Source organism: Bufo gargarizans, chromosome 3, assembly GCF_014858855.1.
Source record: "Bufo gargarizans isolate SCDJY-AF-19 chromosome 3, ASM1485885v1, whole genome shotgun sequence".
Classification (NCBI taxonomy): Eukaryota; Metazoa; Chordata; class Amphibia; order Anura; family Bufonidae; genus Bufo; species Bufo gargarizans.
This window is the reverse complement of record NC_058082.1, coordinates 107246548-107490340: the sequence shown is the minus strand read 5'-3', so window position 1 is coordinate 107490340 and position 243793 is coordinate 107246548. Positions and strand designations below refer to the sequence as shown.

The 243793-nt window shown below is 43.6% G+C and overlaps 1 protein-coding gene across 2 annotated transcripts; it reads right to left on the bottom strand.

Annotated features, from left to right (window-relative positions):
* Window positions 1-826: 826 nt before the first annotated feature.
* On the bottom strand, window positions 827-203693 carry RARG (retinoic acid receptor gamma). 2 transcript variants are annotated; one of them, XM_044286081.1, is made up of 9 exons: window positions 203548-203693; window positions 121513-121870; window positions 13509-13657; window positions 11588-11729; window positions 5494-5657; window positions 4339-4515; window positions 2972-3176; window positions 1807-1965; window positions 827-1679 (listed from the first exon to the last, which is right to left on the bottom strand). In XM_044286081.1, the coding sequence occupies exons 2-9, from the start codon at window positions 121703-121705 to the stop codon at window positions 1489-1491; spliced, it is 1380 nt and encodes a 459-aa protein (XP_044142016.1). In that variant the 5' UTR covers window positions 121706-121870; window positions 203548-203693; the 3' UTR covers window positions 827-1488. The 2 variants fall into 2 exon arrangements, with proteins under 2 accessions (XP_044142016.1, XP_044142017.1); XM_044286082.1 differs by lacking the exons at window positions 121513-121870; window positions 203548-203693 and adding an exon at window positions 39527-39800.
* Window positions 203694-243793: the final 40100 nt, after the last annotated feature.

Sequence of the window (243793 nt, the reverse complement as noted above, 5' to 3'; positions counted from 1 at the left end):
TCTGCTGCTTGAAGATATTGGATGTCCAAGAATTTTCTTGTCCTTCCCCCCATAATCTGGAACTCACTACACCAACACAGAGTCTTTCTCACCATTCAAAACCAACTACAAAACCTCTCTTCAGAAAAGCTTACAACCTTCAATAACCCAGTCTCTATTACACAACTATATCAGCAGCCTCTATCCTCACCTACTCCCTCACTCCTTTGTAGACTGTAAGCTCTTGTGGGCAGGATCTTCTCAGCTTCTGTACCTTCAGTGAGGTCATGCTTACTGTACTAGTATGTGTAATGTATTTAGGGGTTGGCCCATCTCACATATCAGTGGCATATCGCTATGATATATTTAACCAATGTCAAATAGGTGAGGGTCCCACCTCTGGGGCACTCGGCCATTTATAGAACTCCCATTAAAGTAAATGAAGAGAGTACCACGCACATGCAGCCACCTCTCCACCACTATGGTGCTTCTAGGAATAGCTGAGCCAGTGCTTGGCTTTTTTTTTTTTTTTTTTTTAACTCCCATAAAAATGAATAGAGTGAGGCTGTACTTGCATGGTGCTCTCTCATTCACTTTGGGGGCTCCTTCTAGAGATAGTTCCTACTTCTGGAACCTGCACCTATCTGACTTTGGTGACATATCCTAGTGATATGTCACCAATGTGTGAGATGGGCCAACCTCTTTTAGCCCCCCTATATTTTACATGTAAGTCGTTATAAATTAATTATAATAATCTCTGCCTTCAGTTTTACAAGTACATCTCTTCATTTAGGACATGAAAATAATTCATACATTGAATTTCACACTTCAATCCACACTGATGATGTCATGGTAAAGTATAACAGGCTTTATTTGTAGTCATATGACCTCGTTCAGCCAATGAAAAAAAATAAAAGCATAAAAACATTGCAATAGCAAATATATTTAATGACGCACATACATATATGTAAATATGTGTGCTTGTATATATATGTATATGCATATGTACACACGCAGACCAATGTGCTTCAGACACTTCAAGGAAAAGTATTGTGCTGGCACCGCTGAGCTCTTCAGCTGACCGCCCCGTCTCATAGTCTCTTTAGCAGAGGAATATTGGTCATCAAAATCTTTGGCAAAATACTGAGTGGAGAGGGCTCCTTTAAACAAATCCAGTTCATGCTGAAGCGTCTATAGCTCCTGCACATATTGCTTATTATGGGAGAGGGGGTGTTATGTTGCTGTGCTCATATTTTAAGTCATTTCCATGAAGTTGCCCCCGAGATGTCCTGGGAATTTTATTGCTGTTTGTGAAGTCCCATTCCAGTCCTCTCAGTGAGTAAGGCTTTTTTTTTGCACCAGTAAATAAGAGCAGAATTGAGCACTACACAAGGCTTATCACCCGCTTGAGGCTGACCCCAGGATGCCTCATATATCAGTGGGTGAAGCCATCATGGCTCTTTAGAGAAGTTCAAGAGGAGGAACTTTCTCCCCCTTACACTTGGACGGCTAAGGAGTCTTGGAACCGCTGCTATCTTCCTCTGTAGGACTGCCCTCGCTGCTTTCACTGGAAGGGGGTTCGCTGGGTTTAGGGGTGACTGCACCATCTTCAAAGGCCTCTGGATTCTCCAGCATCTCACGAATCAGTGGAGGCATCGGTCCTGGGATCTCCATTTTCAATGTGATTGCCCGCTCAGCACCTGTGGAAATCACAAAGTGTGTTACCATGCTAGGTAATCCTAGTTAGACCATTTGACCAATAGGATGGCTATGATGCCTGGGGCAACAGAAATAGTAATACATTGTCCACGGTCCTAATTTTATTACCTTTGGTGCTGATTCCGCGTAAGTCTGTGATTTTCATAAGCATGCGAGGGAACATGTATGGCTTGTTGGGTCTTCGTCTACGAGCGTAAAATTTAAGGGCCTCCAACAAAGGTTCCTGGAGCTTTTCTACCTTTTCTGGTTCTTCCAAATCCATCCGATCTGTAATGAACAATGCAAAATACCATGTCATTGTGAAAAAAGTTCAGAGTTGTCCCATCAGTCCCTGGCCCTTTGTCAGTGCAGAAGGAAGGTATCAATGGCATGATTAGCATATGGGCAGGTTACTTAGCATGATAAGTGGGTTCATTGATATGCTACATGGCCTAATAAGCATGTTAATAAACGCAAGTCATAGGGCTTCTTTGATACTAGAAGATATTCAAAGGGATGGCATTTCCTCATACAGCCCCCTATGCCAATGTTTTATGCTGACATACTGTGTATAGACATTTCTGTAGACATAAGTCCACATATATTATGACTGCCAGTTTATGCATCAGTCTTAAAAAGGGTTGTCCCACCAAAAAATATTATACACTTTTCAAATCAGCACCTGAATACTTTTGTAATTGCATATAATTAACAATTTATTATAACTACTGAGTTATTCAATGAAATTTATCTGTATAGCGCCACCTGCTGTTTGCTCTTTTTCTAATTTCTCTGTCCTGCTCACTGAGATGGAAGCACATGCCCAGTTCCATCCTTTAACTGCCACCAGCTGAAGCAGATAGGACACGTCCCCTTAAAATAAATCTAGCAGAGCAGTAGGAGCAATGAACGGGGAGATCTCTGGATCCATGTGAGGTACAGGACTGGTTCTAGCTTTGTTAGAAAGATGTTGTCATGTACTAGATTATAGATGATTTTCATTTTTTACATTATTCATGGGATAAACCCCTTTAAGGAAAAGTAAGTTGCTGTTCTAAAGTCAGAAAGTGACATCTACACCTGGTATGAACAGATCTAGATTTACATTAATTTGTACCATTTTCTGGTTTTAAAATGTATAAATCCATCAGAAATCTGCTGGCCGTGCTGCCTCTGCGTAAACCCTACCTACTTTTCTCAGCCCTGTTCAAAAGTGGTGAGAGGCCCAAAAAGTTGCCCACTGTTGTGGCAGGAACCATGATAGGAGACTTTTTCCATTCCAAAGTTGTAGTACCTCCACAGATTAGGCAGATGGCGCTCAAGAGTCCTGTTTCTGTGTCATCCATTTCCAATGGGAGCAACTGGCCGGCAAAGGCAAAAACCAAGTCTGTGAGAGGACCAAAACCAGCATTGTGCATCTGAGTCCGATTCAAGGTCAACCCATCTGAAAAGGTCATGGTGTCTTGTTCTGGGGTGTAACGTGTGCAAATTCGCAGCATCTACAAGAATTGAAAAAAAAATATTAGAGAATTCTGTGGTATGTAGCATAGACTAGAATTGTTCACATAGGAGACTCTTGGAGTATATGTAGTATAGAGCATAAAAACCCATACACAGTTTTTTACTGATGATCTATCCTCTGGCTAGGTCATCAGTATCTGATCCCTGGGGTTCTGACACCCAGGAGCCCTGCTGATAAGCTGTTTGAGAAGGCTCTGGCGCTCCTGTGAGCGCCATGGACTTCTCTTAGCTCACCAAGCACAGCGCCGTACATTGTATAGTAGCTGTGCTTGGTATTGCAGCTCAGCCCCATTCACTTCAATGGGATTGAGCTGCACCTAGGTCATGGGACAGATGAATGTGACGTCACATGGACTAGGAGAAGCTGGAGAAGGCCGCAGCATCGGTGGGAGGTCCCAGGTGTCCAACCCCCACGGATGTGATACGGATGACCTCCAGACTCCCCCGACTTACAATATTGAGGGAGAGAAGGATCGGGCAAACTGATTTTTTCCCCCTATCCCTTTGATCTCCGGGGAGACAAGACACCAGAAGCTTTCTCCTCTCTCCCCATTGATAACACATGGGGGAGTCGGGAGAGATGGACATCAGCAAAAAAAAAATTCGGCTGACAGTTATTGACGGTGTATGATCATCTTAAGTATAGAGAAGGTCTTGTCTAGTGACAGATGTCAGGGGTTCAGATATAAAGGATTATTTTCCAAGGAAGGAAGAGCTGGACATTGTGATGTTTGCTTAGTGAACAGATAAAGGCTGCAGATGTGTATGGAAAGTTGTACTGTGACGTATATACGTAGCCTTTTTTCTGTTCTTTTTGCACAGACATCATGAGTCAAGGATTTGTAGGTGCTACAGACTTTGTAAGACTTTCTCATGCAGATTCAGCAGTTACATTCAGTATTAAATGCTCCCAGAACCCACAGTTGTGACAATAACTGAGACTAATGGTGTGACATTTTTCTGGTCTATGCCATTCATTTGATGAGCTGTGGTAAGTGTCAGTGGTGTGAATGCTTGGGCAGGAAGCGATGTGTTGTATGATAAAGCAATGCAGGTTACGCTGTCGCTGCACTAATGGAAACTTTCATCAGACAACCTCTCTTGTAGAATGGCAGAACTATTAGTCATGTCGCTACTCACCAGGATGTCAAGGCAAGCGGCTTTCAACAGGGTTATTTGGTCAGCAATGGTCAAGGTGGTGAAGCCAGGCAAGCGTTTGGCAAACTCCACTATCTTGATGATGCATTTGGTGGCAAGTTCACTGAATTTATCCCATAGGCCAAGGTCCAGCTGCACTCTGTGGTCAGCACTGGAATTCTGCAGAAGACATGGGACCGTTACCAAACCCGAGCCATCAAAAAACAAGTCCAATATGTTAAACAGGCTCTCCACGTTAGATAGCTGTCGGCCAACGCTCATTCTGTCAATAGATATTTCTCCTGACTCTTTTTTCCCAGCTACTACATACATACGAGATCTGTGGCTGACTAAATTTGTGTGGCCAGTTTCATATGGCTACTTTGCCTTCTACTGTAGTGGCATCTGCCCATCAAGATCATAGTTTGAGAAACCGTCAAAGAAAGTACAAAAAAACTGCCACCCTCTAGATGACCATTCAATGAGGATGTACTCCCAGCAAAGTCTCTGTTACAGCCATGTAATCCACCTAACTGACTACTTTGCCCTAGTCCTGAAAGTAACAAACCAGGCCTATCATCTTTGCAATCTCTGGCAGTCCCATAGAGAATGATTGGAGCAGAAGTAGACATGCAAGATTTGCCGCTCCATTCATACGGGGGTATGAGACTCCCATTCTCATGATTGCTGGGGATCCCAGTAGACAAACTCTCACTGACCAGATATTTATCCCTTAACCTAAGGATAGGGGATCTTGTTCTATTTTCGCACAAACCCTTTAAGATGGCCATATAACTCCAATAGCTGTTGACTGACAGCCATTCCTCCCAGCCTCCCCATACATGTGCACGCTTGCTTGGGCTAAGTATGCATGTGTTCCCAGTAGGGAAAGGGAAATGATTAATCTCAGATGAGTGCAAATGATCAGACATGATAAAATTCCGGATGCCTGTTCCATCTTTTCCCTTGTATCATCTGTTGAGAGAGAATTGGCAGGAATCAGTGGATTCCGTTGACTTTTCTCTTATGTGTACGGCCACCTTTACTCCAAGACTGAAACAGTAGCTGGCTAGTGACAACCCTACTGCACTTACTATAACTAAGCACCTATGTATTTTTCCTACACAGCAGAAGGTCCTCACATCTCCTATCTCTTACCGTAGTGTATTTGCCAAGCTGGCATAGAGAAGGGAAGGTTTCCTGATGAGCTTTGCTGACTTTCTGAATAAGTTCTTCCATCTCTGCAGGCATCTCATAGCTGTCTGGTACCACCACTTCTTCTTTTACTTCTTTCTTTTTCTTGTTTCTGTCATTTCGCACAGCTGTAGGCAACATAACACAGACGGTTGATAAGAATGGATGGCGGCACATGCATCTCTTCTTCATGCCTTTGAACAATCTACATTGATCCCGAACAGAACTCTCTCTTTGGTTGCTCACAACATTTCGTGTCACTATTAATTCAATGCAGTGTGAAGAAAAAAAAATGTTTCTGTCCCCTAACCTGAAGAAGGACTCGGTCCAAGTCTGAAACGTGTTAGCTTAGCTGTAACAAAAAAGAAATTCTTTGATAAATCCTTTGATGACAGCGCAGCAAATCGATTTTAATCTACTACATGAAAAGCTAATGGTTAATGGTACTAGACAAATATGTTCCCCAATACGTGAAGGGGTTGTCCCCCGAAAAATAGCCTACGTTTTTCAAACCAGCACTTGGATCTGAATACTTTTGTAATGGCATATAATTAACAATGCAGTATAGCCATCCAGTTATTCACTGAAATCTATCTCTATAGCGTCACCTGCACTTTGCTCTTCTTATAATGTCTCTGTCCTGCTGACTGAGATGGAAGCACATGCTCAGTTCCATCCTTCATCTGCCACCCACTTCAGTAGGAAGGACATACCCCGCCTGAGAAAGTGCACACTCCCTAAGCTGACAGCTCAAAACAAATCTGGCAGAACAATTGGAGCAATGAATGAGGAGATCTCTGGATCCATGTGAGGTACAGGGCTGGTCCTAGCTTTGTTAGAAAGAAACTATCATACTATGTGATGTTTGATTTTCATTAATCATGGAATAACCCTTTTAAGAGATAAATATTTATTAAAGGGTCCTTATTGCAAAATCTTACCAACGCCCCAAGCTATGACATGCCATTTATAGTACTGGTGGCCATAGAGCCCAGGTATGACTTCACCCCATGTAGCTATGCTTCTTGCATGTGTCCTCCCTTTTTGGTTGGATGTTATACCCTCAATTAGTGCTTATTATCTTTTTTCTTTTTTTTTGCCAGGTTAAAAAAATAAGTGGTTAAAAAATAATGAAGTTATTATTTGCATGAATAATATTACAAAAATGATCCTTAGCTCTACATTTTGACTAAGTAATTACATATGGTGTACAGGCTGCAGGACACTTGAGGAATCCAGCCCTCCTACATCTACTTCACACAGTTCCCACTAGTATTAGCAGAATTTTTTTTTTTTTTTAAAGGATCATCACAATTAATCTCTGATCATAGCAGCGACTAGCCGTTCTGGGAAAAGTGTACAAGTCTTGTGTCTGCTGTCTGAGCTCCCTTACAAAATACCTCCCGACCCGAACTCTGACCCTGAAACGTGACCTCTGCCCCTGCCTGCAGGTGGTAGGTTTAAAGCACTACGGGGGACATAGATGGATGACCTCTCTCTTCTTCTAAATCCCTAGCCTCTTCTTCATTTTTACTGTCATATATCTTACTAAAAACCAACATCTGTATACATTACCGAGGGGCAAGACAAACTGAGCATTTGTTTTCACTGAGGCTACCACAAGTTAGTAAATCACATTAGATACAATATTTGGAGCGAACACTCTGTTACTGTATAAAGGTCAGTAACCTCTTGGTCACAACACTTATATCTGAGCAGTCATGCAAAAACAGGGAAAATATGACACATTAAAGGGATCCTCCTGCATCGGTATAAAAATGACAGAAATGAAGATAAGATGTACTTAAAGAGGACCTTTCACTACTCTACAAACGAAAAACTAACTATACCTGTGGGCAGAGCGGCGCCCAGGGGTCCCCCTGCACTTACTAGTAAGTCTGGGCGCCGCTCCGTTCGCCCGGTATAGGCTCCGGTGTCTGCGCTCCCTCTGACTGTTTTCTTGTAGGAGGCGTGTCCCTTGCTGCACTGCTGGCCAATCGCAGCGCACAGCTCATAGCCTGGCTATGAGCTGTGCGCTGCGATTGGCCAGCAGTGCAGCAAAGGACACGCCTCCTACAAGAAATCAGTCAGAGGGAGCGCAGACACCGGAGCCTATACCGGGCGAACGGAGCGGCGCCCAGACTTACTAGTAAGTGCAGGGGGACCCCTGGGCGCCGCTCTGCCCACAGGTATAGTTAGTTTTTCGTTTGTAGAGTAGTGAAAGGTCCTCTTTAAAGTTTGCCATATATCTTCTGTAGGCATACCTCATCCTGGGTGAGCTGTATGATGAAGATTTATTGCAAATTTTGAACATTTGTCCTCCTTTCAATTAACTTTATTTATACAAACTCAGAGAACAGATACCGAAAAATTGACATTCTATATTTAGAAAGATGACCACCAGTAATGAAAAGGTGGTCTAAAAACGGACATTTTAATAGACTGACCTCCTTCCATAGAAGCAAATAAACCTAATGAAAAGCGTATGCACTGCATTATATAAAGAGAATATTCTAGACATAGCAGGTATATAAACTAGTAAAAAAGAATGATTTATTGTCATGTAAAGATTGGAAGGAGGGTGGTAATATTTCTTGGTATGGCTTCTGTCAATCTTGCTTTGATGATAACCCTTATATTTTTTAACCCTATGACTGAAGGAACCTTATGCAATAAAATACTAATCTGGCAGCACTATGAGTAAAATAAATCATCTGAAAATTAATCAGCAAGTAAAAAAAGAGTATCTTACAATAATAATGTGTACGGTAGGTAATAAATGCTAATTGCCCCAAATCTTCTGTAAAATAGAGTTTAGTTCTTTGGTCCTGGACCTTACTTGCCGTTCTCCCTACTACTGTACATGTGACAGCGCTACTCTCGCTCACCCTACTCCCTTGTGTCCTGACTTTCCTCACACGTTTCCTTGTGAACTTCCTTTTCACCTCGGGATAAAGTGTGCGGGACCCTAACAACAGGAAGCCAGGCGCCGGAAACCCACTTATAGCATGAGAAGGGCACAAAGACGGTGCAGGGAAAAGATGGAGAGAGAGAGGACATAGGGAGAAAAGGCAGGGGCATATGATACATAGAGACGGGACGCAGGGCAAGAGCCCCAAGACCAAACTCAAAAGAGTTAAAATGAGAGAAAATAGGAGATGGACAAAAATCGAGACAGGAAAACAGATAGGAAGAGAGTAAGCAATGATAAAGGCTTGGCTGCACAAGCAATAGTGAGATTACTTCATGAGAACATACGCAGGCTATACGAGCACAAGACCGTAATACAAACAGAACATCTCTATTGTTTTCTCCAAGCAATGTATAATGTACAGTGAAAGCTCCCCACAGGTAACAGGAGAACACAAGACAGATGTAATGTAACAGCCCAGCACAAAGAAGAAAAGAATTAGGAAGGGGGAGGGAGAGACAAAAACAAATTCCTTCACCTCTGTGTCATAAGGTTATTAAGTTTAAACTTAAAAACCTCTATGCTGTACAGAGGCGTAATACAGCCCCCAAAGAAGTCTATGTGGCCCTACCACACACCGTACTCCTCTAGAAATAAAAAAATACAGAAAAGAGGAAAGAAAACCGTTGATATTCTGTGCATGCATATAAATCTACGTCTAGGTTCTCTGCAAAGACTGAAGAGGCATTTGTCCCGTCTATAATCTAGATCACTCTCTGCAGATCACTTTACCCTGTAGGTCACCAGGACAGTGACATGTCTGTTCTTTGTGGCCATCCAAACCTGACAAAATCTTTAACAGTTTAAAAGAAGTAGCTATTTCTTGTAGATTAGACCTGGATATAAGAGTCACTGCAAGTATGACGGCTACTACTTTTCTACCTCAAGATATTACGATGTGCCTTACGCTATTCCGATTCCACTCTAGACTTCAGGATGTCATTTAACGTTAAGCAACTATCCGTATCACAGTAAAAATGCCACTATACATGCAGACTGTATTGTTAGCATCCTGTACCTGGTAAACTGGCTTGGGCCTATATATTTTATTTATTTACTTTGGGCACTTATATAGCGCTACTATATTCCGCAGCGCTTTACAGACATCAGCATCAGGCTGTCCCCTATGGGGCTCACAGTCTGAGGTCCCTATCAGTATGTCTTTGAAGTGTGGGAGAAAACCGGAGTACCCAGAGGAAACCCAGGCAAACATGGGGAGAACATACAAACTTCATGCAGATGTTGTCCTTGGTCAGATTCGAACCTAGGACCCCAGAGCTGCAAGGCACCAGTGCTAAGCACTGAGCCCCCGTATATTAGATTTCTATTAGGAGATTCTATTATTTATGATCTGCCAACAACATAATATCGATGGGCCACTGTCAGACACTCTACTGTTTCTTGATTCTTACGGATCAGTGTGTCAGTAATTGCCATTGGCATATTCTGGATTTCCTTAAAGAGGATGTCTCATGAAAGAGGAAAAGTAGCATTATGTTATGCATGGACAGGTCTACCAGGGCAGATCTTTGTTTGGCCCATAGAGGGCATCTTCAGCAAGGATCCCCTTCTATGATGTCCCAATGTCCTAATAGGGCATATAGACAAGACTTGTCTTCATGAGAAAAACCCTGAGGACTAAAGCTGAGAATTTCTGCCTTAGAGTATCCATTTTGGTGGAGAAATACATTTGAAAAGTTAGATTTTTCTTATACAATTTTGGTAGTAAAAGTGTCTCCCAGCAGCGTACACATCTATATTGGGTATGCAGATGCAGGGTTAAATGGGTATTCCTGTTTCATGAAACTTTTGACCTACCTTCAGGATAGGTCACTAATAGTGTTGAGCGAACTTGTGTTTTAAGTTCTGCGTCCAAAGTTCAGGTTCTGGTTATCGAATAATCCCGTTATGGATTCCGCTACCACGGATCATAACGGATTTTGGAATCCAAAACAGGATTCTTCGATAACCCGAACCCGAACTTAGGATGCCGAACTTAAACCACAAGTTCGCTCAACACTAGTCACTAATATCATATAAGTGGGGGCATGACTCTCGGCTGTTTGAAGGGGCTGCGGCGCTCCATGCGAGAGCTGCATCCTCTTCAATATCTACCTGCTCGCTGTCTACACTGTAGTGGTAGTGAAATGTAATTACAGCTGATCGTCCCACTCAAGTGAATGAGAGAGGAAACTGTAATTACACTGCACCACTACTACAATATAGACGGCATGCAGGTAAACATTGAGGAGGCTGCAGCTCTCGCACAAGTGCCGCAGCCCCTTTAAGCAGGTGCCGAGAGTCAGACCCCCACCCATCTGATATATCCTGAAGAAAAAGATTACACCTTTATCCCCCCTACTATTGTTTGCAGTTATCCTATATATAGAGCATCAATTCATCTATCTAATTCCACTTAAAAAAAAAAAAAAAAAAACTATATAAACAAAATCAAACCCATAGATAATAATCCCAAAAAATTGCAGTCAATTGTAGCTATTCACATTACTTTCATTGTCTGAATGTAACACTTGCCGAAAAGAAAAATAAATCATAAAATATAATGAAATGAATAATGTGCTATGTAACAATCACTTCAATGCCACGTCTCTCATAAAACAGCTGAGACAGCTTCTAACGTCAAATCAAAGGAAATAAATCTGGAGAAGATTTGAAATGTTGCCATGACCTATAGAATGGAATACACATCATGTAATGTATATGTCAATAAATAGGAGCCACTAAATAGGTTGAAATTGTGCCGTTTTCTTTGAATGTTCTCCCTATGGAATTACGGAATAAAGTCTTTCACACTTTGATGATGGGAGTTGGGCTCGCTTGTTACTTGAGTATATGTTTACCCTTCTGGAATTCAGAATCGAGGAGCCTTTCTGTGTAAAGAATCTATTTAGATGAGCACCCAAGGGACAAAACGAGGTGCTGGGATTACAACTAATGCAGAAAACACAGCTTTAACCATGTCAGACCCTGGTGTGAAAGCCATGACCCCTCTTCTACTGGTATTATCTATTTTCTTTTTTTTTTTCTTACACGCTGCCTACTATTGAACGATTTACAATAACTCACCTTCTTTTGACATCCCGACCTGAAAGCATTTCTGTAGTCGGCAAAATTGGCAGCGATTTCGTGTCACCTTATTGATCTGGCAGTTCTTATCACGATGACAAGTGTACACCATGTTCTTCTGTATGCTGCGACGGAAGAAACCCTGCCAGACAGAGGGAAGGGTGTGAGGTGAACGGATGGGGTGAGTGTAAGACAAAAGGAGTGAAGAAAAGGACGATAATGAGACGGGAGTGAGTTATATAAGAACAAGTGTGTGGGAGACATATACAGTTGGCTAGGAGGACACAATGGTAGAGATAGTGGCCAATGGAGTGAGACACTGTGCACATTTGACACAAAATTACAAAAGAATGAACTACGAGATTGTGGAGGAGGAGGTAATAACTATGAAAACAAAGCGGGGCATTGCTCACTATTGATCGCTAGAAAAAAATGTTCTGAAAAAATAGTGGAATGTTTCCTTTCCAAATATGAAGCAGCCCTTCTCCAGCAGAACTGTTTGAACCTGTACCACCCTCTGTGGAGCAGGGAATGGAGCAGATACTGAGCTCAAATCATTGATTATTCTAAATAGACACAGATGATGAATGCGTGATGGCATGGGGAGACAAATGAGTCAGGGGAGAGTAAAACTCTAACAGATGGAGATACTGAGACAGTGACAGAGGAAAAGAGGGGTGAAACAGAGTTAGTCAGATAAAAGCATCAGGACTTACTGCAAGAAACATCAAGGTCTACTTGCCACCTTGACATGGTGGAAACAATCAATACCAAAATCATGACAGACGTGCCCATAGACGTTAGACAAATCTACAGTGCTAATTCTGATGGATCGGAAGTCAATCTAATGTGTATGGGAGCCTCCTGTCTCTCCTCCGATGGTGGATATCAGAAGAAAGAAAGATTGGCATATTGGATCCAACATAATCAATCAATTGTCCCCAAAGGAGAAAAGCTGCTACCACAGGGGTCTGGCTATGGCTTCCCAGAAACGTACGTTTGCTAAGCCAACCGTGAATATTCGTGGTGGAGCCAGGAGAAACAGCTGTTGGCTGAACAACCTAGTTGTTTTAAGACCAAGTCATGACCAGCCTAAGCTAAATTAATGGTCTCAGATTTAGGAGATGGTCTACCAAATCTATTTTTCATTTTTTTATTATTATTTGATATAACTGGAGTCATCTCCAGATAATCATTTGTATAATGTATTTCCATAACCAGTCTATTGTTCAGTTTGGTTCTTCAGGGTCTCATATGGATAAATATGTTCAGGACTCCGGGTTTGTTACAATAAGCTTGAGATGACTGATGAAGTATAAGTTGCCTACATATAGCACAGTAAATATGGTTCCTATCTTGCAGTACCGTGGTCATTGGTTTAATTTCAACCAGGTCCTCCCCTTACATGGAATTTCTATGTTCTACTCATGGTCCCGTGTGATTGTCTATCTGAGTGATTATGCTTCCACCTTTAGGTGTCATGAATGGCAGTATACGGAGTCCCTACATCTCTCATGAATGCTTGCTGCGGGCAGTGTGCTGCTGCATGGTGCCCGCACATGGCATTGTGTTACAGATATATGGTCCAACAGAAGCAATGCTTCTAGGGGAGAATACTTCTATAATATGACCTCCTAAAGAACATGCCATGGTCTTTTCCTCATGGATTCTGTACGAACAGATAATGACTGAATCCACCATATGAAAGCAAGAAGTACCATTTAACCAATGTGTTATCTGTCTCTGTGTGCAGAGTAATAAATGAACCATATGAAAGCTATAAAAAAGTTGACCGTGTTCATGAATGAAACTTCTAATGGGCGTTCATAAATGAAAAATGGCAATGAGGGGTTACAGGGTCACTGTTGTTACATCTACACATGGCCGAAGTCTCAGCGCAGGAATGACAATGGCCTCTCACCTTGCAACCTTCGCAGGAGCTGACCCCGTAGTGATATCCAGAAGACTTATCATTGCACACGAAGCAAGGCTTGTAAACACGTGGAGGTGGGGGAGGTGAAGGAGAACTTGGCACCATCTCCTCTGAGCTGGTACTTTGTGTTTCTACAGCTGTGTACAAATAAAAAGAAAAAGAAGATGGTTACGAACTTATGAAAGTGTCTACACAATGTAACACACAGTAACTTACATCACTTAAAGGGGGACCTCTCATCTCTCCTGACATGTCTGTTTCAGTAAGGACTTGCACTCCCCATGTAAAAACAGTTCTGGAGCATCTTTTCATACAACTTGCTGTTGTGCTATGCCTCTATTATTTCTATTAGAAATTATTATTATATATTAAAGGTCCAGATGGGTGTTACCGGTTAGGGGTGTGTCCTTGTACAGTCTGGGAGGAAAGGGATGCAAAAGAGCTCTTAGCAAGCTCTGCCTCTAATGCCACCAGATGTAAGGCAGCTATCCTATAAATGTTCAGCTCTTTAACTAAGCCTCGAGACATGACTTAGATATTAAATAAGCCAGCACCTCATCTGCAGGCAGCTATTTTGGGGTGATTGCCCCCTCATCAGTGCAGAGCAGAGAGTACTGCCTTGACTGGGTGAGAGGCCTGGCAATCTGGTGGCATTAGAGGCAGAGCTTGTTAAGAGCTCATTTGCATCCCTTTCCTCCCAGAATTCCAGAGGAGCATGTATGGCCTATAAGTCTCCTCACGCTGATTAAGGTGCTCTCTCCCTAAGGAGAGTTAGTACCCCCCTTGTACAGTCTGACACTATCCAATCAATGCTGCCACTAGTAACACCCAATTGGACCTTTACTGCAGACTGCTGGCAATTCTTTTATAAACTTCTAATAGGAATAGTAGAAGAATTGTTATTACATGGAGAATGTAAGTAGTTATTAAAACAGGATAGGTGACATGGCCTCTTTAACTTGCGCCGTGTTTGTGGTGATGACTGGTACTACATTGCAAAGCGTTCGCTATTTATACCTGTGACATGTCCTTGAAACTTTTCTTCTTTCCTCCAGCTTCACAAAAGTTTTTTTTTTTAGAAACACTGCACTATTTCAAGATGTGGAGGCCAAAAGGCCAGAAGCCACACATAAACATACATTGTGTTCATGCCCCGTCAAATCAACATTTTCAATAGTAACCAACAATGCCGCAATGATGCCATTTACGTAAGCTATATGTACATATTCCCATAGGAACCAAGATAGAACTGAGGTGTTAGGTTCAGAGATTTCGTCCAGTTGACAAAATATTTAAAGGGATATTCCGGAATTAGAAAAACGTAGCTGCTTTCCTGAAACAGTGCCACTCCGGTCCAGTGTTTGTGTCCGGTACTGCAACTAAACTCCACTGAAGTGCTAAGCTGCAGAACCACACTCAACCTAAGGAAAGGAGTGGTGCTGTTTAACCAGAAAAAAACATCCATGTTTTTCTAATCCAGGATTTAGACGTGCCTTTGCTCATCATGCATAGTAGATCGAGTGAATAAATCATCGCCAATACAAGTTCAGATTACAAACTGGTGACCTCCCCCATGTCTACAGGGTAACGGTCCAGGTAATGGTCACCAGAAGCTGTACTTGAAGAAAGGAAGTGGTGATGAATTTAGACAGATGGATGAGAATCTCCTAATCGGATACCTTTTAATACAGAGGGATTTCATTATTCCTTCCCCTGCTATTAGGCAGGGTATTTGACTAAAGGAAGTTGCAATGTGAATATCACAAAGACATGTGCTACTAATTTAGCACAGCCCAAAATAACCAGGAGAGGGGGAAAGAAGGCAGCCTTAACCCTAATGTAACCCAGCCTCCGCAGCCCCCTTAGGCCGAGAACATCCCTCGGGGCAGCTCTGCAGATGCTTTTTATCCGAGCTTTCAACACACATAGAATTTCCTGTTACAATGCCCTGAGAAGCACATTCCAGCGCTGCCAGGTTAAGAGACGGGGCTCCCGCAACAGGCCAAGAAGAATCCCACATTACCACCTACATGCTATATTTTTCTTACATTTTCATTAAATTGTTTTATCACTGTGTTTTTTATTTGTAGCGTATATTTCTATTATGCTTTTACACATTATAATCAGGATTAGGCCTCACGCACGCGGACTGTGTCCGTTTTTCCTGATCCGCAAAACATGGATAATGGCCATGTGCATCCCGCAGTATGTTTCAAATGCCTATTCTTGTCTGCAAAACGGATAAGAATAGGACATGTTCCATTTTTTGCGGACATACAGACGCGGACAGAACATGGTGTGCAGTCCACATATTTTGCTGAAGCATTGAAAGGAACGGGTCTCCATCTGATTCGCAGAGAATTCGGATCGGATGCGGACTGAAAACTACGGTCATGTGCATGAGGCCTTACACTGTGGCCTGTATAACAGATCTTTCCATGCATAGCTCCATTGGCAGTCGGCTGGGCCTACATGGCAATAGCTAGCGTCAGAAAAGTCGCACAGCCAAAAACATTTCCGCACTGCATTGTATTCTATGGCACTCTAGTTTGGATACTGAATGCCGGTATTATATAAGCACATTTAGAGTATTAATAGGCACATTTCATTACCTATTCTGTTTCTCTCTAGGGAGTGTAGGGGCTCCACAAAATATTTTGTGAATGCATCCATGGACATAGTTTAGCACAACAAGGATGAAGCTCATTGGTAGCTTTCAGATTGTCAAATATAACGCAATAAAGTGTAGGTATTGTAGTCTTTAAAGGGGTTGTCTCACTTCAGCAAATGGCATTTATTATGTAGACACAGTTAATAAAAGGGAACTTACTAATGTATTGTGATTGTCCATATTGCTTCCTTTGCTGGCTTCATTATGACCACCCTGCAATTCAGCAGCGGTGGTCGTGCTTGCACACTATAAGAAAAGGTGCCGGCCTCTCTTGTGGCCAAGACCATGGGAGCGAACATAGGTATAGGCACGCATGCGCAGCAGCTCCCGCCCTGGCCACCTCTAATCCATGCTGCCCCTGGATACTAGAAGTGTATAATGACATGGAAAATGAATCAAGCCAGCAAAGGAAGCAATATGGAGAATCACAATACATCAGTAAGTGGCTTGTATTAATTTTATCTACATGATAAATGCCATTTGCTGAAGTGAGACAACCCCTTTAAGGAAATCAGCCAGAGGTGATCTTTCAAGAAATCACTGTAATTACATTTCCTTTGACAATTAGCAGCTAACCCTCATCAATTTTGCAAGGAACATCCATCAAGTTCCAGCATTGTCTTCTATGATGCTTTTCATTGAGACAGAAATGGATGACAGAGACGGAGTGGTGAGGTTAAAGGAAGGTGTTCATTACATAGCTATCTGATGTGTGCGAGGATGAAGCACCAAAGTGGCCACTTGGAAGAATGTATAAAAGGGCTGGATGAGATGTGAAAAGCATACGACGTTGAAAAGTTAACAAAAGCCTGATGAGGAATCCAAGAAACGGAATACACAATCTGAAACCCATCAGTGCCACATGACACGGAAAAAAACTGTAGGCAAAATTGCAATTTATGACCGGGCCTTTCTGAACCTCCTACATTTTACAGGTGCCATAATGCAATTAGCCCATGAATTCCTCTCCTCTCATGGAGGACACCACACTAATTGTGTAGAGGTCATTCATAGGACTGGTGGCCAACCAATTCCTCAAAGAAAAATCTGTAATACGGTGTACACTACCAAGTGAGACCCTATGTCTACTATGACAATCCACAGGTTTTATTATCTAAGGGTGCTCACATTTAAAGGTATTTAAACAGTAAATTATAGGATACATTGACATCATTTCTTAGGTAACTCTTTGGTAAATGAATGGTCTCCATTATGGTTCTCCTAGTGGTTTTCTGAAGGTCCCCATATACACATAGAAGTAAAGTTATCCGATCTTACCATTTTGGTGGCAGCAGCCCATTATCATATGTCTATGGGGGTGTACTGACTCTCCCTTGATCGTTTTGCTCTTATGGGAGATAAACTGCCACCAGAGGTGCCTGGCTATGGCTTACTGGCCTCTCCCAATTGAGAGCACATACACAAGCATGCATGGCTAAGCCGTACGTGCATGTGACGCTGGGAAGAATAGTTTGGCTCACAGGTTTTGATGTATATGGGCAGCTTAACATTACATAAAATCCTTCCTTGTGTAGCAATATGGCAGTGTGTAATGTATTATGGATAGTAGGTAGAGAGTTTTTCCATTTGGTTGTCATGTTGGGTGTTTTAGACAACTTTTCTCATGTCACGGCAGCTACAATGATGGTCATATGGGTTGAAATTCAGTCTTTTCCGAAAGAGATATGATTAAGGGGTCACCAACTTTTCAAAAAACGTTTGATATGTCATTGAGACATCAAACGTTTTGATGGGTGGGGGTCTGAGGGCTGAGACCACCACCAATCCTTTGAATGAGGGGAGAGAAGTATGGAGATGGAATCGAGTCAGGCCAATAGACTTCTATGGAACACGTCTTGTGCAGCGAGTAGAGAGTGCAATGTACGTGCTTCTTTCTTCTCATTCTAAGTATAGGTGGGGGTCTTAGCGCTCATACCAATGTAAACTTTTAGTATGTCTCTATGACATATCAAAAGTTGTTTTTTTAAAGTTAGTGACCCTTTAAAGCTAATTATACAGAACAGGCAGGTGCGGGATCTGCCAATGATCTAATATGTTTGGGGAACTCTATGTGTCCTGTAATCCGGAGAATAAACTGTAAGAGGGTGCAATCTGTGTACAGCGCTGCAGAATAGGTTGGTACTTTTAAATCAGAAATAATTGAACATCGTATTGAACAGTTTCGCAGAAGCCTTCATTGATAGATCTCAAAGCTTTATAATTGCTTATTTAGTATATCCTGGAACATCCTGCTCCCCTATGGTTCTTGTTCCCTTTGTACTCTACATTGTGCTCTTTGTATATCTAGAAAATTAAAACAAAAGACTTGAGAACACATGTTTATTGAATACAATCCTTGCTTTGCAAACACTCGTCCTCTGCTCAGAATTATCCGCAGAGCAAACATCATCAGGAGCCAGAGGCTGGCGGCAGCCATAGAGACCTATAGAGTATAGACAAACGGAGGCCAAGAACAACACTTTAGTGGCCATGTATCCCGGGTTTATTAAGAATTCTCTACCCTGCCTTAAATTTGCACACAGAAAAAAAAAAACATTTTTATAAAGTCCTAACTGTGCAGCTCAGTCTTTATTTGATAAGCATTTATATTGAGTTCTCTCGGTTCATACTAATAAATCTGGCTGAAATACGCAAGCACAAGACAGTCCTGAAGATCACATATCTCCTGAAGTCCCTTAGGGCAGCTATTAGGGACAGGGACTACTGGGACTGTGATTTTTACAGGTCCATGGACCAGGGTGAGCAAGTCTTGGACACAAGATTGCAACTTCTCCTATTGTTGGAGTGGCAACTTTCTCCAATACCGGGTGATAAGCGACAACAGATGTGTCTGGCAGCCACTTCTCCCCCTACTGAGCCAGGCAGGGTAGCCGTTGCCCAAACAACTATCTTATGTGTTAGGTCAGATTAAACTGCCCACACTTTTAGATCTTTTCTTCTCATTGAATTCGTTGTAAACCCAGTTGACAGACAGCTGCACCATTTGTCGGCTCCAGAAGGATTATTCCAAATGAATCAAAATCCAATTAGATTGGATTTACAGTGGAGGAAATGCTAAGTAAACAGATCTAAACACTTGTCAATGGATGTAAAGACGGATGATTGATTTAGTCCTTCATTCATAATAATAATAATAAAGGACAGTAAATCCATGTTCTTGTAAAGGTGCCTACATATCTTCAACAGCTGCCGACCAAACACTTGCGCTACCCATCGCCATGTCTCTGGACTCCTCCATATACATACATGCTGATTTGGCCAAACATGTCTGTGTTTTTTTAATGGGAAGAGAGAAGAAAGGACGTCCATACATATTCAATAACTGTCAACCGTACAATTGCAATTTCTCACATCTCCCCCATACACATATATCTTCAGCTCGGCCAAACATGTCTGTGCATTCAATGCTGAGAGTGGAGAACACAGCTTCCAGACACTTGTGGTGGTTGCTTATCTCCTGGGAGAACAAAAGGATTGAGCAAAAATATTAATCTTGCCCGATCCTTTTCTCGCGTTGGGGAAGAGTTGGGAGCTGTCTATAAAGGGTTCGGCTGAAAAAACACGAATATGTATGGGGGCCTGAAGCCACTGTCACCACTGGTGATGGCTTATCCTCCATGAAAATGATAGGAAGAAGCAAAAAAAATTCAATCTGCCCAGTTCTCCTCTCCTCCAACATCATTTTCCGGGGAGAGGCGGGAGGTCCCCATACACATTAGATTGTCAGCCATCCCCGCTAGAAATGGAGGTTCAGCCGACAATATAATAATGGATATGGACTCTAGAGATGTGGTTAAGAGGAGTCATAAAATGCTCCAAATTTATGTTGTCAATGTACGCCATTGTTATGTTGTCAATGTATGCCATGGACATAAACCCAAAGGCCCCCATACACATTAGTATGATGTTGGCCGAACCCACCGAAAACAGAGGATTTGGCCAACAGTCTAATGTGTGTGGGGAGCGCCCAACTGTCCCCTGAAATACAACATGCCCAATCCTTTTGGGATATTCCCATATACGTTACGTAGTTGTTTGGTTCTGCCCTGCCAAACTTGGTAAGTTTGACCTATGCTCATCTAATATACATGCCCACCTTAAGTAAGAGAAAAGCATGTAACATCACATGCCCCACGTGCCAAATGTATACATTAAGGTCATATGTGCCATTTAGAAATTTGGCCCAATTTGCACAATACTGTAAATTGGTAATAGCTACTTATTGGCCCGTATTTAATTAAGTCAGTGCACCTAGACTCTGGCCTGAATTGTGCCATCTCGGTTTAGTGAAACCATCTTCGGATAACCAACAAAGGGGTGTGGCTTAACTGGAAATGGGTGTGGCTTTGCATAAAATGGGAGGGGTTTACCTAATAGGCAACATCAAGCTCCAAAATTGCACTACAATTCTGGCGTAAAATTCTGTCTCAAAGTAAGCCAACCAATAGTTGGAATCGAGTCAGAGAAAAGTGTCTATCCCTGCACCACATTTATCATCCAGCCTGAGCCCCTGTGATAAATCTGAAGCAGGTCTAGACAGCCGGTCTAAGCTTAGACCATCTAAAGGATAAGTAAATCTGCCCCACTGAGTCTTTGAGGCCCCTGTATACATAGGCTATCCACAGAGTCATGTACGTTAGCTCCATAGAGCTCCCATATTGCCATTGCACAGACATATCCCATAGGGCGGACTCCAAAGACCTCAGCACTCTCTCCACTCTAAGACAACTTTAGAAAGTTTCGGCACGTGACTTAGTGAAACCAGCTATTGTTAAAATATGGACACTCCCTGTAAAGCTGTTGTGATAGAAGGCCAGATATCCCACACTAGGCCCTCTGTCTATGAACTTATTCCTATGCATGTTCAGAATTTTCAACACGTCCATGTTTGTTTTCCAGCCTTGGTGCATGAGGCCGTGCAGCAGAGATGTGCGTGTGCATGTATTTTCCTGTATGACTGTGTGCTTACTTGTGTGAGCTGGGTGTGTATTTTAGGAATGTTATAGCTATGATTGCTCCTCTCTGTCACAATAGCTGAAATGCTCGAGCGGGGCTAAACTGAAAAGCTTTTCAACACCTGGGGGAGAGTTCTACCTCCCCCAATGCAAACACCCCTCTCCTGATCCTGCCAAATCGAGAACTGACATAACCGGTCCCTCGGGTACACGCTGTTATTAACTCATTCCTGGTAAGAGATAACGCAGTGTCCTGTGATATACATCACTGGCTCTGCTGATGGACAGGGCAATCATCCTGGGGATTAGGCATTGCTCACATCTGCAACAGATATGCTGTTAGGATTCTGAAGAACCATGGCCACCACAGAAGAACCCAACAGGCTCCGTTGTACCTCAGTGGTGTCCATCACACGACGGATCAGGCAGATGGAAAGAGAACCTAACCCCTAATGGATGGGTGCAGAGTGGCTTCTGTGTCTACATACTGGTAGCATGGTCCTGCCTCCTGGCCAGCAGTACAGAGATGGCCACTCAAGACGTGAACCTCATTTAAAGGCTAATTAGTGGCCATTGCCCCCACCTCTCCCCCCCGGGCCATTAGTCATCCTATAATTGAGATAGAAGCATGATCCTATCACCACCTGAGCATCATGGAAACAGACGTGGAGAGGATTGACCATTGAGCTTATCTCCTTGATGGCTCAGCTCTACCATTTTCCCCCAAGTAAACAACAGCAAGAAGATCCTAATCAGCAGTTCTCTGTCCATGTCCCTTTGTATGCATATAAAGGAGTGAAGAATGGGGAGGGGGTCTTTTGCCTGCTAAGAGACTAAAATGCAGTAAGACAGGGGTGTTTGTGGTGGGGGGGGGGGGGGGCTGTTGACTTAGAATATGAGACATTGTCTTATCCTAAAGAGGTGAAAATGACTCTGCTCTCTGGAATTGTGCGCTCAGGCTGGGAGGTTTTGCATAGTAATTGCATGCCAGAGTCAGTGGGGGAAGGGGGGTCCTCAATATAAAAGGCCTTCAGAAAGTGATACCTGAAACTGATCTGACTTGATACAAAGAAGATTTCCCAGTGGTCAGACAAACACTTCAACATTTCATATATGCATTCACCTAGATGGGAATTGTACAAGTCAGTGTTCGTTGATCAGCTTAATTTTATCTATCTATCTATCTATCTATCTATCTATCATCACAAACAAAGAATGGCAGCAGCACAGTCAATGGTAAAGATGGGTGCAATCCCTCCTGGACTTTAGGCAAAAATCCATAGACAGTATCCAAAAACAAATGATGAGGCAGCACTCCAATGTCAGTGAAGGGTGTTAGACCCGTTTCGAGACTGGGGAAATAAACGGGTCTAACACCCTTCAATGACACTGGAGTGCTGCCTCATCATTTGTTTTTGGGATAGCTATCTACCGCGTATCTATCTATCTATCTAGAGCAGGAACACTGCTTCAAAAGAGTTATAAGAATGAGTACCAGCATATTGGATCTTGATTCAGGATCCAAATAACATTTCACAAAATATTCAGAAATAGGCCGAATGCACACAACCGCGGAACATGGACGTGAGCAGTCCGTGGTATCCCGGCCTGGCATCCTGCTGAGCGCACGGCGCCATTGGTTGCATCATAGCGTCATCGTATACGAGTGTATTACTGTACTTCAGCGGCGGCACGAAGCGCACGGTATCATAGCAACCAATGGCGCCGTGCGCTCCTGCTCTCAGCAGGATGCTAGGACGGGATTCCATGGACCGCTCACGTCCGTGTTCCATGGTCGTGTGCATTCGGCCATAATGTGAGAAAAGATCTCTACTCACCCATGTCAATGTATCTATCTATCCATCCATCCATTTATATCTGATGTATTTTTGGGTTACGCTATCAATATCAGAAGGATGAAAGTCCAACCCTTGGCAGTTGTTTGAAGGTCCTACAACTCTATCTATCTATCATATATTTTGAACGTAATATTCTAGACAGAGATAAGGCAGATACGATGATGGTGATGCACACGTGTTAGCTCTTCCATCCATCAGAGGTACCTGGGGGCACAAATCTCTGGAGTCTCTTCTCAGTGACAGCTAATATGATTAACTCAGGTTTTCCATAAGAAAATAAATCACTGCAGAGATGATGATTCAGATAATACATCTCCGCGGCACATATTTAATTTGATTTGATTAGTCAAACCATTAGCACGCTTACGGGAGCCAGGAGACGGAAAATGTTAATTATGGTTAGACACAATTTCTTGTAAAGGAAGGAAGGCTGAGCATAATGCCACATGGCAGGCACCGGGGACAGAACACCTGTAGGAGGGTAAAAGGCCAATATAGGGGACCAAGGTTTGTATCAACTCTCGTTCCTAATAAGTGGCCCATGTAAATGTGTAGACAGTTTTCTTGATCACTTCTGAAGATGGCCGACCCTAAAGAGGACCTGTCCCCTCTTCTGACTTGTCTGTTTAGTAGCTACTTGCATTCACCTGGAGCATTTATTTGTATGACTCTATGTTGAGCTTATCATTCCTATGAAAATTGCCAGCAGTCCATATGGGTGTTACCAGTTGAGAGTGTGCGCCTGCACAGTATGACACTGGTAGCACTGTCAGACTGTGCAGTGACACCACAACTGGTAACACCCAGCTGGATCTTCATTTCAAGCTTCTAGAAGGAATAACAGAGGAGTGTCACAAAAAAGAATCAAATGAGTAGATACTTCAGAACTGATATTTCATGGGGGATACAAGCAGTTACTAAAACAGACAACACATGCGGGCTGCCATCTTTAGTAAGGTAGACTCACCCGTCCGGCGATGCACAGGTAAGCCTGTGCCGGGAGCCGGTCTGAAATCAAACGCAGTCACCGGGAGCAGGCAGTTCCAAGAACAGCCGCCGGGGGCCTTCATCGGGCTGTTCTCGAAACTGCCTGCTCCCTGTGACTGCGTTTGATTTAAGACCGGCTACCGACACAGACACGAGTAAGGGATTACCTGTGCATCGCCGGACGAGTGAGTCTACCTTACTAAAGATGGCAACCCGCATGTGTTCGCTGGCAAACACTGCGAACTGACCATCACTGGTGACAGGTCCTTTTCAAGAAGGTCATAGATATTAGATTAATGTCAACAGAGACAACCGTATATTCCACATTATCAAATGTTGGGGTGAAAAGGATCTGACATGTTGAATAACTTTTCTTCTCAGGAGAGATAAGCCACGGCCAGAGGTGTCCCGGCAGTGGCTCACTCCGTTTTCCCCACACATGCACACTCGGCTGAGCAGAGTGTGCATGTGTATGGGGATGCTGGATGTATACGGGAACCTTTATCTTCACTGCAGTCTTCTCCGCCAGTCATCATTGATGGAGATGACAAAATATGACATTGCTGAGAAAGCAGACATAACACTGGGTGTGAATTAGGAACGTAAAGCCCCTGAACGCCAGCGCTCAGAGAGGACGTTACATAACGTGTGCAGTGTGAGGCTCCATTGTATAAACAGCTTAATTACATTCATCTGCGGTGACCTTGAATAAAACACGCGTGGCGGTGCTATGATGTGACACTTGGGAGGTTAACTCGGGTCACTGACAACTTACTGAATTAATTAACTCTTACAACTGCGCTCTCTTCTACGCCAGGCAGAATGCCCAGGGCATATATATATATATATAAGACTTACAAGAGGTAACCAGTTCAGGCCATATTACACAGAGAGCCTCGCTTTCCAGTCACTTGGCGAAAATGTACATTACGGGCGCACAGGGGGTTCTTATGTATTTTGCCATCAGTGAATCTAATATACAGAATTATTTCTGGAATGTGAAGAGCACAAGCTTAGCGCGCTGGCTGCATGCTGGGTTCTTCCTTGATATGCCGTCAGGACGGAGGGTTCGAGCATATGAATAATACCATTATTTCACAGAAAAACTCAGCAGGCAACTGGCCCCACTCTAATAGAAATATTCCCACCCTATCTAAGGTATTTGGCTGGCATATATAGGGTTTAAAGGGGGTATTCCCATCTCAGACACTTAAAGGGTTTGTCCAGGGTGGTGATATTGATGGCCTATCCTCAAGGAGGACCAATAACCCACATTCCTACAGCCAATCAGCTGTTACTATGTAGTTCCAGGGGCCACACAGAAGGTAAATGGGGTAATGCTCCCTTTCACTTAAAGGGAATGTGTCACTGATTTTTTTTTTTTTTTTTTTCAGCCAGTTAAAATCAGATAGTGACACGTTTCCCTTTTTTACTAATCATTTTTTATTTTCTGATCACAGATTTTTTTAAATTCTATTTTCAGAACATGATTATAGGGGTGGCCATCTTGCCTGAGCTGTTCTTAGCACTTAGAGAGCATTTGCTTTACAGCAGCCACGTGGGCCACAGACACAATGGACAGGAGGGGACCTCATTGACTTCTATGGGAGAGTCTTCTAGTCATGCTCTGTGCCCTGTGCTAAGGTCTGGAGAGAGTAGATAAGATTTGATATCACCTACTGGTGGATGACGAATGGTGGATCCTGTGTGATCTATACACAGAGGGCACCTTTGTCATTATAATCCTGCCCGTAAGAATAAGCAGATAACTACAGTAAAGTGAGCAGTACAAACCAAGAACTGACATCTAGGCTTATTAGGCTTATTGGCCAGTGCGCAAACTGCAGGATTTTATGTTTTTTTATGTTTCAATTTAGATATTGGCATGGAAAATTAAAAATAACGTCACCAAAAATCCCTTAAAAATATAGGTCATTTTCTATTGACACATTCCCTTTAAAGAGGACCTTTCACCGATTATGACACTGTGAACTAAGAATACAGACATGGAGAGCGGCGCCCAGGGATCTCACTGCACTTACTATTATCCCCGAGCGCCGCTCCGTTCTCCTGCTATGCCCTCCGGTATCTCCGGTCACAAAGTTATGGTAGGTGGAGTCTGCCCTTGTTCTTCTGTAGCGATGGCCAATCGCATTGCAGAGCTCACAGCCTGGGAGAAAATAACCTCCCAGGCTGTGAGCTCTGCACTGCGATTGGCCAGCACTAGAGCAGAACAAGGGCAGACTCCGCCTGCCATAACTTAGTGACTGAAATCTCCACCTATTATAACTTAGTGGCCGGAGATACCGGAGGGCATAGCAGGAGAACGGAGCGGCGCCCAGGGATAATAGTAAGTGCAGTGAGATCCCCGGGCGCCGCTCTCCATGTTTGTATTCTTAGTTCACAGTGTCATAATCGGTGAAAGGTCCTCTTTAAATGGGAGCAGCACTGTAGTCACCATCTCTGTCTACCACACAATGAACAGGGAAGCGCCCACTCCCAGCGCCAAAGCTACAATGCAACACCTGATCGGCGTGGGTCAGACCACCAATCTCATATTGTTGGCCAATCCTGAAGATAGGCCGTCAATATCGAAATCCTAGACAACCCCTTTAAGGAACATACCATACGTTTCTGGGATGAGAATACCCTTTTAATAGCCAAACATATGCCAAAATGGCAGTTTTTGGCATACAGTGGAATCTTGAGATACATTTGGGATCTTTATTGAAAATTGGCTGTTCAATACAACTGTACCCAAAAGAAACAAAAATTCAGTTTTTTGTATTCTTTTAATGGCAAGCAATAACAAGTGTATCAGGATATCTGTTCATGCCGATGGAGGGACTATTTAAATCCGTTCAGTAATATAAATTCCTTATTAAACTGAAACTGTAGTATCTTCTAGCACTTCTTATGAGAACGGGGTCTTTATTCTGCCACCTGCCTTGTGACCGCAGGGCCGTGACAGAAATACATCCGTAAGTTAAAATTCCATCGCCATTCACAATATACCAGTAGTAAAACCAAGTGACAATGGCTCTGCCAGACTTTTCTGGGCTGAAAGTTGCAAACTCTTCAGACCTTTTAACAGACTAATGTAACCCTTTCATCTCCAGAGTGATCAGGAACAATTCATTACACAAGGACATGGCTCAATCAATGCGCAGAGCCTGGCTTGCCTATAATGAATCACTGTGGTTGGCTAGACAGTGACAAGGCCATAAATCTACACCTGCAACCATCTAAATTGGATCTGTTCAGGACTCATCTAGTCTATACTCAATCAACGTAAAGTGGCATTTCACAAGCTCTGTCCAGTCTACGTCTGTTCTGCAGCAATGGAGTAACGCCTGGCCATGGTAACAACATTGAGCATATTAATGACATCATGGATAATAATGACATCGTGGCCATCACAAGCCAATAATTCAAACTACCTTTGGCCCAGATTTCCTAATCCTAAAGATGGTATAGACTTAGACCGGTGGTGTAGACCTGCACTAGATTTATCACAGAGGCTCAGGCTGGATGATAACTGATTTTGGTGCAAAAATTTACATCTTAAAGGACTTGTCCAAGTTATTTTTATTGATGATCTATCCCCAGGATAGCTCATCAATATCAGATCGCCGGGGGTCTGGCACTTGGCACCCCCATCGATCAGCTGGGTGAAGAGAATGCGCGCTCCGTGCCACGCTGCCTTCTCTTCTTCACTGTTTACCTGCTCGATAAGCAGGTGTAATTACAAGTAAGCCGTCCCATTCACTTCTATGGGACGGCTCCTTCCTATACACTTGTATGGAAACAACCCTAGGAAAAACTTGTACAACCCTTTTAAGTCGCACTCCTTTTCTAAAAAGCATGAAGATGTCAGAAAAAAAGTATAGAAACCCTAGAGGCGCCAAACTGTTGCAATTTTTGGCACATTAGTAAATCTGTGCCTTTGTCTTCATATCTTATGTATAATTCTGTCTTGTTTGTTTTTTTACTTTAAAAGAGTTGAACTATAAAAGACAACTGCAAAACAAGGAAAATTCACAAACCTAAGACGACCTAGCCTATATAAACTTAAATAAGAACAGGATCCCCCTAGTAAATATTCACACTGGTAAATAATAGAACCACATGAAACCTCTTCATCTGTTGAGCCTTCTCCGTAGGTATAATGGAAGGAGAGTTTCAGCAAATTCTTTAGCTAATTCTTTTGGCTGACCACCCCCTCTTTACACACGACATGCACTTGACATCATTAAAGTTTAACGGGATCACACAAAAAAAAGGACCCTGAGTGCTCTCAGTAATCCTCATCCCATGACAATGAGGGATCCATTACAAAAGACTGCCTTGCCCAACTCCTGCTTAGCTCTTTATTGCTTTGCTGACTCTGTATTTTTAGGTGTCACATCAGTCAGAAAAACAAATGCTCCCAAAAAATGCAAAAAAACATACACACAATGGTTTCTGAAGAGGTATCATCTGGTTCCTTTGTGGCTGAGGAGGAATGATGCCTTATGGCTCCTAAGTTCTAATAAAGTCATCTGAAGTTGTAGACCACTAGGTGTGGTGTGAAATAGCTTTGGAAACCAGGGTGGAGAAAATGGTGATGTAGCATCTGGTGCCATGATGTCACTTGATGGGCTTGTCAGAATTGTGGAACATAATCTATTGCAATAGCCAACAGTTTGTGTGGGGTGTAACCATCAACTTGTTGGCCCATTGATCTCCTGGGGCCTCATTCACACTAATAATATTTATGAGAATGTTTCTACTGACACAGTTATGTATCATGTACAATGCATTACTCAAGAGCATGAGAGCTTTGATTTATAGGTAAATGTAATGGAGACAGTCTATGTTGTGTTGGTGGGGAATGATGATGCTTCTCCCAGTGGTAGGGGTGGGGTGATATCACGCTACATATAGAATAATAATATTCTTGCTCCTTGACATAATGAAGATAGCGATGCAAGCCAATTCCCAGCTTTGAACCAAGATCACCCACGATCTACTCTCAGTTTGATGCTGGAGGTTGTGTGATGCAAAAGTCACTGTCCCCCAAAAAAAGCTGAAATAAAGCTCAAGACAGGAATAGACTTGCAAAGCCAATGCTCCTCAGTTCTCCGAAGATAAGTGAATCCTGCTTAATTACTGTCTAATCTCTCCAGCAATTAAAATGAACAATGGCAATAAACCCATAAACAGTGCCAGCCCAAGGATAGCTTCTGATGCCTTTTTATTTTTGCATTTCCATAAGAATCCTGTCTGTTGGAGAAAGCTGGTTATCTGCCCTAGCATTTCCTGGGCAGATCTCATTACAGTCCAGGGCCTAATCCTTCTTAATAGCTTCTGAACACAACAAAACAAACAATCAAGCCTTCAGCAGAGAAAGAGGAGGCGAAGGAGGGGGATTCTCTTGAACCTGATGCCACTGATGGTGATGGAGGCAGCAAACACACCTGTGGAATGTGCAGGACGAAATCTCGTCACCCTGAGCCCTCTATCCAGTGCCACACAGGGTTCATACTGTACACCGCTGGTGCCAAGAGGAATCGATTTCATTCAGACTCACCACATAAATAAATACTAACATCAAGGGACTAACAAGGGACAGAGGGAATAGACCAGCCTTTTCTGGGATTTGTTCCTTAATTGTGGAACATTAAGGATCCTGTAACAAATGGCCTTTGAATCACTGGACGGGTGAAGTATCTTTCTATATGTAATACCCTATTTAAAAGGGTTGTGTGAAATTAGTCAAAGATAGCTGCTATCTTCCAGAAACAGCGCCATTTATTCATAGGATGCGTCTGAGATGACATCTCAGGAATAAGACTAAGCAAACTCACCCCATGGAAAAAGGTGGCATCTAAAGCTGGGTGTGCCCATACCATAGCTGACATCTCTGGAATACAAGGACCAATCAATTAATATCCAACATGCCTGGTCGTTGACTCGCCCAACATCAGCCGTTGGGAAAAGTCGGAAGGCCTCATACACAATAGATGGTTGGTCCAACTTGGCGAAATTGGTGGGTCAACCAACATAGATCTAAGGTGTATGGTCAGATTATGTGGCACTATGCAGTCAGCAGATCACACAGACACAAAACTTGGGCTTGCGCACCGTGGCCTAATGTTCTTAATGATTGAAGCTGGTGACACGGACATGGTATGCGGTTGATAGCTTTTGTCAGCTTTTTACAAACCTGCATTTTCCTTCACTGGATGTTCATGTATCTCAAAGGCGTACACATTCTAGTTAGATTTTGGGTGCTTTCCAAGCCATACACCACAGAAGCCATTTATCTACATCAGGCGCTGATAAGATCTAAGTAAGTAAGATAGTAGCAGGCTACAAAATGGATTTATGGCTCTGCATTTGTGGTAAGAAACCAGCACTTCTGGATGCATAACTGGTGGAGTAGGTATATATTTGCATATCAATACCCATAATTCCTTTGGTGAGCTATAATTGTTTTGGTGTCTCCCTCAGCATAATAATGGCAGATGCTAAAGACTGTTAAGTTTCATCAGTTACCAAGCAGGGCTGATTCATTTTCCATAGAAACCATCAGAGGTCCCTAAAGTAAGATGATTTGCAGTAATACTTGTCATTTCATCATCTCACTATATTTCTTGAGTATACCTTGTGATGTCACAGCGCCAACGTGTCTGCCAGAGTTCCTTCCAAGCATCTATATTGCAATCATTTTCACTGAAAGTTCATGTCACTGCCTTACGCACAATGTGACAAAACTTGTTTGACTCAGCTATGCCAACGTGATGTATGAACGAGAGGAAGTGAGACATGGCGGGGGAAGAGGGGGGGGCAGACCAAGGGAGGGGATGAGGTTACAGATCAATGATATAAAAAGGGGAAAGCCAAAATTTCAGAAGGAAAATATCGTCAATAAATTGGCAACTGTGATAAGGAGCCCGAAATAGCTACAAAAAAAGACTAAGAGGAAACAACTGTGTGATCTATGATGCCCTTTTTGAAGTTACTGAAAGTACATGTAGTCGTAAATGAGTTTCACAAAAGGAAATATATACTGGTGAAACACCCAGCGCCAGCGTGGATACCAGCTGCAAATTTCAGGTATCACGTTTCCAATCAAAATTGCTTTAAAAAGGCATTTCCCCTGAAATAATAAAAATCGGCACCTGCTTTGGACAATCCCTTTGTGATAGAGGGCACAGTTAACCACAAGTTGACCGAATGCTGGGACCACCAGAAATCAGTGGTAATTTCTGGAGGAATCTTGCAAATGTTCAGTTTCCCTGCAGCGCCACTGCAGGGAAAATAAGGCATTACACAGTTCTCAGAAGAGTCAATGAGGTGTCCACAGTGTCGGATTGGCGTTCCAGAGGAGATTATTGTCAAGGCCCAACCTCTATAAAATTAATAAAGTTTAATGTGTTTTGAATCACAGAAATTGACCCTTGTGGCAGGGGATTGGCTCCAAAGATAGCCTACTTTTTTTTTCCGCCTGGATCTTTGGGGACCATTATGATATCAGAGCCTGGGCCCACCAGAGGATCTTCTGGTACTCTGGTGGGCCAGTCCGACCCTGGCCATACTCTACAGACATGCCAGATCCTCCAGATAAGAGGCTCCCTTTGTAGTTTCTCTAATAGTTTTCTAAATCAAACAACCCCTTTAAGAACAAAACTTTTCTAGATTTAGATGGTTTAATATTGAGGCTTAAAGATTCACAAACGGCCTTAGTAATGCCAGGGGTTGTCCAGGTGTTTAATACTGATGACCTATCCTAAGGATAGTGCAATTCAAATGATCACAGCACACATCTATTAACTGGCTATTCTCTAGATGCTCGCCTAGATTCGTTCCCGGCTCCACCTCGGGAACACTTGCATCAATAGAGGTATACAATTAGACAACACTCCAAAATTGAAGGCAAAATAATCCGTGATTTTTATTCGGCCTGACATAATGGTGCGTAATAAATTCAGGCAACGTTTCAGCCTATATGTAGCCCTTCATCAGGCTAATGAACAAAGATATAACAAGAAATCACAATTAACTAAATGCATCATTTTGACAAAATACATAGTTGTGTCAAATTCGGGTATACGTGATTATATATGATCCATATCCTTGCAGAAAAATGAATTACATGATTAAAGGTTCATAGTTTTGCAATACATGATCCCAAAATGTCATATGGCAAATACAATTCATGCAACTGTATAATATATGCAGTATATTAGGTAATGTACGGTATATAAGGGTTAAAGTACCTCCAGGATGTTGGGTTGCCTTCTAAGGCCCTGTGCCCTTCACCGATTTTTTTTATAAAATCCCAAGCATCCATCCTGACTGGACAAATTGTACTCTGGTGACGATGGATGTTGCTAGCCTATACACCAACATCCCTACTTTAGAGGGTATACAATGTGTCAAGGAAACCCTTGAATTACATCAGGAATTTTCACCTGTAGAGCAACAATTTATTCTCACCATGCTATCTTTTGTGTTGAGACACAATTATTTTTTGTTTGAGGATCAGTCCTACCTGCAAGTGTCAGGGACAGCGATGGGTTGTAACACTGCGCCTACATTTGCTGTTAAGTACATGAACCATTTAGAAGAAAAGGTGGTATACACGCATCCATTATTTAAAGAGAATGTTTTTCTTTGGGTTTGTTACATTGATGACGTGTTTTGTGTCTGGCAGGGTTCTCAGAATGACCTACTTAAGTTCCATGAAACCATTAACACAAGTGTGGATTCCATCTCGCTCTCCCTGGACTTCAGCAAGACAACAATTTCATACCTTGATGTCTGACTTGAGGTAAGGGATGGGTTTCTCAGTACAGACCTATACACCAAACCCATGGATAGGAACAGCCTCCTCAGATTTGATAGCTACCATCCCCGGGTTTAGTTAGGTCTCTCCTTTTTTCACAATTTATGAGAGTCAAACGTATCATATCTGATACCAATAAGGTGGACTCCAGATTCCGTGATATGTCTGATAAATTCAGATTTTCCGGCACATAGCCTCCAAGGTCATTTTAACAGAATTCAGGATTAACCTAGAGAGAGTCTGCTATCCCCGAAACAACCCGCCCCTGAACCGCCAACAAAACAGATACCTTGTGTTACCACTTTCTCTCATTTAAGTTATGATGTCAAAAAGATTATCTTCAGACATTGGCACATTCTAAAAAGGAATTTCACGAACATCTTCCCAACTAGACCACTAATGTCCTACAAAAAGAGCTAGAAATATTAGGGACACACTCGTTAGATCCGATTTGGGCTCCTGTAAACCAAAAATCGTCCAGACAACCATCACAAGTACTCCCATTAGGGGCACATACCCTTGTCTTACTTGCTCTCAGTGTGGGAATGTCATGAAGGGCCCGACATTTACCCATCTACGGGCAAAATCTTTAATATCATAGGCCACTTTTCTTCTTCTCACCAGCCATGTCATATATCTTATCAAATGCCCAAGTGGCATGAGATATGTTGGTGAAACAATCAAAAAAATTTAAGATAGGATATGCCAACACAAATCCAATATACGTACAAAGAAACTTGAAGCCCCCTTAGTGGAACATTTTTCCACACACAAACTTTCGGTGAGCCAATTACGTTTCGAGGTCATCGACTGGGTCCCCCCTCTAAGGAGAGAAGGGGATCGTGAACAGTTGCTCCGGGTGAGAGAGATGGCTTAGATCCGCCGCCTTAATACCTTACAACCAGTTGGTCATAATAAAGATTACTGTTGGGATTAATTTGGCCATTATGATGACCTCTAATGGAATAGAAATATGAATGTTATAAAATATTGATATTTTAACCTTATGTGTCTCATTCTTTTACTTACAGGGCTTCAGACGTCCAATATCAAGTGGTGACACTCTTGAGGCATGCTCCTATGGGCCTCACTTCTACTGTCCTTGAGGTGGCAACCCCCCCCCCCCCCCATTTTTCGCTATATACTGGGTCAGTTAATTGTCAGGTTGTCAGTGGTTTATCGGCTTTGCGGTTTGAGATATATATATATAACATTATGTAAAGACACTCCCACCATGGTGTCTCACTATACTCCTCACTGGACTGCCATATCAGTTTGCGGTAATTTGATCAAATATGGCCATTAACTCTGCCCACAATTTGGCTCTTCTACCAGCTCTGTTATGATGCACCATCTGTTCTGCACACTGACAAGCGCTTTACGTTAGTATGAGTTTCTGTCCTACTCCAACGATAGTGATTCATCCTCAGCACTCCATGCGCCTGCGCGGTAGCGCCCTGCAGGCGTCCTATGTGAAATTCGGCTCCTGCCTTAATCCAAGATGGCGACCGAATCCTCAGCGCCTAATATGCATGCGGGGTCGCACCTCTCAGCCTTGGCATCATTCTGGAGCCTTTATTCATTGCGCTTCTACTCTTGTGCTCGCGCCCAACCTGCTCCGCCTATTAGGACTATTTAAGATGGTGCTTACCATCTCCTCATCCCAGCACCGGCATCCACACGTTTGTGCCTATGCACCAGGGTAAGCGCAAGAAACTTCTGCTCTTACCAGCCTTTCTTTACCTGTAACCATCGGTCTCTGCTCTTCTCTACCGCTAGTTTTGTCCCTTATACCCCTCAGGGACTCACTTTATCACTGCCACTTTTATTTATTCATAATCTACTGTTATTTACTTATTCAGCCTGCTTTTCCTGGTATATCGGTGGTTCTAACATATGGGGTACTTTAACCCTTAGATACCTCACATTACCTAATATACTGCATATATTATACAGTTGCATGAATTGTATTTGCCATATGACATTTTTGGATCATATATTGCAAAACTATGAACCTTTAATCGTGTAATTCATTTTTCTTCAAGTATATGGATCATATATAATCATGTATACCTGAATTTGACACAACTATGTATTTTATCAAAATGATGCATTTAGTTAATTGTGATTTCTTGTTATATCTTTGTTCATTAGCCTGATGAAGGGCTACATATAGGCTGAAACGTTGCTTGAATTTATTACGCACCATTATGTCCGACTGAATAAAAAACACTGATTATTTCACCTTCAATTTTGGAGTGCTGTCTAATTGTATACCTCTATCCTAGGGAGTACCCCCGTTAATCAGCTGTTGGAGGAGGCTGCGGATTCCTTTCAGCTTACCAAGCAGTGCGCCATCCATTGGATAGGGCTTGTGCTTGTTATTGCAGCCCAGCCCCATTCATTTGAATAGGAATCAGCTGTGTCTAGGCCATGTGTCCAATAAAAGCGACATCACAGGCCTCTTCAAACAGCAGATCGGCTAGGGTGCTGGGAGTCAGACCTTCACTGATCCTGAGGATAGGCCAGCAATATAGAAATCTTAGACAATCCCTTTAATGTCTGCCCCTGTCAATCTAGTGTAGCAGGGCGTGGCCAGAGGTGGGACAACGGGGCCTCTAGGAGCAGGGGCAACCCCCCCTCTGCACCTAGAGGCTAATTTGCATATTATTAAAGTTTGTTTTTCTTAATAACGGCGGCAGGCAGTGAGATGGCACTAATATAGTTATGTTCAGCTGACATTAGCACATCGCTAATGTCAGCCAGCTTAATACCCATTTTTCAGGTGACAGAAACCCTTTAAATTGGCCACAGGTTCATGTAAACATTCATGTAAACCTTCTGGGAAAACACTAAAAGAGGATGACACCAAGGGAATATACATAAAGCTGACCATACACATTATACCTGTCAGCCCAATGCTTATTTGGCCAACAATTCCCTCTTCCAATTCTCCCTGTACACATGCACCCTTGGCACAGCCGAGCATGCATGTTCTAAATAGGGAGAGAGGCAAATACTTGCTAAGTTTCCTTTATAAAAAAAATTAGCTCAGGGAGGCAGAATTTTCACTGAAATGTTTGGCAAGAAGGTGCAAATAAAAATGAAGATTTTTAGAGTTTTTTTAAGGCCAGGAGACCTATCTCTGCTCCTGATCCTAAAGGGCGTTAACCCGACGAAACATCTTCAATTAGAATCAGAATGATAGGAAAGATGTTAACTCCGCTAATAAAGTTATCAAACATTTGCTCTTATACAAAACAGCGTAACCCACGTACAAAAGGATTAGGGCCGTGAAGGGGAAAGGGGGCTGGAGTGAAGCATTTGAGAGGTTTAAAGGCACTTTTACGAGGGCCTCAGACTGGTATCAACAGATCAAGGGGACAGAAAAAAAAAAAAGTTAGGCAACCAGGCCCCTTCACCCAGCTCTCACCTCTTCCATCATAAAAATAAGCACTTAAAAAGCTGGGACAGGAATGAGGGTTAAAAATGACACAGTGCTTTCCAGCCCAAATTTCTAAAATTGAGGAAATTCTTTGTCTATAGGCTGAACTTCAAAGTAGAGACATTTATAACAGTCATAAAATGTTTACAACCTAGCGGGCCATTAGGAGCCATTTGTCCCTAAAGCAGGAATCCTGGTAGCTTGTGAAGAAGGCAGCATAAGAAGGCCTTTGTCAGGACATCATATGGGAGGCAGGTTTCAAGGCTTCCAGTAGAACCCACAAACCTATAATATTCCCAGCTTGCCCATTTCCGTTTATCCGCCCTTTAACCCGTCATCAGCACTTTTACTGTACTTTGCGGTTTAACTTCCAATCTTTTCCCACCCTCCCTCCATGCTGCTTAGATGGGGGATAAAGGGGTGTCCTATAATGCTGTAAATATCTATATATCAGGTTAACGTCAGCCCGGCATCTGTCCAGCAGAAGGCAATGACCAGCCTTCTACAGGAAGCAAGGCACCTAGAACTTGACTACAAGGCAAGGTTGGCAAGAGTTTAAAGGGCAGGTCATCCACAGGTCTTCTCTTGAGTTTAAACAGTCATTACTGAGGGTTGTCGGGGACTCCTTCAGAGCTGCAAATGATCATCTCAGCATTATGTGGTGAGGAAATTGCTAGAAGATGTTAAAACCATGACCATCCTGCAGGAAGAGTGCAGGACCTCTAGCGGATCCTGCCTAATAATAATGATATCGTTAGTATACAGCATCGTTCTTCTGTTGTCAGCCCTGGGTACCAGCAACTCACATTCTAGGTCCCATATATCAGTAGATAGAACATGAGACTTGGAGCTCATGCACACAAACATATTTTCTTTCCGTGTCCGTTTTTTTTTGCGGGCCGTATGCGAAACCATTCATTTAAATGGGTCTGCAAAAAAACGGAAGTTACTCCGTATGTTTGTTTCGCAAAAAAATAGAACACGTCCTATTATTGTCCACATTACAAACAATGATAGGACTGTTCTATTAGAGGCCAGCTGTTCCGCAAAATACGGAATGCACAAGGACGTCATCCGTATTATTTGCGGATCCGTGTTTTGAGGAATGCAAACTACATACGGTTGTGTGCATAAGCCCTTAGAAATAAACTTCTGGTAGAACCATTTCTGTCCATTAGAGGGGTTGAAAGAGACTAGGAAATAGACTGTTTTTTTTTCTATAAAACAGCGCCACTCTTGTTCATGGCTTTGTCTGAAATTACAGCTCAATTTTTTTAACTGAATAGGGCTGAGCTGCAATACCAGGTATGGCCTATAGACAAGAGTGGCGCTGTTTCTGGAAAAAAAATATATAGGAGAATCTTTTTTGTCATTTCAGATAGACGGAATCGGTAATGCTAAGGAAAAAAATAATATTGCAGAAGGCATACAGTTCCTTGAAGATGTGACGTTTGGTTTGATATATCTGGGAGTCAAGTTCAACTAAAAGTTTGTGTTGATGTACGTCATGATTGTCCTAATATAACCCAGATAGCAAAGATTAAGCCTGAGCCTTCAGTACACAGGAAGACTCACGTGTCAGGGCCAAAATAGCTGGGTTATCAATTAGATCGGTCAGAAGTGTCCAACCTGTGACTCCTCAGCTCCTTGCAAGATTACAATTCCCAGACTGTGGCAGTCAGGGGATGTTGAGAGTTGCGGGTTTTGCAACACAATGGAGACCACCCATATAGAGGTAGATATAAGCCAACTCCTTGGCAGGGTATATTCTTCTGCCAAAGACATTGACACTGAACCTTTGGAGAACCCGGGACTGCACGGTTGAACAAATGACCCTAATACGTCCATCAGTAGCTGGATACAACTGGGCCAGGCTAGCACATCCCAAAGTGACCCGCTCCTTCACCCTTGGTGTGGAACTCATTGTGTCTTTGCCCTTTTCTGATTGTCATCCTGTTTGTCTGTCTAGTGGCACTTAGCCAAATTTCCATATAAAAAAAAAAAAATTACCCGCCCAACAAGCGTGAAAGAAAATCTACATTCCGACTGGTACTCCTCCCTCCGCCACACACTCAACACTCTCACAATCTGACAGTCAAAACAATATAGGACAATCATACCTAAAAGCAACATTCACACCCACGCAGTACAGACAGCATGCCACCAGTGCGCACTCACCACAGTCTCACTACTCCACTTCTCATCCCACACACTCCATCCCCTGGGGGGGAAAGCCCACAGTATTGTGTTCAGTTGCCATAAAGAACTCTTTAACTCCTCGCTCATCAGAGGGGCCTGTAACACATTTAATGGCATATCCAGGCTGATCCTTTTCTACCGCCGCAGGCAGAGGTGGTGGGGTTCATTTCGTGAACTGTACCAGTGTTGATTTTGGGAGTTGGCACAAGGCATCTTGACCTTAGAGTAGGGCCTCCTTCTATAGGGTGTCACGATTCGTTTTTTGTTTTATTTTGGAGCAGATTCTGCACCCAAAAAACGCTCTCAAGTCCTCTCCTCTGATTTCAATGGGAAACCCTCTTGTTGCAGTGTCAAATCCACATCTAGAATTTCCAGGATCAAAAATCGCATCAGGATAAAAACCAAAATCCAAAAATCCACAAGAAATCCTGAAAGTCAGTGTGAATGTACCCCTACTGACCAAATACCAAGTGCTAGACGCCTTCTTCTATCACATAGTATCACTTTCTACAGTTTGGTGGCTTCCCACGCGCTATGAGCTCACCGCAGCGAGAATGCTAAAAGCATCTTCATTAATGGGGATTAAACATGGGGATGGGGGCTGTAAACCAGTATCACAGTCATGCAGTATGGAGCTGCTCAGACCCCCCTGGATGTAGTAGGGTGTGTGATTTCTCTGCACATATGGTATTGATATGCAGCAATGCAGTCACCTCTCTGTGTACAAGGGGGGCAGGGGAGGCTACAATGTATAGTCAAGTGGATACAACATCAGAGGAGTAAACAATAGAGAAAACACACAGCAATCATTATTACAAAGTGTACAGCAAACCAAGACCAAGAGAACAGCAGTGATCACCCAGCTAGAGACCAGATGTAGCAGAGCTGTGTTGTCATTCAGTGTCCATAGGGCTGCATGTAAACAGACTACATTGTCTTCAAGCTGAGATTGGAAATCCAATACAGAAATAACCCACTGGGCTCTGCTACATCGGCACACAGCCCCCCAGCATGGGCAGGTCGCCCTGATACCTACATTGTAAACTGTGGCTCTGCATCCACCCGAAAGGGTCCAGTCCCCCGAAGCAGGCAGCCTTCCTGAGCATGCAGGAGCCCTGGGCGCCCATGTCATAGAGCGGCCGCCGGGGCATCAGCGGGAAGGCTTCCACACAGTCGTACATGGTGCCCGGGAGATGGGAGGCTGGCACTGTGCACACTGCTCGGGCACCTCCTGACCTGTGCTCTCGCCCTCCGCCTCTAGCACAGCCTGCTCTGTGGCATACCTATTGCAAATAGCCAGGCTGCCTCGGGGCTGGGGGAGTGACCGGGGCTGAGGGGACGGGCCGCCCTCCGCTGCCTCCTCCACAGCAGTCCCTCTACCTGTCCGCGGCCTGCCCCCTGCTGTGCCCATACCTGAAGAGGGGTATGCTGGGCTCACCAGTGCACACGACTGGGGACCTCAGCGAGTCACTCAGCCTGCCCATCATCTGTCTATAGCTATCTGTCTACCTACCCTATCTATAGTATCTATCTGTCTATAGTATGTATCTGTCTACTCTATCTATCTATCTATCTGTCTGTCTACCTACCCTATCTATCTATAGTATCTATCTGTCTATCTATCTATCATATCTATCTATCTATCTATCTATCTATCTATCTATAATATCTATCTGTCTCCCCTATCTATCTATCTATCTATCTATCTATCTATCTATCTACCTACTCTTATCTATATATCTATCTGTCTATAGTATGTATCTGTCTACTCTATCTATCTATCTATCTGTCTGTCTATCTATCTATCATATCTATCTATCTATCTATCTATAATATCTATCTATAATATCTATCTGTCTCCCCTATCTATCTATCTATCTACCTACCCTTATCTATATATCTATCTATCCTATCTATCTATAGTATCTATCTGTCTATAGTATCTGTCTGTCTACCTACCCTATCTATCTATCTATCTATCTATCTATCTACCCTTATCTATATATTTATCTATCTTGTATTTATCCACAGTATCTAGCTATCTATATTATCTATCTATCTATCTATCTATCTATCTATCTATCTATCTATCCACAGTATCTAGCTATCTATCTATTATCTATCTTCTATCTATCTATCTATCTATCTATCTATCTATCTATCTATCTTCTATCTAAATCTATTTCTTTCCTTCTTTACTTCCTTTTTTCTTTCTTTATCCATCTATCTATCAACAGTATTTACAGTATCAATCATCTATCTCTAAGTAAAATGTATTTCATCAAATTTCTACCAATACTATATTATCTATCCATCAACATTCGGCCTGTTTATTATTTTTTTCATTCAATTTTTCTATTTTATGTTTTCTTTCTTTCTTTTGTTCTTTCTTTTCTTTCGCTCTTTCTTTTTCTTCCTTCTTTTCTGCCCATACATCCGTACGTCCATCCATCCACATTTTCTAATTCCATATAATATTATTATTATTATTATCCATCATCTATCTGCCTGTCTATCTATCTATCTAGATCATGTATTATATGATATGATATATTTTGTGTAGATAGATAATAGATAATACTGTATATACAATACATCTAATATGTAAAATGTGTTATGTATATGACAAGCAGTGTAACTAATGGGATAACTAAAGGCTGCTGATGCTGCAGACATACAGAGAGATTTACCATGAGGGGAACTGTTAGGGTACTTTCACACTAGCGTTATTCTTTTCCGGCACATAGGGGCTCTATACCGGAAAAGAACTGATCACTTTTATCCCAATGCATTCTGAATGGAGAGCAATCCGTTCAGGATTCATAAGGATGCCTTCAGTTCAGTCTATTTGCCTTTTCAGGACGGAGATAATACCGCAGCATGCTACGGTTTTATCTCCGTCCAAAATTCTGGAACACTTTTTTCCCATTGAAATGCATTAATGCCGGATTGGGTCCCGAGTGTTCGGTCAAAACTGATCAGTTTTTGCGGTCTGCGCATGCTCAGACCGCAAAATATTAGAAAAAATAAATAAATGCCAGATCTGTTTTTCCGGATGACACCGGAGAGACTGATCCGATATTTCAATGCATTTGTCAGACGGATCAGGATCCTGAACTGTATGACAAATGCCATCAGTTTGCATACGTTTTGACGGATCTGGCAACGGAACTGTCTGCCGGAATCCTCTGCCACAAGTGTGAACTCAGCCTTAGTCAGTTTGGCAGGATTCTGCGTTGCTGTAATTTGCTCCAACATTTGTCATGTCTTTAGACCTCACACTTTTCTGTAGATACGCTGCTCTTCCAGTTTTTATACTCCATCCTCCCACTGGAGCGAAATTGTGACTTTTTTAAAAGAGCCTCCCGGATAAATCTGGAGTGAACCTGGATAACATAGCTGGCCGAGCAGATCACAAGCATCTTTTTTTGAATGAAATGATGAGATGTTTTTCCTAAATAAGGAAAGATGAAGTCATGTGCGTGTACATCACAAGCCCCTCACCGCCACGCTTCACTGGTAACCTGAAAGAATTACCATATGTATGTTGTAGTCTGCAAAAAAATCGGATGACATCCGTGTGACACCCATGTTGCATCCTTTTTTTTTTTTCGGATCCATTGTAACAATGCCTGTCCTCTGCAAAACAGACAAGAATAGGAAATGTTCTATTTTTTTTTTTGCGGAATGGACATGTAGACATACGGACACGGAATGCACACTGAATATTTTTTGTTTTTTTCAAGTTCCATTGAAATGAATGGTTCTGCATATGGAACGGAAACGGAAGAAAAATACGGTCATGTGCACGAGCCCTTATCCTCATATTGTTTTATACATCATAGTGAATAACACCAGGGAAAGTGGAGCCATCATCTGCTATGGTGCACCCCCTCCTGCCATAGAGATCAGCCACATTAACCCCACAAGGTGGGGAGCTCAGCACAGATTGGCACCCCCTTCCAAGCTTGAATGTTTAGCCGAGTTTTCCATGTTTCTTCTGTGAGACGGCCAATCAGAATTCCCTTGGGAATAATAAAATTTTGAGAGCAGATGGAATCGTGGTGAAAGCGGACATGATATATAATAGATCACTGCCCATATCTGACTTGGCATGTTCTTATCTCTTCTTCACTTCCACACTCTTATACTATTACACCACATAACTTCAGTGACAGGAGTTCATTCTCCCTATAATTCTGCAAGCAAATGAGTCCGGATGAAATGAGCTACGAATCCGGAAATGCTAAAATTCAGCAGAAGAGAGGAGAAGAACGCAAAGATCCGTTCCGTCTGCCGATCCGCTGAAATTGCTAAAAGTAAAAGGAGAAAATGTAACATCCTCACATCGGGAAGAGGTCGTCAATATGCACATAGTGATACAGAGTAGTATGGAACACAGCAGGATGGTCCAGAAGCTACATTCATGGGAACCCCACCAACATTCAAGAAGATCTTCTGCTGAGCTGAAGGTACTGCTCCCGGATTTGATCAGGTTTTATACAGTTTTTGAAGCCAAGACCAGGTGTGGCTCTTAAAGGGAGAGAAAGTGTTAAGGACAGATTCCACTCCTTCATACCAGATATAGCACATCCAAAAAGACCTCAAGAAAACCTGATAGATTCCAATGATCTCATAATGGGGTCTGCAGTGTTTCTCTAGAGTTCTTTTTTTATGGCAATAATAGGTCTGCATGCAGACTATGCTATTCTCCGAGGATCCCCGACAGAGTTTTCATTTTTTACTCCCTGCCTTCCCGAATCCATAACTTTTTTAAAATTTTTCCCTTCACATAGCCGTATGAGGACTTGTTTTTTTTGCGGGACAAGTTGTCATTTCTAATGGCACCATTTAATATAGCATATGATGTAGTGGGACCCTAGAAAAAAATCCAAATGGGGTGGAATTGGAAAAATAAACCCAATTCTGCAATAATTTTATGGGTTTAGTTTTTACAGTGTCCCCTATTGTAAAACTGACCTGTTACGTCCATTCTCTGGGTCAGTACAATTACAGTGACACCACATGTATATCGTTTTTTGTGTTTTAATTACCTTTTTTTTTAAATATAGGAAAAGGGGGTGGTTTGAATTTTTATATTTAACAAAAACCATTAAAATATTTTTAAAAGCTTTGTTTTACTTTTTTTCTAAGTCTTGACATTTTGGCCATCTGATCGTGTCTCCCCTAGACTGCAGTAAATTACTACTGTAACCTATGGGAGTTGCACTATGTACCACAGGCAGGGTGATATCTTTGGATCCTTCAGAAGGACTGATGCTATAACAACGAACAAAGACCTTCCCGAATCACTGCGTGTAGGAGCCGTTTGGGCCCCAGAGATGCAGAGCTCTTGAAGAAAGCCACCTCAGATGCCGTGGTCACAACTGAGGGGCATCTAAGGGATCAAATGTCTGTGATTGGCATCAACGCCGATCACAGATATTAGTTCTGAGTGTCTGCTGTGTATAACAGCAGACATCTGAGATCTATGGCACATACTCCGCTCCAGAGCAGGTGCCATCTTAAAAGACCTAATCAGTGACGTACATGTACGGTATTGGTTTGGAAGAGGTTAAAGGGAACCTGTTAGGTTTAAAATTCAGTCTATTCTGCAGACATGTTATAGAGCATGAGGAATTTTAAAGAATAATCAATATGGTTTTATGGGAAAAGGTTCTGTATAAATAGTAATTTATTTATATAAATCTCTGCTTTTTTGGGCTTAGAGTCCAGTGGGCAGTCTCACTCACTCAGTGATTGGTCATTCACTAATAGGACCGCCCACTGGACTCCCAAGCCCAGAATGAGTAGAGGTTATACTGAATCCTTTCCCACAAAACTATACATCAATCTGCTCAGCTCCTCCTGCTCTATGACATGCTGCCTGCAGAACAGATTGCATTTTCAATGGTAATTGTTAAATTAACACTAGCATACCTCATATACATCTGTGGAGTGGATCCGATGTATTGTTTCCTGTATGAGGCCAATTTGGGATAGGAAAGTCCGTTAATGGGATAAGAGACGATAAATCTGGAAACATTACTGCCTCATGGTCACTACTTTATATGAGACATCCTTAGCTCTGAGAACCTCCTATAATCATTTTATAAGTTGCCGACAATTCACAATTAAAGTAATTAGATTAATCTAATTTGGTCACAGTGATTTTCAGCCAAACTTTTACAGACATCCTATAATATTTTGCTAAGATGGTAACAACTATATATTACAAATTTCCCCCTTTTTTTTTTTTGCAAAACCCATTACTTTTTATTGTCAAAAATGGGAAATTTTGTGCTGATATTAACACTACAGTTATGATGCTGGCGTGAAAAATACATGTTCTGACTTATTGAAACTGATCTTCGTTGTTTGGAGCCATCATCATAGTACCACAGATATGACTGGCACAGCTAATGATCTTCTTAATCATCATCTCGAGCAAACAATGTTGCCCATCATAAAAGTTTCAGCATGTCTCCCATGCCTTGCCATGAAGACAGTAAGGCTATGACCATGTCTGCAGGATCACCAGAGGTACATTGTAAACCCAGTGGGAGGCAAACAGCGAGGGGAAGTGGTGCAGAAAGTTATAAAGGCAATTGTGACACTTTATTGGAATTGCACCTGTTAGATGACTTCCTAAAGTGCCTTTGAAAAGACCAAAAAAAAGGGACAGCCATTAATGGTGCTATGTTAAGACCACTGGAAAAGTAAAGTCTGCTCTAACAAAAGTCACCTACAATTCAGTCCGCTCTTACACTGGAAAAATGACAAAGACAGAAACAATAGGGACACATTGCCAGTTACAACTTACTACATGGAAAGCACATACAACGTCTAGACAAGCCACATAATGGGCAATCACCTTGTACTCAGTTTGGGTATTTTAGGATGTTCTCAGACATGAGGTACATCTATCTATCTATCGACCCGTGTTCCCCCCGAAAATAAGACATTCCCCAAAAATAAGCCGTAGCAGGGTTGCGACCTATATGCTCAATATAAGACATAGTGATGGGCATGGCTATGTACTGGCGCAGAGCGGTAAAGAAGACGCGGGCAGTCCTTCTCATCTGCCGCATCGTGACAGCCGCTGTAGGTGCTGTCTCCTCTACTGTACCCCATCGTGACAGCCGCTGTAGGTGCTGTCTCACCTACTGTACCCCATCGTGACAGCCGCTGTAGGTGCTGTCTCACCTACTGTACCCCATCGTGACAGCCGCTGTAGGTGCTGTCTCACCTACTGTACCCCATCGTGACAGCCGCTGTAGGTGCTGTCTCACCTACTGTACCCCATCGTGACAGCCGCTGTAGGTGCTGTCTCACCTACTGTACCCCATCGTGACAGCCGCTGTAGGTGCTGTCTCACCTACTGTACCCCATCGTGACAGCTGCTGTAGGTGCTGTCTCATCTGCCCCACATCTGTAGGTGACGGGAGAGTTGCGGGCAGCCCCATCAACTCGGTCGGCTCCCCCTGTCAGGTCCCGGTCGTTCTGTGCACAGCAGGCTGAGGGAGAAAGTGAAAGTAAAAGTCTCCTCAGCATCAGTGTGCAGATTGGGCCCAGTTCTCACTGGATCCCTGATTAATAAGACATCCCCTGAAAATAAGCCACAGTGTGTTTTTTTTTTTTTTTAGGAAAAATAAATATAAGAGAGTGTCTTATTTTCGGGGAGACACGGTATCTATCTATGGCCACCAGCATCCCAGTAACCATACGCCTTGGTTCATAGTAGAGCATTCCCAATAAGGGGCATATGGAAAAGCAGACTCTAGAAGATAATCCTTTTAAGAATAACCCATGTCACTAAGCAAAGGAAAGTGATGTCGCTCACTGCCAGAGGTGGAATGGCCCACCAGAGTACCAGAGGATCCTCTGGGGGGCCCAGTCTCTGATACTATAGGGTGCCCGAAAGGTCCTGGAGGAAAACAACATTTGGAGCTGCCTTTGGAGCCACTAACTTGCTACTAAGGCCTATTTCTTTGAATAAAAACCTATTAGACTTTACAGATGACATGGAAGTTGGGCTCTGAGAACAATTTTATGCTCACAGCTGCCTAGCCAGAATGATAGAAAACACCCCTTTTGTGGATTGGTCATTGATCAGCTGAATGTATCATAAACAGATTAGAACCAAATACTGGCAAAATATTCATCAAGACGCATCAAAATGTCAGCAGATGGTCAGAAATCTATTGTTTGCCAGTTACAGTGATAGCTGATAATAAGAAATGATACATATTTTTCATGGTCTATGGTCTGCTTTACTCCACTTACTTTATCTGGGATCAATATTAGAGATGAGCGAATTTCCGCTTACGAAATTCGTTTGTTGGTAAAAGATGAATTGAGTTATGGATTCCGTTACCACGGACAATAACGCAGTTCTATGACTGAATGCATAACGGAATGCCTTTTGAGGCATTCAGTTATAATAGTCTATGGGCTGCAAAACGGATCCGTCCCGTTTCCGTTATGCAGGAGAAGACTCAGGATCAGGAGATGGCTCTCCTGCATAACGGAAACAGGACGGATCCGTTTTGCAGCCCATAGACTATTATAACTGAATGAATAACTGAATGCCTCAAAAGGCATTCCGTTATGCATTCCGTCAAAGAACTGCGTTATGGTCCGTGGTAACGGAATCCATAACGCAATTCACCTTTTACCACCAAATGAAGTGTGAACGAATTTCAAAATATGAAATTCGCTCATCTCTAATCAATATATTGATGATATGTCCTCAGAATAGGCCATCAATATCAGATTGGTCGAGATCTGACTTATGGCCTCCTGCCAATCAGCTGTTTGATGTGGCAGCCATGCTTATGTGAGCGCTGCATACTCTTCATTATTTGCCTGCATGCAGTAGCTATGGAGAGTACTGCAGCGGTCATGCCCATGACCGCACCATGTTTTGCGGTCTGCAAGTTGCGGAACAGGCCGCCCGCAGTGCTGTCCGCATCTTTGCAGCCTCATTGAAGTGAATGGGTCCGAATTCGAGCTGCAAAAAATGCGGCTTGGATGCGGAACTAAACAACGTTTGTGTGCATGAGGCCTAAGGCCTTATTCACACCACAGTTTTTTTTTTCCACATCCGATCTGCATTTTTGTGGAGCACACGCGGACCTTTTCGTTTCTATAGGGCTGCAAAAAATGCGGACAGCACACAGATGTTATCTGCGTGCTGTCCACATCCGTGTGTCCGTCCCACAAATTATAAAACATGTCCTATTCTTTTCCGTTTTGCGGACGATAGGCATTTCAATTATTGGGCCTATGAAAAATGCAGCATGCACACGGCCTGTATCCGTATTTTGCGGTTTGCAGACTGCAAGATACATACGGTCGTGAACGTGTAGCCTCACTTGAATGGCTGATTGCCCTTTGTAATGTAGCAAAAGTAGAGGCAGCACTCCATAGCCACTCATTCGACATGAATAGCAGGCTAATACATAGCCATAAATTAGTGACGTCATCCTAGTGAGTCCTAACCCGAGTGACATCATCATCACAAAGAGCAAATAGCAAACAGAACATAAAGACCATGAACAGATCATGCTACCCATGATTTAGGCAGCGTGCTCCTGTATGACTACCACTTCCAAATACATATCTTGTGACCAAGACTCAGACTTTCCAAACGGGAAATGTGCTGAACGATTTTCCAAAGCAATGCAAGTTTAAATAGAGTCTTGGAAATTTCCCTGCCATGTCCACTCTCTAGGACTGTCAATAGAAAGTGCAGTACCTTACACGTGGCTCACTTTCCTCAACCAAATACGCAAACATACGTCTTTGTAGTGCGCAGAACATCAATTATATGTGCAGAACAAACAGCAGAGCCCTGCTTTTCCAGTAAAGTAATTGCAGCTTCATGAGTAAGAAGCATCACAAATAGACAACATGGTACTGACGCTGCATGGGAAGATGTATGTCCGCTGGAAATCAATGCCATGGTGTAACAAGTGAACTGCTCAATGGAACGAGACTTTCTGAATGGTATACTCTCTGTGTACCAATGAGGGTAGACTCCAGTAATTTGTAGGTCTACTACTCAAGGCTATAGCTTGGTCCTTTTGGTCGTGCGTCAGGTCCTAGGTACTGGCAGTGATACTGGGCTAGGGCAGTCCTTGTTTACCTGCAGTGCCAATACCCCAATACAGCTTTCTATTTTTACATTAGGTAACAATGCCTTAAAGGGGTTGTGCACTAATCTCCAGACCTCTCAGATAGGCAGGACCAGCGTTGGTGATCATACTTACCTTATCCCCAGTGCTGGGTCCTGGCCTATGCTGCTTGTCTTGGGTCCCTCCATGTAAACCTCCTGTTTGATACTGCTGCAGCCAATCGCTGGCTGCTGCTGCTCCCCTTGAGTCATGTCAAATGGTCATGTGATACAAGGGGAGCGGATCACCGCTGCGGCCAGTGATTGGCTGCAGTGGTGTCAAACTGGAAGTTTACATGGAGGGACCCGAGACAAGCAGCAGAGGCCATGGAGAGAAGGAGCCGGGATCCATCATCACACGGGCCCTGTCTGTCTCAGAGGTGTGGAAATCAGTGCACAACCCCTTTAAAAGAAATGTGCACATCCCATTAAACATACTAAGAGTGGTTCCAGGAGGTCCCTGCGGTTTCTGCAGTGCCTACTAATGATAATTAGGCTGTAATGGTTGTTTTTTTATTATCCAGTTTACCATTTACATGTTTTGTGTCTATCTCCATGCAGTGCAGCATCCCCCTGTCTGTGAGGAAACCTATAGCATTGTTCATACTAATCCTCCTGGTTCATGAGTAGAACTACAGAACTGACAGAACTACTACTGTGACAGTAATGAATGGCACCCATGCATATTAGAGGTTAGTTGGCCAAACCCACCAATTTTGGAGGCAACGGCCAACTAGATGATCTTCTTAGGGTTGTCCTGACTCTCCTACAACAGAAGATTTTGCAAATGGACAGATGGGGAAAATAAGTTTTGGGCATGCTGGAAAAATTCCCAAACCTTTGTTCCTACAGCAAAGTCGCTGCCAGGGGAGTCTAGCAGTGGCTTATTCCCCCTTCACCCAACAAGAACCCATGAACTGAACATGCAGAGGGGGCCATTTATCAAACTGGTATAAAGTAGAACTGGCTTAGTTGCCCATAGCAACCAATCAGAATCCTCATTTCAGGAGCTGTCCAAAATAAAAGGTTGAATCTTATTGGTTGCTATGGGTAACTAAGACAGTTCTACATTACACCAGTTTGATAAATGACCCCCAAAGAGCTTTTGGCAAGTCAGTTTATAAAATTTCTCCTTCCAAGATATTCCATCAACGGTGAGAGGTATTTTTATGAAGTGGGAGCGTTTAGGAACCATAGTGACCCTGCCATGAAGTGGAGATCACGTATAGTACAGAGTGGAGTTCGGAGGCACATAGTGCATAAAAGTCACTAAAGCTCTGCTGACTCCATAACTGCAGAGTCAAAACCTCCTCTGTCTTTACCATCAGAACAACTGTGCGTCGGGAGCTTCATGACCGAGCAGCTGTCTGCAAGCCTTACATTAACAAGCACAATGCCAAGTATCAGGTGGAGGGGCGTAAATCACTCCGCAATGGACTCTGGAGCAGTGGAAACGTGTTCTATGGAGTGACAAATCAAGCTTCTCTATCTGCCAGTCTGATGGATGAGTGGGTTTGGCAAATGCCAGGAGAACGTTACCTGCCTGACTGCACTGTGCCAACTGGAAGAGGGTTGTTTTTCAGGGGTCAGCCCCTAGTGTGGCAGGCGCAGCACTATGAAGAATTAGAAGAATTTTGATATCTCTGACTTTTAGTCTAACCAGACTGTCTGTTACTCTGTAATTCCTCTAGCGCTGTTCTATGAAAGCAGTAGGTTTAAAGAGCACACCAAATGCTTGAAATAACTTCTTTATTAACTTCAACTTTTCTTCATATATAACACTGCCGCCTCCGCAGCAGATAGTCCAAGTACAAAACACATGTTGAAAAGATATCACAAAATGTCTGCATGCATAAGATGGTGGTTCAACTGTTCAATCTTGTCATTCAACATAGAATGGTGGATATATTTCTCTCTTGAGTATCTTTACTCTCACTTTAAGTATATGATCTGGTATGGTTGTATGCAATTTGGATTGCAATATGGAATTGGAATTTGGATTGTGAACTTTGTAGTTTGCAATTGTATGGTATTTGCATTTGGTGGAACTGTAAGTAAACACACATATAACTGGTTCAGTATACAGTTCTAATCACTATATTAACAGTAGAAACATAAAATAACTGTTTTAAATATCTATTTTGGCCTCTCTGCTTCCATAAAACACAGCTCTTAGTGAATGTCTGTTCAGCTTCTCTCTCTGGTGAATAATAATTTCTAGCAGCTCCTGCTAGGGAATTTCCCACACAGGCTGTGTGTGAGGCTGACTGTGATTGGCTAACACTCCTGCTGTGTTTGAGGCTGGCTGAGATGAAGGGAAATCTTAACGCTTCATCATATTAGGAAATTTTTTACAATTGTATGCTTCCAACTTTCTGAAAACAGCTTGGGGAAGCCCCTTTTCTGTTCCATCATGACTGTGCCCCAATGTACTAAGCAACGTTCATAAAGGCATGGTTGGGTAAGTTTGGTGTGGAAGAACTTGACTGGTCCGCACAGAGCCCTGATCTTGAACCCTACTGAAGAGCTTTGGGATGAATTAGAATGGAGATTGCGAGCCAAACCCTCTCATCCAACATCAGTGTCTGACCTCAAAAATGCTCTTCTGGGTGAATGAGCAAAAATTCCCACAGACACACTCCAAAATCTTGTAGGAAGGCTTCCCAGAAGAGCGTAAATTGTTTTAGCAACAAAGGGAAGGGAACACATCGGTATTAATGCCCTATGGATTTAGAACATGATGTCATTAAAGCTCCTGTAGGTGTAATGTTCTAGTGTCCCAGTATTTATGTCCATATAGTATATATGTAGATAGTGATGCACAGATTTAGATGCCTACTTTGCATGTACTGCTGGGTTGATGAGGCTACAAGGGCGGGGAAAGTGACGTTACTACAGCTAGGATGCACGTAGTCATAGATGTCAAATTTGCAGTAAATACTTCATGTCATATCCGAAAACTTCATTTCTGTAGCTTTTGAGGAAGTTAACTCAAAATACTGCAGGATTAATTGCTTTCACAAAGTCCATAGAAGCTGCTACTGTGTACAGTTTCTGCTGTGACTATGAACTGACATGGCTACTGTATTAGTATGTATGTATTTTTAGAATTTTCTAAAGAGGAAATGCCATTGGTCTTTCAGTCTGACTTCACACTATGCTGGTGCTTATAACCCACAGACTTGTATTTTCCTTATTAGTAGATTACTTAATAGTGGTACACTCTTTCCCCCGTCCTTGACGTTGTCTGTGAGATTTTAAACTACGCATTACAGTCTAGCCATGGATTTGTTCACCTGGGGATAAAAAAAACAACTCAGTTTGCCCTATACCTAAATACTGTGTCCCCTGCTGCTCCTGCGCCAGCGCTACGGTGCTCTCCACTGGTCTTTGTTTACTTGGCTGCAGCATTGACCATGGTTCCCAGACAACCGCTGGAGCCATTTACTAGCCTCTGCAGTGTACGGCACAGGACCACTGAGGGATGTGATTGGCTACTACAGTCACATGGGTGGATCAGCATATCATTGCTGCATCTATATAAACTAAGACAGGTGGATAGCACTGGAGTGCTCGTGCAGGAGCAGAAGGAGATATAACGTGAGTATAGGATTTTTTATTACTTTATCACATTCTCTGCCTTTGACCAAATTCTTTGTTATACTGCACAATATATGGGCAACACATGCCTTCTTACATAAGGATGGTTAGTGGGGATTTCAACCTCAAAGGAAGGATCACAAGCTGACAACATTGTAATTATGTTGCATACAAAAATGCAGGTTTACTAGAAACTAGTGCAAGACAGAGGGGTGTGCTGGTGCTTTCATTACCCCATGGCTCACAGCAGATTTGGAGACCCTTCATCAGAGTTGGAAATGACATGTTCTTTTCATATCTTACCTTTGGTCAAATATATGCAGCTGTTAAGCCATTTAGCTATATCACTCTCTTAAGATTCCACGAAGGCCATGGGTATCTCATAAAATATGGGAAGAATTAGAACTGAACTTCATGGAGCAGCCAATACATATGGCCAGGGCCAGTTTAGTTAGGAGTCTAAAGAAACCGCCTGAAGTGAGAGCCCAAGGCAATGCAGACTTCCCATAAGCTAATTGTGCCTGAGATAAAGCTTGCTTTGTTGGCCGAGTGCTAAGTGGCCACCAGGGTTGCCAACCGTCCAGAAATTTCTGGACAGTCCGTAAAAATAGGAGACTTTTTTCCTGTGTCCAGGAAAAAAGATGGATGTGTTCGTAATTTTTTTTTGAGGCTGGTGGTACTTAAATATATTATTTTGGTAGTAAGTATCATCATTTTACAGCTCACAGTAAATGCTGGTAATGAGTTCCTATCAGTAGATTGTGCTATAAATATAATATTTATCATTCATTATGGTTTTCCAATTTGTCCATAAAAAATGTCTGACCTCCGTGATTTTGGGATAAGTTGTCCAGAAAAAAGACAACCCCATGATCAGCTATCCTGTCATTCAGTTCACTGCGCTGTGCTCAGCGACTGCATTGCATTTGGTAGCAAGAGATTTTATAGCTGCAGTGTGACAATAGTGTGCCTATGATTATGAGTTGAGAAAGTAATATTTAAAGGAGTCCATCATCGAGAAGTTCACCGATAAACCAGGCACAATGTCTTGTAGGGCAAGCTCAGCTGAATGTAATGAGGCCTTTCACTTAGGGATCTGTTGCTTAATTTTGGAGAAAAAATACTTTTAATCCATATGGAAAAGATGCTGTCCGCATCTTTTGCAGCCGCATTGAAATAAATGGGTCCGCAGACAAAAATATATGGTCGTCTACTCCAGTGTTTCTCAACCAGTGTGCCTCCAGCTGTTGCAAAACTACAACTCCCAGCATGCCTGGACAGCCTTTGGCTGTGCGGGCATGCTGGGAGTTGTAGTTTTGCAACAGCTGGAGGCACACTGGTTGGGAAACACTGGTCTAATCGAGCCCTAATCCATATAGAAATGAGCAGTTAAGTGCACTGAGGGCGGGCCCAAGCCACTCTGTGCATCCTTGCTCCTCCTGCTTCCTCTGCAAGTCCTTTCATCTCCTTCTTCATTGACAGGGCCGAGACAAAATGTAGGAACCTGACTATGTCACTAAAGAAGGAGAGGGAGGGGCTGGCAGAGGAAGCAGGACGAGCATGAGCGCACAGAGTGGCTTGGGCCCGCCCTCAGTGCACTTAACTGCTCATTTCCATATGGATTAGGGCTCATTCAGACGACCATATGTTTTTGTCTGCGGACCCATTCATTTCAATGGGGCTGCAAAAGATGAGGACAGCTTACCATGTGCTGTCCGCATCCATACATCCGTTCCGTGGCCCTACAAAACAAAGATAAAACATGTCCTATTCTTGTCCGGATTCTAGATTAGGCCTCATGCACACGACAGTATGTATTTTGCAGTCCGCATGCTACAGGTCCATAAAATACAGACACTGGCCGTGTGCATCCTGCAATTATCGCAGACCCCATTGACAAAATGCCTATTTTTGTCCGCAAAACGGACAAGAAAAGGACATGTTCTATTCTTTTGCGGGAGAGACATGCAGATATACAGATGTGGACAGGACACAGTGTTTTTTGCTCCATTTTTGTGGCCTTTTGATAAACTCACATTTGATAAACATGGTGTAACCTACTCACCCAGCTAACCACCTACACTTTCCCACCTACCTATTAAAAGTGTCGAGAAGGGTATAAAATCACAAAAAGTTGCACATTTTTGCACAAAGATGTCATGCACTAAAATGTGTGACTCTGTTACACACGAAAACTGGCACATGGAGTTTTTAAATTATGCCATACGTGTTTTTTTTCTTTTGGGTTCCATATACTTCTACGGGAGAATAATATACATTGGTATCATATCACAGTTCCATAGAGGGGCAGATTTGGCATTTCTGGGGACCCAAGCAAAGTTATATCACACAGCTAAGCTCTGTCCTCTATGACCTGCTAATCACCAATCTCAGCTTCGCAGTGTAGCAGGGGTACTTCTGATTTACAGCTGGTAAGACCCCCTTGGGCCCCTGTGCAGCTGAATCGGCTTCACAGGCAGTATGCCCCCCCTTTTATTCAATTTGCTGAGCCAACCGCTTGTGGCCAGCAGGGGGCCCACGATCTCTGGGACCGCAAGCATTTGCTTGGTTTGCATGGTGGTCAAGTCCGCCACTGGCTTCATAGCAAGAGCCTCTTTTTTGGCCACATGCACATGGCTCTGCTGTGCGTATGACGCCTTAGTCTCATCAGCTTTTCCTAAACACAGGGGCGTAGCTATAGGGGAAGCAGGGCGAGCGGCTGCTTTGGGGCCCTGACCTGGAAGGGGCCCATCCAGGAGGAGGAGGACTAAAAGATTTTGTCAGGGCCCCCTCAACAGTATTACACAATGAAATGATATACAGTGTCAGTATAGACAGTGTAGAAAAACGGATGGAACAGCTGCCGGGCCTGGTCTGAGAGAGCGATCTTTACTAGCCACAGGAATGGGGGCGGCATGAAAGGAAGGGGTTGCGAAAAAATTACTAGCGGAGGGGGGCCCCATAAAAAAGCTGTGGGGCCCACTTATTTCTAGCTACACCATAACGCCACTGCCTAAACCAATATTTTGGTAAAATTGATTAAAAACAATAGAGTGAGCGTGACCAACAGACAGACCAAAATAAGACAGACTACTAAATCACAAGAACGCAGTCACATCGGCGAGACACGCGGCACGAAGCCTACACTCCAAGTCTCATGTCTGTGCGCTTCTACAACCTCTCTGCATATTTCATATTCCAGATGTAGAGGCAGCCTCCATAAACAGGAGCTTAGAGAAAGATAAAAAAAATAAAAGGTACATATCATGTTTCACACATGTGCCGCAAGCACTGAAAAGAGTCAGCTATGTTCTCTAGGAGCACTACTGTAGGCAGCAGATTTCATCATCTCAGTTCATATCTAGCCGCCTCACGGCTACATTTCTGTCTTGTCGGAACAGATGTGCGAAGTGGTGATAAAAGTTGAAATGTGAAAACAGTCGCTCAGCAAGTGTGCGGCGTATATGGAGGACCATGTCCTTGCGGTCCAAGCTGAAGAATGGCGTAGACTATTGGAAAGAAGGCGCATTCCTAAGTATACGTCGCCATTAGCGTTGGCTAGAGGGCTAAATCCTGATTATTCCCCACAATACGTTCACACCTTCCTTGCCCACTTCTTTTCCTCTCCCTGTCAGTGCACTGCTGCCTTCCTGGCTCCCTCGTTCCCCTTAGGTCAGGATGCAGTGGTACATTCCTGTGGCGTGAAACTCTGCATTTTCCTTCAATCCGGGTTGCCTGCGAGAGGGGATCCATCTCCCCCCTCCTTTCCTCTCTCTCCCCTCCCTGTCAGTGAGATGCAGGCAGCCAGCTCTCTATGAACCCTGCCAGAACCCCCTTTGGGTGCAGTAACCTCCATGTGACCCAGCCCTGTGTCAGTCCTTCCTTCTCTGCCTGCTCCACAATTTTCCGAGGCATTGATACTATTACATGCCTGCCCTCACTCTCTCCCTCTTCTGGTCCATCCACTTTCTCCTCTAGTTCACCCTTTGCTTATCCTTTCTCCCCCTTTTTCCCCTCCGTCTCCCCTCCTCCAGTGCCTGGTTTTATTTCTCTTGGTGCCTTCTCGATATTTTTCCATCTTGGAATAGCTTTGGGGTTTTTTTTTTTTGCTCTTACTTTCCTTTCTCATGAGCCATTTCCCTTTTTCTCGCTTTTTCTCTGTAGTTCCACTACACTGATATTGTTTTCGTCTTACACTTTTCCTGTGCTGCCTGTTCTCTGTAACTCTCCTTCACGTTACATTACAGCTTCCACATCTAATCACTGTGTCTTTTTTTATAGCATATGTGCTTATTATGAAATATTTTCTCCCGAGTCACCAAACATTTTTCTATCTATTTGACCCTCTGCCGTTTCTCCCTTCATTTCCTGTTTTTCTTTCTATGTCTTTCTACACTGGTTTCCAATCAGGATAGTTAATCTGTCTCCCTTTTCTCTCACCTTCTCCCTCTCTCTACATATGTTTTACATCTTTTCCTAACCGATCGTCACTTTATTTTTTTTTCTTGCATAGCATGAAAAGAACATGGAATCATTTAAAATAAACCTCTAATTTTGGGAGCATAGCCTGGGGGGCGGGAGAGGCAAATAGCAAAAATCAACATGGAACCTCTCACTTGGGGTGTGTCTTGTATTGGCTGCGCCCAAACCCCAACAAGAAGCACTGGTGGAAGGATTTTTTAAGCCAGATTGATATTAGATAGAAATGACCATTGTGGCTGTTGTGGGTCACTTCTCGCCCTTCTGTAACTGCACAATAGCAGTGGATTCCTTTTATAAATTTAGTATTGATTTCTTTCCCTGACCTTTCTGTTTGTACAAAAGTATATCCAAAGAGGTATCTCCCAAAGAAAGAGGTCCATCTCGCTAGTGCCACCTTGTGGAAGTGGTTCTCTATGAGTCAAAATTTGACTTTTTAATAAGCCTTGAGATATGACAACGGAAAGTAGCCAAGCAAATATCGATCCGTAGACAGCTGTTTCGGGGTGCTTGCCCCTCATCAATATGGAGTAGGATTCTGGCTGGCTGAGTGTGATGCCTTGGATGTGGCTTAGCCCTGTATGGAGACTTACTGGAAGTGCTCCATGGTAAGGAGACTTATTGGTAATGCACAATAGGAAATAAATATGCAAAGCGGTATCTCCAAGGAAAGAAAACCATCTCCCTTGTCACATCCCAAGGCTTGTTAAAAAGTCGGCCGCCCTCCATTAATTTCTATGGGGCCACCGAAAATAAGCCGCTCGGCTATCTCCATCGAGCCCATAGAAGTGAATGGGAGCAGTGGCTAGTCATGCACAGTGCGTTCCCATTCACTTCTATGGGGAGAGCGCTTGGGGGTGGCCGGACCAGAGTCCTCCAGATACTACTTTGGCCCGCTCCGTTCTCAATTTTGGTGCGGGCCCCAGTGGGATCCGCACCTATCAGACGATGGGGACATATCCTAGCGATATAAAGTAGCTACTAGGCAGATATAATAATGCTAATCTTAGGTAAAATAAATAGGTTAAAATATAATCTGTATGATTATTGTTTGATCATGCCATAGGTTTTGTTTGATCCTACATGTGATGATAAGACGGCTGCTGAAAAGTTCCCTGTACAGGACAGGAACTCTTGAGATATTATTAACTTATTGACCTGTGTGAAAACTGATGGATTTTAGAACTACAAAAGTAAATTTATAGTCACATGAAGAATTGTAAAAAATCATTAAAAAATATGTTTAACATAAAAAATTGATCTAAACAATAGATAATTTTCTGATGACACCTTCCCTTTAATATTCTTATTTATTTTGATTAGGCTAGTACATTATTTTGCTGGGATGGTACAGGCCAATGTGCCATCTGTGGATATGGCATAGGGTGATATTTTGGGTATTTTAGCAAAGCACAGCCTTCTTTCTAGTTGTTGCTCAAAAGTTTTGGAAAAATTTCAATACCCCTAATGTCTATAAGTGTTTGCTGGGAATCCCTGCAATGTTTTGTAAATACTGACCAAGTACCCCATAATGTATGTAAATGTTTACTAAATACCCTGTAATGTCCCCATACCTGACAAAAATACCCCCTAATGTGGGCAAATGTTTACCATTCACTCTGTAATGTTTGTAAATCTATACTAAGTGCCCCCTATGGAGTTTCAGATTGATTGGGTCTGAATTCTTATACCAAGCATCCAGAAATGTCATTTACAATGAAATACTGTACATTCCGGTGTGCCCTGTGTCATTATATTCTGAGAACAAAAAATAATATTTATAAACACATTACTAATTAAAGTGGAGTTTTTATGTGAAAATAAACATTCTTCCTGTCTATAAACCCACAGTAATCACTGCAGGGAACAGCACAGAGTGTGAGCTCATTAGTCTGGCTACAGATGTAAAGCCATTGTAAATACAGTGGTTTGGGGCATCTGTCACCAGACAGACAATTGTGGAGACCAAAAGGTAGACATCTAGAAAGTGCCACATCTGAGTGAGCACTGTCGGCCAATCCGAAGAGCTCACATCAACCTTTTTTTGCCATTGAAAACCAAGTGTGTTTACATGAATTAGACTTCTTGCAGACGTTTCTGAAAATATTCCATTCCTCTGAATAGGGCTTGCAGAAATTCATGTGCTTGCCAAAATTTCTGCAACCAATCTGCCATGGGTGAATACAAAATTAGGAATTAGGACACAACCTTTTTTTTTTTGGTCTGAGAGCCATATTGTCAGACTGAACTAAGGGCTACAATAAAACTTAAAGGGTTTGTCCGGGTTCAGAGCTGAACCCGGACATATCCCCATTTTCACCCAGGCAGCCCCCCTGACTTGAGCATCGGAGCAGTTCATGCTCCGATGCTCTCCTTTGCCTTGCGCTAAATCGGGTGAAATTATGGGTGTGTCCGGGTTCAGCTCTGAACCCGAACAACCCCTTTAAAGGCTACAGACACCTTTCACAGTCATTTTATTACTGTTACATCTTACCCATTTTACCCTAAAATATTTTTTTCTAATTAGTCTTTATTAAATTATCAACAATTTTTCAAACTGATAAGCATTTAGCTGTAATGAGCTCCTCCTTGGCAATTTCAGTGTGAGATGGAGAGCAATAATCTGTAGAGGAAACTAAAAGCTGTAGAGGAAAAGGTGTTAAACATTTTTAATAAAAGCCAATTGAAAACACGATCCTAAGGGCTCGTTCACACGACCGTATGTCTTTTTCATTTAGTGTTTTGCAGGCAGTTTTTTCCGGATCTGGTTTTCCTGTTCCGTTCCATTTTTCGTTCCATTTTTCTGTATGGCATATACAGTATACAGTAATTACATTAAAATTGGGCTGGGCATAAAATATTCAATAGATGGTTCTGCAAAAACGGAACGGATACAGAAGACATACGGAGTACATTCCGTATGTGTTCCATTTTTTTTGTGGACCCATTCACTTGAATAGAGCCATGGAACATGATTTGCGGGTAATAATAGGACATGTTCTATCTTTCAACGGAACGGAAAAATGGAAATGCAGAAACGGAATACATCTGAAATACATTCCGTTTTTTTTTTTTTCCGGAACCATTGAAATGAATGGTTCCGTATACGGATTGTAATTGGAACGCAAAAAAATGGCCTGTATACGGAACGCAAAAAATGTTCGTGTGAACGAGCCCTAACCCAAAATGAGTAAAATTCAACGATAAGAATAGCTCCCAAAGATTTCCATATCCTTTAATGTGGTTCTACCATCTGAGACATTTATGACATATTAAAAGTAGATGGCATTAATGTCTGATAGATGGGGACTGCATTAACAGGAGAACAGGGGTCCACTTTCCCCCTATTTAGGATTTCAGAGAGGGGTGGTCCATTTATGTGACTATCTCCAATGTAGAATATGGGAGATGTAGAAACAGTCTAGCATTTCACAGCACTTATAAACTACAATGGTGTGAGCCACATGCACCCCGGCCACCAGTTTCACTTTACCTACTCCTTTCTTCAGTGAGAGGTCAAAGGACCCTATTTTCTTAATATGGCCACACAGTGTCCCTGCTCCCATGCTGTGTGCTATTCTTTTTCTCATGATATGGAAAGTATATGCAAGCAGCCACCAGACACAAACCAGCAAGTTTGTGTCCAGATGGTTGGGTAAAACAATAATTGGCCATTGGGGGCAACAGGTTATGCAGACGTGTCCTAAGGGGACAGATGCCCTTTAAACATATTGGGGATCATTTATTAAGACCGGCGTTTTAGATGCCAGTCTAACCCCTGCGCTGGTGTTGGATCTGCTGAAGTTATGTAGAGGTGCCGGCGTCTACATAACTACGGCGCATTAACCGCCAGTCTAAATCTACGGCTGCTTTATTGCTGGCGTAGATTTAGAACATTTTCTACACCTAAAACAGGCGTACAAAAATGATAAATGAGACGGGCCTGGTGGCCTGCCAACTTTTCTTTTAGACCTGGTGTGAGCAGGGAAAAGTCACAGATTGCGGTGCAAATAACCTTTGTGCCATAATCTGCAACAGATATAGGCCAGAAAACTGGGGTATATCAGTTCGTAAATGACCCCATTGTGTTCTGTGCCCCAGTAATGTTGCCCATACATGGAAGAGAAGTATCGGAGGATTTACCTGTAACGCAGGTAAGTTGTTGCAATAACTGGATGCATTTTTTGCCACACCAAAAACGCAGCATAGCTGCGACGTGTGGCAGCACCCTAATAGGGCCCTTGGCCTCACCTCAGATGAACAGCCCTAGGTTTTCTATACAATAATGAAAGTGAGCCGCAGCCTGAGTTCAGTACCGGACAACTTTGTGTTCCACCAAATGTGATTACAAGTAATCACTCTACAGTCAGATAGCTAGGTATAGAACAACGATATCACTTTCACCATGCATTTGTTACTGCAATTTGCATGGTTTCCATTTATGCCAAATATAATTCCGCTGCTCAGTTATGTAGAATTGATGTCTTATGATCCCTATGAGCTTGGTTCTGCTGGAACACCCCTTTAAATATTAGCACAAAAATTAGGGATGTCCCGATACCGATACCAGTATCGGTATCGGGACCGATACTGGACATTTGCAGAGTACTTGTACTCGTGCAAATGTCCCCGATACCACTGCCGATACCTGCTGGCCACTTGCGGCGGCGCTCTCAGCAGTTCGCCGTGGGGGAAGGAATTCTGTGACTCGCATTACCGGCACCCAACCTTTGAGAGGACGCTGCGATCCGCGCAATTAACCCCTCAGGTGTGGCACCTGAGAGGTTAATTGCGCGGATCGCAGCGTCCTCTCAGAGGTCGGGTGCCGGTAATGTTCTTGAGTCTCTGCATTGGTGGCAGTGGGCAGTGCGCCCCCCTCCACAGTACTATTAATCATTGTATGTTAGTGAGCAGCATTATACTCACGTGCGCCGTGGCCGCCGGGCGCTCCTTCTTCTCATAGGTCTGTGCGGTGCATTGCTAATGCTATAAGCATTAGCAATGCGCCGCACAGACAGAAGGAGCGCCCAGCAGCCACCGCGCATGTGAGTATAATGCTGCTCACTGACACACCATGGCAGCTAGGACTTCTGTAGCGTCCTGGCTGCCATGGTAACCGATCGGAGCCCCAGCATTACACTGCTGGGACTCTGATCGGAACTGCCCACTGCCACCAATGATGGGGGGGGAGGGGGACCCTGTGGCCACTAATACTAGGGGGTGGGTGGGTTGAGTTACCAGAGGGGGCTGATGAGAGGCTGGGGTGCTGATGAGAGGCTGGGGGTGCTGATGAGAGGCTGGGGGTGCTGATGAGAGGCTGGGGTGCTGATGAGAGGCTGGGGGTGCTGATGAGAGGCTGGGGGTGCTGATGAGAGGCTAGGGTGCTGATGAGAGGCTGGGGTGCTGATGAGAGGCTGGGGGCTGTTTTTTGGACTTTTGTTTGGTCAGTGGTCACAAAATAAATGTGTTATTTATTTAATTGTTATAATTGGTACCGGTAATTGGTATCGATGAGTACTTAAATAAAAGTATCGGTACTCGTACACAGTCTAAAAAAATTGTATTGGGACATCCCTAACAAAAATAATCTTGTATAGACATTTTAAGCTTCAAATTTGCCAAAATAAGGAAAAAATATATACAGTTGGAGGTGTATTGTACAGGTAGGAACTGAACAAATTGTTTCTAGAGCAGTTTAGTAAATTTATTAAGTTACATTTGTTACCCAGGTCGAAAAGAGGGACATTTAAGTAGCAAAGAGGGACTTGTCCCTCCAAAAGACACTTGGAAGGCATGCTGATATGTATTATAATGAGTGACCTATACCCAATTATGTGTCAATTCTAAACTATCGCAGCCTGTTTGTGTGTACGTGTTTTGAAAGGAAAACAAATTAGCCAATGCAGGTTATTCATATAGCATAAGCACCCACAAAAGCAGAAGTTGGTATTTCCATCAGTGGTTCTACGCCCAAGCTTGCCCCACCCTTGCTAGTTCCAGTTATTGTCTCTAGTCACACACATGGAACCAGTTATAGTTTAAGGAGGACTTTTTGGCACCTTGGGGTGGAATCTCCAGAAAAAAAATCATTAGCATCTGGAAGGGTTTTGAGTTTGATGTGTCGTGACAAGATGCATAGGGAAAGTATAGCTGTGCCTTCATATACAGACACAGGGCAGGCTTGTGGGAGATTTAAATATAAACCTGCTGCAGAAACAAGGAAGCTATCGTATGTGCAAATGCATAATTTAAGATAATATTTTTTTTCTCCTCTAAAAATGACATTCAATATATAGTAAACCCTCATTGAGATGACCACCAAAAGTGATCTTCTCAGAGAAGATTACCAGCATGCATACTGTCTTTTGGAGAGGTTTCGTTGTGCTGTATATGGCATAAATATTTTGGAAATAAGAGGGTAAGCATCTGCTATATACCTCTAATAAGATCAGATTTGCTAAAATGCAACCTGTTTGATCTCTGCTTCCCAAGGAGACACGCTGGGGTACAACTGAGCTACCTCCACTGACACAAGGTTTTTGACCAATTCTTATATTTCCGACAGGATTCTTCCATAAAATATCTATGACCAAGGTTACTAAATTCACATCACTCCTGACTATAGACATATATATATATATATATATATATATATATACACACATCAACTTGCCCATTGACTTTAATGGTCAAACATATGCTAAAGGAGTGCCCAATTGACATACATTTGGCTAGGATATGTCAAGCAGTTGATTCAACACAAGGAAAAATATATACTTCAGGTATACATTTTAATAACATTTTATGGCAAATGTAAGTATTTAGGAACATGGTTGCCTATGTCTGGCTGAGACCTCATCCATATACAGTTGCAAGAAAAAGTTTGTGAACCCTTTGAATGATATGGATTTCTGCACAAATTAGGCATAAAATGTGATCTGATCTTCACAACAATAGACAATCACAGTCTGCTTAAACTAATAACACACAAATAATTAAATGCTACCATGTTTTTTATTGAACACACCATGTAAACATTCACAGTGCAGGTGGAGAAAGTATGTGAACCCCTAGACTAATGACATCTCCAAGAGCTAATTGGAGTGAGGTGTCAGTCAACTGGAGTCCAATCAATGAGATGAGATTGGAGGTGTTGGTTACAGCTGCCCTGCCCTATAAAAAACACACACCAGTTCTGGGTTTGCTTTTCACAAGAAGCATTGCCTGATGTGAATGATGCCTCACATAAAAGAGCTCTCAGAAGACCTACAATTAAGAATTGTTTACTTGCATAAAGCTGGAAAGGGTTATAAAAGTATCTCCAAAAGCCTTGCTGTTCATCAGTCCACGGTAAGACAAATTGTCTATAAATGGAGAAAGTTCAGCACTGCTGCTACTGTCTCTATGAGTGGTCATCCTGTAAAGATGACTGCAAGAGCACATGCGCAGACTGCTCAATGAGGTGAAGAAGAATCCTAGAGTGTCAGCTAAAGACTTAAGTCTCTGGCATATGCTAACATCCCTGTTAGCGAATCTACATTATGTAAAACACTAAACAAGAATGGATTTCATGGGAGGATACCACAGAGGAAGCCACTGCTGTCCAAAAAAAACATTGCTGCACGTTTACAGTTTGCACAAGAGCACCTGGATGTTCCACAGCAGTACTGGCAAAATATTCTGTGGACAGATGAAACCAAAGTTGAGTTGTTTGGAAGAAACACAACACTATGTGTGGAGAAAGAGGCACAGCACACCAACATCAAAACCTCATCCCAACTGTGAAGTATGGTGGTGGGGGTATCATGGTTTGGGGCTGCTTTGCTGCGTCAGGGCCTGGACGGATTACTATCATCGAAGGAAAAATGAATTCCCAAGTTTAGCAAGACATTTTGCAGGAGAACTTAAGGCCATCTGTCCACCAGCTGAAGCTCAACAGAACATGGGTGTTGCAACAGGACAACGACCCAAAGTATAGAAGTAAATCAACAACAGAATGGCTTAAACAGAAGAAAATACGCCTTCTGGAGTGGCCCAGTCAGAGTCCTGACCTCAAACCAATTGAGATGCTGCGGCATGACCTCAAGAAAGCGATTCACACCAGACATCCCAAGAATATTGCTGAACTGAAACAGTTTTGTAAAGAGGAATAGTCAAGAATTACTCCTGACCGTTGTGCACGTCTGATCTGCAACTACAGGAAACGTTTGGTTTAAGTTATTGCTGCCAAAGGAGGTTCCACCATTTATTAAATCCAAGGGTTCACATAGTTTTTCCACCTGCACTGTGAATGTTTACATGGAGTGTTCAAGGAGACTTGTGCTATTTTGTCCACAATGTTGACCAAACACACCCTTCGAAGTCTGGGTCTGTGAAAACCAATGACAGAACTCATATGGAAGCTATGTTTTGTCAGTGGTTTTTCACAGATCATTGGTAGGAGATGCTCTGGAAACCTATTTTCAGCCTAGCAATGTAATTGGAATACAGATAACACATGGAGGGCAGAAAACGAACACATGGATCCTTCACAGACATCTTCACGGATAGAACACTGTCATGAATGTCATCATCGATGTGGAAATGTGAATGAGGCCTGAAAATGGTCCCTCTGAATGTAAAGCCCAATGCAGTGCACAGGTATGAACGCTGCTAGAATCTCCCCCCTTATGTCAAGGTAGATATGCAGTTTTGGAAGCTAAAACCATGAGTGCATTCAAAAAACAGAAGTCGTATTTGTCCTTTATACTTTCTCTCCTTTTACGATCCATCACTGATTTTGGATTCCAAAACTTCATCAAGAAACCTGATCATGTGGCCATGCCCTCAACATTCCAATTCTATGGCTTTCAAGCTGATAAGCAGCATCAGATGCATCTGGCTCCACTCATGTAATTTGCATCTTTATTGAACCAAGAGGAACAAGCAAATTTATAAAAGGATTTGACATAAAAGTTGTTGAACTGGAAGATCTTTCAGTCAACAATTACTCCATGACCATAGCCAGGTTAGGTTTGACACATCGCTCTTCGTTATTTTTATTGGTTATATAACACCAATTTCCATCTGTTTCAATCATTTCCATTATAAAACACTTAGAGATTTAAGAAACTAAACTAGAAATTCTCTTAGATGCAAAGGTTTGATTGGTTACTATTGCTTACATGAAATGTGCGTCACACTGAATGACCCCCTTTGTCATTTCAGCTAATACACAATGTAGATGTCAGAGTTGAGGGGGTTAAAGAGCCGCCTGACATGCCAAAAGGTCATGGGTACCCCGCAGCAGCTGGGCCTGATAATTGGAAGCAGAAAAGTCAGAGCTGTGTGTAGAGGTAGAGGGCCAGATCTGAAGTTGTCTCCCTTTCTGACACCCGTGCCTTTATGGACAGATCTAGACATTCTCTCACTCCTGTGTCCAACATCTGGAGAGACGTCACATCCTGTCAATCGAGACTGAGCCGCAGCTAAGAAATGAATGCCCCATAGCTCTGCCGCCTAGAATCTCCCGACTGAAAGTGAAATACATTCAGGACCATTAAGCCAACTGTTAGAGACATATTACCTCTAATATAGGTTTACGGAGGTCTGTTGGTAAGGTCAGTGGGCCTTGCTACGGCACTGGACTTCCAAAACCCAGAGTGTCCTAAAAATAACAAATTATAACCTAAGGACACTGCTTGTAAATATGGAGCTGGAAATGCAGCTAGAAGCACTTCATCGGTCCTACAAAGCCTGTATTTCAGAACAGAATGTGAACATGCAGTCCCCTGACACGCCCTACCCAGAGCGGGAAGAAAATACAGGTTTCCTGTTCTAAACAAATCCATATTGGTTTGGGACCACAGCACAATTGCAGTAATTCTCCGTCTTCTGCATGAACTCTGCTGATCTTCCAGCTCAAGCCGACAAAGCGCTCTATTTCAGGAATAATTCAATTTGTGCAGTTGGTGAAGTATAAGCCACACTCATGAAATGCTGAAATTACTAGAAAATTCTGTGGTGGGCCCATCATATCGAATATAGGACAATTATGACATTATTGTAACTTGAATGTAGCTTTTAGCTCCAAATCCACAGCACAGACCTAGAGCCAAGGGTTGTGCCACAGGATAAGGGACAAATATCAGATCAGTGGAGGTCCAACTGCAGTGACCCAGAACAGGGTACTTGCAAAGTTTTCTTGTTATGTAATGTTATTTAATATGTTAATGCCTTTTAATGTACCAGCATATCTCTGTATGGAACAGTCAGGGTTAATAATCCTGACTCTGCCCCTGTGGGAAGTTAGGTGTTGGACTTAGATCCACCCTTTGCTTAGTTAGTAGGGTGCTAGTGGAGGAAGTGAGAAGAAGCTACATAGAAACATAGAATGTGTCGGCAGATAAGAACCATTTGGCCCATCTAGTCTGCCCAATACATGTGCTTCTTCCTTAGAAAACGATGCTTTCATCCCAGAAAAACCACTATCCCTGAGAGATCCACAGAGAAAACCCTCCCTTCTACACAGTACTCCAGGGAGAGAAAGAAAGAACTAGAAGGCCCAGAATTGGCACTGTGTAAGGGCTCATGCAAACAAACATATTATCTTTCTGTGTCTGTTCCGGGTTTTTTTTTCGGACCGTATGCAGAACCATCAATTTCAATGTGTCCGCAAAAAAATGGAAGTTACTCCGTGTTCATTCCATTTCCGTATGTCCGTTCCGCATTACGGACAAGGATAGGACTGTTCTATTTAGGGCAAGCTGTTCCTTTCCGCAAAAAACGGAATGCAAACCAACGTCATCTGGTCGTGGGCATGAGCCCTAAGGCTGATAGAGATTTTACTGCAGTGAGAGAGACATTGCTAAGAAACCCTTCACACTTGGACATGGTCTGGTCACTCGTATCTTAATCCTAAACCCCTCAAATGGGAATTACAAACTTGCAAAAACCTTTTTGCCAGCCTTAGATTCTGCCAAAAGATACTTTGAAGAGATAGATGGTAGGAGTACTACAGTCTCCATCCTGGCCTATATCCATACATTGCTATCTGGGAAGATTTTCACTGTCAGTTGTTTGGAACTCTGCTATAAAGGGAATCTGTCACGTTTCATGGTGTCCTAACTGAGGGCAATATAAACTAGTGATAGGTCCTCTTAGCACTTTAATTGATCAAGCCATCTTGCCAGAATCTTGTATTAAATAGCACCAGTGCATGCCAATGAGTCCCCATATTTATGAGCTCATGGCTCTTCCGGCCCACCTGCTGCTGATTCATTTGGGAAAAAAACTGTAAATCAGAGGCAGGTGGGGGTCGGGGTGGGGGGGGGGGGGTCCGCGAGCTCAAGAATATGGGGACTCACTGGCATATGCTGGAGCTGTTAGGATTTAAAAGTGAGGGCAGCAGAAAACTGGTGAAGAGATTCCCTTTAATACTGTTGGATGTACTACAACTCCCATTCTGCACTTCTACAACTAACCTAGTTACTGACTCCAGCACCAATCGTAGGCCACAGCACCTACACCACCTGTGTTGTACCTGTACAACAATCATAACACCAAGGGCACCCCAACTACTATCAGCCCCAACATCAGGGTGTGCCCAGAGGGAGGAAAGGCTGCACCCTCCTGTCACTGCTCCGGCCCTAAGGAGCATTGGTGTGAGGATTGCCACTGTAAATATCAATTGCAGCCAGAGCCACTACCACTTTCAGCCTCCGCTCCTCCATGGCATAAGGCACAACCTTTAGGACCACCATCGATCACAAGAATGGTTGCCCTGTGTCCTTGCATCAATCGAGTGGCAGGTTACGCTTGTCCACTGCTGCTCCATTTATTCTGTAGGAAACTGACAGAGATAGTTGAGTACAGGGATAGGCTATCTCCCCTAGTCAGGGGTGGATTGATGATAGGCTCTACAGGGAAATTTCCCAGTGGGCCGATGCCCAGTGGGTCACCTGAGCTCTCCTCATAAGTAATGATTTGTCACTCCTTAAGTTAATTAACTCCTAATTCCTGAATTCAACTGTATTGCCATCCTGAGGCAACTGGAGAAAGAGGACAGAACATGGCAGTTGGCACTGGCCACCACAGAGGGGCAGCTTCTGAGGAGGTATCTTGTGCTGCTGGGGCTATATTTTGTGCTGCACTGTGGTTTTTGATGCTGCAGAGGCAGTTTATTGTTTTGCACTGAGATATTTGGCTCTGCTGGGGTGGTATTTTGTGTACCAATATGGTATTGCTGGTCCCACCTTCTTGTGTTAGCTCTGCCTTCTGTCCATTTGGAACTGCCTACAACATGGGGACACTTCTAGGTCGTTGTTTTTTCAGGGCCACTTTAAGTTCCCAGTCGGCCCTGCCCCTAGTCCCAAAGACCTCTAGCTCCATTCATACAGGGACACGGGGCCCCATTGTCATGAACAGTAGGGGTCCCATTCATCAGACCCGACCAATCAATAACCTATTGCTTAGCCATAGAAGAGGATTCACACATCCATACTCCAGAATTCATATTCTGGATGTGTCTCCAATTCTAACCACGAGTTTAATGACTCAAACTCACATCATGCTGTGAGTCCGGGTCAGTAAATTTGTGGTCAGCCCAGGACATAGACCCAGAAAACAGACTTTGGAATACGGGCGTGTGAATCCAGTCTAAGTATTCAACTTGGAACAACCCCTTTACATGATACAATTCTCACCACTAGGGGGTGCATAGTATCTTACTACATACTGTTCTACTATTGAACTCAGTGCATAGACAGTATGCATCAACTTGTTACTCAGACCAATGGATGGATAGATGAAAGGTTGGATGGATCAATGCATAGCTGGATAGTTAGCTTCATACAAATGTCCATTTTAATGATCATGACACATTTATTAATATAGGCAAATGGCACACAACCACAGGATGTTGTTAAAATGTAGCACAGTGGTTAAAAAAGCAAGCTCGTGATTTCAAAGGGAACCTGCTTCAAATCTCAGAGTCAGCAAAAAGCAACCTTGAAGAAGTCACACTCTGTCACAAAAAGCATTTTAGATCCTTATACAGGAAAAGATAATGATGACTTATCCTCAGGATAGGTCATCATTATCACATCAGCAGGGGTCCAAGATTTGGCACCCCCGCCGATCAGCAGTTTCAGGGAGCCGCTGCGCTCACTGGAGCTCTGGTAAACGATGCGGGCTCCTGGCAGCTTTCCAAGGACAGCGCTGTACATCATATAGGGACAGTGCTTGGTATTGCAGTTCAGCCACTTTGACTTTAAGGTGGCTGAGCTGCCACTAGGCCATGTGACCGATGTACAGTGATGTCATTGGCCTAGGAAGAGGCGGCAGCGCTCAAGGCTTCTTCTAACAGCTGATTGATGGGTGACCCAGAGGGGCGCACCTCCGCAGATATGATACTGATGACCTATCCTGAGGATAACTCTTTTAGTAGGATGTGGCACTCGTGTCCTGTTAGTTTGGTGCTCTAGTTGTGGCGTCCCATCCCTGTGGCAAGCGAAGATAAAATAAACTTAGGCATGAAGGAATTGCGTGAAGTATCGTGTTTATCTTTATTTGGTTTTTCATATGCAAGGCACTTATTTGTGTACATGTCACGTTTCGGTCCTACATGGACCTTTTCAAACACTGAATAACAAATTACAGAAGAATACATATAAGAATCAAAAAGATTACAAAGGATAAAATATAATATAACAACATCTATATTTATTATGAAAATAGAAAGCAGATCTATTCTCAGAATAAATATATACAATTACCCCTTCTCTCCCCCAGTATTCTTTTATTTATCGTATCCATTCTACACTAACAGCTTAAGTCACTTCCTGGTCAGAGGTAACATTTCCTGCCTACATAGTATTTAAATCCCATCCAGTGCAAACATACCCTAGGAGACCACATGGTGACAAGTCACCTTCCTCAAACAACTCGTTTCTTTTTCTCTTCATATGGCGACTAGGTGAGTCGACTTTATTCTATCCTCATCCAGGGGACCCGGTTTAAGGGTCCATTCACACGTCCGTGGTGTATTGCGGATCCGCAATACACCCGTCCGCCACCCCCCATAGAACTGCCTATTCTTGTCCGCAATTGTGGCCAAGAACAGGGCATGTTCTATTTTTTTGCGGAGCCCGGAAGTTCAGGGCCGCGATCCTGAAATGCGGATACGGAGAGCACATAGTGTGCTCTCCACATCCCATTCTGCCTCATTTAGAATGAAAGGGTCCGCATCTGTTCCCGATATTGCGGATGTGTGAATGGACCCTTAGTTCGTAGAAGTTAACAGGTTTCTTTAGTTCAAAATAGCTAACAGGTCTTCCTTAATTGAATCCACAGAATACCAACTACATACTATCAGAAGACCTGCTTGTAAGAGATATCCCTATTAATTTGCACACTACCTCAATCGTCTTATTCATCGTTTTAAATTTGACATGCCTACTGTTTACCCCTCTACATCTTTGCTATTTGCTGGTACTGTAGAGTGCTACCTCCACTTATACTTACCCATATTGTGATTTACAGTTGACTATGTAACCTATGCAATGTTTGATTGCCGATACTTTACTTAATATTAGACATATCACATGACTTTATGTGTCATATAACATTTTCTTGTTCACCATACTAGGCCATCCTATTGTTATCTCTGACATAGCACAGACAGATGTTGTTATATTATATTTTATGCTTTGTAATCTTTTTGATTCTTATATGTATTCTTCTGTAATTTGTTATTCAGTGTTTGAAAAAGGTCCATGTAGGACCGAAACATCACATGTACACAAATAAGTTGCCTTGCATATGAAAAACCAAATAAAGATCAACACGATACTTCACACAATTCCTAAGGAGTGCCTAAGTTTATTTTATCTTCACTATCCTGAGGATAAGTCATAAATATTTTTTCCTAAATAACCCCTTTAATACAACCAAATACATATATATTTTTAAATCTTTATTAGAGGGGTTTTCCGACTGTTTTTAATTTGACCCCTTACAATCTGGCTTTCGCCCTCTCCACTGTACAGAAACTACTAAAGTGTCTAACAATCTCCTGACAGCAAAAAGGAATGGCAACTAATCTGTACTGATTCTTCTGGATCTCTGTGCAGCGTTTGATCTGGTAGACCACAAACTTCTCCTCACCATGCTCCACTCAATTGGCCTTAAGGACACTGCTCTTTCCTAGGTGTCCTCCTATCTCTCTGGCTGCTTCTTTAGTGTATCATTTGCTGGCTCTACTTCATCTCCTTATTCTCTTCATGTTGGGGTTCCTCAGGGTTCAGTCCTAGTAGGTTTGGTTTTCAGTACCATCTCTATGCTGATGACACCCAACTATACACTTCATCTCCTGACATTACGACTGCTTTACTCCAAAACACCAGTGATTGGCAGTTGTCTCTAACTTCATGTCCTTTCTGTACCTAAAACTGAATCTTTCAAAAACTTAACTCCTTATCTTTCCCCCATCTACTAACCGACCCCCACTTTCTCATAGATTGTAAGCTCTTGCGAACAGGGCCCTCACTACTAGTGTTCCAGTTGTATATAGCCGGTAATTTTGTGATGTCTTTTGATTTGTACATGAACCCTCTGAACTGTAAAGCGCTGCGGAATATGGCGGTGCTATATAAATAAAGATGATTATTGTTAACGCATTATTATTGTTAACTGATGACCTGTACTTTAACATGGGGGTCCGACACGCAATACCCCATCAATCAGCTGTTTGAGGAAGCCGCATCGCTCCAGTGAGGGCCGCAGCCTCCTTGCAGCTTACCAAGCACAGCGCCGTACATTGTATAGTAACTGTGCTTGGTATCAAACTAAAAAGGAGATCATAGACAAGACCTGCATTCATGTCTATGGGCACTAATATAGCAAGTTGCGGGTTGAAATCTCAAAAGCATAGCACATTATTGAAAAGTGTAACTGAACAAGATGAAGATACTTGAAAGGGAACTTAGCCTAGTCTGTGTGCATGTGTGCATATCTATAAAGTGTTTTTTTCGTGATTCATCTGGTTCTTCAGCAATACAACAGAGCTGTCATTAAATGGCTTTTCCAAGACTTACCTACTGATGACCTACCCTTAGGAGAGGTCATCAATATCAGATTGGCGGTGGCCCAATTGCCAGCACCTCCACTGATCATCTGTTTTCACTAGCTGTGGCACTGGAACCAGACATCAAAACTTCACAAGTGGGTACTGCAGTAACCAGGCAGAGCCACTACACAGTGTGCAAAGCTGTGTCGTTCCGGTGACTGGCTCCATCATTGCAGCTTGTGAAAAAGGCTGCATGGCGGGGATGCCTAAGGACAGGTCATCAATAGGTAAGTCCTGCAAAACACTTAAACTCACCCACCCACAGATGATAATGAAATGACTCTGCTCAACCTGCCCAATGTATACAGCAAAGCTGTGAAATGAGCTATACAAAACAACAATGTTTTGAAAATAATGTAATTTTGAAAATAAAGCTGCTGATTTTGTGAACACACGGGTGAGTGCCGCTGTCTATTTTCTCTTCTACATTGTTTCTACAAAACAAGTGTTAGCCTATTGTGACTGCTCTAGTGTGAAAAGTGTAATATCTCAATAGTTTTGTTGATGTGGATAGACACAAACGCCAAAAATGAAAAAAGTATCATACAAACCTACTTAAAGGGGTTGGCCACCATACGCATAACAAAAAATAACAGGCCCCAGATAATAACTAAAGCCACAAGGTATTTGTATCATAAGAGATATACTGTGCACATATAATTTTTCTAATGTGTTCAGCATAGCATGCTCTCATTGATAAGAGGCTGTGTGGGTGGAGCAGCTTCAAAGTGAAAGTAAAAATCCCAGCATGCATCACAGCAAGCATCTTCAGATGAGTAATCACATGACATCCCTGGCCAAACAAAACAAATCTTTTTTTTTCTGTCACCATTTTCTGAAAGCTATACTTTTTCTTTTTTTTTCTGCCAATCATCTTGTGCATGGGGTAATTTTTTAAGGGAAGAGTTGATATTTTTATTGGTACCATTTTTGGGTACATATGATTTTTAGATCATTCAATATACCACTTTATTGGGCAAATAGACCAATAAAATTGGTTGTTTTGGCACACTTTTTATTTTATTTTTTTACGGCATTTACCTTTTGGCGGAAGAGTGTGTGATATTTTTAAAGAGCAAGTCGTTACGGACGCAGTGATACCTAATTTGTCTATTTTTTTTATTTATTTTGGCTTTACACAATAAAAGCATTTTAGAAAAAAAAAACATGTTTTTGTGTCTCCATTTTCTGAAGGCCATATTTTTTTTAATTTTTGGGGCGATTGTCTCATGTAGGGGCTCAATTTTTCAGGATGATGTGATGGTTTGATTGGTACTATTTTGGGGTACATGATGTCAATTCCATCATAGTTTTTCTCATTTTTTTATGGCGTTCACCGTGCGGGGAAACATGTGTAGTGTATTTTTTTTTTTTTTTATCAATTATAAATGTGTGGCTATAAGAAGAATATATATTTTTTTTTACTTCTTTTTCCCAAATTTTTTGACCCAGACTCACTTGGTTCTTGAAGATCCAGTGGGTCTCATAGTTTACAATACGCTGCAGTACACAGTAACCATCGGGACGCTGCCACAGCAGTGCAGTGCCCAATGGGGGACAGAGGGCGCTCCCTACCTCTGTTAACCCATCAAGCATCGGGCAGCTGCCACAGCACAGCAGCAGCCCGATGGGAGTGGGAGGGAGCTCCCTCCATCTCTTAACCCTTTCTATACAGCGGTCCCTATGGACCGCAGCATGGAAGGGGTTAAACGGCCGCCATTAGTGCCAACACAAGCAGAGTGTGAGCTGTATATTATAGCTGACACTATGCTAACCGCTCGGCCATCCTGAAACAGATCGGGGCGAGAGGGGCGTGGAAGGGGGATTAGCAGTGCTGCCGCTGGCAATCCTGAAATTACGGAGGCACAATTGGGTCTGGAGCCCATGGTGGGGGGATATTATATATACACATATTTTAGAAGGTTTTGATCCCCAAAGTCCGGACAGAGCAGGGCTCAGGGGGCGTGGCTTACTATAAAAAGATTGGCAGACAGATTTTTTAAATAAAGTATATTTGGAAACTCATTTTTACCCTGCCTCTTACAATGTTGTGTAAAGTACTTATATAGTGGCCAACCCCTTTAAATAGTATGCCATTTCTGATTCCCTTTAAGAAACCTATAGGTATAAGATGGCATTACAGAGCAAGTTTTGGAAAGCTCTGTCTGCAATGGACTTCATGAACATGCTTTGCCAATAAATTTCGGTCAAAATATTGCTCTATATGCTCAGTATATAGTAAGATGCTTCAAGTGGCTTTTATGAAACAAACTTTAGGGCCACTAAAATATGTTCTAACAAAAAAAAATTATTGGTGCAACAACATCCAGTAAATGGTGATCAGGTCACTGCCAATATTAGTGCATAGTATGCAAATGGGAACACCTAAGGCTTGATAGGGCTCACATAGGAGCTTCTTTTAGTAAAGTCATTCACTCAGTCATCATTTTTGAGAGTCTACTCTGCTGTACAATGGTGTAACTTATAGCCCCTGGGTCCCAGTAAGTAATAGTTAATAGAGGGGTGCCTTTATATGACCTTCCTCGATAAGCCAAAGAGAAGAGTGACTACAAAGGGTGTCATTTTCTTTCTGGAAGACCAAACATGTCTGTACATTTCATGAATATCCCATTAATTTTAATATGTCGTCACATAATGCATCACATCTCCACTGGGGGTGCTACAAGGAAATTGAACACTTGGTGTCTTATTCCGCCACTATAAATGCTATTTTATCAGGCTATTGGTTATTTTCAGTAATGTGGTCACACACCCTAGATAGCTGTTGGCTGAATCAATGGGTTGGTTGATGTATGACCAGCTTTAGTTACTAATATCTTAGGCTAGTTTCACATCTCCAGCCGTCTTCTCCGGCAGGCTGTTCCGGCACAGAAAGCCAGGAATCGGCTGGACAAAAAGCAGTGCGTGCAGTAGTTTATGTCTGGTCAATTCCTGGCATATTTCCTGGGTAGCAGCCGGATCTCTGCCGGACTCCATTATAGTCAATGGGGTCTGAAGGACAGGCAGCAGTATGTGGCAATGCCGGGTCCGGAAAACTCTGGCAGGCTGTTCTATGCCAGAACAGCCTGCTGGAGAGGACAGACGAAGTTGTGAAACTAGCCTTAAAGGGGTATTCCCATCTTGCTACTTCATCCTCAATTGCTGCCAGCTAGCTGTTCACTTCCTGGTTTTCTGCAGCTAAGACTGGGCGAGCTTAGGCAGTTTGAGTGAAGGCCAGCCACACCTCCTTATGACATCACACTGAGAAGTCAGTACTTGCCTGCTAGTTCATGTGGGGAGTATGACTCATCAGTCTGGCAGCCTGCAGTGTCTGTGAGGCCCCTCCCCCTGCTGGGGGAATCAGAGAGCCATGTGAAGTGAGCTCAGTGTACAGTAACACCTGGCTGTTCTGCACAGTTTTACACATAAAATCTCAGTCTGATCTTTTACAAATCCATTCTGTGCATCAAAAACTATAATTCCATATTATACATTAGCTCAAAAGCTTGACCTACCCCCACCCACCAGCACTGATGCAGATTTGCTTCCATTACAGCTGTACTCGTTATGCATAAACCTCACACTATGTATCTTTATAGATGCATATACAGCTCAGCAACATGTGTCTTCTCCAGTCCCCTAACATCACTTTGGCTGAATGGCTTCCTATACAGCCCTGCTACATCTTTATTCTACTCCCCCACTAGCACTGTGTCTGAAAAGCTTTATATAAAGCTCTGCTATATCTGTCTGTTTATCTCTTCAACCAGCACTGTGTCAGAACAGGCGCATATTCAGCTCTGCTACATCTGTTTCTCTCTTCCACCAGCATTGATGCTGACCCGCCAAATATACAGCTCTGCTACATCTGTCTATTCCCTTCCCGATTAGAACTGTGTCTGAACAGCAGCATATTCAGCTCTGCTACATCAGTTTCTCTCTTCCACCAGCATTGATACTGACCAGCCACATATACAGCTCTGGTACATCTGTCTATTCCCATCCATCAGCCCCCCATTTGCCTCCATCAGCCCCCAAGTGCCTCCATCAGCCCCCATATGCCTCCATCAGCCCCCATATGCCTCCATAAGCCCCCATATGCCTCAAACAGCCCCCCATGCCTCCATAAGCCCCCAAGTGCCTCAATAGCCCCCCATATGCCTCCATCAGCCCCCATATGCCTCCATCAGCCCCCATATGCCTCCATAAGCCCCCATATGCCTCCATAAGCCCCCATAGGCCTCAAACAGCCCCCATATGCCTCCAAAAGCCCCCATATGCCTCAAATAGCCCCCAAGTGCCTCAAATATCCCCCCATATACCTCCAACAGCCCCCATATGCCTCCATAAGCCCACATATGCCTCAAATAGCCCCCCAATTGCCTCAAATAGCCCCCCATATGCCTCCATTAGCCCCCATATGCCTCCATAAGCCCCTATATGCCTCAAATAGCCCCCCAAGTGCCTCAAATAGTCCCCCATATACCTCTATCAGCCCCCATATGCCTCCATAAGCCCCCATATGCCCTAAATAGCCCCCAAGTGCCTCAAATAGCCCCATGTGCCTCCATAAACCCCCATATGCCTCAAATAGCCCCCCAAGTGCCTCATATAGCCCCCTATTGTTGGTGGAATTGGTGGTGCATGTAAAAATAATACTTACCCACCGCTTTTGAAGTTGTCTCCTGATCCTCCTCTCCGACGCTGTCCGGACTCGTCTCGGGCGGGCGCGCATGCGCAGAACTATATTCTTTTGTGCTGCGTTGGAACCGCGCATGCGCGGCTCTTTTAGATGCGGCTCAAAAGAATATGGATCCGCGCATGCGCGGCCGGCCGGCGACATGCGCGCTCACAGTGTGAGTGAGAGGCCGGCCGCAGCATCTAAAGGAAAATGACTGCGCAAGCGCGGGCCATGGATGCGGACGGCGAGCGGTGGCCGTATCCATGGGCAGCAAAGATAAACAATGAATTTTGACAATTTAAAGAAAATTGTATTTTTTTTATTTTATAATAATATATATTTAGAATAAACTTAAATGGGGGGATAAATAATTTAATGAAAGATGATTAATAACATGGGAATACCCCTTTAAGATAATTACAAAAGATGAAATGCAAACCCTGCCCTAGGGAGCACTAGTTTGAGGATTGCCGCTGTAAATAATTATTGCAGTTAGAGCCACTACCACTACCATCCTCCGCTCCTCAAGGCATGCAGAACAACCTCTAGGGTCCCCATCAATCACAAGAACAGGTTGTCCTGTGCCCTTGTATGAATGGAGTTCCAGATCACGCATGTCCACTGGCTCTTCATTTAGGCTGGGTTCAGACCTGAGCGTTTTACAGCGCGTTCCTACACACTGTAAAACGCTCAACAGGCAAGAACCAATGATTCCCTATGGGAATGCTTCTCACCTGAGCATTTTACAGCGCGTATAATCGCGCTGTAAAACGCCCGACGCCCCAAGAAGTACAGGAGCTTCTTTGGGGCGTCTTGTCGCGCGTTCCCGTACATAGACTTCAGCGGGAACGCGCGACAATGGGCGTTCGCTTGTCTCTGTATGCGCGATTGCAAACGCCGGTACAATCGTGCATACAGAGCGTACGTTCAGTACGCTCAGGTCTGAATCCAGCGTTAATCTGTAGACAACTGCCAGAGATAGTTGAGTATACAGCTTGGCTAACTCCTGTAGTCCCAAAGATAGTAACATGGGTGACCTCTCGCTCCATTCATACGGGGACACGGGACCCCATTCTTATGAACAGTAGGGGTCCCAGCTATCAGAACCCAATAGATCGATAACTTATCACCTAGCCATAGAAGATGATTCACACATCCATACTCCAGAATTCATATTCTGGATGCATTTCCCATCCTAACCATGGGTTTAATGACCAAAACTCACATGAATTAATTATAGTCGACCCAGTACACACATCCGGAATCAGGGGCGTAGCTAAAGGCTCATGGGCCCTGGTGCAAGAGTTAGACTTGGGCCCCCCTTCCCTCAGTGCTTTGTGTGTCTTCTTATGCAGCACAAGGGTATTTGGGTCCCCTCAGGCTCCTGGGCCCGGTAGCGACTGCTACCTCTGCACCCCCTATAGCTACGCCCCTGTCCGGAATACAGACTCTAGAATACGGATGTGTAAATCCAGTCTAAGTATTCTACTTGAAATATCCCTTTTAAATGATAAAATTCTCACCACATCTCTTGTTATTTTCTAAGAGATGTTATCAGTTCTTGCAAAACAAAGAACATTCTGTAGAACTCAGCATTTATGGTAGGTTCCTGTCCAGGCCCCGTAAAACCGCAATTACTGACAGTCTATGTGATCATTGGTATGAACATGCCTGCACTCCATAAAAAACGTACACAGTACTTCACAACAGGCCCAATACATGTGTTATGTACAATCTCTCTTGGCAATTTAGGCAGTATGCACTTTATGGCCAAACAGTTTACATGACTGCTGCCATAACCCGGCAATAATACGCCTATATAGAAGTAAGCAACGCTTTACAGTGTATGACACCTGTGTTGAATAAGACCTTTATGTCCTAGACAGCAATAAATGCAGGAAGTTCTGATTTCTAAAGAGGATGCACTAAAGTAGCTTGAATTGGAGTCGTAAAGTTGTCTGAAGAGGGAGGGGGTCCTTCCTGAACGTTTATGGTGGTGGGAATACAACTGGGGTGGGGGTGGTGGAAGTTCAGAGTGAATTACCGGCTGGAACAGTAGAAAGAGTGTCAGGTCAGATGTGAGGTTCAAGGGGAGATAGTGAGAACCAAGGAGGAGGCTGGGGAAGATTATTAATCAGTGATCATGGACAGAGATGTGGCTCCTACTGTGGAAAAAACACTCTATATGGGGGTTTAGGATTACCTAAAAATATTCATAATAATAATTAAAAAAATAATTCTGTAAAATAGTTTGAGTATCAGTTTCTTGTGATATCTTGTCTCACCGGTAATATCCTTCTTGTGCTAGTATCATTGCACTGATATGGAGAAGGCTTACGGTACTTTTATATCGGCAAATATGAACATCCATTCCCCATTATTGGTCCATGTGCTGGCAATCATCTTTCCCGTTTGTCAGCTGATCGGATCTTTTATGTGAGTATATAAACTCCTGCCGCTATAGAGCACATGGTCCCATGTAAACGGGATGTTCTACCGGCACAATGTAAAGTGTATGTGGATGAAGAATCGAAGTAACAATCGTTCACTCACACCAACCCCACATCCACCTCTGCTTGCAATGTCCATCAGTCGGTCTCTAGGCTCTTTATATGAGCACTGATGGACTTTCATTGGTGTTTGATATGGTCTGGTATTCTAAGGGTAGGGTCCGATTCCTGATGCGGTTTTGGAAGCCAAAACCAAGAGTGAAGTCAAAAAAGAGGAGAAGTCATATCTGTCCTTTATACTGTCTTTCTTTTTACGATCCACATCTAATTCTGGATTCTAAAACTGAATCAGGAAACCTGACAGTGTGGCTGTACTTAAGGGCGCATTAACCCAAACTTATTTTCTTTCCGTGTCCGTTCCATTTTTTTTTGCGGACTGTATGCGGAACCATTCGTTTCAATGGGTCCACAAAAAAAAACAAATTTACTCTGTGTGCATTCCATTTCTATACGTCTGCATATACATTCCGCAAAAAAATAGAATGTCCGCATTACGGACAAGGATAGTACTGTTCTATTAGGGGCCAGCTAGGGGCCAGCTGTTCCGTTTCACAAAATACAGAATGCACGCGGATGTCATCCATATTTTTTGACTGCAAAATACATATGGTCATGTGCATGAGGGTGTATTAGACTGGCAGATTGTCTGCCAGATCCCCGATACGAACGCTCGTTAGCGATGATCCGGCAGTGTAAGGGTTCATGCACACGAATGACATTCACTTCAATGGGGCTGCAAAAGATGTGGACAGCACACCGCTTGCTCTGTTCCCCACAAAAAAAAGCAGAACATGTCCTATTCTTGTCTGTTTTGCAGACAAAAATAGGAATTTCTATTATGGGCAGCTCGTTTATCTCTGCAAATTACGGAACGCACACGGGTGGCATTTGTGTTTTGCGGACTGCAAAACATAGCACGGTCGTGTGCATGAGCCCTAAATGGAGGCTGTTATCGCACCAAAAATGCTAAAGAGCAGAGTAGACCCAGCATGCATGTGGAACCTGCACTCCCTGAATTTTATGGTGGCCGTTATGGCACATAACAGGTAGGATTTAGTGTTAGGTTCCAGTCTTATAGAGATCACCTTGACGTTTGACAGATGGGCCCAAATGATTTTGTACAAAATGTATTTGCCAAGAATCTCAAATTTACTAAATAAGCGTAGCATTAGCACCAGAATTTTTTCTATAATTATGGCATAAGGGTCCATTCACACGTCCGCAAATTAAGGATCCGCAAAACACGGACACCGGCCATGTGCGTTCTGCATTTTGCGGAATGCATATGGCCGACACTATAATAGAAATGTCCTTTCTTGTCCGTGGCTGCGGGCGGCGGAATGGAAGTGCCAATGCGGACAGCCCTATTGAAAATTAATGGGTCCGCAGCTGTTCCACAAAATTGCGGAACGGATGCGGACCCATTTTGCGGACTTGTGAATGGACCCTTATTGGCTGGCGACAAATCGTCGTGTCTAATCACGATCTGCTGCCGAACGATAATTCAGTATGTGGACGAGCGATGGCATTAGTGATTGCTCCTCGCCAAACTCTGGAGGAAATCGCCGCCTGCAATTGCAGCAGTCTCCTCCACAAACAAGCAGGCTCCCCTCCCGACAATCGCTTGCATGATCACTGTACGTAATGCAGCCTTTAAAAGACTCAGAAATAAATGGTAGCCTTTGCACTGCAGGGTCGCGCACCTTTGACAACAATCAGTTGGTAATTTGTTCATAAATTTATAATAGGAACACTACAGGAATGGAACAATATGATGCTCTGAAATTGCTATTACACGGGGAATGCAAGAAGTTATTAAAACAAAGATGTCAAGAGAGGTGACAGGTCCTCTTTAAAGAAACACATGAATGAAGTAATATAGTCCCATGTCCAAAAAATGGAAATAGAATGAGCAGCAGATATTGTTAAAGGAGCCCAAATTGAGACATGTCTATGTGTTGCCCATTGCTGTTAACTTCTTCAAAGAAATTGGTGTTACCACAAATCCAGCTGCTTTTTTAACGATAGCAACTACAACCTTGACCAGAAAGTGATATCATTGAACTTCTTGCAATGAAATGGAAACCATGTGGAGCTCTGTATTGTCCGCATGCAGTCATGTTTTACCTACGAATATAAACTCCTCAACATTGAATTTGCAACACCAAAAAGGACAAACCTTAAGGTTATGCAAATCGAGGCATTAATGGGTGTCACTAAGATCTGCAGATGATGAAATTTTCAAGCACCTAGCTCCAACCTATAGCATGTGGGAGGGAGATAAAAGCCATTGAAAGCAAAGTTTTATAACCACATAAATAGGATCAAGTTGTGTGGGATGCCTCCTGTTCATCAACATACCAGTTATTGTTACTTGTCATAAACTTAGAGGAACACAATCTTGAGATCTTGGTTGATCAGTCCGGCAGACCACTATGCACCTAGGCTGAGATGTCAGCAACAGAGTTCAATGTTGTGTGTCCCAGTGGTTAGGAGAACAACGAGGAACTGGAATGACTGCAAGAGGTGATCAGAGGTAAACCTCTGCATGGACAGATTGTCTGATTAGAAGAATGGAGCATAGTAATCTATTCTGTACTGAAGGTGAAATTGGATGTCACATCCCAAGCCAAGGACGGCAAACAGTATCTACACCAGGGGTGCACACCCTTTTTTGGTCTGAGGGCCGCACTGTCACATTGCTCTATTTCAAAGGGCCACAAAAAAATGTCAATCAGCGCTCGTTTGCATCGGCCTATTACAGAGGCCAATGCAAAATGAATAGGGAGAAATTATCATCATTACCACCAGTGAATATACTTACCCGGCTCCCTGCACTGCTCTTGGTCCCTGTACCCCCTCCCCCGCATCCGGTGTTGGGGGGAGGAGGCAATGGCAGGCAGGGACGGGGACGCGCCTCCCTAGCAGGGTGACCAAGTGACCAGGGTGACGCTACGAAGGCTCGTCCACGCCTGCCATTGGCTGCCCCCCCAACATATACCCCCGACACTGGATGTTTTCATCCGCACACGGGGAGAAGCAGAAGCGGCATAGAGTGCAGGGATCAGGAGCGGTGCAGGGAGCTGGGAGCCAGGTGAGTATATTCACTGTGAGGGGCCCGGCATATGGAAGACATTTTTATAGTATTGGATAGAGATGAGTGAATCGAATCCCACAAAGCATGGTCCCTGAAACAAGATTCATACCTACCTGCTCCCCACCGCTCCGGTCCTCCATGCTGCCCCATCTTCCGGTCCCGCACTGTTTACATATGGCTGGCTATGGACATAGTCACATACACTGCTCCAGCCAATGACTGGCTTCAGCGGTGATGTGGCCACAAGCAGCATTTCACCACTGAAGCCAGTAATTGGCTGGAGCTGTGCATGTGAGCATGCCCATTGCCAACCGTGTGTAAACAGCAAGGGGACTGGAAGATTGAGAAAGCAGGTAAATCTTCTGTTTCGGGACCATACAGCAGGAACTTGTTAAACATTTGTTTTTACCAGAAAACCCCTTTACGTGGCAACATTTCCTTCCATCCTGCATACATTTGTTATCTAATATATAAAGCTGAGTGTATGCGTGTGTATGTATGTATGTCCACTAAAGGAATCTGCACCATCGCATTTACAATCACGAAATTTGGCATACCGGTACATCAGGTGTCCAGGAAGGTTTTAGACCAGGTCTCGGCTCTCTAGGATGTACCTACCGTTCCTGAGATATTCCCAAAAAATGTATTAGCCAATAGAAGCTTAGTCACATGACCCTTATCAGCCAATAGAAGCTAGCAGGTCCTACAGCCTCCATATACACAGTTTTACTCCAGGTTTCCATAACAACCCAGCCATTTATCTTCACTGCTGTAGGAGATCTGTCACCAGGATAATTGCTATTGAAGTAAAGTTATGGCCTAATAACACTTAGTACCTTATTTCAACATGTGCCTTTGTTCCAGCAATAGATGTTTTTATCCTCCAGTTTATTTGGTATGCAAATGAGCAAGTTAGGTAGCCAGAGGAGAGTCACTGTTGCAGGAAGGAGCCCAGACACGCCCCCTGCCACAATGTGTCCACCCTCAAAAGACATAAAACCTCGCCCCCAGGCCCCACTTAGCCACGCCCTTGATCTGCTTAGGCCACCCCCACTCCCTGAGCTGACAGGGATTGAAAAAAATGAAGGAAAAAAAAAAATATATATATTTTTAACATAATATGTGCCCTAAGAGTACTGCATTAGCCAATAGAAGCCTTCAAGTCTTTCTCTTCATATCCCAACTGCCATACACACGGTCAAATGTCCCTTATCAGCCAATATAAGCTCGCAGGCCCTTAGTCTCCACATGCACACAGTTTTACTCCAGGTTTCCATAAAAACCCAGCCATTTTTCTTCACTGCTGTAGGTCAGCTTTAGGCTAAGGCTACACGACAACAATAAGTCGCACGACACATAGGGCACAACTACACTGCTACATGTGTCGCACCAATGTTGTGCGAAAAATTATTATAATGATAGGCTATGGTGTTGCACTGCGACATGTGATATGCTGCGACTGCGACGCGACAGTACATCTTGGATGGATTTTTTGCAACTGTCGTGTCGCAGTCGCAGCATGTCACATGTCGCAGTGCAACACCATAGCCTATCATTATAAAAATTATTGAGCCAAAATGTTGCTCGACACGTGTCGTCGTGTAGCTCTAGCATTAAAGGGGCAGGTCGCTGTGGAGGTCACTGTTAAAGGGGAGGGCACTGTGGAGGTCACTGTTAAAGAGGCGTTTACTGTGGATGTTACTGTTAAGGGGGGTGATCAGGGAGTCTATATGGGGTGATCAGGGGTTAATAAGGGGTTAATAAGTGACAGGGGGGGGGGGGTGTAGTGTAGTGGTGCTTGGTGCTACTTATTACAGAGCTGCCTGTGTCCTCTGGTGGTCGATCCAAGCAAAAGGGACCATCAGAGACCAGGTAGCAGGTATATTAGACGCTGTTATCAAAACAGCGTCTAATATACCTGTTAAGGGTTTAAAAAATCGCATCTACAGCCTGCCAGCGAGCGATCGCCGCTGGCAGGCTGTAGATCAGCTAGTTTACCTGCAGTTCCTGTGAACGCGTGCGCCTGTGTGCGCGCGTTCACAGGAAGTCTTGCGTCTCGCGAGATGACGCACCAACGCGTGACTCTGCCTGAGACAGCCGCCTCCAGACCGCGATCCTGTGTTAGGCGGTCCGGAGGCGGTTAAGAAAGGAAAGCTGCGCCGTGAATGGTTGCTATGGGCAACACGACAGCTTTCCTATAGACAATTTTAATAAGTGCGTCCCATTCTGCTGGGTGACTATGAGGAAGATTTATCAAAATGTTGCCCAATCAGATTCCACCTTTCATTTTTGACAGCTTCTTTCGAAAATGAAAGGTGGAATCTGATTGGTTGCTATGGGCAGCTAAGCCAGTTTTCCTATACGCCAGTTTTGATAAATCTCCCCCTATGTGTGTACAGCTGGCTATCTGACCCAGTGTCATGGCAATGAACCTGTGGTAAAGCTCAACCACATGTCAAACTAATCATGATCCACTGGAGAGCAGCCTCCTGGGGGGCAGGCATGTTTATATGGCAACTAGTCTGTTGGATGTTATGTGAGGAAAAACTGTTTTTTTAAGAAAAGCCAGTTTGATAGCTGCATCAGGTAGCAGAGGCCAGATGGTGATAGTAGTCCTCATGGTGGCTATGGTTTTCCTCGGAGCTCCCAAGACCAAACACAGTGAAGAGAGGACACACCTTGGTTTCCTCAGAGCACATCCTGGTTTCTGGGTTCTATTGCTTGGTGGTGGTTCAAAAACGTGGCAAAGTAAAGCAATACTGTGGCAATGCAGGTGTTGGATCCAACACCAGCCCTATACTGGCAGTAACGGTGGCAAAGTTCAAATACATGTCCTCAAAGTAGTAGTCCGAGGTTGTATCATGCATCTGCTGTAAGAGGAGCAGAGTTGTGGGGCTCCTGGCTGACGGTTGTTGGGGGGCCCTTGATGTTATAGGTTTGGTGTGGATGCATGGCAAGAGGTGTATGGTGCAGGAGTCAGTAACCAGGTCAGATATAGAAAATAAATGTCTCTCTTTACTAAAGTGCAGAATGGGAGTTTTAGTACATCCAATGGTATCAAAACACAGTTTCAAGTAGTTCATAGTGCAAGGCTGTCCAGATATTATGAGATTTACAGTACTACCTCCTTCTATCTCTCCAAAGTCTCTCCCTGTGCAGAATCTATGGTGGGCAATATTAGTCTTGCAATGGTGGCTGTAATTTCTAGCTGAGGTTAATGAGACGTGTCCAAGTATGAAGGGTATAATAACAAAGTCCCTCTCACTGCAGTAAAGTCTGTAGCAGTAAAAACAAATCCCTTACTGACTGACTCCGATGCTCTGCCATGTGGATTCTGGACCTTCTTGGTTCTTTCCTTTATCTTTATCTTTCTTGAGTACTGTAGAAATGGTAAGGTCTTTTTCTCAAGTAGATAATCCTCAGAGAAGACGATTCTCTGGATCTTTGGCCTAGTACTGGGGGGCGTTTATGAAAGCTTTTACGCCACTATTGTGTAATTTGCGTAAAAAAGTCGCAAATTATGGTGCACTGGCATATGGCAACGGCAGTCGCTCTTGATAAAGCTCCCCCATAGTATAATGTAAAGACATTTTTAACCCTTTATACAGTGATGCAGTGGCTGCCAGCTCACTGCACTCTAAAGAATCTACTTTTGTAAAGGAAACATACAGGGAAGCCATTTATTTTAGATCAACTGTATATAGGGAAAGGTTGCAGTGCTAGGCTGCTCTTTTCAGGATGACAGCCGATTAGGGTAAATTCGCCTGACCCTGAGTGTAGCCCCCAGTATCAGTTAATTGCAGCAACCAATAATTAAATACACATTTAACAAGGCTACTATACAGTCCTTTGTACCTTTCAGGTCATTTCAATGTATCCAAAATAAAAGTTATGTTTTATTTAAGGTTTTAAACAAATGTAAATCAGTGATAGTTTTTTGCAACTAGTCCGGTAGAGCAGGACATTTGCTCAGAGTTACATAACCCATTATTTGATCTGGAAATCTGACTGATATCAATTCATGGACACACATGAAAGTATTCATATGTCCAACAGCATTCTTACCATAAAATAGTGACATTTAAAAGCTACTGACTTTTTTATTGCATGTTACTCATTTTGGGCTAAAAATAATAGTTCAATTGGACTTTATTAAAAATGTTGAGCCATTTCTGAGATACAAGAGTTAAGCATCAGTCTTTTTGCAAGCTGTCACAGTCTGGTTTTTTTTTATCCCATCATCTAACAACTCATGTGTAGCTCTTATCTCCGACATCCAGACCTCATAAACACTCATTGTAGCTTGGATATTTTCAAACTGATAAGACTACGGCTTAAATAAGTGTTTATGAGGTCAGGAGATCAGAGGTAGGGACGACACATAAGCATTCAGATGATGGGATTCAAAGAAAATAAAAAGAGCTTGGAAACAAGACTTTTTTTAACCCTTGTAACTCAGAAATGGCTAAACATTTTTAATGAAGGCTAATTGAAAAAAGATTTGTAGCCCAAAATCAGTAAAATGCAATCATAAAAAATGCCCCTGAAAAGTCAGGAAAAACACTAGCAAAAACCTGTATATGAAAGCACCATTAGTGTTTATTCAAGATCATGGTCTCTATTGAGATCACTAGATTGTCGCACGTGAAGAACGGGCTCAACCACCGCCTCGTAGCATGTTCATGCTTCAGTTGCAATGTGTCTGACTTTTGCCATACATACATATATATAGAATGACATGAATGCTTTCCTGTTTATATGCTTTGAGACATTTTATATTGTGTATATTTACAGTATATTTGCATTTATAAAATGTATGCATGGAAGTAGACTGCAAGCAATGGGGTCAGGAAGGGTGGAGGTAAGTAGTTGTGCTGGCTGAAGGACCTGCTCAATGAACATAAACCCGTATGACTGACATCTGGCGTGACTGATACAGCACACTGGACAGGATTGCATGCAGCTACCCTTCACATTGAACTCCTATTGTTTTTAATACTAGAATACTAGAAGCATACTTGGAATGCTATCATTGCTGTTTTCTTACCTCTGTCACACAGTAAGATTGATGAGTCTGTCCACAAGCCAATGATGCACGGGAAACGACCACAGAGAATAAACATATGACCTTATTGCCAAGCTTCTTGAACTGAATTTGCACTTCCGGGCAAAATACGGTATGTACACATATAATGTAAAGACCTAGATATGGTAGAAGTTAATCTAGGTGATGTGTCACTGGATCATAAATAGTGGATGAGATCACGCTAGGTCATGTGCTATACTGCCAGGTCCCAGGGTCTGAATCAAAGATAGGATACAGTGAGCAGCATATGCACCATGGTCTATAGAGTCTATAAGGGACATCAAAACCCAGACCTTCTTCTACTGCAGTTTCCCCAGTCAATGGTTCAGTAGCAGGGCCGTCTTTAACGTGGGGCAAAAGGAACAGCTGCCCCGGGCCCAGTTGCTCCTGGGGGGCCCAAGGAAACTGCTTCTTGAGCCCCGCTTGCCACTGGAGGACCTTTCATGGGTCCATACTTTATTAACTAAGTAGCAGGACATGTAGGGCATACATGGGGGATGTCCCTGCACTTACTATTATTTCTGGGCGCTGCTTCGTTGCGCCGCTGTGGCCCCCGTTACATTCTCCCGCACTGTATGCTAAGTAACAGCATCGGAACACCAGGGAGGAGACATCAGCTCATCTCTGTGGGCATTCCTTCTCCCTGGCTGTAGCGCTGTCCAATCGCTGTCCAGGGAGAAGAAAAACCTCACCTTCTCCTTGTGCGGGAGAATGTAACGGGGGCCATAGCGGCACAACTGAGAAATAATAGTTAGTGCAGGGACATCCCCCTTGTATGCCCTACATGTCCTGCTACTTAGTTCATAAAGTATGGACCCATGAATGCGGCAGCGGCACTTGTGTTCTTCCTCTTGCCCAGGGTCCAATCAATATTAAAGACGGCCCTGTTGAGTAGCCACATGTGTCTCTGCGCCCCCTGCAGGTGGCTCTCTATTATGCACTAGGGTAGGCTGGCCAGATGTCAGGTTTTAGGCTGAACAGTCTGTCTTCCTGGCTCCCTGTTCTCCATCCGGCAGAAGGCCTGGACAGGCGCCTGGGAGTCCTCCTTTTCGGTGGCTCATGCACTCAGTCACTAGAGGCCCAGGCCGACAGGGCATCCTGCTCTGTGACTAGAGTGACGTAACCTATTCATTTGCTGCTGAGCCAATCCAGCGGTAAGTGCATTGCTTATGTCATCACACTCAGCCAGTCACAGAGCAGGATGTTGCTCTAGGGACGGACTGAGCGCAAGAGAAACATCCTGTGCACAGCTCATCTTACTGTAAGGGAAGGGCTCATCAGCCTGGACGAGTCAGGAGGGCGGTTGGTCTATTTCATTCACATCTCCAGCAGCGGATTCGGCAGGCAGTTCCGGCAAGCATTGCCATAATTTATAGATCACCATCGGATCCCTATTGGCTGAGGTCTGGCGGTGATCCGGCCGCTTTTTGGCATAAATGGTAGGTTTTGCCTGGACAAGGAAAGTTGCATGCAATGGTTTTTGGTCTGGCCAACAGCACATTTGTGCCCATCACGCTTGCTGCATTGGGGAATGCCGCCTAATCCTTCTGTACCTGAAGAGTCCCCTCCGGCATCTCCATTTTATCCAGGAGTCAGGAAACAAAAGCAGCAAGTGAGTGGTAGTCACTCTGCCCCCACGTTTCTTTTCTCTGGCCGGAACTGGGAGGGGCACGGCTTATCAGGGTTGGTGGGCATGGCTTAAACTGGGGTTATGAAGGTGGGCACCTAGTGCAGGGTCAAAACCACTGGCAGTTAGCAATATAGTAAAAGCCATGTAATTTGGCTGTATATTATATACACTTTTTCTCTTTTATGCATTGTGTATTAGCATTCCTTGGTATAGGATATATGACTATTAAAGAAGCATTTCAGGATTTTAACATCAATGGCCTATGCTTACAGCTGCATTTATGGTTTACATAGGCCCAGTGGCTTGTCCGTACATGAGGCTGAGCCCGCTTCTACAGCTCAACCAATTCATATAGGACTGAGTGAATTGAGCAGCAGTACCAGACACAACTTGTGCGGAGCAGCCTCTGTGATCGCAAGAACAGCGCTGCCCTTCATTGTGCTGATCAGAGCGCCCACCACCACCATCAGATACTGATGACCAATCTTAAGGATGGGCCATCAATTTCAAGGTCCTAAAGAACCTCTTTAAAGGGGCTGTCTGAGATTAGACATTTTAATACCCGCAAATGCTTTAAAGGGAATGTGTCACCTATTATTTTATCTGACAGTTAGAACCAGATAATCACGTGTTCTTTTTTTTAACTTGTTATTATTTCATGATTGTATATATTTTTTTCTTCTATTTACTGTACATAATCATGGGGGCAGCCTTTTTGCCTCAATCGTTCTTAGCAGTATATAGAAATATGCTTTACAGCAGCCCCATGGGCCATAGACACAATGGACAGGAGGGGATCCCATTGTTTTCTATGGAAGAGTTTGCTAGGCATGCTCTGTGATTTGTGCAGAGGTCAGGAGGGAGTAGATAAGCTGTGATATCACCTACTGTGACTGGTGGATCCTGTGTTATCTATATATAGGTGAAAGGAGAAAGAGGGGAATTTGTAATAATTTTTTATTTTAAATGGCATAGCTCAAATTTCTAATTACCTTGGACACCCCCTTATTGCTTAGAGCTTATTGTGTTGTACAATACCTGTTAGGAAAGTGTTGATTTATTTCATTTTCCAAAGGCATTAAATAGGAAAGCTATTCTACTGTTGTGTGACAGTTCAGTATTGGCTATACCACAAGCATCATGCATAAAACTTGCACATTTTTGACTCTGTTCACACTGCCACTACGACTCTGTTGATGTCTGCACTGGTCTTTCAGATATTTTTGATGGCAAGAATATAGTCTCCACGACTCTTCTTGCTGTCAGAAAAACTGGAACCCAAAAATAATCTCATTAAAGTCAGTGGAGTCTGTCAATGTCTGTTTAAAATGAATCTTTTAGCTCATGTATACAAAAAACAAAATGGTATGACGCCAGTCTGAACAGAGCCTTAGGGCCCCTTTACACTGCGGGAGGATCTGGCCAATTATCGGGAATAAACATTTGTAGGAAATGCGGACAAGAATAGGTCAGGTTATATTTTTTTTGCAAACCACGGAACGGAACAACGGATGCAGATAGCACACGGAGTGCTGTCCACATCTTTTGCGGCCCCATTAAAGTGAATGGGTCCGCATCTGAGCCACCAAAACTGCGGCTCAGATGCGGACCAAAACAAGAGCCGTGTGCATGAGGTCTAAGAATGGAAAAAGAAGAAGTGTCTGGTAGCGGCTTATCTTCTGGAAGCACAAAAAGATTGGGAGAATTATAAATTTCAATCAATGCTTGTCTCCTCCAACATCCCCTGTTGGGGGAGAATCAGGAGCTCCCCATACACATTAGCGTGTTGGCAGAAGGGTTCTGCTGTCAAAAGTCTAATATGTATGGCCAGCTTTAGCTATTGCTAGAGACCTCTGGGGCCGGCTTATCTGTGAGAGCAAAAGGATCGGGCATGTTGAAATCCAACAGCTCCATCCTTCTTTCCATTAATCTCTACCATAAACATCAGATGGTTTATCATTCTAAATCCTTTGGTTTGGCTGACATTAATCTAATGTCTATGGTCAGTAGACTGAGGGCTTTCTCCCATTCAGTGGCGTAGCTATAGGGGAAGCTGCTTTGGGGGCACAAACTCAGAAGGGACCCACCCAGGAGGAGGACGAAAAGATTTTATTGTCAGGGCCCCTCATCAGTATTATACAGTGACGACATCAAGTCAAATAAAGTAACAGAAGAAGACATAAAGTAAAGCAATATTTAATAATACAGATTCATGTCATGGAATAATATGCAATTCGACTGCCGATAACTAAGCTGTAAGCGCAATAATCGCAGTTACAAAAAAGTGGAATGTTTTTATAGCCTACGTCAGCCCATATATAAATCCGCATGTAGCCTCTGTATACTTGTGGCACTCGCAGCTATATGTCAGTCCCGGGATGAAAAACATGGCCGATGGGATTGGTTTTAGCATGGCCCGGTATGCAGCACGGTTCTGATGAAACGCTCATTACCGTCTCTAAAGAGAACTTGGACGACATAACAGATTGTTGAATATGTTTAAGATTGCTTCAATTTCCTGTGTTTTTGCAAAAATGTATTTTTTGGAAAGGCTGGTGCTGGCAGCTCAGCCAGTAGTGGGGTCAGTCTGAGAACAGTACAATGGTCGGGAAGGGGGGGGGGATGTAAAAGGTGCTGAGGTTCAGATTTCTATGTAGACAATACAAGGCTTGATTGATGGATATACATCAATCCTTGTAAGCTGCTTAAATGGGGCACATCATGCCCACGAGGAGGTGGAAGCTCCATTCTGGTGGTAAGGCAGGGGTTATCACTCCTGGAGTCCTGAATATCAAATATCCCTAATTACGCAGTAATAAAGGAACGGAGATGCCTCCTATGTGGATCTGGCATCCAGGAGTCTGCAGCGTTTCAGGGATACCCCCTGTGGATGCTGTACCAGAGGTCACATCAGTGGTCACACAGCTTTCCCAAAAACAGATAGAAGCAGAAACAGCTGTATAGACTTCAGTACTGGTGAAATAGATGCCAGATCCTGCATGTTTTACCCTCTCGGTGATGCCATAGGCTGCGGGTCGGCGCAGCAGATCTCACGATTCCTCTAGTAGAAGTCCACACAGAGCCCTCGGGTTCTGGGAAAGGGTTGTGTTTGGTGGAGTTAGTAAATTAACACTAGATTACGGCGCAGTATAATGTATATGTAGCCTGCGGAGTGCCTCCATTTGAAGCCCTGCCTAAAGAAAACAGTGTGTTTTGGAACAGCTGCTATGTATGTTGCGAGGAAGGGGGGAAGCTGGTATTACAGCTTATTCTAACTTGGATTTTTACCCCCACCTCCCTGGCAAACTCCATCCACACCGCCCCTCCCATCCTGCTCCTCCTAGGTTCAATGGAAGGACACTATGTTGAAAAGCCCTCCTCTGTTAATGAGACCAGCACAGAGCTCTGCTGCTCCGACTAGTGTTGAAGGAGTTAAGCCTGCGTCTCGCTGAGTGATTTGCTCCCTCTGCAGGTGACAATGGGGAATGGCAGCTGCAAAATATACTTTGCAGATCTGGAAATGTGTTAGCTGTTATGGAACTTTTAATAATGGCTCTGAGCTTATTTTTTGTAGATACTCTTTACTGATATTTACTATTAACAAGATTTAACAGCTTAGTCCGGCATAAAACCAATTATAGCACGGTATCCTGAAAAAGTAGAGATTACAGTATGATCAATGAAATGACAGTAAGTATCCATTCACATTTTTTCAGTTGAGTTACTGTGCTTTTAACAGCACCGTTCCTAAAATAAAAAATATCAGAACTGCAATATGACCCCGGTAGATGCCATTATGTCAGTGGGATCTGTTTGAAAACTATTTTATCTATCAGGCCGATCATGGCTCCATAAAGAACAGACGTCGTAGTGTTAGGGTGGACATGGCCTATGCATGCCTCCATCTGCCATCACAGTTTTAACACATTTTCAAATGGACTTCAACAAAGCCTGATGGACCCGTTGACTGTCACCAGGTTTCTATTGGGTTTCCCCGTTATGTTTGGAAAGAATTTCATTGCAGACTGTGTTATTCTTGCTGTTAAAAAGCAAAGAAAATCTGATGGAACAAAGACGAGATGATTTGCATACGGAAAAAAATATATACTGAAAAACAAAAGAAAATGTGAACTGAGTCATATAAAGACTTTATTATAGATTTGCCTTAAAGGAGTTGATTTTTTTTAATTGCCCCTCCCCCAGATACAAAAATTCACAGCCAATGCCCGACCCCAAGTATAGATTTCTTTATCACAGGTACCTGATCCTGGACAAGGACAAGGGACACTTCTATCAACAATTTTTCTCACTTAAGGTCCCTTTACGCGGGACGACACAGCAGCAGATTGTCGGGAGGTAAGCGTTCCTTCCCGACAATCATCTGCTGGTCAGTGGAGGAGACCACTGCTATTACATGCAGTGATCTCCTCCACAGTATGGGGAGGAGTGATCGCTAATGACATCGCTCGTCCCCATACTGACTCGCTGTTTGCCAGCAGCAGGTCGTGATTACACAGCACAATCTGCTGCCAGTAAACGATCATTTTGGTGTGTGCACAAAGGATCGAATTAGCAGATTACTCGATTTCCTATGAACGCTTGTTAGCGATTATCTTTGGGATTCTCAGCCTGTGTAAAGGGCCCTTTATTAAAGGGGTCGTCTCACTTCAGAAAATGTAATTTATCATGTAGAGAAAGTTAATACAAGGCACTTACTAATGTATTGTGATTCTCCATATTGCCTCCTTCGCTGGCTTGATTAATTTTTCCATCACATTATACACTGCTTATATCCACGGGTTACGGCCACCGCTGCAGAGCAGATACAAAGTGGCTGGGACAGGAGCTGCTGCGCATGTGTGTCTATATGCACTCCCATGATCCCAGCCACCAGAGAGGCCGGCACTTGTTCCTATAGTGTACAAGCACAGCCACCGCTGCTGGATTACAGGGTGGTCGTAACCCCTGATACGAGCAGTGTATGATGTGATGGAAAAATGAATCAAGCCAGCAAAGGAGGAAATATGTACAAATACATTATAAAATGCTTGGTATTAACTTTGTCTACGTGCCGTTTGCTGAAGTTAGACAACCCCTTTCTGGATATAATTTTTTGAAGTCACTCCATGTATTCTACTTTCTGTCCTGGGATTTTAATATTGATGACCTATCCTATACACTTGAATAGGATGGAGCCGTCCTATTGAATGGCACGGCTTGTTTCCGCTGCGGTTGTGACGGCGAGCAGGTAAAGTGAAGAGAAGACAGTGCTCCTACGAGTGCGGCCTCATCAAACAGCTGATCGATGGGGGTGCTAGGTGTCAGACCCCGCCGATCTGATATTGATGACCTATCCTGAATATAAGTCATCAATTTTAAAATCCTGGAAAAAAAAAACTTTAACGTCCTCCTTTGTCTGGATTTTTCCCACGACAAACAGTCTCACTTGACTTTCTCATTCATTCCATTCACTGCGATCAGAGAGGGAAGCGGGTGAGAGACTCCATTCCAGGATCACACATGTGGACATCTTTATCTAGGCCTATCAAGAGAACAATACAGCTGCCATACTGTTATCCCAATTCTACACATATTATGTTGAGGATTACATTGCAGATAACATCTTCCCCTCACAGAAGCAGTAACCTGACATGGATTCCTGTCTATACAGGAGTTGTATCACTGTTCTGACTGCTACAGAAGGACAACATTTTCTATTTCATTTTCAATGGTATAATACCGATGAAAAACAGAACAGACAGACAATGTTTTCTAGGAATACTGAGTGAAAAATTGCCCCCTTCTGATGGAAGTGACTCTTTTCAAACCTTCAGTTTGTGCTGTGAAAATGTTTTACCTCCTATTAGGAGTTCAGAAGCGCACTGAGAATGTGATGCTGGCAGACCCCATCGTCCACGACTTCTCACCACGGGGGTTCAGTGGGGCTCCTGACTCTCCCCCTTTTGGGAGAGAGAAGATGCTGATCCAGTAGTGTCTGGCAGCAACCTATGCCCCGTAACCCACATGCAGCCTCGGCCAAGCCATGTGTGCATGTGTTTGGGGGGTTGGGAGAGAATATCAGAAAGAATGTCGTATTAAATATTGGTTGCAATGGCTATAAGTGCAGTCCCCTAATTACAAAAGCTGGTTCTAGGCTTTAGTTAATTGGGGAGGGGGAAGTGGACCCTTTACTTATATCCACAATTGCCATATTTGCATTTAAATGGGTTTCGATATAATAAACAACCTGCACTATACAACCAGCAGATAACTAACCATGAGGATCATTCTGGCTTGTAAATTTACAAATAAACAGATTTTGCTCAGATGGAATCAGGAAAATTGTTTCCATATTAGCAAAATAAATCCCCGCTCTTCGCCATAATGAAGATTTCCTTCCAATCACCACTTACACACTACAATTATACAGATTAGGCCAGAAGGTTTTGTATGTGGGTCAAACAATGACTGGATTTGATGGATCCAATAATTAAGAAGATTTACATGTAGCAATTATTTTTCAGATCCAATACTCTTCTTTCTTAGGCCTCTTTCACACTACCGTTTTTTGTTTCTGTTTTGCGGGACTTTTTTGCGTTCCGTATACGGTCCATATACGGAACCATTCATTTCAATGGTTCCGCAACAAAAAACGGAATTTATGCATTCCGTTTCCGTATTTCCGTTTTTCCGTTCCGTTGAAAGATAGAACATGTCCTATTACTGCCCGCAAATCACGTTCCGTGGCTCCATTCAAGTCAATGGGTCTGCAAAAAAACGGAACACATACGGAGATGCATCCGTATGTCTTCCGTATCCGTTCTGTTTTTTCTGAACCATCTATTGAAAATGTTATGCCCAGCCCAATTTTTTCTATGTAATTACTGTATACTGTATATGCCAAACGGAAAAACGGAACGGAAACACAACGGAAACAAAAAAATGGAACAACGGATCCGTGAAAAACGGACCGCAAAACACTGAAATAGCCATACGGTAGTGTGAAAGAGGCCTTAACAAAATGATTGCGTCCAAAGTGCCGAGCCCCGTGTATCACACCTAGAAAGGAATCAGTCTCTAAATGTTTACACATGGCAGATTTGCTGCAGAAGTTGGCACGACTTCCTTCTTTATCTGAATGGGGTTTGCGGAAATCCTTGTACATGCTGCAGAAACAACCCTTATTCATATGTATGGAACAGATTTTTAGTAGTCCCTTTACATGGACTGACTATGTGGGAAATTATTGCCTGATCATGAGTGGAAGTGAGGGCTGCATTTACATGCAGCAATCATCTCTTCTGCATGGGGCTGAGTGATCGCTGCTGAAATCGTTCGTCCCCATACAGATTCATTGTTTGTGAGTGGCAGATCAGTGGCACCTTTACCAATTATTGGAACAAATGATCATGCAAACATTCAATCTTGATGATCATCCGGTGTAAAAGGGCCTCTCCAGTGTTTACCCATATTGCAGCAAATAGTTCAAGGAACAAATGATTCTGTATTTGCCCTAGTGGAGCTATAATACTCCTCATAGAATAACTCCCCACAGATCAATACTCATTAGTGTTGAGCGAAGCGAGCTTTGGATGCTTAATCCAAAGTCTCTTAGTTCAAAACTTCGGAATAATCCTGTACCGAGATCCGTCTCCGTACAGTAATAGAATGCATGGGCTCCGATGAGCCAAAGTAAGTTATTCACAAAGTCACGCGTGTACCTAGTGCCTCGGAACCGAAGCCGAGTTCGTTTTTTAAATTTTAAAGTGGTTTTCCACTTTAATAATCAACTACCGAATTTATTTAACAGAGTCACACACGAGTTTGTAAATAATTTACTTCTTATACTTAATATCTTACATTCTAATACTGTACGGAGACAAATCTGCATATATACCTTTTATTAACTGTTGGCTATCCACCTTACACATGCAACCCAGTTTGGCCAATAGTGCATGTGCTCTCAATACAGAGTAAAGGTGGCCACACACATTCATTCTGTCGGCTGAATTATCGTTCGGCCGACAGCTATCTCTCCCGAATCTCTCCCAACTCACACATACACAAACATGATTGGTTTAGCCAAGCATGTATATGCTGTCAGTAGAGGGAGAGGTAAAGCCTGAGGTCTCCCTTGGGAAACAAAAATATCAGCATCGAAACTCAGCCAATAATCGTCCAGATTATTAGGAACGATAATTCCCAATAATCTGACCATCTAAATGTGCCACCGATCACCCGATGAACGAGCAAAACGCTCTTTCATCAGGTGATCCTGTCGTTCGTGCAGGCACACCATTCATCATTTCTGGACAGCAGATCGTGCTGTCTAAACAGTGATCTGCTGCCCAGAAACAATGATTCTGTATGGGGATGACCTCATACTATAAAGGAAATCGCTGCATGTCTCCGTCACTGAGCGTACAGCCGATTGTCGGGAAGAAACGCTTCCTTCCCAACAATCGGCTGCTCTATTGGCCCATCTAGACCCGCTTTTAGGGGTCTCCATACACATAAGATAGTAGTGAGGGTCAGATTGGGCCATCAGAGTACCAGAGGATCCTCCAGTGGGCTCAAGATCTGATACAATCAAGACTCTCTAAATAAAGCAAGGTCCCTAAAGTCTAGAGGAAGATAATTTGGAGCTGGACTTGCAACCAGTAACCACTAGATTCCTATTAAACCTTACTGAAAAGTTCTGTGTGTGCAATTATAACAAAATAGGTCCTTTATATACACTAGATGGGCCTTCAGAATCATCTGCTCCAGTGTGCCCAAGGAACCTCAGTCCAATGCTGTCAAAACAAAATTGGCAGGTTCAGCTGACTTTACTGTTTGTATGGGAACCTTAATTTATTACATGAATGGAAGCTAACACCGGAAGATGATGTTCTGAATATACTAATGATTATTCAATTTCAGTACCTGTTGTTAAGCAGTGTCAAGCAGTAGCTAAGGACCAGCTGCAACAGCCCAGATTTGACCATATATGCTATGCTGGTTGCAGCAAATATGGGTCTAAGACTCCTGACCCTGTGCCAGTATAGGACTGCACTAAGCTACATTAATCATAGGGAAGGTGTAAATTTTACCATAGATGACCAGATTCTGGGACTTTACCCAAGAAGCAAACAGCAAGGTAACACTTTGATTTGGTCACAACATATTAGAAGACATCTTGTTATTGAGATCTCTGCAAGCTCCATTGCCTGTTTCTGTGCTTGTAAGTCCACATATAGCTCAAATGTAAACCAGAATGGTCAAATTAGATGGTAAATGGTTGCATGGCTCTCAAGTGAAAGAAATCAGGTAGAAAATTAACTCAATAGTGTGAATTATCTTGGTTCTCCTTGTGCTAATTCAAGGATCATAGAAGGCAACAAATGGGTTGTGATTCTACATATAGATATCAAAGTCTTAATTAGGATTTCCTTCACCCGGGGCCATGATTCAACTCTATTGTAAACGTGTAGCCTAACCAAAGTCTTTGGTACCCAGTACTTGGGAAAAATGCATCACCAGCTGCCAACACACCATGGGCACTTGAGTTAATGCTATGGTTCCAAATGTCTCTTCACTTGAGGCCTGCATAGAAATATACATATCCTCTGGGGACTATTTTCTTACTTTAATTTAAAAGGTGAGGTGTTGGTAGGCCAAGAATCATTCTTGGGACGGAGTTGGCCTTAATCCAAAACCCAAACATATTCAGCCCTAGAATAAACAGGCCTAATGGAATAAGAGTCAACTTCAGTAATGAAATGTCTGCTTGCAAAGGAGAATAGAGGCTTGTATGGACACCAGGAGGGATTTAAGACAATCTAGACAAGGGGACAGGAAGCTCAAGAGTTTAGTAAGCAGAAAGAAATGATAAGACTTTAACATGAACATGATACATAGCAAACCGAGGATTATTTATACTGTGTTACCTGCAAGACAGCAGCCGACACATACGTTATGTAACCCCAAGGGTATCACTGATGTATCTGTATGCCGGATTAGGAAACTGAAATTCCCATTTAGTGTTCTCTGGCGCTGTGTCAAGGAAGGTTCGGGGAAAGAATGAATGTGAACCGGAGGTTTTCCTGACATTTACAATATCTGGATGTCGTGACATGAGATTTGCTATAGACCAGTAAACAATGGGAAAATGATTACATTTTTGAACTGCTTTGAAAATGCTTTATGATCCTATTCTAATGCAAAGTAAGGCCACATGCACGCGACCATATGGTTTTTGCAACCTGCGGATCTGCAAAATACAGAACCAAGCCCTGTGCATCCCTCAGTTTCCACCGACCCCATTGGCAAAATGCCTATTTTTGGCCGCAAAACAGACAGACAGGAATAGGACATGTTCTATTTTTTTGCAGGATGGATATGCAGGAAACGGACAGCATTCGGAGTGCTTTTTCCTTTTTTTTCCGGTCCCATTGAAATGAAAGGGTCCGTCTGCATCCAATCTGCAAAAAATGCGGATTGGATGCGGGGGAAAAAAATGCAGTTGTGTGCATGAGTCCTATGGGTTAAATTGTATTTTATATCTCTGTAGATGTGCGTAACCAAAACTTTTCCCCTTTTTACGTTCATTTTAGAACACTTACTTCTAGAACACATGGCAGGGAATTGAACTGAGACCCTAGAGAGTCGCACGTATCTAATCGTACATGATTTAAAAAGTGTTAAGTGCAGAGGATGATGTCCTCTACAAATCTTTTCCTAAACCAAAGGGGATAAATTGCTGCAGCTTATTAGAACCCCCTCCCCCCTGTTACCCAGGGGAAAACAAAAAGATTCATCTTCTAATACAATTAGGGAAGCTAATCTGTCAGATACAATCAGCGGCCAGGGTCTCTCCTACACAGCACAAGTCATTACATTACCTGTCAATGAGCTTCCCCCCAGGAAAACAAACACAGACTTCTGTTCAGAAAGCTCTGGATTGTTTGCTCTCACACTGAAGTCAATAGGCCCGTGCTGTGGTGGCATTTTAATGGATCCTAAAGGATTGAAGTGAGTTTTTGGGGATATAGTGCATGGCTATGGCTAAAGCCATAACATGTGATAACATTTTCTGCCTCTTCAATAAAAGTTTTAAGATTCCCCACTGCTGGACATTAAGATTCTTTAGGAAAATTCACTTGATGCGATGGAGCGGGACAATGACTATCACAGCGGCATGGGGTAAATAACACATCCAAGCTAAATATTATCTGCTCCATCAAAGCAGTCATTAAGAAAAACACATCGTTTTCCACAGGTTTCTGATCTATTTTCTGAGCATCTTTAGATATTTAAGTGCATGATTTCCTCAAGTTTCTCCAATGACTGATGAGACCACAAAATTTTTATTGCAGCAATTTTGGGAAGTAAACTTAGCAGCAAAATGGACTGAGTAAAAAAAAAAAATTCAGGGCGACTGCACTTAGAGATGTACGACCTCCCCAAAAATGTGCAAAATGAAATCACTAAAAATGCATAAAGCCACTGTGTTTGAAACCAGCACATTTATTTCTGCACAAGCCATAACAGTCGGCTTAGCCATTTCAGCCTACTAGCATTTGAAAATTTAACGCAATGACTGACAGCAGACTTCTGTCTCCTAAAAATGTAATCTGTCAGGTTGAAATATTTTGGTCAGCTGAAAGTAGCAGTATATGGCGTGGCTGACTGAATTTGGCTGATCATTTGCCATTTCCCACTGGGAGTTATTGTTTTTCTTTAAAAAAAAACAACAATAAAACAAAAAAACTGATTAAATGTTGCTGGTGGAATCGTTCCCATGGACGAATGATTGGTCACATTGTGGACTATTAAAACCTAATATTTTAGGACAATATAATATAGTACCCACGGTATGATAGAGGACTTAATGAGATAGACCGGATGATAATTGACTCAGGGTGGTATGGCATTAGCCGATCTTCGGGTCCTAGACATCCATTTTTGCACCAGCCCAATCACACAGGCCAATGCAAACTGAATGCGGGAGGAACAATTGCTACCGCAGTCATTCCCTCATTCTGGTCTATTGATTAGTGGCTGATTATCGTGATTACACAGGGAGATCTTTTGTCGAATAGATCATCTTTCATCCTAATGACAGATACCCATCTGCACAGGTAACTGTTCAGTATTTATTATCATTCTCACCAATGGTGCGTCCAAACCAAACATTGGCCGGGTGTACGCACACATATTTTGGCCTTCACTCAAACTATTATCTAAAACCAGGTAAATTGGTGTGTGTAAATGACTGAACGCTGCCAAAAGATGAAGACTCTTTTATTACCTCTGATACTAGTATAACGCGTTCATTTAATCTATTACATGTCCTTCTTAGGGGACGTTCCATTTAGTACTATAGACCTAACAATTATTGTGAATGATGGTCACTAAAGTCCGGAATATTTATCATTACGTTACGGCCACATGTGGCATATATGCCGTGGAGTTTCTACAGTGTAGCTGCAAAGTAGATGAGTTTTTTTTTTTTATCTCAGTTACACTCTGTGCAAACAAAACCGCACATAACTTGACACGCACTGAGGATTTTAAATCCGCAGCATGTCAATAAATGTGGATTTCTCCCATGGATATTACTCTTACTAAGGGCTCATGCACAGGGCCGCTGCCCGGCCGTTCCCATATTGTGGCCCGCTTGAATGGGTCCACATACCAGAAGGTGCAGTGCAGAATGGAGTGCTTCCCTGGGGTCTCTCTCTGTGCCTCCGCACCGCAAAAAAAATACAACATGTGCGAATAGATCACGGACCCATTCAAGGTGAATGGGTCTGGTTTTGTCTGCAGAATTGGCACGGATGTTGCCCGTGCATTGGGGACTGCAAATTGCGGCACCCAATGCACGGAACGGCCAACCAACGGCCGCATGCATGAGCCCTAATGCAGAAGGTGAAATCTAGGGTGAATCGCCCGCCCGTGTGGCCATACCTGTAATGTTCCAATTTTTGCTATGACATCCAACATGTTTAAAATTTTCCAGACAATTAGAGTACTGCTACCTGGTCAGGTTTTCGCATGCAATGTTGGAAGGCAGAATCAGAAGTAGATTATCAAAGGAGAGAAAGTATAAAGGACAGATATGGCCTCTCCTTTTTTTTGGAGAATTAACTCCTGGTTTTGGCTTGCAAATCTGTGTGGCCGCACCCGTATGTACCTATGCACCTACAAATGTATAGTTTGCCATCCCCAGCCAAGGCCATATAGATCAAATCCCGATTTACAGTTACAAATTTACCCAGGAGCTTCCAGTTATGCCTTATGCCTCTCTTATAGCTTTATTCTAGAGCAGGCATCCTCAAACTGCGGCCCTCCAGCTGTTGTAAAACTACAACTCCCACAATGCCCTGCTGTAGGCTGATACCTGTAGGCTGTTCGGGCATGCTGGGAGTTGTAGTTTTGCAACAGCTGGAGGGCCGCAGTTTGAGGATGCCTGGTCTAGAGGAAGTAAGCAGCTTTTTGCACACAGGACCTTTGAATGTTTTTGTACAATATTGCTCAGAAGTTTGTCATCCTCTGCAGCATGAATACGAGGAATGGAGTTCCCATTTCATTTTATTCTCCCCTGACCACATATGGTATCCTGGCTCACACTTTTTTATGACTGTAATAATGCAGACGAGCTAGGCCAGAAGGTGCAGAAAGGTACGAGGTAAAGCCCATTTAGGAGGTGAGAGCTGGATCTGTGGCGGTATGGGGTAATGTTTTCCAGGTGTACAGCCAGCTTGTACTAAAATAAAAGCTGTCACACTCAATTCACAGCACAGCTTTAACCCGATGTGTCCTACAACTGAAAAGTGAAACTTTATGTCACAGAATACAAAATTTACAGATTTTTTTGGGGGGGAAAATGGCACATGGCATATTCTAGAAACGTGTGTTAGTAGAGAGATCTACTATAAGTACAGTATATCTTAAAGAGGTTTTCCAATACTTACCTACTGATGACCTATTCTTAGGAAAGGTCATCAATATCACATTGAAAGTTTTCCAAATGTGTGCACTCCCATCAATCAGCTGTTTTCACTAGCTGTGGAGAACATTGGCACCAAAACTACGGTACACTTAGTTGTGGCCGTGCCTGGTTGTTGCAGCATTCGGGTGAATGAGGGCAGTGAGGCGGTAACCAAGGGTGGGGACTACACAAAAGGATTAGGCAAACATATTCATTTTGCCCAATCCCTCTCATACCCAACATCATCAGATGGGGGAGAGATGGGAGCTCCCAACATACAAGACTGAGCCCCAGACTAATGTGTATGGAGGCCTAAAGGGCCGGAAGCTTAGCTTTGGAGATACGAGCAATGGCTGGCAGTGGCTCTCTACACATTGAAAATACATACACGCTGGGCCGGACACGCTGTAGGCGTATGGGGGAGTTGTGTGAGATAACTGTCAGCCAACCAATCATTTAGGCAATATATACAGTGAGGAACAGAAGTATTTGAACACCCTGCGAAGTTCTCCCACTTATAAATCATGGAGGGGTCTGAAATTCACATTGTAGGTGCATTCCCACTCCGAGACAGAATAAAAAAATAAAAATCAGGAAATCACATTGTATGATTGTTAAAGAATGTATTTGTCTTGCACTGCTGAACATAAGTATTTGAACACCTGAGAAAATCAGTGTTAATATTTGGTACAGGCACCGGCCGTGGGGCTGCCGCATGCAGATCACGACTCCATTCACTTGAATGGTGTCCACGATTTGTGGAGCCATTCAGTGCAATACGGCAACGGAGGGGCAATGGTCGTGTGAACAAGCCCTACATGTAGCAATAGTTACATGCACATGATGTAAAGTATATGTGACATGTGATCCTAATAGGTTAATACACATTAATCAACATTAAGAGTTGATCCAAAAGTCTAACAAAAAGAGGATTCTAGAGAACAATGCCCAAGATTGCAATTTAAGAGATACCATCTTAATGAGGTAACTAAGACAACAGGACAAAAGAGAAGAAACACAATCAATAGAAAATACATTAGCACCAAACAAATGGGACACAGTTGCATTGTGTCTGGATTATACCTAGGTAACAAAATGCTAAAATATTAATAACAGATGTTCTAGCAGCGCATGCAGGGTGCAAGCAGCAGTTATCACTATAATCCAATAGCAATTTTTTGCAATATTCCAAACTAATTGGATCTGAGGGATCTGAGCAACTGTGCTGCCTATCCAATAATTTCTAGAGATGTTTAGAATGTGCATTTGATGATTAGAAGAAAAACCCTATTTTGAAGAATAGTAGGAACACTAGAGGGTATATTTCACGGACAGAATGTCTGCCCGATGATCGCTAATGAGCATTGGGAGTAACGCTCGTTACCGATCATCTGGCATTCAATTACTGCTGCAGATTGCCCGTGAACAAGCAAACGCTCATTCATTGAGCAATCCAGATCTTTCAGCATGCCGAAAGATCAGGATTTGCTGGTGGCAGATTGTGCTGTCTGACGCCAGCAAACCACTGTAGAGCATGGGGACGAGCGATGGTATAATGATCGCTTCTCCCCATGCTGTGGAGGAGATCACTGCAGGTAATAGCAGCAGTGTCCTCAGCAAGCGAGCAGGCGATGGCAAGGAGGGAAAGCTTCCTTCCCGACAATCGTCTGTGTGGTCGAGGTGTCTAATACACCCTTTATTATGTACAACCTTAAGCTGGACATACACATTCAATAGCTGTCAGCTGAACTAATGTATGGCCAGCTTTACAGACAGTTCAATACAAACTGTGCCATGCCATGATCCAAAATATATGCAACTGGAGAGTGGCTACAAAGAGATACTGTTACTTAGAGGACTTGTCCAGTTCTGAATTATAGAGACATACATTGATTTGAATGGATAGTGAGTAAAGTTTCATTTGCCATGTTTTGTACTCACTTGCTACCAGGTTTCTCCACAGAAAATCACAACAGGTCCCAACAATGGCAGATCATAATATGGGTGGTCTCAACACAATCTAAGGCTCCCAGTATTTGAGCATACTGCAGTTTGTACAAGCGCTCGTTAGTAATAATCTGACAGGTGTATAAGTGCCGCTGATTACCCGATGAACAAGCGTAACGAGTTGTTCTTGCAGTCACCTAAATCATCATTTGCCAGCAGAAGATCATGCCATCTAAATATGACTCTGCTGCCGGCAAACAAAGGTTCTGCATGAGGACCACCAATGGCATTAGGAATCATTCCTCCCCAGTATTTGGAGGAGATCACTCCTTCACTGATGAGTAGGCGATTGCCAGAAAGGAATGCTTCCTGAATGCTTTTTGAATGTATTTAGGAGGTCTATTTCTGTATTTAGGGGGGCTGGTGCCTGTATTTATTCAAGTGATCTGGTTGGAGGTCCATTCTGGGGTTTGGATTTGTTTAATGTATGGTCTGGGGACTGTAGTAGTTTACAGGGTTTAGGTTTGTATTTGTTTAGAGGGGTTGGTATGAGGTCTGTGTATTTATACTAGGGTCAGTATTTTGGGATCTGCTACGGGTTCGGGTTCTGCATTTATTCATGTTGCTATAGAGCGGAGGTCCCCACCCTTTTGTATGTTGTTAGCCACATTCAACTTTCAGTGATGGTCAGGAGCAACAGACAATTCAAAAATAGAAAATAGAAGTTTTCAATGTGGAGAAACATAAAACATGAAATTGCAAATGTTTGCTGATAAATATTTTAGTGTGAATTTTAACACTTGTATTATACCATCCACATTGGCACTGTTTGGTAGTAAATCTAGGATAGGTCTGCAACAATGTAAGTTGTAATTGCCAGTAAATAGGTTCATAACTCAGGGCTCCCATGGTGAGCCTCACAGCAGGAGATCACGAGCCACATGTGGCTGCCGAGATACTGGTTGGGGACCACTGCTACAGAGGCTAGAGTTGGCTGCAGAAGTAAGGGAACAAAGATGTTTCAACAGTAACCTCTTGAGTCATCAGGAGAAGCTGTTATAGCAGTCTGGGCTGGAGGGAGAAGAATAGGAAAGAGAACAACTACAAACAGAGAAAATGTCACTTGTCAGTCCCTGAATTTATTAAGGATCTGTTGGCTCTCCTGACATGGGGACTATGATAGAGTCTGTGATTTTAAAGTCATCCTTCTAACAAGCAGGTTTTTTATTTTTAGAAACCCTTTAAGCTGCATTAAGATCAAGCTATAAATTGAGTTACTTGTTTGTAAAGGGATTTCAAACTATATTTTATGGAAAATCTCTCATTCTTTCCAGTGACCAAATTAGTGCCTTGGACCTAAGATCAGAAAAAGAAGTTTCACTTTACATTTATGTCCCTACTATGCAATATCCTATTCCTGACCATGCAATCAGGCAGCCAGCAGAAGACGTTCTCCGCTTTTACATAAACAGAAATAGATCCTGGATTTATTACATTGTTACACGCAAAAAGTTACCATAGTAAATCATACCTGCAATGGTACCAAAATCAATTATAGGAACAGAAGATGTCATTATTCATATACATCAACACACATCAATTGTGTCAAACACATGGGCCACAGTCTATCCTTAAGAATGCTGACTGCCCCCCGAAGGTACACTTTCTGACCCTACTGATGACGAGGTCATGAGGTCATCAAGGACCGGACAAGACTTTGTACCTGAGGGTGTCAGGAAATGTGTCCAGCTAGTCTCCAGAGGGCAAATGTTAGCCTACTTATACTGGAAGCCATCAGCACTGACTGGCAGGACCAGAGGGGAATTTTAAGGGCTTTGACCTTATCTGAAGAGTCTTTTATTGACATATAATGAGCTTGTTGGAACACTGATTATAATGGATTGATCCTCTTGAGATCAGATATATAGAAACATAACACCAATATGTTGGCGCATCACCTTCTTAAAGTCAGATTAAGTTGCTGGTCAAAATGTATTTTTTCATCATTACAATTAGTGGGATAATTGTTCTTCTCTTGGCGGTTAACTATCACCTGATCTGTTCATTACTGCGCCATTTCCACTTTATATAAAGGGAATGAAGTACAAAAAAGGTGTCAAGCAATAGATAAGATAAAACCATCAAAGCAAAGAATATAATATGAAGAAATCAACAGCAAAGTATTCAAACAAAAGTCCCTATAATGGCTCATGCATGTGGAAAGGGCCAGAATGCCGGCTCTGGGACCCATAAACAATACGAGTATGGCCTCTTTTGCAGTTCGGTTCATGAGGCAGTCCTGTGAAAATCAGGGATCCACTTTATCACTCCTGCCCATACTGTTCGACTGCACTTTGTTTGCAAATGATTACAAACAAGACAGTTCAGAATATAGGACCAGCCGTAAACTAGCCATACACATACAATAGCTGGCAGCTATCTCTCTGGACTCCTTCCAGACTCCCCCATACAAATACATGTTTGGTTCAGCTGAACACATACGTGTATTCAGGGGTGTAGCTAAAGGCTCATGGCCCTGGTGCAAGAGTTCAGCTTGCCCCCCCCCCCCTTCCCTAAGTGCTCTGTGTCCTCTCTGCCTACGCGCCTTTTCCACACGTGCCGCACACAGGACTGTAGCGGTGAACCGCTACACCTATTCCAACTAAGAAAAGGTATGGACATGCGCCTTTTTTTAAAAGAAACCAGGCAGTATACACCCAGCTGCACATGAAATTAGGGTGACACAGACTTGATAAAGGGGCCGTCAAGACCCCGAAATGCGCTGTCTCATAATACATTTTTATGTATCCTGGTCGTGGTAATTGCGCCTCATGATCGTCTATCAGCTGGATCACTCCCTAGTGACAAGCTGAGATACGTTTTCTTCTGTGGCCAGGGGCGCTGCCTGAGGCAAAAATGAAACAGCACAACCCCCCCCCCCCATGCCAAATTCTCAACCTACCCCCTTCCCACCAGCCAGAGTTGTAACCTGACCAGCATGCTCTTTCTATAATACTAGTGTCTTCTTATGCGGAACAAGGGTCTTTTGGCCCCTCAGGCTCCTGGGCCCGGTAGCCACTGCTACCTCTGCACCCCCTATAGCTACGCACCTGCGTGTATTCAGTGGGGAGAGGGGAGAAAGCCACTGCTCAACACTCCAGGAAGGAGTGGCTTATCTTCTACGACCGTGATAGGCAAACTGCGGCTCTCCAGCTGTTGCAAAACTAAAACTCCCACCATGCCCTGCTGTAGGCTGAAAGCTGTAGGCAGTCTTTGCATGCTGGGAGTTGTAGCTCTGCAACAGCTGGAGAGCCGCAGTTTGCCTATCACTGTCCTAGGAGAACAGAAAGACTGGGCAAAAATATTCACTAAGCCTGATCCTTCTTTCCCGATCTTTCTTTCTGCTGACATCTCCTCGGGTTCGGACAATAATGTGTATGAAGGCCTTAAGAGCTATGCACCCAAGGCTTGCAATCACCAGTTTCTACTTATAGATTGTATAGCACTATTATTAAATTACTTTATGTATAAAACTATTAAAAGGGTTATGTCACAAAGCATAATCTACATTTTTTAAACCAGACCCTAGATGTGAACACTTTTGTAATCGCATGTGATTGAAAATTTAGTACAGCCAGTGAGCTATTCAATAAAATATATCTATATAGCGCCACCTGCTGTTTGTTGTTTTCCTTAATTTTGTCCCCTCTCACTGGTCAAACGCGCTCAGTTTAAATCTCCAACTGCCGCCAGCCATATGTTCTGTTAGAAGCTGTTACAGGGAAAGAGCTGCAGCAGATAGAACGCACCCCCTGGGCTGGCAGGCTGAAGATCCAAAAGAGCAATTGGAGCAGTGTATGTGGAGATCTCTGGATCCATGTGAGGTACACGGCTGGTTCTAGATTTGATAGAAAGAGATTGTCATGTACTATATGATTTTTTACATCAGTCATGGCTTAACCCCATTAACTGGTCATTGTAAGTCAGATTTATCTAAGGGTACTTTCACGCTAGCGTTATTCTTTTCCGGCACTGAGTTCCATCCTAGGGGCTCAATACCAGAAAAAACACTTCAGTTTTATCTTAATGCATTCTGAATGGAGAGCAATACGTTCAGTATGCATCAGGATGTCTTCAGTTCAGTCCCTTTAAGGTATTTGGCCGGAGAAAATACTGCAGCATGCTGCGGTATTTTCTCTGGCCAAAATTCCGGAAACACTTGCCCGAATGCCGGATCCGGCATTAATTCCCATTAAAATTTATTAATGCCGGATCCAGTACCAAGTGTTCTGGAAAATCGGATCCTGTTTCCCAGTCTGCGCATGCCAGACCTTTAAAAATGCAAATAAAAAATACCGGATCAGTTTTTCCGGATGACACCGGAGAGACAGATCCAGAATTTCAATGCATTTGTCAGACAGATCCACATCCGGATCAGTCTACAAATTATATCCTTTTGCATACAGATTTCCGGATCCTCACAACGCAAGTGTGAAAGTACCCTAAGAACTGTAGGGTGGAATTTCTTTAGGCATTGTGTGGCACTGCTACCTACGCCCTGTACAGTGTGTTAGGTAGCATGATGGCAGCAATACTATATAAATACATGTATGAAAGTATTTAGGTACCATCCTGTATGACGCTAATAATTAGGCTATGGCATAGTCGTTTGTACAATGCATAACATTACATCATAAGGTGGGTAACATATGGTATTGTAAAGGCGCCATCCAAATGTAAGGCTTGCCCTAATATAAGTAAATGTGCCAAATAGCAATAAATAGGGCATTAATATCATGCAGAATGGATGCTAATAACCAGCCAAATAGTACCCTGCTCTGTACTGATGAGGGACAAGAACCCTGAAACAGCTATCTACAGATGAGTATCTCTGGTTGGCTGGTGTAATCCAATTTGCACACCTTTAACCATAATATTCAAGATTCATACTATCATGGGCATCGCTAGGTTAAAACATCTGGCAGTTGGTCTTGGATCTTTTGTCCAGGCCCCAAATGCAGTAGCTGCAGACCATACAACTGTATCACCGTCCTCGGGACTACAGGGGGCACTATAAGTACTGGAAGCACTGCAGGGGTCACTATATTTACTGGGGACACTACAGGGGGCACAATAAGTACTGAGAATACTACAGGAGGCCATAACTACTGGTGACACTACTGGGGCACTACAGGGAGGCATTATAACTATTGGGGACACTACAGAGGGCATCATAAGTACTGGGGGGCCTACGGTGACATTATAACTACTGAGGCACTACATGGAGTATTATAACTAGTGGTGGCACTACAAAGGGCATTATAACTACTGATGGCACTACAGGAGGTACTATAACTACTGGAGGCACTTCAGGGGGCATTATAACTACTGGTGGCACTACTAGGTCCATTATAACTACTGGTGGCACTACAGGAGACACTTCAGGGGGCATTATAACTACTGGTGGCACTACAGGAGGTATTATAACTACTCGAGGCACTTCAGTGGGCATTATAACTACTGTGGGCACTATGGGGCATTATACCTAATGGGGACTCTATATGAGGGCTTTATTAAAACTGGGCACACTATAGGGGGAATTGTAACGATTGGGGGCACTAAAGATTTACTATTACTGGGGGCACTTTGGGGAGATTTATCACTACTTAGGGCACTATGGGGCATTATTACTACAGGCGGTTCCGTGGAGGCATTATTATTACTGGGCACAATATGGAGGGCATACTAATGGGGGCACTCACAGGGAGCATTATCACTGTAGGGGATACCATTACTAATGAGGGCACTCTGAGAGAATTATTATTGGTGGGACTTTTGGGAGCACTTCGGGGACTATCTGTATGGCAGTGTTATTTCTTAAGTATAGTATTTGGGGGCATTGGGGAGCACAGTGGGCACAGTATTGGGGGTGGAAGCAGGATAACACTGTTGAGGCACCAGGAGAATTATAAAAAAAAGTAACAATCTAAGATGTATGTGTGGCAACTTCTGAAGGGACGAGATGTGGCTCAAAGAAGTCATGGTGGTCTGGACTGAATGGAGAAGATAAGGATTGAGAACGTGTATAATCAGAAGAGACATCACTGGATGTAATAGGTATACAGTACTGTATTCCCCTGTATGTATCATAGCCCTGAATCCCCATCAACATATACGTTTAGCACTGTGGCTGGGGGGTTGAATCCAGAATTTAACACATAAGCATTGGGGCTTGTCTTTTAAGACCTAGCAACACCCCTGCACACTATTATTTCTGTGTCTATAGATAATGCAAATCACAACTTTTCAGCTAATTTGCTCAACAAGAAGTGTGACATAATTGGTATGTGACAGGCCGGAGCCACAGGTGGAGGAAGAAAAACACATTTCTCATGTTACCAATACACACAGAGAAAGACACTGGTGTCTGCTAGGAGGTCCAGACTGAAGCCTGCTAGTGTCCTAAAACATCAAAAATATATAGTACAGGCACTTAATCTGCAATGCACTAAAAAACTGTTCATTTGCGTGAAACAGACAGTGAAGAAATGAACTCTAAGCCAGCGGGGAGTGAGTGACAGTTCTGCAACTAGGCAGCTTCCTGTACTTGTCCTAATCTGTATGTTGAGGTGGGCAGAGTGCCAGTCAACACCCCTTTAAGCCTGTCCTGGCACGTAATTCACACCCGAGGACATGTCGGCACTACACGCAGCCAGCGGGGGCGAGATGCAGAAAAAGTGTTAACGGGGAGGGGAATATAAGGGAACATAACAGTAGGAGGAGAGGGAGAGTGAAGGGGAGGAAGATTAGCAGTGAGAAAAATATCTACATGTCTAGTGGTAGGACAGCCACAGGGAGCTGAGGGCTAGCTTCACCTCCAGACAAATAAGAGAGGTTTTCCCGTTTAATGTAAATAAGGATTAATCAGCATAAAATCTACAAATTTCTAATATACTTTATTATTTAGTTCATCAATATTGGGGCGGGCTGGAGTTCCTTGCTAGCCTTAACTAGCCTTAGGCTTCGTTCACATCACCGTCAGCCTTTCCGTTCTCCTGCTCCGTTTAGGACGGATTCGGCATATAACTGAGCCGAACGGAGCCTAAGGACCCCATAGACTATAATGGGGTCCGTTATGTTTCCGCTCAGAAGATGATTTTGGAGCGGAGACAAAAGTTGTGCATGCAGGACTTTTGTCTCTGCTTCAAAAATTTCCCTCTGAGCGGAAATCTAACGGACCCCAATATAGTCTATGGCAGGGGTGGGGTACCTCCGGCCCGCAGGACCATTTCATGTGGCCCCTGGCCCCCTGCCATAACATATTGTGAAAATGCTAATGTCATTAGCATGCAGGGCCACGGAACGGAGCAACGGATGCGGACAGCACACAGAGTGGCTCGGATGCGAACCAAAACAACGGCTGTGTGCATGAGGCCTTATAGAAAAGTCTTTGGGACAACAGCTGAAAAAATAAATACGCCATACACAGAACATGCTAGACCAAAAAAAATATATCGCCAGTGAAGAAAAACATGGTTACCAAAAAAATGCATATTTGTGTTGCGTTTCATAATTCCCACAAAATGTTCAGGTAGCAACTAGAATTGGTGTTTTTCCATAAAGATGTAAAAAAAAACTGCAAATGCAACAAAAGTTGGTAAAGTGAGTCTTGCCCATGTGCCAAATAAGGCCAAACAAGTGTCTAACATACTAAATAAACGTGGCGCAATTTGAGGCAGAATTCTGGCACATTTTCATTAGTAAATCTTCCACATTGTAGTGCATTTCATACTATTTGACTTTCAGCTAGCATCTGGCCACAGTGTTTAAAATAAAGTAAAAAAAATGTCTGGAAAAACACCGCTGCGGTATGTGGTGCAGCTTTTTTGAACCAAAGCCAGAAGTGGATTTAAAAAGTATGGGAAATATAAAGGGAAGACGTGTACTTCTTCCTGCTGGATCCACTTCTGGCTTTGGCTCCACCAAATAGTACAACAGCTTAAACATCTTGTGTGACACCAGTCTTAGGAGTCATGCACACGACTGTAGCCTGTTTTGCAGTCCGCAAATTATGGATCTGCAAAGCACAGATACCAGCCATGTGCATTCTGCATTTTGTGGAACAGAACATCCTGGCCTCTGTAAAACAGTCCTAACTTTGTCCGTAAAACGGACAAGAATAGGACATGTTCTATATTTTTTGGGGCCACGGAACAGACATACGGATGCGGACAGTACACAGTGTGCTGTCCGCATCTTTTGCGACCCCATTGAAGTGAATAGGTCCGCATCTGACCTGCACAAATTGCGGATTAGGGCTGAAACGATGACTCGATCGAATCGAGTAATTCAACACAAAAAAATCATCGATGCTAATTTTTTGCATCGAGAATTTGTTTGTGTCATGCGACCACGGAGCGGGAGTGAAGCGCTTGCTATTACTTACCGCTCCGTGGTGACCCGCCGGCCCGTACTGCACTGCACTGGATCCTGACACATCGTCAGGACATAGTGCACGTAAGCACTGTGTGACGTCAGGATCCAGTGCAGAGCGCAGAGAATAAGAAGAAGGAGCTGTGGAGCGGCGCCCCTACAGGAAAGGTAAGTATTTTATTCACTGGCGCTGGGGACATGGAACTGAAGGGGGACAGACGGCAATGGATGACATGGAAGGGCTGACTGATGGAAGTGAGGGGACATGGAGGGGCTGATCTGATGGCACTGGGGGACATGGAGGGGCTGATCTGATGGCACTGGGGGACATGGAGGGGCTGATCTGATGGCACTGGGGGACATGGAGGGGCTGATCTGATGGCACTGGGGGACATGGAGAGGCTGATCTGATGGCACTGGGGGACATGGAGGGGCTGATCTGATGGCATTGGGGACATGGAGGGGCTGATCTGGTGGCACTGGGGGACATGGAGGGGCTGATCTGGTGCCACAGGGGGACATGGAAGGGCTGATCTGGTGGCACTGGGGGACATGAAGGGGCTGATCTGGTGGCCCTGGGGGACATGGAGGGGCTGATCTGGTGGCATGGAGGGGCTGATGGCACTGGGGGAGTGGAGCTGATGGCACTGGGGGAACTGATGCACTTGGGCTGATTGCACAGGGGGGAACAAAGGGTGTTGGGGACTGATGGCAGGGGGTCTGAGTTTTTATAAAGAAAAACAGTCTATTAATTCATTTTTTCTTATTAGATTACTCGATTAATCGTAAAAAATAATCGATAGAATACTCAATTACTGAAATAATCGTTTACTGCAGCCCTAGATCGGATGCAGAAAAAAATACATTTGTGTGCATAAACCCTAAGGCTGATTTCACACATGGGCTCTTTTTCTACATTTTTCGTGGTTTATGGTGCATTTTAGTTTTTTTGCAGTGTTTTTTTTTTTCTCTTTAAGGAAAATGTGCTATAGAAGTCTAGGGAAAATATTAACTAGAAGTCAAACAGGCCCTTTTTGTAGTGGTGCTTTTTGTATGTAGGTGTGTTTTTGTGTCAATGACGTTTATTTCAAATTGCAACTAGTTTTTTTCTGTAGCTTCAAAAAAATGCATGTGCAATGTTAATAGTGGTTTTGCATAGTTTTTTTTAACAATGCTTTTTTCCTAAAAAAAAACATTTTATAATTCACCATAGACTTTTAAGTATAAAAATGGCTGGATGATAAATGTAGTGCAGGGATGGAATCTTTTGTCTAATTCTAACTCACTACAAGCTGATGACGGGCTTACTGTGAGACAGAATTTTATGCCAGAATTGTGGCGCAAATCGCCACATTTGAGGCCCTGTCCCTTTTCCACATCCCCTTTTCGAGCAAGTCAGAAAAAACTGCAGAAACCCTAGTTGTGCTAAACTGCTGCAATTTGCACTTTTTAGACAGATTCTAGGCACAGATACATTAGTAAAAAAAAAGTCACAAAATTAATGTTATTTTTGTGGTGGTGGTGTTTTTTAGTAAGGTTTTTTTATATCCTATAGAGCAGTCTGTAGAAAGTGGCCTGCAAAAACAGCACACCAACAGCATTCTGTGATTTAGAAGTGGCAAAAAAAAATCTAGGAAATTATAAAATACAACACCACTACAAAATAAAACTCTATGGGAGTCATTTAAAATTTGATATACGCCAATTTTTGGCGTATATCTGTCGCATGGGCAGGGAAGGGGGCAGGCCAGACTGTCTCTTTTTTCTATTTTCTGCCCTGTTTTAGGCATAGAAAATGATCTAAATCTACTCCAACAAGGGAGCTGGCGTGGATTTAGACCGGCAGTGGATGCGCCTAGTAGCGTAACTATATCTGACTGGGCCCCACAGCTAATTTTTTAACGGGCCCTCCCTAGCTACTTCTTTGCAACTTCCAACTCACGTGCAACCCTGTTGCTAGTCAAGACTGAGCACTTAGACAAGGCCTGACAGCCGCTCCATCCATTTCCTACAGTGCCGCTGTATATAATGTAATTGTATAATACTCTTGAGGGGGCCCTGACAATAAAATCTTTTAGTCTTCCGCCTGAGGGGGCCCCTTGTGGGTCTGGGCCACAAAGCAGTGACTTCCCCTATAGCTATGCCCCTAGATGCACCTCAGTTATCTAAGGGCAGGCACCTCTACATAATTTAGGCATATTGTGCAACAGTGCAAGGGGTATTAAGATCGGCGTCTGAAACACCGGTCTTGATAAATGACCCCATATGTTTGTAGGGCATTTTTCACAGTACACTGACCACCATGTATGACCACTTCCTACTTTCGATGTTGGCAGCAGGTAGCTTATGATGGAAGTCACGTGTCATGCGCTGGTTTGGTGGGTACATAAGGTGTTCAATAGGCTGTCTGCACACATATCACTCGTTGCTGTCATGGGTAAAAGGGGGATTTATCAAAAAAGAGATGATTATTGGCTTTCAGGCCTAGGGTGGCAGTATTTGTGAAACTGCAGTTTGTGAACTGTTCTCTGCTGCTGTAGTGAAAGTGTATTGTGAGTGGGCAAATGGGACCAATGTTAATAAGTGACGTGGAAACTGCAGAGCACCATGTGCCATTGATGTGAGTGATGAACGCGGGTTACAAAGGTGTGTGAGAGCAGACACTACAGTGGAGCAGCTCAACACCAAAGTGAACTAAGGGGCTACCAGATGTGTGCCTAAAACAGAAGTTCAGGGAAGCCCACTGCATATGGGGCTCCAAAGCAGACAGATGGTCCCTGAACCTCAGCTAACAAAGTTTAATTGGCAGAAAATGTTTCAATTTTCACACCAGTATTGGAATTGGACCTCCACCAATTGGCAAAAGGTTTTCTTCTCCGAGGAGTCATGTTTTCTGCTTCATCGAATGGATGGATGTTGACGTGTCAGGTGGAAAACATCAGGGAACAAACACCCTGCAGCTATTGTTGGAAGAACACAAGCTGGTGGTGGCATGGTCTGGGGAATGTTTTCATGGCATTCTCTGGGCCCACTCATCCATATGGAAGGCACTCTCAACCGATCTGGGTATGAATCCATCCTTGTAGATCACATACACCATATATGCTGATTGTCTTCCCTGGAGAGGATGGAATCTTCGAGCAAGAGAATGCAACATGTCACACAGCTAGAAATGTCTGACATTGGTTAGAAGAGCATGACCAAGACTTCCAAGTACTAATTCCCAGACTTGAACCCAATTGAGCATCTGTGGGACCACCTCAATCGTCGTATTCGCTTTATGAAGCCTCCCCCACGCACCCTTCAGAAGATGTGGGATGCACTATAGTCAGCATGGCTCCAGATACCTGTGACAACCTCTGAGGACCTTATTGAATGACTCCCAGCCCATCTAGCTGCTGTCCGTGCTGCACACAGCGGTTACTCTGGATATTAGCTGGTGGTCAGAATAATGCAACTCGATTGTGTATATTTTACTATTGTCCAACATGCAATATCTGCAAAAAAAATTATGAAACACTCCAAAAATATACTTTTTTAAAAAAAGGTAGTATGAGACCACCCTTAGGTAAAACTGTGGCTGTTTTCAGCATTCCCTGGAGATAACAATTTATTGCTAGGGGCTTCAGCAGCTGGACCCATGACAGTTTGCTGAACATCGGGGACAAGGGGTTGTTCAATTTTCTTTCCCTGCATAGGTGTCAGATGATCACAGTCATGTCAGAACTAAGTACATCCCAGAGTAGGAAGAATTTAAACATGGCCGCCAGAAGCAATATATAATGCGACCTAGTCATAACGAAAATAAACCATAGTAAAAGCAATTAATACTCTTCCATTTAAATACAGAGCCCAATGATTACTGATGTTGTGTAAAACTTTCTTCATAGTGAAATGATACATAATGACTGGAACGTAATAGAAACGGCACATGGAAGTGGTTATTAAATTGCCTAAAAATGCAGTCATCAGCATCAAAAATCAGAACTCAGCTTATTATTGACTAATCCATGTTCTGTCCAGCAAAAAAAAAAAAGTAAGATCAAACAGCTATGGAAGGAAACACATTTCAGCGGACTGTCCCTTTAAATGCAGACTTTCTTTCTACGAGTCGTTTCTGTATGCAAATGTGATTCCTGAGAAAAATGCAAGAACATATGGAAACAATGAGAAGGAAATAAATACGATTACAGAGGAACTGATTAAAACCACACGGGTTAGAATTGCCATTTTTGTCGCTAAAGTACTGGGGTGCCCTGGGGACCCCTAGGTAAGAAATAGGAAATGATCCAATCACATGTCTATATTTATTATCAAAACTGAAAGTGTCCCTCGCAGTCTGCCAGCATACAAGACATTAATTACTGACTCGCCGCCAATAAAGTATGTGGTGTGTACACAGTTTCATTCATAGCTCAAACTTCCTGAAAGCGTTTGTTCACCTTTAGTGACCCTATCGAAATATAGAAAATTGCTTAAAGGGCAACTCCCCAGCGCACTGTTCTCATTGGCATTGCTCTATTTAGCCGTAGGTGCCTTTTCGCTGTACTCATAGCTACAGCTGTGTGTGGATGGAGGAAAAGGGGGATTGTGGGGGGCATGGCAAACAATAGCGCTATTAAGTGGGGAATCTCCGGTCATGTGTCTCAGGGACAATTTTCTATGCCATGCGGGGAGGAAGGGGTTAAAAGAGATGGCTGGAATAGGCACATCTGGGAGATACAACATGTGCTTAGCTGCTGCCCTCCCACAGAAAGTGAAGTTGCCAGAGGTGAGTTGCAGTGCCCTGGAGCAGGGAGCACTTTGATATTTGGACATTTGCCTATTTCCCCTATGCAAAGTTAAAACAAATGTCACAAATGTTGTTATATATATCCTGTTCATTGTCACTGTATTTACATGGCTCTGTGGAAAGGGTTAATGAATACTGAGAGACTGTTAGGGCTTTGATTGAGAAGCTGGTAATTTTCCACAGCTGCCATAGGGTGACCATGTTTTGGAGGGAAAAACCCAGACCTGTTTACCACCAAAAAGCAGACAGTCTGACCTTTTAAATGTCTGGTTTTAGCTCTGTTGTTATGTCTGGAAACGCAATGGCAATGCTGGACTAGGGTACCAGCCTTCTGAAGATAGAGAGGGAAAGCTAGCTCAGGTCTTTCCTCAGCATCTTCTGCCAGGGAGGAGACTAAGAGAAGCCAGCCTAATGCCTCACCTGTATTGTTTCGTACCTGAATTTCTCCAATAAAGAAGCACCCTGGTTTACTGCAGACCCTGACTCTCTAGACTTATTTCCCATTGGGGTGCACCACGCTTTACCATCCCTTACAGGGAGCAGCAACAACACGTGGTGACACTTTAACGGTGTCTGGGGAACCCAACGTAGTGTTGGGGACACCCCAAACCCGGCCACTGCAGAGTGAGGAAGCTAAAAAGGGTGAAAATTACACTGGCAAGCAGAGTTTTTTTTTTGCAATGATATAGCCAAAATAATGCTATAACCAGGGGTGGTTTGGCCATAGACCCTACCAGGAAATTTCCCGGTGGGCCGATGCCCAAGAGGCCACCCAAGGCCTCCTCCAGCCAGGTACATAATGATCTGATGCTCTCAGCGTTAATTAATGCTGGGAGCCTCAGGTACATATGCATCTGACCAACGGCCGCAGGTCACCACTCCTGGACTCAACTGTATCACTGTCCTCAGTACAGTGCTATGGCTGAATACTGTGGTGAAGGTGGCAGTATTTGTTCTTCAGTGTGGTATTTTCTTCTGCTAATGTGGTACTTTGTGCTGCACTATAGTATTGCTGGCCTAGTTGTATTGCCTGCCTTCTGTCAGTCTAGACCCATCTACAGCATGGGGTGACTTTTAGTTTTTTTTTCCAGGGCCACTTTAAGTTCCCAGTCCGCCCCTGGGTATAACCCCATTAAACCTATAGAAGAAGGGTCAGAGAGAGAGGAAAGATGGAGGAGAGAGCATACACCATGCACTTCTATGAAGCCTAAGTGACAATGTGACAGTATGACAGCTCTATAGACGCTAAGAATGGCTTCTGTAACTTAGCTATGTCCTGGACCTAGGTAAAAGAGGCAAAGCAGAAAAGACTGACAGAGGAAGAAACATGGCACACGGTGATAGGACGCATTATTTTAGGTCTCGTAACAAATCCACAGCAATTCGAGAAAAAAAAGCTACTTGTGATGCCACATAGAGAAGCGAATGAAAACAGTGAAAAGACGAGAACATTTCGCTCCTCCCTCAGGAGTGCCCAAGTGTGTATTCCTGATTATTATTATTATACTTATTTCAAAGATAATTATATGTTGCGGTTCATAAGAATGAGCCACTGCACCCATGGGTGCGGCTGACTTGAGGGAACAATACCGTATCTCTTGTGTAAAACCTCCAGACATTGGCATCACTCCCTCCTAACATGATCTACCTATGTCTTCATGCAGGCGCTGGCGCTGACTTACTGTACTTACATGGCCTGAAGTCAGAGCTGTCACTCAGTTACTTTAGACAGTCTCTGTCACTCACATTCTTGTAATCTGATATGCAGTAACCCTAACAACCCTCTGCTGCGTTCATTCATAAGTGTTTGACCTGAAACTGCCTCCGTCATACCTGATCTGACCTTCTGTACTTCACACTGCATTCTGCGGTGTCCATCAGATGTAGATGTTGGGTGGATTTCCCATCATATACCTCTGACGAATGCTACCGTACAGACAGTGACATCTGTCTCCTATAGGCGGTATAGATTTTTTAAATTGGATGCCTCTGTATGGAATAGTGGTGTTTGCTTCCCTATTCCATACAGAATAAAGGTATACTGACAGGTAATGGCTGCACAGAGGCCGAGAGGAAACTCTTGGCCTCTGCTGTGTGAATAGATGCCTAATGATATGTCTGATGCATACAACAAGAGCATCCCTGCCAAAATGGCAAGTCAACAGATCAAAGCGTAAAGTAAAAGTGATCTTAATATAATATTGGGCCAATCTTCTAAAAATGATTTATTCTCAAATCAAACTTAAATTTTTTTAATTTGAGCATAAATGAGCTTAGATAATTGTTCATGACAGTAGAGAGAAGCTGGAGACTGAGGATTTATCACAGAACGGTATTCAGCAGCTGACTATGTTGCGTAAAACACAGAAGCTACAGAAATGAAATGGTGCAAAACCTTTACTAACAAACTATTATAAAATTGTTTCAGCTCAAAAATACATTTAAATCATTCAGTTTTCCCATCAAATATATCTCATAAAGTCATGAACCATAGATAACTGCATACTCACATAGAGAAGCCATTTCTTTGGGCAGGTCAGTGGGGAAATTTCGGAAGAAGTTCCCATTGGCTAGCATTTCAAAAGGTGGGGAGCTCCGCATCCCTCCACTAAAGGCAAAAGGGTAAACAGAAGGAGGAAAGCCATTGACGTGACCAAGCGGAGCACCAGATCCGCAGAGACGTTCTTTGCTACTGTTTGCCATTATTATAATATTTTTTTTTGTATCTCAGGGTGTACAGGGTATAACTCCCAGTAGATCCTCTATAAACAAAAGGTCTTCTCTAGTGATTCTTCAATAAATCCATCCTGGACACATGGGGAGTGACTTCGGATCCACACCTTGCACTGTAGACTTTCACATTTCTTCCTGAAAAAGAGTGTTGAGAAATCAGTGCTATTCTTTCTCATGAGCTTCTGTTCAGGGGCGACTATAGACATGCTGCAGTCAAATCATGGGATGTGAAATTGTTTTATACACCCTCATTAACTGATAAACCACAATTAGCTACTGAGATGTCACTAGTCGTTAATCGCCACTCAAGTGAATCAATACAAAGTGCATTTTATAATACGCAGGACATTTCATTTCTACACATCTAGTGACTGATATATTCAAGATTTTATCAGACAAAAGCTTCAGCGGCTGTGCACGGAACCCCTAGACCTGGGATAACACCCGGAAAAAACTATATTCCAGCATCCAAAACCGTATGTAAAATCTTTCAGTATTTATTTAATTCTTTAAAAATCTGTAGAGCCGACCAGAATGACATGAAAGTCTACGCATTGCGACATGTCTTAATCATGACCCAATTCAGGATTTTATATAATACTGGCATTATGCAAAGATCAGCCATAACCTTAAAGAGAACCTGTCACCTCTCCTGATAAATCTGGTTTAGTAACTACCTGACTTCCCCATAAAATAATAACTCTGTAGCATCTTTCCAAATAACTCTATGTTGTGTCAGGCAGGCAGAACATTTGTTACATTAAAGGAAACCTGTCATCAACTTTATGCTGACCTCACTGAGGGCAGCATAAAATAGTGACAGAAATGGTGATTCCAGCGGTGTGTCACTCATGAGCTAAATGTAAGTGGTTGCCCAGAACCAGCATCATAATCATTGCAGCCCAAGCCTTGAAAAGAGTCAAATCTACTTGAGAAGAGTCCTGGTTATTCACAATCTCCTGCTCTCCTCGCCCATCTGCTGATGATTGGCAGTTCTCTCCTAGAGAGACAACTAGGTAGAAGACTGTCCGTCATCAGCAGGTGGGCAGGAGAGCAGGGATTCATGAATAACCAGGACTCTTCTCAGGTGGCCAGGACTGTTTTCCAGGCCTAGTCTGCAATGATTGTGACGTTGGTTCTCGGCAACCACTTACTTTTAACTTATAAATGACAGACCTCTGAAATCAACTCACCTGTCTCTACTTTATGCTGCTGTTAGTATGGGCAGCATAAGGCCTCTTTCACACTACAGTTTTTTGCGTTCCGTATACGGTCCGTTTTTTGCGTTCCGTATACGGTCCGTATACGGAACCATTCATTTCAATGGTTCCGCAAAAAAACGGAATGTGTTCCGTATGCATTCCGTTTCCGTATTTCCGTTTTTCCGTTCCGTTGAAAAGATAGAACATGTCCTATATTTGGCCGAGAATCACAGTCCGTGGCTCCATTCAAGTCAATGGGGCCGCAAAAAAAACGGAACACATACGGAAATGCATCCGTATGTCTTCCGTATCCGTTCCGTTTTTTGCGGAACCATCAATTGAAAATGTTATGCCCAGCCCAATTTTTAATATGAAATTACTGTATACTGTATTTGCCATACGGAAAAACGGAACGGAACAACGGAACGGAAACGGAACCACAACGGAAGCAAAAAACGGAACAACGGATCCGTGAAAAACGGAACGCAAAACACTGAATGCAACATACTGTAGTGTGAAAGAGGCCTAAAGCTGATGACAGGTTCCCTATAAGTTGTTAAAATTGTAGACGGACTGACTTTAGTGGATACTTTGTATCTGAAGGCAAGTACATAACGTTCCAATGTGTGGAGCCGCCTGTAATTGTTTCTTATTAACGGAATGTACACTACTCTAATCTATGGCACATGTTGCTGTTTGTGACAACTAGCCCGATTCCAGCTGAGCTTTAATAAAGTATCCCGGTTTTTAAAGGGGTCATCTAGCGAGCAAATAACAAATGATATTGCATTTTGAGTCTAACTTCCAACATCAAGTTCCACTAGTATTTCTGTGAGACCCTTAGGTTGGGGCTACACAGTGACACGTGGCAGCAAGTCTCAGGAAAATCGCTCGACAAAAATATATGTGCCAGTGGTGCCGGTGGTTTAAAGGCTATGTACAACCTTCGGGGGCATTTTACTCATTTTGGGCTAAAAATCATTTTTTCAATTGGTCTTTATTAAAAAATATTCAGCCGTTCTGTCACAAAGGGTTAACAGTTTTTTTTAGCTGTTTGAATGTACTTTTTACTTTCAATTTGTGATGCTCATCTAATAACCCTTATCTCTAAATTACTAAAAAGGTCATAAACACTTATTTAAGCCACTTTCATATCAGTAAGATAAGAATTGAGCTCTAATGAGTGTTTATAAGGTACTTATTCTGGTGCTGTGAGCTTGAGGTCAGTGGTATTCCTACCTTGGTTTGTGATGGAGCTTTGCTCCTGTCTGGATATTTCCTCTGTCCAGTGTGAGGGCCACCTAGTTAGACATCAATGTCTCTCCAATTTCTCCCCTATGTTTCTATGTATTCTACTCTACCTTCCCTTGTATATGTTTGGTGTGGGTTCAGAGTCTGTTGTATGTCTAGTTGTTGTTCCATGTCTGGATTGTCGTTGGTGTGTATTGTCCTGCATGGATGCTAGATGTTCCCCTGTCTGCCTGTGCTTTCAGTGAGAGGGCTCCTGGGTTCCCCGGAGGGGGAACTACAAGTCAGTGAGCACCTCTGCCTGGTGCAGCGGGTAGTTATTGGTGTTGGTGTTCCACCCTGTTGCTGCAGGCAGGTAAGTGCTTGTTGTTCCGTTGTGTTGTCATATCACTGGGTTCTTACCTGCCGATCCAGTTGCTGTTTACTGTCTTTCCCTATGTTTGCTGCTAAGCCTGTGGAGATCTCCTTTCCACGCAGGTTGAGGCGTACTTCTTGCCAGGTCTGCCTCTAACTGCATGTATGGTGCACACACTCTATCCAGCTCTCAAAGGGACAGCTATTACACCCTAATCTTCCCCTGTCAATGACTGGCCACCCTGGGATACCATGGAAGGGTGCATGAGCAATAGGTTCTAGTACTCTGGGTTCCTGCTTAGGTGTGCGGTTCCCTCATTGCCTGTGAACCAATTTCTGCCTTACCTGACCTCTGCCTGTTCTCTGTACTGTCTCTAAGCTGCCTGCCCTGATCCTCGGACTGACTTTTGATTGCATCTGCTTGCCCCAAGCTCGGCCTGTCCCTGACTATTATTTTGCCTGATCCTCTGCTTTTTCACATCAGTGTCTCTTAATGCCCATGGGTCAGCAGTCACTTGAACATAGACTACTCCAATATGTAGTGACCTGGTAGTTTCCTGCAGCGGAGTCTAGATCCCTGTACAAGGGCGGAGACCAACCAGGCAAGCTATTTAGTCCATGTAAAAAAAAAAAATCTTACACTATTTAGGTGTGTCCCAAACTTTTGACTTCAGTTTTCTAGCATACAGTGGTTAATAAATGCCCCACCCGCCATGTTTGTGTATACTTGTATGCATCTTCTGTGGCTGAGTGACAAAAACTGTTAGGGCTCATGCACACGACAGTATTTTGCGTTCAGTATACTGGCCGTTTTTTTAGTTCAGTATGCGGAACATATACTGAACCATTCATTTCAATGGTTCAGCAAAAAATACTGAAGTGTCTCAATGTGCATTCCGCTTCAGTATTTCAGTATTTCCGTGGCGTGAAAAGATAGAACATGTCCTATTCTTGTCCGCAAATCACGGTGCTTGGCTCCATTCAAGTCAATAGGTCCGCAAAAAAACTGAACACATACGGAAATGCATCCGTATGTCTTCCGTATCCGTTCCATTTTTGCTGAACCATCTATTAAAAATGTTATGCCCAGCCCAATTTTTTCTATGTAATTACTGTATACTGTATATGGCATACGGAAAAACGGAACGGAAAAACAGAAAGGAAACGGAAACACAACGGAAACAAAAAAAGGAACAAGGGATCCGTTAAAAACGGACCGCAAAACACTGAAAAAGCAATACTGTCGTGTGTATGAGCCCTTATTCATAGCATCCAAAGTGACTGCAACTTGTTCCTTCTTTAAATAAGAAAGACAGCTCTGCAGCACATGCTGCTGCTCTAAGGCCTCTTTCACACGAGCGAGTTTTCTGCGTGGGTGCAATGCGTGATGTGAACGCATAGCACCCGCACTGAATCCTGACCCATTCATTTCAATGGGTCTGTGTACATGAGCGTTGTTTTTCACTCATCAGTTCTGCGTTGCGTGAAAATCGCAGCATGTTCTATATTCTGCGTTTTTCACGCAGCCCTGGCCCCATAGAAGTGAATGGGGCTGCGTGAAGAACGCATTGCATCCGCAAGCAAGTGCGGGTGCGATGCATTTTTCACTAATGGTTGCTAAGAGATGTTGTTTGTAAACCTTCCGTTTTTTATCACGCGCGTGAAAAACGCATCAAAACGCATTGCACCCGCGCGGAAAAGACTGAACAACTGAACGCAATCGCAGACAAAACTGACTGAACTTGCTTGCAAAATGGTGCGAGTTTCACTAAACGCTCCCTGAACGCATCCAGACCCTAATCCCTCACGCTCGTGTGAAAGAGGCCTTAGAAGAAAAATACTGTTGAGGATCATCCATGTTTTGCTAGGCACATGTACAAGATACTTTACAATCCACTTTAACACTTGACAAGACCACTTACTCAAATATGGATGGTTAGCCAGGACACTTTTTCTTAATTTGCTGCTGTTTATGTACAGTTGTGGCCAAAAGTTTTGAGAATGAATTAACCCCACCAGAGCGTTTAGCTTGGGGGGAAGCATGGGGGCAATGACACCATAGGTATTATATAATTAGGGTTTAGGTAGGATCCATGTTTCTTTCCCCTGTTTGTCTTTTTCCCCCCTTTTTTCTATTACAGGTAAATTTACCTCAGAAAGTGTGTTACCTGCAGTCTAGAAGATTCCAGCTGTACAAGTGAAGAACGCACCTGATTGGTTGCTGCCTGTTGCTGGGGGAGATTTCCAGCCCTCTGATTTGTTGTTGGTTTAGTGGCGGGAATCTGTTCCCCTTTATATTTACAGGTTCGGCGGAGCTGGCTCAGATGTGCCTGAAGAACTGACCAGCGTCCCACCCACCCTTCCCTTATTTTCGCACTGTGTCACCTGTCGCTGGGCTTTATTAGAGGGGTAGTGTCGCTCAGCTCATGCTGAGTGGATCTTGGTCTTTATATGGTTAATTTATTATTGGTCTTTTGGTATCGGTTATTATGGTATTTTAAAATTAATTTATTTATTTAATTTATGGTTGTTAAATATTTTAAGTGACCCTTAATAAAGCTCAGCGGCTATTTCCTCCACTATGTTGTTGGTGTCAATCATTTATTAGCGATAAGTTAGTATTAGGGTCCATTCACACGTCCGTTTTTTCTTTCCTGATCTGTTCCGTTTTTTGCGGAACAGATCAGGACCAGATCTGGACCCATTCATTTTCAATGGGTCCTGGAGAAAATCGGACAGCACACATCGTTGTTCCGTTCCGCATGTCCGTTTAAATATAAAACATGTCCTATTCTTGTCCGCAAAATTCGGATCCTGGTACAATACAAAGTCAATGGATCCGCAAAAAACGAAAGACATTCGGATGTCATTCCGTATGTCATCTGTTTTATGCGGAATCCGTTCCTGGAAACACATAACAATTTTTTTTTATTTATTTATTTTTTTCAATTTTTTTTCAAAGAAATCCAAACAACTTTATTTGATTATTGAACTTTATACATGTTTCCGTTTTTTGCGGATCCGCAAAAAACGGATGACATACGGAAACATTTTCAGGAACAACGGATCCGCAAAAAACGGACCGAAAATCGGGATATAGGAAAATACTGACGTGTGAATGTAGCCTTAGAGTGTGTCATTTGCCCCCATGACACAAATATTAGTTTTCACAAAGTTTGCTGCTAAACTGCTTTTAGATCTTTGTTTCAGTTGTTTCTGTGATGTCGTGAAATATAAATTACGCACTTCATACGTTTCAAAGGCTTTTATCGACAATTACATGACATTTATACAGAGAATCAGTATTTGCAGTGTTGGCCCTCCTTTATTATTCCTGCTAGAATTGCTAGCAGCTTGCAATGAAGGTCCAGATGGGTGTTACCAGTTGGAGATGTGTCCCTGTGCAGTCTGACACTATCCAATCAGTGATGACAGTGTCAGGCCGAATGCACACGGCCGTTGTTCACGGCCGTGAGCGGTCCGTGGAACCGCGGCCTGGATTCCTGCTGAGTGCAGGAGCGCACGGCGTCATGGGTTGCTATGACGCCGTGCGCTCCCTGCTGCAGGGAACAACGGCCGTGTGCATTCGGCCTCAGACTGTGCAGGGACACAACCCCTGATTGGTAGCACCCATCTGGACCTTCATTGTAAACTACTATTAAGTCATTCATAACTTCTAGCAGGAATAATAAAGGAATGACACAATATAGAGCCATAACAACAGATGCTCCAGAATTGTTATTACATGGGGAATGCAACTAGTTACCAAAACAGACATGTCAGGAGAGGTGACAGGTCCTCTTTAAGCACAACATGACAGTAGGAATAGTGCTATATGTTTCACTATTTTAACTGTAAAGTAAAGGCTGTCCTGACTGAATCAAAGATTACATCAACATTAGATGTGAGATGGCAGGTCAGTGCTGCCAATGTCAGACTGTGCAGGGACACACCCTTAGCTGGTAACACTCATCTGGACCTTCATTGCAAACTGCTAGTAATTCATTCATAACTTCTAGAAGTAATAATAAAAGAATGGCACAACATAGAGACATAAACATAGATGCTCCAGTATTGGTATTAGATGGCAAATACCAGTACTTACTGAAACAGACATGTCGGGAAGGGTTACAGGTCCTCTTTTAAGGGCCGCTTCACACGAGCGGATGCCGTGCGTGGCATCCGCTCCGTGAAAGAGTGCCAAGACCCGCTGCAGACTGCAGAGGCACGGAGCGGTAACATGACTGTTAATGCTCCGTGCCTCTCTGTGATCTCTTTACTACGAAATCACAGTTGTCACTGTGATTTCGTAGTAAAGAGATCACAGAGAGGCACGGAGCATTAACAGTCATGTTACCGCTCCGTGCCTCTGCAGTCTGCAGCGGGTCTTGGCACTCTTTCACGGAGCGGATGCCACGCACGGCATCCGCTCGTGTGAAGCGGCCCTAAGGGGTCTTCTGGTGATACACATTGATGGCTGGCATTTACTTATGATAGGCCATCAATGTGTGATTCCACAGGAACTAGTCCCACCTATCAGCAGAATGAGGAACCTGTGACTCTAACTTGAATGGGGTGCAGGGGATGCACTGGAAATATGCTGAAGGGGCAACAGCACTCCAGCAAATGCAGCGACCCCCTAGGTTTTGCTCGGGTCCCCTGATCATATATTGATGTCCTACGGTAAGCATAAAATGTGAGTGTTCCTGTACAGTGCATTTACATGATTCTGTCTCTTTAGTGAACTCTCTATATCAGTTAGTAGCAGCAAATGCACTCACATGTTGCCATTTAATTCCCTCTTCATACATATTAGGCCTTGTTCACACATAGTTGGGGATTAATTTTAAGGGTATATTCACATGCTTTAAAATACACTTTGAAATAATCAATATTTGATTGAATCCATGGCAAATGTTTTAGGCTGATTTCTGCCATAGATTTGTATTTGCTGCGGATCTGACCGTGGATTAGTTTCAGCTTCCGATTCAAAAAGCAAGATGTCTTTTCTTGAGGCAGATTTAAAAACTGTGTCGAAAAAAATGGCAGCTGTATGAATAAAAATTGAAAATGTAGTGGCCCAGAGCGGGCACTACCATTTCTACACCCTGCTACTGTTTCTAATGGCTAACCAATAATGACATCTGTGTATTTATTCTAGGTCTTTTTACACTGTGCCTTAATAACACTGCTATGTAACTAATGTACTTGTTCTGTTCATGATAATGTGCCTGGCTCACCAGCAGGTGGCAGCGTACTGTATCTGGCTGAGAGAGATCTTTAGATAGAATGGAACTTACCATTCCATTATTTTCTCTTTTGGGCAGAAGTGGGCTAGTTCTGCTTCCTACCAAGGGAGAGGTTGCACGAAGCAATAGTGGAGTCTAGATTCGATCGTGGAGCGGAGAAGACACAAGAGATGGCTCAGTGAGGAGAATGGCCCACCTCCTGCAGCAGGAATCTCCAAAGGGAAGCAGCTCATAGAGCACCATGACTCCTTATAGATTAAGAGGCAGAGTATTATGAGGGGGTCAACAGCCAAGGCACCCCACTCAAAGGTACTAGCACAGTCAGAAAGTCCAGCTACCAGACTGGAACCTGAGTTTAGCACGGCAGAAAGGGAAAGCGAGGTATACCTGTTTGCCAGTCAATTTACCCTAAAACCTGCTGGAGCCAAGAGAAAGACTACTTATTTTACTCCACCAACTATCACTCTCCCCTTTATTGCTACAGAGCCTAACCCTGGGGAGCGATGGTATCCATGTAGGAGCATTGTGACACACAAACTACTAAGGTGGCATCGCCACTCGCCAATTCCTAAAACCCTGGGACACGATCGGCCCTGAGGGGGAGGTGCGTTGAAGAAACAGTGGGACACGTAGTACCGCATATCTGGGGGTACTACTAATGTAACTGCAATGGTTTGTAATGTAATTGCAATGTAATGTAATATGCTATCCACCTTCTTCGCCAGCAGATGGGGTACAGTTGCAACAGGAATGGAACTTACCATCCCATTACTCTCCTCTTGATAGGAGTGAGCTGGTTCGCTTCCTGCCAAGGGAAGATTAGGGCTAGTTATAGTCAGTTTAGAGAGGAAAGTGAGGAGTGAGGGAGCATGCAATCTATATCCTGCTTCTCCTGGCCATGTGGACCACAGTGGCAGCTCATCTAGGAGGACATCATTGCCCCAGAGAGACTGGAGAATCTTAGGCTACAAAAGATTTCAAAAGGACAGCATATTTGAGTCAGCAGAGTGATCAAGCAATCAAGACTCTGCTGAAAGGTGGTGGGAAACATGTTAAGGCACCATGATGGCAGTTCAGGACAGGCATAGACAGACGTCTGCATCATACAGTGTACACCTACAACCACAGGTGCCTGAGTAATTCCGGAAGGAAGGAAATACAGAGAGAGACTTTGTCAGCTAGCAAATTTCTGAGTGTCAGTTCTGCTACATTGGCAGCCACCATACCTTATCTGGGAAGAGAAAAATTGCACTTTGTATGACTTGGTGAACTATTTAAACCCCTTCCTTGCCATAATCTATGCAAAAAAATAAAAACCTGCATAATCTGCAATGTGTCCATGTACCCTAAGGCTTCCTTTGTGCATACGTTTTGATGTCCTTTTTTCTCCCCAAGACAAATGTATGAATTTGTATTGCTGAAAAATCCCCAGTGCTTTAACATGCTGTGTTTTTTTTTTTAATGACACACACTACACCACCAAATAAAAAAAAATGGCAGTAGCAAAAAAAAATCTAAAAAACTAAATGTGTTCCCCGCATTTCATATTCCCCACAGTGTCACCGGCACTCTGCTCTGACTGCAACGGGACCCGTCAGGTGCGCTCTCCTGGCCCTGCGCTGACGGCATCCCGTTGCTGACTAACAAGCTTCCTGGGAAGAAAAATTGTAGCTTGCTTCAAAGTTTATACTTTAATTATATTGCCGGGATTTTTTTTCACTTGATTTTGGGGTCTGTTCCTTCCCTCTGCAACGTTTACCACGGACCGGGTGCTGGCTGGATTACTAGTAACCAGCTTCCTGGACGGTGGGTGCACTCCGTTTGCTACCGCACCGCTGGGCTTCCGTCCCTGTGTGGCGGCAGGCATGCTGTGGTGTCCTGTTGCACAGCAACAGGACTTGGCTTCATGAACTGGAGAGCAGGCCAATCAGGAGGGTCTATATGATGTCACAGGTCACATAGGGGGACGTCCTATGTGACCCAGGAAGCGCCCTTTTTAAACAGGCAACTGCTGGCCACAGTTGCCTATGATTAAGTCCTCTTTCACACGAGCGTGACGGATTGGCTCCGGATGCCAGGGTTCAGTGAAACTCGCACCATTTTGCAAGCAATTTCAGTCAGTTCTGTCTGCGATTGCGTTCAGCTGTTCAGTTTTTTCTGCGCGGGTGCAATGCGTTTTGATTTTTTTTTCCATGCGCGTGATAAAAAACGGAAGGCTTGCAAACATCTCTTAGCAACCATCAGTGAAAAACGCATTGCATCCGCACTTGCTTGCGAATGCAATGCGTTTTTCACTGAAGCCCCATTCACTTCTATGGGGCCAGGGCTGCGTGAAAAACGCTGAATATAGAACATGCTGTTTTTTTCACACAACGTAGAACTGATGCGTGAAAAAAACGCAAGCAGGTGCGGATGCGATGCGTTTTTCACTGATAGTTTCTAGGAGATGTTGTTTGTAAACCTTCAGTTTTTTATCACGTGTGTGAAAAACGCATCAAAACGCATTGCACCCGCGCGGAAAAAACTGAACAACTGAATGCAATCGCAGACAAAACTGACTGAACTTGCTTGCAAAATGGTGCGAGTTTGTCTGAACGCACCCTGAACGCATCCGGACTTAATCCGTCACGCTAGTGTGAAAGGGGCCTTACCGTTTGGCCTCATGCACACGACCATTCTGTTTTTTGCGTTCTGCAAACCGCGGATCCGCAAAAAACAGAAGCCGTCCATGTGTCTTCCACAATTTGCGGAACGGGCGGCCCATTGTAGAAATGCCTATTCTTGTCCGCAAAACGGACAAGAATAGGACATGCTATATTTTTTTTGCGGGGCCACGGAACGGAGCAAAGGATGCGGATTTGCGGCCCCATTGAAGTGTGTGGTACGTTACTGCTTTCTAGTTTATGATTTGGCTTTAGATTTGATTCTCCTGATTTTGACTTCGGCTAGAACGACTCTGCTCTTATCCATTTGTTTCGGTTCTGGTTCTTACCCATTCCATCAGTATCTGCTCTGTGTACCTGTCATTATTTTTGTTATTTTGTCCCTGCTTTGTTTCCTGTAGGCCCCTGCACTTAGTAAGAGCTTGTTCAGATGAATGTAAGGGCTCTGTACCCGTGTTGCGGACCGCAAATAGAGGTCTGCATGGCACAGGCACCAGAAGTGTGAATCCCGTATTGCCGTGTGGACCCATTGACTTGAATGGGTCCGTGAAACACAAAATACAGCAAAGGATAGGAGACATCCTTTCTTTTGCGATGCTGAAGCACGGACCCAAAAGCCTACGGAAGCACTTCAGAGTTTTTTAGTGGGTTTCCGATCCGTGCCTCAGCTCCGCAAAAGATAGGTTTGACCTATCTTTCACCGTAGCTTGCGGTGATTTTATTTGAATGGGTCCACATCTGGAGCATGGAGTGCACACGGCCAGTGCCTGTATAATGCAGACTTGCAAAGAGCCCTTACATTCGTCTGAATGAGCCCTTAGGAAAGGACTGCCATCCAGTTGCGGTCCACCATTTAGGGCGGATCATGCAAGTAGGTAGGGACAGTTGGGTCGGCAAAGTTCAGGGCCTCACTATTCCCTACGGGACACATAGACTTGCAGCTAAAATTTGGGGCTGGTGTTTTTCAGCAAAAACTGCCCCAAAACACATGTACAAAAAAAACGCTAAAGTGCAGAAAAATGGCACTAAAAACCTATGTGTGAACTTACCCTAATAAAAGTAAGATGTGTGGATAAAAGTGTTAATGAAGTTGCTGCAAAGAAACCAGAAACCTATAAGATACATCATCTAAAAACCATCATACATGTGCGGAGCATGTAAAGATGCGGATACAGGCCAAGCTGTTCATACGTTCACATGACCCTAGTGCTTTAAAGTACTTGAGAATAAAAATCCTAAAACTGTATGCCATAAACCTGACCAATAAATGTCGCTCGTAAAAGCCATGAGAGCACATTTTCCATGTACAGAAAAGTTAAAAGACGAGGCGCTGCACCCGTTGTGCTCATGCCAGTCTCTAGTCCAGACAGATGCACAAGAAACCCTTTCACCTAACGTCCATGTGAACACTTTCATGACGAACTTACAAAAATTGTGTTGCGAATCCTCCTATGAACCCTGCCTGTTAACCTCTCGCTTTCCGGCACCCGCAGAAAGCATTACCGCTTTATTTTAATCGAGTTTGTTGTAATGTGATGTAGTACACGGTGTTCTAAGTTTTTAGAGTATTTGTTATACTTTGTAATCTAATTACTAACAAGCTGAAGCTTAACATGTGGGGGGAGAGAGGAATCCTGCCCATCCTCTGAAGACTACCATATTAACCCATCACTTGCAGACATTTTGGGAAGGGTTAAGTGCCGACAGTGGCGGCAGCTGAATGAGAGAACAGGGTGTGGATCTGCTTTCAGTGTGTGTGTTTTTTTTCCCTCTTTTGAGCCGTGTCCAGACTCGGTGGAAATGTGTGCCGCATGCAACATATGATTTAAATCAGGAGTCTTTTTGGGCTGTGAGATAAATAGCGCTTATGTTCTCACTGCCAGCGCTGGGGCAGGCTTGGCTCCCACAGAGCTGCAGCCTTGGCTGTACCACCCCGAGGGCAAAAACTGAGCTCAGATATTCCACATGGAACTCAAAACCACACTTCTAACTCACAACAGGCTTGCTCTGTCCCTGTGCCGTCCTTACACTCCCCCCTACCCTGTCTGTCACCCGCACCCCCTCCCTGCTATTTCCTTCGTTGGCTCTTTCCTTTTTTCCACATCCCTCCTTCTTCTGCTTCTCTCCTTTTCAATCTATAGCTATTCTGTCTTGTGCTTTCCTTCTACAAACCACTTCCCTAAGCTACTCGCTTCATTTCTCCCTTTTATGAGTCATTAACTTTTTTGATTTCGCTACCTAACCCAATTCTCCTTTAATCCAGCAGGCTGCTGACTCTCCTTAACCTCTTCCAATGTCTGTCATGTAGTGTCATGTTCCTTCAAGCAATAAACATTACCCACAAAGAGGGCTAAAAATGATGACCACCAGATCAATGTATGTACAAAGCACCAAGCTTCCAAGAGAGTTTTCTAAAGGGCAACGTATTTACACCACATTTCCATACATACATGTGCAATGACCTGAAGGGAGAGGGTGGGAGTGGTAGTGGAGTTGGTGGTGGTAGTACTCATGGTGGTAGCTGTCCTTCTCCCTGAGCTTCCTGAGCACAGTGAAGAGGAGCTTCACAGGATTATAGGTGTACTCGTTGTTGTTCACCTGGGGCACACCCTGAATGTGAAGGTCTCCCAAGGGAGTTGGGGTGCCCTTGATGGTGAGGTGCAGAAATGACAAGCAGGAGATGAGTATTGTTGAAGAAACAAGGTTAGCTGTAAGTCTACTTGAATGAAAGATGTCAGACACTTCTACACAAAATGGAGAAGGCTGAAGACTTCCATATATAATGTCTTCAAATTTACAGATGCAGACAAGTCTACTCAAAATCCCACCCTCCTCTTACCACTGGCCCATAAGTCATATTTAGGGTTGTCTGTAAGGAGCACCCCTGCTGTGAATGACGTGGAACACTGTAGTTGAAAAGTGGTACAACAATTCCTGAGCAGTCCTTGACTAGGAAATCTCAAGACGCCCTGGAGGTTCATCAGAGTCAGGTTAGGAGAAAATGACTGTCCACGTTCACCCATTCTACTGTGCTGTTGTGGGTCTCTGAGAAGCTACTCCCTGTCACAGCCTGCCCTACCGATACGCCACTTGCGAGGTTGCTTCAGTCACTTACTATGGATTTGCCCTGCACCTTTGTGGGTCTTTGAGGTTGTGAAGTCACTATCTGTCATGGATACCCAGCTATCATGGCTGCTAACCTGAGGTCTACAGATTGCACAATACTCAGCATGCACAAGAGTATGGTGGTCCCTAGGCCACTGTGTGGCTAGCACACTTCCAGTCCAGGCCCTAGTCTGACTTGTAACATCTGTAAAAGCAGCCATACAAGTGAAACTGCATGTTCATTCTTGCTTGTAGAACACCTGAACCTTGACTTTATGACAGAGGAGAAGGAAGAATTTCCCATTCCTTGTACTGGACCTCCAATAACTCTCACTTCCACAGCCCACATCAAACGAACACTAGCACCCAAAATGCACTTCTCTGGTCTCTTGGGTATCCCCATCTCTGGATACAGCCCACAACTTCTCCAATGCAGCTATACTCAAGCCTCGCTGGACTGCTTCACTAATGGCGGGTTTACACTGTCCGAATGTTGGGCAGAATATCAGGGTCGACTGTTCTTATGAACGCTCGTTCCCAATAATTTTCTGGGCAGCAGATAGTGAGTACTGTCTAAACAGTGATCTGCTGCCCAGAAACAATGCAGCTGTATAAGGACTAGTAATCGCTCATTCTCATACTGTGGAGGTGATCATATAAATGTGGTGCTTCACCCTCCCTGAATGAGCAGCCAGTTGTCGGGAAGGAATCCTTCTTTCCCAATTGATGGATGCTCCTCTGAGTGTGTAAACGCTGCCATAAGATTCTCCATGTTTCTTCCTTTTTCATTGGTGCATGTCTTGGTGGCTGCAATAAGGCCTACTTGCCATATGTTTACACGTGGCAATGATCAGGAACATATAAAGGGCTTTTAAACCACAATTTGCAGGACAATGGCCAAAAATCTGTATAAAATAGGACACAATTTACATCTAGGGTTTTTTTACACTTTTTTCCAACATGCTTGACAATGGGGTGAGGCTTAGTGGAAAGCGATGGAGCTTTAGGGGAAAGGGGCAAGGTCTAAGATGTGCAATTTTGCACCAAAATCGTGCAACAAGTAAAAATCTGTCTCAAATTAAGCCAACCAATAGTTGGTATAGAGTCAGAGAAAAGAGTCCATCCCTGCACCACATTTATTATCCAGCTTGAGCCCCTGTAATAAATCTGGTGTAGGTCTAGCCGGCCTGTCTAGACTTTCTCTAGATTTAGTAAATCTGTGATACTTTATGCAACATTTTCTATGCCAAAAACCTGAGCTACCATAGATTTAGTCAAATTCAGTGTATATTTTAGAAGAGTTTTCTAAAGGGCAACGTATTTACACCACATTTCCATACATACATGTGCAATGACCTGAAGGGAGAGGATAAGAGTGGTAGTGGAGTTGGTGGTGGTAGTACTCATGGTGGTAGCTGTCCTTCTCCCTGAGCTTCCTGGGTCGAGCGAAGTGAAGAGGAGGTTCACAGGATTATAGGTGTACTAGTTGTTGTTCACCTGGGGCACACACTGCATGTGAAGGTCCCCCAACTGATGGGAGTTGGGGTGCCCCTGATGGTGAGGTGCAGAAATGACAAGCAGGAGATGAGTATTGTTGAAGAAACAAGGTTAGCTGTAAGTCTACTTGAATGAAAGATGTCAGACACTTCTACACAAAATGGAGGAGGCTGAAGACTTTGTAAGACTGAATAGTTCTGGCTGAACTGTGGGCTATTTCTGGAGTTTCCCCTGAGATATGCTATCATATATAACATGTGGGGGTTCGCTCTGGTAGTTGGGATAAGCGGGTGCAGTACAGAGGCAAAGTACAAGTTTATAATTCAAATGTACGTATTTATTCACACATAAGGTCAAACAAAAAACACTCTTTGCAAGGTTGGTGTTTGTTCACACCAAGTAGAAAGTTCGTGCATAACAAAAAAAAGTCACCTTGTCAGCGGTTTTGCCTCCAGCAGTCAAATAAATTGCAGCCTTTAGGTAGCCTGCTCTCCCAATACACAGGTCTCAGCTTTTCAGCCCAGCACAGGGCTCAGTTCCCACACCAGCGATTTCCAGATCTCCTCTGTTAGAGAGAGGTAATCACTCACAGCTGGAACTGCTAGCTCAGTTTTTTATAGGCCAGTCAAGACCTGGCCTGGAACGTGGGGAGTAGTCACCCACCCATCACTTTGACTACTCCCAGTTAGGGTTGGGCGATATAGACGATATGCAATATAAACGATATAAATATGGCCAATGATAGAGATTTTGTTTATATCGCCATATCGCAGATCGCAGTAGAACTTGGCATGCGCCGCTCTCGGCACTCACTATGTTCTCCTGAGCCGGCACAGTGGAGAAGGAGGGAATCCCTCCCTCCCCACTGTGTGCGGCTGCTGCTGACCACCAATGAGAATAGACTAGGAGGAGGGGAGGGACTGTGGCCACTGCACCACCAATGAGAACAGAGAGGAGGAGGAGGGAGGGACTGAACACAAACGTAGCCTGCATGTGCTGGCCATATCCCATACCCGGCCTCTATTACTGCGCACCGTGATCTGCTGCAATTAACCCCGGCACATGCAGGCTACATTTGTATTCGGGCATATTAACTATATTCATTAGTGGCGCAGTGGCCACAGCCCCTCCCTTCTACTCTCCCTCTTCGAAGTATTATATTAATTGCGCCCCCCCCCCCCTCCCTCCACACGATTAAATCATTGGTGGCAGTGGCCCCATGGTAGCAGCTTCTGATTGGAGCCCCAGCAGTGTAAGCCTGGGCCTCCGATCGGTTACCATGGCAGCCAGGACGCTACTCAAACCCTGGCTGCCATAGTCAGCTCCCTGCTGCTGTGTGTACTATGCACAGGGCAGCAGGGAGAGTGTGAAGTCCTAGTCACCTTAATAGAGCTCTATTAGGGTGAATAGGACAAGGGTTCTAGCCCCTAAAGAAGCTAATAGTTATAAAATAAAAAGTAAAAAAAAAAGTTTAACCCCCCCGAAATATAGAATATATTGCATATCGCACATGTTTAAAATTATATCGCAATATAGATTTTAGGCCTTATCGCCCACCCCTACTTCCAGTAAGAGCCGTCCCAGATCAGCTATACAGCCATAGCCATAAAATAGTAAAGTGTCAATCAGCATTAGCTGCCACTGACACCTGAAAATACCGCCTCTTACTTCACCGAGGCCAGGAATCTCGGTGACACATCCCTTCCTTGCGCCTTCCTACAAACAATACTGAATGTCTCTATTCAGCCGAGGGATGCAAGTCTCATAAAAATATGTCTACAATGGTGTAGACCCAAGAGAGAAACACGCGTTACCTTAACAGTCTGCTTCCACGCACACCTTCTTTTTTTATGGCGGCTCAATCTCCTAATAATTCTTTGCTATTCTCAACCTAAGGGGTTCACTCAGGCCATTTATGGCATTGAAAATGACTAAAACTGAATCTTAACTGGGCCTCACTTCTTCAGCGTCTTTGTTTCTATACCATCTGACTCCAACTCACTAAGGGCTCATGCACACGACCGTATGGCTTTTTCAGTATTTTGCGGTCTGCAAAACACGGATACGCAAAAAAATACGGATGTGCATTCCGTTTTTTGCGGAAGGGAACAGCTGGCCCCTGATAGAACAGTACTATCCTTGTCCATTAGGCAGACAATAATAGGACATGTTCTATATTTGAACTAAACGGAAATATGGAAACGGGAGGCATACGGAATACCTTCTGTTTTTTTTCGGATCCATTGAAATTAATGGTTCCGTATACGGACCATATACGGCATGCAAATAACATAACGTAAACAAAAAAAAAAACATTTGTGTGCATGAGGCCTTAAACCCAGAGAGAGACTAAGCCCAAGATATTAAGCTCCACTCTAGAAACATCTCTTACGAAGGATTTAACCAACAGTTTAATGGCACAGCAAATGTCACAAATTAGTCCAACACGTTAAATAAATAGTGTAAAAACATCAGACATGCTAAAGCATTTAAATCCCTTAAATGTAGACACCACTAGTGTTTAGAAGACCTTTATTGTTTTCTAAACACTAGCAGTGTCTACAGAATTTTGTAAATTTGCTGCATTAGGTGTAAGTTGTGCCTAAAGTATTCCACAAAATACACTGCAATGGCGAACAGTTTGTTACCTCAATTTGTGGAAAAACGTGTAGGCAGCTGCTCGTATTTACAGAGCAGTCCTATAAATAAAATCTTTTGGTGGCAACAGTTAGGCCCCTTTCACACGGGGGAGATTTCCGCGCGGGTGCAATGCGTGAGTTGAACGCATTGCACCCTGAATCCGAACCCATTCATTTCTATGGTGCTGTGCACATGAGCTGTGATTTTCACGCATCACTTGTCCGTTGAGTGAAAATCGCAGCATGCTCTATTTTGGGCGTTTTTCACGCAATGCAGGCCCCATAGAAGTGAATGGGTCTGCATGAAAATCGCAAGCAAGTGCGGATGCGGTGCGATTTTCACGCATGGTTGCTAGGAGACGATCGGGATGGGGACCCGATCATTATTATTTTCCCTTATAACATGGTTATAAGAGAAAGTACCAGCATTCTTAATACAGATTGCATAGTACAATAGGGCTGGAGGGGTTAAAAAAATAATAATAATTCTTGTTCGTGCAGCCCGGCTTCTCTTTTTTCTTCTTCTTTGCTGTGCAGGAGGAAAAAGACCGGTGGTGACGTCACTGCGCCCATCACATGGTCCGTCACATGATCTATCACCGTGGACCATGTGATGAGCGCAGTGATGTCATCAAAGGTCCTTTACCCAGGTCCTGAAGAAAGAAGAAAGAAGAAAAGCCGGGCTGCGCGAACAAGTGGATTAAGATGAGTTAAATTATTACGTTTTTTTTTAACCCTTCCATCACTATTTTTACTAAGCATTCTGTATTAAGAATGCTATTATTTTCCCTTATAACAATGTTCTAAGGGAAAATAATACAATCTACACCTAACCCAAGCCCAAACTTGGGTTTGGGTACCAAACATGCCGATTTTTCTCACGCGCCTGCAAAACACATTAAAATGTTTTGCACTCGTGCGGAAAAATCACGCATTTTCCCGCAACGCACCCTCATCTTATCCGGCCCAAATCCATGATGCCCGTGTGAAGGAGGCCTTAGACCATAGATTCTCAACCCAGGGCGTACATGCCATATCTTAGGGCAAAGATCAGCAACCTCCGGCACGCCAGCTGTTCTGATACGACAACTCCTAGAATCCAAAAACAGCCAAGAAAGTGTGCATCCTGGGAGTTGTTGTTTCACAGCAGCTGGAGGGCCTGTCTTAGGGGGTACTCGCATTTTCCTTATGCAGTGTTTTTAAAGGGATTGTCTCTTTAGGACAACCCCTGTCCATATACCTTATAGTAGGACACATGGACCTCTTAGGGCAACCAGCATCTTTCACGCTGACAAACTTAGGCTGTCCGTATTTTACAGCCATTTCGAGGGAAAAGAGCAGCTGGCCAGATCTTCCTCTGGCAAACTCAAAAGTTTGTTAGTGGCCTCTGGATCAAAATTAATGGTCATCCTCATATTAAAGTGGTTGTTTGTGGTAAGGAAACTTCTTTTATGTGCAGGATGATCCCCTTTACTGGAGACATAGTTTGGTCTGGGGACGCATGGAGTTGTCCCATAAAAGACCTTCCATGGTAGGTGGTCAAGCGTTATGGTCCCGTGAGCATAAAGTTCACCATGACAAGATAAGGTGCATCTGCCATGCTTCATTAAACATGGCAAGCAGATAGTATAGACTGTGCAGAAAGTTGGTGGTCAGTCAGCAGTAAGCAGCAAGAGCTGCCATGGGAATAGCTGAAATCAGGATCATGAAAGCTACAGTAGCTCTGAAGCCAGGATAAGGTAGGTAAACAGTAACACGGATTCTAATGTTAGATAACTAGGATCCTCATTGAAACCAAGTAAAAGGATTAGGCTTCTTAGCCTAGGAAATAGGCGGAAACAGATCTTTTACGCACTTCTGCACCTACATTGAACCTATCCATAGGCTCCGTTCACCCAACTAAGGACAAAAGAGTGTCTTTTTTTTTTCGATAGTAACTGTATAGAAAAGAACAGCAGACTTTGTTATACAGCAGACCACCCCAAAAACACATATACCACGTGTTATGTGTATTTTTTCATTGTGGCCAGTGGGTGATGCATGCCACTTTATAGCTGGCTATACATTGGCCCCAGGAGGAGCAGAGCAGAGGATGGGAGTGGTAATGACTCTGGCTGCAGCAGTTATTCACAGTGCCAGTCCTCACACCGATGTTCTTTAGGGCTGGGCACTGGGCAGTGACAGGAGGGCTCACCCTTTCTTCACTTGGGGCACACCCTGATGTTAGGGTACCTGCCTGATGTTGCAGTTAAAGAGGACCTGTCCTCTCCCCTGACATGTCTGGTTTAGTAACTACTTGCATTCCCCGTGTAATAACAATTCTGGAGCATTTATTCTTATGACTCTATGATGTGCCATTTCCTTTATTATTTCTACTAGAAGTTGTGAATACTTTACTAGCAGTCTGCAATGAAGGTCTAGCTGGGTGTTACCAACTTAGGGGGGGGGGGGGGGTTCCTGCCACAATATGACAATGACAGCACTTATTTAATTAGTGGCAGACTGTGAAGAGACACTCCCCCCCCCCTAACTGGTAACATCCAGTTGGACCTTCATTGTAGACTGCTGGCAATTAATTCATAAACTTCTAGTAGGAATAATAAAGGAATGGTACAACATAGAGTGCTAAGACTATATGCTCCAGAAGTGTTATTACAAGTGGTTACTAAATGGACATGTCAGTAGAGGAGACTGATGATGAGTCCATTGCGATATAGACCTTACAATAATTACTATTCCACAGCGTCAGGACAACAGCGCCGGACCAGGACGCAGAGAGTGGCGGCGTAGCGGAGGGCTATGGTATGGGAATGGCAGGGGAGGTACTGCTTTCTTATATTTGAACAGCATATTTTGTTTTGCCAGAAAACCCTTTTAATAATAAAGCAAGTTTAGTGTATTAGTTTACAAAAGATGTTGTTAAATAAAATATCACCATTATGTCTGGGTTTACTTTTTCATTGGCCTGCTCCATTCAGCACATTTTTGCCATGGTTTGCAGTTCATATCCCAGTGAACTCAACTGAACACAGCTTGTAAGAGGCATTTCTGGAATCTGTAACAAAATAAAGCTGAGTGCTAGATTCACATTGACCACCAAGCTCTGCTCTGATCCCACCCGCCTACGGCTCACGTACAAACCATGCACGGGGCATGCTCCCTGTATGTAGTGCATGTAGACCATATGGCACCTTACTACGGAGCAGCACACCCTCCATGCACTGCAGGGCCCCTTACTACGGAGCAGCGCACCCTCCATGCACTGCAGGGCCCCTTACTACGGAGCAGCGCACCCTCCATGCACTGCAGGGCCCCTTACTACGGAGCAGCGCACCCTCCATGCACTGCAGGGCCCCTTACTACGGAGCAGCGCACCCTCCATGCACTGCAGGGCCCCTTACTACGGAGCAGCGCACCCTCCATGCACTGCAGGGCCCCTTACTACGGAGCAGCGCACCCTCCATGCACTGCAGGGCCCCTTACTACGGAGCAGCGCACCCTCCATGCACTGCAGGGCCCCTTACTACGGAGCAGCGCACCCTCCATGCACTGCAGGGCCCCTTACTACGGAGCAGCGCACCCTCCATGCACTGCAGGGCCCCATACTACGGAGCAGCGCACCCTCCATGCACTGCAGGGCCTCTTACTACGGAGCAGCGCACCCTCTATGCACTGCAGTACAGGCTCCATGGGGTGCCACATGTCTGGAGATATTTCTTCATAAATACAATGCTTTGAGGGGAGAATAGCTTTACACATACAGCTGCCTGATTACGATACACTGCCTGGGCCTGTCAATCAAAGTTCAGAGGGGGTGGCAGTTGCAGAGAGAGCTGAGCCTCTAGGAGGAAAGGTAACGCCCCCATTGCTCCTAGAGGCTCATTTGCATATCTTAAAACATAATTTTTCTCAACGATGCGGGCACATATGAACATGGGAACAACACAGATGTCTTCAGCTGCCAAGCGCCCAGGTAACAGTTCAACCAGTGTCATAGATACAAATCTGCTGACAGATGCCCTTTAAGTAGATACTTTGGTGCTGCTTAACTCCGAGGGAAGAAGCAGGATCCAACCTGTACAATTCTTCCCTCCCTGACAAGATGGTTCTCCGTATATATTGACTGTAAAAGGATCCCACATGAATCAGCTAACAAAAATCCAATGTTTAAGGTCATCATCAAACCGACATAGCATGAACCACTCAGGTATGCCACAAACCAGTGAGGAGATAGTGGATTGTGTTGACAGCCCAGCTCACTGGAGTACAAAAGTACATTTAAGGCTACTTTCACACTCGCGTTTTGGCTTTCCGTTTGTGAGATCCGTTCAGGGCTCTCACAAGCGGTCCAAAACTGATCCGTTTTGCACTAATGCATTCTGAATGGAAAAGAATCAGCTCAGAATGAATCAGTTTGCCTCCGTTCAATCACCATTCCGCTCTGGAGGCGGCACCAAAACTCTGCCTGCTGCGTTTTGCTCCGTCCGGGGATGCGGAGCGAGGCGGATCCGTCCTGACACACAATGTAAGTCAATGGGGACGGATCCGTTTTCTCTGACACAATAGAAAACAGATCCGTGTTGGAGTTCATGACGGATCCGTCATGGCTATAGAAGACATAATATAACCGGATCCGTTCATGACTGGAACATGCGGTTGTATTATGGTAACGGAAGCGTTTTTGCAGATCCATGATGGATCCGCAAAAAAAACACTAATGTGAAAGTAGCCTTAGATTTAGCAGTGAAGCTGTTTTTCTGATGAAATTGTTTGTGTTTTTTTCTTTTTTGGCTTTTTTCTTTTTTTAGAATGGAATGGAAAAGATTGGAAGAGACGGAAACTCTAAAGTGCCCTGGTCTCATGGTGCTCTCAGCTTTTAAGTCCTTTGAAATGACTAATAAGAATAACATTCACACCTACAGAGTGGCATTCCTTAAACTAGAACATAATGTAGTGTTGAAAGGGTTAACAATTTCTTGTCGCAATTCTAGAAATGGTTTGTTAACACTTTGGTAGCCAAGACACATATATGAATATCTGCTATTTTGCTTTGGAGGTCGGTGATGATATATCCCAATTTCAGTAGATCTAAGAGGAAACCTTTTTTAATCAATTTCAGGAAGAGGAGGGAGAAAACTTTTCTAAATTGAAGCCCAATTTGGCTACTAAAACATAGGCACTGATGGAGCTGATCTAAAGACTCTTAGGGCTCATGCACATGACCGTATGTACTTTGCGGTCCGCAAAAAACAGATCAGCAAAAAATACAAATGAGGTCCGTGTGCATTCCATATTTTGCGGAACAGAACTGCTGGCCCCTAATAAAACAGTCCTATCCTTGTCCGTAATGTGGACAATAATAGGACATGTTCTCTTTTTTCCGGAATGGAAATATGGATATACGGAAACGGAATGCACACGAGTAACTTCCATATTTTTCTTTTTTGCAGACCCATTGAAATGAATAGTTCCACATAAGGTCCGCAAAAATTACAGAATGGACACGGAAAGAAAATAGGTTCGTATGCATGAGCCCTAATTGGATAAATTATTTCCAAAACTGGATCTAGTACTCATTGTTTACAGGTAGATGAGCAGATACATTAGGATGATACTTGGTAGAACAAGAACACAAACTTATGATGGCGCAATACAAATGTCCAAATTCTATGGAGCTGTAATTTGCCACCCATAATCTTCAAAGGAGCCCTATCGTTCCACAGAGTTCAATATTCTATCTGCTGCTGTATTATGTAAAGAAACATTCTCCAGTAGAAGGTTAGTTTTTAGGGGAGAGGATCTCAAGTATACTCTGATGTCCAAAGCATCATATGGAGGTCTTATAGTAATCTACCAGTAGAACATCAACATGGTCCAGATGTGAGCTCCTTATGGATATTAAAGTTTGAGGCTGAAAAAAAATATCAACTCAATCAATATCAGATCGGAGAGGGTTTGACACCCGGCGCCCCTGCCAATCTGTTGTTTGAAGAGAAGGCACCACTCGTACAAGCACTGCCTTCTCTGCAGTGGCAAGCAGTGTAATTACAACTATGGAATCCTCATTTACTTCTATGGGACGGCTCCCGCCTGTTCAAGTGAATAGGACGTAGCCATCCCATAGAAGTGAATGGGCATGTCAAAGTCATAATAACACTGCAGGTAAACAAAGAAGTCTTCTCTTCAAACAGTTGATCCGGTGTGCCAGGGGTCGGACCTCAGACGATCTAAAGTTGATTACCTATGCTGAGATCTATCAATAGTAAAAAGCGGACAACCCTTTTAAGGTCAAAAGTCAAAAGGACTTTTAGAAATATTTTGTAGAAAACAAAAAAGTGGACCCTTGAATCTAAACTTCATAGTTGTAACATGTACAGAGGCTAACCAGCGATCAGCTGCAATCTGTTTAATTGCCCTGTAGTGCCTCCAAAGGTGAAATAAGGCATTACATCATTCCAATTTATAATGACCTGTAAATCTGGCCCTCCAGAGCAAGAGATGCTCTTTGTAGCTGATCTTTAATAGATAAAGGTCCTAAACAGAAGATTTCCTCCCATGAATTCTACAACAGGGTATTTGAAAATGAGTTTTCTAGGCCAGACAACCCCTTTGAATTGTACTTGGTAGCAGTCTAAAAATGACAATAACCTATTTTGGGGGCATTTACGACCATTAGGACTTGTGTCTTGTAAGCCTTATTATCTTTTTACTTTGCAGCTCTTTTTTTCTTCTAGTTTAGAGCTCCTACATTGACAGCTGCACATTGCCCCCTCTTTCCTCATATTAGCACAGATACCTCAATGCTCATTCATTTCTTTCACAGTGACAAGAGTATGAATGCCTTCAGTAATCATTTACGTGTATACAATGACATTACTTTGTCCTTTACGTTGTGTAATGGCGTACCTTTTGGAGACTGTGCATGACACGATCAATAGCGGCAGCAATTGTTTGGCTATATGGCTAAGCACTGTGTGTATTGAGTCGTAGCTTTTGTCCAAGATGTCCTCTATTGTGAATAGATGGAATAACGTCCAAAATGCTCACGTCAGCAGGGGAGAAGTAGTCAACTGGCTCATCATAAGGTATGAATCCTAGGCCAAAATTGCTCATATGTTGATAGAAAGCAGCCCTATTTGATTGGAAAATATGGCAGGGTGTTCACCAACAACCTGTATCTACTACCCAAAATAAGCAATTAACTCCCCGGCTTCATTTTTGGCCAACCATAAGCATGGAAAATTCCTTTCACAAGATGAGTGCCAAGAACGGGCCAGTCTACAGACGCCACTGGAGGTGACACAATGACTGAGCCTGCCACCAGATTTACCTGCAAGCACAGCAGTTCAGCCCGGGGAGAAGAGCGCCTAATAAAGAGAAATTGTACATACGAATACACTAAACAATGTATGTATTGTAGATAGACTCTCGCAGTACAATTGGAGCAAAGCTGGCCACACACTCTCCAATGAGCATGCTGGTGTCCTGAAAGGGGAAAGGGAAAGAAAGCTGCATCAAGACCTATCTGGCAGGCGGCTCATCTCCCTGAGTAGAAAGGACTGAGCATGTTGGAATCTAAAGCCTGTACTACACTGCCCCATTTTTCGGCAGATAATCGCTATCATTAGCTTATTAGCGATCATCTGGCATGTGTAATACCGCCGCCGATTGCCTAACGAAGGAGCAAACGCTCAATCATCAGGCAATCCAAATATTTTGAGATGTTAAAAAAAACATATAATTTGCAGGTGGCAGGTCGTGGGCAAACCACTACCATGGGGACGAGCGAAGGCATAGGTATCGTTCCTCCCTATGCTGAGGAGGAGATCGCTGCATGTAATAGCAGCGGTCTTCTCCACTAGCGAGCAGGCGATTGCCAGGAGGGAACACTTTCTTCCTGACAATCGTCTGCCACATTGGGCGGTGTAATACAAATGCTCGAACCTTCTCTACCCCAACATGTGCCTTAGGGGAAGAGTCAGGACATACATTAGATGGTTGGCTGTTCATACCAGCCAGTCCAGTCGATGAGTACGGCCAGCTTAAGAAAGGGCAAGGCTGGAGAGGGTGCTAGTGGATTTTTTGCAAGAGCAGATGAAGATTTATAGGCCATACATGACTGCACGTATGACCTACTTGATGGGTAGAATCTAATCTTGGCCAATAGGCACCTCATACATAAATCTGATAGTGCCCTCTATCCTGATGTTCAGCATGATGTCTGTCAGATTGGCCATAATTCATTTAGTTTTCCCATTGTGTTCTTATATTTATAGAGGGCAACCAGCTGGCAAAACATTTAAAGGCAAAACATTGCTTTTGTTTTTAAAGGGATGTCCCCTGACAAATGCAGTTTTCAAACCAGCACTTGGGTCTGAATACTTTTGTAATTGCATGCAATTAAAAATGTAGTAAAGACACTGAGTTATTCAATAAAATATATTTGTATAGCGACACCTGCTTTTTATACTTTTTCTTGTTTCTCCGTCGTCTCTGTCCAGTTCGCTGAGGTGGACGCTCATGCTCAGTTCCGTCCTGTGACAGGGAGAGAGCTGCAGCAGAAAGGACACACACCCCAGAGCTGCCAGCTTGATATTAATCTAGCAGAGCATCTGGAACAATGACTGAGGAGATGTCTAGATCCATGTGAGGTACAGGGCTGGTTCCATGGAATAACCCCTTTAATCGAATAACTGCACCATTCTAAATAACTGCCCTAAGCAGCTGCCTAATCCACCTATCTCTGCCCTGGGTATACTATTTCTCATAAGATTTTTTACAAATTGATTTCCACAATGCCTCTTCTCCAGAAAGAACAAAGTTGACCACGATGAGCCCGATGTTTGTTAGTATTGCTGCCAATATACTGTACGTTCATTTAAGAATTTAACTATTTCCTTAGCAAGTATTTTTGGTGTCCCCCCGGGGAAGAGCAGCAGACCGCTCATTCACAATGCTCTTACTGTAATATGTAATAAGTTCATAAACATTTTGGATGTTCATACGTGTTACAATCAGTCTCACTATATTTCATTGGCTCCTTGGACACGTTGGATAAGGGTAATGAAAAGAGACAAGTGAAATGATACATCTCATTGTAACATGTGTGCTAAATAACCCAATAAAACTGCTGGCCAGATATCACACTAGTGCCAAATGATAATGAATTGCCCTGCTAACATAACAGACATATGCAGGGCTGCCTAAATAACCAATAATTCATCATTCATACATTTTTGGAGCATGACACATGATCCCGACTAGTGAAAACAGAGATGAGAAATTTCATTTTGAATTCCATGTCAAATTAAAACCTGACGAAGGTTCATCTTTGCATACTGGGGGCCAGACATGACACATGGCTTACATTTAGGGTAGGTGCAAATTAAACCCTTTCTCTAGAGCTGTACTTTTTTTTAGAAACAATCTGGGATAGACTTATGTTAGCTAGATCAATCCCATATATTACCCATGCACTCCATATATTACCCATGCACTGGGAATTTTAGCCACAAGTCTTTATAATAATACATTTTTGATTATACAGTTTTTTTTTATATACATGCATTGATTATGTGTGCAAGTTAAAGGGGTTGGTCCGGTCATCCTAGTTCCTTCTGCGCATTTCCATCCCGTCGCTTCTGGTCCCCACCTGACTGAAAGTGTGACATGCCGATTTCCCCCACGTGATGGCCGCCAGTTAATTAGTGGCCTTAGTAGCCATTTGTGGTGCCTGCACATATCACTACTGAGGCCAACAATTGGCCAGCTGCGGTGATGTGCAGGGAGTTGGTGGGGATGGAGACATGCAGTGGGAACTGGGACCACCAGTGCAGACAAGTGGGAATTTTTCTGCCACCCTGTACCTGGCTATTCAGATTTTCTTTTCAGGGGCTGGACAACCCCTTTAAGCTTAATAATTTGTCTTGAAATTTTATTATGTGATGAAAATGAGAAAAGGCAGAACATTCCTGGGCACACTTCCTAATTTGTTCTGTATATTGAGTGTATGAAGGACCTGTCTTAGATTAGATGTTGTCCTGTTCAGTATCTTCTATTCAGATCACCTCCCTGGTGTCCCCTATAGCACCCCAATAATACAACCATGAAGTGCCAAATGGCATTGCTGTTAGGTGATCAAATCACACTGCGTAATCAATAAACTAGGAAATATAGCTTTGGGCACAAAGTTTGGTACCAGGGCTCCAAGCTTCAGGTGCCAGCCTATCAGAGTGACTGACACCGCCTTCTGTAGTGGCAGGAGATGTGCCCTGTCTATATCTACTAGAGAAAAATTAAGTTAATACTAAGTTATAAACAGTTTAAAAAAGTTTTCTTCAGGGGAAAAAATCCTCATGTGCCCAAACCTTCAATTACTTTCAATGCCGTTAGTCATGAGATACATGTTAACCCTTATATGATATCATTGTATCTACCACGATTACCTTTATGGTAGACCACTCCATAGAATGACTACTCTTACCGTAAAGAACCCTTTCCTACATGGAAGATTAAACTGTCTTTTCTCCACACATAAATGAGATCTGTTGAATATTCCTTGTGTACATGTATACTGTCTGAGACATTTTTTCTGAAGATAAATAATTCTAATAGTATCAACCTTACAGTATATGCTCCCATTCACACGACTGTATTTTTGGGCCGCATTTTTTGCAGGTTGAATGCGGACCCATTCACTTAAAAGGGGCTGCAAAAGACCCGGACAGCACAACGTGTGCTGTCCGCATCTGTATTTCCGTTCTGTGGCACCCGCAAAAAAATAGAACTTGTCCTATTTTTGTCCATTTAGATCGTTCTATAGAGGGCAGGATGTTCCATTTGAAAAATGTGGAACATACACGGTCGGTATCTGTGTTTTGTGGATCCATAATTTGCGGACCACAAGACAGACTACCGTCGTATGCATGAGGCCTAAGCAATACGTCCTATTCAGTTTACTAAATGTGGTCACCATATCCTTAAAGGGGTTGTCAGAGTTATATAAAAACTCAGGAAACCCCTGTAAACAGCCTAAAATAACAAAGGAATGGATACTCACCTGTTTTCTCCTCTGCTTTTTCCAGAGCTGCATTCCAGTCCTCACTGCTGCTCTTTGTTTTTATGGCTGCAGCGGTGACGGTCACCACTGCAGTCAATTGGCAGATATGTCCTGTGCACGGCCAATGCCAGCAGTTGGCTGCAGTGGTGACTTGTGCACAGAATGTCACTGCTGCAGCCAAGAAGATGACATCAGCAGCGTGGGGACCGGAGCTCAGTGCTTGAAGAAGCAGGGGAGAAAACAGGTACCTTCTCATTTATTTTAGGCCATTCACAGTGGTTGCCCGAGTTTTGATATAAGTGCTGATTGCAGATAATACAACATAATCCACTGTATGCTATTAAGCCCATGGTAGCTATGCTGTGGATCCCCAAAACTTCTTGTCTGCACTAAAGATCTATGTTATAAATGACTAACATACTGACATGACACCATCATCATCATCAAGTGACAGGAGATTATCATAATAAATAGAATTAACATATAGCACATTTACATACAATAAAATACTGTATAATACCTTCACCTAGAATTCATAACATCCTATAATCCGATGCCTAATGAGAACCAATCTATGTTGCACGTTGAACTCCAACTCAGAATAAGATTTTGATTCTGGCAAGAAGAACATAGCAATATGTGCCCAATGGTACCCATAGTGGTAGCTCCCAGACTCTGGCATTGAGCGAGCCCAAGGGACTTTCACCAACATAAGAAGACACAAGTATCTTTTGCATTAGGAAGTTTTCAATGTTAAGATCCTGTTTGTCCCATCAGGATCAGGCTTTGTAGGACCCCCGGTGACATCTGGTCATGACTGCAGTAAAACTCCTCATAGGGAAACATTGAGATGGATTTCTTAGGTAGGCAGGCACCAAACTGATCACAGTGGCTCAGGCTGGATGAGACATTTTGTGCATGGCTAGATACTTTTGTCTAATTCTATATCACCTATTGGTTGGCTTACTTTGCCCCCAGAATTGTGTGCTATTTAATGCAAATTATCACATTTTACTCAGCTCTTTCACTGTGGGCCATGCCCCCTTGGCTATTCATAAATATGACTAAAACTAGAGTCGTCATAGAATGAGACAAATTTTGGCTAATTTACGGCAAGATCCAGGTACAATAACATTATGAAATGTGGTTGTAATTTACTATTTTAGAAGACTTTACTTGATTGATTCCTGACATCCCAGTCAGCCCTAAAACAAATCTCTTTAGGCAAACCTACGACATTCCATATTGTAACAATTTTCTTCCCCCTTCAATATTATCCCCTAGAACCTGTGCCCCTCATGCAACCATAGCCCTGATACTCCATACACTCCAACGTGCTTAATATTTGTATTGAGTGGTGCTGGCTCATGCAGCCTCATATGTACTTTCCGACATAGGTGCCCCACCAATGAGGCACCACCAGGTAAGGGCAAGTTGGGGCACCAGGAGGGGGATTATATGTTTCGGCAGTATAGTATTGGGAAGTACAGTGGGCACAGTATCTGTATTACCCTGCATGTTTTGTAGAACTGTATGTAATGTTTTCCAAGTATGTCTTTAACAGTAGAGCTGGAGGGAAGGGGTTAGGTTAGGAAATTGGCAATGGGGGTTTGGGGCGCCGTTTCAGTTTTCACCTCAGGCAGCAGAAAGGCTAGGTGCACCCCTGCTTTCTGAAACTAGAAAAGACGGCTGGACCATTGCACAATCCACGCACTTATGCCTCATTTATCACCCTATCTCCTCATAGATTGTAAGCAGGGCCCTCACTCCTATTGTCTGAATTATTGACTTTTCAATTGGTAATGTCCACTTTGTTTGTACATGTTCCCTCTGAATTGTAAAGCGCTGCGGAATATGTTGATGCTATATAAATAAAGATTATTATTATCTTACACTTATGTATATAGTGTCTACATATTTCACAGCGCTGTACATAGATTGTCATTAATTATATTTGTCCATGTCCCAGTGGGGATCATAATCTAAATTCCAAATTTAAACATATGAAAACACAGGTGGAACATACAAATTCCATGCAGGTTACCACTGGTCGTCAGGACCCCCCCCCCTTTTTCCTCACACGTTGCAAGGCAATAGGCCTAAGAAATGAGCCATCATGACGCGTATGATATGAAGTTATGGCTATAAGAAACATGAAACGGTGACAAATCTCCTTGTGAAGTTCCAATTCTTCATTTTTTTCAAGGAGATGGGCAGACATCAGATGTCTGTGTCCTTCTAAAACTCCATCCACACATTGGCCATTCACTAGCCCCTGTATATATATATATATATATATATATATATATATTTACTGATTCTTCCTGCTATATAGTGTATGATGATTCAAAAAAACAGAAAGCAGCAGCTGTGCAGTGAGTTGAAGCACTGGACAAAGCATTCATGCCAGAGGAGTAATGTCTCCCAGTGGGAAGTAATGTATACAGGTATAAGTAATAGTGGCTTAAAAATGCCCCCTTTAGAATTATAATTGCACATCAATATTAGTTTTTGCCTCAATTCCGTGATTTCCTGAAGCCTTATGTGGTATACGGCAACCTACAGTGTCGCATTTACTCATCAGAGGTGAGCATCTTATATACCACCTGTACAACGGCCAGATGCCTCAGAAGACACCTGTGGGTCCATTAGCTTACAGTCAATGACACCCACCACTTGCACGATAATACATAGTAAGCTCTATATCTGTATGTAGTACACAGCACTTTCAGCGTCACCTACCTGAGGAGGACACTGTCACCACACCTTGTCAACTACCTTTTCTTAGAAGACTCTAATTTCCCTCACCATGAGGGGGTACCCTGCTGCCTGTGCTCAATGATTTAAAGAAGGCAAAAGCACAGTGCGGGTACCTTGCTCCTTACCCACACAGTCATGCCCGGATCCTCAAGGGCAGCACTGCACTTTGCACATAGCACTGCGCTGACCAACAACAGTAAATTTAAAATGGTGCAAACTGAACCCCTATCAATCCCTGGATGGAGGCCTTCATAAATTTTTTGCACAGGGTGGCATCTAACTAGGGCAGACCGTGCCCAGAGTCTTATACTATCCACAGACAGAGGCCAAGATTTCCTAAGCCTGTTCCCTCACGGCAATCGTCAGATAGCTAGCGGAGGACAGCACTGCTATTACATGCAGCAATGTCCTCCATGGCATGGAGAGGAGCGATAGCTATGCCATCGCTTGTCCCCATGCAGGGCAGCGGTGTGCCGGCGGCAGATCACTATTACACAGCGCGATCTGCAAGTGGCACGATTGTGATTTTTAAGCATGCTTAAAAATCACAATTGCCTGATGAATGATCCTTTTTCATAAGAGATGCAGCTTGGATGCGGACCCATTCACTTGGGGCTGCAAAAGATGCGGACAGCACTGTCCGCATTCGTCGCTCCCTTCCATGACCCTGTAAAAGATATAAAACATGTCCTATTCTTGTCCGTTTTGCTGACATGAATAGGCATTTCTATAATGGGCGGCCCATTCCGTAAATTGCAAAACGCAAAACGAGGTCATGTGCATGTAGCCTTAAGACAGGCTGTCTAGACCTGCACCAGTGACTCAGGCTGGATAATAAGGCCTCATGCACACGACCGTAGTTTCTGTCCGCATCCGATCTGAATGTTTTGTGGATTGGATGCGGACTGATTCATTTCAATGGGGCCGCAAAATATGTGCTGCCTGCATCCACTGCCTGCAAAAAAAAATAATAATAGAACATGTCCTATTCTTGTTCGTTTTGTGGACATGGATAGGACATTTCTACAGAAGTCAAAAAATAATCTGTCTTGTATCTGCACAGACGGATCCGCGCTGATAGTGCAAACGCTTGTATCCGTTCATATCGGATCCGTTTGCATTATTCATAAAAAAAAAGGTCTAAGTCAAAACGGATCCGTCTTGACTTACATTGAAAGTCAATGGGGGACGGATCCGTTTTCAATTGCACCATATTGTGTCAGTGAAAAACTGATCCGTCCCCAATGACTTACATTGTAAGTCAGGACGGATCCGTTTGGCTCCGCATAGTCAGGCGGTCACCAAAACGCTGCAAGCTGCATTTTAGTGACCGTCTAAAAAAACGCAACGGAGACCAAACACAGCCAAATTGATGCATTCTGAACGGATCCTTATCCATCCGATCAGAATGCATTGGGGCTGAACTTGTGAGAGTCCTGAAACAGATCTCACAAGCGGACCCAGAAACGCCAGTGTGAAAGTAGCCTAAGGCTAGTTTCACACTAGTGGCACATCCTCCCAGCAGGCTGTTCCGGAACGGAATTCTGTGAATCGGCCAGACAAAAAACGCTGCATCCTGCGGTATTTTTCTGGCTGATTCTTGCTCTATTTGCAGACGGATCTCCAACGAACCCCATTACAATTAACGGAACAGCTTGCGGAAACTAGCCTAATCTGTTCCATCCTTCCAAAATATACTTGGGTTGCTGATCTCATATTGTAATATTTGTGGTTTTACATAGAAAAAAAATCAGATACAAGTTTAGCACCTTGGATTTACACCAAATTTGAAACAGTTTTGCTACCATAGACACACAGACTATGATGCAGAACTGGTGACACTGTACCAGAAGCATCCCTGTATGACTCACTGTACAACTATTAGGATTGTACCTTGCCTATAATCTAATGCAAAGTTGTGTGACAAGTCATTATGTCTCTCCAAGGCTAATTAGAGGCTTTCACTCATCATGTTAATGTATGTGTCTTTGACTTATGGGCAACAATAATTATGGCCATTGTTGAGTATATTCAGCTTTATGATATCTCTTAAAAGGAATCCGTCAGTAGTTTTGACCACGTTAAGCTAACAGCACTAGGTAGGGGCTGAGCAGAACAGTACAAACATGCTTATTGTGGAGCTTTTATAATCAGGAGTAGTGTAAATATAAAGTTTTATTCTGCCGGGCAATTTTGTAGCATCTAACCATATTACCACTAAATCTGTCACTCAGAGAAGAAGATGTGAAGCAGATGAATGCACAGAGCCAAATGCACTTTAAGGGCTCATTCACCCGACTGTGTGTGCCCGTGATGCAGACCACAAATTGTGGTTCACAATGCACGGGCACCGGCCGTGTGAATACCATATTGCGGCATTGACCCATTGACTTGAATGGGTCCATGTTCCTCAACATACGGCAAAAGATAGGACATGTCCTATCTTTTGCGGTGTGGAAGCACAGACTCAAAAGCCCACCGGTTTCTGATCAGTTCCTTTGTTCCACACCGTGTCGTATCTTGCAGATTGTGGACCCATTCAAGTCAATGGGTTTGCGCTCCGCAGTATGGGAACAGATGGCCAATGGTCGTGTGACTAAGCCTTTACTGTAAAACTCTTCCTCTAGTGCACTTAAAGAGGTGAGACACAGTCCTAACCACCTCCTGGCCGGGAAACAGCAGAGCGCTCTGGCTCATTGCTGTGCATGATAGCTACTAAAACAGCGTAGCACAGCAAGCTATGCTCTTTTTGAGTTAGGGAAGCAGCATAAGTTGCTGTGCTACGTCGCTTAAATAGCTCTCATGGACGTCGAGATGAGACAACCGTGTTAAGGAGCAGAATATGGCAGAAAAAAGGTAATTTTCTCACTACTCCTGATAATAAAAGGCATGCTTGACCTGCTTTCCCCCATTCCTACCTAGTGCAGTCAGCAGTTTTTGTATGGTCAAAACTGCTGACAGATTCCCTTTCAAAGATGTCATAGAGCTGAATATAGTCAACACTGGTCGCATCACTTTCTTTAAAGTCTTTGATCTAGTAGCGTGAAATCTCCCTGCAGTCTATAGTGGTAATGCTACTTTTAAGGGGCGGGCAGAGCTTTTTATGGTCCACACAATGCACTCTGTTTGCCATGAGATTCATGAACAAGCTGTATCAGGCCTGTGCGTTAGATATAGTTGTGTGTTTACACAGCTGATCTATTTGACCGAAAATATTTCATACCAGAATTAAAGCAGAACAAGTAGACATTATAAATGATTTATTGAGTAATGGTTCATAGATGGTGTGTGCCACTCACCCCTCACACTGCAACAAGAATTCACTAAATGAAAGAATTGGCACAATCACCTGCCAACAGTCACGTCATATTGAAAACGTAATGGTCATGCATCTATGCTTGTTTCAATGCATTTATAGTAAAATCAGCTTTGAGATGACCACCCAAAATTGCTTTGACTATGCGTCTTCTGGGGGAATGGTCTTCTCAAAGAAGAAGGCCAGTGTCATTATGTGGTGGTACTGTAAAATCTCTCACAGGAAATCTAGTTGGGATGAGGTGGTGGACTTCTCAAAGAGACTTTCACTGTATGTTCATACATTAAACATACATCTGATGCGACCGTCTATACACATGACATTATATACATGGCCCTAAATGTTGTAAAGCTTTCCAAAGTCCACTCTGTTCATAGGACTTTTCAGCATGGGGATTTTTCCCTTATGTGACCAAATGGCCATTGATTAATTTTCTCCAGCCCTCCTGGGCTAGCAGGTGATCCAGTGCTTACTGGTCATTAGATAGATGGTATGTATGTTGGGAAAGGCAAAAAGGCACATTTTATGCCTCACACCCATGGTTTTTGATGGACACTGGCAGTCGGTAGGATATATCTAAAATGTCCGATAGTTGACGGTCCCGCCTCCTATCCAAAAAGTGGTCCCCATCTGGAATGTAGAGCATGCCGCATCCTCTCCACTCACTGCTAATGGACTTCTGAAAGCTATTTTTGGACGTTCCATAGGAATGAATGCACAGCAATCAGCACATGTGCAGCCACCCCTTCATTCACCAATGTTGGACTTCTGAAAATAGTAGAATCAGCGCTTTGCTATTTTCAGAAATCCCATAGCAGTGAATGGAAGGATGGCTGCACGTGTGCAGCTTGCTTTCCGTTCACGTCGGGTCACCGTTCTTACAATAGGAACAGGACCGAGAGGTGAGACCAGGACCTGCTATAATGCTATAAATGTCTAGATGAAATGATATCACTTTAATAATATGCATGACTGTATCTTATCGGTCAGCATCATGACTGTCATCGTTATAAATGAACTGACATAACAGGCTGGCACTCTCATAACTCTAGAAGTAGTACACTGTGTAAATACACAGCCAGAATACTGTACACACATCGCCATGTAGCCATTCAAAAAAGTATAATCTGAAACATATGTAGCAGAAGGGTAAATAATCAGAATGTATTTATATAGAAATCCCTATTACTGTAATTATGTGCTGCAGGATCATTTTCTGCTGTCACACATTGTCACTCAGTAAAACAACACAATGTGCTCTAGATTAATAGCAAGAGATTATCTGAAAGTGTTAGCTCTAGACACAGAGACAACCATTATCTGGAAAGCGAGGCGCTGCTTCTGGAAGGAAGTAGTCATACTTCACTAGTATTATACGACAATTTGGAACGAGCTTTCCAGGATTTTAATATTGATGGCCTGTCCATAGGATAGATCATCAATATCAGAACCGTGGAGACCTGACTGCCGATACTCTTGGCTGATCAAGTGTTTTCAGGAACTTTGCAAGAACAAGGTACCAGAAGATCACAATTCCATACACATCAGTGCTGCTTCCAGCCACTTGAAAAGAGTGCTAAGACAAGGCCACCACTCGCCTGTCCACTGCTGAAATACGGCCCCTGACCAAAGGAGCCAATCACTGTCCTCACGTATTTTAAAGGCTATGTACACCGTTGGGGGCAATTTTTTTCATTATCACATTTTACTTGTTTTGAGCTAAAAATAATTTTTTTAATTGGTCTTTATTAAAAATATGGAATCCTTATTTCTCTACAGAGCTGACATGCTCTACTAGATGCCTGTTGATTTTATGTCTTTTATGTCATTGGGGAAGCAGACGGCTCCTTAGCTCTGATCGTTCACATTATAAACACTCATCAAAGCTCAATCCTTATCTTATTGATAAGAATGTGGCTTAAATAAGTGTTTATGACCTCTTAATAGTTTAAAAATAAGAGTTATTAAATGACAGGCACAAAGTGAAAGTACCAGTCACACAGTTAGAAAAACAGTTAACCCTTTGTGACAGAACAGCTCAATATTTTTAATAAAAGTCAAAAAAAATATATGATTTTTAGCCAAAAATGAGTAAAATACAATCAAAATCAAAAATTGCCTCCAAAGGTGTACATAGCCTTTAAATCATTTTAGGACTTGTCGGAGATTTTTAATTATCTCGGACAACTAACCATTTCTAACCCGTTTTCACCTTCCTGCCTAGGCCATTTTTTGCAAATCTGACATGTGTCACTTTATTTTGTAATAACTTTGGAACACTTTTATTTATCCAAGCCATTCTGAGATTGTTTTCTCGTGACACATTGTGCTTCTTGATAGTCATAAATTTGAGTCAATATACAGTACAGACCAAAAGTTTGGACACACCTTCTCATTCAAAGAGTTTTCTTTATTTTCATGACTATGAAAATTGTAGATTCACACTAAAGGCATCAACACTATGAATTAACACATGTGGAATTATATACATAACAAAAAAGTGTGAAACAACTGAAAATATGTCATATTCTAGGTTCTTCAAAGTAGCCACCTTTTGCTTTGATTACTGCTTTGCACACTCTTGGCATTCTCTTGATGAGCTTCAAGAGGTAGTCACCTGAAATGGTTTTCACTTCACAGGTGTGCCCTGTCAGGTTTAATAAGTGGGATTTCTTGCCTTATAAATTGGGTTGGGACCATCAGTTGCGTTGTGGAGAAGTCAGGTGGATACACAGCTGATAGTCCTACTGAATAGACTGTTAGAATTTGTATTATGGCAAGAAAAAAACAGCTAAGTAAAGAAAAATGAGTGGCTATCATTACTTTAAGAAATGAAGGTCAGTCAGTCCGAAAAATTGGGAAAACTTTGAAAGTGTCCCCAAGTGCAGTCACAAAAAACATCAAGCGCTACAAAGAAACTGGCTGACATGCGGACCGCCCCAGGAAAGGAAGACCAAGAGTCACCTCTGCTGTGGAGAAAAAGTTCATCCGAGTCACCAGCCTCAGAAATTGCAGGTTAACAGCAGCTCAGATTAGAGACCAGGTCAATGCCACACAGAGTTCTAGCAGCAGACACATCTCTAGAACAACTGTTAAGAGGAGACTGTGTGAATCAGGCCTTCATGGTAGAATATCTGCTAGGAAACCACTGCTAAGGACAGGCAACAAGCAGAAGAGACTTGTTTGGGCTAAAGAACACAAGGAATGGACATTAGACCAGTGGAAATCTGTGCTTTGGTCTGATGAGTCCAAACTGACTACCTCTTGAAGCTCATCAAAAGAATGCCAAGAGTGCGCAAGTCAGTAATCAAAGCAAAAGGTGGCTACTTTGAAGAACCTAGAATATGACATATTTTCAGTTGTTTCACACTTTTTTGTTATGTATATAATTCCACATGTGTTAATTAATAGTTTTGATGCCTTCAGTTTGAATCTACAATTTTCATAGTCATGAAAATAAAGAAAACTCTTTGAATGAGAAGGTGTGTCCAAACTTTTGGTCTGTACTGTATTTCACCTTTATTTATTAAAAATTCCCAAATTTACCAAAATTGATACCTCATGAAATATTTATTACTTAACATTCCTCATATGTCTACTTTATGTTGGCATCATTTTGTGAATGTCATTTTATTTTTTTAGGACGTTAGAAGGCTTAGAATTTTAGAAGCAATTCTTACAATTTTTAAGAAAATTTCCAAAACCCACTTTTTAAGGACCAGTTCAGGTTTGAAGTCACTTTATGGGGCTTACATAGTGAACCCCCCCATAAATGACCCCATTGTAGAAACTACACCCCTCAAGCTACTCAAAACTGATTTTTACAAACTTTGTTAACCCTTTAGGTGTCCCACAAGAATTGAAAATAGAGATGACATTTCTAAATGTCACTTTTTTGGCAGATTTTCCATTTTAATAATTTTTTTTCTTTAACACATCGAGGGTTAAAAGCCAAACAAAACTCAATATTTATTACCCTGTTTCTGCGGTTTACAGAAACACCCCACACTGACCACGGCATAGAAGGGCTTAATGCACCAGCATCTGTGTTTTCACCGATGCCGGCGCATACAGCAGGGCTCCTGCGCCCGCCCGATCAGCGGGCGGTAATAGTACAGCGCTGGGCAGTAAGTCACGTCCCGCTATGCCGTACTATTACGGCGCTGGTTGGGAAGGGGTTAATTGTGACCCTTAGTCCACTGAGGCTCTTACAACTGCACTTAGTCAGTCTACTTTGTTTGTTTTTTAATTGAGATTTTTCCAAACAGTCATTAATTAAATTGACTCAATAACATTAATATAACTACCTGTCCGTCCAGACCCCCTTATTCATTCCTATTAACCATATAGCTAACTAATAATTAAAATGACCATAAACACTCTTTATCCCTTTCAGTCAGAACCTTCTCGAGCACACCATCAGGCGTTAATTTTTCAAGAATCCTCAGTTTCTCCATCCTTTCCAGAAACATTGACTGTATTGGTCATTGTGAATCAACCCATTGTTTCAAATTATATTTTATTGGTACTAAGAGAACTAAATGGACATTCTCGGGTAGAAGTTGTTTTTGACAACCTTACAATGCTTCATTAGGAAATAAATACAATCAAGGATCTTCCCTAAAATCCATGCCCACTAACAGAGCAATAATACCTCCAACTTCTACCCAAAAAAAGGGTCAGGTGTGGACGCTGCCAGAAAAACAGGTTTGTCTTACTCAGACTACATTTTGAGCATTGCCTCTTGTACCCGGAAATATATTTTTCCAGTGGCAAATCAAACGCATAATATGCCCCATGAATCAATCGAATGTCTGTTTGTTTTCTGGACTGTGAACTCACCACTGAAATTCACAATGTAGGGGCAGGCAAAAATAGATAGTTGAAAAATGATATTAACAAAGCCCTCCATTTATCCATAATCAAGCTATAAAAACACCTGCATATGGAAAGAAAAAGGTGGAACAGGGATACCATATGAAGTTCTAATCACATCAAATGTAAAGTGTACCTGAGTTACTACATAACTCTTAAGGAATAGATCTTTGTTGGGCTTCCCTATTGCATCTTTCAGCCACATTATCCCCTGTTACAGCTGCACAGCTAGATGCATTTCACTCAGAATCAGGGGGCATGTCCCTTCTGTGGAATCTGCCATTACTGTACTGCTTTAATAATAATAGCAATAAGGATAATAACAGATAATTGCTGAAGTTAACAGCCCCTTTAAGACCTCTTCTACCCTATTCTTACAAGACAGACAATCGTATAATTCCTCACAAGGTTGGACAGACTTTTAATAATGGCCTTTTATCAAAATAAATAGGAAGATCCCAGTGATTGCCCAATGCTTTCCAAGTGTCCTTTAAAAAGCATCATTCTGGAGACGTCACTTTGAAGCTCGGAACGCTTGGCATGTACCATAGCCCAAAGTCTAAAAGGGAGTGTCGGCTGAATATCAGTAAACATTTTATAACCGAGAGCCCGATTGCAGATGTACCCCCAAGTACATGACAGATTATATACAGGATTATATACACAAGTATATCTGGTATTTGGTCTGCATTGCTAATGTTCCCTCGGCACCCACAATACTGTGCAGCCATTAACAATTCAGACCGACCAAACAGTGTGATCCTAATTAGGTAATTGGAGCCTGCTGCTGCTCATATGGCCACTTGGTACTCAACCACAGAGCAGTCGTGTCATGACCATGTCATGTGGTCATCCCTGTACAGTTTCCAGCCTCTATCTTTTTGCATTTTTTTCTTCCGAAATTTCCAAATATCTCAATTTCTTGTTATACATGATATCATGCACTGCTGAATACAGGCTGTTTTGTCTTCCTAGATGAGAGCGCTGAGTATTGAAGATGAGTCCGGTGGAAATACAGTGGAGCTTACTACTTTGTAAATAAAATGGAGTTTAGTATAATTCCATATGAGCATCTTCTGAAGACATTAGACAATATCACCACTTATGATCTCCCCAGACAGCTGGGAAAAAGCAAGCTGTCCACACCTACCATACAGAAACATGCACAGCCTGGAATCATTATCCAAGAACAAAGGTTTCATTTTGAAAATGACTCCAGTGATGATGATGAGAGGATTGCTCTCAATGCTTTCTGAACATATGACATATCAATGGAAACATTCGAAACCCATGAATGCTTTTGCAGGCCAGCTGGCCCAATGATAATGTACGAACCAATGACAATCGACATAGTTTACAGCAATGCAGGAAAGAGATGCTTAATTATACATCAATAAAGTCCATGGATCACTTAGCCGAGCCCATGAGTAATGCCGTAAACTAGACATCTCACATCAGTCATTAGCCTTCTCTTGATTTCATGCTGCGCTCCTTAACTCTTTCACTGCAGGGAATATAATTTAAATAGAGCTTGCTGGACAACCTAATAGGGCCTGCAGATCAGTCGCCTAAGGTAGATTTTGGAGGAAGGGAGTATGGGGCATGTTGGAGTTCTCATGACCGATCTTTACAGTTGGCATATACAGTTCCCCTGTCAGTCTATGGGAGGCTGATCTTTCTATCTTTTCCATAAGGCTGTAGAATCTCTCTTTTCCAGGCCCAAAGGGTCTCACTCTCTCTCTCTCTAGATACAGTCTCTGAACAGAGGGGCCTTCCGTCCTTTTGATATGATGGGAAGCCTGAAGCTTATCACTCCCTCCAGTATTCAGAGAAGTCTGTAACCACAATGTAGATATTTCTCTGACAAATGCACGGCAATCCTCCTTGTATGGCTGCTGAACGTTCTCCTGCATTAAGTAACTTTTTTTTATCAAGGGCGGGCACATATGCTGTCACTTGGTTGCATTTGTAATTCACAGGGGAAGGAAGCTTCGTTGGAATGTTGTGGTCTTTGCTGCACACACATCTACACCACACACTAGACTGAATTACTTCCTCCTAGAGATGAAAGGGTGGTGCCAGCCCAGCCTAGCGACAATAGCTAGGAACCTCATGCTCTCTCCATATACAGCCTGCAGGACACACAGTGTACAGAGTACAGTACAAAAAACCTGCAGTAGGGCACTGCACTTGTGTAACCCCTGCACTACTCCAAACCTGCCTCTCCAATGGTCTCTGCCAGCCTCTGCATACTTCTTGCAGTGGATTACGTGCCTTCTACCCACATGATCATTGCAGCCAATCCCTGGCCTCAGTGTTCTACTTTGTATGCACAGTGTATGTCCAAATTTACTTTCCGACACACAGATAAGAACAAAGACATCTTTGCACCAGATACAATAAAGATATTTCATTAATGGGAGAAATTCATTACACCAGCAATTTTTAATTGGTCAAAAAGTTAGTGTCATTTACCTAAGCAGTTATCATTATGAAAACTCGTCACTATGGCCTTCACAGGTAAATAGCATTTTATCAGATGAGCCACTCTACTAACTACCAAGTACCCTCCATTCACATTTATACCAGGGAAAAGTTAACGTAAATAAAGACAGAGCATCCAATCCAATTATATGAGGTACATTTATGAAGACATTTTTTATCAGACTTTATGCATAATGGGGGAAATATCCCAAAACTGGTGTTAAGGAAAATCGGCTTAGTTGCCCATAACAACCAATCAGATTCCACCTTTCATTTTCCAAAAGTGCTCTAAAAATCGAAAGTTGGAATCTGATTGGTTACTATGGGCTATTTAGCCCGTTTTGTTAAATCTCCCCCTATGACTTGACTAGACCGCCTTTTTCTATGTCTGTTGCGCTATTCACATTGGCATCATCAGTTCTGTGTTTAGAGGATCCATTACCGGATATTTTACTGCATCTGTTGACTTACAATGGGTCAGTCAAATATTGTTTTCCTTTATACAGGCACACAGGCTATTCTTTCTGATACAGAAACCTGGTGGACCTAACCAAGATGCCAATTTAGCGCTATACAACTATCAGCCATAGCACTGAAACCACCTGCCTAATATTGTGTAGGTACCCCTTGTGCCACCAAAAAAAGCTCTGAGCTTCTGAACCATTATATAATAAACTGCACAAAATGGTGAACGTGTCCTGTGGTAACTGGCCTCAAGATTTTTGCAAGTCTTGTGAGTGAATTGGGGTCTGCATGGATTGTTTTTTCTGGCAAATTCCACAGATGAAAACCTATATATAGCCCTAACAAAATTGCGGGCTTACCCCTAATTAGAATATATATAACCGATTGAAGGAGTAAGGTAAATAAGATATAATTTGATTTAAAGAACATATACTACAATAGTACAAAAATACTCAATTTTATTAAGAAAATCACAAAAGACACATGATCAGCACTGGTCACAAATAAGACAATACATACAGGTTACAATACATGTTAAAAACCAAGTGAACCGATGGTAGGCTGCCAATACAGATATCTAAAGTAAAGTGCAAGTGCATAGTTATACCCAAAAGGTCATAAGTAGTGGACATATGGTATCCAAACGCTGTAGCTATTGGACACCACTAATATCCACATGTATATATGTGTCAAAATTTGCCACTAGCCGGTGTAAATATATACACCAAGGTTATCAAAATTAGGGCAATACCAATATCACAATTGTATTTGACACATGATGGAAGCTATTATATATACTGACCAATTGATTCAATTGTATCCTGCAGCAATACCACCGGTCCACTCCTGCAGGACCGGTGGTATTGCTGCAGGATACAATTGAATCAATTGGTCAGTATATATAATAGCTTCCATCATGTGTCAAATACAATTGTGATATTGGTATTGCCCTAATTTTGATAACCTTGGTGTATATATTTACACCGGCTAGTGGCAAATTTTGACACATATATACATGTGGATATTAGTGGTGTCCAATAGCTACAGCGTTTGGATACCATATGTCCACTACTTATGACCTTTTGGGTATAACTATGCACTTGCACTTTACTTTAGATATCTGTATTGGCAGCCTACCATCGGTTCACTTGGTTTTTAACATGTATTGTAACCTGTATGTATTGTCTTATTTGTGACCAGTGCTGATCATGTGTCTTTTGTGATTTTCTTAATAAAATTGAGTATTTCTGTACTATTGTAGTATATGTTCTTTAAATCAAATTATATCTTATTTACCTTACTCCTTCAATCGGTTATATAAATTCCACAGATGCTCAATTTGGATTGAGATCTGGGGAAATTGGAGACCAAATCAACACCTCGAACTTCTGGCCATGGCTCTCCTACCATTCCTAAAAATTTTGAAGTATGGTCGGGCACATTATCCTGCTGATAGAGCTCAACACCATTAGTTACTTAGTCTACAACTATGTTTAGACAGGTACATTTCAAAGAAACATCCATTCTCTTACCAGCCGTCTAGCCATCACCATTCGGCCCTCGTCAAAGTCTTGTCAGATCCTTAAGCTAGCCAAACACATTAGATATATGTCAGATGAATCTGTTAATATCACTGGGACCGGCCGACCATCTAATATGTATTGGAGCCTTCCATGTCTCCTCCGATAGCTCATATCAGGGAAAATAAGAATCAGGCATGTTGGATTTCGACTACTCAGTCTTTTTAGTCTCAGAGAGATAAACTGACTTGAGAGGTATCTGGCAGTGGCTTCTTCCTCTTCTTCATACTAATGTTACGGACGTTCCCGCGACAGGTGGCAGGAGATCTGTGAGACTGGCAACACATGACTGATCTGTGTATTTGCAGTTGATCCCACATAGCCAATATGAGGCACGAATCTAGTAATAGCATTGACGAGAATCAAGTCCTGTTGACGTAGGCTTTAGGGCTCATGTTGTCAGGTTTTTGCTGCTCTTTGACCTGCAGCTGAGATACTGAAGATCATTCAATTATGCTGGATTTATATGGCCCAATTATCGGGAACAAAGTTCCTACAAATGCTGCTACCCTATAATCTGCCTGTGTAAAGGTGCCAGAGATCACCTGATGAACAAGCAAAAAGCTTGCTCATCGGGTGAAACAGTCGTTCATGTGGACTCCTAAATCATTATTTCTGGCCGGGCAGCAGCTCATGCTGTCTAAACAGCACTCTGCTGCTCAGATCAATGCCGCTGTATGAGGACGAGAGATGGCAGTAGCCATCACTCATCTTCAAACTTTGGAGGTGATTGCTGCATGTAAATAAAGCACTTCACCTCCACTAACGAGAATGCAATTGTTGGGAAGGAACGCTTCCTTTCCGACAATTGTCTGCTAATTGGCACAGTGTAAATGCAGCTTTATTTATCATTATTACTTTGCTGCACCTTTTAGAAAAAGGCTAATGTAATAGAGCAACATGGCGACTTTGGCTGTTGCACGCCAAAGATCATATTATAGCCCTGCCTGCATTGCAACTAATAAAAGTGAATTGAGTCGCGTTAAAACCAGCAGGTCTGGATTTCTTCCCACTGTTGCGGTTGCAGCAACACAATCCCATTCACGTTCATTAGTTGCAATGCATATAGCACTGCTCTGCGATCTTTGGCTGCTGTCACAGCCAAAGTCAACATGTAGCCTTAAGGCCCACCTTATTTTGGATCTGTGTATTATGGATCCATAGTATGGCATCCATAGAAAAACTGTACCACTGACCCCTTCCGACTGGAGGATTTATATAATACTAGCAGAAGGACCCGGCTTTGCACGGGTATATTTCATCTATTTCATTTAATGTTTGTGTGTGTCGTTATCGACAGTATCCCCCACAACAGTGACCTCTACAGCACCCCGCCCCTTTAACAGTGAACTCCACAGTCCCCACCCCTTAACACTGACCACCCCCCACAGTGCCCCGCCACTTTAAAATGGGACTTCCACAGCAGCCCATCCCCTTAACTTTGACCTTCACAGCAGCCCGCCCCTTTAACAGTGAGTTTCACAGCACCCCACTCTCTTGATAGTGACCTCCTCAGGGACCCGCCCCCTTAACAGCAACCTCCAGAGTACCCAGCTGCCTTCACAGTGACCTCCACAGCAGTTGCCCCTTTAATAGTGGCCCCTGCCCCCTTAACAGTGACCTCCACAGTTTACACCCCTTTAACAGTGACTTCCACAGCGGCATGCCCCCTTAACAGTAATGGTACTTTCACACTTGCGTTGTTTGATTCCTGCAGGCAGTTCTGTTGCCTGAACTGACTGCCTAATCAGGCAAACTGTATGCAAACGCATGTAATTTTTTCTGACTGATCAGGCATTTTTCAGACTGATCAGGATCCTGATCAGTCTGAAAAATGCCTGATCAGTCTGAAAAATGCATTACAATGCCGGATCCGTTTTTCCGGTGTCATCAGGCAAAACGGATCCGGTATTTATTTTTTTCTCATTTTTAAAGGTCTGCGTATTCCGGACGGATCCGGCATCCCAGTATTTTGACTAATACATTCCTATGGAAAAAAATGCCGGCATTCAGGCAAGTCTTTAGTTTTTTTTCGCCGGAGATAAAACCATAGCATGCTACAGTTTTCTCTTTTGCCTGATCAGTCAAAATGACTGAACTGAAGACATCCTGATGCATCCTGAACGGATTACTCTCCATTCAGAATGCATGGGGATATGCCTGATCAGTTCTTTTCCGGTATAGAGCCCCTGTGACGGAACTCTATGCCGGAAAAGAAAAATGCTAATATGAAAGTACCCTAACATCCACAGTGAATGCCTCTTTAACAGTGACCTCCACAGCGCCTTGCCCCTTTAATGCTCAGGCTACACGACGACATGTGTTGCACGACATTTTGTCTCAACAATATTTATAATGATAGGCTATGGTGTTGCACTGTGACATGTGACATGCGACAAGATGGATTTTTCTGCGACTGTCACATCACAGTCGCAGCATGTCACATGTTGCAGTGCAACACCATAGACTATCATTATAAATATTGTTGTGTGACATTGGTGCGACATCAATGTCGCGCGACACATAGCAGTGTAGTTGTGCCCTATGTGTCGTGTGACTTACAGCAGTGAAGAAAAATGGCTGGGTTGTTATGGAAACCTGGAGTAAAACTGTGTATGTGGAAACTGATAAGGGACATGTGACCGTGTGTATGGCAGTTGGGATATGAAGAGAAAGACTTGCAGGCTTGTATTGGCTAATGCAGGTCATTTTTTGGGACTATCTAAGGAATGTCTTAGAGAGCTGAGAGCGGGTCTAAAACCTTCCCGGACACCTGATGTAGCTGTGTGCCAAATTTGGTAAAGATCGGTCCAGTCGTTTGGTCGTGCATAAAGAACAGACAGACAGACGTCGGGACAGACAGAAACTCATTGTGTACTGGCATGTTACCTCCACAGTATTCTTTCCCAGATAGTAAGTGATATGTGTACCAAGTTTTGTAGAAATTGATCAATGAGCTTTTGAGTTACAAAGCAATATGTGTGTAGCAAAAACAGGTGGAGCAAACAAACTCCATGCAGCTGCTGTGTAGGGGCGTGTGACCCCCACAAGATTTCTTTCCAGGTAGCAAGAAATGTGTATACCAAATTTCGTTGAAATCGATGGTTGTGTTTTTGAGTGATCGCGAACTATACATACATACAGGTCCTTCTAAAAAAATTAGCATATTGTGATAAAGTTCATTATTTTCTGTAATGTACTGATAAACATTAGACTTTCATATATTTTAGATTCATTACACACCAACTGAAGTAGTTCAAGCCTTTTATTGTTTTAATATTGATGATTTTGGCATACAGCTCATGAAAACCCAAAATTCCTATCTAAAAAAATTAGCATATCATGAAAAGGTTCTCTAAACGAGCTATTAACCTAATCATCTGAATCAACTAATTAACTCTAAACACCTGCAAAAGATTCCTGAGGCTTTTAAAAACTCCCAGCCTAGTTCATTACTCAAAACCGCAATCATGGGTAAGACTGCCGACCTGACTGCTGTCCAGAAGGCCATCATTGACACCCTCAAGCAAGAGGGTAAGACACAGAAAGAAATTTCTGAACGAATAGGCTGTTCCCAGAGTGCTGTATCAAGGCACCTCAGTGGGAAGTCTGTGGGAAGGAAAAAGTGTGGCAGAAAATGCTGCACAACGAGAAGAGGTGACCGGACCCTGAGGAAGATTATGGAGAAGGACCGATTCCAGACCTTGGGGGACCTGCGGAAGCAGTGGACTGAGTCTGGAGTAGAAACATCCAGAGCCACCGTGTACAGGCGTGTGCAGGAAATGGGCTACAGGTGCCGCATTCCCCAGGTCAAGCCACTTTTGAACCAGAAACAGCGGCAGAAGCGCCTGACCTGGGCTACAGAGAAGCAGCACTGGACTGTTGCATGTCATTCGGAAATCAAGGTGCCAGAGTCTGGAGGAAGACTGGGGAGAGGGAAATGCCAAAATGCCTGAAGTCCAGTGTCAAGTACCCACAGTCAGTGATGGTCTGGGGTGCCATGTCAGCTGCTGGTGTTGGTCCACTGTGTTTTATCAAGGGACAGGGTCAATGCAGCTAGCTATCAGGAGATTTTGGAGCACTTCATGCTTCCATCTGCTGAAAAGCTTTATGGAGATGAAGATTTCATTTTTCAGCACGACCTGGCACCTGCTCACAGTGCCAAAACCACTGGTAAATGGTTTACTGACCATGGTATTACTGTGCTCAATTGGCCTGCCAACTCTCCTGACCTGAACCCCATAGAGAATCTGTGGGATATTGGGAAGAGAAAGTTGAGAGACGCAAGACCCAACACTCTGGATGAGCTTAAGGCCGCTATCGAAGCATGCTGGGCCTCCATAACACCTCAGCAGTGCCACAGGCTGATTGCCTCCATGCCACGCCGCATTGAAGCAGTCATTTCTGCAAAAGGATTCCCGACCAAGTATTGAGTGCATAACTGAACATCATTATTTGAAGGTTGACTTTTTTGTATTAAAAACACTATTCTTTTATTAGTCAGATGAAATATGCTAATTTTTTTAGATAGGAAATTTGGGTTTTCATGAGCTGTATGCCAAAATCATCAATATTAAAACAATAAAAGGCTTGAACTACTTCAGTTGGTGTGTAATGAATCTAAAATATATGAAAGTCTAATGTTTATCAGTACATTACAGAAAATAATGAACTTTATCACAATATGCTAATTTTTTTAGAAGGACCTGTACATACACACACACACACACATATAAGTCCTTCTTTATATATATATATATATATATATATATATATATATATATATATATGTGTGTGTAAGAATAAGATTAAAAAATATATATATTCCAGGAAAATAGTGAGATTTTGGATTGTTCTGAAAGAGGACCTGTCTACTCTCCTGACATCTGTGTTAGTAAATACTTGTATTCCCTATATTCCATTTTTTATTCCTGCTAGAAGTTTATGAATAAATTGACAACTAGTTGTCAAAATGGTGTATTTCTATCAGGGTGGTTGCCAGGGGCATAACTATAGGGGAAGCAGGGGAAGAGGCTGCTTTGGGGCCCTGACCCCGAAGGGGCCCGTCCAGGAGGAGGAGGACTAAAAGATTTTGTCAGGGCCCCCTCAACAGTATTACACAATGAAATTATATACAGTGACAGTATAGACAGTGTAGAAAACGGATGGAACAGCTGCCGGGCCTGGTCTGAGAGAGCGATCTTTACTAGCCACAGGAATGGGGGCGGCATGAAAGGAAGGGGTTGCGAAAAAATTACTGGGGGAGGGGGGCCCCATTCAAAAATATGCTGTGGGGCCCAGTCATTTCTAGCTACGCTACTGGGCGTTGCTAGGGCTTTTTATCCGGGGCCAGGACCCCGAATCAAACTACCACTGCCCCGAACCTCGGGACTAGAGACTGGTGGTGACTGGCTGCAGTGCTGCACACTGTGATATTACATCTATTAAGGCAGCTACTCGGCTTACATCAGCTGTGGCATGACAGCTGATTCCTGGCTCGCTCAGCTCAGCTGACTCACTCACTCAGCCGGGTGCCGGCGGCGCCAGCGCAATACCGCTGCGCTAAGTACGGCAGCGACGACTGCAGTTTATCTTCTAAACTGATTGGCTGCTGGCTCCTCCTCACTTCTCCTCTTACTAGTTATCCTGTGGGTGCACAGGAAGTCAGGCTGGCTCGGCTGCTCCTCGCTCGTCTTATCAGTACTGCGCTGGCAGGAAGTGAGGCTCAGCTCAGCAGTAGCCTGAGACAGAGTGCAAGATGTGCAGCCTTGGCTTTTACTAAAAGGTTTTTAGGGACTGACAAGAACAACAGCAGCAGTGGCAGTGCAGCAGGAATATAGAGGTGTGTTGTGTAACACAACAGTAACTCAGTAACACAACAGAGCAGGCTCCTGGACAGGCAGTGTGACAAAAGCTCCCATAAAGAGGCAGTGCCCCAAGAGCTGAGTGTGCCAGGAAACCAACAGGCAGAAAGAAGTTGCCTGGGCTAGAGGGAGTGATGCTATTTACATGGGACTGTATGTTGGAGGGGGCTCTAGATAGAGAGGGATGTTATTTACATGGGACTGTATATTGGAGGGGGCTGGAGAGATGGTGTGGTGTTATTTACATGGGACTGTATGGTGGAGGGAGGAATATAACTACCTGGGGGCACTGCAAATCCAGGGGACATTATAGGCATTCTTATTACTACTGGGGGCTCTATAGGAGGGACTTATAGATCCGCCTTATTTCTACTAAGAGCACTATGGGGGCCTTATTACTACTGAGGGGTCTGTAGGTAGCTTTATTACTACTGGGGGGGGGGGGAAATAGGGGGCCTTATTTCTACTGGGGGTTCTGTGAGGGTATTATTAATACTGGAGGGCTCTTATACTAATGGGGGTACTCTTGGGGAGTGTTATCACGGTTGGGGGCACTGTAGGAGGCAGTATTACTAATTGGGACACTCTTGGGGAGCATTATCACAGTTGGGGGCGCTGTAGGGGGCAGTATTACTAATGAGGGCATTCTAGAAGGGAATTACTATTGGTGGGGGGTCTATCTGTATGGCAGTTATTTTTCTTCAGGATAGTATTTGCGGGTATTGGGGAGCTCAGCGAGCAGCAGGATAACACTGTGGGGACTCCAGGTTGGGGGATCGTGACAGAAAAGTGATGAAGCTAAGATGTCTGTGTGTCACACTCTGCAGAGACGAGGCGGCTGAAAGAAGTTGTACAGACCAAATGGAGAAGACAATGACATAGAAGATTTATATCGGAGGAGACGTCACCTGGAGGCACAGGATGTGACAGGTATGTGCTGCTTTATGGCAAGTACAGTAAAATGTGGTGTGGGGGGGGGGGGCTTAGAGAATTGGGCCATATTCATTGGGGCTTGGGCCCCAGATCTTCTTCGACCCTAGCAAAACCCTTGATCTCTATATTGTACAGTATCAGACGGTGTAGGGACCCAACCACAATTTGTCAATTCATTCAACAAATTTGTGAAGGAATAACAGACGAATGGCAGTTCTAAGAAAGAAATCCTCTTTAACCCCTTAAGGACCCTTGCCGTACATGTACGTCACAGCTGGACGTGACTTAAGGACCAGCTACGTACACATACAAGCTTCTGCACCCGCCCGATCAGTGGCACGGACCCGGCAGTCACTGACAGCGGGGTCCTTGCTGCATAGGCTGGCATCGGTGAAGACACGGATGCAGGCGTATTAACCCCTTGTATGTCACGTCAAAGCTGACCGCGGCATGCATAGGGTTTGCAGAGGGTACGGGTGCCCTCTGCATCTCCATCGGGTCCCCACGCTGCAGTGGCGGTGACCCGATGGCAGAGAAGGTAAGCTCGATTCCATAGGCATCGGGGCTTGCCTCGTATGGAAGCCTGTGAGATCCAGGCCTTAGGCTGGGTCTCACAGGCAGGCTATCAGCATAAAAGCTGACAGCCAATGCATTACAATACAGGTTGTAATGTAATGCATTGCAGAGGGGATCAGACCCCAGAAGTTGAAGTTCCAGAGTGGGACAAAAAAAAGTTTTAAAAAGTGTTTTTCTCATAATAAAAAAATAAAGTTTCAAGTAAAAAAATAAAATTTCCCAGAATGAAACATATAAAAACAGACATATTGGGTATTGCCGAGTCCGTAACGACTGGCTCTAATAAAAACTAAAAGCTGTAGAAAAAATAAAATAAAAACTGTGCTAAAACAACAATTTTTTTAATCACCTTACATCACAAAAAGTGCAACACTGAGCGATCAAAAAGACGTATGTCCTGCAAAATAGTACCAATCGAACCGTCACCTCATCCTGCAAAAAATGAGCCCCTATCTAAGACAATAGCCTAAAATAAAATAAAAATATGTATCTTAGAATATGGAGACACTAAAACGTGATTTATTCAAAAATGCTTTTATTGTGTTAAAAGTGAAAAAAAAAGTAGACATATTAGGTATTGCCGTGTCCGTAACAACCAGGTCTTTTAAAATATCACATGACCTAACCCCTCAGGTGAACACCATAAAAAATAAAATAAAAACTGTTTTAAAAAAGCAATTTTTTGTCACCTTATATCACAAAAAGTATAATACCAAGCAAAAAAAGTCATATGCACCCTAAAATATTACCAATCAAACCGTCATCTCATACCAAAAAAATTAGCCCCCTAATAAGACAGTTGCCCAAAAAAAATATAGCTTTCAGAATAAGGAGACACTAAAAAATATTTTTTTTCAAAAATGCTTTATTATGTAAAACTGAAACAAATAACCAAACAAAGTAGTCATATTTAATATTGTCGCGTCCGTAACAACCTGCTCTATAAATAGCACATATATAATGTAATAATAGCACATGATCTAACCTGTCAGATGAACATTGTAAAAAACAAAAAATAAAAACTGTGCCAAAAGTGTAATATAGAGCAACCAAAAATCATATGTACCCTAAAATAGTACCAACAAAACTGACATCTTATTCCGTAGTTTCCAAAATGGGGTCACTTTTATGGCGTTTCTACTCTAGGGGTGCATCAGGGGGGCTTCAAATGTGACATGGCAACTTAAAATTATCCCAGTGAAATCTACCCACTAAAAACCATATGGCATTCCTTTCCTTCTGCGCCCTGCCGTGTGCCCGTACAGCAGTTTACGACCACATATGGGGTGTTTCTGTAAACTACAGAATCAGGGCAATAAACATTGAGTTTCCTTTGGCTGTTAACCCTTGCTTTGTTACTGGAAAAAATGGATTAAAATGGAGAATCTGCCAAAAAAGTGAAATTCTGAAATTTCATCTCCATTTTCCTTTAATTCTTGTGGTACACCTAAAGGGTTAATAAAGTTTGTAAAATCAGTTTTGAATACCTTGAGGGGTGTAGTTTCTTAAATAGGGCCATATATGAGTGGTTTCTATTATGTGAGCCCCACAAAGTGACTTCAGACCTGAACTGGTCCTTAAGAATTGGGTTTTGGAAAATTTCTTAAACATTTTAAGAATTTCTTCTACACTTCTAAGCCTTCTAACGTCCCAAAAAAAGAAAATGTAATTTACCAAAAATGATCCAAACATGAAGTAGACATATGGGAAATGTAAAGTAAAAACTATTTTAGGAGGTACTGTATCACTATCTGTTTTACATTTTTGGCAAATTTGGTATTTTTTTATAAATAAAAATGAAATATTTTGACTCAAATTTACCACTGTCATGAAGTACAATATATGACGAGAAAACAATCTCAGAGTGGCTTTGATAAGTAAAAGTGTTTTAAAGTTATCACCACATAAAGTGACACAGGTCAGATATGCAAAAAATGGCCTGGTCCTTAAGGTGAAAAATTGCAGGGTCCTGAAGGGGTTAAACATAAAACATTCAAATGCCATACTTTGAGTATTTGCTAATAGAAGTCATTTTAATGTCTAATCATCTAATCATATGAACTGAGCTTTACTGAGAACATACAGCATTTATAGAGCAACTGCTCTGAGAGTAGTTCTATTACGTAATATAAACACACATACATATGTATATACAGGTATGCTGGTACATCTGTTCCCTTAACTTTCTCTGGTTCAGTGTCCAAGATCCCCCATTTAAATAAACGCCAGGGCTTGAATGAACAAGGCTCCTATTCACTCGAGCCCTCCTCTGTCAATCCCTCTTATGTTTGGCTTATTCAAATAAAATAAAGTGATATATGCTTCTTATTCCAGGCGAGCCCAGACCCGCTGCTCATTAGTGGCTCACGTCTGGCTAGGGAGAGGGAGGTCGCATATCCTGATTTCCAGGAGGGCTATTAGAGAAGACGGGGAGGGGGGTTTAAATTGGCAGCGTGAGGCACCCGCAGGCAAGGCAAACTTACATTCAGGAAAGTAAAGAAAACCTACACAACCAAGTAAGGAAACAATCATCTGCATTCACAACCGAGCATGGGATACTTACATTTACTTAATCATACTATGGCTGAATATACTGTACATAATGTAGTGATACTGATTTCCAGGTTCATGGATTCAAAGAATTTTCTGCAAGTGGACTACTTTTGAAACGTATGCAATACTATACACGACCACAAAGAAAGACATCAAGAAGCAAGTAAAGTCAGGAAACAATGGAGATGTGATTAAATAAAATAAATGAGTAGAAGTCTCTTAAAGGCTATGTACAAGCTTCAGCTGCAATTTTTTTTATTGCAATTTACTCATTTTGGGCTAAAAATTATTTTTTTCAATTAGACTTTATTAAAAGGGTTGTCCGGGTTCAGATCTGAACCCGGACATACCCATATTTTCACCCAAGCAGCCCCCTTGATGTTAGCATCGGAGCATGTCATGCACCAATGCACTCCCTTGCCCGGCGTTGGATCGAGCAGGGCAAGGGCTTTTTTTTATTTACAATAATACACTGCTGGGCCGAATGTTTCCGCCCAGCAGTGTATTCGGTGACATCACCGACTCTAATAGGCCAGCTTTAGCGCTGCCTAACCGTTTTACAGGCTAGGGCAGCACTAAAGCCCGCCCATCAGTGCTGGTGATGTCACCGGATCTCCAAAAAAAAGCCTTTGCCCTGCACGATTCATACTCCGATGTTCTTCTCATGGGGAACTGCATGGGTGAAATTCTGGGTATGTCCAGGTTTAGAGCTAACCCCTTTAAAACTGTTTAAAGAATTTTTCTGAGATACATGAGTTAAAAAATCAGTCTGTTTGCAACTGGGGCTTTGTTTTCTTTGCTTCCCATCAGTTAATGGCTCATGTGGACATCTTATCTCTTTTTAACCTCATAAACACTTATTTAAGAAATATTTGTATTATCTTGATAATAATTGAGGTACAATGAGTGTTTATGACGCTAAGGGGTCAGACATAGGTGGTCTACATGAACTGTCAGCTGAAGGGATTCAAAGAAAACAGAACATGCCAGTCTGAAAACTGAGTAATTTTTCAACTCTTGTATCTCAGAAACAGCTGAACATTTTTAATTAAGACCAATTGAAAAACAGATTTTTATCCCAAAAAGAAAAAAGAAAAAAATTCAATTATAATAAAGCACCCGAAGGTGTACATAGCCAAGTTGTCGTCCAGCAAATATTTGTGTACTAATCCTAATTTGCTGATAATCTAATTTCTTTGAGAATTTCAGACCCTTATTGGACATCGCAGATTGACTCTAGTTTTTCCCTAATGTTAAGTGGCATCATCAATCTCTGGTCTAAGGAAATAAAATGCATGGTTGTCAAACCCATGTGTAGAGACACTACAGGCAGATAATGGTGGCTCTTCTCTAGTCCTTTTTGACGGAAGCAAGCAGATTCTGTATATTGACCAGAAACTTGGAGAGCATTAACGGTTTTACCGTCAGATGGTAACCAAAAGAGGCGAATAATTTCAAGCTTTGTAGATAGAACCATAGAAACTCTAAATGGGGATTTTGCTTTCACTTGAAAAAAGGTGCCAGATGCATGGGATGTCCTGCACTTATAATCTCAGAGCTAGACATCCTGTATTCATGGACCAAGAGGGTGGGGAATGTTTTCCTGAACTTCCAGAATATAATTATAACCTTTTAAGATCAAAACAGAGCTTTATTCATTTACCTGAATCTCATGGCCCTGACTTTATAACCTCAGCTCAGAACCTAAGGGTAAGCCAAAGTGCACACTACAGAGTAACCCACATGTAAGGAGCGAGCTCAGGTTCTACAGCATGGCATAAGAGAGGTTTTACCCATTGGATTAACAACCATCACGCTGAACCCAAACAACTGATTAGTCACTGACGCAAACTGAGATAGAATAGAAAATCTCATTTTTGCAACTTGAAGTTCACTTTTAAATACAGAATTGGGGATTTTTTTTTTTCATTTGGTCAATTGTGGCTGGCTACAGGATAAATGGCATCCATGGGATTCTTAAGCGATGCAAGCTAATTTTACATGAAGATTCTAGACCTAGTCATCTCCATGGCGACAGACAACAAACAAACCCTGTGCAGTCTGATCCTACAACAACAACAAACATTTGTAAGATGCTTTTCTCACAGGGGACTCGTCCTGCCAAACTCCGCTCTATCTGGCCCCTACTTCCTGCTAATGTACCAAATGTGTGCTAGAAAGAATAGAGAACATATGGAAGATGCATGCAGAATCAGACTGCACAGAATGTGTTTGCTGCCTTATGTGAAGACACATAAGACCACATAGGGACTGTGGACACAAAACTATAGAAACTTTTAAAGAAGCCAGTTTGCAAAGGTGTTTCTTTTTTCATTGTACATAAAAAAAAAATGGTTGCAAAGGCAGAAAAAGCCTTCAAAGGTGGTCACATGCACAAAGCTATATGTGTATTTTTTCCAAATTATTTCACCATAGGATTTTTATTTTATTTCCAGCATGCATGCTTCATCATGTTTCTCTTTTAAGCATATATGCACAGTAGATATACATTTTTGCATAGGTATGTACCAAAATGCTGTCCATGGGGCTGTATTGGGTGAGGAGAGCCTGTATAGGACTCCCCAATCCATAGAAACCGCATTGCTAGCATATAAGAAGGTGTGCAGTGGGTCCAAGGGTTTAAAAAAGGACATAGAAAGGAAAATAAAACACCAGGCACTTCAGTCCTGGGTAGCAAAAGCTGGCACCAAATACGGCTACCCAGTATGACAAGGACTCTTTGTCCTATACACTTACCATGTATTCACCCTGTACATATATAAGCTGAAAATAATAGATGACTACAACTAGAAAACAGGCAAAAGCTAAAAATATATGTACAAAATGTACAAAGAGTAATACCAGGAAAGATCACGTGATGAGCCCTTGTTTCATTGCATTTCCTGTTATGCTCCAGGAGGTTATAAATGCTGCGCTGGATTCTCTGTTTCTGTATCTTAATCCTGCCCTGCAGTCCTCCCTGTTTTTTCCAGCATTACCACTCCCCACAAAAAAATTGTAGCACTGTGTATTAATCCTGCCCTGCAGCACACTTCTCCGTTGTTGACCACACACCCATAAACTCAATATACCCGTTGCTTGCTCTGTGTCAGCACCCTGTAACTCACCATTATGTCTCTCCCATCTAAGGCTACATGCACGCGACCGTTCCGATTTTTGCGGTCCGCAAACCGCGGATCTGCAAAACACAGATGACGTCTGTGTGCGTTCCGCAATTTGTGGAAAGGTACGGACAGCCTTTAATATAACTGCCTATTCTTGTCGGACAAGAATAGGACATGTTATTTATTTTTTATGCGGGGCCACGGAACGGAGCAACGGATGCGGACAGCACATGGAGTGTAAAGGGGTCCGCATCCGAGTCACCAAAACTGCGGCTCGGATGCGGACTAAAACAACGGCCGTGTGCATGAGGCCTTAATCTGATGGAGGACAAACTACAAGCCAGTCGGCACATACAATGTGCGCTAACCCAGGAAGTAGTAGGCATCGACACTTTTAGAACTTTTAGTCCTTTCTTATAATGGAAAATAATTATTCTTAGTATTTTTACCAAAAGGCACAACGTAATTCTACAGATAGTTAATAAGGGTCTACAAGGACAGAGATGTTTAAACTCATCAATTCACACCACTTCTTTTAAAGGGATTCTGTCACCAGGATTTCACTTACTGAGCTGTTAACATCACCACATCAGTCTTCACGATTTATATTACAATATACTAGTATTACTGCCCTGTGTCTTGTAATTAGTCTATAAAATCGCTTTTATTAATATGAAAATTACCTAAATAAGGAGCCCAAGGGGCTGTCCTTCTGTCTGTTGGAGCCCAGCCGCACCCCTTCTCCTTGAGCCTAGCACCGCCCCACTGCTAATTTATTCACTCCTCATCGCCAACCTCATATGCCTGCTGCGCCGTAATCTCGAGCATGCGCTGTGGAAAGACCAGTCAGCGCATGCGCAATGTGTTCTGTGAGGCCGATTCCAGGACACCGCGCGGGCGCTGACAGGTCTATCCACAGCACATGCGCGAGATTACGGCGCAGCAGGCATATGAGGTCGGCGATGAGGAGTGAATAAATTAGTAGTGGGGCGGTGCTAGGCTCAAGGAACCCCTTGGGCTCCTTATTTAGGTAATTAGCATATTAATAAAAGCGATTTTATAGACTAATTACAAGACACAGGGCAGTAATACTAGTAGATTGTAATATAAATCATGGAGACTGATGTGGTCATGTTAACAGCCCAGTAAGTGAAACCGTGGTGACAGTGTCCCTTTAAGCCATATGGACACACTAAAGGCTTGATGTGATTTGGAGACTTACATTTTTAAATCTTATGCCCAAATGAATGTATTTAACAGTACATCTTAATGAATACAACTGGCTTCGCAACCAGTCAGCACTGCAAAGATAGAGGCCAGTGGTGACGAACATATAGCACGGGTGCCAGAGGCGGCACTCTCTGTGGGCACCTGCACCCTGGAAAAAGTCTATGGTGTACCAATATGCCTTAGACTTTTCCTGCCATTCATCAGTACAGGGCATGCTATGAACAGCGCAGGAAGGGCACTGATTGTAGGCCAGGCTCTTATAGCTAAACGATACAGCACATGGAAGATATACTATATTGGACTGTAGTAATCAGGTTAAATTGCCGTGTTGGCATTTTGCAAAAAAATAAGTGGGTTTTGGTTTATAGTTTGGGCACTTGGTCTCTAAAAGGTTCACCATCACTGATTTAGGGCAAGAGACTAAAGACCCCTTTACACTGATAAAAAGGCTGACGTTTCGCCTGCTCATCAATGAAGGAGACCACTACATTTACATGCAGCAATGTCCTCCACAGTATGGGGAGGAGCGATCACTAATGCCATCACTCGTCCCCATACAGAATCATTGTTTGCCAGCAGCAGAACGTGTTTAGAGAGCACGGTCAGCTGCCGGCAAATGATGATTTAGGTGTCCGAATGAACGATCCTATTAACTGATGAACAAGTGTTCGGGCACCTTTACAATAGCAGATTATAGCTAAGGAGCGTTCGTATGAACGCTTGTTAGCAATAATCTGCCCAGTATTCGGGCAGTGTAAAGGGGCCCTAAGGCTTTGTTCACATTTCTGATTGCCCCTTTCATCGGGGTTACCTTCATGTTTCTGCCAAATTTGACTGCAAGAAGCAAGCAAGCCTCAAGTAAGCACCAATGGATCGGCTGAGCACCGTTCTAATCCACTATATGATGGATCTGGCCCAGCGTTATTACTTATAAGTGGCAGTTATAGTGTGGACATAATCAGAGACTACAAATGGCGTTTCCAAACCCGGTGATCTATAACAGGGTCAGACTAAAGGTGGCCATACATATTAAAGTTGATAAAAAAATACAATTTTAGCCAAAACAAACATTCGTCGGTTGAAATTTAACAATGAGCGATGGTCGTTTTAGACCACCCATGACCGACCATCATTGTTTGAAAAAAAATCATCCATGTTTAATATTTGCATCCAATTTCTGGAAGAAAGATTGTTTATGAACTAAAGATCTTTCTTTCAAAAGCAAGTTCCCAGAAAGATCCTTCATCCATCGCCCGGTGTTTGAACAACTCTATTGGCCAATATGGACTAAAATGTGTAAGGATGTGTCTGCGAAACGATCATTCACCAGATGATTGTTCAACTGCTGTTCAACCATCAACCAACTTCTATCTAATCTGTATGACCTCCTTAAGGACTCGTCAGAGGACACTAGGTAGGTGCCATCTGCCCTTTTATGGAAAGAAGGAAAAATAGCTCTACAGGTGAAAGTTGGTCCCCTGTTGCTGCCGTTCCGACACTGCCTGGGTACCCGCTGTGCTCTTCTTCCCGCTCCTGTCGCAACATTGCAGGGATTGGCAGGCAATTACTGACTGAGGTTGGTCATTTCTGCAGCCAGTGATTGGCCGAGCAGCATTCCCAGCCATTTCATGCTCTGTCGAGAACATGCAGTGCACCGCCAGAATGGCCGCAGCGGGGGATCGGTAAGGTGAGTATAAATGTCTTAATGTTTTTAACAGGCTATGGATAATTGTTTATTTGTTCTGAAATACCACTCCTAAGGCTACTTTCACACTGGCGTTTTGGCTTTCCGTTTGTGAGATCCGTTTATGGATCTTAAAAGCGGTCCAAAAACGGATCAGTTTTGCCCTAATGCATTGTCCGTCTGACTAAACTGAGCCAAACGTTCTGCAAACGTTCTGACACACAATGTAAGTCAACGGGGATGGATGCGTTTTCTATGACACAATCTGGCACAATAGAAAACGGATCCGTCCTCCATTTACTTTCAATGGAGTTCAGGACGGATCCGTCTTGGCTATGTTAAAGATAATACAAACGGATCCGTTCTGAACGGATGCAGACGGTTGTATTATCTGAAGGGATCCATCAGTGCAGATCCATGACGGATCAGCACCAAACGCGAGTGTGAAAGTAGCCTAAACCTTCCTCTGAATTATATTGGGAAGCTCACATGCATTTGCTCTATAATCCTGTCCTGCCCATAAACACAGTGCTGCTACCTGTAAAAGTTACAGTATATACAGGCTTGGAATTTAGAGAAAGACACTATATCTGTGCACTGAGTACATAATGGAAGCATTTGCTGAACTTACGAGTGTCCTCCGAGTACACAGTGCCAAGACCAAACAAGCTTACAGAGCAGTTCAGAACTTGACAATATCTTCAAGACAGTCCTATTACCAAATTAAAACTAACTTGTGCCCATAAAATAGATATGTACAAAAGTATCTGCCTAAGGGAGCATTCACACGACCGTGTGAAGCCCGTGCCCGTGCTGTGGACCGCATTTGCGGATCCGCAATACACAGGCACCATTCCGCATCACGGATGCGGACCCATTCATTTCAATTTCTTCTTGTTCCTGGGTCTACTCAAAATAACAAGCTCATTCGATGAAACCTGTTAAGGTTATGAGCCCCAAATAAAGAACATCTATGACCATCATAACATAGCTTCCTAGATCACCTTCATAGCTGCACCACTATACTACAGAAATAACATGTCCTGTTCTATCTATCTATCTATCTATCTATCTATCTATCTATCTATCTATCTATCTATCTATCCTGGGAACCATACAGAGTAAATGTCTGTTAACCCAACATACCTAAAGGGGGGTAACATACATGAGATAGTGGCCTACCTCTTCTGACTGCTCCATAAACCTTATTTTGATAGGGAGTTTGGGATAAGCAGCTTCCAGACACATCTGGCATCACTTATGTCATAGGGGAGTAAAGGACTGGATGTGTTGTCTGCTGGTTTTTGGCCAGTGTGAAGTCACATTATTGGCTTGTCTGGATTCTGTCTGCATGGAGGGATGCCTTCAGAACATATAGTACAAAAATAAGTCACTACAGCTCCTAAGTCCCACAGGTACAAAGGCCCAGACTCCACCATGTAAACATCTTAAAGAGAGTCTGTCAGCAGTTTTGACCATGCTAAACTGCTGGCAACACTGGGCAGGGGCTGGGAAAAGAAGCACAAACATACCTTTTGTGTAGTATTACTATTAGTAGTGTAAATATCAAGTTTCATTTTGCCCAAATCTGGCCCTTAAGTGGACTGTTGGTGGAGCTTTGCTGCAGAGTACTCTGGGCATTAAGGTGTTTGTCAGCCCCTCATCTCTGTATTGAGTGACAGTTGTAGCATCCAAACAGGAGACCAGGTTAGGTGTCACTCAGGGCAGAGTGGAGGGGCTGTGAAGCAGTTCAATACAGAGAGCAGATTCACAGTAAAACTCTGCCTCCTGGGCATCGAAGCAGTGCTCAGCAGAATAAAAGTTCATAATCACACTACTCCTGATAATAAAAGTTCCACAAGTGGCATGTTTGCATTGCTCTACTCAGCCTCTACCTAGTCTTTTTTGACCCTGCTAAACTGTTGACAGATGCCATTTAAGCTGGCCATACATATTAGATAAATGTTGACAGGCCCAGTCGACCATCCAATGTGCATGGGGATGTTCTGATTCTTTCCTGATGGCAGATGTCGGGGGAAAGAAAAGTTAAAATTCAACATCCCTGATCCTTTTGTTCTTAATGGGGTTTTTTCGGGATTTTAATATTGATAGTTACATAGTTAACCACCTCTTCAGACAAGCCTACAACCAGTGACCCTGCTGCCTCTATACCACCATGACCAACTTTACCCTCTCCTACTGTGTTCTTCTCCTATAACATGTAGATTGTAAGCCCTCACGGGCAGGGCCCTCTCTCCTTCTGTACCAGTTTGTAACTCGTCTTGTTTATGCTTGTATTGTATTAGTGCAATTGTCTGTATTATGTATGTATACCCCTTTTCATATGTACATCGCTATGGAATGAATGGCGCTTTAATAATAATAAATAATAGTTGATACGGTTGAAAAAAGACATACGTCCATCAAGTTCAACCAAGGGATAGGTGGGGACGCGAATCCCAGAAGGAAGTGAGACTCAGATTTCTACACGTTTTCATGAGCATTAATGTCATTTACTTTTAGGGAATTCATCTAAACCCTTTTTAAAAGCGTGTCTACTGTTTCTGCTGTGGCCACCTCCTGAGGAAGTCTATTCCAGATATTCACAGTTCTTACAGTAAAGAAGCTTTGACGCTTCTGGAAACTGAACTTTTTCTTCTCCAGTCGGAGGCAGTGCCCCCTTGTCTTTTGAGGGCATTTTACATGGAACAGTTTTTCACTGTATTTTTTGTATGGCCCATTTATATATTTATATAGGTAAATCATGTCCCCCCTTAGACCTCTCTTCTCAAGACTAAATAAATTCAATTATTTTAATCTTTCTTCCAAGCTAAGACCCTCCATGCCCCTTATCAGTTTAGTCGCTCTCCTCTGTACTTTTTCCAGCTGCAGAGAGTCCTTTCTATGCCCAGAACTGAACGGCATATTCCAGATGAGGCCGCACCAACTCTTTGTAAAGTGGTAATATTACATCCCTGCCCTGCGAGTCCATGCCTCGTTTAATGCATGACAATATCCTAGCAGCCTTAGAAGCATCTGATAGACATTGTATTGTATTTAATCTACGATCTACAAGAACACCCAAATCTTTCTCTATAAGTGACTCTCCCAGTGTTAAATCCCTTAGGACATTGATGGCTAACCTTGGCACTCCAGCTGTGGTAAAACTACAAATCCCAAGATGCCCCCCTTGCTTGGCTGCTCTCAGAACTCTAGAGAAATAAATGAAGCATGCTGGGAGTCGTAGTTTCACCACAGCTGGAGTGCCAAGGTTAGCCATCACTGCCCTAGGACATATAAAGCACAGAGATTATTACTACCATGATGCATAACTTTACATTTGTCCACATTGAACCTCATTTGCCAAGTTGATGCCCAATCACTCAGAGTGTTCAAGTTAGCTTCTAGTTTATGGACATCTTCCATAGACTGTTGTCATGGAACCATGAACCAGACGTACAACAAGAGATGAGTGGAAATAAGAAGGCTTTATTGAAAATAAAGCTGTAAGGCAAAAGTCCAAACGGATGGCTAAACCGAAGCAGGGTCTTGCGAAACCAGAGATCAGGAACCAGAAGGGTAGTCAGATGAAGCCAGGATCAGGAACCAACAGGGTAGTCAGACGAAGCCAGGATCAGGAATCAGCAGGGTAGTCAGACGAAGCCAGGATCAGGAACCAGAAGCAGCAGCAGTCTTAGAAGCATGTGAGCACAGGGGGACCAAGCAGGGAACTGAAGCCACAGACCTCCTATATATATGAGCTAGGCATCCAGCTCCTCCCAGTGGGAAGGAGGAGCCGCAGGGTGGGAGGCTACAAGAAACCCAGAAACCAAGATGGCCGCCAGCACATGTCAAATGAAGGAGAACAGCAAGGAGGTAAGACCATGACAGTACCTCCCCCTCAAGGGCCCCTCCTCCGCGGAGTAAGGAACGGTTTCTGAGGGAAGCGTGCGTGGAAGGCTCGGAGCAAGGCAGGAGCATGGACATCTGCGGAGGGAACCCAGGAACGCTCCTCTGGACCATAACCACGCCAATGGACCAAAAACTGCACCCGGCCGCGGACCAGGCGTGAGTCCAGGATATTGCTCACCTCATACTCCTCACGATTGCCCACTTGGACCGGACGAGGCCGAGGAATCGAGGAAGTGAAACGATTACACACCAGTGGCTTCAAGAGGGAGACATGAAACACGTTGGAGATCCGCATGCCAGGAGGAAGCGCAAGGGCATAGGCTACCGGGTTTACCCTGCGAAGCACTCGGAAGGGACCAACAAAGCGAGGCGCCAGCTTGGGAGTGGGCACTCGAAGGTTGAGGTTGCGGGTGGACAACCATACGCGGTCTCCGACCTGGTAGGAAGGAGCGGGCGCTCGTCTGCGATCAGCCTGGAGTCTCTGGCGCTGCGCAGAGACCTCAAGGGACCTCTGGATCTGTACCCAAGAAGCACGTAGGACGGAAAGGTGATCCTCCACAGCCGGAATATCCTGGGGAGAGAATACCTCCGGTAACACGGCAGGTTGGAACCCATAATTGGCCATGAAGGGAGACGTCCCAGAGGAAGAGTTCACCGCCGTGTTCCTGGCAAACTCAGCCCAAGGCAGGAGGTCAACCCAATTGTCTTGGTGATCGGAGACATAGCAACGAAGGAATTGCTCCAAGGCCTGATTGGATCGTTCTGCTGCCCCATTGGACTGAGGGTGGTAGGCCGATGAGAAAGAGAGATGAATCCCCAACTGGGAGCAAAAGGCGTGCCAGAACCTGGACACAAACTGACTCCCCCGATCCGACACAATCTCCTTGGGCAAACCGTGCAACCGGAAGACCTCCCTGGCAAAAATCGAGGCCAACTCTTGTGCAGAGGGTAACTTCTTGAGAGGTACACAGTGGCACATTTTGGAAAACCGATCCACTATCATGAGAATGACCGTATGGCCTCGGGATGCAGGGAGGTCCACAATGAAATCCATCCCCAGGTGTGACCATGGACGCTCCCCGGTGGCTATGGGTTGCAAAAGGCCCAACGGAAGGTGCCGAGGGGACTTACTCTGGGCACAAACGGAGCATTCCGCTACATATGCGGCGATGTCGGAACGTAGAGAAGGCCACCAGAACAGACGTGAAACAGCCCAGGACAGCTGATTCTTTCCAGGATGCCCCGCGGCCTTGGAGTTATGGTAGGTTCGCAACAACCGAGTGCGCAACTCCTCAGGCACAAAACACCTGCCGTTGGGTCTGCCAGAGGGAGCACCAGATTGAGCCGCCAAAATCTGCTCACCCAGGGGAGAGGTCAGGCTGGTGCGAATGGCGGCCAGGATCTGATTCGGAGGTATGACCGAAGTCGGAATCGACTCCTCCCCGGACAGCTCGGAGTACTGCCGTGATAAGGCATCCGCTCTGATGTTCTTGGAACCGGGTAGGTAGGAGACCACGTAATTAAAACGTGACAAGAACAGAGCCCATCTGGCCTGACGTGGTGTCAATCTCTTGGCCTCAGAGAGGTAGGTCAGATTCTTGTGGTCCGTCAGGATGAGAACCGGAACCACCGAGCCCTCGAGCAAGTGCCTCCATTCTTTAAGGGCCTGCACGATGGCCAATAACTCCCTGTCACCAATCTGATAGTTGCACTCCGCGGAAGACAGTTTCCGGGAGTAAAACCCACAAGGAAGCAGAGGACCCTCTGGTGTTCTACGCTGAGACAGGAGGGCGCCTACTCCCGTCTCAGACGCGTCCACCTCGAGGACAAACGGCAACCCAGGGTTGGGATGCGACAGAATCGGAGCCGACACAAAGGCGGACTTTAGAGCCTCAAAAGCTCGGATGGCCTCGGGCGGCGAGACCTGGGGATTACTGCCCTTCCTGGTCAGATCCGTGAGAGGCTTGGCTAGCATGGAAAAGTCCCTGATGAACTTCCGATAATAATTGGCGAAGCCCAAAAAGCGCTGCAGGGCACGAAGACCACTGGGCTGGGGCCACTGTAAGACAGCCGAAACCTTCTCAGGATCCATGGAGAACCCCTCAGCGGAAATGATGTAACCTAAGAAGGTTACCTGGGATCGGTGAAATTCGCATTTCTCAAGCTTACCGAACAGCTTGTTCTCTCGTAACCGTTGCAACACTCGTCTGACATCCAGAATGTGGGCCTCCATGGATTCAGAATATACCAAGATGTCATCCAAATAGACCACCACACACTGCTGCAACAGGTCACGGAAAACATCGTTGATGAATTCCTGGAAGACTGCGGGCGCATTGCACAACCCAAAGGGCATAACCAAGGATTCATAATGACCGGTCCTGGTGTTAAACGCGGTCTTCCACTCATCGCCCGCCTTGATCCTTACCAGGTTATATGCCGCCCTCAGGTCGAGTTTGGTAAAGACCGTGGCCCCTTTGAGGCGATCTAACAGCTCGGAAATCAAGGGTATCGGGTAAGCGTTCTTGATCGTGATGCGATTGAGACCCCTGTAATCGATGCAAGGCCTCAACTCACCGCCCTTCTTTTTCACAAAGAAAAATCCAGCCCCTGCCGGGGACGAGGATTTGCGAATGTGTCCGCGTGAAAGCGCCTCCCTCACGTACTCCTCCATGGCCTCATTCTCCGCTACCGACAGTGGATAGACTTTGCCACGAGGAGGAACGGCACCAGATTGTAACTCTATGGCACAATCGTATGGGCGGTGCGGAGGTAGGGCAACCGCACGCACCTTATCGAATACATCCCGGTACTCCTCGTATTCAGGAGGCAACAGAGAGTCCGAGGAAGTACACAGCAACTTGACAGGCCCATGGATGCAACTAGCCCCACACTGCGGTGACCACGAGAGGATCTCGGCCGATTTCCAATCGAAAGTCGGATTATGCTTCTGGAGCCAGGGGTACCCCAAGACCACCGAGTAGTGTGGAGAATGAAATAACCTGGAGACAGACCGACTCTCTGTGAACGGCACCAATGGCCATCCCCACTGGAAGGGTCTCATGAGTCACGTGTGGCGGCAGAAGGGGTCTGCCCTCAAGAGCCAGTGGGGAACCTCGAGGCTGCAGAGGAATGGAATTGGCGGCAGCGAACACACTATCAATGAACAAACCACCAGCACCAGAGTCCACCAACGCCTGGGTCGTCACCGAGCCCCCAACCCAGGAGAGGACAACAGTAATCAGTGGTTTGTCAACACGGGAAACCGGGGACGAGGAGACTCCACCCAAGATCTGCCCCCGACAGGATCTCAGGTGCGAGCGTTTCCCGAACGGTTCGGGCATGCCAACCGAAAATGCCCACCGAGACCACAGTACATGCATCGGCCCTCGCGTCTCCGGAGTACCCTCTCCCCCTCGGACAGGCGAGCAAACCCCAGCTGCATGGGTTCACCCCCAGACAAGTCATCCCCAGGAGGCGTGGGAGGAGAGGGAGGCACGGGTGGGACAGCAAACGTAGGCGCCAATCTGTTAGAAGGCCTCCGCAGGCTCTCCTGAAAGGAAGGTCTCTCCCTGAGTCTGGTGTCAATCAAAATCAGGAAAGAAATAAGAGACTCGAGCTCCACAGGTAGGTCCTTAGCTGCAACCTCATCCTTCAAGGCATCCGAGAGACCATGAGAGAAAGCAGCGACCAGAGCCTCATTATTCCAGCCCACCTCTGCTGCCAGGGTACGAAACTCAATGGCGTATTCAGCTACGGATCGTGAACCCTGTCTGATGGACATAAGGAGCTTCGCAGCAGAGGCAGCACGAGCCGGCACATCGAATACCTTCCGAAGAGAAGCAACAAAACCGGAAAACTCGGCAACCACCGGATTGTTGTTCTCCCATAAAGGGCTGGCCCAGGCCAAGGCCTTGTCCGAGAGCAGCGAGATCAAGAAGCCCACCTTTGATCTCTCAGTAGGAAAGGCATGTGGCAGCAACTCGAAGTAAATGCCCACCTGGTTAAGGAAACCTCGGCACTGAGTTGGCTCTCCCCCAAAGCGCTGTGGAAGGGGGGCAGAACCGGTCATACCCCGAAACACCGCAGGCGCAGCAACAGGTGTCGGGGTAGACTCTGGCGCAACAACCGGAGCGGCAGTAGGAGCGGGCCCAGGAGCGACAACCGACCCATCGGCAACGGAAGCTAAATGAGCCGTGCGTTCAAGCAGGGTTTGCAACGCCACAGCGAACCGACCCAACAGGTGATCCTGCTGATCAAGTCTGGCAACCAGCGTAGGTAGCGAGGATGGCCCTGTACCGTCAGAATTCATGGCTTGGTCCTAATGTCATGGAACCATGAACCAGACGTACAACAAGAGATGAGTGGAAATAAGAAGGCTTTATTGAAAATAAAGCTGTAAGGCAAAAGTCCAAACGGATGGCTAAACCGAAGCAGGGTCTTGCGAAACCAGAGATCAGGAACCAGAAGGGTAGTCAGATGAAGCCAGGATCAGGAACCAACAGGGTAGTCAGACGAAGCCAGGATCAGGAATCAGCAGGGTAGTCAGACGAAGCCAGGATCAGGAACCAGAAGCAGCAGCAGTCTTAGAAGCATGTGAGCACAGGGGGACCAAGCAGGGAACTGAAGCCACAGACCTCCTATATATATGAGCTAGGCATCCAGCTCCTCCCAGTGGGAAGGAGGAGCCGCAGGGTGGGAGGCTACAAGAAACCCAGAAACCAAGATGGCCGCCAGCACATGTCAAACGAAGGAGAACAGCAAGGAGGTAAGACCATGACAACTGTACAGTACTACATAGCTTAGTGTCATCTGCAAAAATAGAAATGGTGCTATTATTCCTGTCCTAGATATCATTAATAAATAAATTAAATAATAGAGGGCCCAGCACTGAACCTTGGTTACACTACTTTTAACCCAGGACCATTCTGAATAGGAATCATTGACCACAACTCTCTGGACATGGTCCTTCAGACAGTTTTCAATCCAATTACAAACTATACTTTTTAAGCCTATAGGTCTATAATTACCTGTGGAGGACCTTGATGCTTTTTTGAATATGGGCACCACGTTTGCCTTGCGCCAATCACTTGGCACTGTACCAGTACCTACAGAATCTTTAAAATTTATAAATGGGCACAGCAATGACTAAACTGAGCTCTTTAAGCACTCTTGGGTATAATCCATCTGGACCCGGAGCCTTGTTTACATTTACCTTATTTAACTTCTCTTGGACCATATCTACAGTTAGCCAATTGAGTATATTACTGGATGTACTAACAGCCCCAGCGCCACAGATATCAGATAGTTTCTCTTCTTTTGTACATACAAAGCTATAAAATCCATCTATAGTAACTCTGCCTTTTCCTTCAGTGACTACCGCCCCTTTACCATTATTTAGGGGACCTACCTGCTCAGACCTTGGTTTTTAAGCATTTATATATTTAAAGAATTTTTGGGGATTTGCTTTGCTCTCTTTTGCCACCTGATGTTCGTTTTGTATTTTTGCTCATTTTATCTCCTTTTTACAGATTGTATTAAGCATTTTTCAAACGCTACAGCTGACCCCTCAGATTTGCATTTTTAAATGCCCTTTTTTGTCTTTTATTGCCTTTTTTACAGTAGCTATAAGCCATGGGGGGGGAGGGTTAATTTTAGCCATTTATACTTGTTACCTAAAGGAATACATTTTTTAGTGCAATTACTAAATGTGGATTTAAAGCTCTCCATTTATCCTCAGTATTATTATGTGACAGTAGCTGCTCCCAGTCTGTGCCCTGAAATGCTGCCCTCAACCCAGGGAAATTAGCCTTTTTAAAATGCAGTGTCTTTGCTCTGCCTGACAGAGTTTGCTTTTTATAGTTTACAGGGAATATAATTATACTGTGGTCCCTATTACCTAGTGTTTCTTGAACAGTAACATTTCCAACAAGCTCTGCATCATTAGAAATTACCAGATCCAAAAGAGCATTGCCCCTAGTGGGAGCTTCTACAAACTGGCCCATAAAGTGGTCCTGCAGCAAATTGAGGAATTTTGTCCCCTTTGCGGCTGAGGCAGAATCATGACCCCATTCAATGTCTAAAATTAAAAATTTCCCATTATGACCACTGTACCAGCCTGCGCAGCCTGCTCTATTTGGTTATACAGTTTCTATCTCCTCTGTGATGTCCTATCCTCAGGACAGGTCATCAATATCAAATATGCAGGGATCTGACACCCAGCACCCCTGCTAGCTGTTTGAAGTGAAGGCTGCCCTTGTGTGAGCGCTGTCTTCCCTTCATTGTTTACCTGCCCGCGATCGACATCACAGTAGTGAGCAGGTGTAACTACTAGCCGTCCCATTCTCTTCAATGGGACAGCTCCTTCTGATACACTTGAATTCCTATACACTAGAAGTGAATGGGATGGCTTCTTGTAATTGCACCTGCTCACCGCTGCGATGCCGATGGTAAGCAGGTAAACAATGAAGGGAAGGCAGCACTTGCATGAGCACAGCCTTCTCTTCAACCAGCTGATCGGCTGGGGTGCCGGGTGCCCACCAATCTGATATTGATGACCTCTCTTGAGGATAGGTCATTAATATTAAAATTCTGGAAAACCCCTTTAAGGAAGATAAGTAGAAACTGTTGATGAATGATCAGATACTGAGCTGCAATACTAGCCACAACCTATGGACTTTTTATCTCAAACAACTCCATTAAAGCACATCTATCACCAGGACAGAACTCTTTAGCTTAGTGTATTTGTAAGATCAGGGGGTACATGATAAAGTGCACTATATGTAAAGGAGACCCGTCACATATAGTACACCTTACTATTAAACCCCATCCCACCCTCCGCAGTGTTGCTGGTTTTTTTTAGCAGGTGCAAATGCCAAATTTAAAGTGGTCTTTCCTGGCCTTTAAATGTCCTCTTAATTATTAGACATACCTAGTAATATTCTCCTATATTCCCAGGAAAGTGAAAAATCAAGTGCTAACTACGACCTATTGTTTTCACAGGATCCTGAGATATATACAACTTACAAGTATATACCTCCCACACGCCATTTGAATGCCGCAGAGCAGACCTCCGTATCCATTACAGTTAGTAGCTCATTTACAAAAGAAATTTTGAGTTGCAGGATTCGAAGCTTAAAAGGCAAAAATCTGTATTTTGTAATTTGTATGTGCTTTGTTTTTAGAGGACGGTCTCCAAATCCTCAAAAAAACAAACAAAAAAAAACTGAACACAAGTGAATAAAGTTTTGGTCTAAAAATTGGTGTAGAATTAGTGCTTTTTCCTGCAATTCTCATCTGCAGTGTTATCTGAACTTTTGTTAAACCTGCTTGCACATGTCACCCAGAGTGTTTCTGTATATATTACATAGTAATTATAGGCTCACTAAAGAAACTCTAAACCTTTGCCAGGTCACTGGCCCTTAAGGGACACAGCCAGACAGCTCTGGATTCAGATTGTTCCTATCTCCTGCTACTACTGTTCCCCAGATGTGTGCAGCCTACTGCATTTTTCTAGAATCTTAAAATGAGATATGTGAATTATATGTTTTGGAACAATTCAGTTTAGAGGCTGCTCCAGCTTCAGTTTTCAATGCAGTTAAGCCTGAAGTTTTTGATGCAGGAATCGGTACAACGTATGGATCATTCCTTTATACTTCTGTTTTAATTTAAAAAAAAAACTGCATGTACAGTATGAATCCAATGTTAAAGGGGGTTTCCACGATTTTAATACTGATGACCTGTCTTCAGGATATCTGGTCTGCAGGGGTCTGACACCCCTACCCATGCGATCAGCTGCTCTGTAGTAGCTCTTTAGGTCACTTCATAATGTAGTTACCAGCTCTGTCCACTACACAGAGAGAGCAGTGTAGTTCTGGCGCCAACTTCTGCAGAGGCGCTGATTGGTTGGCGTGCAGGTCCTGCGGATAGGCCATCAATACTAAAATCTCAGAAGATAGCCCTTGCCCTATTAGTGCCCTTCCTCTATGAGCCACAATGGAGACCCATTCTCTATGAGTGGCTCCCACTCTGGAGGACTTGGCTCATCCATGCATTACATGGGCAGCCAATCAACTGAATGGCCAACACATAATGCTACATTTCTCCTGAAGTGACCTATGCAGGGTTTATAAAGGGCATACTATATTCAGGAGGGGAGCTCTAACCCCAGCCCTCCCGGCTTTTACAGGCTTCTATGTACCTACATACAGGTCCTTCTAAAAAAATTAGCATATTGTGATAAAGTTCATTATTTTCTGTAATGTACTGATAAACATTAGACTTTCATATATTTTAGATTCATTACACACCAACTGAAGTAGTTCAAGCCTTTTATTGTTTTAATATTGATGATTTTGGCATACAGCTCATGAAAACCCAAATTTCCTATCTAAAAAAATTAGCATATCATGAAAAGGTTCTCTAAACGAGCTATTAACCTAATCATCTGAATCAACTAATTAACTCTAAACACCTGCAAAAGATTCCTGAGGCTTTTAAAAACTCCCAGCCTAGTTCATTACTCAAAACCGCAATCATGGGTAAGACTGCCGACCTGACTGCTGTCCAGAAGGCCATCATTGACACCCTCAAGCAAGAGGGTAAGACACAGAAAGAAATTTCTGAACGAATAGGCTGTTCCCAGAGTGCTGTATCAAGACACCTCAGTGGGAAGTCTGAGGGAAGGAAAAAGTGTGGCAGAAAACGCTGCACAACGAGAAGAGGTGACCGGCCCCTGAGGAAGATTATGGAGAAGGACCGATTCCAGACCTTGGGGGACCTGCGGAAGCAGTGGACTGAGTCTGGAGTAGAAACATCCAGAGCCACTGTGTACAGGCGTGTGCAGGAAATGGGCTACAGGTGCCGCATTCCCCAGGTCAAGCCACTTTTGAACCAGAAACAGCGGCAGAAGCGCCTGACCTGGGCTACAGAGAAGCAGCACTGGACTGTTGCTTGTCATTCGGAAATCAAGGTGCCAGAGTCTGCAGGAAGACTGGGGAGAGGGAAATGCCAAAATGCCTGAAGTCCAGTGTCAAGTACCCACAGTCAGTGATGGTCTGGGGTGTCATGTCAGCTGCTGGTGTTGGTCCACTGTGTTTTATCAAGGGCAGGGTCAATGCAGCTAGCTATCAGGAGATTTTGGAGCACTTCATGCTTCCATCTGCTGAAAAGCTTTATGGAGATGAAGATTTCCTTTTTCAGCACGACCTGGCACCTGCTCACAGTGCCAAAACCACTGGTAAATGGTTTACTGACCATGGTATTACTGTGCTCAATTGGCCTGCCAACTCTCCTGACCTGAACCCCATAGAGAATCTGTGGGATATTGGGAAGAGAAAGTCGAGAGACGCAAGACCCAACACTCTGGATGAGCTTAAGGCCGCTATCGAAGCATCCTGGGCCTCCATAACACCTCAGCAGTGCCACAGGCTGATTGCCTCCATGCCACGCCGCATTGAAGCAGTCATTTCTGCAAAAGGATTCCCGACCAAGTATTGAGTGCATAACTGAACATAATTATTTGAAGGTTGACTTTTTTTGTATTAAAAACACTATTCTTTTATTAGTCGGATGAAATATGCTAATTTTTTTAGATAGGAAATTTGGGTTTTCATGAGCTGTATGCCAAAATCATCAATATTAAAACAATAAAAGGCTTGAACTACTTCAGTTGGTGTGTAATGAATCTAACATATATGAAAGTCTAATGTTTATCAGTACATTACAGAAAATAATGAACTTTATCACAATATGCTAATTTTTTTAGAAGGACCTGTACACAGCAGCCCATCAGTCACTGCCTAAAGGTGTAGGGGAGGAAGGGAGAACATTGCCCTAATGAACACAGAGGTCTCGTAACTAGGGCTCCACTGTATTTTTTGATCACTACTATTAGAAAAACAATGTTTTGTACCATTGGGCTGATAGTGGACCAGAACCCTGAAATATCGCTTTCAACAGACATTGTGGCATACAAATCTGCACTGTTATACCGAGGTACTGAGCCTTGGTGTCGAAACACACATGCAAGGGACAGTTCCACATCCAAGGAAAGTGACACGGCCTTTAAAGAGGAGGCATAAATAAAAATATACTGTTTCTCTTACAGGCATCTTTCTAAAAGCTGACAAGTAGCTTATTAATGGAGTCTGTCAGCAGTTTGACCATGCAAAAATCCTGACAGCGCTAGGTAGGGGCTGGGGAAAGCAGGAGTAGTGTGAATATGTACTTTTATTCTGCCATGTTCCTACAAGTGCCAAGGAGGCAGATCTTCACTGTGAAGCACTTCCGGCATTGAGCTGCTCTACAATCCACCCCTTCTTCTGTGAGTGACAGCTATAGCATCCAACCAGGAGACCACTACAGCTGTCACACAGAGGAGAGGGCCGGGAAGCAGGTCAATGCAGAGAGCACTTTATAATGAAGCTCTGTCTCCAATGTACTTACCACAGCAGAATCTGGCAGAATAAAAGTTCATATTTACACTACTCCTAATAATAGAAGCTCCAAAAGAATGTACGTTTGTCCTGCTTTCCCCTGCTCTTACCTAGTGCTGTCAGCAGTTTAGCATGGTCATTAAGTAAAGCTGCAACTAAGGTAGCAAAATATAGAATCACAAATTTGTACATAATTGCAGATCTCCAAAACCCGGATACCGGCCGCGTGTGTTCCGCATTTTGCCGAATGCACAGGGCCGCTGCTATATAGAAAATGCTTTTTCTTGTATGACTTGCTCTATATTTTTCCAGGACCACGGAACTGAACTACAAATGCGGACACCACACAGTGTGCTGTCCGCTTCTTTTGCGGCCCCATTGACATGAATGGGTCTGCACCAGTTCCACAAAATTGCGGAACTGATGCGGACCCATTCATATGGTCGTGTGAATGCACCCTAAGTGCTTGTTCTCAAAGCCCTACTGCATATACACGGCCATTGCATCTACTGCCTGTATGGGATTGTGCTCTCTGCAGACCTCTCTTTTTAGAGGCCATGGGGTCGACTGAAACAGGCAACTCCTTTAAGAAAACTTCAGACACTTCTGTGCTGTCAGTGTGAGCATTTGTATGACTTTGCAAGTAGTGGCCACACATTTATAAATAGCAGCGATTTTACACACTTCAGTCGACAGTAATTGTATGTTTTCCATCGTGATTCACAGTTTATTTAGAACATAGAAAAATAAAGCTGTTTTTCCCGTCTGCAACAAACATAATTCATCTAGCCTCACTAGACACACTACAATTAAAAATCCAGACTAATTTACACAGCAATCTAATCTACAAGGTGGTGGATCTGGTTTTCCCACAATGAAACTGCAGAAGCAGAACATCAGATGATCAACCTCTGCAGAAGCATGAGACTATCATATCAATGAAATTAGCTATAAACTCGGAGAACATTTAGAGGTTATGCCGCATGGATAAAGCCCAGGGCAACAAGCAAAGAAAATGCCTACACAAGGAGCACTGGAGGTTTTTGGCAGAAATCTACTAAAGGCACGTTGTGTTCGAGCTTCTGAACAATGTATCTATGAGATGACCTAGAACTGCGGTGGTAAAGCAGACATCATGAGGGATTCAAATGCTGTCTATGACTCCATCAAAGGGTCGCACATTCAGCCTGGGCCAGGTCGAGGGGTAGGCCACGCGCTCACAAATGGCTCCTTTCTGGCTGGTTTTCGTCACTTATGAGGGCACAGACCACAGGCTTAAAAAAAAGCCCATACCAATACAATACCGACATAAACACGCATATGACACAATTTTTAGAGAGGGGCAAGATAAACACAGTATCTCCATAACAGAGAAGTCCTCTGGAGTACAGCAGAGGACAAAATGTGGTGCATCTTCTGGTTGTCCGTGCGCCAGAGGCTATGAGCTGGCATACATTTCGGTTATGATTTACGCCAGTTTCTGGTGTCATTTATGGTAACTCTGTCATGCTGGAAGCTCCCAATGAGCCCTGTCCACTTTTCTCACCACTTTTGGAAAGTGGAAAGTATAAATAATCACGTAAGCCATAATTTGCAAATTTTGACACCACTTTTGTGGCGTAAGCCCATTAATAAGTCTGCCTCAGCATATATCTGAACTTGCCCCCTAGGGCCTGTTACCATGTAAAGCTCCAGCAACATCTGTCAGCCGTGGCCCTTCTACCTAGAGGTGCCACTTGAAGCTTTTGGACACTAAGCAAGACCTCAGCAGGGCCCACCACTACTGGGTAGGGTGCAAGGGCTCAGGTGTAAGTTCTCCATATATCTTCCCATCAAGTGTCCTTAGTTTCTTGGTTTATCCTTTTGATGGTCCAAGCAGGTGTTGTCTTACTTAGGGTACTTTCACACATGCGTTGTGAGGATACGACAGGCAGTTCCGTCGCCGGATCCAGAAATCCGTATGCAAACGGATATCATTTGTAGACGGATCCGGATGCGGATCTGTCTGACAAATGCATTGAAATACCGGATCCATCTCTCCGGATCTGGTATTTATTATGTTCACATTTTTAAAAGTCTGCGCATGCGCAGACCTGAAGACCAGATCCGCCAATGCGGCAATTTTAATGCTGGATCCAGCACTAATACATTTCAATGGAAATTAATGCTGGATCCGGCATTCCGGCAAGTGTTCCGGAATTTTGGACTGAGAAAATACCGCAGCATGCTGGCCAAATACCATAAGAGGGACTGAACTGATGCATCCTGAATGGAATGCTCTCCAATCAGAATGCATTAGGATTAAACAAATCAGTTTTTTTCCGGTATTGAGCCCGTAGGACGGAATTCAATACCGGAAAAGAATAACACTAATGTGAACGTACCCTTAGTTTACTCATTTGTGTGGTGCATTAGTCCCTGTCCCAATTAGGACTCATAATCTGAATATTGAACTACCCTATCAGCATGTTTGTGTGAAGGGAAATCAGAGCACCCAAAGGAAACTCACACAAACACAGGGAGAACATACAAACTCCGTGCAGACATCGCCCATAGGCTACTTTCATACTTGTGGCAGAGTGATCCGGCAAGCAGTTCCATCACCGGCAAAACGTATGCCTAATGGCATTTGTAAGACTGATCAGGATCCCGGACAGTCTTAAAAATGCCTGATCAGTCAGAAAAATGCATTGAAATTCTGGTATTTTGAATGCCGGATTCGGCACTAATACATTCCTATGGAAAAAAAATTGCGGATCTGGCATTCAGGCAAGTCTTTTTTTGTCCGGAGATAAAACCGTAGCATGCTGCGATTTTATCTTTTTCCTTATCAGTCAAAATGACTGAACGGAAGACATCCTGATGCATATTGAACGGATTGCTCTCCATTCAGCATGCGTGGGGATATAACTGATCAGTTACTGAGGTTGAACAGATCGTCAGAAGACCCTCTAATTCACTAAGGACATAATAACGGGCAGACAAAGAGAACTGACTATATATATGTATATACAGAAGTACTGATGATATGATCTGTGCAGTGATGGAAGCTATGCACGTCTATGGACAACTGGGCCCAAGGCAACCTATTCTACATCAGTGATGGGAAAATTACCAGAATGCTCCCTTCAACCAATTCAAATATATAAGTAAGAGGACATTTGTTCACACGTGTATTAGGCAACTGCACAAGTAACAATTCCCTGATTCAGTGGTAATATCAGAATCTATCCTATAGCTGCTATTGCTATGGGAAGCTGAGGAATTACCAATGATCCCCCTTTTGCCTCGTATACCTCTCAGCAGACTGCGAGCTGTCATACAGCAACCTGTACTGTGCAGTCTGGCAGGATGGCCATGGGGCAAGTGAATTCCCCTGGTTGATTTTTATTTTTATAATCATAATCATTAATAAGACCAATAAAGACAGCACCTTGCTACTGTCTTTATTGGTCTAACCTGAATGTCATCTTATGCATTTATTCCAGGTCCTCCACAATGTGCATTCCTATTTTGTTAAGCAACTGTTATGTTCACATGCAATGTGCCTGGTACACCAGCAGGTGGCAGCAAACACGGCAGAGCTATACTTAGAATGGAACTTACCATTCCATTCTAACACCCCTGTGTGGAGAAGTGGGCTAGTCCCACTTCCTGCAGGACGGGTGGGGACCAGTTTCTAGTTAGTGTAGCTTCCCCCTGCTAGGGGACAGGTGTGGAGGGGCACATCTCTGCTGGATGTGCCCACGCCAGCCAGAGCACCTTAAGCTCTGCTGGCCATAGAGGCCAAAGCTTGATACCTCAGGAGCCAGGAGGAAAATTCCCTGGCATAACCATAAGTCAGACCAATGAGAGAAGTGCAGCATACAGAAGTAACAGTATATTAAGAAAGCCTGTCATTACAGCAGAGAGAGAGAGAAAGCAAGCAGAGTTATTGAAGAAGCCTTCCAGTTTAATACTAAAGTCTGCTGGGACCAAGACAAAGCTTAAATACTGTTTCTGATGAACATGTATTCAAGTAAAGCTTCTGTTCAACTACATACAAGGTCACGATTCAATCTTTCTTTCAAATCCCTCAATTATTCCCCCTATTTATTGAGTCGGAGCCGAAGCCTGGGGCCCAGCTGTATCCAGGTAGGAGCACTGTGACACACATAGAGATACATTTTAGGCCGCACTTAAACACTCAGCATTCCTACATATGGGACGTGTTTTATATATAGAGGGCCCTAGGGTGAGGCGCCGTTGCATATTCATGTAATTTACTGTGTTTATACAGGTCCAGCATGGGATGAGATTTCCTTTTATGAAGACCTGTCACCTCTCCTGAGTCCTGACATGCCTGTTTTATTAGCTACTTGCATTCCCCATGTAATAACAATCCTGCAGCATCTATTCTTATGTCTGTATGTTGTGCCATTACTTTATTATTTCTACTAGAAGTTATGAATGAATTGCTAGCAGTCTGCAGTAAGGGTACAGAGCGGCGGTAACCAGTTGGGGGGTACCTGCCCAGCCTAAAAAATGATTGGATAGAGCAATTCTGTGCAGGTACACCCCCCCCCCCCCCCCCCAACTGGTTACCACCGCTCTGTACCCTTACTGCAGACTGCTAGCAATTCATTCATAACTTCTAGTAGAAATAAGACAGGACTGACACAACATACAGACATAAGAATAGATCCACCAGTATTGTTATTACATGGGGGATACATGAAGCTATTAAAACAGGCATGTCAGGAGCGGTGACAGGTCCTCTTTAAGACTGTCTATCTGTGTACAAGTGCAAAAAAAAATAAATAAACTTGTTATAGGGGTTGTAATGTAATATAATAAAACACAAATGCTTAGTACTGTACATGGTCCACAAAAAGATTAGAATGCAAAAATGTGTGTGTGTGTGTATATATATATTTATATATACACACACTATATTACTATATATACACTCATACAGTAATATCCTAAAAAGAATTTCTGAGTCAGCGATGTAAAAAAAAATCCAAATCCAAATAAATGATACCGTAACGTTCAGCCAAAGGACCCACAATTTATTAATTTGTAACTTTGAAGTGTTATCCTGGGACAGAGCAGTCGAGCAAATCTCCCATTTCTGTCACACTCCCTACAATCTAAGTGTCTTCAACACACAAACCAACGCTGTGGTTACCTAACCACATCACAGGGTCACTAAACCGCTCTTCCCCGAACTCCCTCCTTTTACCATCATCCTCCTGCGGTACCACACACAAAATCACAGAGCCGCAGTCAGACACAACTCCGGGGGGCAAGAGGCGGGGCAGGAAAGGGTGCTGGTTCTTTACCCTTATGCCAACCCCCCCCCCCCCTTCCTCCTCTGAGTTCACCTCATCTTACCTCCTTTCCCCCCAGTACCCTCTTCTTCAACCTCCTCCACTATAAAAAATATTAAAGCATGCTGGAAAATGATAAATGGCAGTGGAGACTCCTGCTGGTAGTCTTGGGAATTGCACCGAATCTCACTTTAGTTCCAGCACAGCTAAGGGTTACTTGGTAAAGGTGAGCTCTTTTAGTATATAGCCAATACACAATGCTTTCCAATGTAGCTTAGCAAAAGATAGGAAAGTGTTCAATATTTCTGAATGTAGCAGTGCTGAATGTGTCATTAACCCATTCGTGACCACAGTAACATGCAGTAGGTTTGCCTGCAGTCTTATCTAATGACATAATGTGATCTCAGAATGAGCAGATTGGTAGCCATGACTTACTGCAAACACACTTTTATATCAAATTCCATGTTACCTATTTTGGAAAAATAATATATACACTATCAAATACATTTCTATAATATATATATATACATTTCATCACCAAACATACATAAAAAAAAGCTAAAAATAAGAATACAGTGTAGTCCATAGTGGAAAAATGTCTGCTGAACCTTATGGAAAGGAAAGGGTGAAAAGCGAATACTGACAATTAAAAGCAAAAACGTCCTTGCGCCTGTGAAAAGTTGTAGTGAATTACACTGGGGATCCTAAGCAAGTACAATAAGGATCATAACAAGTATAATGGGATTATAAGCAAGTATAATGGGGATCATAACAAGTATAATGGGGATCATAAGCAAGTATAATGGGGATCATAACAAGTATAATGGGGATCATAAGCAAGTATAATGGGGATCATAACAAGTATAATGGGGATCATAACAAGTATAATGGGGATCATAAGCAAGTATAATGGGGATCATAAGCAAGTACAATGGGGATCATAAGCAAGTACAATGGGGATAATAGGGAAGTATAATGGGGATCATAAGCAAGTACAATAGGGATCCTAAGCAAGTATAATGGGGATCCTAAGCAAGTACAATGGGGATCATAAGCAAGTACAATGGGGATCATAAGCAAGTACAATGGGGATCATAAGCAAGTACAATAGGGATCATAAGCAAGTATAATGGGGATCATAGGCAAGTATAATGGGATATTAAGCAAGTGCAGTGAGGGTGATGAGATCAGTTCAGAGCAGTGGCTGCAGGTCAGTAAAAGCCCTGGAGCATCTTAAGGTGCAGTCAAGAGGAAAGAGAAGACGAAATGACCATAGTGAAGTAATGGAGCGGCGAGACGTAGAGGCAGGAATAGGAGGCGGAAGACCAGGCTAGCAGGAGAAACTATGAAGAAGTGTAGAGAAAGCAGCCGTACAGAAGAGGGGGCGCCTGGAGCACCAAGAAAGCCAGAGAGAGTGCAAGGAGTCTTAAAGACGGGGCAGGCTGACAGCCGTGACCTCTGCCCTCCCTCAGCCAAACACAAAAGCAACGTGTCACTAGGCGCTCGGACCGCAGAGGGCACAGGGGGCACAGAGGGCACAGAGGACCAGGGGGCGAGAGGGCAGAGCACGGAAAAGGGCACCAGCCGGGGCCAATTACTGAGGGAACTTCCTGAGATGAGAAATCTCCCCTCCTCCCTGAGAAGTCCCCTAAAAGAAAACAATAGGCGCCCCCCAGCCGCCGGCCACTCACCTTGTCCGCAGGTCCAGCCTCCGGCAGAGCACCGGGAGTGAGTGCGGGTGAGTGCGTGTGTGAGTGCTCGCCCTGCTCTCACTTACACTACCAGCTCATTACAATCTGCTATTCATAACCCGGGTCATGTGACTCCACTCACAAAATATAAAGCACATTTTTTTCTCTTCACAAACCACAGAATGAATTTCAGTGGAAAGCACGGAAAATGTGCCCCCTCCTCCGGGCTGTGCCATTCCAGGCAGTGTAATTACAGCAGCAGACGTGGAGGACGCCGACCAGGCTGCTTTCACACCTAGCTTTTTTACATTTTTGCGTTTTTTTTTGTGGCAAAAAAAAAAAAGCCAGCTCCAGATGTTTGCAGAAAGTCTATGGGGAATGGGAAACAGGGGACACACAAGCGGTTTTTTTTTCTACTGGGCTTTTCGTTAGACTACAGTCACATCAGCATTTTTCTTTTCTGGTATTGAGATCCGACAGAGGAGCTGAAAACCGGAGAAAAACGCTTCAGTTTTGTCCACATTCATTGTCAATGGAGCAAAACGGAGCGGAATGAAATGCACCAGAATGAACGGAATGAAATGCCTCAGAATGCATTCCGTTACGTTTCATTGCGTTCCCATGCCGGACAGAAAACCGCAGCGTTTTTGTGTGTGTGTCATGGGATAATGATCCAGCACCATTGACTTACATTGTGTGTCATGCTGGATCCATCTTGCTCAGTATTCCATGACGCGCACAAAAACGCTGCTTGCGTGTTTTATCGGACATGAAAGAAAACGGATGCTGCCCCCATTGACTTAATGGTTTTAGTGCCGGATGCGTCATGGCTATTTTAGAGATAATAGAACCAGATCCATTCAGAACAGATGCAGCCGGTTGTATTATTCTAACGAAGCGTTTTTACTGATCCCTGCTGGATCCATGTAAATTAGGTGGCTTTTTGTTTTTTACGGTTTTTAAGGCACAGCATGCTAAAACTTTTGCCACTTTTAGTGGCTTTTTTTTTTGAGCTGACATCTCCTCAGGGTTGCCAATCGTCCAGAAATTTCTGGACAGTCCGGAAAAATAGGCGACTTTTTTCCTTTGTTCGTGATTTATTTTGGGGCTGGTGGTACGTGACTAGACTATTTTGGTGGTAATGAGGTATTATCAGTATGTTGAGCTATAGACAAGGGTTACTCATAATCTTTCTCATCAATTATGGTTTTTCAATTTGTCCGGAAAAAATGGCTGTCTATGATTTGGGGATAGGTTGCGAGAAAAAAAAATTCTGGTAGGCATGAAATTAGCTCTGGTAATTTTTTTTTCTGTAAAAGTGCTGGCATTTTTTATTTTTTGGGGGGAACCAGCAGTTTTGTAGCATTTTTTCTGGATTTTTTGCACATCGTGGGGGGTATTTATCAAAACTGGTGTAAAGGAAAACTGGCTTTGTTGCCCCTAGCAACCAATCAGATTTCACCAGTTTTTTTCCAAAGAAGTTCAGAAAAAATAAAAGTAGGAATCTGATTGGTTGCTATGGGCAACTGAGCTAGTTTTCCTTTGCGCCAGTTTGGATCAATCTCCCCCAGTGTGTCTTACCACTAGCACTTTCTTCATGGTGTTTTTTTTCCCCCTAAAGATAAGTGCCGAAAACACAGAAAGTTTTCCAGCATGCTGTGTTTTTCAAATGAAGCCAAAAATATATATATACGCCACCTAATGGACTAAAACGCCAGAAGCAAAAAAAAAGCTCTTGTGTGTCCTGTATTCCGTATTTCTCAGCACTTTTACAGCAAACAAAGCATCTAAAAACACAAAAGTGCAGAAAAAACAACATGGGAACCTCCCCCTCATAGCCATTTAGTAAAAACCATCGCTAAAAAAAAGTATAACCATAAAAAATGCCTGCTATATAGAAAACATGTGAGCAGTTTCTATGGGTTTTTTTAGTTGTAAAAAATGCAAGTGCAAATTTATGAAGTGAAAATGAAAAACGTGGTTCAGGGCCCTTATGCAGATTAGGTTCGGGGGGGGGGGGGGGAGATTTATTAAAATGGTGTAAAAGAAACCTGCCTTAGTTGTCCTCAGCAACCAATCAGATTCTACTTTTCATTTTCCGAAGGAGCTCTGAAAAATGAAAGGTGGAATCTGATTGGTTGCTATGGGTAACTAAGCCAGTTTTCTCCTATATTTTTGTAGGTGTTTTTGCACACTATGGGGGGATTTAACGTGAGGGTAATATACAAAATCAGTTTTGCGTGAGTCTGTTTTGGTGCACTTTGAGCCAAATTTATCAAATGTCACACGATGTTTGTTAAATTTGGCACATCTTTAAAGGGCTCATGCACACAACCGTATGTTCGGTCTGCATCCGATCCGTGTTTTGCAAATCAAAATGGAAGCGGTCATGTGCAGGAGCTCTAAGCCACAGTCATAAATCAGGAGTGAAACTCATTAACATAGCTAACCACACCCACTTGAGTGGTGTAAGAGAGCCCTCACGCATTGCGGAATTATGCAAAGTTGCGTGGATTGTGGTGCAGATTTTGTTGGGATAGCGTGGATATTTGTTTTTGAAAGATGCGGATTTCTGTGATTACATCTCCACTGAAATCAATGGAGACATTCCGCTACAGAAAATCCACAACAAAACATTATTTGCGTTCTGCTCCGCGGCAGAATGAATATTCCCCAGTGGAACAGAGCGCAGGCATTGACGCATTTCATCCCCACAGGCTAAACAAGGGAATGTCTTTATGTTGCAGATTTTGCTAGGGAAAGTTCCGCAACTTGGGGTGGGGGGGGGGACCCTATAAATAAAAAAAAGTACCAAAAATGTTGAACATTTTGAAGACAGAAGGGCAGGGTGTGATAAATTCCCCCCAAAGCATCTTACCACTAGCGGTTTCTTCATGGCGCTTTTCCCCGGTATAGAATTTGAGGTAAAATCTACACCAAAATACCAAGAACTCCAGCAGGCCGAAGAAAGATAAAAAAACAACACATACTTAAAGGGGTTCTGCACTTTCATTTAACTGATGATCTATCCCCTGGATAGATCATCAGCTTCTGATCGGCGGGGGTCCGACACCTGGGACCCCCACCGATCAGCTGTTTAAGGGTACTTTCACACTAGCGTTTTTCTTTTCCGGCGCTGAGTTCTGTCCTCGGGGCTCAAATCCGGAAAAGAACTGATCAGTTTTATCCTAATGCATTCTGAATGGAGAGTCCGTCCTTCAGGATGCATCAGGATGTCTTCAGTTCAGTCTTTTTGACTGATCAGGCTTTTCAGAAAAACGTAGCACGTTGTATTTTTACCTCCGGCCAAAAAGCCTGAACACTTTGACTGAACGCCTGATCAGGCTTTTTTCCCATTGACTTGCATTAACGCCGGATCCGGCCCCGTGTGTTCAGTTAAAACGGATCCGGCTTTTGCATGTTAAACCCGAAAAATGTGAAAAAAAAGTTAAAGTCCATAAATGGCGGATCCGTTTTTTCCAATGCATTTTTCCATTGTGATCGAAAGCCTGATCAGGATTCAAATGTAATCCGTTTTCACACGTTTTTCCGGATCCGGCGGGCAGTTCCAGTGTCGGAATTGAATGCCGGATTAAAACAACGCTAGTGTGAAAGTAGCCTGAGAAGGCAGCGGTGCTCCAGCAGCACCGCGGCCTTCTCACTGTTTACCGCCGGCCCAGTGACATCACGACTAGTATCAACTAGCGTGGGCGGTGTAAACAGAGCTTAGCCCTGCCCACGCTAGTTGATACTAGTCGTGACGTCAGTGGGCCGGCGGTAAACAATGCGAAGGCCGCGGCGCTACTGGAGCGCCGCTGCCTTTTCAAACAGCTGATCGGCAGGGGTCCCAGGTGTCGGACCCCCGCCGATCAGAAGCTGATGATCTATCCAGAGGATAGATCTTCAGTTAAAACAAAGTGCAGAACCCCTTTAACAAAAAAACTTTGGGGGTCATTCATCAAACCGCCCCTAGCAACCAGATTCCTCCTTTCCTTTTGGACAGCTCCTTTGGAAAATGAAAGGAGGAATCTGATCGGTTGCTATGGGCAACTAAGCCAGGTCTTCTTTACACCAGTTTGATAAATGACCCCTCTTGTGTGTCCCGCGTTTCATATTTTATAATACCTTCAGCCAATATCTGGAGCTGTCAATAAAACACTGCAAAAAAAGGCACTAAAAACAAGCGCAAAAGTGCAGAAAAATGCTAGCAAAAACCTACACGTGAACCTACCCTCACACAGTCATTTAGAAATATATGCAGCTAAATAAAAACACAAAACCATAAAAGTACAAGTTTAGGGCTTGTTTACACAACCGTTGCCCCTCCGTGCCTGTGCTGTGGACTGCAAATTGCGGTCCGCAGTGCACGGGCACCGACCGTATCTGCGATCCATCCGTTCCGTAAAAGGATAGAGCAAGTTCTATCTTTTTGCGGTGCGGAGGCACGGAACCCCATGAAGCACTCTGTAGTGCTTCTGTGGGGTTCCATTCCGTGCTTCCGTTCCGCATCTCCAGATTTGCGGACCCTTTCCAGTGAATGGGTCCGCCTTCGTGATGCGAAATGCACACGGCCGGTACCCCGTGTATTCGGGCCGCAATACGGGAAGGGAGGGGCAACGGTCGTGTGAATGAGCCCTTATGTGTATAGAGGACCTAAGGCTGGTGTCACACACAGCTTTTTTCTGACATCTTGGAGGGGGTTTGTGGTTTTTGGTGGATTTTGTTTTCTAGCGTCTTTTGCTGCGTTATTTAGGCAAAATAAAAATCCAGATGTTACATGGATGTCTATGGGAAATTAGACATTTTTTTGGTTTTAAATCTAAGCATCCTCTGGGTCTGGCGCTTTTTCCCCCACTGCTGGTGTTTTTCTCCATAGACCTCCATTAGGTTTAGTTATAGCTTGGCTGTTGTGTTTTTTAAATGGCGTTTTTTTTTTTTGTACCAATGCTTTTTCCCCATACAGCTCTTCAGAGGAAGTGCCACATTACAGGGGGTACATACTTTCCTGGAAAAAAAAAACATAAATGGGGAGATTTATTAAGATCAGTGCGATCTGCTCTTCCCATGCGCTGATGGAGGATGCGCCTAATTTATGACAAGGCGCAGGCAGTCTGTGCACCTAGCCAGAAATTCTGGCTAAAAGATTTGCACCAGAAAACTGGAGTAAATGAAGATACGTTTGTTGTGGTGGCTGGTCACACCCTTTCCCGCCCTTGCCACACACCCTTTTGGAAATGTGGCGAGGGTGGCGTAAAAAATCCAATTGTGACAATTTAATTTTTTTAAAGTTGCATGCAAAAATTTTCAAACTGCCAAAAACCGAATGGCAAATATCCTAAAAGCTTACAAAAATACCATTAGAAACGGCAGTTACTAAAACCACTATATGAGCAAAAACGCCTCAAAATGGCCAAGTCAGGTGTCATCAAACAGACGCCAAACTGTGCATGGCAGCACTCATAGAGCGCTTCATGACTAGTTCTGACTTCTGGGAAAGCTGGGTGACTATTTCTACCATTAGAGCTCACACATAAGGTCTTCACCCAGCTTTCCAGAAACCTCGAGAGGGAAATATATAGATATATTCAAACAAAGCATGGATTGTTTTCTGACTAGGTAAAATAAGGGATTTGGGACAGCTGGGTGTTACCCTATGGATGCTGTAATGGTGGCCATATTGGCTGACGCCCACCTTTATGGCCATCAGCCGGTACGTTTCAGACCCAGCTGCGAATCCACAGCAAAAACAGCATCTGGGTTTTGTTGCAGATTCTGCAGCAGATAATACCATGGATTTAAAGGGCGACTAGTTCCGGGATCATGCGTAAATTTCAATCTCTCGCTAGAGATGTGGTGAGAGATTCAGACTCACGCTTGCACTGTGGGTTATAATCCCATGATAGGATCACATGCCCAATGTACGGGACGTGATCCCAAAAGTGGCCGCTGCATTCCTGGGATCATGGCGCATCTTGGATAAACCCTTTAAAGGGGTTTTCCCGAAATTTTTTATCAATGGCCTATCCTCAGGACAGATCATCAATAACAGTTTGGCGGGGATCCATGACAATTCTCTAACATCTGGATATACCCTAACTCAGGGTGCATACTCACTGCATCTCCAGTGTATGTAGAAATTACCAAAGTATACCCCCAATGTATGCCTCGGACAGGGCGGACAGCGCCTGATGAAACCTTGGGCTGCCCACTCATCGCTTTCAGCCACCTTTTCAATTGCGCTCATTTCAGCTATGCCCCATCCACCATGCACAGAACAAAAGCCACACGGTCCCCCTCCTAGGGTCAGCTTCAGGATGTTCCGCATGGGCGGAGTTAACAGCAGCCTCTCATCTAATTGTCCTTGTTACCTCCACCTCCCATTTTATGGCCGCAGTCCTTCTGCAGGGACTTATTAACCTTATCCCGGATGGAGGGGAACGATGTTATTTACATGGGACTGTATGTTGGAGGGGCTAGAGGGAGGGGATGATGTTATTTAGATGGAAATGTATGTTGGAGAGGGAGATGTTATTTACATGGAATTACATGTTGGAGGTTAGTGTTGGGCGTGAATATTCGAATTGCGAATATTTATTGCAAATATCGGCACTTCGAAAATTCGCGAATATTTAGAATATAGTGATATATATTCATAATTTAGAGTATTCAAGATTTTTTTTTTCATCAGTAACCTCCCTTCTTGCTTGTGGGCCAATGAGAAGCCTGCAATATCTTTGTCTGAGCTTAGCAACATCCCTAGAAACCAATAGGAAAGTTGCCTACCCCTTACTATGTAAGAACCTCCCCAGCAGCCATTTTCTGTAGTTTTATGGAGTTCTGAGAGAGACAGCAGTGTCATTGCTGTGCTCTGCGCTTTCCACTCATTACATTAGATAGTTAGCTTATATATATATAATACAAATAGTTAGTGGGAGATAGGATATAACCTACACTGACTGATATAGTGTAGCTGTTGCACTGCAGTGTGTTAGGTAGTGTGATAGGTTCTGCTGTCTATACATAAATGCAGACTTGCTAAAATGTGAAGTTTCACGTATTGCGCCAAAATATTTGCATCATTAGTGTCCATTAGCGCAATCGCAAATATATTGGAGCACTCTAACTGCATATAAAGCCATTTTTAATGTTCTGCCGTGCCAACCATTTTCTCCAGTCTCCAGCAAAAGTGACCCACGCCTGTATTTAGTGCGCCGTTACGCGAATATTACATTGCCGATTTTTCACAATCAATAAAATAATCGTGAATCCGCGAATATATGACGAATATCCGCCCAAATATTCATGAAATATCTCAAATTCGAATATAGCCCCTGCCACTCATCACTATTGGAGATGCTGATGGGAGGGTAGAGAGTTATATACATGGGACTGTATGTTAAAGGTGCTGGAGGAAGGACAGTGATGTTATTTACATTATTTACTGTATGTTGGAGAAGCTGACGGGAGGGGAGAGATGTTATTTAGACTAGTAATAGTTTACCTGCATAAATACCAACCTCTTTGGGCACGTTCACATCTGTTAGATGAGCAGAACAATGAAAATAATGGAAGTGCTGAATCCAGCACATAACTGACCCAAACGGAGCTGAACAGACTCCACTGACGATGATGGAGTCCTGTCACAAGGGTGACACGGCCTATTGCTGACTCTGTCAGAAGGTCACAGCGGGTGGCTATGCGCTCTGTTCTCAAGGGATCGTTCCATGACCTAGTGGTGAGAATAGATTCCGGTCCAGGTTTTCCTGCTTAGGTTTGCAATCCTTTTTGTCCCATTTTGGAACCTGTAGCTTTTCCTTGCAGCTGTTCTCTGTCAGCCACTCCTAGCTACTATATATTCTCCCTTTCTACTTCCCTTGTTGCCAGATATAGACTTTCCTTCCAGATCTTCTATTCTGACCTCAGGTGGACAACTGTTGATGTGGAGCCGTTGGAACTGGAGCTGTTGGATCTCTGGTTCACTCCTGTTGTCTCCCTATACGTGTTAGTGGTGGGGACTAGTGCTTCCACCGCCCTACTCACTGCCTAGGGCTTATTTCAGGGTAGACCAGGGACAAGGCACGTGATCGGTGTACAGGTTAGCTGTCCATCTAGGGACGTCAGTGCAGCCAGGTGCCAATGCCAGGTGAGCTAGGGGTCACCACTTCTCCCTCTCCCTAGTGGAAGGGTACTCCTCTTCTGTCCCCTCTGCGGCGCACTTCTGTTATTTGCCATCTCAGACATGATAAGTCCATTCATTTTACATTCGAGATCCTGTCTTTTTACCAGACAAAAAAATTCCTGCATGTAAATAAGCCCTTAAAGGCTATGTACACCTTTGGGGGGCAATTTCACTTGCATTTTACTCATTTTGAGCTAAAAATAATTTTTTCAGTTGGCCTTTATTAAAAATATTCAGCCGTTCTGTCACAAAGAGTTAAGGATTTGTCTAGCTGTGTGAATGGTACCTTCACTTTCATTTTGTGCTGTCATCTAATAAACCTTATCTCTAAATTACCAAAAGGTCATCTACACTGACACATTTAAACCACATTTTTATCAGTAAGATAGGAATTGAGCTATAATAAGTGTTTAGGAGGTCAGAGTTCAGAGATAAAGAACCGTCAGATGAGCTGACTGATGGAACAGAGTGAAAATTCAGAGCCTGCTACTAGAGAAAATGAAGGCTGCACAGAGACAGGAGTTCAACATTTTTAATAAAAATAAAGACCAATTGAAAAAAATTATTTCTAGTTCAAAATGAGTACAATGCAACCATTTAAAAAATTGCCCCAAAGGTGTTCATAGCCTTTAACATTATGTAGGCGGATGTATTATTTATTGGAATATCTGCAACTTTCGTACTCCTCTTCAGCTAAAAATCGGTCTGTGTAAAAGGACCTTTAGCACAGGGCATTGTGTGTTGCTACAGACAAAACATGCAGTAGGAATACTGTTTGAAAGTTACCAAAGTGTCTTTATCCCACTGATTATTATCCTCCATGAAACCCCAAACTGAAGTTAGAGCTATTTGTGTATTACAGTCGTTATACTATCAGATTATGTTGTTATTGATTGTTTTTATTGTACTTTGTTTCTTTGCTTCTTTTCGGAGTGGCAGCTAGCCGACGTCAGAGATAGCACAACACCACTAAGCCAGAACAGGGAATAGCTCGGAGACTAGGGGCTATATTTTATTTTTCCTATGTTCCTGGCCTGTGTAGGTGTCTCTAACATCATTGTATATATTGTATGTAGCCCAAAATGTTATCGGTCTTTCCTACTCAGTTTTCTTTTTTTCTAATTTTAAACTAGCTACTAATAATAGCTGTTCTAATATATGGTTTAGCCTTCCCTGTGATTTATAGTTTGCTAAGGACTCTTTTACATGGACAGAGGATTGGGGCAGTTTCCGGGGACAAACGTTCCAGCGGACTCTTGTTCCCAATAATTGCCCGTGTAACCTAAAATCAATGTTAGTCAGCAGCACATCGCTCTGTGTAAACAGGAGCGTGCTGCCAACAAAGAATGAATCTGTATGGGGATGAGCGACACAGTAATACACATACAGACGTGGACAAAATTGTTGGTACCCTTTGGTCAATGAAAGAAAAAGTCACAATGGTCACAGAAATAACTTTAATCTGACAAAAGTAATAATAAATTAAAATTCTATAAATGTTAACCAATGAAAGTCAGACATTGTTTTTCAACCATGCTTCAACAGAATTATGTAAAAAAATAAACTCATGAAACAGGCATGGACAAAAATGATGGTACCCCTAACTTAATATTTTGTTGCGCAACCTTTTGAGGCAATCACTGCAATCAAACGCTTCCTGTAACTGTCAATGTGACATCTGCACCTCTCAGCAGGTATTTTGGCCCACTCCTCATGAGCAAACTGCTCCAGTTGTGTCCGGTTTGAAGGGTGCCTTTTCCAGACTGCATGTTTCAGCTCCTTCCAAAGATGCTCAATAGGATTGAGGTCAGGGCTCATAGAAGGCCACTTTAGAATAGTCCAATTTTTTCCTCTTAGCCATTCTTGGGTGTTTTTAGCGGTGTGTTTTGGGTCATTGTCCTGTTGCAAGACCCATGACCTGCGACTGAGACCAAGCTTTCTGACACTGGCTAGTACATTTCTCTCTAGAATTCCTTGATAGTCTTGAGATTTCATTGTACCCTGCACAGATTCAAGACACCCTGTGCCAGACGCAGCAAAGCAGCCCCAGAACATAACAGAGCCTCCTCCATGTTTCACAGTAGGGACAGTGTTCTTTTCTTGATATGCTTCATTTTTTCGTCTGTGAACATACAGCTGATGTGCCTTGGCAAAAACTTCGATTTTTGTCTCATCTGTCCACAGGACATTCTCCCAGAAGCTTTGTGGCTTGTCAACATGTAGTTTGGCATATTCCAGTCTTGCTTTTTTATGATTCGTTTTCAACAATGGTGTCCTCCTTGGTCGTCTCCCATGTAGTCCACTTTGGCTCAAACAACGACGGATGGTGCGATCTGACACTGATGTTCCTTGAGCATGAAGTTCACCTTGAATCTCTTTAGAAGTCTTTCTAGGCTCTTTTGTTACCATTCGGATTATCCGTCTCTTAGATTTGTCATCAATTTTCCTCCTGCGGCCACGTCCAGGGAGGTTGGCTACAGTCCCATGGATCTTAAACTTATGAATAATATGTGCAACTGTACTCACAGGAACATCTAGTTGCTTGGAGATGGTCTTATAGCCTTTACCTTTAACATGCTTGTCTATAATTTTCTTTCTGATCTCTTGAGACAGCTCTTTCCTTTGCTTCCTCTGGTCCATGTCGAGTGTGGTACACACCATATCACCAAACAACACAGTGATTACCTGGAGCCATATATATAGGCCCAATGGCTGATTACAAGGTTGTAGACACCTGTGATGCTAATTAGTGGACACACCTTGAATTAACATGTCCCTTTGGTCACATTATGTTCTGTGTTTTCTAGGGGTACCATCATTTTTGTCCATGCCTGTTTCATGAGTTTATTTTTTTACATAATTCTGTTGAAGCATGGTTGAAAAACAATGTCTGACTTTCATTGGTTAACATTTATAGAATTTTAATTTATTATTACTTTTGTCAGATTAAAGTTATTTCTGTGACCATTGTGACTTTTTCTTTCATTGACCAAAGGGTACCAACAATTTTGTCCACGTCTGTAGTAACACTCATTCATCCCCATACAGAGAAGATGATTGCTGCATGTAAATGAAGATGAATGAGAGAGCAATGATCAGGAATGACTGATCATTCCTGATCATTGCCCAATGTTAGTGCCACAGACTCTAATAAATAAGAGGTATCGGAAGGTACAATTTCGCTGAGCATTGCAAAAAAAAGTCAGGGATACAGAGAGCATTGGTAATAATGTGCTGTATTTTGTTGAAATACTGTATGCTTTTTGTAGAACCTCTCTGTATAGAGTAGTTTAGACAACAGCACTATCTTATACAGTTAAAAAGACTTACACTAATGTATTGACAGGGCCAGGCACTAAAAAGCTCATCATGCTTGTTCCTGTCAATCAAAGTGCAGAGGGTGTGGCAGTTGCAGAGAGAGCGGAGCCTCTAGGAGTAAGGCCCCATGCACACGGCCGTGTTTCACGGCCGTGTGCGGGCCGTGGAACCGCGGCCTGGATCCCTCCTGAGAGCAGGAGCGCACGGCGTCATAGCAACCAGTGACGCCGTGCGCTCCTGATCTCAGGAGGGATCCAGGCCGCGGTTCCACGGCCCGCACACGGCCGTGAAACACGGCCTGTTTGCATGGGGCCTAACAGCATAGAATAAAAGACTCCCGCTCTCCACTGGATTGCTTTTTAAGTGCTGTATTCTTTTATTAGGTGGACATCCAGTCCCCAACCACAAATTGAACATTTTTGGCCAGAGGCCTTCACCAGAATACTAGAAATACATACAAAGTGCAATCAGAATTGTGAATGCAAGGTAGTACAGGATACAAGACAATTACAAAATACAATATATTACAATAGTGGACATATGCATCCAGTCTCAAGAGATCTCTAAAATCCATGGTAGTTAGAACCAGAACAACTACACTGTATTGGATTATACTGGTGATGAATACTGGGATGATAGCAAAAATGGCTATACGTATAATAATAAATCTTCAAAAGACAAGGTTTTCTCAACAAAATTGTGATGTGTCAAGAAAATTCATCCAACTCTGGGTATTCTAAAGCTTGTGGATTATTAGCCATATACCCATATAGTGTCTTTATCAATCAATTTATACCCATACATGTACCAATATCATTTCACAACCCAAGAATACCCATAGTTGGATGTATTTTTTGGACACTTCACTATTTTGGTCTATGAAAAAACAAAAAGATGTGTCTGGCTGATGTTACTTGAGGATATCACTGTGATTGTTTTCATCGTTTTATGGCTCACACTAAATGCTGCTGATGCATTCGTATCAGTGGACTGCTATGATTTTTGAATAAGTTGTCCAGAAAAAAAGGAAAATTCAGGTCGGCAGGACTGGCATCTGACAGTCCAGAAATTCGTCCAGCCGTGCACTTGCTTCTTATACAGAATGGCAAAATAAACTGGAATGTCACAAGACCAGAAGTTCAAGCTGAGATAACCAAAAGTCAAAGTCATTGTCACATACTTTATGATGAAATCTTCCAACTAGCAGCTATCTCCTTTGTCTTCCCCATGAGCATACATGCTCGGATTGGCTGAATGTGCCAGTTGGCTGAATATTTTCCTTGGAAGAGGCCAACAAGCTGGTGACCAATACTTCCACAGAACAAAAGCATTGGTTTATTAAAATCCAGCATGCTAAATCCTCAAATGTCTAGACATCTGTCATCAGGGGACAATCAGGAGGCCCATACACAATGAACTGGATATTGTTGACATTAATCTAATGTGCATAGGCAGCCTGTCTCTGGTCATCCCTATTTCATACCTGACAGTAATATTGTTCATTCACGTCTTATTATGTATTCCCTGCAGAACTGAAAATCCAACTACTAAGCTGTCTATTCAGCTTTACCGACAGGCTCCCATGTTACAGACAGCTATGTTTTATGGTTAAACACTGTGACATTGAATGAGAACAGGAAAAGTCACAGGGACAGTGCCACATCAGCACTTCCCTGCTCCCAATGAGACCTGTCAATCTATCTAAGCCAAGTGGAGAGAATCCAACAGGGAGCCACCTTAATAAGGGCACAGGCTTACTTAGAAGCAAAATATTAATTAGGTACACAGTGTCTTTAAGTGGCAGCTCTGTTGCATCCAACTCCTGGGCAATGGCACTGGGGCTGTGGTCTCCAGAGAGTGGCAGCAATGAAGATGGCCGTATCTCCACGGAGCACTCTACTGCACTAACTGCACAGTCTCCAACAGTCATTTCCAGGGTGTGGTATTTCTGTCCTTGCACCCTACTGAGCATACTCTTCTCATTCATGGTATGCCCTTTCTCAAAACACACAGTTTTGCAAACAGTCTTTTACACAGTTGTTTCCAGACCGGCTGGCCTTTATCATAGGGTATTCAGATCCCTGGCTGATTCCAGGATGCACCTGCTAGGTGGCTTCTTTTTACCCTTGAGCTCTGGCCTCAATTTCTCTGCAGTGTTCAACTTCAGATGCCCTAGCTCAGGGATCTCAAACTGCGGCCCTCCAGCTGTTGCAAAACTACAACTCCCAGCATGCCCGGACAGCCTACAGGTATCAGCCTACAGCAGGGCATTGTGGGAGTTGTAGTTTTGCAACAGCTGGAGGGCCGCAGTTTGAGAGGCCTGTCCTAGCTAGTCCCTAAGATGTTAAACCTTCTTGCCTACTAGTACCAATCACAGCCACTATCTAGCTAGTTACTACACAGCTATATTGCTGGCTTTGTTTCCAGTAGAAGCTCAAACTCATTCCTGCTACTGACATGAGGTCTGCAGGGCTAAAGGACCTAAAAATCACATAGCCAAAAGGTCCTTGTGCATCTACACATATTATCCAACACACTAATACAACTGGCCAGTGAATAGCATCATAACTTTAAATATTATTTACTGCACACACAATTACAATGCACTAAATTATATGACAATGCAGGATATCCACAGGGTGTGTCCCCCCATCTCCAGGACAGCCCATCGCATCCTGACCAAGGTTTTTGACTCCCCAAGACCAGTGATATCACATTGCTGGCTACCTGCAACATTTCCTAACATTAAACAGCTACAGTTGCAAGAAAAAGTATGTGAACCCTTTGGAATGATATGGATTTCTGCACAAATTGGTCATAAAATGTGATTTGATCTTCATCTAAGTCATAACAATAGACAATCACAGTCTGCTTAAAGGGGTACTTACCATAGCGCATGCACGGCCTCGGCGTGCGCTTTCAGGACTGCGCGCGGCCAGCCGGGAGAAGAGAAGAAGTCGTCTGTGCAAGCGCGGCCACAGCGATTCCTGAGAAGAGCGGTGGCCGTAACCAGGGGAGACGGAAGACAACAGTCAGGTAAGTATATGTTTATTTTCTTCTAAGCAGACTGTGATTGTCTATTGTTGTGACTTAGATGAAGATCAGATCACATTTTATGACCAATTTGTGCAGAAATCCATATCCTTCCAAAGGGTTCACATACTTTTTCTTGCAACTGTATGTCCAGGGCCTGTGCACACAAGGTATTTTAGCCCCCTACTGCATTCCATTCCTTTGCGGTACCATTTTGATGGCATTTCTTAAGGGGTCAATACCGTAAAAAAACGCTTCAGTTTTGTCCCCATTCATTGTCAATGGGGACAAAACTGAACTGAACAGAATGGAATGCTCCAAAGTGCATTCTGTTCTGTTTAGCTGCGTTCCCATACTGGAGAGCAAACCGCAACATGTTGTAGTTTGTTTTCCATGCCGGGATGCGGAGCAAGAGGGATACGGCATGACCCCAATGCAAGTCATTGAGGTCGGATCAGTTTTCTCTGCCACAATAGAAAATCAGTCCTCCATTGACTTTCAGTGAAGTTCATGACGGATCCGTCTTGGCTATGTTAAAGATACTACAACCGGATCCGTTCATAACGGATGCAGATGGTTGTATTATCAGTAACGGAAGCGTTTTTGCTAAACCCTGCAGGATCCAGTAAAAATGCTAGTGTGAAAGTAGCCTAAGACCCACTCAGCGCATATGTAACACTTCACATCACATATCCAACATGTGTATCGTACATTTATGACAGATAACACTTGTCAGTGCGGAGAGGTGAATCAAACATAACATATAGGCATAACAATGAAAGTTTCAGTCCAACAATCCGACAATTCAACTAGGTGGAGTAGCCAACTCTGCATGGTCAAATGGTAACCCATACCATCCTTAACTTAAAGGATGCAGCTGTTTGTAAGAAGAGGTACACTGCGTTTCATTTTAACGCTCTGACAGACATTGGTTGGCCCTGTAAAGAGTACACTTTCTGCCCTTAAAGGGGTTGTCCGGGTTCAGAGCTGAACCCGGACATCCCTCCATTTCCCCCCCGGCAGCCCCCCTGACTTGAGCATCGGAGCAGTTCATGCTCCGATGCTCTCCTTTGCCCTGCGCTAAATCGCGCAGGGCAAAGGCATTTTTTGGAGATCCGGTGACGTACCGGGGCTCTCCATGGGGCTGACAGGAACCCCGGTGACGTCACCGGCACTGATGGGCGGGATTTAGCTCTGCTCTAGCCAGTAAAATGGCTAGGGCAGTGCTAAAGCCTGCCCATCAGAGCCGGTGATGTCACCGAACACACTGCCGGGCGGACGTTTCCGCCCAGCAATGTGTTGTTGAAAACAAAAGAACCCGTGCCCTGTGCGATCTAGCGCATGGCAAGGGAGCGCATCGGAGCATGAGATGCTCCAATACTAGCCTTAGAGGGGCTGCATGAGTGAAACCCCTTTAATACCGTGGTACTGCGGCAGACATTCTTATGATGGCATCATCTGGAAAGAACCTATGTATGGGTGCATGCTTCCTTGCATGAGTGCAGTTATTCCCATATGTAGTTCCTGGTACAGTCCAGTGTTTCCCCAGATAATTGGGCTACACAAAGTCAAAGAGTCTCTGTCTGCTGACAGTTTGGCAGCTGGTTGTTGGATTATTTTTATTTATATAGTAGAAATTATATTCTTGAAAACATTTTTCTTGGCTTGTTATTTTCTGATATGAGGATTTTGGAGGGGGTCCATCAATGTCCTATAGTGATTTCAGCTTTGGATACTGGACCAGATGCATTTCAGATCCAATGGACCCATTCCAAGTAGAGTCGACCCACATTTATATATACACTGGTACAGGAGCAGGAGTTGAGAAGCGGGTAGAGCAGATTTGTAGCCAGCAATTTCACTCAACATAAAATAAAATTATGCATGCATTCATTAAAGAAAGTTATACTTTGGGTACAGCCACATGGTCAGGTTTCAGCATGTAGTTTTGGAAGCCAAAAATCAGGAGTGGATCATAAAAGGAAAGAAAGCATAAACAACAGATACGACTTCTACTCTTTTTTTGATTCACCCCTGGTCTTGGATTCCAAAACGGCATACCCTTAAAGTGGTTGTCCAGGTTCAGAGCTGAACCCGGACATAACCCCTTCCTCACCAAGGCAGCCCCTCTGAGATGGGCATTAGAGTATTTCATGCTCCGATGCTCCCCCTTGCCCTTCGCTGCATCTCGCAGGGTAAGGGCTGTTTTGTTTACTTTTTTCAAATCCCCCCTGCGTGATTCAGCGCAGAGGGGCTGCCTGGGTGAAGAAGGGGATATGTCCGGGTTCAGCTCTGAACCCAGACACCACCTTTAAGTTGAATAGCAAATCATCCAAAAAACAAACATAAACATCCATATGTTTAACATGAAAAATAAATTAGATTTTTGGAAATCTATATCTGGAAGTAACCATGGGAAAATAAAATATCTAAAATTAGTGAGAGAGACAGTTCACGTACATTATTAGGATAATTCTGTGGCTCCTGTGGTTAATGTTATATTACAAAAAAGGAAGCTAAGAACTCAATAATGAATCTATAGGAAACAAGGCAGTCAGTATACAAGCAGTCGCATACCTCGAGGATTACACAGATGATTGTTTATATTTTATTAATACCAAATCACATACATTAAATTAATATAATCTATATTACTCAGTATGAATGATAATTCCTATAGCTTTCACTGAATGCAAAGATGAGAGGATCGCTGGTGTACAGATGACGGCAGAAACTGTCACTTACGCCCAGGCTCTGGATTCTTCAATGATGAAGGATTCTTGCCCAGAACCTACAAAATAAGAAAAGACAAATGTTGAACATGTGTGGAGACACAAGTCTCCAGACATCTGGACAGAATAAGAGCATATTTCCACCCAACATCTGCATGGAAAGAGGTACCACCAGTTGGTCAGGGGACAACAAGAATACAGGGACATAGACTATTACTAGAAAAAAATCTGAGGCTCAGACCCCACACTAGAGATAGCAAGAAAAGTAGGGTTTTGTTTTTAGAAATGTCTTTGTTTATAGCACATCCAACTTGGATAGAAGTAAATTGGTACGTTATGGTTACATTAAGCTAAATGAAATACGTCTGTATGTTATGGACCAAAAATCACCCAATATGCCACCATATGGTGTCTCCATACAGCAACGTATGCTCCCCTAGTAGTAATTCTTCATTCCTCCAAAGTACAGCATCCGATGGTCCATACCATACTACTGTATTTTTCTGAAACCTCTGGATGTCTCTACATGAAATCAGATGCATACAGTATAGGTCCATACATTTCTATTGGTGACATACTACAGATCCATACAACCATAAGCCGTCCAAACTCATGAGAAAGGTGGCTCTTCCGATCCTCATTTACATATGCATGCTCGGCTATGGAAGAGGGGAGAAAGCTGCTACCAGACACCTCTGGGTTTGGCTCATCTCCCTGCTAACAAAAAGGGGGGGGGGGGGAGTTAGTCCAGCATCTGATGGCCCTTAACACTGTATTTTTCTCATGGACTCCGTATTGAAAACTCTGGATGTTTCTACATGAAATTGAACCAACACAAAGGTAGTATAGGTCCACAGATTTCTATGGGTGACATACTACAGATCCATACAACCAAAAGCCTAAATCTAGGTGTCTCTTCTGATCCTCCCATACATATGCATGCTCGGCTGAGCCTGCATACGTAGTCTATGGGAGAGGGGAGAAAGCCGCTGCCAGAGGTGTCTGGCAGTGGCTTATCTTCCTGCTAACAAAAGGAGGGAGGGGTTAGTACCGAGTCAACAGGCAAACCTGGGAAGATGCCAGGGACCACTAGGCTCGGGCTCAAACGACAAAAACATGTTCTATGCTTGACAAACCAAGGATGCCGTACATAGGGGGCACACTGTATACCCACATACGTGCCACTCAAGCTGCTTAGTCCAATAGCTGTAATACTTTATTATCAGAGTAGTAATGACCTTGCCAAAAAGACCCTTTAAATTTACCCACATATTTTTTTATCGTTGGCCAGTGTCCAGATTTATCCAGGTAACTTTTTGATTGTGTGAGGATCAACAAGTGGCGAGAAATACTATTTTTCCAAAGTCTCTCTCATTTTCTTTTAAATAATAATGGTCCCAATGGAGATCCCTGGGGTGCACCACTTATAACATTAACCTTATTCGAGTATAAACCATTTATTAGTAATCTCTGGATACAGCCTTTTAGCTAATTTCTTTCTCCAGTTACAAATTGTACTTTCCAGACCAGCAGGCTTCATACTTATACATTAAGTGCCTGTGAGGCAGGGTGTCACGGTGCTCTGGAATATTTAAATATACTACATCCACTGCCAGCCCTCTTTCCAAATTCCGGCTCACTTCATAAAAAGCAAGTCGATTTGTTTGACAAAGCTGCCCTTTCATAAAGCCTTGCTGACTACTGCTGACTATATTCTTTTTTGAACATATCCTTCAACATGATTCGTTGTGAAACCCTGTACTGATTTTATATACCATATATGTTAAATGTACCAGCCTATAGTTAGTCACAGGGCCATCTTTAACACGGGGCAAAAGGAACAGCTGCCCCGGGCACAGTTGTTCCTAGGGGGCCCAAGTTAGCTGCTTCTTGAGCCCCGCTGGCCACTGGTGACGTGGTATGCAGCGGCAAAAAAAGAAAAATGTACCAGCACTACAAAAAATTTAATTTTGTTCCTTACTGTGGTGGTGCCCGCTGTGTCAGAAGCCAGTCTTGTGCTTCCCCAAATCCAGATGCAATTGTAACAGAAAACTGCGGCACTCTCCAGCCTTGGTCTTTTCAAACTTTATTCACCAATTCAATGCGACGTTTCGATCTATATGATCTTTCACAAGCAATTTAACAATGTGAACTAAAAACTGGATACATATACCCTATTAAGCCGGTCACATGACCCAATCAATTATGTTAATAAACAATTTACAAAGACTGTGTGTACCGCCCCTTTCCATGTTAACTTAACATGTCATTCTCAATCATCCTATACTGTGCATACATGAAAATATAGAGTTGTTGCGATACCAATTTTTTGATTCGGTTTCGATACCATGAAAAAGTATTGCGATACTCGATACCTTTCGATACCACGCAAAAAAAATAAACAAAAAAAGCCACGTGCATTCCTCATTTTTAAAAATGGCGAATCGCGCAGTTTTTATTTTATTTTTTCTGTTCCGGCATTCACCACCTAGATTTTTTTTATATATTTTAAAAGTTTGGACTTTTCTGACGTGGCGATGTAATATGTTTATTAATTATATATTTTATATGTGAAATTGGGAAAAGGGGGTGATTTATACTTCATATTTTAGTGTTTTTTGTTAGTTTTCTTTACACTTTTTATTTAATAACTATTTCCCCCTTAGGGGCTAGAACCTGGGATCTTTCATCCCTTTTCCTATTCAGCCTGATAGATCTCTATCAGGGTGAATAGGACTCCACACTGTCCCTGCTGCTCTGTGCTTTGTGCACACAGCATCAGGGATGTTACCATGGCAACCAGGGCTTCTGTAGCGTCCTGGCTGCCATGGTAACCGATCGGAGCCTCAGGCTTACACAGCTGGGGCTCCGATCAGAAGCTGCCACTGCACCACCAATGAGGGGGAGGGGAGAGGTCCCTGTGGCCACTGCCACCAATGATTTTAATACTGGGGGGTTGAGAGGGGCCGGCGCACTGTGCCACCAATGATTTTAATGGGATGGGGGGTTGAGGGGGGGGGCACACTGCACCACCAATGATAACTACCCCTTTGTACAGGAGGCGGGTACTGGCAGATCAGCGGCAGTTAACTGCCGCTGATCGCAGCTCCCTGTCAGGGGCAGGGTGCCGGCAATGCGATTCTGCTGCCGGCACCCGCCTCCTGTATTGTGTTAGACTGACTTTCACTATCAGGCCACACAGAGCGGCGCCCAGCGATGTCTCAGCACTCACCATTAGTCCTGGGCGCCGCTCCGTTCGCCTGCAGTGCTCCATTACTGTCTCCTCTCCTGCTCCACATGCTGCTGATTACTATCGGAGTGATGGGAGGAGACATCAGATTCACTAGTGGGCGTTCCTTCTCCCTGGCTGTAGCGCTGTCCAATCGCAGCGCAGGGAGAAGGAACGCCCACTAGTGAAGCTGATGTCTCCTCCCATCGCTCCGATAGTAATCAGCAGCATGTGGAGCAGGAGAGGAGACAGTAATGGAGCACTGCAGGCGAACGGAGCGGCGCCCAGGACTAATGGTGAGTGCTGGGACATCGCTGGGCGCCACTCTGTGTGGAAATAATCCTATCATTGGTGGCGCAGTGCGCCCGCCCCTCCTCCGCCCCTCTCTTCTCATTGCCGCCCCTCCTCCGCCCCTCTCTTCTCATTGCCGCCCCTCCTCCGCCCCTCTCTTCTCATTGGTGGCAGCGGCAGCAGCACAGGGGGAGGGAGGACAGCTTCCTTCTCCCCGTGCTGCTGAGAGAGAACATGAGCGCGCCGATAGCAGCACGCTCATGTTCAGAGATACTAGACTGCACAGAAGCGCAGCCCAGTATCGAAAAAACGGAAATCCTGGTATCGTATCGATACCGGGACAAAAGTATCGATTGGGTATCGAAATTTCGATACCCGCAACAACCCTAATATATATGACTCTATCCACTTACTGCGATGCATAATGTGGACCTGGGGATATCGCCACTGAGGTGGACCAAACTCCAACAGCATGTGCGGCCGATCGCCTCACTTCCCTCAGCGTTCCTCCATATCGAATGCGCTTGCGTGTTTCCTCCATGACGTCAGCCACAGCACGCTCGACTGGTGCCATGGAGACCGGACGCCTCCCATCCACATCACCACTAGCGCAAAGCGCGTATGCGCGCCCAACTCCCGTAGTGACAGGATCCGGCGTCGGGCCTCCTGTCACCGTGTAACGCCCTTACAGCCGGTGCCATGGTAACCTTGTATATGATTCTCTTCTAAATGAAGTCTATGATAAAGGCTTCTATATTTTTATATATACTCAGCCCATTGTCAGGGGCAAATCGGTCCGTGATCATTGTTATCTGGGGTTGATTGAACATTGAAACTGGACTATAATTGCAATCATATAAATTGTGGCAATGTGAACATTGAGGTGTGCAGTAATGTCACGAGGAAGCAGGATAAAAGGGGTGTTGTGTGCACCGGGAGCGTGTCACCAAGGGGCCCGGCCTTGGTGGAGTAAAAGCCCTAGTTCAGGTGTCCACTAAAATAGTTGGGGTACACCATGTAGATAGTGTAGCTGTCACAAGGGTGTCAAGAGCCACGCCTGACTCCGTTGTACCCGGGGTCAGGAGGTCGCAGCGGTTGGCTGCACGCTCTATGTCAGATAGGGAAGTTTCCTTATTGTAGCTTTCTGGGTTTGCTTTACAAACCCTTTTGGCTCACTCAGGGATCCGTAGCTCCTTCTCTCAGCTGTTCCTTGTCCAGCACTCCCAATCCTCCTTATATTCCCCTCTCACACGTCTCTGGTTGCCAGATATAGAGCTTCCTGCCTGGACATCTATTCTGACCCACTGGAGCTGTGTTGCTGCGTTCTCTGAGTGTTGCCTTAGAACGCTACCCTCCGGATCCCTGTTGGACCTTTGTGGACAATTGTTGCCGTCCACCTGGGTGTTTGTGTTTGTCTGTCCTCTCCCTGGTGTTTCCCTCTTAGTGCAGTGGTGAGGACTAGCGATCCCACCGGCCCGTTCATTATCTAGGGCTCATTTCAGGGAAAGCCAGGGTTTAGGCACGTGATCGCCGCACGGGTGAGGAACCCGTCTAGGGACGACAGGGCAGGCAGGTACCAGCTGCAAGGTGAGTTAGGGGTCACCACCTTTCCCTCTCCCTTGTGCAGGGCTTTCCCTGTTTTCCCCCCTGTGTGTGTTGCCGGTCATTACATTATATCTGGCCCTTATTTTTGTGTAGGTAAAAAAAAAAAAAAAAAAAAAAAAAATTTTTACCTACTTAGAATCCAGTATGGATCCAATTGCTGCTCTGTCCGAACAATTTCATGGCCTGTCTTTGGAGGTGGCAGGATTGAAGGCGTCGGTCCTCCAGCAACAGCAGCAATTACAACAGACCGCAAGCCCAGCGGTTGCTACTGGTAACCAGGTTGTTGCGGAACCCAAGGTCCCTCTCCCTGACAGATTTTCTGGGGGAAGGGACAAGTTTTTGACGTTCCGTGAGGCCTGTAAACTATACTTTAAACTGCGTCCTTACTCCTCTGGTAATGAAGAACAGCGGGTGGGTGTTGTTATTTCCCTGCTGCAGGGGGACCCGCAGTCCTGGGCGTTCTCTTTACCTACTGATTCCCAGTCTCTTCGGTCAGTGGATGAGTTTTTCGGGGCCTTGGGTCTCATATATGACGACCCTGACCGAGTCGCACTGGCTGAATCAAAATTACGGAGACTCCTACAAGGAGAGCGGCCGGTAGAGGAGTATTGCTCTGACTTCCGTAGGTGGGCTACGGATACCCAATGGAACGACCCGGCTCTCAGGAGTCAGTTCTGCTCTGGGTTATCCGAAAGGGTTAAGGATGCGCTTGCATTGTATGAGACCCCCTTTTCCCTTGATGCAGTTATGTCCCTTTCTATCCGTATAGATAGACGCCTTAGGGACAGGTTGAAAAAACCGGAGCCATTGATAACCCCTCCCAAGCAGCAGTTAGTCTGTACGGACATAGACGAGCCTATGCAGCTAGGAGGAACTACTCGTCAGGTCCGTCCTCCTGAGGTTCGCCGTAGGCGTGGGGGTTGTTTTTTTTGTGGGGAGAGGGGTCATTTCATTAACGTCTGTCCTTCTTTCCTCAGAAACAAAAAAACCGTCGGAAAACTACTAACCCCAGGCTGTGTGGAGGATGTCAGCCGGGGGGTATACGTTTCCTCCATACGTACATCGCAATTTTTGTTGCCAGCGGTTATTGTTTTTGGTGATAAGACAGAGACTGTTTCTTTCTTTCTAGACAGTGGAGCAGGGGTAAATTTGATAGATGCCCATTTTGCCCGCACTATGGGTTTGTCTCTCTGTACGTTACAGAGACCTATTCCCATATTTGCTATAGATTCTGCTCCTCTGTCTCAGAGAAACCTCACCCACATCGTTCATAATTTACACCTTCGGGTAGGGGACCACCATAACGAGATGCTTTCATGTTATGTTCTGGAGGGGCTTCCCACTCCGGTGGTGCTGGGCCTACCCTGGTTGGTAGCGCACAATCCAGTGGTGGATTGGCAGGCCAGGGAGATATTGGAGTGGAGTGAGCCGTGCAGAGAAAATTGCTTAAATAGCAATTGCTTAGTCGCCTCCATAACTACCCTACCTACATTTGTTTCGGACTTTGAGGACGTTTTTTCTGAAAAGGGTTGTCAGAAGTTACCACCTCATCGTCCTTATGATTGCCCGGTTAACCTCATTCCCGGCGCAAAATTACCCAAGACCAGGTTATATAATCTTTCAGGTCCAGAGAGACAAGCCATGAAGGATTATATCTCCGAGAGTTTGGCTAAGGGACACATCAGACCCTCTTCTTCACCCGTGGCTGCAGGGTTTTTCTTTGTTAAAAAGAAAGATGGGGGCCTGCGTCCTTGCCTAGATTTTCGTGAATTAAATCGGATAACCATCCGAGACCCATACCCTCTTCCTCTCATTCCTGACCTGTTTAACCAGATTGCGGGTGCTAGGTGGTTCTCCAAACTCGATCTTAGGGGGGCCTACAATCTGATTCGTATCAAGGAGGGGGATGAGTGGAAGACAGCTTTTAACACCCCTGAGGGGCATTATGAAAATCTAGTTATGCCTTTCGGCCTGACCAATGCTCCTGCCGTCTTTCAACATTTCGTTAATGACATTTTTAGTCATCTAATCGGCAGGTTTGTGGTAATATACCTAGATGATATCTTAATTTATTCGTCTGATCTGAAAACACATGAGGAGCATGTCAGACAAGTACTACAGGTCCTACGGACGAATGAATTATATGCTAAAATTGAAAAATGTGTTTTTGCCGTTCAGGAGATACAATTCCTAGGTTATTATTTATCTGCGTCAGGTTTCCGTATGGATCCTAGGAAGGTCCAGGCAATTTTGGATTGGGATCTTCCTGAGAACCTCAAAGCACTACAACGGTTCTTGGGCTTTGCGAATTTCTATAGGAAATTCATTAAAAATTATTCGGTGATCGTAAAACCCCTTACTGACATGACTAGGAAGGGGACTGATTTTTCTAAATGGTCTGACGCCGCTAAAGTTGCTTTTTCCTCTCTAAAAGAGAGGTTTACCTCAGCACCTGTACTAGTCCAACCTGATGTCTCTCAGCCTTTTATTGTTGAAGTCGATGCATCAGAGGTGGGAGTGGGGGCTGTGCTGTCTCAGGGTCCGTCTCCTGGCAAATGGCGTCCTTGTGCTTTCTTTTCTAAAAAACTATCTGCAGCAGAAAAGAACTACGATATTGGCAATAGGGAACTGTTAGCTATTAAACTTGCGTTTGAGGAGTGGCGTCACTTTTTAGAGGGGGCAGTCTACCCCGTCACTGTGTTTACGGACCACAAAAATCTGCTGTACCTCGAATCAGCTAAGCGTCTCACCCCTAGACAGGCTAGGTGGTCGCTATTTTTTACCAGGTTTAACTTTGTGATTACCTATCGTCCTGGGGTAAAGAATACCAAGGCTGATGCACTATCTCGTTGTTTCCCTGGAGGGGGTAATGTGAGTGATCCGGTACCCATTCTACAAAGAGGAGTAGTTGTCTCTGCGGTACACTCTGCCTTGGAGGGGAAGGTGTTAGAGGCCCAGGGGGACGCCCCGGTCTCTTGCCCTTCAGAGAAGTTGTTTGTACCGTTGAACCTACGTCTCGAATTATTAAAGGAACATCATAATTCGGCACTTGCTGGGCACCCGGGTAGTAAAGCAACCTTAGAGCTATTGTCTCGTCGTTTTTGGTGGCCAAGGTTGCGTCAGGATGTATTGGATTTTGTGTCTTCTTGTTCTACCTGTGCGCGCGCAAAAGTTTCACATACACGTCCTGCAGGGTCTCTATTACCACTCGTCATTCCCAATAGACCATGGACACATCTGTCTATGGATTTTATCACTGACTTACCTTTGTCTGCGGGTAAAACAGTGATTTTGGTAGTAGTGGACAGGTTTAGCAAAATGGCACACTTTATTGCGTTACCCGCACTACCTAATGCTAAAACTCTTGCTCAGGTATTCGTCAGTGAGATCGTGAAGCTTCACGGGGTCCCCTCCGATGTTGTTTCGGACCGGGGAACCCAGTTTATTTCTAAATTTTGGAAAGCTTTTTGTTCCCGTTTAGGGGTTCACTTGTCCTTTTCCTCAGCTTTCCATCCTCAGTCGAATGGACAGACTGAGAGTACCAACCAAAACCTGGAGACATATCTAAGATGTTTTGTGTCTGAAAACCAAGAGTTGTGGTCGTCATATTTACCGTTAGCTGAGTTTGCCATAAATAATCGCCGTCAGGAATCCACTGGCAAGTCACCTTTTCTTGGTGCATATGGTTTTCATCCCCAATTCTGTACTTTCAAAGAGGGGGGGGTCTTCTGGGGTTCCCGAAGAGGAACGGTTTTCGTCATCTCTTTCATCAGTATGGCAGAAGGTGCAAGCTAACTTGAAAAATATGGGAGGTAAATACAAATGCATGGCTGATAAGAAACGGTCGCCAGGTCCGGACCTAGGAGTGAATGACTATGTGTGGCTGTCTACAAGGAATATCAAGTTGAAGGTTCCCTCTTGGAAACTGGGTCCTAGGTTTATTGGTCCTTACAAGATTGTAGCCATCATCAACCCCGTGGCTTTTCGCCTGGAGTTACCTCAGACTTTTAAAATCCATAATGTCTTTCATAAGTCGTTACTCAAAAAATATGTTCCACCTCTAGAACCGTCACCGCTGCCACCCCCTCCTGTTGTCGTGGATGGTAGTTTGGAATTTCAGATATCCAAAATTGTTAATTCTCGTCGGGTCCGCCGCTCTCTCCAATATCTGGTGCACTGGAGAGGTTACGGTCCCGAGGAAAGAATGTGGGTTCCTGCGTCTGAGGTAAACGCCGACAGGCTAGTCCGGATTTTTCATGCCTCTCATCCTGAGAGACCTGGTCCTGAGTGTCCGGAGGCCCCTCGTAGAGAGGGGGGTACTGTCACGAGGGTGTCAAGAGCCACGCCTGACTCCGTTGTACCCGGGGTCAGGAGGTCGCAGCGGTTGGCTGCACGCTCTATGTCAGATAGGGAAGTTTCCTTATTGTAGCTTTCTGGGTTTGCTTTACAAACCCTTTTGGCTCACTCAGGGATCCGTAGCTCCTTCTCTCAGCTGTTCCTTGTCCAGCACTCCCAATCCTCCTTATATTCCCCTCTCACACTTCTCTGGTTGCCAGATATAGAGCTTCCTGCCTGGACATCTATTCTGACCCACTGGAGCTGTGTTGCTGCGTTCTCTGAGTGTTGCCTTAGAACGCTACCCTCCGGATCCCTGTTGGACCTTTGTGGACAATTGTTGCCGTCCACCTGGGTGTTTGTGTTTGTCTGTGTTTGTCTGTCCTCTCCCTGGTGTTTCCCTCTTAGTGCAGTGGTGAGGACTAGCGATCCCACCGGCCCGTTCATTATCTAGGGCTCATTTCAGGGAAAGCCAGGGTTTAGGCACGTGATCGCCGCACGGGTGAGGAACCCGTCTAGGGACGACAGGGCAGGCAGGTACCAGCTGCAAGGTGAGTTAGGGGTCACCACCTTTCCCTCTCCCTTGTGCAGGGCTTTCCCTGTTTTCCCCCCTGTGTGTGTTGCCGGTCATTACAGTAGCTGGTTCAGCTATTTCAGGGCGGGCTTTTACTGGGAACAGGCAATATGTTGGGTGGGTGCCTGTTCCCCATGCTCCAGTCTGGGACTTGCATGCTCATGTCCAGGGATCGTATTTAATCCTGCTACTGGATCTTGGGTGTGGCTCACTCTGGAGTGTTTGGTGAAGCAGAGTCCTGGTGAGGCTCTGTGTGAGTTGTCTCAGCTGGGTGGGCTGAGGGGCCACGAGGCTAGGCGCTAGCCTGAACTTTGGGGGAGTGTGTTGTCTGTGGACAGAGGCCTGGAGGCTCTGTGTGGTCCAAGCCAGGAGGGCTGAGAGACCACTATTCCCCAAGAGACACTGGACTGGAGACAGTGGGCGTACTGTGCTCTGTGCAGCCAGGAGGCTGTCGGACATTGGCTGAGAAAGCCGCATGTGTTCACAGAGTGTGAACAGGGACTTAGGTGAGTCAGGGATCTGTTTGTTTAGTTAGAGCCCAGCCGGGCAAGTGTTTGTTATTTTGTATTATTGTTTATGTTTACGCGGATGTGCCGCAATAAGCACTGTGTTTGGACATTAAACTTGGTGTCCTGAAGATATCTGTGAGAATGACCCCCGAAAGAGACCTAATTCCCTACAATATCATGAATAACACTTCCTCATATATTGGGGATCTCTCTATTTGTGTGATCGCTGTAGCTTGATGGTACAATTCAAATGGAGATCTCTCAATATATATGAAGTGTATAAATCAGTGTCCACAATCACTCAAAACTCATATGACCTAATTCAGGATTCCACAGTACGTAGGTAAGTATTCCCTTAGGGCTTGGAATACTATTTACATTAAAATTTGAATAAAAGCATGCATGTACAGTCCACTTGGATATTTAACTGGATTATGACATTATACGTAGAAAAAAAAGTTCCCGTTCCAAATAACTGTTAATTCGTTCTGTATGGATAATAGCTCCCGTTCCAATGTGGATAAACGCTCCCGTTCCAAAGTTAGTTAGTTTGTCTGTCCTCTTTTGTTCTGACAATAAAATATAGATAATTGCAGGCTGCTACTTACAGTTCTGAAGGCTCAATGTGGGAAGCGGGGTATTGTGCCTCGGTGTGGCGACCCACGTGGTCTCCGGCACCAGTATGACTTACCTCCGCTACTCCTTCTCTTTGCAAACGCCGTCGCTCTAGGATTTGGCCTGCCGTCTATGTGCTACAGCTACAAGGCTCAGCTTCCCACGTGTACGGCAAGTAATAGCAATGTAGCTGCTCTGCAGACTTGATATCCCACGTAATCTGGGCTTTGTATAGATGTTGTCAGTCAGGTGCCGTCCGGTATAGATCAAATCAATCCTTATAGAACGTTCTCGTATATTCATTATTGGAGTCCGATCTAGATATAGACCACAATCTTAAGGTCCCCACCTGACTTAAAACATCTATACAAAGTCCAGATTACGTGGGAAATAAAGTCTGCAGAGCAGCTACATTGCTATTACTTGCCGGCGGCGGACAGAAAATAATCTGGAAGTGCCCCTCCCGAAACCAGGCCCGGGATCCGTCCAGTAAGTGATCTGACTGCTAGCCCCCCCAACCCCGCCCCCCCCCCCCCCCATCGGCGATCTGTCTGCTTTACCCCCCCACCCCACGGCAGCGGTCTGTTTCCTATCCAACCCCCCCTTTCCCTCTACCGCTTGGGTCCGTCAGCAGGCTCAGTGAAGGACATGAAGGGATGTCACCGGTGCAGCGGCAGGGCGGAGCTTCATGGACATCTCCTACGTGACTCGTCCGCACAGGTCAGAACACGATGACCACATGAAGAAGCGGTCACCAGAAGAAATTGTACAGCATTTGGTTTCTCGGTCAGCCAGCCAGCGAAAGTGGGGTGCACCTGACCTGGGGGGGGGGGGGGTGCTGTGGCTCTAAGCTTTGGGGGGGTCTGCTAGGCTAACGATGCCCCCCTACGGCAGTAGCACCCCCATAGCCCCCATATATGGCAAAACAATTATTGCTTCGGGGGAGGGGGGGGGGGCTTGGGGGGTTGATACCATTTTTTACCGCAAACCAGCCCTAGCAACACCACTGCTTTAATCCATACAGGACGAATTAACTGTTATTTGGAACGGGAGCTTTTTTTCTACGTATGACATCATAATCCAGGTAAATATCCAAGTGGACTGTGCATGCATGCTTTTATGCAAATTTTAATATAAATATTATTCCAAGCCCTAAGGGAATACTTACCTACGTACTGTGGAATCCTGAATTAGGTCATATGAGTTTTGAGTGATTGTGGACACCGATTTATACACTTCATATATATTGAGAGATCTCTATTTGAATTGTACCATCAAGCTACAGCGATCACACAAATAGAGAGATCCCCAATATATGAGGAAGTGTTATTCATGATGTATATGATTGCAATTATGGTCCAGTTTTAGGTGGAACGTTTACTATATTATATTACATATCTCTTTCGCACATTTTGCACATTTTATTGGCTGACTATGTGGGCTCTAATATGAAACGCACATTCAGCTGAACATTTCCCTAATCATTGATATGCTAGGATATACTGTTATATATACAGGAATTAATTGTCAGCATATAGAATCACTATCCATCTCATTTGAAACCCTAATTTATTATTTTTATCTTTGATTAATAGATGTATATGCTTTAATAAAAACTATTTTTATCCACATCCGTCCAAGTGAAGGAGTGTCTACTGCAGAATACTATATATTTGTGTCAGAAGTTGTGTTTTTTTAATTTTTAGTATAATGATACAACCATTTTATTTGATACTTTTGTGCTCATTCTTTTTTTTTCTATAGTCACCAGAACCACAACAGCTAAACGTAGTAGTTCTGGTGTCTATAGCATGTCTCTGCAAGCTTTTTAATGTAAACACCGCCTTTCCATAAAAAAACACAGTATTTACATTACTGCCAAGGAACATCTCTAGGTATTAAAGTTTACTACTCTGCGAGGTGTATGGATTTTTTTGTGTGTATGTGTGTTGTGGTGCAGGGCGTGATTACATGCTAGGGTGTGGGAAGGCGGGATTCAGGGGGCCCAAGTAAATTCTTGCCCAGGGTCCAAACAATATTAAAGACGGCCCTGTATAGCCAGGAGGCAGCCTTAATCCTTTTTTGAATATAGGTGCGAGATTTGCTTTTCAGCAGTACACTGGTATTATCCCCTCTTGGAATTAGTTTTTAAAGCAAAGGTTTACCTCTAGTGAACCTCATAAATTACAGAATTGCATCTACAGCACTTAAAGCATTTATGGCACTATAGTCTATCCATGGAAGGTGGAGAAAGCTGCAGTGTGTTGATGACCCTCTCCTGTCCATGCCTTAAAAAGAACCTGTCACATCTCCTGACTAGAGATGTCGCGGACATAAAATTTTCCGTTCGCGAACGGCGAACGCGAGTTTCTACAAATGTTCGCGAACGTGCAAACCGGGCGATCGGCCATTGACTTCTATAGGCAGGCGAATTTTAAAACACACAGGGACTCTTTCTGGCCACAATAGTGATGGAAAAGTTGTTTCAAGGGGACTAACACCTGGACTGTGGCATGCCGGAGGGGGATCCATGACAAAACTCCCATGGAAAATTACATAGTTGACGCAGAGTTGGATTTTAATCCATAAAGGGCATAAATCACCTAACAATCCAATTTTTTTTTTTGAACAACGTGGTTTAAAACATCCAGTGTGTGTATATGATCAGGTATGATGTTGTATCGATCAGGTAGTGTAAGGGTTACGCCCGCTTCACAGACATTGACAGACCAAACTCCCCTTTTAATGCACTGCAAACAACCGAAAACAGTCCATTTGCCCAACCGCAAACTTCCCATTTGCACAAGGTTGGATACCAAGCTAGCCATGTCCCGTTGATGTCATTGAAGGTTTCTTCCTCCACCCAGCCATGTACAACACCAAGGGTCCCTAAAAGGTGAATTGAATTGATTTTTCAAATGGGAAGATGGTTAAAAAAATGCTGACTCCCTCCCCTTTGTTTGAATCCACGGTCACTGCGTCTGCGCCATGTAATTTACTGTCACACCCGATATGAGTGGTATTTTCAATAGTTCTCTCTTCTCATCAGTTTAATCTCTGTTACGTCCCCAATCTGGGGTCCATTTATTAAATGGATTTTTCGAACGGGGAGATGGTTAAAAAAACGCTGGCTCCCTCCACTTTGTTTGAATCCATGCCACAGTCACTGCGTCTGCGCCGTGCAATTTACTGTCACACCCGATATGAGTGCTATTTTCTGTAGTACTATTCTCATCAGTTTAATCCCTGTTACGTCCCCTATCCGGGGACGTGTGTCGAATTGATTAACCATTGTCGAATTAACAAACCATTACGACATCCTGGAATAATTTAGTTCTGAGCTTTGTACTTGATTTGTATTGGAATTGATGGGGATCTTTTAAATTGTCTGCATTATTTCTAATAAACTATTAAGAGACTTTATTATGATTTTTTTATTTTATGTATTAAAAATCCACCCATACAACTTAAAAAAAAAAAATTGGGGGAAAAAACATCCAGCCGTCCCGATCGCTTTTGGTCTGATCATAATGAAGCAACGGCCTTATCATCTGGGGTGTGGCAACATTGCCAACACACTCATAGAGGTGATGATCGCTTCATTGTGATACGCAAGCCCCTTCACTACAACAAGGTAACGATCACGAAAGGGGAATTTACACTTGTATGTGCCTTTTTTTTGTTTTGTTTTAGCAGCCACAGTGCAGCACCAGAGGCCAGAAAAAACAATGCTATTGTTGCAGCCGCTGTTGTAGAAGCGGCCGGAAAAATTGATGTTTTCAAGGCAGAAAGGTGACTAAAACATTGTAGCTTGAACCCTAGTTGGTGGCGGAGAATTCACGAAAGTCAATAAATACAGCAGTGTGGGGACCATTTTGAGGCCAAGGCATGTCATCAGGCCTTTCGTTAGTTAAACGTATCCTTTACTGTCAGTCCCTTTGGGATCCATGCCTCATTCATCTTAATGAAGGTGAGGTAATCAACACTTTTTTGACCGAGGCGACTTCTTTTGTCAGTGACAATGCCTCCTGCTGCACTGAAGGTCCTTTCTGACAGGACACTTGAAGCGGGGCAGGCCAGAAGTTCTATCGCAAACTGGGATAGTTCAGGCCACAGGTCAAGCCTGCACACCCAGTAGTCAAGGGGTTCATCTCTCCTCAGAGTGTCGATATCTGCAGTTAAGGTGAGGTAGTCTGCCACCTGTCGGTCGAATCGTTCTCTAAGGCTGGATCCTGAAGGGCTGTGGCGATGTGTAGGACTGAAAAAGCTCTGCATGTCCTCCATCAACAACACATCTGTAAAGCGTCCTGTCCTTGCCGCCGTGGTCGTGGTAGGAGGAGAATTACTTTCACCTCTTCCCCTGTTAGATTCCCGTTGTGCTGTGACATCCCCCTTATAAGCTGTGTAAAGCAAATTTTTTTGTTTGGTTTTGAACTGCTGCATCCTTTCTGACTTCCGGTAATTTGGTAACATTTCCGCCACTTTCTGCTTATACCGGGGGTCTAGTAGCATGGCCACCCAGTACAGGTCGTTCTCTTTCATCCTTTTTATACGAGGGCCCCTTAACAGACATGACAGCATGAAAGACCCCATTTGCACAAGGTTGGATGCCGAGCTACTCATTTCCCGTTCCTCCTCCTCACTGATGTCATTGACGGTCTGTTCTTCCCCCCAGCCATGTACAACACCACAGGTCCCAGATAGGTGACAACAACGAGCACCCTGGGATGCCTGCTGTGGTTGGTCTTCCTCCTCCTAAAAGCCACATTCCTCCTCTGACTCCTCTTCCTCATACTCCTCTTGCAGCGTTGCCACAGGTCCGGCAAGTGATGATGACAAGGCTGTTACTGGTGGTGATGGTGACCACAACTCTTCCTCTTCAGGCTCATCTACAGCCTGATCCAGCACTCTTCGCAGGGAACGCTCCAGGAAGAAAACAAATGGGATGAGGTCGCTGATGGTGCCTTTGGTGCGACTGACTAGGTTTGTCACCTCCTCAAAAGGACGCATGAGCCTACAGGCATTGCGCATGAGCGTCCAGTAACGTAGCAAAAAAATTCTCAGCTCCACAGAGGCTGTCCTAGCACCCCGGTCATACAAATACTCATTGACGTCTTTTTCTTGTTGGAGCAGGCGTTCGAACATTAGGAGTGTTGAATTCCAACATGTCGGGCTGTCGCAAATCAAGCACCTCACTGGCATGTTGTTTCGGCGCTGAATGTCTGAAAAGTGCGTCATGGCGGTGTAGGAACGCCTGAAATGGCCACACACCTTCCTGGCCTGCTTGAGGACATGCTGTAAGCCTGGGTACTTAGACACAAAGCGTTGTACGATGAGATTCAACACATGTGCCGTGCACGGCACATGTGACATCTTGCCCAAATTCAATGCCGCCAACAAATTGCTTCCATTGTCACACACCACTTTCCCGCTCTCAAGTTGGTGTGGGGTCAGCCACTGATCCACCTGTGCATTCAGCGCGGACAGGAGTGCTGGTCCGGTGTGGCTCTCTGCTTTCAGGCAAGTCAACCCCAAGACAGCGTGACACTGTTGTATCTGGGATGTGGAATAGCCCCTGGGGAGCTGGGGGGATTCAGTTGATGTGCAGCCAGATGCCGCAGCAGAAGAGGACTCAGCCGAGGAGGTTATGGAAGAGGATGGAGTAGGAGGAGTAGAGGAGGTGGCATTAGGCCTGCCTGCAAGTCGTGGCGGTGTCACCAACTCCGCTGCAGAGCCACGCATTCCATGCTTGGCAGCCGTCAGCAGGTTGACCCAATACGCAGTGTAGGTGATATACCTGCCCTGACCGTGCTTTGCAGACCAGGTATCAGTGGTCAGATGGACCCTTGCCCCAACACTGTATGCCAGAGATGCCATGACTTCCTTTTCAATCACTGAGTAGAGGTTTGGGATTGCCTTATTAGAAAAAAAAATTTGTCCGGGTACCTTCCACTGTGGTGTCCGAATAGCGACAAAAAGGCCTCAGACTCCACCAGCTGGTGTGGTAAAAGCTGGCGGGCTAAGAGTTCCGTCAAGCCAGCTGTCAGACGCCGGGCAAGGGAGTGACTCTGTGACATTGGCTTCTTACGCTCAAACATTTCCTTTACAGACACCTGACTGTGGGCAGATGAGATGGAACTGCTCAAGGTGAGAGGCGGTGTGGCGGGTGGTTGAGAGGGGGCAAGGAGGACAGCAGTGGTTGACGTGGCTGAAGATGCTGAACCAGGAGGAGGATGGTGGCTTTGAGCTTGTGTGCTGCTTCTACTTGTTATCATGTGTTGATCCCATAGGCGTTTGTGATGTGCGATCATGTGCCTTCGCAAAGCAGTTGTACCTTGTGGTGGCAACAGCATTCTTGTGGTGGCAACAGCCTGACCTGAACCCCATAGAGAATCTGTGGGATTTTGGGAAGAGAAAGTTGAGAGACGCAAGACCCAACACTCTGGATGAGCTTAAGGCCGCTATCGAAGCATCCTGGGCCTCCATAACACCTCAGCAGTGCCACAGGCTGATTGCCTCCATGCCACGCCGCATTGAAGCAGTGATTTCTGCAAAAGGATTCCCAACCAAGTATTGAGTGCATAACTGAACATAATTATTTGAAGGTTGACTTTTTTTGTTTTAAAAACACTTTTCTTTTATTGGTCGGATGAAATATGCAAATTTTAGAGATAGGAAATTTGGGTTTTCATGAGCTGTATGCCAAAATCATCAATATTAAAACAATAAAAGGCTTGAACTACTTCAGTTGGTGTGTAATGAATCTAAAATATATGAAAGTCTAATGTTTATCAGTACATTACAGAAAATAATGAACTTTATCACAATATGCAAATTTTTTTAGAAGGACCTGTATATATGGAAAAAAAAAAAAAGCAGACTGATGTACCAGCCCTGAAAAGGGCTTTTTGGGGTGCTGTCTGGATGCTGTCCTTACAGCAGATGAGTCTGTGGACACAGAACAATGCCCTAGCTAACGCTTTCCCTATTGAATCAGCAGCAGCAGCAGCACTGTCCCTCCTCTCTCTGTGAAAGCAGTTTCCGAATGAATCTAAAATGGATGCTGTCCTGGAGGTGGGAGCGTCTGGGAGGGAGGGTCTGCTGCTGATTGGCTGGAATGAGTCTGCTGACTGTGAGGTACAGGGTCAAAGTTTACTCAATGATGATGTATAGGGGGCGGACCGAACATCGCATATGTTCGCCCGCAGCGGCGAACGCGAACAAGCTATGTTCGCCGGGAACTATTCGCCTGCGAATAGTTCGGGACATCGCTACTCCTGACATGTCTGTATTAGTAACTACTCACACCCACCTTGTAATAACAGTTCTGGACTCTGGGGCATCTATTCTTATGTCTTTGTGTTGTGCCATTTATTTTACAGTTTAAAGTGTAGGTAATATGGGTGTTACCAGTTGGGGGCGTGTCCATACACAGTCTGACACTATCCAATCAGTGCTGGGACACACTCCCATCTGGTAACACCCATCTTGACCTACATTGTAATCTGCTAGCAGTTCATTCATAACTTCTAGAAGGAATAATAAAGAAATAGCACATCATGGACTCATAAGAACAGATGCTCCAGGGGGATGCAAGTATTTGGTAGAACAGACATGCCAGGAGAGGTGATAGGCCCTCTTAAGGAATAGTGCTACATATTGCACTTTTTTTGCTGTAAAAAAAGAAGGCTACCCTGACTGAAGACAGAGGCTTGAAATGCAGCACCAAAGACTATATCAACATGAGATGCAAGATGTCAGGTCCCAAATAAAGGGTCTTTAATTTTGACAAGGATTAAAATCTATGCTAATATATCAGATTTATAGCCACATACATGTTTGGCATATACAGTCATGGCCAAAAGTTTTGAGACTGATTTTCACAAAGTTTGCTGCTTCAGTTTTTATGGTGGTGTTACAATGGCGGTTTATCTATACCCAACCTGTGGCCCTGCAGCTGTTGCAAAACTACAATTCCCAGTATGCCTGGACAGCCTACAGCTATTAGGGAATGCTGGAAATTGTAGTTTTGCAACAGCTGGAGGCCTTCAGATTGAGCATCCCTGATCTATACCAGTGTAACATCTATGCTGCTTGTGGGAGCTATTTAGGACCATCTCCTTGTATGGCTATTAGTGTTTGCCTTGGATTTGCCTGTATTCTGCCTGGTTCTGAATTATTCCATGCCTGTCGTTCTGATGATTTCACCAGTGCCTCAGACCACAGTAGGTCAGATGCCAAGTACACCATGACAATCCTAAGAGGTAGCCGTGTAGTTGTAACCCACAGAAAAGTCCACATCCCTGTACAGGGGTTAAAGAGTGAATACTGGGGAAGCACCAGAATAATGCCCTTAGGGTTTGGCCCAACATCAAACCAGTTACTAAGCACAGTTGTTCCACAACCATTGTCCATACGCATGTTTGCAACATGGAGGATGGCCTGGTGTTAAGAAGGTCATCAAAGAAACCATTTTCTCTAAAAAACCATAAAGGGCAGACTGACATTCTGCAAGAAGTACAGGGATGGGACTGCAGAGGACGTATTTTCTCTGATGAAGCTCCTTCAGACTGTTTGGGATATCTGGGAAAATAATTGTCCGATGAAGAAAAGGTGAACGCAACCATGAGTCCTTTGTCATGCCAACAGTAAAGCATCCTGAGACCATTTATGTACAACCCCATACATACATGGTCTCAGGATGCTTCTCATCCAAGGGAGTGGGGTCAATCACAATTTTGCCTAAGAACACTGCCAGGAATAAAGAATGGGATCAAAACATTCTCCAATAGAAACTTCTCCCAACCATCCAGGAAAGATCTGGTGATGAACAATGCTTTTTTCAGCATGATGGAGCACCATGTCACAAGTCAAAACTAAGTGGCTCGATGAACAAAACATTGACATTTTGGGTCCATCACCAGGGAACTGCCCAGATCTGAATACAATTTAGAACCTGTGGTAAATCCACAAAAAGCAGGTGGACCAACAAAAACGCAAAAATTGTGATAAACTCCAAGCACTGAATGGGTTGCCATCAGTCAGGATTTGTCCAAGAAGCTTATGTCCAGTATGCCATGGCTAATTGCAAAAGTTGTGAGAAAGAAAAGTCAAGACTGGAAATATTCAGAGTCATTTATGCAAGAGTCATTGCATAAACTTGACGGATTTGTTAATAAAAGTTAAAAAAAAAACGTATGAAATGCTCATAATTGTACTTCAGTAAGTATACCATAGAAACATCTGACAAAAAAATCTAAAAAACACTAGAGCAGAAAACTGTGAAAAATTTGTGTTGGTCTCCAGACTGTAGTCATCCATGTGAGACACGAAGTATACTGGTAATACTTAAAGTGTACCTAAACATTCATAAGAACTTTATTTAAACCTGTTCTAAATGTGCTGAAAATGTGCTGAGAATAATTTTTTCATTCTTTGACTTTTTTCTAGCGAAATACCCGCAATGAGCGATGTACAGGCAGGAGCTCGACCGCTCTCCTGTTTGTTCTGCACCCACTTTGCTGATAGCCTGCACATCGGTACAAGCTATTAGCAGAGGAGCAAGTGTAGGGCAGGAGGTCACAATAAGCCATTGCTCCTCTGCCTGTGCCCACTCTGCTAAACCCTGACATAGAACATCTACAGTGCTGCCTATAATTATTCATACCCCTAAGAAACTTTGACTTAGGGTTACTTTTATTCAACCAGCAAGTAATTTTTTTACGGGAAATGACATAGGTGTCTCCCAAAAGATTGTATTGTTAGGTGTGCCCCTCATTGTTCAGTTTTGCATTGATTGTCTCAGTGCCTGGGAGTCACTTCCCTTGCACTCTTCTGGGGTTGTGGCACCCTTTTTTCTGTGTTTTTTCTTTGGTCTTTCATTATGGCATTTAACTTGGAGGCTAGAGAGGCGGCTTGGACTTCGCAGGCCTCTGCATTGTTCCATGAGGTGTGTGTTACTGATACAGGTGGTGATTTTAGGTCATTGACCTCTGAGATTACAGACACCCACAAGCTCTATACTCGGTCTGGTGGAATATCAAGAGCCTTGAGGAATACCTCAAGTGCTCCATCATCCCCAGGGGCTTGCGGGTACAAAAATTTCCGGCTTGGGAGGTCACTGCCGATTTCAAGGACACTTGGGAACAGGGACTTCTACAATGTTCTAGGATCCTCATTGATATGTTGATTACACATGACAGGGAACTCTTACAGCAGACTAAACTCAGACTTGTTGAGTTGGAAGCTAAACTTGAACAGCATGATAAGGAGAAAGTAGATATTTTTCAGGCCAAACTGAGGGATATCCTTGAGCAATTTGATAAGGACATTATGTTGGGTAAAAAATCTAAATTTCAGCGAGATAAGGGTGATTTTGATAAGAAACAAGCCTATAGGTGGAAACACAGTGGTAACACACGGGCACCCTCAAAGGGTCATCATCCAACTGACACCGCTCTGAAGCAGATCGCCACTAATACAAACAGTGATATTGATTTTTTTATCCAAAAACAGCGAAGACAGCGAACTCGGAGGGGACTACGTAAATCCCAGAAAAAGGGGATGCCAGTTGCGCAGGGGCAACAATCACCCACTTCCCCACAGGAAACGGATGTAGGAGCCGGACACCTCCAGGATACCGGGTCACTGCAGGTTATAAATCTGTCTTCCTATACATTATCAGAAAAAGAGAGACTGGTGTTGGAGAAAGGACTGTCGTTCTCCCCCATGAGCACACTCGATAAGTTTGAGTTTATTAAAGATATCTATTTATTTTGTAGGCAATTATGCTTCAAACTACTTTATGCTCAACCCACATTAGTGAAAGAACTTGCGGAGGATGAACGCTGTGTCTTTTTGGATTTAATGGACTTACTCAAGGAGAATGAGAGTGATCTAGGTAGGAGAATTTTTAGTTTGTCTAAACCATCCACAATCACGCCTTCTTTGAGTATGTTTCCTAATATCCATCTATTTTTTCAAGCAGTCCTACAAGAAGTTCGTAAACTACAAAAGAATACCATCAAGGGAAGAAATATGGCAGTGACCGAGTCCAATACTATCCGACAACTCCAACAGAACAAATCCTTTGTTATAAAGGAAGCGGATAAAGGTGGGAATGTAGTATTGTGGGACATGGGGATGTACACGAATGAAGCCAAACGTCAACTGGGCAATAAAGTCTTTTATACCCCTATACCAGCAGATCCAACTACTACATTCAAGAAAAAACTAGATCAACTCTTAAAGAGGGCGTTTGACATGAGGATCATCACCAAGCAGGAACTCCAGTTTTTGGAGGTGAGCTGCCCCATTACACCCACATTCTATATGTTGCCTAAGGTGCACAAACGTTTGGAGAATCCGCCTGGACGCCCTATTGTGGCAGGCATTGGGGGCCTATGCGAACAGGCATGTATTTACTTGGATTTCTTTCTACAGTCTTTCGTTCTGGGCCTCAAATCGTACATTCGGGACTCCATGCACCTAATACAGGAATTGAGGGATGTTGTTCTGCCACCTGGCACCTTGATGGTCACATGTGACGTTGAGTCACTGTACTCTAACATTGCCCACAATGATGGGCTCGCTGCTGTCAAGTTCTTCCTGTCTGGCTCAATCACAGGCAATCCAGCCCACCACATGTTCCTGGTGAGCCTATTAGAATTTGTGCTCACACACAATTATTTTGTTTTTGACCTTACCTTTTATAGGTAGATCTCAGGTACTGCCATGGGTGCACGATGTGCGCCTTCCTATGCCAACCTTTTTTTAGGCTGGTGGGAGGCCACACGGGTGTACCCACTGGACCAGTTCAGGGATCAT

What these genes read in the sequence shown, in the direction of transcription:
- RARG (XM_044286081.1), bottom strand. Translation starts at nt 121,705, where the DNA reads ATGGCAAACAGTAGCAAAGAACGTCTCTGCGGATCTGGTGCTCCGCTT. An exon ending in CAAAGAAATGGCTTCTCTAT is followed by an intron (nt 13,658 to 121,512) that starts GTGAGTATGCAG and finishes ATTTGTACACAG; the next exon opens with CTGTAGAAACACAAAGTACC. An exon ending in ACGCGGAATCAGCACCAAAG is followed by an intron (nt 1,680 to 1,806) that starts GTAATAAAATTA and finishes TGATTTCCACAG; the next exon opens with GTGCTGAGCGGGCAATCACA.